Genomic DNA, 245,822 nt, shown 5'->3' on the forward strand with positions numbered 1-245,822 from the left:
AACTTGGATGCGACTTCTATTCAAATTAATGGGCTGAAAGTCAGATCAGTTAAGACGGCTCTCATAGGGAACCACTGATTTTAAATACAGGCAAAGAAACGCTGCTAAAAGCCAATAGTAGCGTATTAATGCCAATACAAAAAGCTACTAAGAGCATGTTTTTACAGCCGCTTTTCCCTGGTGTTAGTAGTGGCTTTGCATTTCGTTTTTTCTAACGCCCTGTGTGTATGAAGCCTAAATGTTAATTTTCAAAGATAGGCTATATGTTAGGGGTTAATATTACAACGTAACTTCACTTTCACTAAACAGGGTACATTTGTACTTGTCCATACAGTTAAAAAAAAAAATGCTAACATGAATGATAACCTTAAGTGAACATAAATCCTGTTTCCTACAGCATAGTCTGGCCATCTGTTTGCATCGATCTGTAAGTTGTTCCTCACTACCACTAAAGGAGATGTTATATGGACAACCTGCTTTACGTCCTTTTAGGGTAGATTTTGTAGAAAGGAATAGGATGTATCCAGAAGGCGGCAGGGCAGTACTGCAAGAAACAGGAATTATGCTAAGCGAAGGCATCATACTGGTAATTTTCAGAAGCTCAGGGGTAGGAGAAAATATCTGTAAAATGTTTAGTGGAAGTGCAGTTATACTTTAAGGGTTGGTTAAGTGTTTCAAGAGTGTGTTTTCAAGCATCAGATCGCAGGATCCAGCAGTACCATGCATTTTGATGCAGCGTGTTTCTTAAAAGTAGCATCTGCACTACTTTCTGTGTTTGGGTGTGATTTCAGTCCATTCAAATGAATTAGCTGCAAAATCGCTTCATAATGGAATGCTCAGGAATCGCACAGGAACTGTTCTAGTCACATAGGTTATTCAAGGCAGTAGAGCAGGGAGAGGGAGAGGCAGCCATACGCTGACAGTCTCAACGCTAAGAAAACGAATAGTCTTCGAACAAAGTTTTCTAACATATGCAATTGTTTAATTTTCCCAAAAATGCTTATTCAAGGCTGTTGTTCACTGTCCTGTTGACACTAAATTGTCACCCAATCAGGCCAAAAAAGGAGACAGTCATTCTGAGTTTATGGGCACCTTAAACATTAAAGCCCCTTTCACACTGGGGAAGGGGTGGCGTCGGCAGTAAAGCGCCGCTATCGTTAGCGGCGCTTTACCATCGGTATTCGGCCGCTAGCGGGGCGGTTTTCCCCCCCGCTAGCGGCCGAGAAAGGCTTAAAAACCACCGCAAAGCGCCTCTGCAGAGGCGCTTTGCCGGTGGAATAGCCACGCTGTCCCATTGATTTCAATGGGCAGGAGCGGGGAAGGAGCGGTGAATACACTGCTCCTTCCCCGCTCCAAAGATGCTGCTGGCAGGATTTTTTTCCCGTCCTGCTAGCGCACCACTCCAGTGTGAAAGCCCTCGGGGCTTTCACACTGGAGACAAAGCAGCGGCACTTTCGGGTCGGTTTGCAGGTGCTGTTATTAGCGCAATAGCGCCTGCAAACCGCCCCAGTGTGAAAGGGCCCTAAGGGTTCATTATATAGGGTAGGTTAAGGAATGACTGTGTTTGGGTTTGGGATCAATGATAGTTCAAGGGGCCACAGCTGATAAGGGAAATTTAGACTTGCCTTGGGTCTCTGAACCTTCTTGCCCAAATATATTCTTCATATGAAGGAGAGATTGACTCTCTTGCATTGAGATAAACATGCATATAAAAGAAAAGGAGGTCTTCAAAAAATACAAGGCTGAGGGATCATCATCAGCATTCAGACTTTACAAAGAAAAGGAAACTTGGATGTCATTGGTTTTGTCCCCAAGTATAGAGCCTAAATGACTTAACCAGTAGAGGAAGTAACCAAATGAAATTTACAGTGGCAAAAATAATTATTTGATCCCCTGCAGATTTGGTAAGTTTGCCCACTTACAAAGAAATGAAGGGTCTATAATTATTATCATGGGTCTAATTTAAATGATAGAGACAGAATATCGACCAAAAAATCCAGAAAAAAACACAATACAAATGTTATAAATTGAGTTGCAGTTCAATGAGTAAAACAAGTATTTGATCCCTTATCAGCTAACAATAATTCTGGCTCCCACAGACTGGCTAAAGTATGATTACCCATGTGGTACACAGATTAGTCCTGTCAATTTAGGAAGGTACTCCTGACAGCTTGTTATGTTTATAAAGGACCCCTGTTCACAGAATTTCTTTCTTCCATTCAAACCTTACCAACATGGGCAAGACCAAAGAGCTGTCAAAGGACATCAGGGACAAGATTATAGACATTCACAAGGCTGGAATGGGCTACAAGACCATCAGCAAGAAGCTCGGTGCAAAGGAGACAACTGGTGGAGCGATTATTTGCTAATGGATGAAATACAAAATAACCATCAATCATTCTTGGTCTGGAGCTCCATGCAAGATTTCGCTTCACGGGGTAAGGATGATCATGAGAAAAGTGAGGGATCATCCTAGAACTACACGGGAGGAGCCGCCATGGATTGAAATCCTGCCGTGCCCACAAGGTCCCCCTGCTCAAGAAGGCACATCTGAAGTTTGCTAATGAACATCTAAATGAGAAGGATTGGGAGAAAGTGCTGTGGTAAAAATGAGGCCAAAACCGTGTTTGGAGGAAGAAAAATACTGACTGACACCAAGAATACCATCCCTGCAGTCAAGCATGGAGGTGGAAACATTATGCTTTGGGACCGTTTCTCTGCTAAAAGGTACAGGCTGACTTTGCCAGACTGAGGAGCCAATGGACAGGGCTATGTATTGTAAAACCTTGGATGAGAACTTTGTTCCCTCAGCCAGAACACTGAAGATGGGTCTTCCAGCATGACAATGACCCAAAACATACCACCAAGGCAACAAAGTAGTGGTTTAAAAAGAACATTAAGGCTGGGTTCACACTATTACAAATTGGATGTGGCTTTCCCCGCATCCAATTTGCATAGCAGGAGATTGTGACCGGCTCTCTATTGAGCTGGTTCACACATCTCTACAGCGGCTCCGGTGCGAATTGCACAGGAGCCCTGTGCGTCTTTTGGTCCATTTCAGGTCCGAATACAGCCACAAATTCGGACTGAAATGTGACCTGAAATGGTGAATGGAAAGGCACTAGACTCCTGCTGTGAGCCACTGCATTCTCCAGTGTGAACCCAGCCTGAAGGAGTTGTAAAGGCAGAAGGTTTGTTATCTTAATACATTCTATGCATGAAGACATACAATGCCTTCTGTGTGTAGCAGCCCCCCCCCCCCCTTACCTGAGCCACATCTCAGGTAAGTATTGTCCACGAGTCCCTCAGCCATCCGGGACTCTCCTCCTGATTGGCAGAGACACAGCAGCAGCGCCATTGTCTCCCGTGGCTGTCAAAGTAAGTTAGCCAATCAGCAGAGAGAGGGGCGGGCCGAATGGCAGATCTGTGTCTGAATGGACACATGATGCCACAGCTCGGCTCGGGTGCCCCCATAGCAAGCTGCTTGCTGTGGGGGCACTTGACAGGAGGGAGGGGCCAGGAGCACAGAAGATGCACCCAAGAAGAGGTGGATCTGGGCTGCTCTGTGCAAAACCCCTGCACAGAGCAGGTAAATATAACATGTTTGTTATTTTTTTTCTTAAAAAAAAAAAACAAGACTACAATCGCTAAGATCATGGAGTGGCCTAGCCAGTCTCCAGACCTTAATCCTATAAAAAAATTTATGGAAGGAGCTGAAACTTTGAGTTGCCGAGAGACAGCCAAGAAACCTTAAGGATTTAGAAAAGATCTGTAAAGAAGAGTGGACCAAAATCCCTCCTGAGGTGTGCGCAAACCTGGTAACCAACTACAAGAAACATCTTACCTCTGTGCTTGCCAACCATGTTTTGCTTGGGGATCAAATACTTATTTTACTCACTGAACTGCAACTCATTTATAACATTTGTATCGTGTTTTTTCTGGATTTTTGGTTAATCTTCTGTCTCTAGCATTTAAAATACACCCATGATAAAATGTATAAATTCTTCATTTCTTTGTAAGTGGGCAAACTTACAAAATCTGCAGGGGATCAAAAAAATGTTTTCCCCCACTGTAGTACTTCCACCTGAGAAAAGCACCTTAGTTTGCTTGGCACTAATGTGGCTCAACTATGGAAAATTAATGACTTTATTTTATTATCAGGATATGTCATTTGCTAAATGATCCATAACATATATTGCTTGGCATTTGCTCCACTGTATTGCTAAATACAAAGACACTGAAACTCATGTTTCTAAAATTAAACTTACTTGACAATTTTAAAAGCAATTCAAATTAGCAGTAAAGGCTGTAAACACTAATTATGGCAAAACAGCCCCTATTATGCTCACTATTTCTTAATTTCACACTTTTTAAAATTGAAACAGTTTCTTTTATTGAACAAAAAGAAAATATACATATGTAAAACATTCATGACAAATGTCCAGTATGTTAGACAATATTGTAGGCAACTACCACACAAAGACATCTCGTGATGTTACAGACATGAATATGAGACATTTTTTACCATGTAGCCTCCCTGGCGGTATGATTATGTCAGATTTTTGCATCTCAAAGCGGTACAATTGTTTTGCATAGAAATTTGGAGTTTTATATTGTAGGCCTGTCATTCTTAGCAATAACACACTCAAATCTGTCCAAACAATAGTCTACTAGATATCCCGGGTATGATAAAGTTTGAAACACAAAATCATAAATTATAATATAATAAATAACTATAAATAAATTATAAAAAATAATAATATAATAATAATAAAATGAATTTCCCCACGATTCACCATCGCTCAATTCTGCAAGTGTTCTAATTTACTATCGCTGTTTTCTAGCTGTTCTAAAACCACTTTTGATGTAAAGGGACACTTTTTGGTTGCTATGGACAATCTCAAGTTTCTAGGCAGAAAGAACAGTATATATAATATAAAACTGCATGCAGGGCACTGGACAAAGGGGTTGTGAAATAATTTCATACAGTAATGTAATCTGTAAGATTACAGTGTACTGTATGTATTATGAATTTTCTTATGAATGTTTTAATTCTCTGCCGGGCTCCGACGCAACTCTCGCAGTGAACGGAGCCCGACACACAGGGCATCGGGGAGGAGGACACAGCGGGGGGGATATTGCAGGATTCTGGGGACAAGATAAGTACACTGCACCAGGATCCTGCAATGCAATCCCGAGTGTGGCTCGGGGTTAACGCTAATGGTACTGAAATTTAACCCCGAGCCACACTCGGGAAAACCGCCAGGGAGGTTAAGCTATGTCAGGTTTTACAATTTTCAAGGTATATGATACTCTTATGGTCTCTCCTCCCAGTTTCTCCACATAATGTTAGTAGGGACACTGGAGGTCTGAATATTTATGGTGTAGTGACTCCCTGTTAAACGCAGGCTTCAGGGGTCTGTAGCCACCTATCTCAGATCTTATTATATTTTGAAGGGCATCCTCTATGGGAGTATATGAGTTTTTTTATAGGGCAGAATGTTATTCACTTCTACTATTTAGTTAGTGAGCTCCGGTGGGCTGGGCCTCATCCATAGCCTGGCTATGACTTTTCTGGCAGAGAAGAGGGCTTTGTTTAAGAAGCTTTTAATAAATGTATCCATATACAGTTCTGGGAAAATACCCAGAAGGCACGGCTTGGGGTATAGTGTCAGGGGGAACCCATGGTGTCATGTAGAAACTGCACTATTTGTGCCCAGAATGCCTAAATCTTTGGGAAGTTCCAGATTAGGTGATAGAATGTTTATATCTTGTTTATATATCGTGAAAATTGTAGTGGTGTAAGATATGATCGGTGCAGTATAAAGATCTGAGTCAAGCGATCAGAGAGTTTGGGCCAAACTAGTTTGCAGGTATCTAAGGCTTCACTCCACTCCTCATCCCCCATGGATCTCACCTCCTCCTCCCTTCTAGTCTTCAATGCATAGGCTGATGTAGATGCCTGAGGGAGTGACAACATGTTATAGAAGTGAGAGATCAGTTTTTTTTGGGTCAGGTATTTTAATCACTTCCATTAAAGGGTTGTTGTCTAGGGAGCGGTACCTGAAAAACATTTGGTTTGGTAGCATAAACTCAGATTTCAGTCTGTCAAAAGTCTTTAATTCCCCATTCTGTGTAATGTGAGACAAATAGAATATTCCCCTGGAGCTCCACTGTTCGGGGTCTGGGATCGAGTAAAATTCTGGGAAGGCTGTATTATACCACAGAGGAGTGAAGTCATATGCTTGTCGTAATTTGAGCTTGTCCGATACGATATCCTATACCCATACCCGTCTGTATTGGTAAAGCAAGGATTTGCGGTCACCCGCCATCTCTGCACCTCTTATTCCTCCCGTTATTGCAACAAAGGGATCTAAGGTTGTATGTGACCATCTGGGGCATAGGGCGACATTTGAGTGGCTAAATAGTATGTGGTGAAGTTTAGTAAGGCTGTTCTGACAAGATCAGTGGGATTTTTTAATTTGCTCCAAGGAAGTTTATGTCTACTGTTACCCCATACAAACAGTTTGAGTATTGCGTCCATTGATTTGAAATGCCTAAGCACCAAGTACAGTGGTGAGTGCCATATCATATATAATATTTTGACTAATAGTGCATAGGTGCTGATCTTCTCTGTAATCGGCCCTTTGCATAGTCCTACTATATCAGGATGTGCACGTATAGCGATCGCCAATGGTTCTGCTGCCAGTGCGTAAAGCAGTGGCAATAGAGGACATCCCTGTCGTGTACCTCTAGTGTGAGGGAATTGTTCAGAGGACCACCCGTTGGCCAGTACCCTAGCAACTGGAGCCTGATACAGTAGTTGAACCCATTTTATAAATCTACGGCTTAGGCCAAATTTTCCTAGGCAGGTCCAAAGATATCACCATTCGACTAAGTCGAACGACTTGGCCGTGTCCAAGGCTACAATCACCCTGGACCCTGGATTGTCATGAAGATTTATAAATAATCGTCTAAGATTGATGAGGTATTCCTGCCCAGCATGAAGCCTGACTGGTGTTTGTGTACTGGTAGAATGACTTTATTGAGGCGGATGGCAAGGACTTTTGCCAGAATCTTGACATCCACCTGGAGTAAGGAAATGAGGCAATATTAATCTGGGAGACTCGGGTCCTTGCCAGGCTTGGGGATTAATACTATTAATGCTTCCCTCATGGAGGTGGGTAAATTTGAGTCTTCGTATATTGAGTTATACAGAAAGAGAAGCTTTGGAACCAGGAGTTACAAGTATGTTAAATAGAATTCTATAGGTAAGCCATCTGGTCCCGGTGACTTAGATTTGGGGAAATCAGCTAGGTGATCTCCTCTGCCATCAGTGGTGCCTCTAATTCTACAACTTGTTCCTCAGTTAGTTGAGGAAGCTGTATCTCCGAAAGGAATGATTCCATTGAGGAGGTGCGATTCGAGACTGAGGTTGTATACAGTGTGGCAAAGAAGTCACTAAACATTGTCATCACCTGGCTAGGTTCTGTCATCGGTCCGTTCCCAGGAGAGTGGCGTGAAATCACCATGGGTGGCCTCTCCTCGCAATACACTAGGTAGGCTAAGAGTTTCTCAGCTGTCTCCCCATGTGGATGAGGTCTATCCTGGACATTGAATGATGGGAGGGGGGAAGCAAGAGTATGCCCGCAACCTGGGGTGTTTGGATCCGCAAGGTTGAAGTCAGCTAGCAGTCTAGCGAATCGTGTAGGAAGGAGGAAGGAGGCTGAGTTGGAGTGTTTCTACACAGTCTATCAATGTTTGGGTTACATAGTTACATAGTAGGTGAGGTTGAAAAAAGACACAAGTCCATCAAGTCCAACCTATGTGTGTGATTATGTGTCAGTATTTCATTACATATCCCTGTATGTTGCGGTCATTCAGGTGATTATCTAATAGTTTCTTGAAGCTATCAATGCTCCCCGCTGAGACCACCGCCTGTGGAAGGGAATTCCACATCCTTGCCGCTCTTACAGTAAAAGGGTTGAGGGTGTTGTTAAAATCATCCAGCCAAACATACCAGAGGGGTATAGTGCCATGAAGCTAAACCCATCAGACAAAATTGCAGAGTTAAATGGGGGGTACATAGAATGCCATTATCGGTATCGGATCCCCATATACTGCTGCTGTTAGGTACCTTGTAGTGGAGCTTGACTTGTAGGAGAAGACCCCTCTTACAGCGCTGGTTCAAGAGCCACTGGAATGGGGACAGTGGTCTCAAAAGCACAGTGGGTAGGAGTGCCTGATGGAAGTTGCAGCGGCTGGCACAGGAACGGAGTGGAGATCCTTCAGGGATGGCTAGACTGCAGATGACAGCAGGCAGAAGCAGGTCAACGAGCTGAATGGCAGGTGATGCAGGAACAGCAGCAACTGGAGCTGGATGAGAAGGCCGGAACACAGCAACACAAGGCAGCAGGCAGAAGGCAGAGTCAGACAGTCCGGTTTGGCAGGAGATCAGGCAGATGAGTACAGCAGGCAAATAGCAGAGTCGATAAGGCAAGCAGGACTCGGCAACGGGTCACAGCAGAGATAAAGCAGAGTCAGGCAGGCCGGGTAGGATTGGAGAAGGTAGAGAAGTCAGACGGAGCTGGGTCAGAACAGCAATCGGCAAACGGATACAGGTAACACTGGTACAGAGCTGCAGACAAAACAGCACCGCACAAGTGTAGCTGAGATACCTTTAAAGGCTCTTTGGCGCCAAACAGCTCTAGCGCGGACGTGCACTTGCCGCGAGCACCTAGGGAGAGCACCGGTGCATACTGCTAGGCACACATTGTTGCATAGTCCGGGAAGAGCCCCATGTGCGCATGCATGCATGTGCCCCTGGTCAGTACTGGCACGTCCCTGACAGCTTCATATAGAAACATATACCTACCCAGTGGGTCAACCTCAGAACCCCGTAGCTCAAAGTATGTGGGTTTTCGCTATAAGGATGGATACTCCTCTAGAGTGGGTGGTATGGACGGAGTGATAAGCCCAACCCACCCATGGGTGTTTAAGTGCCATCTGTATGCAGCCCTCAGCATGAGTTTCTACTAACGCTATTACATCAGCAAGTTGCTTCTTGAGCAGTGAGAATATGGCTGATCTTTTAACTATCTCTCATGCCCCTGACGATCCATGTGAGGAATTTCAAGGTGGCCATAGGACAAGTAGAGAATATTGTGGAGCTCCAGGGGTTAAAAGTCCCTCCAATATCTGACGCAGATGTGTGGATGATTTATGAAGAGAAAATGCTTAACAATATAGCAGGACTGCCATTGTACCATATATATCTAACCCGAACATAGTATATCAGCGTGTCTCATAGCAACTTAGAACTTAAATCCCCCCTCCCCGCCCTGCATTGTCCCCAACTGGTGCGGGCATTCAACCCAAACTGCCACCAGTTAACAAACAATATCCAACCTGTGAAAAAAGCGTTAAAGACCAAAAATAAACATAGGACAGTAGCTAGTGCTGGTATGTCCAAACAGTAGATGAATAGGGACGATATTTGCAGCAGAGCAGTATCCATCCCTTTCCAGCACAGATTGCATAATGTTGTAGGTGCGGGCAAAACTTCGCTGTACAAAGTTACACATTATAGGACATATGCTCACTTAATGTAGTGAGTTCTCTAGTAGGTTGTCATCTTCCACCGGGAAGAACTGATAGGCATGAAAATATCCAAGTAAGGATGGCAAAAGTAGGCTGACCCTATAGTGAGTTCTAGAATCAGAAGTCATCTTCAGCAAAGGAGAGGGCAGGACAGGTGTGTCTTTATCATTCCAGATATGAGGCAGCAGTGACCTCTGGTGGTAGCTATGATCCAGCGTAAAGGGGCTATTTGCAGAGTGTATGTCTACAGGATTGCAGTTTTAGTAACAAATGTTCCTGTGTCCCAGGGTGCAGATACCAGGCAGCAAAAGAGCACAGAGCATTTAGCATCCCTTTGCTGCAAGAGGAGGCGGCTGGGAAATAGACCACCACTAAGATGGGGTAAGTGCCGGGCAGACAGCGGGTGGGGGTCACAGTGGCGGCATATGATGGGCATAAGTGGCGACATATGATGGGCACAAGTGGCGGCATATGATGGGCACAAGTGACTGCATATGATGGGGCACAAGTGACTGCATATGATGGGGCACAAGTGGCAGCATATGGTGGGCACAAGTGGCGGTATTTGATGGGCACAAGTGGCTGCATATGATGGGGCACAAGTGGCTGCATATGATGGGGCACAAGTGGCGGAATTTGATGGGCATAATGGCTGCAACTGATGGGGTTTTTTTTTTCAATATTTTTCAGTTTATTTGCTCCCCCCCCAAAAATTTTGAGCATCAGCCACAACTGAGTTATAGCATTATTATTCACATTGCAGTTAATGTTTATATGCACTGTTTATTGCTGATTCATGAGAGAATCCCAGACTAGCGGTACAGGACTCTAAGTTACCTTGGCATAGTGATTATACTTTTTAGCAGACTGTCTGAACCTACCTTCTGTGTGCTCATTTATGTTCAACCCACCATTTATTCTAACGTGTACCATTTACCACTAAGCGGTCTTGTGTCTAATTCCTGTTGCCAATTCACAGCCGAGTTAAAGGTATCTATATTCATGTTCTTATAAGCGCTTAGTAGGGATGCACCAATACCAGTTTTCTAAGACCGAGTACAAGTACCGATACTTTTTTCAAGTACTCAATGATACCAATTACTGATACCTATTGTGCTCTTGGATGAATTATTTACACATAACGCCCAGCTCACCTGCCTCTACCCTGGTGGTGTAGTCCGTATAGGCTATCCAAAAATGCCTAGAATTGAATTGTGATTCACATGCAGTTTTACTTTGAACTGCAGTGCGTTTTGTCATGCAACTTATGTTCTCTCTTTCTCTTTCTCTCTCTCAACATATCTCCGTTGTCCAACAGCAAAGGCAAAGCACAGACCATTTCAAAGCAAGCACGCATTGCATTCCACGGCTTCCTTTGAATTCTCTCTCTCTTGCCTCTGGGTCACCAGGACCCTGAAACAGAGGAGGCGACTGTCTGGTAGCAGGGCACACAAGAGCCTCCAATAACCCCACTGCAGCCTTGGCAAGTGTACTCCATCCTTCCAATGTGTAACTCACTGGCTGAAACTGCAGCCAATCAGGAGGTTCTGAAATTGTCATGCGACAGTGCCAGACCTTTCCCGATTGGCTTGTATGTTTATGTTTTAGTGACAGAGGACACTGAACTCCTCTTCTCTCCACTGATTAATCAGGCAGGGAAATGCACAAACAGCAATGTAATCTGACAGTTCCCCCTGAAATGCATAGACTGCGAATTCAAATTGCACAGGACCCTTTTTTGAAAGCCACACTGCGGCACCAATGCATCTATTTTAACACCCTCCAAAGGAACACATTCACTTTCGCTTGTCATGCGAATCCGCACGCCAAAAACGCATCACTAAAAACACATACAGTATGTGAACTAGGGTTACAGTCTGCAAACTTGAAGGTATCGGTTTTAGTGTCAGAGCATTTGTACAAATGCTAAGTATTAGCACCGATACTGGTATGGGTGCAACGCTGGTGCTTACAGTAACTTTCATTCAACCAGGTGTGTCAGATGTGCTGAGGGTGTTCTTGGAGGCGAGGCACAGAACAGAGAACCCAAATTACCATGCAGCTCCTGCAGAAGTAGTGCTACAATAATTTATGACAAATTAATCTATTTTATTTTATATGCTTCATTAAACTAACAAGAGAAAATGCCTGCAGATTAGATATTTCTGAAGTTTTGAGTTTAGCGTATAACAAGGACAAAGAACATTTAACTTCACAAATAACCTATTATCATATGCAGGGCAAAGAGTATTAGGAGCATTTGCTTTAATAGGTGTAAGCTGTCATAAGGGCAATGTATAATTAGGACAAGAAGATTCTGTCTGAAGAGCTCAACCAATGGAAATTGCGTGTTCTAGTACATATGTCAACTCCATCTGATAGATGGACAGTCTTTTCTGCTCGTTATAATGACCATCTCATCCTGTTAGAATGTGAAAATCTGTATGCTTACATCCCACACTTGCACAATTAACTGTCAAGGAAAAAAAAAAGGAACACTGCTCTAATTAATTCCTGCACTGTGATCCAAGTGAGAAAGGTCAGGTTTGCTATGACAGCTTGTAATATGAATTTCACGCAGTCTTGAAAAGTTTACTGCGTAACCTGGCCTGACAGTTTATAAAATCAGCTTCTGCCTCCCTGCTTCAATTATTTCACCTGGAGTAACAACCATGTTAATACAATTGACAAAGTAGGGCATGGTCAAGGGGTCAGCCCACCAATCACTGATATCACAGACAACCAGGTATGCATGGACTACAGGAAGCTAAATGCCATGCCTACTATTGATTCCTACCCCTTGCCCAGGTTGAAATGAGTTTGTGGATAAGCTGGTGGTCAGGCCCGGACTGGGACAAAAAATAGGCTCGGGCATTCTAGGCTGAGCAGCCCATTTTTTTTTTTAATACAGACCAGGGAAGCATGACATGTTTGTTATTTAACCAACAATTAATCTATCTATGGTCGCCGCTGCCACCCCCTATTCAGGTGCCTAACCCCTTTTCAGGCGCCTGGCACCTGAATTACAGCGGCGGGGGTGTTTTTTGAAAGCACCTGATTAGGGCCATAGGCTCTAATAGGCGTCTAAAAAAGATGAATAGCGGGGCGCTATGCTGGGCGTTTGCTGTTCACTCAGCATTGTGTCATTCGCTTTCCTAACACTGAACCGCCTCTCAGCCAATCAGGTGCTTGGGTCTGTTACCTGTCTGTCACCTGATTGGCTGACACGACAGGCGCTGTGATTGGACGGCACCTATCAGGCGTCCAATCATAGCAGTACACGGGAGAAGACATCGAGCGTGGAGGACATCGCCGCCGTGACCCGCTGCCCCACAGAGTCAGGTAAGTGGCGGTCGGGGGATGCACACTGGCAGAAATTGGTGGGCACAGTAGCGGCAGTTGATGGGCACACTGGCGGCAGTTGATGGGCACAGTAGGGGCAGTTGATGGGCACAGTAGGGGCAGCAGTTGATGGTTACACTGGCGGCAATTGATGGGCACAGTAGCTGCGTTTGATGGCACAATGGCGGCAATTTATGGCACAGTGGCGGTAATTGATGGGCACAGTAGTGGCAATTGATGGGCACAGTGGTGACAATTGATGGGCACAGTGGCGGCAATTGATGGGCACAGTAGCTGTGTTGATTTGATGGGTTTTTTTTTCAGTTTGTTTGCGCCCCCCAAAAATTTTGAGCACCAGCCGCCACTGGTTCAGATTAGAATCCAAACACACCTAAGCTCACCCCTGCCAAGGGGAATGCTGCAGCTGACTTTAAGGCTTCAGCCCGGGTTCACACTACTGCGGTGTGAGACACCACATGTAATTCCCACAGGAGTCACAGCACGTTCCTGTTCATGTGGTGTCTCTGGGGTGCGATTTGAGCCATGGATTTGTATGGCTCAAATCGCACTGCATTCACACCAAACTGGTGCAGAACCCTTTATTGTCCACACCAGAATCAGATTGCATGGGTGTTCAGACACATGCGATCCCATTTGGCAAACTGCGCTGCGATTTGCAAACCGATTGCCGGGTGTCGTTAACTTAACATACACTCTGCAATTCGTTCACATGGACAGGTTGCGATTTTACATGCAGTGCTGAAACCACGACAAATTTGCTGTGAATTCGCACCAGATCTAGTGTGAACCCAGGCTAAGAGATAACAGTGAATTTTAGGGCACATTAAAAATATATTACCCCAAATTATAAAGAATTGAGAATGCAATGAGCATTGGTTATGTATAAAATACTGCCAACATCCTTAATTAAATATCAAAAACAAAATGTGCATGGAATGCACAAAGGGGTCACCCCTTAGGACTTTAAAGGCAAAAATGGAATAGAGTATAGAGAGTAAATATGTATAAAATTCACAGAAGTGCTTTTTTTATTAAATTCGTAGAAAAAGATATAAAATACAGATATAAGTATAATTAACAATATACATGTGCGTTTACAGTACACATATCAAATTATACAAAGTCGATATGTCAACCCAGTGCTTACACCCCGTAGCCTATATCTTTAAAGGTCAAACGGATGATTTTACAGCACATATCCTGACAGGTTTCAGAAATTGGTATGTATTATTCCTTCATCAAGGGATTTACAATCTTTATCTGCGATATAGATTTAAACATAGTAAAAAAGCAGCGTACTGTATGAAGCTACTACAGAATACTGGTTACTTCAAAACTCTTTTGAAATGTTTGGGCAGTTATACTTACATAGAAGGTTCATGAAAATTAGAACATAGCAAAACAAAGCAAAAAACAAAGGATTGGAACAGGCTGGCTGGAAAGTCCACAGACAAGCAGGGTGGGCAGCTTCGAGTGCAGGGCTGAATGCTGACACACATTCATAAGAGGCGCCTGATAGAAGTCTACATAGTAAAAATTATAGAAAAAAAGGGGGGGGGGGTATACAAGTTTGTCCTGAATACAGCTGGAAAAGTAATCAAGCTGGAATACAGGGACACAAGGATATTATGTTAAATGTAGTTAACTTATCCTCATACCAACTTAATACACATGAGATGGCTGTCCTTGGCCGTGGCCTCACTTTCTGCCCAGACACCCGTCTGGACAGATTTGGCGCCATTAAGGACATCCATCTATTTATTTGTAAAGTCCTACTCAAAAGCCTTTATGCAAAAAAACCTAATCCAGAATCCGGACTTACCAAACAAGAAAGTCAGGCTCTGAATGACCTTATTTCCTTGTTAGAAGAGAACGAATCTGAGAGCCCCTCGATCACTGCTGACGCTGCAGACTCTGACGCGACCACTGATGTTACACCTATTCTGCAGACACAGGTATATCCCTCAGACCCCCCACTAAAAAAGAAATCCACCATTTATCCCTCATCTAGTTCTAACTCCAACGCATCAGCCTTTTTAAAGCTGGTGTCAACCGACATCAGAAACATGAAAAATTTCTCTAACTCTCACGCCAATCTCAATGGAGACGAGCGAACTGCACTGGAAGCACTGTCTCGTAACCACGACGTTGTCATCAAACCCTCTGATAAGGGTGGCTATGTCGTGGTCATGGACAGTGCCTAGTACACAGAGATGTGTATGGCCATACTACACAATTCGGATTGGTATCGACCTATTTCCAGGTCGGTAATGGATAAATTCACTCAAGATTTTTATTCATTGGTCGATACTGCATTTCATCACAATGTAGTGTCGAGACAACTATGGGATTACATTCGGACCACCCACCCAAGGGAGGCCACTTTTTATGCGTTACCAAAACCGCATAAACATAAAAAGAAACCACCAGGTAGACCGATTATTTCGGGATGTGGCAGTCTAACTGAGAATCTAAGTCGCGTGGTAGATAATCATCTTAAACCTTTAGTTGCTTGTTTATCATCTTATGTACGCGATACCATTCACTTTTTGCAAATAATTCAGGATCTATACATCGAGGATGGCACGCTATTGGTGGCTATTGATGTAGAATCCCTTTAATGTACTATCCTTCATGCCAAAGGCCTGGTGGCCATACGGCATGTCTTGTCCCAATACAGTGATTGTGAACCTAACTACACTGAATTCATTTTGTACTCCCTCGATTTCATACATCACCACAACGCTTTTTGCTTTGACGGTTCCCACTACCTTCAGGTACAGGGCGTTGCGATGGGGACATGTTGTGCCCCATCGTACGCCAATCTGTACCTGGGGGAGTGGGAACACTCACTGCTTGTCTGTGAATCGTTGTCTATGTATATGTGCCATGTGTTAACATGGCGACGATACATAGATGACATATTCCTTATTTGGGACGGATCGATCGACCTATTACATCAGTTTTTGAATTCACTCAATCAGAATGAGTTCAATTTAAAATTCACGATGGCTTATAGCCCCAGTGAAATTACATTTCTAGATGTGCTTGTAAAGAGATTACCCAATGGTAACCTTTCTAGCAAATTGTATCGCAAGCCTACAGCAGGCAACTCTTTACTCCACGCGACTAGCTTCCATCCCAAACCACTCCTTGCCTCTATACCGTATAGCCAGTATTTAAGGGCCCGTCGTAACTGCTCCGACGATACTGGCTTCAAAACTGAAGCTAATATTTTGAAAAAGAGACTCCTCGAAAGAGGATATTCAAGTACCTGTCTCAAAAAAGCATATAAACGAGCCCTTAACAAATCGCTTCATGACCTGCTGAACACACAAAAACAACACTCCAATAATGAAACAACACGAATCATTACAACATATTCATCACAACACCAGCAAGTCAAACGGATTATAAATAAATATTGGCACTTACTGACCATGGATCCCACTCTGGCCCCCTTTGTCCCTAGTTTCCCAGCCATTACATTTAGGAGAGCGCCATCTATAGGTGACAAACTGGTTAGCAGTGAGTATAGACCATACAAAGGTGATATATGTAAAACCCTGGGGACCTTCGCATGCAGGGGATGTCAATATTGCCAGTACATGGACAGATGCAATAATATTATGCTACCAAATGGTCAACATTTCTCTCCGAAACACTATGTAAATTGAAAAACCCCTGGAATAGTGTATTTGCCAACATGTGAATGCGGGTGCTATTATGTTGGCAAAACCATTAATGAGTTTTGGAAAAGGATATACCAACATCTTGGCACCATACGCAAACGCGACCCTGAGGTACCCATTGGCCGCCATATGGCCAAGTCCACTTTGGCCATATCTTGCTGAGCATCAACTCCCAAGATTAATTTCTTGGCTCTCAATCGTGTCCACATTAGCCCTAGAGGTGGGGATTTTAACAAACGTCTTCTTCAATGTGAATTGAGGTGGATATACAATTTACGGGCCAATTTTCCACCTGGCCTTAACGGGGCTTTCAATTTTAGACCATTCCTCCCCGGTTTTACATCACGGGTCTGTGAGCTGAATTTATAGGGGCTCTCCTCTGTTATTCTCTCTTGTATTTCTTTTTTTCTCCATTTGTACATGCTGAATGGGTGAATTATACATTCATGATTTATAAGCATAAAAATGAATAATTGTATATTTATACAGGGTACCGCTCTCTGCAGCGAATTATGTATCGTCTCTTTCACCTGTCATATATGATCTTGTAAGTCCATCATGCAACCTGTATGACTTTGTAAGTTATCTACTATGCAATGTGTATATATTTTTACATACTTTTGCGCATTGCTCCATGGTACTACCAGATGCGCTGCCTGCCCTTTCTTTTCTCTTTCCTTTTTTCTGTCCCATTTGAATAAATGTGCTCATAATTTTCAATTATATTTTTTTATTTTCAGTTTTTCATCTTTGTACAACAGATTGGCTATAACGTTCTCATCCACTAGATGGCGCAGCTCTTGGTGTGCGGCCGTCTGTCTACACACAGACACCTGACGGGTAGGCTCCACCCGCTCATGGCTAGAGGGTGGCGATCATACATGGCCCCCTGTGCCTTTTGAGCGTGGGGAGCTTTCCCTGTGTCCCCGCATCTGGCATCCAGCCTATGCTGGGATACAATATCCGCCGGTGACGCGTGACGTCATCACGCCCCCAGGGGCATGGCTACGCCGCGCACCTCAGCGTCAGCGAGACGCTCTGAGCTCCACTCACAGCTGTCATTGATACAGCTGAGTACCTGGAGCACGGCTCTGATTGGCTGCTGCCTTATCAGAGCCACTCATAAGACGCAGACACTTATTGGGCATCTGTCAGTTGTGGAACTGCTGCCCAGAGGTCTGCGTCTTATCCATACATGTGAAGCACACAGGTAATTTGATTACTACCACTACTGGTCTTGATAGGATTTAAGATCCTTGTGTCCCTGTATTCCAGCTTGATTACTTTTCCAGCTGTATTCAGGACAAACTTATATACCCCCCCCTTTTTTTCTATCATTTTTACTAGACTTCTATCAGGCGCCTCTTGTGAATGTGTGTCAGCATTCAGTCCTGCACTCGAAGCTGCCCACCCTGCTTGTCTGTGGACTTTCCAGCCAGCCTGTTCCAATCCTTTGTTTTTTGCTTTGTTTTGCTATGTTCTAATTTTCATGAACCTTCTATAAGTATAACTGCCCAAACATTTCAAAAGAGTTTTGAAGTAACCAATACTCAGTAAAATAGCAGCGTACTGTATGAGGCTACTACAATGTTTAAATCTATATTGCAGATAAAGATTGATCACCCAACTGTAAATCCCTTGATGAAGGAATAATACATACCAATTTCTGAAACATGTCGGGATATGTGCTGTAAAATCATCCGTTTGACCTTTAAAGATATAGGCTACGGGGTGTAAGCACTGGGTTGACATATCGACTTTGTATAATTTGATGTGTGTACTGTAAACGCACATGTATATTGTTAATTATACTTATATAAGTATTCTTTTATATCTTTTTCTATGAATTTAATAAAAATAGCACTTCTGTGCATTTTATACATACTGTATTTACTCTCTATACTCTATTCCATTTTTGCCTTTAAAGTCCTAAGGGGCAACCCCTGCGTGCACATTTTGTTTTTGATACCCCAAATTATATATAATATAATCCAAAAGGTGTCCTGAATTTAAAGTGTATGTATGATTTTTTTTTGCTAACGCTGAACTTACCCAGCCAGCTAGTACTAAATATACCACAATTACAAACACAAAAGAGAAAAAAATCATATATACACTTTAAATAGTGTTTCATAGTGGACACTTATCGGATATATACTGTTGCCATCCGGGCGCGCGCTTCTCCACTTGATGGATTGTCACCTTCTCTTCTTCACCTAAATTTGTGTCTTTTTGCCCTCTTTTCAGGCATACTGACCAATCAGGCCAAGGCACACCTCAGGCCTTGGTGCTTAGGAGTAGCACTTTCTCACTCGAAGACTCTGACTACAAGTGTAAAGGCTAGCCAGAGGCTAGCCTGTATTTGTGGGAGGAGTCTGAGAGGGCTATTTAAGCCTCCTCCTCTGACAGGCCAGGGCTCGTCTGCGTTTCTGGGTTCCCACCCACCCGTTTCCCCCAATTTTCATACATACTCATAATACTTTTCTTACATTCAGGGTATGCCCTCTTTTCAGGCATACTGACCAATCAGGCCAAGGCACACCTCAGGCCTTGGTGCTTAGGAGTATTACTTTCTCACTCGAAGACTCTGACTACAAATACACTTTAAATGCAGGACACCTTTTGGGCCCAAGAACTGTCCCTCTCTCACACAATGTTTTACACCTGCATTTACACACAGCATGATGAGAGCATGATTTGGTCCGGTCAGTCTCTTTTACACAGTAAAGAGTGATGCTGAACTACCTGAGTGCTCTCATCATGCTGTGTGTAAATGCAGGTGTAAAACAAATTTTTTTGCAAAGAGGCAAGCTGGCATCACTTACTTTTTAGCAGTCTTTTTCAGGCCCTGGTATCTGTAGCTGCAGATACACATTTTTCCGACATCAGGCAAGAAGGGGATTCCTCCAGGCAGCTCCTCCCCCTTCATGGTCACCTGACCCCTTCAATTCCGCCCCCTGAGCTGAATAGTCGGACGGCCACGGAGATGGCTGTGGTGAGGCCGGGTGATCGGCCTGACCCACGAAGCAGCCCAGATGCCTTGGGAGTGGGAGGTGGGGACTGGGGACCCCAGCCAGCTAGCCATGGATGCGGCCCTCTCCGCAGAGCCGGCCAAGGAGAGGCCGGCAGCGGATGAGCAGGGCCGGCTCAAGCAGCTGCCCAGGAAGTCAGTCAAGCCCGATATTGACATGTGGCCAGGCATGCCCTATGGCCAGTCTGGGCCTGCTGGTGGTACCCCACTATCTAGCAATCATGGACCTGAGCAGAGGGTAATGGCAAATTTCAAAATTGAAAAGATCAGCCTATATCATCTGCTGTTTAGAATGAAGAAATTGCCAGCCAGCTTTCAAAGGGTCGTGAAGGACAGGCTGGAAGTATTTTTAGTCATTTTTAGAGGTGCGTTCCTGAGCCAGGTGGATCGGTCTGGAGAGAAACATCCCAATCTCTACCTGTGCAGGAAGCTACTACCCAGGGAGATGGCATATGCCATTATCATGAAGGAGCGTCTTGCAATCGTGTAGGCACTGTAGAATCTGCAACGCTACCTGTATGGCTACATCTTCACAGTGATATCTGACCACAATCCACTCATTTGGGCAAAGCTTGCTGGCAAGCTACTTGGAGCCTTATTCTTCAGCAATATGATTTCACCATACAGCAAAGGAAGTAAAACGTGGCATATGGATGTGTCCCCACAAGTAAAAATCAGCAGAAGTTGGTCACTTTTGGAAATGGACTTGAAAACCCCAACACAGTGAACACAGCGCCACCCTCATTGTTTCAAAATTTGCAATTCACAAACATTGTGACAGTGTTGAAACAAGTTCAGGTGGGCACCTCATCGCATAGATCTCTTTTGTGGTTGCCGCAATATCTCAGTCTCGCTATAAATCGCTGCCATTATTATTAAAAAAAAAAATTATATATATATATATATATATATATATATATAAAATCAAAATTTGTAGACGCAAAAACTTTTGCACAAAACAATCAATATATATTGATTGGGATTTCTTTTTTACCAAATATATAATATAAACCTGTAGCAGAATACATAAGTTATGGATAAGTTTGATTTTTAAAAAAAAATTTTATTGGATAGGTTTTATAGCAGAAAGTAAAAAATAGTTTATTTTTCAAAATTGTAGTTTTTTTTTTGTTTATAGCGCAAAAAATAAAAAAGCGCAGGGGTGATGAAATAATACCAAAAGAAAGCTCTATTTCTGGGAAAAAAGGACATCAATTTTATTTGGGTACAGTGTTACTTTAAATGACAAATTGTGCATTCATGCAAAGCAGTGCGGTATCGCAAAAAATTATGGGGGGGGGGGGGGTTCGGGAGGTTAAGTGGTTAACTAACCATATTTCTGTCAGGATTTTAACCCCTGTGGTTTCAATGGTGCATAGACAAAGACCTATACCAATGATGGCAAACCTTGGCACCCCAGATGTTTTGGAACTACATTTCCCATAATGCTTATGCACTCTGCAGTGTACTTGAGCATCATGGGAAATGTAGTTCCAAAACATCTGGGGTGCCAAGGTTCGCCATCACTGGCCTATACCATACTGGACATTACCTTTATCATAGGAGGTGTCCTGGCTATTTTCTGCGGCAACTAAAGATGCTGCCCCCTGAAACTCTGTCAAAAATTAGTCTGGCAAAATAACCGCCCATGTGCATAAAGCCTTCAAGGTCAGAAATGCTGCAAACAGTGTTTCCATTAAAACACATGGTGGCAAGGGTGCAATGGGTTTACTATGGCATTAAAGCAGAGCTTCCCCCCCCCCCCCCGTGTGCCACATTTGGCACCATTCAGGTGGGAGCAGGGACCTGGTTTGGACAGGTACACACTTCCGCTTCTGGGCGAGTTGGGCACAGCAAACTCAGCCGGAAGTTTGCCCCCCCCCCCCCCCCTTCCCCACCACTGGGCCATTCACAAATCGCAGCATGCTTCGCACATGCGCAGTGGGGAACCAGCTGTGAAGTCGCAAGCCTTCACTGCTGGTTTCACTTAGCCGAGATGGTGGCGGCAGCAGCACCCGAAAGCCAATTGAAAAATTGGCTTGGACGAGGACACTGCTGGATTCGTGGACAGGTAAGTGTCCTAATATTAAAAGTCAGCAGCTACAGTATTTGTAGCTGCTGACTTAATTTTTTTTGAGGCAGTCTGGAACGCTTTAACTGCCCCAAAGATGATAACTATCTGCTAGTGTTTAAATTGTTGTTCTGTGAACTGGAAAATCTCTGCACAGGGCGAAACAGAGCGCAATCTTCACATCCTTGTTGCAACAGTGGATTTGAGACTGCGGCCCTCACAAGTGCTTTAAAGACTTCCAACAAAGCTTGCTATACACACACTGCTCTCATACAAGGTGAAGCCTGTGTGAACAAAGCCTAAGGGCCCACTTACATTTTTGCAGTGTGTTAAGCATTAGGACACGCATTAATGTGCAATGTGTCAAGCCTGCTGAATGAAATGAATGGGCTGACAATGCACCCTAACATTCTAAAAATCAAAACACACAATTTTTGGCAGTGCAACGCACTATTACCATGCAGATGCATTACCTTAGTGCATTTGGGTGTAATGTGCTTTGCCACATGTTGTTGCACTGTGAAAAAGAAAATAGAGACTAAGGCTGGCCATACATTATACAATTTTCTTGTACAACTTTCCTTTAGATCTAACAAAACCATATAATATGAGGTAGAACCTAAACACTTTCAGTTTTTATGCAATCAGGCAGGCCCTTAACACACGACCGTATTTTCTACAGACAAAAACACCAGACTTTTGTCCGAAGGGCGTGTGCCGTACACTTGTCTTGCATACAAACGGTACACAATTGTTGGCCAACAAACACGAATGTAGTGACGTACTACATGGAATTTCAGCTCTTGAGCGCCACCCTTTGGGCACCTTCTGCTAATATCATGTTTGGTGAGCATCGATTCCGAACATGCATGTTTGTACTTTGGACTTGTGTGACGGACTTGTGTACAAACGATAGGAAAATCTGACAACAGACCCTTGTCTGCTGAAAATTTACTAGCCTGCTATCCAACATTTGTTGGCAGAAAGTTGGCCAACAATTGTCTGATGGAGCATACTAACAGTCAGATTTTAGGCAAACAGTCTGTCATCACACAATTCCCTGCCTAAAATCCGATAATGTGTACAAGGCTTTACACTACATAGTTGAAGGTAAAGCTAAAGAAAATTGAATAAGAAAATTGTATGGTGTATGGCCAGCTTAAGAGAAGGGTTTGCTACTGAGAGATTTACCTACTTTTTGGCAGTATCCTTATTTGCAATTCAGCGAAATGAGTGCACTGTTAATGAGATGATAGACAAGAATTTACATCTCTCAGTAACAAAGATTTAATTGTCAGTGTAACCCGAAGTCTGGCCATACATGGAGTGAACTTCTTTCCTGCAACGAGCTGCAGGCAAGAAATTCATTTGATTCCCCCATCAACACAGTGTTGATGCAGAAATCCCTCCTGCCATACCATTGTCACCATTGTTTTGTCCCGGTGGGGGGAAAGAGGGGCAGGTGAAGCCATCTCCACCGGGAGGACCGTGATCATTGCTAGCGGCTATAGCAGGTAAAACACGGCATGCTGGATGTACCCAAGTTGATCGATTGACTTGGTACATTCAGCCTGCCCATACACAGTTCGAATTTCGGTTGGTTCCTGCTGAACTGGCTGAGATTTGAAACATGTATGGCCTACATAACATGTTAGACAGGCAACATCGAGCAGTGCCAGGGCAAAGTCATCCAGTGCCCAAGGCAAATGTAGCAAGCTGCACACCCTCCTTCCCCTACTTTCTGGGTGGAGTACTTTCATTGAGCTAATTGGAGCGCACAGAGCATGCCGGGCCAAAATATGTATAACGTTTGTGATGTGTGTTGGAATACTACTGATGATTGCGGTACACTGTAGTGAACTAAAAAGTTTGATATTGGTGCGCAAATATGGATCCAACAGTGGTGAAGGAAAAAATGTTCCTAGTTTGGTGTCAATGGAAGTAAAACAAATGTCTCTGTGTTAGTGGTGTCACTAGAAGGGAAGGAAAAAAAAAAGCCCTGTGTCTTGAAAAAGTATTCATAACCCTTGAAAATTTTCCATATTTTGCCATGCTACAACCAAAAATGTATTTTATAGGAATTTTATGTGATAGACCAACACAAAGTGGCAGGAAATTGATACATGGTTTTCAAAACTTTTTACAAATGGATATATGTGAAAAGTGTGGTGTGCATTTGTATTCGGCCCCCCCGAGTCAATACTTTGTAGAACCTCCTTTCGCTGCAATTACAACTAAAAGTTTTTTTCCTGACGCATCATGGCAGCACACACATTGGGTTGCGACTCCGCCTCCACAACATAATAGGACTGGTTAGCTATAAGATTTGAATAGGAGTCCACCGCTGTATTCTCTTTTTTTTTTCCTCACCTGTTTGGACTGACCGGTTAAGCTTGGAACCCCTTACCGCTTTGCCCCATCTAGGTTCAGCCTCTCCTAGTTGGAAGCCCTGACTGTACAGTCTCTAAATGAACTTTATGCAAGGAACCACACTCTGATGATATCAGGGGTATGCTACAATTCCTTTACACTTTACAAGCCTTAAACAGGTTTAACCTAATTGCAGCGGTCTCCACCTCTTACCTTTTGAAATTTCTGCTTCCCTATTTCACATTTCCTGTTCATTTACAGTAGCCTTTCTGCCTTTATTTTTTGCTATTATCCACACATTGGCACGCTGAGTGCTGTAGTCCCTCGGCCTCCTTGCCCTTATCATCAGCTTCACGGCGCGACCGGAAGTGGCACAGGTGGCTGTGGGCCTTGGCAGTCTCCAAGATGGCGCCGGACGCCGCAAATCGCTACGGCGCAGGCGCGGCTTTGTCGTCAGTCCACCGCAATGGTGGTCTATTTGAAAATGTCATTTTTATACACCAGGCAGCCTCTCTGAGGTTAAAAGCATACCCTCCACCCTGGTGCTGCTCCTACCATTGCTGCTTTGCTGCCCTAGTACTGACCTCTGTCACCTGGTAAGATTTGATCACTCTTTCCCCCTTCCAGATCCTGGCTACCTATCCTCTGCACCTTTTTTTAAAGCTAATCTCCTTCACAGGTACACTCTATCTCTTTCCATGGAGGCCGCTGCTCCAGCAGACCATCCACGGACTACAAGGTAAGGGGGCATACGTTGGGTAAGTAGTGAAGAGGAGAAAAGAGAACCATGCCACTATTATCATCTTATCCTGGTAGTTCTGGCAGGTCATCAAGGTCATTGCACTCTAAACACAGAGCGTTAGCCTTCAAGACACACTCATTCCCAGAGAAGCCAGTCAAGAACCTCCTCCCATCACCACAGAGATTCGGCATCATCCCACCAACCTCGAGATGGCCACCATACCCGCCCTGTGGCTAATACCTGCTGGGTCTGAGGGGCACAAGCTCTGCCTAGTAAAATTAGTGTGCCAAACCTGCTTGGACGAGGCAACCCGTGATAAAGAATCGGATGCAAGGGAAGCGTCCAACATAATAAGAGTCTATTCTGGCAACATCCGAACCGATTAGACAGACTACATTGGCTTTAACTTCTTATATTCCTCAAGATCAAGAGGACTCACCAGAGGATGATGAAACTCCAATGCCCACCTCATTCGATTTCGCACTAATAGATCCTTTCGCGAAATCGGCGAAAGGCGATCGGTTGGGAAGAAGAGAATAATGCCCCACGCAAACTAAGGTAATACTTTCCTAACCTGAAAAAGGATCCCAAAACTTTCCCCTTTATTGAAGAACTCGAGGAGTTAATAAAGGATGAATATCAAAAGCAAGATAAAAAATCTGGTCTGAACAATAGGCTAGCCAAACTTTATCCACTAAGAGAACCAACAGTAAACCCTCATCTCAGCTCCGGTGGTGGATTCCCCTGGCCCAACATGTAACTCTGCCGACTGAGGATGCCGTAATCTTCAGAGACGTAATGGATCGAAAAATAGACCTCGATCTTAAAAAAGCCTACTCAGTAGCAGGAGGTGCCTGCAGGCCAGTAGTCACTGGCAGCAGTTGGCAGAGCTATCACCTGGAAGCAGCGGACCAAGAAAAAAAATCGTATCTGCTCTGCAGGAACTCAGCCTAGCAGGAGACTTTGTGGCAGAAGCGTTGGTTGATATAATAAGATCTTCAGCAAGAGCGATGTTGGCCTCGGTAATGTCCAGGAGAGCGCTATGGTTAAAACCCTGGGTTGCAGATGCGACCTCCAAATCCAGCTGGTGTAGAACACCCTACGACTAAACCAACATGTTCATTCCTAAGCTACATTCCGCAATCTCGAAAATTATGGGAGGTAAATCAGGTCTCATTCCTTCTGATAAAAGACCCAAACAAAAAAAAAAAAAAACACACCTTTTAGACGTCATCTGCCTGAAAGATACAGAGAAGCAAAGTCTTACAGACCAGGGAAGGAATTCAAACGGAACTGGCGAAATCCCCAACCGTCCTTTGTGAGGGTGCAAAGATCCAATGCCCCCCAATTCAGGAGACCAGCAAAAGTCATTTTGATGGCACGCACGCACGCCCAGCCCGCTATAGTAGGAGCGAGGTTGAGGTTATTTGCTCAGGTATGGACAGATCATATAAAAGACCCCTGGACGATATCCACCATCCAGGAGGGTCATAGATGGACATTCAAACACAAACTCCTCAAGGATCACTACAGAGTTACCAGACTACCATCTCTCCCGAAGCGAAAACTTCTAATCAAGTATATCCTGGAATTAATAGAAAAACAGGCAATCGTAGAGGTTCCACGGGATCAGAGGGACGCAGGTTTTTATTCCCCACCTTTTCTAGTAACAAAGAAGACGGGAGACATGAGGCCGATGCTAGATTTAAAAAGCCTCAACGAAATGATTCCAGTCAAATCCTTCAAAATGGAGAGCCTCCAATCCATATTACAAGCATTGGGAACAAAAGATTGGATGCTGTCTGTCAAATTGTCTTATGCCTATCTGCATATTCCCGTACGCCAAACCTTCCAGAAATACCTACGCTTTGCAATAGGTCACCAGCACTTTCAGTTTCAGAGCCTTCCGTTCGGGATATCAACAGCCCCCAGAACCTTTACAAAAGGTCTTGCTCTCGGTAATAGCGTATCTAAGGGAAAAAGGAGAGTCCTTCACTATCTCAACGACATTCTCCTCCTGGCCGACAGTCAACAAACCCTGCTTCAACATCGAATAGTACTAATTTCCACACTGCAACAGTTCGTGTGGATAATAAACTGGAAAAAGAGCAGTCTAGTCCCAGCACAAAAAATGGTTTTCTTGGGTGCCGAACTGGACACCAGCTCCAAAACTGTTGGACTTCCCCAAGAGAAGATAGGGCCGTTGGTACACAAAATAAAGAAGCTCTTGGCGGCAGAGTACCTACCTGCCAGAACATGCCTAAGCATCTTGGGCTCAATGTCTTCCACCTTCCTGATGGTCCAGTGGTCCCAGTGGAATTCAAGGACCTTCCAAAATTCATTCCTAAGACAGTGGAACGGGTCATCATTGAGCCAGCGCATAATTATCAACCAGGCGGTGAAAAAATCCGCATGGTGGTGGACACGAGTCAGCAACCTAAGACAATGTCGTCCCATAGTCCCCCCACAACCAGAAATAATCACGACAGATGCCAGCCTTCAGGGGTGGGGAGCACATTATCGACAACAAGGGGCATAGGGATGTTGGTCCTTTCACCCACAGGGCATAGTCTCAAACATATTGGAGCTCAGGGCCCCCTGGCAGGCTCTCTTAACATTCGGACCATCTCTTGCAGGGAAGAGCGTTCTCTTACGCATGGACAATACCGTGGTGGTGAACTATGTTCATAGACAAGGAGGCACCAGGAGCAACATGCTCATGGAAGAAGTTCGCCCTATACGTGAATGGGCTCAAGTTCACCTGGCGGACTTGACAGCAATATATGTTCCGGCAGTACAGAACCAACTCGCGGACGATTTGAGCAGAATATTCATATCGAACAAAGAGTGGTCCCTCAGTCCTCAAGCCTTTGCCCTCCTTACTCGCAGATGGGATTTTCCCGATATAGATCTGGCAGCAACTCCAGAGAACAACAAATGTCCCCGATTCCTAGCGAGAGTCGCCTATTCAACGGCAGCAGGGATCGACTGTCTTCAGCCATGGAAATTTCACCTAGGATAAATATTTCCTCCGATTCCCCTAATAGCCAGATTTCTGGCCAGGCTGAGGAACTCAACGTCCACAGTTATAGCTGTGTTGCCATTCTGGCCAAGAAGGCCATGGTTTGCGGCCGTCTTACAGCTGAGCACAGAGGACCGTTACCGCTCCCTGTGACCCCGGATCTGCTCTCGCAAGGCCGATTTTTACACCCATCACCAGAACGATTGCACCCAAAGGCCTGAGGGTTGAGAGGGAAAGGTTGCTAGATCAAGGGTGCTTACTCAGGGTAGTGACCACATTACAACAGGCCAGGAAAAGGACAACGAACAGCACATACAACAGAATCTGGGAGAGATTCACTGCATTTGCACAGCAACAGTCCTGGGACCCACTCTCCCCTTCAGTCTCTCAAATTCTGGAGTTCCTGCAACTAGGCCTGGAGAAAGGACTAGGTTCGAGCACTCTCAAAGTTCAAGTCTCTGCCCTGTCTGCCATGATGGGAATCAGATGGGCTCTAAATCCCTTCATAATTCAATTCCAGAGAGCATGCCTGAAAATAAGGTCACCCAGGAAACCAACTTTCCCAACTTGGGACTTATCGGTTGTTCTAGAAGCTCTGTCGAGGGATCTAACGTCCAAGTTATCCTTTCTGGTCACAATAACGTCTGTTAAAAGAGTTTCAGAGTTGCAAGCTCTGTTAATAAAAGAGCCTCATCTAGTATTCTACCCAGATAGAGTCGTCCCCAGACCCTCGGAACAGTTTATACCTAAAGGTAGCATCTACCTTCCACTTCAACTTTGAAATCAATCTACCAGTTTTCCTTACTAGTGAAGGGGACCCACACCCTTTGGGCGTTAAATCCGTTATTTCTTCCTACTTAGAAGCTACTAGGCCATTCAGGAAGACAGAAAACCTTCTAGTTATCCCACATGGCGCAAAAAGAGGTCAGGCAGCCTCTTCAAGAACAATAGCTTTGTGGCTAATTAAAACAATCAAAAAAGCATACCTATTACAGCAGCTCCCAATACCCGCTGGACTGAAGGCTCACTCTACTAGAGTGGTGGCGACCTCCTGGGCAGCATATTGTAGAGTGTCCTCAGAAACAATTTGTAAGGCAGCAACTTGGTCTTCTAGATCCACATTCATGTCACACTACAGAATAGATCTGGCTCAATTGACTACGGTTGAGTTTGGGAGATCAATCATTCAAACTAATTCTTCCATATCCTGTACTTAAGTAATTAAAATCTTCTGAAAGCACCCACGCATGTAGCAAGTTATTTCCCAATGTGTGTGCTGCCATGATGAGTCAGGAAAATGGAAAATTGTATACTCACCTTTCCGTAAATTTTCCTTTGCTGATGCATCCCTATGGCAGCACACAGACACCCACCTTTCTATGGTGATAGTTACTGAGAATACAGCGGTGGACTCCTTTTCAAATGTTATAGCCAACCAGTCCTATCAGATTGTAGAGGTGGAGTCACAACCCAATGTGTGTGCTGCCATGGGATGCGTCAGGAAAGGAAAATTACAGAAAGGTGAGTATACAATTTTCTGTTTTTGGGGATGTCTCTACCGGCTTTGCATATCTAGAGAGTGAGCTATTTTTTAAAGAAGAATGGGCAAAAATTTCAAGCAGATTGGATGGACAGTGACTGAACAGCAATTTTCAAGTCTTGCACAGACTTTCAAATGGATTTAGGTCTGGACTTTGACTGGGCCATTCTAACACATCAATAAGCTTTGATCTAAACCAGGGATATGCAATTAGCGGACCTCCAGCTGTTGACAAACTACAACGTTTCATCATGCCTCTGCCTCTGGGTGTCATGCTTGTGGCTGTCAAGAGTGGTGCTATGCCTCATGGGACTTGTAGTTCTGTAACAGCTGGAGGTCAGCTAATTGCATATCCTTGATCTAAATCATCCCATTGTAACTCTGGCTTAGGTTTAGGGTCGTTGTCCTGCTGGAAAGTGAACCTCCACTCCAGTCTCAAGTCTTTTGCAGAACAGAATTCCTAATAAGATTGCCCTGTATTTGGCTCCATTCATCTTCCCATTAACTCTGACCAGCTTTCCTGTCCCTGCTGAAGAAAAGCATCCCCACAACATGATGCTGCCACCACCATGTTTCACGGTGGGGATGGTGTGTTTAGGGAGATGTGCAGGGTTAGTTCCATTTTGGTCTCATCCGACCAGAGCACCTTCTTCCACATGGCTTCTCGCAAACTGCAAATGGGACATCTTATGACTTTTCAACAATGGCTTTCTTCTTGTCACTCTTCCATAAAGGCCAGATTTGTGCAGTGCATGACTAATAGTTGTCCTTTGGACAGATTCTCCCATCTGAGCTGTGGTTCTCTGCAGCTCCTCCAGGATTACCCTGGGAGTCTTGGCTGCTTCTCAAGGATTAATGCGCTCCTTGCCCGGCCTGTCAGTTTAGGTGGACGATCATGTCTTGGTAGGCTTGCAGTTGTGCCATACGCTTTTTATTTTCGGATGATGGATTGGACAGTGCTCCATGAGATACTCAAAGCTTGGGGATTTTTTTTTTTTTTTTTTTATAACCTAACCCCACTTTAACCTTCTCCACAACTTTATCCCTGACCTGTCTGGTGTGTTCCTTGGCCTTCATGATGCTGTTTGTTCACTAAGGTTCTCTAACAAACCTCTGAGGGCTTCACAGAACAGCTGTATTTATACTGAGAAAAAAAATGACACACAGGTGGACTCTATTTACTAATTAGGTGACTTCTGAACGCAATTTGTTCCACTAGATTTTAGTTAGGGGTATCAGAGTAAAGGGGGCTGAATACAAATGCACACCACACTTTTCAGATATTTATTTGTAAAAAAATGTTGAACACCATTTATCATTTTCCTTCCACTTCACAATTATGTGCCACTTTGTGTAGGTCTATCACAAATTCCCAACAAAATACATTTACGTTTTTGGCTGTAACATGACAAAATGTGTAAAATGTCAATGGGGTATAAATACTTTCAAGGCACTGTAGTTGGTGTCATTGGAAGGAAAAAATGCCCCTGCATTAGTAGTTCTTTGGATGATGAAGTGAAAAGGAGGGTGGGAGGTGGGCTATGTGGGGTGCATAAACTGCATGATCTGGGGGGCTCTAGGGGTGGGAGGAGGCTAAGGGGCTCTTGGTGAGTTTGAAGAGGGGATATTTAGGGGCGAGTTGTCCCCCTACCCTCTATACTTCATTCAAACCTCTATCCCAGTAAGGTGCCCTCCGGGAATGAAGGCACTTTCTATTTCTTCCCATCTCTTGTCATGTGATATGTCACATGACAAGGGGAGACCGGAAGAAGGGCAGAGCTATGATGAGACACAGAGACACAGGTGTGTAGAAGTGAGTGAGGTGCAGGAGAACGGAGCAGCCAAAGCTCCCAATGCGCTCTCCCATCTCCACAGACAGAAGGTATTGTTTCAATAGAAACCTGTCACATCATGCAGGTACATCATGTATACCAAAGTGTACAGTCTTTGCGAAATGAAAACCACAAGAAACCATCATCTCCCATGTAAATTAATTTATTTAAAGTCATATCTTTGAATGTATATACATCAATACAATAGATTGCTTTTATATATTATGCAAATTAGTGTATAATGCTGAAACAAATATTTTCTACCTTTCCAGTGAATTCATCATAAAAAACGTCCATCTTTTGAGCTATACCAGGGGAAGGGTTTGGCAGTCAATCGGCTTCATTTGATTATTTATAACATACTTTACCCATCACTGGTCAGATGCAATTATACGGTAATAAAACACTTCAGACTGATTTGGCAGATATAGCCATGATTCAGTCATTTTGTGCGCTTGCATTTTAGGACAACAAACTTCAAAATTTATAATACAACCCAAATGTAATATGTCAATTGCAGGATGACCCCATCTGTTGCCCTCAATCCAAAGTTGGCTAGATAATCCGTTTAATCAGGGACTCACTCACAGGTGGCTAGATTTCTGTGACAGATTAAAAATTATAATTGTCAGACAAAAGTCTGCAATGGCAGCCTCCATATCCTCACAGGACTGGTTTCCTTTAAATTCATCATCTGTTCAGCTTACTCTGCTTTAGTCTCACAGAGGGACAACAGTTTGCATCAGGGTGGTTGGCTTTTATGTGACTGGCAGGTAGGAAACAGCAGTAGTGATAAATGAAGTGCCTTCTTGGAGTCCCTCCTAACCATCCCAACTATAATGTTAGTTTAATTTCACCTCAAAGATCCCAAATCATCTTTAAAAGGAGTATATATCTATAACACACACACCTTTCCTGCCACTAAGCCCCACATTAAAGTTTAACTTTTTTTTGTGTTGGGCAGAATGTAGAGGGATTATAACCCCTGTCAGTTTTTATTGCTGTCTGTGTCCCTGTTCGGAGAGTCCCCCTCTAGGTTTGTCCTTTTTACCATTATCATTGAAAGTGAACGTAAAAGAAGATCCCAGATTTTGGGTTGTTCCCAGAAAAGTAGTAAAGGGGAAAACTTCCTATGGGGACATTAGTTCTGGTGGTCTGGTCCCCAAGGAATTTCCTTAATTTGAAGGAATTTCCTCACTTCCCATTTGGCTATGGGACAAGAAATGAAGCTAAATCTTCCCAATGAGACACAGATGGCAAAAAAAAAAAAAAATTTGACAGGGGTCATAACCCTCCCTCACTATAGGTTTTGCCTACAGTTCTACTTTAAGTTGTCCACTCTCACAAATGGAATTCCTAATTATTACACAGTCTTGAAAAGTCATTTGGGATTGCAATGCGACTATTAGGCTATTTAATGCCCACCAAAAGTCAGAAAGTGGCAATTCTAGAAGATATATTTTATTAACGAAGGTGTGAAGGGCACAAATTGAAAACTGGAAAAAAAAAAAAAAAAAAAACAGCTTTTCCTTTACATTATTAAATGTATGATGTTCTCCATCTCAGGTTAGCCATTGAACACTACTTCTGCAGCCACCTGCTAGTTTCCCTCTCCTGTTCACCACAACAGACTGTGTGGTCACTAAAATCCAGCCATACAACAGAGTTTGAAAGAAAGGATGCAATATGCATCCTTTCCTGAATTTAATAAGCATTGCAACAAAGAAAGAAGAAGGTCTAATCTGAAAACAGGGTACACCCCAAAACGAGGAGATCTTATTCCCCTCTGGTTGGGCTGCCTATACTTTGGTGGTAGTTTGCGTTTTTCATATTTAAACCTGGTTTGTTGCTGACTTTGTGCCTTTAGGCTGCATTCACACTGTATCTCTTCATGATTTTGCATGTTTAGTGTGAACGCAGGCTTACATATATGATACACTCTATACTTAGAGGTGCAGCTCAAAAAACTAGAATATCAAAAATGTAATTTCAGTAATTCAATTCAAAAAGTGAAGTCATTATATAGATTCATTACACAGTGTGATATATTTCAAGCATTTTTCCTTTTAAATTTTGATGATTATGGCCTTCAGCTAGTGAAAACCCAAAATTCAGTATCTCAGAAAATTTGAATATTGTGAAAAAGTGCAATACTGTAGACTCATGGTGTCACACTAACTCAAACCACCTGTAAAGGTTTTCTGAGCCTTTAAATGGTCTCTCAGTCTGGTTCAGCAGGTTACATAATCATGGTGAAGACTGCTGACTTGACAGTTGTCCAGAAGACAGTCATTGACACCCTCCACAAGGACGGTAAGTCACAAAAGGCCATTGCTTAAAAAGCTGTCTGTTCACAGAGTGCGGTATCCAAGCATATTAATGGAAAGTTGAGTGGAAAAAAACAAGTGTGGTAGAAAAAGGTGCACAAGCAACAGGGATAACTGCAGCCTTGAGAGGATTGCAAAGGCCATTCAAGAATTTGGGGGAAATTCCCAAAGAGGGAACTATGGCTGATGTCAGTAATTCCAGAGCCACCACACACAGATGTATCCAGGACATGGGCTATGACTGTTGCATTGTTTGTGTCAAGCCACTCCTGAACCAGAGACATCAGAAGCGTCTTACCTGGGCTAAGGAGAAAAAGGACTGGACACTTGCTCAGTGGTCCAAAGTCCTCTTTTCGGATGAAAGTAAATTTTGCATTCCATACGGAAATCAATGTCTCAGAGTCTGGAGGAAGAGTGGAAAAGCACAGAAACCAAAAGTTGCATGAGGTCCAGTGTGAAGTTTCCGCAGTCAGTGATGATTTGGGGAGCCATTTAATCTGCTGGTGTTGGTCCAGTGTGTTTTATCGAGTCCAAAGTCCTCTACCAGGAACTTCTAGAGCCCTTAATTCATGCTTCCCATCTTTATGGAGATGCGGATTTCATTTTCCAGCAGGACTTGGCACCTGCCCACACTTCCAAAAGTACCAATACCATGTTTAATGATCACTGTATCACTGTTTGGTCAGCAAACTCCCCTGACCTAAACCCCAAAGAGAAGCTGTGGGGTATTATCAAGAGGAACATGAGACACCAGACCCAACAATGCAGACAAGCTGAAGGCTGCTATCAAAGCAACCTGGGCTTCCATACCACCTCAGCAGTGCCATAAGCCGGTCACCTCCATGCCACGCCGCATTGAAGCAGCAACTCATGTAAAAGGAGCCCAGACCAAGTATTGAGTGCATACTATACTGTACATGGACATACTTTTCAGTAAGCCAACATTTCTGTATTAAAAATCCTTTTTCTTTATTGGTCTTATGCAATATTCAAATTTTCTGAGATACTGAATTTTGGGTTTACACTAACTGTAACCCATAATCATCAAAACTAAAAGAAAGAGTTTCACTTTTTCAATTCAATCTCTGAAATAAATTAATTTTGATATTCTAATTTTTGGAGATGCAACTGTATGTTATGGATTTCACTTCACCAACTAGGCTTCTGGTGACAGGTACCTTAAGACAGTGGTTCTCAACTCCAGTCCTTAAGTACCCCCAACAGGCCATGTTTGCAGGTTTTTTTCATCTGGCACAGGTGCTTTAAAATCAGAGTCAATGGCTTGGTGTTTTTTGGATAGCTATTTTATCTAAGAGAAATTCCCAAAACATGGCCTGTTGGGGGGTACACGAGGACTGAGGTTGAGATCCACTGCTTTAAGAGACACTCACAAGAGGATCATGGAGGCTGTCATAGCTATCTATCCTGTGGGAAGGCTAGTTTCCTGGCTGTCATGTTGATGCTTTGGTTTCAGGGCTGTCTGAATTGCTGACAGAGAACATGTATAAAGATCGGGTCATTTAAAGCACACAGAGTCAGGTGTTTCAAAAGTACTTGCGTTAGACACAGTTAGGCAACCAGCTTTTTCAGAAGGCGCAGCAATGGCAGCTCTCATACATCCTTTACAATGGCAGTCATCTCATAAATCTCTTATAAAGCCAGCCATAAGAGAAATACATAAGCTGCCATTATTGACCTTTAAACTTTTATACTTCCAGCCACTTCCCTGCAACAATGCAAAAAAAAAAAATAAAAATTATCTGAAGTAACTCAAAATATTGAGAGCAGAGAAAACAAAATGAAACAGATGGCAAATAAAGACAAGACAACTTACCCGTGTTTTATTTTTATTTCAAAAACAACAAACAAATGTGATGGAAAAAAAAAAAAAATAGATGAGGAACTGAGGAATTGTTATAGCTTAAGACTTCAAGTGTAAGCGGCAAACCACTTCTTATACATACAGTATGTACCTTTAACGTGTCACAGTGTTTCAGTCTTCTTAACAGTCATTTGAGACACATAGAATGACATACATGTTAATTAAAAATAAAAAAATTTATACTAGCAGAACATGTTTCCCCAGCTGAGCACAAAAATTAACGTCAACAGGAAAAAGTTAAAGGATTAATTTATAACCAAAATATATAAAAGCCTGTGTAACAAATTGTGGTTTCATATTGTTAAATGGTGATGGTATAAATGTAAACTGTCTGTTTCTCAGGTAGAAGTGATCACATGGCTTAAAAATTAGACGACTCCCCCTACAGGTTAAACTGTATGTCCAGTCAAAAAAAAAAAGTTTTGGTTAAAGTAGGGAAAGGTAAAAAGCCAAGTCAGGTTTGTTACCTGCATCTCCATTACAGAGATTTCCCTTCACTTCCTGTCCTGCTGACATTTACCAGACTGGAAGTGAGGGAACTCTCCAACAACACAGACCAATTGGATTCTTCCCTTCAGTGGAACCTCTAATCAGATTTTTTTTTAAATGTGTGTGTTCTGTTGCAGATTTTCCTTTAATTCCTGTCTGGTGAAACCACTGACAGCAGGACAGGAAATTAGGATAAACCTCTCCGAGAACCTTAACTCCTTTTCCACCGCCACCTACTGGCCCTTTAAGAGCTTCTAAATGCTGGGAGGTGGAGGAAGCCAATCACAGCAGTCAAATGAATGGAAAGCTCTAGATTGCATCGGGAACTTTCCAATCCCCAACAGCAATCTTGCTGGGAGCAAGCAGGGCACGTGCTCTCAGCACAGAAATGTTTACATTTAGGATGCATATATCTAGCCTCTCGACATTAAAGCCCACCGCCAAGAGGTCGCATATATGCGTACAGCCAAGGAGAAGAGGTTAATGTAGACTATAGGCAAAACTTTTTTTTCCCCATTTTAGATACAGAAAGAGGGTTATAACCTCTAATAAGGGTTATTTCCTCTCCCTCTATCCCATTGGGGAGTTTTCCCGTCACTTCCTATCCCACAGCCAAAACAGGAAGTGGGAGGGAATGCCTTAAAATTAAGGGAATCTCTTGGGGACCCCCAGGTCACCAAAAATAGTCTCCCCATTATTTAGGATTTTCAAACATGTACTTCAGCACATTGAATATCACTGGTAATCTGTCCCCGTCCCCACAAAAAAATCCACACTACATTGTGGGTATAGACCAGTATAATCTAGTCCTTAAAGCTGAAGTTCAGGGGGCAAGAAACAAAACAAATTACCCTTCCAGTGGGGTTCTCCCTCATTGCAGGGGATAAATGCCAATTTCATAGGGTTCATATTAGGGCACACTGGGTAAAGAAGCCTCAAACAGTCAAAGTGTAAGGCAAACATTCCAAGATGGAGACCGCTGTAAAAAAACTCTATAAACACCGAGGCTGCACTCAATAGCGATAGAAGCAGACTCTGGAAAAACAGACAAAAAAGATGCTTATAAGGGCAGTAAGACTTGTTTATTATAAAAAGTCAGGATATAAAGCTTTCACAAACATGGTGGAATATCTAGCTCATCAATCTGTAAACATGACGCTGGTGTAGGACTCTATCCTGGCTCCCCCCCAGTCCTTTCCACCGTCCAGCAGTCAAAGGAGGAGCAGAAACACTGGCATGATAGCCGCCGCACTTCCAGAACCAGCTGGGAATGAAAGCAACCAGAAGTGATGTCATAAGGGGCGTTAATGCGTTTCAGAACAAGTGCAAAGCTACTTTGTCAAACCCAACAGAAATCAGCTGTATTTATAGGGGGTGGGGACAGGCTCCTATGCCCAATAATAAACACTTGTGGCAATTGTACAAACAATAGAACCGAACAGCACTATAACAGCTCAGCATCATAAGAGTACTTGTATAGAAAGTGGTACAAAAATGCTCACGGGTGTGGTACGGTGTAGAACTACAAGCACCAGTCAAACCTTAAAGGCAATACATTGTGAAGACAAAGGTTTAATATTCAATGATATGCAAACACCAACAATAAGGCAAGGGTTTAAAAATGAATACATATAGTAAAAATAAGATTGCAAGTCGGTATGCATCCTAGCCTGCCCACCAAGCGTAATACAATAAAATAAAAAAGTACAACTGCTTCAGAGATTAAAAAAAGTATAGAAGGCACAAGGTACAAGAAAAAGGATTCTGCGATTATATTATGTAATCGGTACGCATTTTAAAAGCATGCACATACTGCATCTACGTTAAAACAGGACAACGGTCATAATATATGGAATACGGACATGCATATAGATTATACACCTCATGTGTCAATGCATAGGAATACACACATTTGCAGAATAGGCGAGTAGAGCTACATAGCTAATCACTCTATGGACTTACTATGGAAGTCAATATTCATACTTATAGAAGTCAGGGTGTGCCTGAGAATTTAGGTTTTAATTTACTGGCCCCGTAAATTAATAGCTAAATTCTTGGGCACCCACTCACTTACTTTTTTTTGCTATTACAAGCATGTGCCAGTGTCGCAAACTACTGTGCATGACCTGTAAGTCTGTCCATCATGGACTATTTCACAATTAAGTGCAAAAAGTACAAAAAAAAAAAAAAAATCGGGGAATTCCACAGCTGTTCAAGTTTGTAGTGTACCGTTTAGTCTGCCCATAAAGGTTACACTACACAGCCAGGGCCCATCAGGACACATTCAGAAAACGCTTAGACGAGCATTGTCATTGAATTGAAGATGGTAATGACAGGCATAGTTTGCCTAGACACTTTCTAGAGTAACACAATAAGTCCAGCAATGGTCTACGCGTATGGGTTATTGAGACTATGTCCAGGGGTCTCACCGTGGTGGAGCATTTTCAATGGCTCTACCAAAGGGAGACATATTGGATACATAGATGTTTTATCCCCAGGTGGACTAAACGAAGAGTTGGAGGTGGGATCTATACTATAACCCTCTTCGGGTGGCCACCAGAGTCGCTATAAACCCTATGAGTGCCATAATAATTAACTTTTTAATATTTGATCTAACAATTTCCATTTAATGTTTTCCGCAGGTTCCTCTTGTGTTAGAGACCCCCCCCCCCGTAATACATTCTACACAAAACTTCTGACTTCTAGAACTATGAATATTGACGTCCATAGAGTACCGTAATTAACTGTGTATCTTTACTAGCCTATTATGCAGATGTGTCTATTCCTACGCATTGACACATGAGCTGTATAATCTATATACATATCAGTATTCCATATATTATGACCATGGTCCTGTGTAACAAACATAATATGTGCATGCTTTTAAAATATATATCTATTACATAACATAATTGCAGCTTCCTTTTTCTTAACCAATTATCCTTTTGATCTCTGAAGTGTTTGTTATTTATTGTATTACCCGCTTGGCAGGCAGGCTGGAAATTGTAGTTCCATACCGCCTTACATTTTTTTTTTTACTACTACTATATGAATTTTTAAACTCTTGCCTTACTGTTTGTGTGCATATATTTTGTTTTTATTATTGGACTTTGGAGCCTGTCCCCTATGAATCCAGCTTGATTCCTTCCCAGACATGAGGTTTGACAAAGGAGCTTTGCACATGCTCCAAAACATGTTATCGCTCCCTGTGATGTCACTTCCAGTAGCTTGTGTTTCAAGCTGGTTCCGGACGTGCAGTGGCTATCTTGAGGGTGTTTCTGCTCCCCTTTTGACTGCTGGACAGTGGGAAGGACTGGATCTTATATAGGAGAGCCCTATACCAGCATCACATTTTTTCAAATTGATGAGCTAGATATACCACCATTTTTGTGAGAGTATTTTATCCTTTTCATAATTAAACAAGTCTTACTGCACTTAGAGGCGCCTCTTTTTCTTTATGCTGTTTCATAGGGCTGCAAGGACTAAGTATGCTTGTCTCACCATAAAATCCTTTTACGGAGATCCACAATGGGAGTTACTTACCAAAACTGAAGCGTGCACAATTGGTAGTACAGCTCTTCATAGAAACCAATCACCTTCCAAGTTTTATTGCCAAAGCACCAGTTTTAGTAAATCTCCCCCAGTAAGTCTTTAAAGTGGTTGTAAACCCACCCTACAACAACTTTATGCTACAGGTAAGCCTATAATAAGGCTTACCTGTGTAGCTACCCAGGATATCTCCTAAACCTGCATGGTTTAGGAGATATCCCGTCCCCTGCATGTGCCGGTTACATCAGCACACGCGCACTGGGGCAAACTGAAGCGTTGCTTCAGTCTATGTTCCGTTACCGGCGGTTCCCGCGTGCGGGAGTGACGTCATCGCGGCTCCGGCCAATCAGAGCATCGGAGCCGCGATACCCAGAAGCAAGCCCTGGGAGAGATGTCGCCGGCCAGAGGGGGAGACAAGGACGGCTGCAGGGGCTTCGTTCTTGGGTAAGTAATTCATAATGAGCTAGTATGCTATGCATACTAGCTCATTATGCCTTTGTCTTGCAGGGTTTTTTTATTTTTTTTTTAACCAGGGTTTACAACCACTTTAACCATTTAAAGGTTGAAGATTTCTTGTGTACCTCATGAACAAGAAAGAAAAGCAACTATACTTGCCTTATTCCTTGCTTTCATGGCAGCTGGCACCCCCCCACACCACCCCAATATGCATTCGGTAGTCTCTGCTACCGCATCGATTGCCGCTGTCCTGCTGCATAGTTAACGCAGTGGGTCACTTGTTCGGCAAGGGCATCATTCATAGAATGCCTTGCATTCTTCTTGATGAATGCAAGGCGTATTTTAAGCTAGGTGGAGAACGTGAAGGCATCCCTCCACCTCTCCACCTCGTCCAAAGAACACCTTGTATTCATTAAGAAAAACACAAAGCTTTTTCTGAATGGAGCCCTATGCTGTGCAAGCAACTGTTCAGGGTTAATATGCAGCAGGCAGCCACTTGGCTCGGGACCTGGAAGACAGCAGTGATCGCTGTAATAGTGGAGACTACTAAAGTGATTCTTCAGTTCCACAGGTATTGCATATGTATACTTACATTGGTCGAAGCTTTACCAATGTAACATGTCCCCCTCCCAGCCCTGCTTAGCTTTCTATAAAAATGCAGTATTTGCTGTGCATGTTTTAAGTCTATTAATGTAGTTTGCTTGCTAAAGCTATGCTGATAAGGTAATCGCTTTATAAAACGCAAAGGGATAAAACATACATTTAAACAGAGTGTAGTCACCCTCTTGGCTGTGCAGTCTGGCAGGGGTTAGCGGCTGAATAGAATTACAAAGTATAACTTTAACAAAAACGTTTTAAATTTGGATACAGTGGTGAGGGAATAGAACCCTGTGTCAGGTTTCAATTGCGGTATATCCCTGTTAGGGAGATTCACTTTCTCCAATTGTTCCTATCACAGATTTTACCCGGAAAGAGCTGGGGTATATCCAAAATTTTGGCGTTCCCACTAGAACGGGAATAAAATGGAAACTTCCAATGGTGACACCGTTCCAGTGACATTAAAGTGAACGAGACACAAATGGCTTTGGATATACTTTAAAGGTAGCTTAAATATAAGAGTCTATTGAGGGTGGAAAAAGCGGTCATTTAGGATGGCGTGAAAATAATCTCCTGCAGCTTTGTGAACAGGCACTAAACATCCATTCAGATGCTGTGAAAATACCCCTGTTTATTAGGGTGTACTCCATGCACCACTAAATTCTACAGCTGAAATTATATTCACCTTCTCAAAACATAATGCATCTGCAACCCAGTGTTAAATGCAAATGACAGTAAGGCTTTACTACAAAGAAAATCCACAGCTAGTCTTGCAGTGGGGCTCCCCCACACAGCAAGGATTAAATACACATTTTATCAAAGGGGATAATAAAGTGCAGTCATAATAAGCTTATCCTTTGCTCCCGCTGACTTCTTCACAGCCACACAACTAGTCTAGAAGCCCAGTCTCCTCCCCGCTCCATAGGTCACAGGAACTCCAGGAGGTGCCCCACCTAACACCTAATTTTACCCATGGCTTAGCTATAAAACCGGCTTTCTGAAAGCTACACACATATGCAAATTTTACAGGTAGGTGGCTCTTGGCCACCAATCACTGCAACCACTACTACTCATTATCCATAAGCCAGAGCCAAGAGAATGCCAAACAGAACAGAATACATAAAACATCCACTGCTTCTGCAGGTTATAGAAATAAGGAACACGAGTTTAATATATTTAAAACTCAGAAGAGCATACACTGGCCTAGAAAATAATGATTTATATGTACTTGGCAGACAGAAGTTTCTCTTCTAAATCTTTTATGTTTTACACTACACAATGTCAAACACAAGCTCAGCCAGAAAGACCTATATTATTAGGAAATGATGAACCAGAGCTTTGACTGATGAGGACTTTTCTCCATTTCTACAGTCCAGGCCGTAAAATGAGTTTACATTCCATGGAAACATTCTATAGGCTGAGCGTCAAAGGCCAATACACAGAATATAAAAAAAAATTCAAGGCATTGTGCGAGTCATAAAAAGGTCACATGCCACACTACTTTTCAATGCATTTGACACTGATGCAAAGTCATGTCAGAGCTATGTACTTTAAGGCCTTGCAAGTGGGTAAGAAAGGGTAATCATACTAAATCAAGGGCACTGTTAAAGCTGCAATCTAGGCAAAATGTAAAACCCACCAACCAATGCTGCAAATTACATGTTGGAATGGAAGATGTGGCTTACTTGGTGATCTTTTAGAAAGTTGCTGGAACTGCCCTAACCATTGTCTGCCATATCATGTTATGCTGCCTCTAAAGCTAGCCATACATAGCTCATTTCTCTCTGGTTTAGCCCACGGGCAGAATGAAGGAAAGAGAATGGATTCCCTCATCTATGCTAAACTGTGTGGATGGAGGAATCTCTGCCGTCAGCTATAGCATTCAGGCATCTACAGCTGCCTACAAGTAATAGAGGAAAAGTCCAAGTGATGATTAATGGTTAATCCGTGACCACAATAGAGGATCCACCACCGAGAATAGAAGGGGTTACTTCTTACCAAGTAGCCATGATCCCCACTACAGAGGATCACAGCTAGCAGGCAAACTTTAAAACAGACTATGGAAACTTCTGTCGGCATCCACTGGGGGTCATCACACCGTCAGCCACATCATCAGAACTCATGGCAGAGATGCACCATAAAACACAAAAGGGAGCTGCATCCAGTGCCCACAAGTAGTCTTCAACACTGATTTTTGGAGCCGATTTGTGTGTTTTAAACATAGTCCTTTAGAACAAACCAGACACACCTGCCGCTGCTGCTGGAACTGATATCATCTCTAGCAGCAGCGGCAGGTGTGTCTGGTGGGAAGCCGTGATGCAGTGAACCGTGACTCTGTGGATGAATTTGTGGACGCTGGATGCAGGTGAAAGCCCTTCCTCCTCTCTCTCTTTGCTCTTCCTGACTTTTTTTCAAGTTGTTAGCCTGGACTGAGTTTACTATGAAAACGCTGTCTGCGTTGAAATGTTGATGTGCTAAAGGAGAAGCTGTTTGTTCTAAAGGACTTTATGTTTAAAACACACAAATCAGCTCCAAAAATCAGTGTTGAAGTCAATATTACAGTTTGGCAGGTGAAAAGAGCACATATACACATACATATCTCAACTGTGTACTTGAGCTGTTTGCCTGGAGGATCCCTTTAACAGGGACCTATAGGGACATCTCAATAGCAATTATGCGAAGGGTAGGACTTCATGAGCATTTTTTAGATTTCAAAGTGTCTAGAAAAAAAAATGCATACTGAAAACACTTCAGTTTAAAGCACCTGTAGGTAACTGTTCAGTGATGGTTACTTTCAACAGAGTATACCCAAGAATTAAGGAATTAAAAAAAAAAAAAAAGTCAGTAAACAAATAACTGCAGCAGCGCGATGGAGAAGTAGATCCAAAGCTCTTTTGGTACTACTTCTCCTGTAGGTTACAGGAGTGCAGATCTTTTTGCACTCCGATGACCCATATTCAGCCAAACCTGAGCTAAAGTCTGCCGTCGGCTGAGGTCACATTCAAATCTTAGGAAAAAGGAATATCTTCTGCTGCAAGAGGTATTCCCTGGTGACCAAAATGGAGTAATTGGTATTCTACAAAAGCTACCGGAAGGCAAACATTGATTAGCAGTGTATAACAGGCTCAAATGTCCATGTCTAAAAGGTGTGACATTTAATTTCCTAAACAGATAAGTAGATAAAGCTGCATAAACGTAAATACAATACTGCAGCCTACACTGGTTGTGAATTCTTTTGGGAGCACCATTAGTAATATAACCTGTACACAAACCACAACATTACCAATATTATATACAGAAGGTAATACACTGTACAGATTTGTGCTAACACTAAGGAATATCATTTGTGTTGCTCTTCAATGACTGTACATTTTTTTTAAACAGAAGTACATTAAAATACCCTATACTAACTACCATGTAGAGAAAAGAGGTGTATACTTACCTATTCTCTAGGCGCTCTGGTGCAGTCACATGATCAGCTCGCAGTGTTGGCTTCAGTGTAGAGAAGGGACATCAGACAACGGATGCCCTACACTAAGCCTATGGGTGACGTCACTGCATAGGCATTGCAGTCGTTGTCAGGAATCTCTCCTCTTCACTGAAGCTGGCTGCTGGGGAGATCATATGCATAGTTCATAAAGCCCTCAGAATAGGCAAGTATAGACATCTTTCCTCTATAGGGTAGTTAGTACAGGGCTTAGAATGGGGGTAGGAGCAGAATTAGGTTTGGATGACTGGACGTCTACTTTAATTCAATATTTAAAGCAGTATTAAGCCAATTTATTATATTACAGCTTACTAATTCTTAGATGTGATGGCTGCATTCGTTTTTTTCCCTAGGCTTCCTTTCAGTTATTTTCATCTGATAATCCAGCCAGTAAATCTGTTTTTCAAGAGAACAAGCTCTCCTGCAGATGTATCAGTTACAAAGATACCACAATGTAAATATTCGTCAGCATACCACGGATCTTTTATTAGGTTCAAACGTTTTTTTTTTTTTTTGAAGATCACATCACATGCCTGAGGAAGGGGTCCTGCGTCTCCCAAAATGTTGCACTGCACTGTTTGTTATGTGATCTTCAATATATAACCGCGTGGACATAAATTGAAGATCCGTGTCGTACATGCTCCAGTGTCCAGCTGGTGGTCACTACAGCACCAAGTACTTTTGAGAGCTCATTTCAGGAACATGCAATGGGAAGATGGACTGTTATCGTTGCAAAGATGAGACAACCCATTTACCACTGACAGTGGTGCCTACAATGATCTGTTTTAATTTATTCATGTAAAAAATGTGTGGGCTTCAGTTTGACTTCAATTTGCTAGTGTATCTAAATCTGCCAATACATCTAACACTACCCACCCCCAGACTGTCAATGTTGTTGTCCAAAAGGTGGCTCCTATGCGCCTTCATATTATAGGCACTAATATTATTGGAGCTATGTTACTAGCCAGATCACCAGGTGAAAGAGTTAAAAAAGCCATAAAAAAAAGGAAAACTAATGCAGCCACCACATACGATTGGTAAGCTGCCATATATTACATTTTTGTTTTTTGAATTTAATACGCTTGAAAGCAGCAATAAACCCAAAAACAAATATATTACATTGCAGCTTACTAATTCTTAGATGTGCTGGCTGCATTAGTTTGCTTTAGGCAGTCTTTTGTTTTCACCTAGTGAGCTGGCCAGTAAGAGACCTTTCCCAAAAGACTAAAGGCTGTAATTAAAGCAAAAGGTGGTAAACAAAACACGGACACAAGGGGGTGATCCTTTTCCAACTCTGATTCAGTTTTGGATTTTTTTAAAGACATGTTGGAGTTAAAGCCTTAACTTGGATTTTAAGTTGCACTAGTAAATACAGCTGGATAAAAACTAAAACTGTCTTTTCAGGCTGCAAAGCAACAAAATCTGATTATTTTAAAGGGGGGCGATTCTTTTCTATAACCTCACTGTACCCTCCTGCACTTTCGTTTTGTGCGGGAGCTTTATATAATAAGACTGTTAACTGCCATTTTCTCTTACCTTGTGCAGCGTGACTGGTCTTGTACCTACCCCCTATAGTTTTCTGCTAGTTTTGAGCTTGTAGGAGGAGAAGGAGCTTCTGGGCTTCACTCTCAGTTCTGCTCTCTGTATAGACTATAGTGATGTCACCAATACTTTTACAGGGTAAAGTTTGTGTCTGCAAATTAATTTTGTGCATGCAATAGGGATTTAGGACTTATGGCTATTGAAGAATATGTTTAAGTGAAATTTCTGCGTCTGGAGATCTGTAAACCTTTCATTAGAAAATATGAAGGCTGCCTTTGATGACCTCCTTAAAATGTTAGTTTCCTGGGTGTTCTGCTGATCCTCTGGCTTCAGAACATTGACTCACTGGTACTAACAAAATATTCAGAATAGGGAAATTGGTGAGAAGTCCTTATCTGGATACCAAGGCAGTGACTTAATTCTCCTAAATATTATACAACTCATCTGGCTTTTTCCATTTCATACTGCAGGCAACTACTTAGCCTCCAATCCCTAAACATCAGAAGAAGGTAATGAAGTTAGTGTAAGTTTTAACCAGAGCTTGCCTTCATTATCTTGGGTCTACAATGACATTTCTTCAAAGACACTAAAAGCTCATCTCTAGAAAGCATTCAACAGTTAAGCTGGAGGTCTGCAGGATCTTTAAGGCTTAAAGGTGAACTATATTAAAAAATAAAAGGAAAACATGTTTGTCTGAAAAAAAAAAAAATACAATTTTTTTTTAAACAAAGAACATCGATAGGTACAACAAAATTATGAAAAAAAAGGACATTAAAATTTCCTTCCTCCTTTGTTAAATACTAGGCATTAAATAGCATGCCAGTCTTTGTTTGGCAACCCCATAAGATTAGCACTTTTTAGGTTCCATAGAAAAGAGAAATGGCAGATCGCATCGAGATTTCCAAACAGGAGAATCTCTGTGACGTAATATGTACTTCCAACATTCAGAAGCTTATGGCTGCCAGAAGAAGCCCTACACAGCCCAATCCTTGCAAGTAATACTCACATCTTGCTTATCAACTTTGAGCTTTGTATGGGCCACCCTTCATTATTACAAAATAAATAACAAAATCTGCACGGCAGATTGCTGCGTTCCTTTGAAAAGCTACTTAAAAAAATAAGCACCGGCTACAAGTCTAAACAGAACATTATATATACATATATATTTTAAGGTAACTTTTGGCTTGCGATGGTAAAGCAGCACTTTTGGCAGAACAGCCTACATTCTGTAAGTCACAAGCTTACTTTGAAAACGAGAGCAAAGAAAGCTATAAAATTGACCAAGGTCATAGCTTTGATTTTCTAACTTAAAAATGGAAGTGCAAAGGAAACTGAAAGTCAGCAGTTTGGGATCCAACAATGCTTAAAAATGGTATCTCTTACTATCTTGGTTAATCTGGCTCAGTTGTGAATATATTTAATTCTCTCCTAATGCCAGAGTGCACATAAGTTGCAAGCCAAATGTACCATGTTGAGGAAATTTCCTGGGGCTGTCATGAATTCTAGGATTCATTATGGCTGTCTCTATAGGAAGAAAATAATCTTGGTAAGTAACAAGTAATAAGCTAGGTAAATAACGAATGACAGATTGCATTCAATACAAAGGGTTCTTTTCAACATCGCTCATAGATTTCACCTAAACTTCCAGTTGAATTTACACAATTTGCCTAGACCACCATATTCTGCTGAACCCTGCTATTGCAGCAGGGCTACATACTGCAATGATTCCCTTCTCCAACAACCATTTTTTTTTTTAATTGCTAGACTTTATTCCCTTAAACACTTGTGTGGGAAGGGAGGGCCCGTGATTTTACAGGGATCTGTCTCAGATGAGAACAATTTATTTTTCTGGGGAATTCCCTTCAAATCCCATTACCTTAAAATGATCAGAATGGGACTAGCTGCCGAAAGCCATATTACTCTTTATCCTTTGCCCAAGAATTCATAAATGTACCCTAGTGCATTCAACGTTACATTCTTTATATCCAACAGAAAAAGGCTTTACAAGCTGCAGAACCCCGCAGCAAGGGTCAAATACTGAAACTAGAGCACAAACAGTTCAGCAAAAAAATAAAAATGTTCCCTTTCTAATAATTATACTTTGAGATCTTTGTGTGCAGTTGTCTTCTTAGCTGTCAGTGTTGTCCAGCTGACCTTCTGATTCTGCCCGTTTCTCAGGAGATGTGTACAAGAAGTTGCAGCAGATGTACAGTGGGTACACAAGCAGGCGACTGTCCAAGTTCATTATTACTTGTTCCTAGAGAAGGGCAACAATACATTTGATATTAGAAAAAGAGTAAGATGCTAGAACAAGCCTAAATAAGTTAAGTCTAAAAATGTATAAATCAAGTCATGGAAAGTAAGCATTCTTCATATAAGCAGACATATCTTTAAAGTGAATGTAAAGTCTCTTTTTTTCTATAAAAATAACAAACACGTTATACTTACCTGCTCTGTGCAGTGGTTTTGCACATAGCAGCCCAGATCCTCCTTTTCTCAGGTCCCTCTTCTGTGCTTCTTGCCCCTCCCTCCTGACAAATGCCCCCACAGCAAGCAGCTTGCTATGGGGGCCCCCGAAGCCAAGCTGCAGTTCCATGTGTCCATTCAGACATGGAGCTGCGGTTCAGCCCCACCCCCATATCTCCTGATTGGCTGATTTTGATTGACAGCAGTGGAAGCCAATGGCACAGCTGCTGTGTCTCAGCCAATCAGGAGGGAGAGTCCCGGATGGTCGAAACAATCATGGATATCACTGGACAGAGATGGGCTCAGGCAAGTAATGGGGGGCTGAGGAGGGAGCTGCACACAGAAGGTTTTTCATCATCTTAATGCCATTAAGATTATTTACAACTCCTTTAAAGGTGAACCTGCAAGGTCCCAAACATGACTAAACTAGCAATACTACTGGAGTGAAGGCATTACAAATTACACAATTTTTTTTATTATTCCCGAGTCCCTGGGAAGCCCCTAGAATGTTATATCCATGCTGGGTACGAGCCTCACTGTCTGTGCAAGCCCTGTCCACCTAGTTCTGTCATACAAAAGGTATAATGCCAGGAATTTAGTGGCGATGTGCCCGTTCTAAACTGTGCATGCACCGTAGACATCGGTGCACGGCTTTAATGTAAATATCTCCTAAACCGTGGAGTTTTAGGAGATATTTCCAGCACCTACAGGTAAGCCTTAATATAGGCTTACTGGTAGGTAAAAAGTGGTTGTACAGGGTGTACAACCACTTTAAAGCCCAGCATACATAATTTGAATAAGTGTGCAAGCCTTTCATTTTCATTTCGGTTTCTGCTTTTTTTTTTTTTTATATTGAGATGAAGAGCTGACTTTTATTCAACTAATCATACTAATTTGTGATACCGGCCCGACATCAAAGTTTCAGGAGGCTCCAAGACTGTATTGCTCTAGGGGAGCTGTCTAGATTAGGTTATACAAATCCCTCACAGTAGCACAGGCATGAATTCCAAGAGGCTCCACAGGGAGATGGATCGATTTGAAGACTAAAGCCCCATACACACAATTAGATTTTCTGCAGATTTTTGTCTACAGATTTACCAAAACCATGTAGTGCAAGGGCCTGCCTGATTGCATACAAATTGAAACTCTTAAGGTTTGACCTCATATTATATGGTTTTGGTAAATCTGAAGACAAAAATCTGCAGAAAATCTAATAGTGTGTGTGGGGCTTTACACTGGTACTCGCAGGAGCCACAAGGCAGCACTGTAGGCCAGAAATGTTCACTTTAAATTGAGTCTGCCACTAAAAAAAATAAAATAAAAATGAAAATACATGGAGGCTGCCATTGTTGCCCCTTTCAAGAAACGCTAGACTGGCTGTGTCTGGCATCATGAATTTTCATTCACATGTAGAACAAACATTATGAACAAAATGTCAGAATTGCTTATCACTACCAGGTCAGAGATCACAAAAACACCAGTATGACAGCCAGGGACCAAACTTTCTAAAAAGATTAACAATGGCATCACCCTACTTTTAAGACAGAGTTACTTCAAAGTCAAATCTTCTGCACCTGTCTCACAAATTTCACACACTAAAGCGGTTGTAAAAGTAATTTTTTTCTAAAATAAAAACCACGTTATACTTACCTACTCTGTGCAAAGGTATTTAGCACACAGCAGCCCTGAACCTTCTCTTCTGGGGTCTCCCACCAGCACTCAAGGCGGCTCCTCTTCTGCATTTGCCATCATAGGAAACCACTTCCTATGGTGGCACATGTGTAGGCTTGTTCCAGTGCAAGGCTGTGCGTCCCCATTGACACACTCTGTGCAGCTTGGCCCCCGCCCCCCAATCTCTCCTCACTCAATTTGACTACCAGCGGCAGGAGCCAATGGCTCCCGCTGCTCTCAGCCAAGCCTGTGAGAGAGCAGAAAGAGGAGGACAGAAGGCCTGCAGATGTGCACAGTGTTGGATCAGTACTGAACTCAGGTATTTATTAGAGGGTGGGGAACAGGCAGTGAAAGTTTTTTTTTTTTTGTTTTTTTTTTTAACTTTAATGCACAGAATGCATTAAAGTAAAAAACCTTGTGACTTTAGAACCACTTTAAAAAAGGTACAGTACAGACTATAAAAACTGAGAATACTAATTATAAAGGTTTGTTGTTGAACTACCCCATCTGATCTTTAAGTGTGTTAATGTGTTGATAACCTTGTTTCTTTGTATGGTTTGATATGGTTTATGTACTGGGGGAAGCTATATGTGCTTATTACAAATGCAAGCTTTACTTCTGGTTGTGCATTGCAGATTTTTTTTCGAAAACATTCTATCATGTGAAATACTAGGTTGTCCTGGCTTTAGATTACACATAGCAAATGTTTAAGAGTTAGATTTTTTTTTTTTTCCACACAATAATGGAATCAGTTAGCTATTGATTTGTGCGCAATGTGAATTTTAAAAACTGGTCAAATTTAGAGGAATTAATGCAAGAACATTTTCAATGATAGGCTCCCCACAGCTATTGTCACAGCTCTGATGGCTTGTAACTATTAAACACTCAATATATTAAGTCTCTCAATTTTTACCAACAAAATATTTGCCATTCCTAACTTTACCAAATAGTTCATAAACCTTCCTCATGCATTTGGGAGAAGCAGTAGTGAAGCTTTGTGGACCAATGACAACTTATCAGTGAAATGCTGTTCCAACATTCCTGTAGTCCTAACAAGCACAGCTTCTCCATAAAATACAGCAAGAATGCATGGTCACTTTGGACAGGAATTGTGCTACAAGCAGAATCCGCAGGTGAAAAAAAAAAAGTGTATGCATATACACCGATCAGCTAAAACTTTATGACCACTCACTGACAAGCCAAGTCAATAATATTTATTATCTTGCTTCAATGGCATCTGAATGTTGGTGGAATATATTAAGCAGCAAGTAAACATGTGGTCAATGAAGTTGAGGTGTTAAGAAAAAAACGGACATTGCAGTTTGTTGTACATGGGGCAGCGTAGTCACAGAGTGCCCATGCTAACAAGTGTCCACAGCCAAAAGCACCTACAACGGGCACATGAGTATCAGTATTGGACCACGGAGCAATGGAAGAAGATGGCCTGGTCTGATAAATCGCATTTCCTTTTACATCATGTGGATGCCCAGGTGCTCTCCTTGCCTGGGGAAGAGATGGTAACAGGATGCAGTATGGGAAGAAGGCGGTGGAGGCAGTGTGATGCTTTAGGCAATGTTCTGCTTTGAACCTTGGGTCCTGCCATTCATGCGGATGTTCCTTTGACATGTACCACCTACCTAAACTTTGTTGGCAACAGGTATACCTTCATGGAAACAGTATTCCCTGATGCCAGTGGCCTCTCACCAGGATGAGGCGTCATGCCACACTGAAAAAATGGTTCAAGAATGGTTTGAGAAACACAAGTTCAAGGTGTTGACTTGGCCTCCATATTCTCCAGTTTTGAATCCATCAAGCATCTGTGGGATGTGCTGGAAAATCAAGTCTGATCCACGGAGGCCTTACCTCACAATTTACAAAAAACTTAAAAGATCTGCTACTGATGGCTTGGTGCTAGATACCACAGCATACCTTCAGAGGTCTAGTGGCATCCATGCTGCGACCCGTCAGGGCTGTTTTGGCAGCAAAAGGGAGTGTTTTGGCGAAAGAAGGAAGACCTACTCAATATTAGGTGGGTGGTCATAAAGTTATGGCAGATCGGGTTATAAAGATGCAGGGAATTAAAGTGGTGGCAGGTGGTTATTTAACCTTAATGCATTAAAACTCGTGTCTAGAGCTCCTCCCTCAGACCCCCTTATACTTGCCCAAGCACGATGTCGATCCAGCATCACAGGATTGATAGCAGCAGGGGAACATTGGCTTCTGCTGCCGTCAATCAAACCCTGTGATGAAGACGCAGGGGTTGGGCAAAGCCATACTGTCTATGTCTATAGACACAGGCAGCTCCACAATAGGATGCAACTCCCTCTGGTAGCACACTGAGGAGGAGGAGGAGCCAGGAGCACCGCCAAGGGATCCTAAAAGAGGATGATCGGGGCTGTTCTGTGCAAAACCACTGCACAGAGCATGCGAGTATGACATGCTTGTTATTTTTAAAGAAAAAAAAAAAAAAAAAAAATACCCTTTTCAAATCCCTTTAAGTCTGAAAAAGCAGTGACCATGTCCCTGCTTTGCTACAAAAACACTTCATGGCAAGAGGTTTGCTGTAATCCATGGCAGCAAATGGCTTAAAACCATTTAACAGTTCCACACCTCCATATTCGTAATGCATTTCATTTTGAAGCTAAAGTTCAGGCAAACTGCTAAATGCAGGCCTGAAAATCATGCATGTGCATTCTAACTTGACAAAGGATTCCAAAGGCTACTCATCGTCTTCACAATGCAGCAGACGGGTTAATGTCTTCCATTTACATTTAATGGAAGAAAGAGTCTTTTTTAATCAATATTTTAACAGGGTGTTTAACCTTCATTTTGTTTGTGCATTATTCTTATGTCAGGAGGATGAAGTAGTAGGGAATTCTGAATGAAGAGATCAAGACAAGGACTTCATTAATGCGTTTCTGTACTAAAATAATTCATACTGTATACATGAATATGTATAAGATCTATTAAACTAGCTTGCATGTATCACTCAAAAATAATTTGTGTTTCGACAATGGACGTGCTAGGTTTGCGATTGGATAATCCTGGGAATTGGTGTAAAGCTATAATTGTCAAGTATGTTTAACAATTCATGGAAGTGATAGCCATTTTCCCTATCATGCTTTGTTTGGGCTAATTGGTGGGAACATTTCCCTAGAAGACTGAGCACTCTCCTACTAATTATCACTGAAAGCCCTAATAAAACATGACTAGAATTGTTTTATTATTAGCAGCACCAAACCTGGCAAAGGAAGAGACTTTGTTCATTCCACACAAGGTGGCAGAGGCATGCCAATCACAATCCTTTAGCACAGGGATATGCAATTAGCGGACCTCCAGCTGTTGCAAAACTACAAGTCCCATCATGCCTCTGCCTCTGGGTGTCATGCTTATGGCCGTCAAAGTCTTGCTATGCCTCATGGGACTTGTAGTTCTGCAACAGCTGGAGGTCCGCTAATTGCATATCCCTGCTTTAGCAGGTAAAAGTGTTTACATACATGTACTATAAATCTGTGTTTTGCTGACAAAGCTTCAAAAAAAATATGACTATAACGGATTTATATAGCACCAATCATATGAGCAGTGATTTACATTAAAAATGAAAATTCAATTATATATTCACTTTAAAAAATATATCTGACGTTAAGTGTCAGAATTTGTCTTATATTTGCTTCCTGTAATCCTATGCACAGTAAGAAAGAAAAAAACGGCAACAGTGACTCTGTAGGGTTGATTTATTAACCACTCCAGGTGGTTTAACCCCTTCATGACCAAGCCATTTTTTGGAATACGGCACTGCGTTAATTTAACAATTGCGCGGCCGTGCGACGCTGTACCCAAATAAAATTGATGTCCTTTTTCTCCCCACAAATAGAGCTTTCTTTTGGTGGTAATCACCTCTGCAGTTTTTATTTTTTGCGCTAGAAACAAAATTCGACAATTTTGAAAAAATAAAAAAAATTTTTTGTTATATCCAATAAAAAAAAATCTAAAATTTCATCATTTATTTCTGCTACATATTTTTGGTAAAAAAATCCCAATAAGCGTATACTGATTTGTTTATGCAAAAGTTATAGCGTCTACAAACTATGGGATACATTTGATTTTTTATTTTATTTTTTTTTACTAGTAATGGCCAGTGCTCAGTGATTTTTAGCAGGACTGCAACATTGCGGTAGACAAATCAGACACCAACGCTTTTTGGGGACCAGTGACACTAATACAGTAATCCAGGCATGTCCAAAGTCCGGCCCACGTTCTGGTTTTGAGCGGCCCATCTGGTTATTTGAACTTATATGTCTTTTGTGGCCCCCAACGATCTCCCAGTGCCGGGGCCACAAAAGATATATATGCTGGCTGCCTTGTAGGGGACAAGGCGAAGGTGAAGGCGGGACTAGTGTCGTACACACAGGAGGATTTCCTGTTTACATGGCAGCCTCTGTAATAGGAAGTTCCATCTCCTGCGCTGCCATTGGACGACTGTTCTGTCCATCATAGGAGGCGAGACTTTGTAATAAATAGGCCGCCGAGAAAACAGGAGTTTTTCCAGTGTGTAATCTTTTGCTGCTCGTCCCGCCCCCCCCTCCCTGTCCCCTCCATGGCTGCAGATGGATGGGCATCAATCAGGCTGCACTGATGGCAATGGGGGGCACTGCATTCCCGGCAATGGGGGGCACTGCATTCAAGGCACGTGCGAGGTTGCAGTTGGGCACTGACCCTTATTTTGCTTCACAATTCTTTATTTAAAATGTAAGTTTTTTTCTTGAAACTTCCCTCTTAAAGTGAAGGTGCGTGTTATACGCAAATAAGTACGGTATATCCAAATAACACGCCCAAACTCATCTCTTTACTCACACACAGCCACAAAGGCAAGGGAAATCATGTTGGGCAGTGTATTAGTGCTCGAACTAACGTGCTTAGACCGAATTTTAATGGTTCAAAGAATGTCAGGCAAAATGGTCGGCACTCACGCATGTTCACTTCATCAAATCTGAACCTCTTTGAAAAAAGTTTGGACACCCCTGCAGTAATTAGTGCTAAAAAAAACAAAAAAAACAAAAAAACACTGACACTGGCAGGAAAGGGGTTAACATCAGGGGCAATCAAAGGGTTAAATGTGCTCCTTGGTAGTGCTTTCTAACGGGTGGGGGATGCTTTGACTGGGGGAAGACAGAGATCCATATTCCTGCTTAGTAGGAACACAAGATCATAATCTTCCCCTCTCACAGAACGGTGGTCTGCCTTGTTTACAGCCGTTCTGCCTCTCCTAAGAATCGGCGTGTCCCGGCGGACCCGCTGATTGGCTCCCACTTTGTCCAATCACAGCGGGAGCAGGTCATCAACGGCACGCATGCGCCCCAGACCCAGTGTACGAAATCACAGTTATGGGATTTCGTGCAGGAGGGCTGCCCTGACGCAGTATATCTGTGTGGGGTGGTCCATAACAGGTTAAAGTCAAAGTCAAATTGATTGTTCACTTTGCAAAGTGCTGATGCACTCTATGAGGGAATTTACTCTTGACCTTAGTAATGCCAAATACATACGATGGGAAAAAATTAAAATATACCCTTTTTTAAAGTGTTTGTACACAGCTTTCAAGAGCTGATCACAACAGTTCATGGGAAATTGTCTGAAGGGACAAACATTTTTCTCGTACGATAGCAGAACGAATGATTTACACTTAATCAGCATAGTATTAGTCCAAAAAATCGTAAGGCCAAGCCCACGCATGCTCAGAAATGAAAGAACACATTACGGTACAATACAACGCATTACATCACTTCCGAAGTTGTATTCTGTTGTACGAGAATTTTTCGGAAATTTAGTAACTGATATTTTCATTGTGTGTACAAGGCAACGCTTCACTTTGCAAAGAATACCCGATTAGATGCAAAGAGAAAAAAAAAAAAAAAAAAAAAAAGCATTTTTGCTTGCACATGACTGGGTGATTGAAGTCAGCAGAACTTCACCTCATTTATGAAGCTCTGCAGCAAAATTCCCTTGCAAAAAACAATAGACACTGCATACAACCATAGCCAAATATTTATCAGCTTCATCAAAATACAGGTGACTGTATGCTGTGGTAAACTAAATTAATCTTCCCATGGATATTTAACTTTGAAGGTGAGTTTTGATAAGCAAAAATATGCATTTGATTGCACATGAGATTGGTTCAAGCATATTTTATTTTTATTTTTTTACAAACTGGATTGATTTGGACTAATATTGGATTTAAATTGATTAAAAAACATCTGTCTGGACTGGTGATCAGCTTCTGATCAATTTAAAACACAAATTATTTCAGCATGGGGAACTTTTCCCAAGAATATTAGTTTACAGATCGGGTGAAAGCATTCAGTTGAGTATGTATGTGGTTCAGTGTGCCAACTCATTAGAACTGATCAAAAGCAACAGAAGCGTGTACACTGAGAACATGAATGTTTGAATGGCATTTTTTTTAAACCTTTCCTGAAGCTATTTGACTTGTACAACTATCATTTTATCATTATTATATAGCACGTGGTCCCATTCTGATCAGGGCCCCACTGTTTCCTAAACACACCTCTATATGCGGGCTGTAGCGCCACCATCTTTTGGTGCCCAAATTTGGATGTTCCTGTGCTGGAAAGTAGTTAGCACAGAGCCCTGCCCCCTCTGAGCGATCTGTTATGATTCCAAATGACCGATTACTGCTGCTTGTTTACTCCTAATAGTAAAATAAAATTCAGAACTTTGGCTCTGTGTAAAGTATCTGCCTTGTGTGTGTGTACAAACAGCTGCAGATACATTACACAGACACACACCTTTGAATGATTTTTTACTATTATAAATGAACTAGAAAATGCATTTTGTGGAGAAAATGAGTGGGAATGCTGAATAGCTGAATTGCTAAAGCTAACTGGATGAATAGCTTAAATCCGTAAGAAAAAGTTGAAGTAGTGAGAATAGTTGGAAAAATAGGAATGGTTTTAAAATGAACATGAATTTAATTTAAAAAGTTTACCACCACTAATGTATGAAAGATGTGGAATATTTAAAGGTTTTTTTGAAAAGCTTTTTGATCATTAATCCCCCCACCTAATGAGTGAGAGACAGTGTGAGAGAACCCTTAAAACAAGCCTTAATAAATCAACAGTACATGCTATCGAAACAGCGACTTCACCGTTAGAGACACATGGTCTTTTTGAACGTATCGGTATAAAATGTATGTTGATAAACTTAAAAATGTGGGCATATCTGCGATTTAAAAAAGTTGGCTGTGCGTTTTGCTGGGAAATGTGAAGAATTTTATACAGGATAGTCAATGGAAGAAAGTAGAACTCTTGTCATTTGGAAGCTCAACCAGCCAAAAGTAAAAGGCGTATCACAAAACTGAGCACATTGCCTGAAACTAGACAAAAATACCTACGTTTTGATGTATAAATTGTATAACAAGTAGATCTTGTGGGCGTGAGAGCAATTTATAGGGAAGGAACTAAGATAATTTTTTAAGGCTCTGTGCTCTGGCTATGACATCATCCACTCTAAGCAGCACAATACACACTCTGTTTAATCGATAAAATTCCCTGAAACGATCACTAAACTTAAACAGCTTTTTCACAAAAACAGTAAAAAATATCAAACTGAAAAGATATAGCCAGATAGCTGAATATTTTGTGAACGTTTTGGCGTCTGTAGGTGAAAGTATGAAAGAGCTGAAACTTTCGGGAGCGGAAGAAGATTTTAAAGATTTGAAGCATGCTCTCATTCACTTCAATGTTAAAAAAAAGCATAAATAGTAGAAAAAAAGTTGAAGAAGTCCCATCATTAGCTGAAAGAGCTGAACATTTTAAAAGTTGAATGGTTTTAATAGCTGAAAATATGCAGAAATTACACAGAGCCAAAAAACGTACAGAATAATAATAAGATTAAAAAAAATAAATAAAAAGGAACAATAGTGGGAAGCTGAAGCAGTCCCACTAATAAGCAGCACTCATTATTAGTTTACAACAGCAACAGATCACTCAGTGCTGTGGTTCTCTGTACATCTATCAGAGCTGCTGTGCACATACACAGCTCAGTCAATAGATCACTGAGTGCTGGGTGAGCTTTCAATATTAACGATCGATCTGCAAGGTTAGGCCAATGCCTTGTATAACAGCCTGACATCGTTGATTGCTCATGCATAAAACTGACAGCTCACAGACGCTGCAGCGTTATGTCATCCATGTGCAAATGTGTAAAAGCAGCCACGATAGACACACAGTGCTGCTGGCTGTGTGATCTGTTTTTGTTAAGGACAGCGCTGGTCTCCAGAGTGGCCCCTGCTACCAGACACCACAGCTATCCATCACAAATCTGTCTCCCACTTAGCAGCACTGTTGAAAGGGGGTGGGGTTGCGTACCTGACTGGCTACAATGCTTAGAAATTAAGAGACAGATTTCAACAGAACCAAGTGCTATGTGCACTTGGTCCCTTAGGGAGTTAACACAATAGAAACATATTGAACATATTAATAGACAAATCAGTACCATTAAAAGTGCAACTCCACTTTTATGAAAAAAAAAAAAAGCAAGAAAAAATTAATATAATACATACAGTACAATGGTGAAGGCAAAATATGCAGCAGGGAGAAGCTGAGAATAAGGTAAAGCATCTTTTCTAAGTGCCCTGGACATAAACAAGTAGTTAACCCTTGCAGTGCAGGCACAGCCCCACAAGGGATCATTTTTATGTTCCCGGAGTCGGGCTTTAAAATGAAACGAAAAGACAACCATGCTTAAAGAGAGAATTAAATAAGTCATGACAAACAATAAAGAGTTATAACCCCAGATATCGAAAATGCACATTACTGAAGATGAATTTGTCCTGGTGTAAGTGTTCTGCATTATATAAGCCTTATATCAGTTCTGTATATGCTGAGAGCCTTGTCAACTCTGCAGGTGCAACTTTTGGGTAAGGAAAGAAATTAGCGAGAGAAGTGTTCACTGCACAGCTTCTCACTAAACCCTTAGGCTTGGTTCACACAGGGTAACACGACTCTGGCCGTGACTTTGCGAGGCGACCTGGACACGACCTGATTGCAACACCACAGAGCGACTTGGGGCAACTTACAAGGCGCCCCTAAAGGCTCGGTTCACACTACCATGACTTGGGATCCAACTTGTCAGACCTCAAGTCGCTTGACATCAGAAATTGCATTCGGTTAATGAGAGCCGTCTTAATGTACGCTACTGAAGTCGCTCCGACTTCAGAAAAGGTTGCTGTACTACTTCAATCTGACTTCTAGGCGACTTGTACCCATTGATTTCAATGGAAGTCGCCCCCGAAGTCGGATTGTGTCTTAACTGAAGCAACAATACAGGAAGAGAAGATTGTTTTCTCAGGCAAACCCCTCCCTCCCCCCTCCCACCGAGCTGATTGTTGTTTGATTGGCCACTGGAAAATTGTCTGTCCTGGAGGCGACTTGAAGTCGCCTTGTAAGTTGTGCTGTGGTGTCGCGCTCAGGTCGTGTCCAGGTTGCCTCGCAAAGTCGCGGACAGAGTTGTGTTGCCACTGTGTGAACCGAGCCTTAGTGAGTGAAAACGCACGCTGCCATCTCCTGGAACATATTAATTTGTTTCAGACCTATGCATTTGACAGCTTTTTTTGGCATTTCAAACCAAATAAAGAAAAGCATCCACATTCATGATAAAACACACCATTGTGTTTTAATGTTATTAAAAAAAAAATCTCCTTTCTATTTCAATCTTCACCTAGATTTTTTTTTTAATAAAGTGGCAAAAAGGTTTCTTTCCAATAAATTCTGCATTCTGTTTATGCATTCGATAACATTTCAGGCATCAGCAATGTTCAAATTTGCTACAGTTAGCTGAAGGGATGTTAAGATGCAGATTACACTGAGGCTAATTTATTCAGTTATAAACAGGCAGACCCTCCACTAAAGTATGTAACGTCCTGTCTAAAGCAGTCCACAGATGATTCAGTTTTATTGTTTTATCGTTCAACCCACTGGGGTTGAAAAAAAGAATAAAAAAAACAAACATTGACCTGATTCCCTCATCCACACATTCGGAGTGAATGGGGGAATATTGCCCACTGAGCAACTGTATTCTGACAGTGAGGAGATTTCCCCACCATCAGAATTCACTGACCAGCACTGCTTGCTATAGCTGATCAAACGGCATTTACCTGGCAGGTTGGTTGTACAGAAGCCGATCAGTAGGCACAGCTCCATGTCTGAATGGATACACAGAGCTGTCAGTTGGCTCGGGTGCCTCCATAGCAAGCTGCTTGCTATGAGGACAATCAACAGGAGGGAGGGGCCAGGAGCTCCAGCCAGGGACCCAAAAAGAGGAGGATCTGGGGTTGCCCTGTGCAAAACCAATGCACAGAGCAGGTAAGTATAACATGTTTGTTATTTTAATAGATTTAAAAAACGAGACTTTACAATGAGCCCATACACGAGTCCTTGGGTTGAATGAAATAAAACATACCCAATACCGCCGTATACACATTGGAGTGGATGAGGTAATCCTCTCGCTGTGTTATTGTATTCTGACAGCGGGGAGACTTCCTTACCACCAGTATACACAGATGAGCGTTGCAGGCTACAGCCTGCAGCGTTAACCAAGCAGGGAAAATCCAACAGTTGGTTGCGCCAAAGTTGATTAGTAGATTGACTTCTGTATAAATCTGGCCCTGCTAAACTGGCCAGATTTCAAACCATGTATGACTGGCTTAGGTATTTCCAGAATAGAGATGAGTGAATCTGTCTGGGTTTGGTTTGCTGAGGGTTCAGAGAAACCTGCTTCAAACCCAAACCTAGTACTGATCCCCAATGATGTCTGTGGGAGGTCAATTTTGTTACGTTTTAGCCATTTTTAGGGCAAATAGGCAAATTATGAATGCCAAGGGAGTCTAATCAGAGCATGTTATTTACTGAAATAATACACTTACCTGATCTTTCTCAAGGCCAAGGATCTGATATCCACTTGTTCTATTGCAGATGACTTTACCATTGTTATCAAATGACAACAAGCGCAATCTGTGCAAACAACAGACGTTATTATAAACAGATGTTGGGATTTTTAATAATAAAAAGACAACCTGTATGGAAATGAACGAGCGGACACTGCAGACCCACTGCTGTCTTTGTCTGGCTTCAGTGACTGCAAGTCACTGGCCTAAAAATTAGATGCAGATTAATGTTAGAATAAAGTAGTAACTCCTGATCTGCAAGACTGCTAAATTGTTCTAAGTCAGTGCCCAAAATATTGAAGCCACTGGATCAAGATAGCAACCATTTTATAAGTAGAGGAAAGCAATGGCCGCTTCCACATTTTCTCAGTACAGGTTTCCTTTAAAGTGATAGACCACACATTTACATCAAGAATGTGAGTAATTGGGAAAAACAGAACAAAGATGCCTTAAACTTTAAAGGAATACAAATACTATTAAGCCTCATGCACACAAACATGTATTAGTTTAAAGAGCACAAGCTGAAAATTTCCAACTCTTTCCTATGCACAGAAAGCCGCTTACAACCCTTAATACAAGTGAATGGCTGTATGTGGCCACACTCGTTCTGCAGTAGTGTACACCTGCGTGTGTGGCGTATTTCCATAAAATGTGCCACATTTGCGTTTGTGGAAACAGGTCATACGCACACACATGGGGCTAAATGCCGCTGAAAAATTATCTCCAGTCACATGAGTATGGCCACGTACAGCGATTCCCTGGTATAGGCTGTTTGTGGCACCTGTTGCTCCCTGAGTGCAAGAAAGCACTGCAGAGTTCACCCTTGAGAACTAAAACATCCATGTGCAATATGCCTTCATTTCTCAGAACAAGTTTACAGTCGCAATCAAGGGAGCATGTACAGTTAGGTCCATATATATTTGGACACTGACACATATTTAGTTTTTTTCCAGATATTTACCAGAACATATTCAAGCTATAGTTATATAATGGATATGGGATGAAAGTGCACACTCTCAGGTTTAATTTGAGGGTATGTACATCCAAATCGGAGGAAGGGTTTAGGAATTACAGATCTTAAGAATAGCCATCCCCCTTTTTCAAGGGACCAAAAGTAAATTGGACAATTGAATCAAAAGCGGTTTCATGGCCAGGTGTGGGTTACTCCATTATTAATTCATCAATTAGGCAGGTAAAAGATCTGGAGTTAATTCTAAGTGTGGTATTTGCATTTGGAATCTATTACTGTGAACCTACATCATGTATTCAAAGGAGCTGTCCATGTCCTTGTGTTTTTCCTGAATGATGGTGCGCTTCAGTGGCTGCAGTCATGAACAAGAAATTAAGCTAAGAGCTTGATAGTTTATCTCCTCCGAAATAGAAGGGGAATTTGGGCTCAATCCAGCTAGTATTTTAGGTGAATATAAGGGAGAATAGGAAGCACAGGGCTGTAGGGTTAAAAGGAGCATTGGCAGCTTGCAGAGAACGGGGAGCAGGGCTGTGCAGTCTCTGTGTGCACCCGGTCACACTCCCTCCTCTCTAAACTGACACTTCATCCAGTGTTATCATATAGCAGTATGAGGAAGAGGGATTAGCCCATCAAGCAATGCTACTAAGGAACCATAGCCAGATTTAAAATTGTGTTCTAGTAGTATGTGCACTAGGTTCCTTGGAGGATTAAACAAAGATTTAATACTTGTGGCAATTTTTTCATTGTCCTTATAAAAATTGGTAGATGTGAGCAGGCTGCCTTTCTTTCTTAAGTTTACCATACAGTGTGGAAGATGGAAGAGCTTGGAGTGGGGCTAAAGTTTAATATTTTTTTTCTATATACAGGTGAAAAATGAACACCAAAATCTAACTATAGAGAGACTTCAAGAAAAATCTGTAATAATTACACAATCTGTTTGGGGTGTTACTATTTTTTCTCTCTCATTAAAAAGGGGCAGTTCACACTAATTTATGATGCGTTTCTGCAAGCACATTTTTGATGCATTCCAGTGTGTTTGATTTTTTTACATGCATTCCGGTACAGTTTATGTGTTTTGCTGCATTCCTGATGCATTCTGTACAGAAAAAAAACGCAACACGTTCTACTTTGGTTTATTTCACTGGATCGCACTGCAATGGTGTGACATAGGGAAACTGTAATCCATGTTAACTACTTGCTGACCACTCACCGCAGATGTACTGTGGCAAGGTGGCTCGGCTGCGCAAGTCATACCGGTACGGCGATTCGAGCACTAGCACTCGTGGGCGCGTCCGATCCGATTGGCCAGCGGGGGAGACAATCAGGAGGTCCGGTGGACTCAATGTCCGCTGGCCGGCCTCCCGCAATCGTTCCCTGCAGAGACAGAATAGGGATCTGCTGAAGTAAACAAAGCAGATCTCCATTCTGTCAGGGGACGACACCGAGATCTGTTTCCTGCTAAGCAGGAAGACGGATCTGTGTGTTTTGACAGTCACAGTCTCCCATACAGTTAGTAAACACAAAAAGGAACACATTTAACCCCTTGATCACCCCTGATGTTAACCCCTTCCCTGCCAGTGTCATTAGTACAATGTCATTGCATATTTTTAGCACTGATCACTGTATTAATGTCACTGGTTCCCAAAAAAAAGTGTAAAAAATGTCTGTTAGGTGTCCGATCTGTCCGCAGCAATGTCGCAGTCCCGCTAAAAAATCACTGATCAGCATTACTAGTGAAAAAAAAATTATTATTATTAAAATTAATAATAATGGCCATAAATCTATCCCCTTTTTTGTAATTGCTATAACCTTTCTGCAAACCAATCAATATACTCTTTTTATTTACCAAAAATATGTAGAATACATATAGGTCTAAAGAGATGAATACATTTTGTTTTGAGATGTGCATTTTTTTTTTTGTTTATAGCGTAAAAAATAAAAAACGCAGAGGTGATCAAATACCATCAAAAGAAAGCTCTATTTGTGGGGAAAAAAATGATATAAATTTGGGTACAATGTTGCATAATCACGCAATTGTCAGTTAAAGTAATGCAGTGCCGTATCGCAAAAAATAGTCTGGTCATTAAGGGGGTGAATCCTTCCGGGGCTGAAGTGGTTAAACACAGCTGATGTGTTTTTGATGCAAGAAAAAAAAAAAAAAAAAAAAAAACGCACTGCACTGGATCTGGTGGCAACCAGTCCTAAACTCGAAAAGGATTGTAGTAAGAAAAACCTTGTGTAGCTTATATCTTTAATTAGTCAAACAGTCAAAGGCTACCATTAATACGATTCATATGTGGTCAGCCGTAGCTGTTGTACATCATAAGAAATGCACATTAAAATGTGTGCCTAGTAATTGTTTATAAAAAATCATTTTATCATGTTGGGATATAAAGCCAAGAAACTAGCTAGCTGATTTGCCACTTAATTTGAAATATAATCCACCTACCTGTATGCAATGTTCCTTTGTGGCTGCAGACTGACTGAGCCACTACATGGCTGATTCAAAGTGTTCCTTTTAAATATGATATAGCGGTTTGTGTAAGTGACCAACAAGTCGAAACCAAAGTTAAATCCAGTCCATCGCCAACAGTACTAGGAAAAAAAAAGTATTTCTCTGAAAACACATTGATATTAGGATTGTACATGTTATTCACACGTGAAAAGGTTAGTCTAATCTCAGAATCGCCTGTAAATAAATACTGAAAACATTCATATCATGTAGTGTGATAGAAAAGCTTACATTCTAATATCACTGCCACACTCAATTAAAATTTTTGTCTTTAAATATAATTTAAAAAATGTGGTTATTCCATGTCATAACATTTTGACATTGACATTTGACATTGTGTAGCTGTGTGCCAGTTGTTAAAAGTAAAAAAAAAAGTGGCCAACAGGCTAAGAGCAAGATTATTAAAGAGGAAATAGTAAAAAAAAACAAAAAAAAAAACCCCACACGTTAAGGAAACCATATCAAAGTGATGTAGGTGTATAAGATTTACCCATAATCCCATGTTTTTCTCACACAGTTAAGAGGGAGAAACTGATTCTGCTGAAAAGCATGCCTTCTAAGCCTGCAACTTGAGAAAGAGGGACAATTTGGGACGGAGAAGATATGAGACGCACACCACAGTGAAGCCACGTACCCCCGTGATTGAGCCTCCAACCCCTGAAAAGGTGCTGGGAACTTTACTGAGAGTGACCAAAGGCCCGGGCTGGGTATCAAGCCATAAGTGCATACGATCTCCTGTAATTGAGATCCATATGAGCTGGTAAGCGGCAGTCTGTGTGAAGGTGGAAGGTGTGAAGGTGGAAAAATACCCTTTTCTAGATCACTACTCGGGTTGTGTGTGATAATCGCACCAAGGATATCGATTGATAAATTGAATGGACTCGTAACTCTTCATTATTTTGATTAACCACATCTTTATCTTTGATTAACTGAATGGACTCTTAATCCTTCATCATTTTGATCATAATCTTATGCATCAGTTTGCACCAAGTAACAATATTATATGTATTGACTGATAATTTGTATGGACTTTGAGTCCTTCATCAATTTGATCAATCACATTCTTATTCATTAGTTTGCACCAAGTCACTTTAATATATGTATCATTAGTTTAGTTTTCAGCGCGACTTATTTTTGGTAAATATCAAAGTGATGAAGGAGCCATGGGAAAAAATAAAATTCAATACATCTAATAAAAGTGATCAGGATCCAGCTAAATTTTACATTATAACAAACAGGAAATCAGAAACATAATAATTGATAAATACTGGTATCTTCTATTAGCTAATCCTCAGTTTTCCATGCGCTTTAGAAATAGGTCAGCAATTGTGTTTACGAGAGGATGGTTCTTGAGGGATTCCTTGGTTTAAAGTATTTTTTCCAGGGAAGGACTGGGTGACCCTTGTCATCATTTTGGTACTTCTATCTGTGGAGATTGTGCGTATTGTAAATATATCTCACAAGGTAAATGTAATAAGCTACTGGATGGGAAACTAAATGCAGTGAGGCACTATGTTAACTGCCAAATTACTGGAATTATGCTGGACTGTGAGTGCAGGAGCTTTTTGCAACGTATTTATGATCACACGGTGGCTGTAAAAATTGGTGATATTTGCTTGTCGATTGCATGGATCAAAACTGACTGCGGTCGGGTCCTGTTGAACCAGCCGAATTTAGATCCATGTATGGCCGGCTTAACTTATTATGTTAATTATTCACATTGTACTCCAAACTTTTTGTTGTCGTTAATTGCCTGTAAGGGAAATTTATATAAACAAGCTTTGTCAGAACACTCGATATGTAAAGCATATTTAATAGGATTTGTGTTACGGTTGGTTTTATGTCTTTTTTCTATATTTGTTACAGGATGAGGTTTCCTGTGGTCTGTGTTTAATATTCAGGATTACCCAGCACCTGTGATGTTTCCCCTTGAGTTTTTTTTCTTAACTTTTAGGGAGCAATGCGTCACCTTTTTGGTGGCGATTCCCCCTTTAGCCCAGCCTTTTTGGACAGGGTTTATTGAGAGAGGGCCAATTGTCAGTTTTCCCTACCCTACATGTGTTTTCAGAGCCACTGTGGGTAGTTTTCCAGAACTGTAAGTGACCTGTCACACATTGCATTCTGAAATTGCGCATGCTGTGTGATGACATAATACAGCCACGCTTTTGGCAGAACTGTTCCCTGAAACAGGAAGGGTCCAGGCCAACTAGAGGGACTATAAAATTGTATTCTCAGACAATGGGGTTTATTTACTAAAGCTGGAGTGTGCAAAATCAGGCTCACTTCTGCATAGAAACCAATCAGCTTCCAGGTTTTATTGCCAAAGCTTAATTGGACAAGCTGAGGTTAGAAGCCGATTAGTTTCTATGCAGAAGTGAGCATGCAATGTGTTGCATACTACTAGGGCAGCGTGGTGGTAATTGTTTATTTGAGGAGTTCTCATCTGAGCAGTATTGCGAGGAATGCTATGGCTCCTCAGCTTTTTCTTGGATCCATTAGATACTACACTGACCTTGTGAATTAGTGTACCTCTTTAAACATTAGTGGAACCCTGTCCTCGTTTTGAGTACTTTTTTTTATTAACAGTGTCAAACTCAGGATTTTAACTGCCTTTTATATTTAACAGTAGAGTTTATTACCACATACAGGATTAAACACTATACTACAAAATACTACCACAAATGCGGGCTATTGATTGCAACCAAGATTTGTAAACTTGCACACACAAAAAAGTATTTTTCCCAACAAATTAATTCAAGACTATGTTTCAAAAATGAATACACCCCAATTAAATCTTAGGGGCATAGCTAACTTTTAGACAACACAATCCTAATTAACAAGAATTCAATTACAGAGGAGTCTAATTGTTCATTAAACAGGTGTCTAGCAGACAGTGGATTATAAAAAGGGCATTATATAAGGAAAACCCCTTCCCATTTCATGCTGTCAGCAATGGCACCACATGGAAGAGAAATGTCACAGAGAGAAAAATAATTTCTTTACACAAGAAAGGTGAAGGCTACAAGAAGATCAGCAAAGCTTTACTTATCAGTCAGAATATTGTAGCAAAAGGGATATAGAAATTTAACAAAGATGGAACTGCAACCATCTAAGAGAGACGTCCAGGCTGTCCATGGTAGTTAACATCTCGAAAGGAGCATCTTCTGATTAGAAGGGTTGAAGGAAATCGCCATGCAAGTTCACTGCAGTTAGCTAAAGAAGTAGAAAGCCAAAGTGGGGTGATAATTTCCGTGACTAAATACGGCGTACACTGCAGAGTTACGGCAAGCATGGGTATCGTCCACGAAGGAAGCCTCTCCTAAAGCCTATGCACAAAAAAAGCCAGCCTAGAATTTGCCAGGGCCAATGCTGAAAAAGAAGAAGACTACTAGGACTCTGTACTCTGGAGTGATGAGACCAAGATAAAAGGTTTTTGGAGCGGATGGCTTCAAAACTGTATGGCTGTCAGGGCTGGGCTCAGCCCTTCCTCCTCTGAGTTGGCCGCTCAGCTGTCGGCTAATTGATTCTGCTTGTCAGTCCTGCCTACTTAAAGCCATCCAGCTGACCTGATTTCTGCCTTTGCCATCATCACAGAGACTTTCTCCTGCGTTCCTGTTAAAGACTTGCTCGGCTGACGTTCCTTCTGGTTCCTGATCCTGCTTTCTGTACTATTACGTTTATCTCTGGCTCTCAGACATTTGCTTGGCAGACTACCGATCCGTTTACTGAACTCTGGCTTGTTTTGACTACGCTTACTCTGTTAACCTTATTATTATTAAACAAGTGTGATTTAACTATACTTCTGTCTTGGTCTGATTTATGGTTCCTGATAATGGCGTCGCACAGGTGAGGAGTACAAAGAAAAAAGCATGGTGCCTACAGTGAAACATGGTGGTGGCAGTGTCCTTCTGTGGGGCTGCATGAGTGTTGCTGGTGTCGGGGAGCTGCATTTCATTGATAGTATCATGAATTCACAGATGTACTGCTCTATATGGAAAGAGAAGATGCTACCATCACTTCGTGCTCTCGGTTGTCGTGCACTTTTCCAACAAGACAATGATTCAAAACACATCTAAGGCCACTGTTCCATTTCTGAAAAAGAACAGGGTGAAAGTGATTCAGTGGCCAAGTATGTCTCGATCTGAACCCAATCGAACACCTATGGGGAATTCTAAAGAGACAAGTTAAGCATCACTCTCCATCCAGCATCCAGGCTCCAAAAGAGGTAATTCTTGAAGAATGGAAAAAGATAGATGTTGCAATATGTTGACAACTTGTTCATTCCATGGCTAGAAGACTTGGTGCTGTCCTTACAAATCATGGTGGTCATACAAAATAATAGATGTAGTAGTTTTTGTTGTGGGGTGTATTTATTTTTGCATCAACTAATTTGAGTAAAACTGAATATTTTGTAATCCAAGTTATATTATTAAGCTTACTTTCATGTAATGAGCTAAACAACATAAAACTCAGTTTTGTCAAAAGTTTGGAAATTGTTCTTTCAATATTGATTAAAACAGGGGTCGGCAACCTATGGCCCATGGGCTGCATCCGGCTCGCTGCCGCTAAATGTTTGGCCCGTCAGTGCACATGATGAATTCACGTGCACCCGGACATTTTAACCCCGGTCGGCTTTCTTGGGATAACACCCGATGCGGCTAAGTCGCTCGGATTTTAACCCAAGCAATGAGAGGAGACATCGCCCTCCTCCCGGGCTCTCCTGTCCCACCGGCAGACCCGAGCAACTGGCATGTCCACCAGCTGGCCAGAGACCTCAACGAAGCCACAATCGGCTTTGATCGGGTCTCGGATCTAGTAACCCGGAAGTGATGTCATGACAGCCCCCAAAATCCCTCCATAAAGAGTACCTGTCACAAGGGATGTTAACATTCCTTCTGACAGCAATAAAAGTGATCAGCTTTTTTTTTTCTTTTTTCTTTTTAAAAGGGACAGTGTAAAAAAAAAAAAAAAAAATGAAATAAAATAAAGAAAAAAAAATTGAAAGCACCCCATCTCTCCGTGCTTGCATGCAGAAGCGAATGCATACCTGGGTTGCGACTGCAAATGTAAACAGTGTTCTAACCACACATGTGAGGTATCTCCACGAGCGAGAGCAATAATTCTAGCACAAGACCTCCTCTGTAACTCTAAACTGGTAACCTGTAGAAAATTTTTAAAGCGTCGCCTATGGAGATTTTTAAGTACAGTAGTCTGTCGCTATTCCACGAATGTGCGCAGTTTTAAAGCATATCATGGGGGAGGGGGCTGTGTAATATGCAGGGGGGACTGTGTAATGTAAAGGGGTCCAGATTATCTTCATTAGCAGGTGAATGCGGCCCTCCATTTATTCACATACATTGAATCCAGCCCTTAAGTGGAAAAAGGTTGCTGACCCCTGGATTCAAATCTTACTTTTCAAAAGGGGTATACTCATTTATGTTGAGCACTGTATGTACACCAAGTTATAAGTATTGGGATATTTGGGATGACTTGTACATAAAATATACACTAAAAACAGGCCACTTCTAACATGTATTTTATCATACTTTTTAATATTATAAAAATATTTGAACACACACATACTGTAGGTGTGTGCATAGATAGATATAATCAATGCCTTAAAAGTCCTGTACTTTGTCTTTTAGGGTCTTTATATACATAGAAGAAAGACTTCTCTAGCAATTGTAACATGCAAATCTGTGATGGTCCGGTAAGCTTTAGGACTCAAACACAAGTGCGGTGTGGTTTATGTGACCTGGTGTTTTGGGGCTGTACATTGTAGCGCTTGCTGCCAGCAGCCTGTCAAAAATCAACAACAGGCTAAAATACCTGGTGGCTGGATGCCCTCTTGAATGCTTTAGTTTCTATGCAGCATGGGCAAAACAGCCCTTGTGCATGAGCCCCCGACAATGTGCTAGCAGGACAGGGTTCTCAGTTCTATAAAACGTTTTGAGTTCTGTGCTGTAGAAACGGAACCCTCAGTGCGATCAAGCAATATGCATTCATGTTGAGGTCTTTTAGAGACAGCACAATTACAATGAAAAAGATGGGCAGGAGTTTAAAAAGCAGAAAATTGCCTACATATCAGTTATGTATTGAATTTGTTTAAGAAGTGTAATTTACTTCCGCATTAAGAGAAAAGAATAAGCATTCATGATTCATGGAATTTAGTCATTATCCCTGGCAGAAGCATTTCATCATCTATGCACATGTCAGGATGATGTACCTGCGTGTAAACACTCTTTACGGTCAACCTGTTATGCCCTTGAGTCCAATCAATATATACAAGCAGTACATGCAGTACATGTAGTACAAGGGACCTATTTTTGGCAGCTGATTTATGTGTTGTCCATTATCTTCATATATTGCATATTCTGATAAGTGAACCATAAATACAGACGATAAAGTCAGACAGCGTGTCCTTTTCAGTCTGTACATTTTCTACCAGCTTCCAAAGAAAGGATGATGCTTTTGATGCAGTCTGGGTAATATTCTTTAACTCCTTCCGCTCCTGAAGGTTTTACTCCCTTCATGACCAGAACGTTGTTTGCTATTCGGCACTGCGTTATTTTAACTGGCGACTGCAAGGTCATGGAACACTGTGCGCAAAATGAAATTTAATTACTTCATAATTTTAGGCCAGAACATATTCTGCCACGTCTTTGGTAAAAAAAAAAAAAAAAAAATCCTAATAAGTGTATATCAATTGGTTTGTGCAAAAGTATATATATATATATATATATATATATATATATATATATATATATATATATATATATACATACACACACACGTATACACACACACACACACACACTGGAATTTATGCAGCTATGATACTATACGGATAATGGTAGTGATCATTACTAGTGACTTCTAGTGAGACTGTGATAGTGTGGCGGGCAATCTGACGCTAGCTGAGAGATGCGCTGAAACTGACACTAATACAGTGATTAGTGCTAATACTGTAAATGGTCCCTGTACTGTACAGGGAGAACAAACAGACAGATCACTGTTCACAGAACAGGAGTTTTGGGTTTTTGTAAACACACAACTCTGTGTGATTGGCCCCAGCCAATCAGATGATTTCAGCCAAAATCATCTGCCAAATTCAAGCTTTGTCCAATCACAATACGGGTCATATGCGCGTTCCCCGAACCCAGAGGAAAGGCCACGATGTACAGATAACATCGCCCAGCCTACTGCAGAACACACAGAAATCAGAGGACTGACAGCGTGGGAACTGCTTGGAGGACACACACAAGGGATGTGAAGGGGGCATAGTAATGTATTTTGAGACGGAAAATGCGTTACCATGTTTCCTACACACCCCTGAAGTCATCAAAGAGGTTCCCGAGTCCTGCTGCTGCGTCATTGACACAGACAGCAGGACTCGCCCAAGCCCCCTGGGTCACTGGATTTGATTGAAAGCAGTGGGAGCCAATGGCTGCTCTGCTATCTATCCAATGAGGACCCTAGACAGTGGCTGGAGCTGCTGTGCTCATCTCCATCGATGGAACAATCGGTTTCAGGTATGTAAAAGGGGGGCTCTGGGGGTCTACTGCAGTACAGAAGGTTTTTACCTTAATGCATGAAGGTGAAAATCAGAGGGTTTACAACCCCTTTAATAATAGGGTATAACATTGATCACCGTCATTTGGAAACCAACTTAGGCAGCCCATACATTATTATATTTTTTGCGTACAACCAGCGGCACTAAATGCTGATCAGGAAAAACCCAACAGGCTGGTTGCACAAAAATTGATCCGTGTATGGCCAAGTTTCATATCATATCACATCACATATCATATCACATCACATATCATATCACGAAAGTGAAGACACCAATTGAATATTTCTCTACATTTCAACAATTTTGAAAGGCATTTACAGTAAGGCATTCACAGATCCAAAAGAGAGATAGTTTCTCCAATGAAAAAGTTACAATCACCTACACAAAAAACTAGTCAGTTTGCGGCTTTGTAAACTGTTTACGCATTTTTCACCCAAAAATATTTTCGATCCCATTCGGACCTATGCATTACATGAGTTCTCTGAAAAAAGCTGCAACGCTATGCCTTTAAATATCTAAAGTGTTCAATTAAAATGTCATCTTTAATATACAGCTATTTAAAGCATTGTTGAAATCTTCTTTATGAACCACAAAGAGAAGAAAAGCAAAACTCCCACAGGCTAATTGTGTACGAGAAAAAGAATATCTATAAGAGGAGCAATTTCACATAAACGCATGTTATTTGGAAAAAAAAAAAACTAGGTGCTTTCATGATCTTACATCTCCATCCTTCGTAAGTCTCCTGCCACATCGCATGCTGTTGCTCTCTAGTTCATCTTTATTGATATCTTGAGGGCTACAACAGATAATGGGAATATTGGTTTTTAACACAATAAATGTGAGACATACTCTGTACAAAAACAAATCCGACAGATCCACAAAAGGAAGTCAGGTTAGACCGTGAGTGAAAGAAACAAACGTCTACACTGCTGCTTTTGAAAACTTTCGGAAATAAACAGCATGCAAAGCCAACTATGTATTTAGCAAATCGGTACAAAAAGCAAAAGTTTAAACCCGGTCAGCTGAACTGCACAGAGGAAGCTAAATTGAGTATTTAAAAATAAACAATTTGCTATCATAGATTTTACTGAAACATTGAGAAGCAATTGCATATTGCTTTTAGATGGATGGTATGTTAAAGAGGGTTTTTCTGAAAAGCATTTGACAAGTTCCTTTTTAATTACAAAGTGCTCAAACAGTGGCTGCCACTTCTAATATTCACTTCCTATTACTAAATTTTAATGACGTTCTTACAAATGTTGAGAAATATTCATGCTAAAGAAAACCATCCTGGACACGCTTGACTTCCAGATATAATTGCCTAGGTTGTGCCCAAAGGACAGCAAGAATATGGTTTATACATGTGGTTCTTTGTGAAAGGATTTAAAGGCAACTGGCCATTTGTGAAAGAGAATCTTTCCCTTAGAAAAACACCGTAGTTAAACCCAGGAGACCACTGGTGAACCTATAAGGCTCCATTTACACTTGACAATTTGGAATCGCCACAATTCCAAACTGCATGACAAACGCCAGTTGCCATTTATTGTACATGGCACCCCAAACGCGGTGAGATTTTGCCAGTCGTCAGAATTGCGCTGCAATCACAGCAAAGCATGCCTTTAAAAATTGCATGAAACATGTTGCCCAAAAAGGAGCAGGAGCTTCCTTTTTGGTGACAAACGTGCATAGAGCTGCCTATTCAAGTGAATGGGCTGCCCGATGTGCGGCACGTGGAATCGCTTGAAAATCACCCACACAAAATCATGAGCAGGAATAGTATGTAAAGTGTGAATGGGGCCCTAGAGAGTGAATTCACTATTTTGGAAAGGTAATGCTGTTCTTTGCTTGCCATTCACTTAAAATAAGGAAAAGAGCCACTTCTGCTTGTAGAGCTTTGCAAAAGTGGTCCAGCGTCCCACTGTATGTTTCCTGAAAATCTAGAACAAGCTTAAGTGAATTCAGAAATTAAAATAAGAGACTTTTAAATGCCTGCATATACTATATGCAGAGTTTGTTGGGCCCTGGGGATCCAGACATCTCAATTTTGGACAATAAGGCCACCCTTGCTGGAATTTTTCATAGTAGTCTGTCCTCCTAAAGCCAGAAAAAGGTGTTGATCTTTCAGATGGTCTTTTTAATTTGTATGCAATATTAATGAGAAACCATCTTGGGAGTTGGAGGCACAAACCACATTTAGGTTGCCTCTGAACAACCTTCAGTAATCAGGCGCAACAGCAGACAAATGATAAAAAAAAAAAAAAACAAAACAAACAAAAAAAAAAACACTGCCCAGGAGACCCACTAACTTCAGTAAACCATAAGCGATAATTGCCTTTTATAGTTCTGACTGCCCTTAACTGGAGAAAAGAGTTTTTTTTTCTTTTTTCTTTTTTTAAATATGCCCAGAAGCACCTCTCACATACACTTTCCCATCACTACTAAGCATTGCCTTCCAAGCTCATGTTCAAAACGTCAGCAGCAGCTTGGATTTCAACCAAAGCTCACATCCATTATACATTTTTTACCTTATGCTGGCTTCCATGGGTTAGATACGGCAGCTATCCTGTAGGACAGGGGTCTCCAAACTATGGCCCTCCAGTTGTTAAGGAACTACAATTCCCATCATGCCTAGTCATGTCTGTGAACGTCAGAGTTTTAGAATGCCTCATGGTATGTGTAGTTCTGCAACAGCTGGAGGGCCGTAGTTTGGAAATCACTGCTGTAGTAAATAAAATCAGGCATATAACCCAGTGCAAGTCATGGCAGGTTCTGCCGTGCAATACTCCTATTTAAGGCCCTATATTGACATGCCTGGAATGTAGACTACCCATGTCCTAGGTTTATGTTCCTGAAAGCATAAGGTCCCAAACGCATGTACCACTCAGTACACAGTGTCAAGCTGCAAAGTATATCATAGACACAGTTTGCAGGCAATGGGGCTGGACGCTGCACCTTTGCCACCTGGGGTAACGAAAGCACCAGGATTTAAACACACAGGGGCTAAATGCTCAGCAAGCATAAGGCCTTAAGATTCATACATATGGATAACTGTAGGAATTTTTTTATGCCCAACATAACATTCCCTGGCACTTTCCTGTTCTGGGGGAGCCGCAACTAGTGCATACAGCCTGTCGTAAAGGCAAAAAGCTGTATGTAGCCATACTACTTCTTTGTATCGTTGTTTACCCGTGTATGTGATATTTCCCAAACACGAAATTCCCTTTTTGTGAAGTACATCATATGCACATGAGCAGGTAAATGCTGATGCAAAGAAACATCAGTGTTTACAAGAGTACGGTCATGTATGGTCATTCATTTGAATGACTGACTTTGTGCCAGCTGTGGCTTCCTGGCTGTGGGAAAAGCGATAGGAAATTTATGATACAAAATGCCTACAAGCATCCATTTTTCAAAACCCTTAGGACTACAAAACAACGCCATTACTATAACAGAAGGGTAAATTTGCTGTAGGCTTTAGGGATAGCCAAGAACGCTGACAAGACTGCAGCATAGGCAGAGCACACAAGAAGTTAGAGGCTCACTGGATCTTTGGCAGCAACAGCTACTGAACTATAATGACTTTTTTCAGTCAGAGCATTTCCAACATTCTATATCAGCAATTCTCAACCAGGGTTCCTCTAGAGGTTACTACAGATTCCTTGGGCTGTGGCTGGTTGACCTACCTGTTGGATGGTGGCTGCATAGTTCCAGGACCTAAAACACTTGGCAAAGTCAGCAGCATGACACCAATTTTCTTTTTATCTGTCAGGGTTGCATTATCCCTGCTGATCACCAAGGGGCCATTGACTCCAATGAATTTATTTTAGTAAAGGTACCTTAGAGACCTGAAAAATATTTAGGGTGGTCCTCTGGGCTAAAACGGTTTAGAAAGGCTGTTCTATACCAATGAGAACACAAGGATTATTCTTCATGGAGAAGGCAAAAAGTCTTCCAATAATTGTAGATATTAGAGTAATACACACCGCCCTTTACTCAAAATACCACCACTGCGCCACCAATGTAAAATAATAATGAAATATTTGTGAATTGAAGTGAATGAGCTGCCCCTATAAAAGAAGGTAAAACATGAAAAAAATTCTATCCAATATATCCATACACCCAAACAACTCCCCGTTGTAGATATATAGGAAGAGATAGTGGCGCTCTAACAGACAACAGTGTCAATCCGTGTCTAAAAACAATATGTAAAAAATACTATATTCACCAAGTGCTATCTTGATAAAGACATAAATGCAATATACATCAACTAATCACACCATCATGTGCTACATGTGAGTAAGTAAAAGAAATAGTCCATGTGAAAAAAATATTAATAAAAAATATATAAACACAAAGTCCATATATAAACGTGACAAAAATAAAGGAATCTTGATGTTTAAAATGTCTGTTTCAGTGTCTTCCACCACACCAAGGTGTTAGGTGAACCCACTCCCTTCAGAAACACACTCACTCACGCACTCAAAAAGTCTTCCACACATGGGCTCCCAGTACCATAGAGAATAAATTTGGGCAGGCTCCACTGGTGCAAATTTAAAAATGTGTACAGGCAGTTCTCTTATTACCGCTATTTTTTTGGGGGTAATTGCTGCCTGCATTTGGCTATCCTATATGTTTGCACAAAGCATAAATACCCCATATAATATATACAATTATGAACCGTTATAGGAACAATACACATTACTAGTTACAAATAAAGATGCAAAGCCCCATCCATTTAAATGTCTAACTCAAATAGAATTGAATATTGGCTACTGTCCCACAAAATGTAGTTTCAAACAACCATTCTCTAGAAATCATTTTTTAGCACAATTCTGCATCTGACAGCAGATCTTATGAGACAATAAAAAAAAACAGTCCATTCCTGAGACCTGTAGTTTAAGAATTTTGTTTGGTGCCTGAGGTGGCTTTTAGCACCAAAAGTAATACTTTCTAACCAAGTATTTAGCAGTACAGATATTGGGGTCAGCAAAGGCTGATGCACAGTATTGTAACCACTGAATCCCGAGAATTATTTGTTCTAGCTTTTATCATACATCTTCATATCCACACAATGGCTATGCAGAGCGGCTTTGAATTCGCTATCAATTTCACATTCCCTGTAGAAATTGCTGCATCCCAGATGCTAAGCACAGAGATTATTTACAGGTGAACTGAGGTGACTGTCTATTTCTAGAACTCCAGACTGGTCTTGTGGACGAATCTTTAGTACAAACACTTCTTTACTCTTTGAGCTGAGAATGCTCATGATGTCGACAAGACTCCACACAGCTAATAGTGACGAGACAATGCTGCCAGCCAGACGCAAGTATAATCTAACTGTTACAAGAGAGGTATTTAACTGCACTGGGAAATTTCATGCCTCTCAATTATTCATGAGGACAAAACTGTGCTGAAAGGCTGCATAAAGAGTTTTATTACTAAAGGATCAAAGCCGAGTTTATTTTGCAGAGCAGAGCTGATGTGATTTTTCTCAGTAGCTCGAAAGACAATTCACGGTCACTAAAAAGTAGATCTTAGTCTTCCAGCCCTGAATGCAAGTAAGCATTAAAGTGCCCAGCCTGTAATTGCTCTCTCTACTGATAGCAAAAGATTTGCAGATACCAAGTAAAGTCTGCTGGGGGTGTAGTGTTTTTCACTGGCCAGAGAATTACATAAAACTCAACTCTGATCAGATCAATTGGCTATGCATGCCATCAGCACCTTAGCCCCAAAGAGGAATGTTCAGGTTGGACAGGTTTTTCTGTGTAAGTGGCAGAGATGAGATGAGTTATGACAGCCTCCACTATTCTGGGATGGCTTTCCAAAAGAGTTAGGGAGTGTCTGTGGGATTTAATGCCTATCCAGTCAAAAACCGAAGTAAGACTTACTGGTAACTCTTTTTCTCTGAGTCTTCCAGGACAGCCTCTGAGATATAAGACTCCTCCCTCTGGGACAGGAAACACATTCACCCAAATGATTAAAAGGGATCACGCTTCAGTTTCCACAAGAACCGCCGGAAAGGTCTGAAAGACATAACACGCTGGCATAACATTAGTATATCCCCTTTGCACCAGCTATAAAACTCTGGGTGGGAAACTAGGCTGTCCTGGAAGACTTCTAGAAAAAGAGTTACCGTAGGTCTAACTCCGGTTTTCTCTTATTGTCTTCCAGGACAGCCTCTGAGATGATAAGCAAGAAACTTACTCTGTTAGGGCAGGACCACTGTCTGGAGGACCTTTTGCCCAAATGCCTGTTCTTTATCAGCAACCAGGTCCAAGCGGTAATGCTTTGCGAACGTGGAGTAGCTGGACCACGTCGCTGCTCTGCAGATCTCCTTTGGAGTGGCACTGGCTTTCTCTGCCCACGAAGTTGAAACCGCCCTAATTGAATGTGCCTTAACTAGCGGTGTTTGCCTCCCTGCCAACCTGTATGCCTCTAAAACTGTCATCCTTATCCATCTGGTGATCGTGGATTCTGATGCTTTAAATCCTTTGCGTTATCCCGCAAAATTCACAAACAAAGATTCTGTCTTCCTGAAATCTTTGCTGATATCTAAATAAACTAAAAGGCTACACCTTACGTCAACTAAGCTGAATTCTCCTTCCTCATCGACCTCTGAGGAGTAAAATGTTGGCAGGATAATGTCCTGAGTTCTATGAAAAGTAGAAGAAACTTTGGGGAGGAAACTAGGATCTGTTTTAAGCACAACCCTATCCTCCAAAATTAACAAAAATGGATCTCTAATCGAGAGCGCCTGCAGCTCACTCACTCTTCTGGCTGAGGTGATTGCAATCAAAAAGGCTGTTTTTAGTACCACCCACTTAATGTCAGATTTTTCCAGAGGTTCAAAGGGACTCTTTGTAAGTGTGCTGAGGACCAAGGACAGATCCCAGGAGGGACAAGCTCTGACCTTCACTGGCCTGAACTTCCTGGACTTGGAGAGAGCCCAAAACGATCCTCAAGGCGGCAGCCTGTACCTTCAGGGTGCTAATAGAAAGACCTAATTCCACTCCTGCCTGAAAAAAGGCCAACACTGCTGGAATTCCTGGTTCCTCCTGCCCCTGTTCTGCTAACCAGGAATTGAACCTCTTCCAGACCTTGGTGTAGATAGCCCTGGTTACTGGTTTACGGCATTCTAAGTCTTGATGACTCTTTCTGAAAACCCTTGAGCCCTTAACAGCTGTTCCTCAGATACCACGCTGTAAGTCTGAGGGTCTCTATCTGAGGATGTCGGATAGGACCCTGTGAAACCAGATCCTCCCTCATCAGAAGAGGAATTGGAGGATATATGGCCAACCTCTTTAGGACTGCAAACCAGGCCCTCCTTGGCCAAAACGGGGCTACCAAAATGAAATCGGTTTCCTGGGTCAGACATTTTTGGAGGACCGCCGCAACTAACCTTACTTGGGGGAAGGCATAGCAAAGGTTGAAGTGCCATGCATTGGCGAAGGTATCAATCCCTCTGGCTCGATCCAGCGAGTGCAGGGAGAACAACTGAGCAACTTTCTTGTAGCTTTCTGAGGCGAACAGATCCACCTCTGGTATGCCCCAGGTCTTCACAACCTGCTCGAACACTTCCTGGTTGAGTGACCATTCGTCCTGTTTTACTCGCTGATGACTGAGAAAGTCTGCCAGAGAGTTCTGAGTCCCCTTTAAATATACTGCTGTCAGAGAAGACAGGTTTGATTCGGCCCAAGCGAAAATTTCGCCTGCTATCATCTGTAGTGCAGGGCTCCTGGTCCCCCCCTGCTTGTTTATGTATGCGACAACGGCCGCATTGTCCGACCTTACTTGAAGGTGCCGTCCCCTTATTATTTGCTGGAAGGCCTCTAGCACCCTCTGCACTGCCAGTAACTCCCTCTGATTCGAGGTCCACGTGGCTTCCACCTGAGACCAAGATCCTTGAGCCAGATCCTTTTCCAGGTGGGCACCCCAGCCGAAAGAGCTGGTGTCTGTTGTCACCGCCAGAGATGTTGTTCTGAATCACAAAAGACCCCTGTCCAGATTGTGATTGACTCGCCACCACCATAGTGTCCTTTTGACTCTGGTGGATATAGGCATAGGCTGAACCAAACCCCACTGGCTGCCATCCCAGCACTGCAGAAGGAGAGCCTGTAACGGGCGCTGGTGAAACCTTGCCCAAGGGACTGCTGGAAAACGGGATATCATTAACCCTATCACCCTTATGACATCTCTGACATGGACTTCCTGAATGGTCAGAAGCTGCGCTACCGCTAGAACCACTTTATCTTCTCTGATGGGAGAAATACCTTGTTCTCTATTGATGAAATCCTGTATCCCACATACTGTACTTCCTGGGTTGGGATCAGCTGGGACTTGTCCCAATTGATCAACCAAGAGAACGCAGGAAAAGTTGAGCCTCCTGTAAGTTCTTTTCTAGCTGCCGATAAGAGTGGGCGAGAAACAGAAGATCGTCCAGATAGGGGATCACTGTAATGGCCCTGGCACGCAGTAGAGCTAGGGCCTCTGCCAGGACCTTCGTGAAAATCCTCGGAGAGGATGCTAGTCCAAACGGAAGTGCCCTGAATTGGAAGTGGAGAACTTCTGAATTCACTTTGACTGCCAGTCTGAGGAATTTCTGGAGATCCCGATGTATCGGCACATGCAAATACGTGCCCCTGAGGTTGATCCTCGCCATATAACAATCGGGAAACAGGAGATTAGTTACCGTGAAGACTCCATCCTGAAACGCTTGTATCTGATAAATTTGTTCAGGGGCGGAGATTGAGAATCAAGTGAACTTGCCTGACGGCTTTTGGACTACGAACACATGGGCGTATACCCCCTGGCCGTGTTCCGCATCTGGTACTTGGCTGATAACCTGTTGATCCAACAGCTCTCCCAACAACAAACTCAGAGCTCCTGCTTTCTTCCGGTCTCTGGGTAACGAGGTAACTAAAAATATGGGTGGAGGAACGGCACTGAACTCCAACTTGTAGCCAATTTCTATTATCTTTAATATAAACGAGCTTGAAGTTGCATTGGTCCATTGTGGGAGGAAGTCCCCCAACCTTCCTCCCACCGGAACACAGGAGTCACTGGGGCTTTGGGGTGGTCTGAGGAGGACTGAATAATATTCCTCCTCTACCATGTCCCTTGTCCAGTGTTTTTTAGGACAACTCTCTCTCTCCTGTTGGGTCTGCTGCCTGAAACCTCAAGAAAGGAGTCTACCCTCAGGTTTCTTTTTTTTCTCCGGGAAAGCCTTCTTGTCCTGGGTACGTTCCAAGGCCTCCTGAAGCCCAGGTCCACAGAGGTGATTGCCCGAGAAAGGCAATCCACAAAGCTTGAGTTTTGATGCTGCATCTCCTGACCAAGCTTTCAACCATACAGCCCTTCTTGCAGCATTTACCAAAGCTGCAGACCTGGCTGCTAGCTTTACAGATTCCGCAGAAGCATCAGCTAAAAACCCCACTGCTTTAAATAATAAAGGAAAATATTTTAGCAGTTGTCGTCGGGACGTGCCTGCACAAATGTAGGACTGCAACTGGGTTAACCAGCATTCTAGATTTCTGGCCAAACAGGTGGCTGCAAGGGCTGGTTTAAGCCCAATAAAAGAGGCATCCCAAGCCCTCTTTAGCAATACATCACCCCTTTTATCCATGGGGTCCTTAAGGGATCCCAGGTCGTTGAATGCCAAATCCGTCTTTTTGGAAACCTTTGCCAATGGTGCATCCAACTTAGGGATCTTGTTCCAAGGATTGGGCCGTGTCCTTTTCAAAGGGAAATCTACGTTTAAGACTGCCTGAAAAGAACGGTCTTCATTCAGGGTGCTCCCAACTCCAGCAAGATAGCTTATACTAGAGATTTGTGTACAGGAAAACCTCTGGATTTCTGTGCAGAGACGCCCTGATACATAAGGTCATGCTTAGAAAGCTGTACCGACTCCTCTCTGATCTTTAAAGTGTCATAAATCACCTTTAGCAAGTCCCCCACATCGTCCAGTGTCAATCTGTACCTGGACCCTCTGGAGAAATCTTCCTCATTCTCAGAATCAGACCCCGAGTCCACTTGAGAAGAGGCAAGCGATCTGGGTTCCCTCTATCTTCCATATCCTCCTGACTGGGCTCAGATAGAATAGGCATACTTGCTGTTCTAGATATGGGCACAGAGGGACCCTGCATCCTATCCATCATTCCTTTAAATGATTTGAATGTGGATGCAATCTCGTATTTCACAGACGTAAGGATTTTATGACACTCTGTCATAGAATCATCCTTAAACTGCTGACACATTCAGGGCAAAGTGGTTTCTCCCAATTGGAGCCTAGCTTTGACCCACAAACGGCACATTTTCTCCTGGGAGGCTGTATCTGGGACTTGTCCTGTGCTTTACCCTGAAAGCAAAAAGAAAGACAGAAACACCCATAAGAGCCTATCCCCAACCCTCACCACCACTGTGCTTAGATCAGAGGGAAGGAGAGAAGTGTCTAGCCCCTCACCTGTGGTTCCCCACCCAGGAAAAGACTTTGGTCGCAAGCACCCTACCCCCTCCCAGAGTAAGCTATCGTCTGCCCTCACCACGCTTACCTGAGAGGTCCTGGTGCCAGAAGAATCGGAGTCGACCACCTGGGATGCTGCAGTACCCTCCATGGCTCCTCGGTGTTTGTCACAGCCTCTACTGGATCTACACTGGCTCTGAAAGGCCAAACAAACCACACGCCGCACCCGGAGACCAGAACCTTGTCTCGCGTTGCCCCTGATGATGTGGCTCCGCCGGAAGCTGTGTCACTTCTGTTCGTTGGAGCACAGAAGCCCCTCCTCTGATGCACACCATGTCCTCTCCTACACCCGGAAGAGCCAGGTAGCATGCACTCCTGCGATGGACGCTGTCCGCTCACCGACCGAGCCACAGGAGGACAGAGGGTAGGTGTGTGCGGCGAAATGGAGGCAGGGACCCGCTGCAATCTTCAGGGGTCCAACTCTCTCCGAGTTTTTAGGCAGCAATGTGCTAGCAGCCCTCTCTTCCCTGCTTTAGACAGAGGGGCGCTTGGGCTGAGGAGAAGGTACGCCAGAGGCTCATCCAGGACAGTCCTGGGACATAGAGCTCCCCAGGTTCCTCACATGCTTCCTTCCCGCCGGCAGGAAACACAAAAAACTGAAGGGGAAGGCCTGGAGGACCTCCTTTTAACCATTTGGGTGAATGTGTTTCCTGTCCCTGAGGGAGGAGCCCTATGTCTCAGAGGCTGTCCTGGAAGACGATAATAGAAAGAGGGTTACATTTGAGGTCTGGTACTGATAATAAAAAAAAGAAGGGCCCTTTCACACTGATATGCTTTTGTGCAGCTTGATGACCCATTTACACAGATGTGCTTTTGATGCATTCCCATTGATTTACAAATGGAAGGTACCTTTTTGGTGCTCTTTTGAAAAACCTTTATTAAAGATGCAGCATGTAGGACCGCAGCGCACCTGCAGTGTGAACAGTTATATAGGATTTAATAGCGAATAGTTTTCATGCGCTTTTGTTGCACTGGAAAAGAATGGCAAAAGCACACCAATGTGAAAGGGGCCAAAACCCTGGCTCTTAATTGCCATTTCAGTACATCCCCAAGTTGTCATGTCTTTGTGGATCTGGTTGCTGTAGAGGCTGGGGGGCAGAGAGACCTAAAATGGTGCAATACAACCAATACACCTTAGGGGAATGCTGAATAGCCAAGGTCATCAAAAAGGTCCTTGACAGGCATGGACCGCAATCTCTTCGCTTACTTTCCAGGGCTCTTTTGTGAGCTCAGGATTGCTGTTTGTCCAAGGGGACCAAAGATTTCAAAAATTACTGCAGGAAGTAGCACATCAGCTTCTTCAGAGACTATTAAGGCTGTCTGCCTGCCAAAAGGCACTGTAAATAAAAAAGAAAGGGTCACATCTGAGATTAAGAGATAGATCCACTAAAAGCCTGGTATACACAATGAGATTATCGGACGAAGGATCTTTTCTGCAAATGAAGAGGTTATTAAAGTTAAACAAATTTTCGTACAACAGAATAAAAATTCAGAAGTAATGTAATGTATTCCATTGTATTTGTATTGTATTTTCAGACTAAAACTGTACTGATTAAAAGAAAATCATACGATCTGGTATCGTACGAGGAAAATGTGTGTGTTTGTCCCTTTGGATAATTTCAGACGAACGGTCATGATCAGCTCTCGAAAGCTGTGTACTAACAATCAGATTATCGGACGATCGCTTAGAAAGCGGTATTTGTCTGATTTTCTGATCATGTGTACTAGGCTTTAGACACAGTCTTCAAGAGGTATCAATCCCACACATGCATAGAGCTGCAGAGAGGGAGATCACACTACTGGGTTGGCAAAATATTGTAGAAAAAAAGCGCAGAACAGGCGCTACACTGTTAACATAGATGATACCTATACTGCAACGCTTTGTAGGCTAAAATTGTGTACCAATCTGACAATAGAGCAAATAGATTTGCAATTCCACTGCAGTCGCAATGGTGTTAATTTACTAAAACATGAGTGTAACATCTGGTGCTGCCCTGCATAGAAACCAGCTTTCAGGTTTTTTGTCAAAGCTTAATTGGACAAGCTGAAATTAGAAGCTGATTGGCTACCACACAGAGCTTGCACTCTGCAGTTTTAATACATTAACCCCAGTGTTCTATGACACAAGAATGGGGGTTATTCCCATCATGCACTCTATAGTTTTAGTAAATCAACCCCAATATGTCCATCACTGCTCTTCAACACATCTACAGTACAGCAGTCATAGGTTATAGAAATGTTCAATTTCTGTGGGGCCAACAACCAAGACAGCCAGGAGGAAGAGCATAACTGGAAATTCTTGGCATGGGATTTAAAACTAGTGGTATGGGAACATACAAGAGTGCGCTACTTGCACACCCCACTAAATCCTTTGTTTTGCTGATCCATTCAATCCATCCAATAAAGTGGTCTAAACTTTAGCTGCAGTCTATCAAAAAACACTTGATATTTTATATATGGTGGAGTTTCGCCAACTAGATTCAAATAAGTCAGTAACATGTTTCACTCAACATTCTCCATACTGAGAAAAAAAAACTGCTAACCAGAAGACAAACGATGTAGGTAGCACTCTGATAATCAGCCCCTGTTATAACATAAAAGCAAAGTGTCTCAGCTTGCCTCCTTCGGAGGCTACAACCCTCTGCCCCCGTTTCACCTTCCATGGGTTTTGCCATAGTGGCCTCCCTACATCTTTTGTCCGTTGATTTCAGAGGGCTGGGCAAGCCAGCACCCAACAGCATTGTTAGTCACTAGATTCAAACAAGCAAGATGCCGCTACAGGTGAGCAGTCACTACAGTCCGGATGCACTGGGAGCAAGCCACGGCTCTTTGTTGGCTGTCATTTGCTATATTTGGAATAAAATTGTTGGAACGTTCCTGTGGTGTGCAGCCATTCTTTTCTTCCTATTGTTAGTCACTGTTTGTGTTAGCGCCTGGAGTGGGACTAACCAGAGGAGTGCAACTCCAATGTACTGGTCACGGTAGGTTGGTGGACTTAGAAAGTCACATTTGTCTATAAAAATTACCAAAACAGCAATATGGTTTTAAGGTGGTGAAACTATTAAACTTTAACCATAGCTAGAGGAATATGGTATTGCACAAAAGTACTAAACATGGACTTCAAAACACACCGTTATGCCATAGGTCCAGTCTTGTGTTTAACTACACTAAACAGAAGAGTGACTCATTAAAAGGGGTTGTAAACCCTCTTTTTTTTTTTTTTTTTTTAAAACTTCTAGTGACCGGCCCCCCAGCCCCCCCGTTTTACTCACCTGAGCCCTGGAATTTCCCACGGCGGAGACGCGCTCTTCCTCTGCCCGGGGTTCTCAGCTTGATTGGATAGATTGATAGCAGAGCAGCCATTGGCTCCCACTGCTGTCAATCAAATCCAATGACATGAAGCTGGGGGGGCGGGACCCCCAGGAGAGTGTTTCTCCTAGGGGGTTATACGATGCGGGGAGGAGCTACCAGCGCCGCCGGGGGACCCCAGAAGAGGATGATCAGGGCCACTCTGTGCAAAACGAACTGTACAGTGGAGGCAAGTATGACATGTTTACTATAAAAAAAAAAAAAAAAAAAAAAACACATAGCTTTACAATCACTAAGATGTGTGATCTACTCACCCAGTGTCATTATCCTGCTCAGCTCGCAGCATAGTGAACCACTGTTGCTTGTATACAAAGGACAGCCACTCTGAAAAACAAAATAGGGCAGGGATTACCTTCTCTTTAAACAATTGCGGCACTTTGCCAGTGTATTATAAAATCTACACATGAACAAACCTGTATCCTCTAACACCAAAAACAAGAAAATATTAAAAACAAAATGTATTGCGCTTTTTGTATGCATTTTCTTTCACATGCAGAAAAGTGTGTGTGGCATCCATAAGATGCAGAGAATAAAGGCAGGTGTAAGGAAAATGTAAATCCTGTGCACATGTGCTAAGGAGATGCATCTTTACTGACCAACCCATGGGCAAAAGGAATTGACTTGAACCCAAATAAGCATCAGAGAAGATGGTAGATGGAGTAGAGGGGTAGCTTTGAACTAAGAGCTCTAGAAAAGGGCCAACAGAGATATTAGATTGCCATAATGTGCAAGTATGTTGTTCACAACAGCTTATGGCTCTTTGAACCATTATCAACACACATGCACAAAGGCAGAGCCTGATTAGTTTGAAGTACTGGCCCCTCTATCAGTCTATTGATGTGTGGTGTACTGCAAAAGGATATTGAAATAATTAATGATACCTAAATTCATAAGATATGCTTCACATCCATGTGTTTCAGTAGTGCATGCATAGAAGTAACACGCCATGAAAGTATAAGCATTAATTTAGAATGACACCCCACTGTACTAAAGGAATGCACCTCCCATCTACCTGTACTTCACAACGCATGTTAAAATTCATGCATTAATGGGATTTTGGGTATTTTTAAATATTGAAACAGTACACCAAGTAAAAGCTTTCTGTCCTTAAAAGGGAATACAAATAATTTGGGCATGCAAAACAGAGCTATAGCAAAGTTAACAGATCTATGCTGGAACTCAATGACTTGTGTTTAGGAAGGGATTATACATAGGTGCTCAACCTGTGGCCCTCCAGCTGTTGTAGGACTACAAGTCCCATGATGCATTGCAAGGCTGAGAGTTACAAGCACGACTTCCAAAGACAGAGGATGATGGGACTTGTAATTCCGCAACAGCTGGAGGGCCACAGGTTGAGCACCCATGCCTTACAGCAGGGGTCTCCAAACTATTTCCCTCAGTTGTTCAGGAACTACAATTCCCATCATGCCTAGTTGTGTCTGTGAATGTCAGAGTTTTACAATGCCTCATGGGAAGTTTAGTTCCGTAGTTTGGAGATCCCTGCCTTAAAGTAATGTTTTAAAACCATATTTCAATGCATAGTTTTTAAGCATACTAGTATATACATCTGTGTGAAAAAAAAATCTTTACAATATTGAATTCTCCTAGTATCTTGAGACCATGGAATACCAAGTTGCCAAGGAGCTCTGGCTTTTTATTTATGGGAAGATAGAGGCACTCAAAATAGTGTGATTAAGCAATTCAGAGTTTTAGCCTATGATTTGCATAGAGTGCTGTTTAATAGTAGGCCTGTTTTAAGGTTCCATTCACACCTGTGCAGGTGTGACAGTGCATGAACGTTTTTTGCATGGGGCATTTAGGACAGTCCATTCATTTTGGTGTGCTGCCCTACAGCAAAAATAGCACCAAAGAAGCACAGCACAGACACATGTAGTAGCAAATTACTTTGCCGACTATCAAAGGGTTCACAAAAAGCAAATGCAGCCTTATACAAATGTATTACAAATCGTATTTCTTGTTACAGGTTATAAAAAGTCTGAAACTTTAACCATTTGCCATGCAACCAATTTTTAAATTGTAATATTGTTATTTTTATGTCATCGGTCATATTATGTGAACAGCAGGGGACCAGGCCATCTGATAAAGCTTAGATTAGCAGCACATCCAATGCAAAAGAATCTTTGATAGGTGTAGAGCAGGGGTTTCAAACTCAATTTCATCACAGGCTGCATCAGCATTATGGTTTTGCCCTCAAAAGAGCCAATTGCATCTGCAAGACTATATAAATGTACCTACTCTTTACTGACTGCAGAGATTTGGGGGGGCAGAGACCAGCCTTTCCGCAGCTGCACAGAGAACCGCAAGATCTGGCAAAGGAGTTCCGTCTTCCCTTCTGCTGCCGACTGCTGAGAAAGTGGGAGCAGAGACAAAGAGGGTGTCCCAGCTGCCGGAGAGGTGCGATGACTACATGAAATGGCTTGTTGGGCTGGATTCAGCCTGCAGGGCTTGGGTTTGACATATGTGGCGTTGAGTGTGATAGGTGGTATGGGCAGTGGGACATTAGGATTTTTTTATTTGCCTGTAAAATACTTTTCTTGTAGTACAGTACACATTATCTGTAGTCATAACAATGGGTTATATGCAGCTACCTTCAGATGATTGGACATTGGCAAAAAAAAAAAAAAAAAAAAAAAAGGAAGAACATCAGGAACATCTCCAGCACCAGGTGGAAATCCACAATGCCCAGGAGTCTGGACTTGCTGGTTAGAAACATGGGGGCAGTTCAAAGACGAAGTCTGTTCATTCTATGCAGTCAGAATGTTGAATCTGAACAGTCTGGAGAAAAATTGGGCATATAGCAGAGCCTCAAAGGAGGCCACCATCAGTGCAAGAAACCAAGTAAAATCGAATGAAAGGACCATATGGTTAGATCCCTGACCTGAACTGACCAATCCTTTTAGAAAAAGGCGCTGCTACAGCAAAAGCTGACTTCGAGTTCTGCTGGGGTTCTGTGCAGCCGCTGTTCATAGTACACCTTGTATTTCTTTTTTCAATGAATACAAGGTATTTCTCTGATTGCATGAGGTGGAGATTGAGGTCCCTGCCCTTCTCCTTGTCCATTTCAACACTGTACCCAGCTGATCAGAGGGGCTAGGTACCATGTGATTATTGTGAATGGTCATCACATGGTACTGGTCATAGTGCTGATCCCTCACCTTCCCCTTTACAACAGAGGAAGGAGACAGATTAGTACTTATGAATGGGCACAGAATGAATGGATAAGCTGCTGATCTATTATCTGTTGCATAGAATCATGGGATTTTTTTTTTTCAAACTTTTCCAGGTCCCCGTTTTCTCCCAAGCCTAGTAGCTCCAATGTGTAATCCTCTCTTACCCTGCCCATCTGAACATAACCTCTTGATCTGCATTGTGCCACTGTAGGTGACAAGTACATTAACACCGTCAATTCCTCATTCCCCTGTATGACCTGGACATTAATACATCTGGTGCAGCATTCTCAAACTCCTCATTTAACCTCTTCTGTACTGGCATGTTCTTAACCACTTGCTTACTGGGCACTTATACCACCTTCCCGCCCAAACCAATTTTCAGCTTTCAGCGCTGTCACATTTTGAATGACAATTTCAGAGTCATGCAACACTGTACCCATATGAAATTTTTACTGCTTTTTTCACACAAATAGAGCTTTCTTTTGGTGGTATTTAATCACCACTGGGTTTTTTATTGTTTGCTAAACAAAAAAAGACCAAAAATTTTGCAAAATAAAAAAGTTTTTCATATTTGGTTATAAAACTTTGAAAACAGGTAATTTTTCGCCATCACTGATAGGCACTAATAAGCTGCACTGATAGGCTGCACTGATGATCAGGCAGTGGTGGGCACTGATGAGCACTAATGAAGGACACTGATTAGCATCCCTGGATGGCACTTATTAGCAGCACTGGTGGGCACTAAGGGGGCCGATGTCCCTCTAACAGAAACCAGTTAACGGCTTTCTTCTGTTCTTGTTTTGCCACAGTTTTTTAGAAATTAACCACTTGGTGCCTGAGCTATAGCGGCAAGACGGCTACAGCGTGTGCTTAAAATGTCAGGAGGGCATCCATGTACGTCCCTCCTGCTCTTGTGCTGCCGGTGCGCCCCCTGGGGAACGCATCCGGCACGCTCTGTGATCGCCAAATCCTTGGGACTTGGCTGATCACTGATCGAGGTAAAGGGCCAATTACAGTGGGCCTTTTACCACGTGATCAGCTGTCAACCAACGTCAGCTGATCGCGGAAGTAAAAAAAAGCTGGTTATCGCCATTTTGTACGGTAATGCACACAACCGTCATGGCCTATTATGCACGCTCAACCATGCAAGACTCCACTGCTGAAAAGAAGAAAAAGCATATTGAAAACTGGTTTAAAATTTGCTCCACAACATTTAGACCAGCCTTTTTCAACCAGGGTGCCTTGGCAAAATGCCTCAAAAAAATTTATCAAAAATTGTATACAAGCCAGCAGGTGGATCAAGCCTGTCTTTTCATTACACAAAGCCATGGGTTTTCATTATGCACCATTACGACTTTCTAGACATTGGCATCATCAATTAATAAGGAGGATGTCGGTTGCCTCCACAGCATCCTTGTTTAACCCTCCTTTGCCCCTCTCCCTCAACACTGGGGTGACATTAACTGACTAAAGGAGAAACATGGGAATAATCAGTACCAGTGTGCAAAAGTGAATAAATCGCCTCTAACTTTAGGTGTCCTATGCGTGGATGTTGCTGCACTGTGTAATGCCATTAGAATAGTTTTTTCAATTTTAGAATGGGGTGCCTCGAGACTTTCCATAATTTTAAAGGGTGCTTTGACTGAAAAAAGGCTGAGAAACACTGATTTTGACAAGCCTGTGAAATACTGGGAGAATATAGTCTGACCAAAATTGAACTCTTTGGATGCCATAATACACACCCCTGTTTGGAGGTCAATGGCACATACATCACCCCAAAAACACCATAACAACAGTGAAGTTTGGAGGTGGGAACATCATTGGTTTCAAAGAATGAAAAAAAAGCTGCTAGAATGGCCCAGCCATTCACGTGACTTGAATCCAATAGAACATCTATAGAAAGAACTAAAGATCAGAGTTCATGGAAGAGGCCCACGGAACCTTAACGATTTGAAGACTGTGTGTGGAAGAATGGGCCAAAAATCACACCTGAGCAATGCAAGTTAGCGTGTTTAATACTTTCCCCCATGCCATTCCATTTTATCACGCAACTTTATTTCTGAACTTTTTGTTTTGGTTTCTTTGTATGTATGGATTGCATGGATTTTTACTGACATGTGGTGAAAATTTCATGAAAATAACACATTTAGAAATATATTTACCTAGAAAAATGGGGACCTGTTCAATACTTATTTTACCCGCTGCATATTATCTTTTAGAACAAATATTTCAGATAGAATCTGTTACATAATTCCAAAACCAACGGAAATTAAGCCCTGCTGTCAGCCTGCAACAGTAAATGTATGACTGCACAGTCATCCAGATGTATCTGTTCTGAGCTATCCTGAAGATTACCTCTGTACTAGGACAGCAGATACATCTTTGTCCTCAGCCTACACCAAACAACAAACAAAAAGCGTACATTTCACAGACCAATTATTCAGCAGGGGCTATGGGCATAAAGCACTAACAGCTGTTGCTGAAATGGCAATTGCACAAACCTCCTGCAATGGTTGGTTCAATAATTATAAAACAAGCTAAATTACAGCACAGCAGCCTGGAAAATCATAACATTTTAGAACACATTATAAGTAAATGGTCTGTTTACTTTGTCTGCCATTGTATGGACAAAAAATGTAGTCTTAAAAAAGGCGATTCACTAAAACTTATTTCTCCAATTTAAAATGATACATATTTGCACGTTTACTTTGGGTTTTTACCTTCATGATACAATACAATGATTCCACTGCATTCAGTACACTGTTGGAACAGTAAAATCGATAAATTACATAACTCCCCACTGGCCTCAGTTTTGTAGCAAGCAATCGGAAGATCAAAATAACAGATAGGAGGGTTCTGTATCCTGTACTGTACTCTAGGTAACAGATTTTTTTCTGCCAAGGTAAAAATTCTATTTCCCTGTCATTCAGTACAGGACACACATTTTTAACCACAAAGAAGGGGTTAAAAGCGTCCGCGTTGCGGTGCTTCCAAAGCACTTTTTAGGCACATTGGAAGCGCTACCCATTCATTTCAATGGGCGGGGCATTTTGTGAGCGCTAAATGCAGCACTCCCAAACCACCCCAAAGATGCTGCTTGCAGGACTTTTCCTAACGTCCCGCAAGCGCACTGCCCCAGTGTGAAACGAATGGGAGGCGGTTTTAAAGTGCTTTATAGGTGCTATTTCTAGAGAAAACCACCTCAGTGTGAAAGGGGTCTAAGACAGATCCCCCAGATTCAGGGGAGGAAGGAACCCGATTGCCACACATCCTCCCCTAGACTTTAGGGCAAGCTCGAGGACTCGCACCCTTCATCCAGTGAGAAAAACACACACAAAAGTGAATGAGTGACAAACGTGAGGAGAAAAATAAATGGTGGCCATGCAATGTGCATTGGTTAGGTTTTGTGGCCTGGCTGCAAAAATTGCTCCAGAATTAACCAAAAGGCCTAGCTCATGGAGACACATTGCAGGAAAAGTATTTAGTGCCGAGACCATGTGCCTTTTCACACAGTACCACACCTAAGTGTTACTAAGAGCGCCCTTAGGGCGACCACTCGCAGGGGGCACAGACACCACAGACTCTCTGCCTTCCTAGCCCATTGCCAGACAAGGTAGACCCATTAAAATTAGGAAGAACTGGGCCCATCTGGTTTTCCCAGGCGAATTACTCACATGCCCCATCTGCCTGTGGGTGCCACGGTTTCTGTTCCAGCCAGTACTAGCCTTCAGAGCCCCAGCATACCAGCAGGGATGCTATACAGCCAGCCATTCCTACCAAGAGAATGGCATGACAGCAGAGCACTCCTACTGGACAGAGATAAGAACAGATACTACAGTTGATCTTACCTGAGATGCCTAAAAGCAGTCCAGCTGAGGTGTAGCAACACAGCAAATAGCACCAACAGGCCCACATAATAAACGGGTCCAGAAGGCTATACAAACTCATGGAGAAGCTTGTACTTAAACTGTGGTCAGAGGAGGCTTGAACAGCCACGCAGTATAACTTAAACATGTGAACAAAAGTCTTAGGGGCAGCCTTGCATATCTGAGAAACAGAAGTTTGATGCTGGAAAGTCCAAGAAGCACTAACAAATCTGGTAATGTGTGCATTAACAGGGAGAGGAGGATTCCCATCTTCAGACTATAGGGCCCAATGAGAACGTGTCTGATCCACCTAGCAGAGTAGAGCAGGAAGACCTTGTGGGAACCTCCAGGAAGCACAAAGTGAATCCAATTTCGTAAAACCAGCAATAAATGAGAACTTAATACTTAAAGAATACACCATGTCCAGACAGTGAAAAGAATTTCCCTTTGATGTTCAAAGCTGGACATAGGGAAGAAAGAACAATACCCTGATTAAAGGTGAAAGAAAGACTGCCTTTGGAAAGAAGTAGGCCATACACCTCAAGAAAACTTTGTCCTTGTATAACAATTAAAAAAGACTCCTTACAAGATAAAGTCATCAACTCAAATGACTGTCTTCTCAGAGGTGATAGTCAAAATAGTGATAGTCAAAAGAAATAAACCACAAGAAGAGACACATCTTACAGGTAAGGTCAGACAAGGAAATATCCTTAGTAGGTTCAAAGGGTGGTTCCTGTAGACCCGAGAGAACCATATTGAGATCCCAAGGGAACATAGACTGAACAGGGAGAGAGGATGAGATCTCAGATCCAGCCTGGGTTGAACGCCTCCATTCAGTTTGGGAATAAGGCTAGAGAAGAAACTCAAAGCACTTTCCTGTAAAAAGTACAAAATAAATAAATGAAAAGTGATAAGCCCTTGAAACTAAAAGCTGCCAAACAGCAGGAAGCAGATCCACCCACTGTGACAGTGACATGATGGAATGAGACAAGTTGGAAAACATGAAGCTGGTAGGAGACAGTGCAAAACCCTAATTTTTAGCCCTTGAAAACAACACTCTGGACCCAGGTGTCCCAGAAACTTTGTGAAGTGAATCTGCCAAGCCATGCATACTGTAGTGTAAAGCTGTAGGTAAAAGGTCCAACTGACTGGATTGAGGCATCAATCAGGATGTAACTGGGACTCCAGGCCATGTGCTTAATCCAAACAGAAATGGACTGGACAACCGTGGGTTGCCAGTTTCTTTGGCCTGCCAAAGAAAACTTCTAACCTCTTATCTCCCAGATCTTTGAACGCAGGAGTCTACTACAGGAAGTGCCCATTTTCTAAAGAATCTCAATAGGAAATGTGAAAGGTTTGGGATAGGATACTGTTGGGTGAAGAGAAAAAAAATTCTCTGGGTGAGGCCAAGTCTTCATACAGGACCGGCTTCATCAGCAAAATTACCCAGAGAGGTCTTAGTTAGCTTTGGGAATCTGAGAAACCTCTATACTGGATACCATAAGCTAGCCATGCATGGATCAAAATTTGGCTGGTTCAGCAGAGACCAGCCAAATTTTGATCCATGTGCGGCAATGGTGGTTGAACAGAAGTCGATCTACTGTTCGACTTCTGTTTAACAGCCCAGCCTATTTTTTGTGCTCAATCAGTGCCCCAGGCTGAAGCACAGATTTGTGTATTCTGAAGGTGGGGGAGTCTACCTGCTGTCAGAATACGAAGACACAGCGGAGAGGATTCCCACATCAAATGTGTGGCTGAGGGAATTGGGTTAGCTTTTTTGTTCAACCCACTGGTTGAAGGAAAAGAAAACTGACCCATGTATGGCCAGCCCTAGGGTGAACAGATTCTGGCTAAACAAACCCTGGGCCTGCTGACCAGGAATAACTGAGTACTTCTATAAACTGGTCCTTTAAGGACTGAGATACTCTGAACGCCAGCGCAGGTTTGAACGAATTATCTGTTGGACCCTTTAGCATATGAGCATTGTCTACTGGACAAGTCAGGTTTTTGTTTACAGAGGATATAGCAACGTTAATTGCTGGAACTCCCCATAAAACCCTTCCTCCGTAGAATAAAGTATCGAGAACTTTTTCAGAGGAAAAAACTGTTTATCTGGGTGCTCTCACTCAGAATATATAAGCTTTCTTAGCCATGAATGGATAGAAAAAGCATGAACAGATTGGGGGGGGGGGGGGGGGGCGGGCTTTTATTGAACCCAAAGCAATCGACTGACTGCGTTACTGGTAGTAGAAATGTGGAGCAGACCAATTCAGTGAGTGACTTTAAACAACCTTTCCTGCAAGCTTGATACTTCACATCAGGTACTTCAGAAGAGGAGACATCGGCCTTTTCCTGGTCCTAACGAGAAATTCGCCATGTCTTGCTCCTTGTTCCTCAGTATGAGGGTCCTGAGCAATGGACGGGGACCTGTTATGCTTAGTCCCACTCTGGGATGCAATTAAAGCATTAAACTTTAATATTAATATTCAATATACTGAAAATTCTTTGATGGGCTCTTCAAAAGAGGAAAGATCAGAGGCACATTTGCTGAGACATATAAGCATTATTCCTATTATTTAACATAGAGCTTTGACCAGAAACTACACCTTTTTACTTTTTCCCTAAAGTAAATTTTAATCCAATCTACACAATGTTACATGCTTTGTAGTCTATATTTTTTCAGTTACATGTCTGAAGAGATCCTCTTTAATAGTTCCATATCCATATGGACATGAAACCAGCATATGTGCCAGACAAGCCAAGCTAGAAATAATCCAGCTATGTATTGCATTGGATAAGAAGAATGATAGAGAAAAAAAGCACACTCCCTATTCTGCACTACTTGGACAGCAGACACTGCTAATGCAATAAATATAGCTACAAATGTTTTTCAGGACCGCACACCAATATAATAAAATCACAAAATGGCTTCAACTGGCTCCCCACCTCTCAGGAAAGACCCTCTAACAGGTTTCATCTGTGTAGGGCTTAGTCAGAGGTAGACATCACCAAATACTGTACAGTGGCTTTAGGTGAAAAGGTCCACATTAATAGCATAGATTTACAGTATATCTGGGAAAGTATTATGCTAGGTATGAGAAAATATGGGGAAAAAAAACAAAAACTTAAAGCGTTTGTTACTCTGACTTTTCATATTCCTGATAAGTCCCTGCTGTACAATGCACTTGAATGAGAAAGCATCCTGTTCTCTTTGTATTGCTTCCTTTATGTGAAATCCCTGGTGTTCCTGCCAGTCCCTCTGCTTTCCTATTAAAAACTAACCAAATTAAGGAGAACACATCGTGGTCAGCTCTCTAGCTATGCTGGGAAGTCAGTGGGTTCTCCTCCAATGATTAGACTTGTCCCGATACGCCCCCAGCTGCACAGCCATTACTGGGAAGCTCAGTGTGCTGCAGCTTCTCTCCCTCTAATTGGAAGATTTTCCCTCTATTACAGTTCTGGGGACAAGCCAAAATGGGGTTTTCTTTTAACTTTCGATCATAAAAGTAAGCAGGACAAATAAAGAGGGCGAATCCCATCAATATAAACCTGACAGATGTTCCAATCCCTCTCCACGCTATCAAAAAAATAAATAAATAAAAAAAAGTTTTACTTGTAAATCTATTATAATTTTGCAGACTCTACAAACAAGCTAGGTCAAATGGCAAGTTATTTTATTACAGCAAAGTAGTGAGTTTTTATGATTTAGCAACTGTACTAAAAAGTTTGCTGCAGACTTGTGATTGCTTATTTCACACAATGAATACACTGGAGGACAAGGGAGATAATTTCAAAAAGACACAGGAATTGTAAGCTAAATTAAATGAAATGTAATGCTATGAAAAAGATAGATTCTGTAATTAACCAATTTGTAGGTACAATGGAACAAGCTGGAAGTAATAACTAGTATTTATCTCGTACTTTAACAGCAATCAGCTTATTATGAATAGGTTACATATGCAATTATCAAGTAACAATAACACCATAACACATTATTAAGTAAGCATTGAAATAGATTGTTAACTCTTACATGTTTAGCTAGCAGTATCTAGAGGGACAGAATTCCAGCAGTGCCTTCTATACGTGAACTTGCTAAAAGGAAGATCCAATGTCTACAACTACAGTGGGAAGAAAGTCAAACCCAAAATACTTAAGTAGAAGTCAACCCTAACACTAAAATCTCGACATCTTCAGACAGCTACAATCTAACACTAATCTATCCAGCCCTGTAAAGAAGAAATCAGTATACATAGCTTTTCTGAAGCCAATCCGACCCAATTCCACGCTGAGCTGTCAGCCGCAGCGTCGCTGATTAGGTGGATACAGAGGACACACCTGACAACAGAAGCCCCATAGTAAGTCTATGGGTGACATCACTCCCCATTCATTTCACAGCCTATTGTTGGCCCTGTCCTCTGCAGAGCTTCCGTCACTGGAGACCATATCGGGTCGGCTTCAAAAAAAGGGATGTATACCGATTTCATATTTACAGGGCTAGTTTGGTTAGTCTTAGATTGTGGATGTCTGTAGATGTAGGGATTTTTGTGTTAGGGCGGACTTACACCTTTAAGGGGTTGTAAAGGCAGAAGGTTTTTTTTATCTTAATGCATTCTATGCATTAGGTTTGAAAGCCTTCTGTGTGCAGCAGCTGCCCCAGAACCCCCTAATACTTACCTGAGGTCCCTCTCTGTCCAGCGATGTCCACGAATGTCTCAGCAGGCCAAGATTCTCCTTCCTGATTGGCTGGGACACAGCAGCGGTGCCATTGGCTCACGCTGATGTCAAAGTCAGCTAGCCAATCGGGAGGAGAGAGGGGCGGGGCCAGGGCTCCTTGTCTGAATGGATAAACGGAGCTGTGACTCAGCTCGAGTGCCCCCATAGCAAGCTGCTTGTTGTGGGGGCACTGAACAGGAGGGAGGGGCCAGGATCACAGGAGAGGGACCTGAGAAGAGGCGGTTCCGGGCTGCCATGTGCAAATCCACTGCACCAGGGCAGGTAAATATAACAGGTTATTTTTATAGGAAAAAAAAAAAAAGGGAGCATTTACAATCACTTTAAGCTGATAACACACAACCAATTCTAATATCCTGTGCCTTTATTGAACACACCCATTAAATATTTACAGTGCTGGAGGAAAAAGTAAGTGAATCCTTGAAGTTATTAGCTGGTCAAACTCACTTTGGTAGCAATGACTTTAAGGAAGCATGTTTAGTAACTGGATCAGACCTGCACAACATTCAGGAGGAATTTTTGGCCATTCCTCTTTATAAAACTACATAAGCTCAGACACATTTGTAAAATGTCTGGTGTGGACAGCTTTTGTTGAGGTTGTTCCACAGCATCTCTATGGGTTTAAAGCCTGGCCTCTGACTGGGCCTCTTCTATAGCCAGTCCAGTGGTGGATTTACTTTGATGCTTAGGGTCATTTTCCTGCTGCATCACCCAACTAAGCTTCAGCTGGTGGACAGCCATCCCAACATTTTCCTGTCGGATATTTTGATAACTGTTGGAATGGATTCTCCCATTGACTGCAAGTGTAGCAAATAAGAGTGTACAACAAGTACACAGCACATATGGCGCTTCTAGGAGAAGTGCAAAGTCCCTTGGTCCATTGGAACTTTCATCTAGAGACAGGGTAGAGGAATGGATGAGGCAACTGGATGGAGATGGACAGATGGATGGCTGAACAGGAGAAGGGACCAAGACTGGAACCTCTGCAGCTCCCGCAGAAGATCTGGGTAGGATCACCTTAATGTAGAAGAAAACTAAAAGCAGGGAGCTGAGGTCAATATCTAATAAACACCATTTTAAAATAAGGAGCACACATACATTGAAGTTAGCATGAAACTGCATGGCTAGGGAACACCTGAGACCAAGCAGCTGTAATCAGTGGGAGGCTGTAGGCATCACTGAACAGACAGAGACCAAGGATGACAGGGAGCCAGCCAGCTGAAAGTACATACATTAGCGTCGGCGTTCTAGGAAAAGAGGGCAAAGTCCCTGGAAACGCGTCATGCACACCCTCTCTCCCACCATCCCACCAGGCATTTTGACAGCGGTCATCCTCGTATGCAGCCTAGAACACCACCAGTAATACCAATACTTTTAGCCAGCAGGCTGGCGCCCTGTCATCCTCGGTCTGTTTGCTCAGTGATGCCTACAGCCTCACACTGATTACAGCTGCTTGGTCTCAGGTGTTCCCTAGCCATGCTCTTTCATGCCAACTTCAATTTAAGTGTGATGACTGAAAGTGGTCTAGGCCCTGAGGCAGCAAAGCAAGCCCAAATTATGATGTTACCTCCACCATACTTCACCGGTGGGATAATGTTTTGATGTTGGTAAGCTGTGCCCTTTTGGTGCCGTACATAGTGCAGAGGATTATTCCCAAACATTTCTTTTATTTCGTCAGGCTACAAAATATTTTCCCAGTAGCAATGTAGTTTGTCAAGGTGCTCTTTGGCAAAAACTCAGGCATGCAGCAATGTCTTTTTTTCTTTTTTTTTTTTTAAAAGCAGCGGCTTCCATCGTGATGTTCTGCCATGCACACCCTACCTGTTCAAAGACATATGTATGGTAGACTCATGAACAGGAATATTTGCCAGTTCTGGTGATGTCTTCGCTGGTTTTTGTGGCTTTTTCTTAACCTCATTGAAGTTTCTGCATTGTGACCCTGAATGGAGCGGTACGGTTCGGTTGCATGGGCCACTTTCATAATGGAAACAACCAAAATAGCGTACCGTACCGAACTGCTCAGTGGAAACGCAAAAGAGAACAGACTCCTGACCTAGGTGGAGGGTCAGATAAGTATAATACTTCCTAAATGTTGTAGTTCATAATTTTGCGACGGGATCGCTTTAACATAAAATTGACAGGCACTCTTTATAACGCTTGCCAACTGACTCATATCTATTGTTTTATTCACTCAGCTTGTCTCACTACTGCAGCACATTACCATTTCTTCGCATTCTTACCTGAAGGGATCAAAGCATCCCGTTCAATAATTTTTGCTGATGCCAGGTCACTGATGATGTACTGCATTCTCAAATACCTGAAGACTGGCACAAATGGGCAGCCCTGCTCAGTTTCCAGGAACACAAGGTTACTTTCCTCCAACTCTACCAAAAAAATAAATAAAATGATGATAGATAAATAGAAAAAAGGGTTAATTGTTAAGCACTTTGTTCCTTATGTAGATGTAATGGCACCCTATTAATGCTGTTATATTTGAGTGTATGCATTAAGTCAGTTGCAGCAAAAAAAACAGCAGGTCTGGAATACTCGAGCGTGTGTGTTTTACTTCCAATTGTGTTACAAAAGTGGTCATCCAAAGGGTAAAAGTTTTCCTATGCAAATACTGGCTGATGTTCAGATTTCCTATTCAAATAGCCAAATACACAGATAAAATATACATATAAAACTACTTTCATGCTGGAGGCGGTTTTCAGGCTTTTTAGCACTAGAAATAGCCTCTAAATAATGCCTGAAATCTGCCTCCCATTCATGTCATTGTGACTTTTCACACTGTGGTGGTGTGCATGTGGGGTGTTAGGATAAGTCCTGCAAGCAGCATCTTTGGGGTGGATTGGGAAAGCTGTATACTGCGCTCCCAAAATGACCTGCCCAATGAAATGAGCGCCTGCAAAGCGCTTCAGACGCGCCGCGACATGGGCACTTTTAACCCCTTCTTCGGCCACTAGCGGGGGTTAAAAGCGCCCCGCTAGCTTCCCAAAAAGTGCCGCAAAAACGAGCAGCGCTTTAACGCCAATGCTGAGCGACCCCAGTGTGAAAGTAGCCTTAGGAAGTCGTTTTCTCTGCTAAAGGATTTGTAATTCTATCCATTTAGTCCTGAGCTTTAAAACACTTTACCACACAGCACAACAGGGCAGGAGACCTGATGTGTCTCTGCTGCAGGTTAGTATCACTTACAGACCTTACCGCTCCTCCTGCCTGAGACTGAATAGTGAAGGAGAAGCACTGGACTTGATGAGACTATTTTTCTGGCACTCTGCTCTCTCCTCCTATCAAGCTTGCTTCTTGTTTTGCAAAAGAACACAACTGTACATCTGACTAAAGTCTTCCTCTCCTAGTCTTGGGTACAATTTTAAGTCCGATTCAGGTACTTGCTGTCTTTGCATTAAAAATCTATTTAATGATGTATTAAGAACTTTGTTCATTTTTGTCTTATATCTGCCTGGAATTGAGCGTTAATTAAGTTTTAGCAGTCAAGGTTCTTAACAAGGATATCTGCTCTATCTGGATATAAATTTCAAAGAGTCTTTTTACAGTCACCAACTGTCCCTTCCCAGCAGAGATTTCAATCTCACCAACTGTATTAAGGGCACAATAGTTTCAGAGACTTCTGATGAATGAGCCAATATGCTTTGCAGAAATATATTGTTCATTCTGCTGAGGCATACTTAAAGTATGTTCATGTAATCTGGATAAGCAGACTGCATCTGTATGTAGAAATAGTGAATATTTCAGTTACACTATATGATTGGATATGCCATTTTACATTACTCATTTTACAAGTATCCAAACAGCATAAAATGCTTGCACAGTTCAGCAGTTTGCCAATAATAAATGTACTTGCTATAAAAAGAACTTGAACCGAATTAACATCTATAAAAACCTCTACAGAATAAACAAGTTTACACGTAGCAAGCTCCTCAGTTGGGCTGTAGAACAATCCATTTGTACTGACCACTTATTGATTATCCTATTAAACCAGCACTCTGGAACAAAGTATTTAGAACAAAATGAAATAGTAGAGGTTCTTACAAAAGGAAATGCTGCTCTCTCATGTGTACCATAAAATCAGTGTAATAAAAAGAAATGCAAGCTGGTAGTGTTAGAAATTATCTAAAAATATAAATTTGCACAGAATGAATCCACAAGAAACAGAACGATCTCTAAAATGTACTTTTAGTATGTGTGGTATCGTTATTTAGCTCGTTCCTAATGGTTATAAAAAAAAAAAAAAAAAGTCTAGGAGTGCCGGGGTAGATAGCTCTAGGATGGATTGTAACAGAGCAATGCTCCCAGTTTTTGGAAATGTCATTACTACTATTCTGGATGGGGAATTAAAAAAAAAAAAAAAAAAAGATATAATGGTAACAGATTATTTTTGTGCCTCCACTGTAACGCTCTCTAAACTCTTTACCAAAAAAATGGGTTTAGTTAAATTGTAATACATTATTTAAGCTATTGCACATATTACCTGAATATATTACCAACATTAAATATTAAGAAAAAATTAAGAAAGACTTTTCTTTTAGCACTTAAGTAGATGCTAAAATGCTATTTTGTGGTAGTGCAGTGTTAATTTTGATGTAAAATTTTGATTTAGTTTTAGTCATAGTCTTGACTTTATTGCCATTTTAGTTTTAGTCGTATTTTAGTCATCTGAATCATTTTAGTCAAAAAAAAAATTTATTTTGCTAAAATAGTGTTAATTTTGTCAACGAAATTAACACCGGATAACAGTATTATATATGACAGATGTTTATCACTTAGCAACATCTTTCAGCTCTACAAAAGTCTTTGGCTAGCCATGCACATTTAGATCCTTCAACCCTGCAGTCTGAAGAAGAGAAATCATTTGATTATACATCCATGCTAAACAGCTTGCATAGATGAATCGCCCCTGCTGGCTGATGTATTCAGACAGCCGCTGCACATGCAACGGTCTGAATCCCTGAACAGCGATTGCATTTGAACAAATGCAGTAAAGGATCAGCCAGCAATTTTCCACGTGGCCCCTTTGATTTTTTTTAAGTGGAATTTTGCTGACAAGTGGTGCAGCCAGCTTTAGTAAAAAAAAAAAAAAAAAAAAAAAAAAAAAAACATTGCTATGGGGTGGATAATCTTCACATTTGACCTCTCTCAACAAAGTAAATAGTCAAACAAAAACACACACATCACTACTGTTAATCAGCCAAAATTAAGAGAAGGATTCACACAAAACATAAGTGATCTTAACCACATGCCAACTAGCGGCCGCAGTTATAGTGCGGCAGAATGGCACGGCTGGGCGAAACGATGTTATGTAACATCGCTTCGCCCTGTGGCCACTAGGGGGTGCGCGCTCCCCCCGAGCCGATGCGAGTGCCTTCCGGAAAACCCGGAACTGTGTGTGTAAACATACAGTTTCCGGTGCTCTGAGGAGAGAACTGACAGATCATCAGCTCATACAGAGTATGAACAGTGATCTGTTAGCTTCCCTGCACAGTCCCCACCCCCCTTCAGTTAGGACACACATTAACCCCTTCGCTGCCAGTGACATTTTTACAGTAATCAATGCATATTTAAATCGCACTGATCGCTGTATTAATGCCAAAAATGTGTCAAAATTGTCCATTGTGTCTGCCATGTCGCAGTCACGATAAAAACCGCTGATCGCAGCCATTACTAGTAAAAAAAAAAAAAAAAAAAAAAAATAAAAATGCCATAAAACTATCCCCTATTTTGTAGACGCTATAACTTTTGCGCAAACCAATCAATAAACACTTACTGCGATTTTTTTTACCAAAAATATGTAGAAGGATACATATTGGTCTAAACTGAGGGGAAAAAAATGTTTTTTTATATATTTTTTGGGGATATTTATTACAGCAAAAAGTAAAAAATAATGCGTTTTTTCAAAATTGTCGCTCTTGTTTATAGTGCAAAAAATAAAAAACGCAGAGGTGATCAAATACCACCAAAAGAAAGCTCTATTTGTGGGGGAAAAAAGGACATCAATTTTGTTTGGGAGCCATGTCGCATGACCGTGCAATTGTCAGTTAAAGCGACGCAGTGCCGAATCGCAAAAAGTGCTCTGGTCTTTGGCCAGCCAACTGGTCCGGGGCTGAAGCGGTTAATCACCTTTCCTCCAAACGGAAAGAGGGTTTCCATGTACGGCTACTTCTCAGTATCTAATAGGGCAGAAGAGTGTCAACTATGGGATAGGATGATTCTCTCTCTCCTCCCCCCCGTCCCCTCCCCCCTAAGATAAATAGCAGACACCAACCTTTCCTGCGCTTTGAGAACCATGCATCTGCTTCAGGCAGCAACTGTTTTAGGGATCCATTCCAGGAAGGCACTAATTGCAGGAACATCCACTATGAAAAAATAAGACGAATACATCAATACTATGTGCAAACAAGAGAAAACACAGAGTGCTGTGAGATAATACTTATAACCATGGCTTTGTCACAATCCAGGACCACAATTTCATTCATTCCTTTACCTCATTGCACAGCAGAAATCTAATTCACATGACAATTGAAATATTAGATTATATTAACTTGGTAGATATTATTACAGTGTGCGAAGAAGAAACATATCCCCAGCACTTATTCTAACTATTACCCGTGTTCAGCCATTGTTGGATCAGTTTCCACAATAAGCAGTGGCTAGTGTTTGGAAAGTGACCACAGAACAAATAGGCTTTTATAGTTTTACAGTAATACATATTTTTTCACAGAATAAAAAAAAAAACTGAATTTTGGTGTACAGAATCTTCACATGAGACGACAATACAGAACATGGTATTGTTGGTGCCTGACAAGCGGGTCTAAGTATTTCAGGGATTTTTACGCACAACCATCTCTAGGGTTTACAGCGAATGGTCCGAAAAGGAGAAAATATCCAGTGAGCGGCAGTTGTGTGGACAAAAATGCTTTGTTGATGTCAGAGGAGAATGGGTAGATTGGTTTGAGAGGATAGAAAGGAAACAGTAACTCAACAACCACTCGTTACAACCAAGGTATGCAGAATACCATCTCTGAACACACAACACATCGAACCTTGAAGCAGATGAGCTACAGCAGCAGAAGACCACACCGGGGGCCACTCCTGTCAGCTAAGAACAGAAAATGGGCTACAATTCACACAGGCTCATCAAAATTGGACAATAGAAGATTAGAAAAACGTTGCCTGGTCTGACGAGTCTCAATTTCAGCTGTGACATTCAGATGGTGGGGTCAGAATTTGGAGTAAACAACATGAAAGCATGGACTCATCCAGCCTTGTATCACTGGTTCAGGCTGGTGGTGGTGGTGTAATGGTGTGGGGGATATTTGTTTGCCACACTTTGGGCCCTTTAGTATCAATTGAGCATTGTTTAAACGCCACGGCCTACCTGAGTATTGCTGCTGACCATGTCCATCCCTTTATGACTACAGTGTACCCATCTTCTGATGGCTCCTTCCAGCAGGATAATGCACCATGTCACAAAGCTCAAATCATCTCACCACTGGTTTCTTGAACATGACAGTGAGGTCACTGTACTCCAATGGACTCCACAGTCACCAGATCTCAATCGAATGGAGCACCTTTGGGATGTGGTGGAACGGGAGATTGTCATGGATGTGCATCCGACAAATCTGCAGCAACTGCGTGATGCAATCATGTCAATATTAACCAAACTGTCCAGCACCTTGCTGAATCTATGCCACGAAGAACTAGACCTGTTGTTCTGAAGGCAAAAAAGGGTCCCATTACTAGCAAGGTGTACCTAATAAAGTTGCCGGTGAGTGTAATGTTACCAAAGTAACATTGTACTACTCTGAGGAAGTGATCAGGATTTTTTTTTTTTTTTAACTCATGATGATTGCTTATAGCAGTGAATTACATTTGCTATAAGCAAGCATTTTACTGAGTGAAACAGATTCAGGTTTCTTTTGTTGTGATTAGCTGTGATTGATCAAAGCTAATCACATGGTACAGATAGGCTGTGACTGGCCCCGTATGTACCATGTGATCACATTGGATAATCACAGCTAGCAACACAATTGTACATAATGGATGGCATTAAAGGAAGCCATCCATTGTGTACAACTGTCATGTGACCTGCTGTGATTGGCCACAGTGGTCAGATGGTACAAGCAGCAAGCCGGTACTCTGATCATTCATCGGCTGTGTCCAGTGACAGATTGCGACACTGAACGGCGCTTTGAGAGGAAGTCATATGACGATCACTCAAAATGGTAAGTCCCCCTTCACACTTGTGCGACTTATCCTGCGACTTGGGACTGCAAAGTGGCATGTCAAGTCGTTCCCCATGATTTCCAATTATAACCATTTATATATGTCCAACTTCAAGTCGTGCCGACTTCAAAGTAGTCCCTGTACTACTTTGGTCCGACTTTCATGCGAGTTGAAGTCCATATACCTCAAGTTTACACAGGCATTCTCTGAAATCGCAGCAAAAAGGCAAGATGGTGTCAAAACCGTAAAATCGCGGTAGTGTGAAAGGGGCCTAAAGCCACCACCTAGCCGTCTTTCTGCTATAGGCTGGGTGGGAAGGTGTTAAACACATAGGGGTTGATTTACTATAGTCAAGTAGTCTGTGCACTGCAAGTGCAGTTGCTCTAGATTTGAGGGTAACATGCAAGGAAAATAAAAGAAAAAGCATTTTTGCTTGCACATAATTGGAAGATAGAAATCAGCAGAGCTTTCCCTCAGATCTAGCACAACTGCACTTGCAGTGCACAGACTATTTGTCTTTAGTAAATCAACCCCAATACCTGTGTTAGGCTCGATTCACACCTATGCATGTTGATTCTGAGCGTTTTTGGAGTTTTTTTTTTGTCATGCTTGCCACGTTTTTGAGCAGCGTTTTTGCCACGTTTTGCGTTTTTTTTTTTTTTTTACAGTTTAAAAAAAAAAAAAAAAAAAAAAAAAAGCCAAAAAACGCATCAAGAACGCTGCAAAAACGCTGAAAAAACGGTACACTTGCGTTTTTGATGCTGGTCCATTGAATTCTATTACATGCAAAACGCTGCATTTTGCATGAAAAAAGTCCCTGACCCTTTCCAAAAATGCAGAGGTACAAAAAGGCATTGATGTGAACATGTTCCATAGGAACCCATGTTAAAAAATTCCCATGCATTTCTGCAAAATGCATCAAAAAACGCGCTAGTGTGAATGGAGCCTAATATGAGATCCCATTAAGGCTGAAGTTTGAAACTTGTCTTATCATTCTTCAGATTTTTATGTGCACTATTGAGGAGTAAGGATATGTGGTCTGGTTGAAGTTGAATTCCAATTTGGGACTTTTTACTGTAAGCTAGATTTCTAGACACCGATTATATTATGTCCCTTTGAGAAGATACTAATCCTCATCTAGCTATTGAGGACACTTTTTCTTGGTGGGTGCTTTTTTGTGAGAAGAAAGAAGAAGAAAGTGTGTGTGCTGTTTAATCTGCCCCTTTCTAAGGCCTCATGCACACGGATGTTTTTACAGCCGCTTTTTTAAGCGTTTTTTTGCAGCTTAAAAACGCCTCTCCATGCTAGTCTATGGCCTCATGCCCACCATGGCATTTTTGAGCTGTAAATGGCATAGCCGTTTTAAAGCTGCATAAAAAAAAACCCAGGACCAATGCGTTCTGAGGCTCCAGCGCTAGAGCTGTAAAAACGTCAGACGCAAAAGGTGTTAAAACGTGAATTAACGAGGCTTAACGCTGTGTTAAGCCTCGTCCGGCGTTTCTGTCTCCATTCAAAATCAATGGTTCCCTATGGGAGCCCATTGATTTGAATAGAGGTCGCACCAGAAGTCGGATCAAGAGGATGCGACTTGTGTGCTGAGAATCTTGAAGGGGGAACTCCGTGAAAATTAAAAAAAAAACTTGCGTGAGGGTCCCCCCTTAGACGATACCAGACCTTTCGGTCTGGTATGGATCTTAAGGGGAACCCCCACACCAAAAAAGAAAAAAAAAAAAAAAAAAAAAAAAAAAAAAGGCGTGGGGGTTCCCCCAAGATCCATACCAGACCCTTATCTGAGCACGCAGCCCGGTAGGTCAGGAAAGGGGGGGGGGGCGAGCGAGCGTGTCCCCCCCCCCCACTCCTGGACCATATCAAGCCACATACCCTCAACAATGGGGGGGGGGGTTGGTGCTTTGGGGCCCTGCGCCCCCCACCCACAAGCACCTTGTCCCCCATGTTGAGGAGGACAAGGACCTCTTCCTGACAACCCTGGCCGTTGGTTGCCGGGGTCTGCGGGCGGGGGGGTTTATCGGAATCTGGGAGCCCCCTTTAAATAAAGGGGCACCCAGATCCCGGCTCCCCACTATATGTGAATGAGTATGGGGTACATCATACCCCTACCCATTCACCTGGGGGGAAAAAGTGTCAAAAAAAAAAAAAAAAAAAAACACACTACAAATGTTTTTAAAGTAATTTATTAGGCAGCTTCGGGGGTCTCTTCCGACTTCTCCGCGCTCTCCCGCTGTCTTCTCCCGGTCTCCGGTGTCTTCTGCCTGGCTCCTCCGCTATCTTTTGCCGCTCTTTTGTTAGCGGTGGCCTGGTCTTCTTCCCTCTTCCGATGTTGACACGACGCTCTCTCCCGATGTAATGCCGTGTGTGCGGTGCGCAATGACTTATATAGGCATGGGGTGTGGTCACCGGGTGAGGTCATCTTGTGATGAAGACGATGGAGAAGACCAAGCCACCACTAGCAAAAGAGCGGCAAAAGAGCAGAAGATAGCGGAGGAGCCTGGCAGAAGACACCGGAGAGCGGAAGAAGAGGCCGGAGAGCGTAGAAAAGTCGGAAGAGACCCCCGGAGATGCCTAATAAAATTAGTTTAAAAACCTTTGTAGTGTGTTTTTTTATTGACACTTTTCCCCCAGGTGTATGGGTAGGGGTACGATGTACCCCATACTCCTTCACATAGGGTGGGGGCCGGGATCTGGGTGCCCCCTTATTAAAGGGGGCTCCCAGATTCCGATAAGCCCCCCGCCGCAGACCCCGACAACCAACGGCCAGGGTTGTCGGGAAGAGGCCCTTGTCCTCATCAACATGGGGACAAGGTGCTTTGGGGTGGGGGGGGCGCAGGGCCCCCCCTGCCCCAAAGCACCAACCCCCCCATGTTGAGGGCATGTGGCTTGGTATGGTCTAGGAGGGGGGGGGGGGGGCGCTCGCTCGCCCCCCCTTTCCTAACCTACCGGGCTGCGTGCTCGGATAAGGGTCTGGTATAGTCTTGGGGGGGAACCTCACACAGATTTTTTAAAAAATGTTTGCGGGGTTCCCCCTTCAAGATTCTCAGCACACAAGTCTCTCCGCAAGTCGTATCCTCTTGATCCGACTTCTGGTGCGACCTCTATTCAAATCAATGGGCTCCCATAGGGAACCATTGATTTTTGAATAGGGACAGAGAAACGCGGCTGAAAGCTAGTGCAGCTTAACGTGCATTGAATTCAATGCAAAACGCTGGAAAAATTGCGTTTTAACGCTGCTTTTTTCCTGCCGTCTGTACTAGCTTTACAGCCAGTTTTTTTAAAACGTCCGTGAGCACGTAGCCTTTACTGTAAAAAAAAAAAAAAAAACCTGGCTGATCCTGCAACTTCCTGTGTCCCCCTCTCTGCACTGACTACCGTGGTCAGTTTGTGTGGCTCAGTCTTCCGCAGCTCACCTCAGTCCCCCTCACCCCCTCCCCCCCTGCCTGTCAGCTCCGTGTTGGTGTCTGCCCTCCCCCCACTCCTGCCGCTATAATTAAAAAATTAAAAAAATTGGAAATGGTCAATGCCAGCCCCTCTAGTATAACACGGCATAACACATGGTGTTAATGTTTTATTAAAACAAAGCTTCTAAATACCTCTGTACAGCTATCTCCAGGCAGGTCACGTGACTCTCGGCCGGTCTCCAGGGCTATTGCAGGAGGGGCTGAGCGGCCACGTGACCTCCTTGGGTGACGTCAGCGGGAGATCTCGGCAACTCCTGCAGAAGCCCTGGATCGGAGTAGGATACTGGCCGAGAGTCATGTGACCGGACTGAAGATAGCTGTACAGAGATACTATTTAGAAGCTTAGTTTTAATTAAAAAAAAACATAGTTATAAACTAGTTATCTTTTTCAGCCACATGACTACAATTCAGCTTTCACTGCAGAAAATAACATTCATTATACCAAATGATGGTTATAACTTGCAGAGATAGTGATCAGACCAGATTAAAGAGATAAACATATATCACACCTGATACATTAGAACTACTGAGTGAGCAAAAAAAAAAAAATCTTGTACATTTAAAAAGTGAAAAAAAAAAAAAATGCAGAACAAAAGAAAAACGCGAGCAGCACAACTAAATGCCAAGTGTAACTAAGAATTAACATTATACAAAGCAACACTCTACCAAAAACAAAATAAAAAATGAACAGTCCCAAAAATCTCGAAAAAAAAATAATAATAAAAAATAAAAACAAAATAAAAATATGGGGGGGGGGGTACTCTGAACAGTAAAATTCAAGTTTACACCCAATGGAAAAGAACTCACTGAACTCCCTGGACTACTAACTACGTCAGAACAGGCATAAGGATTCTGTAATGTGAGGAAAACAGTACACCATATGGCCAAAAAAGACAAAAGAATCCTCCCAATGAATCCCGACAGAAAAGAGTTCATCAAAAGTGAATGTATTCAGAAGTGCAACAAAGGGAGAGATAGAGCCGCGCCTAGAACCTAATTAAAATGAAACGATTACACTGCTGAGATTAATCAACCTAAAATAGTCTGAAGTGGCAGTGCTGCGAATAATATTGTACTTCAATATGTACTTAAAATAAATCAACAATATAGGTAACAACTGTGATTATGTGTATTTATAAAATGACATGAAAAGGTGGTGTAATTTATCTTCAATAAAATACTAAAGGGCTTACAAAATAAAATTAAAAAAAAAAAATCAATCCTTATGTTATCTAGTGATATGGCTCTAAAAACTACTGGATGTGATTTAAATTTCAGAGGCATTTTACACAGAAAAAAAAAATATATATATATTATATACACACACATACATTATATATATATATATATATATATATATATATATATATATATATATATATTATATATATAGCCCTACCAAAAAAGTACTCTATCAAAATAAATAATTAAATGCAATCCATGTGAACACAAAAATCATTCAATATTATTAACGATTTATATAGCATCAATAGTTTACACGGCGCTTTACAATGTAGAGGGGGGACAGCACAATTACAGTACAGTGCAATACAGAAGGGACAGGAGAGCCCTGCTCGTAGAGCTTACAGTCTAAAGGGGGTGGTGGTACAAAAGGTAATAGATGCGGGGAATGATTTGATGAGGTTGTTAGGTGGGTGTGGGATAGGCTTCCCTGAATAAGTGAATTGTCAGGGATCTCCTAAAGGTGGACAGGTTAGGGGCTGATCGGATATACTGGGGAAGGGAATTCCAGAGGATGTGTGAGGCTCTGGAGAAGTCCTGAAGATGAGCATGAGAGGAGGTAACAAGGGAACTAGGAGAGCAGGAGGTGCTGGAAGGAGCAGAGGGACGATTTGGGCGATATCTGCAGATGAGGTTGCTGATGTAGCTGGGGGCGATGTTGTGGATGGCCTTGTATGTTTTGGTTAGTATTTTGAATTTTATACGGTGGGGTAGGGGAAGCCAGCGAAGGGATTGGCAGAGAGGGACAGCAGTCACAGATCATGAGGTGTATTAGTCTAGCAGCAGCATTCATGATAGACTGAAGGGGGGATAGCCTGCTTAAGGGTAGGCCATTAAGGAGAGAGTTGCAGTAGTCAAGGCAGGAAATAATCAAGGAGTGAATAAGTTGCTTTGTGGTGTCATTAGTCAGGAAGGGTCGAATTCTGGAAATGTTGCGGTGGTTAAGGTGGCAGGATTTAGCCAGCGATTGGATGTAGGGGCTGAAGGTGAGGTCAGAGTCAAGGATTACACCAGCACCCTGGCATGTGTGGAGGGACCAATGGTTGTACTGTTGCTCTTAATAGTAAAGTCATGGGGGGGACCGGGAGGGAGGAAATATTACAAGCTCAGTTTTAGAAAGATTGAGTTTGAGAAACTGGTGTGACATCCATACCGAGATGTCTTTCAGTAAGTTTGAGATCTGTGAGATCGAGGGGGTGAGTTGAGGAGTGGAGAGATAGATCTGGGTGTCATCGGCGTAGAGGTGGTATTGGAATCCATGGAAGGTTATCAACTGGGAAGAGGTATAGAGCGAGAATGGGAGGGGACCAAGGACAGAGCCTTGGGGTACCCCAACAGAGAGAGGAAGAGGAGTAGAGGAGATTGAGTTGTAAGCTACACTGAAATTGCGCTGAGATAGGTAGAAGGAGAACCAGGATAAAAGCAGAATCACAGAGGCCAAGGGAATGTAGTTTGCTGAGGAGAAGCAGGTGGTCAACTGTGTCGAGGGCAGCAGAGAGGTCTAAGAGTATGAGTATGGAGTAATGCCCATTGGTTTTAGCAGTTAGTAGGTCATTGGTGAGTTTTAGTAGGGCAGTTTCAGTAGAATATTGTGGACGGAAGCCGGACTGTAGGGGTCGAGAAGGTTGTTGTCTGTGAGGTAGTGACTCATTCGGTCATGGACAAGGTGATAGATGAGCTTGGAGGCAAGTGGGAGCAGGGAGATGGGTCTTAAGTTATTCAAACAGGTGGGGTCTAGTGAGGGTATTTTAAATATGGGGGTAACCAGTGCATGTTTGAGCAGGGAAGGAAAGGTGCCGGGGGAGAGGTTGAAGATGTGTGTTAGGGAGTTTAGGATAGAGTGGGAAGTTGGTCGCACTAATTGTGAGGGGACAGAGTCCAGGGAACAGGTGGTGAGGTGGGCATTGGAGAGGAGTTTATCAACTTCATCGGTGGTAACTGGGCAGAAGAAGGAGAGTATTGAGTGTGGTGTTGGACCTGATGTGTTGAGTAGGGGAGGAAGTTGAATGCTGGATATCTCCTTGCGAATGGTGTCGATTTTGCTTTTGAAATGGATGGCAATCTGTTGAGCGGTAAGTAAGTTGGTGGGTGGGGGCAGTGGGGGGGTGAAGTAAGGAATTAAGGGTAGAAAGGAGTTATAGTGAATCTTTAATCGCTTCCAAACTGCCCCACGTACAATTTACTGCGGCAGGGCGGCCCGAGTGTGCAAAATGACGTACCTCATTTTGTGCATGAACCGCTCTCGCTAGGATTGGACACAGCGAGAGCCAATCACGATCTCTCTTTTCCTTCAGTGAATCCACACCCTGCCCCCAAGTTAGAAAGCACCTCCCAGGGAACACATCTAACCCCTTGATCACCCCTGGTGTTAACCCCTTCCCTGCCAGTTTCATTTATACATTGATCAGTGCAATTTTTTTTAGCACTGATCATTGTATTGGTGTCACTGGTCCCCAAAAAGTGTCACTTGGGGTCAGATTTGTCCGCCGCAATGTCACAGTCACGCTAAAAATCGTGGATTGCCACTATTACCAGTAAAAATAAAAAGTTAATAAATCTATCCTGTAGTTTGTTGACGTTATAAAACTTTTGTGCAAACAGATATACGCTTATTGGGATTTTTTTTTTTTTGCCAAAAATATGTAGTAGAATACATATTGACCTAAATTGATAAAGAAATTTGTTTTTGTATTATAGCAGAAAGTAAAAAAAAATAATATTTTATTTCCAAAATTGTCAGTCTTTTTTTGTTTATAGCGCACAATATAAAAACCGTAGAGGTAATCAAATACAAAAAGAAAGCTCTATTTGTTGGAAAAAAAAGGCATTTTATTTGGGTACATCGCACGATCACGCAATTGTCATTTAAAGCGACGCAGTGCCGTATCGCAAAAAATGGCCTGGTCAGCAAGTGGGTAAAACCTTCCGGGGCTGAAGTGGTTAAGACTTTTGTGCAAAAACGTAAGCCTAAATGCACTCAAATAGCAATGTCAGCCGAGCATTTTTTATAAAATCAACTCTGCAGGGACCATAGACAGACTATCTTTCTCAAGTAATCTAGAGGTCTCCGAGCCTCAGGAGCTAATGGAAATGTTAGCAGCAACTTATCCTTCTAAGAAAGCTCTGCAGGAGCCATAGACCGACTGTGTGGTACAAATGTCGACAATCCTCAGGAGCTAAATATGCAGGGATGATGAAAAAGGCTTGTATAGTGTAAAAACTGTTTTTTGCATTTTTTTTCACCTTGCATATACATCATAGTAGTTTTCAGATCCATATCACTAGATAACAAAAAAGATTAATTTTTTGTGAGCACTTTAGTACTTTATTGAACATAAATGACACCTTTCATATAATTTTATAAACACACATAATTACCGTTGTGTTACATACTGTATTTATCGGCGTATAACACGCACCCCAAGTTTAGGAGGGAATTTTAAGGAAAAAACTTTTAGGAGGGAAGGAGGCAGCCTTGCCCCAGTGCAGCCTTGTCAGTGCAGCCTTGCCCCAGTGCAGCCTTGTCAGTGCAGCCTTGCCCCAGTGCAGCCTTGCCCCCAGTGGTCAGTGCAGCCTTGCCCCCAGTGGTCAGTGCAGCCTTGCCCCCAGTGGTCAGTGCAGCCTTGCCCCCAGTGGTCAGTGCAGCCTTGCCCCCAGTGGTCAGTGCAGCCTTGTCCCCAGTGCCGCCGACATACACAAGTTTAGTGTGTATTTTTAAATATGGCGCCGCGGAGTTCGGAGGGACTCGGCGGCGCTCGTTCAGCTGAACGAGCGCCGCCGAGAACACAGTGACTGGGCGGAGCCGAGATACACATAGCCGAGGGTTCTCGGCTCTTCTCGGCGCCGTTCACAGTCACACCCAGTCCCTATGATGGACATAACAGAGGTCCAATGGCGGGACTGGGCGGAACTGTGAACGGCGCCGAGAAGAGCCGAGAACCCTCAGCTATGTGTATCTCGGCTCCGCCCAGTCACTGTGTTCTCGGCGGCGCTCGTTCAGCTGAACGAGCGCCGCCAAGTCCCTCCGAACTCCGCAGCGCCATATTTAAAAATACACGCTATGTGAATGTCGGCGGCGATCGCGGCAATCGCTCCGATAGATCACAAAAATAGCGGGGATCGGCGTATAACACGCACCCATGATTTTCCCCTGATTTTAAGGGGAAAAAAGTGCGTGTTATACGCCGATAAATACGGTATATTGTTGATACACTGTTTTAAGTAATTATTGAAGTAGAATATTCTTATTCACAGTGCTGTCACTTCAAAACAGAATATTATTGCGACATGTCAAACTTTTGTGTATGCATCCTCTTGGGGTGGTGCGGAATTACCCCTACATAGTATGGCAGGCCAACATTTCTTTTCAAAATTTTTATTGGTAACAATCGGATAACAATTGACAATTCCAGTTTAGCATAGAATGAGCACATTAAACAGAGTACATTCTACTGAAGTAAGACAATGGTAGCATTTGTTCGAGCAGAATTTCATACAGTATAGGATAATGTAGAGATTCTATGTAGTCAGGTTAATATCACAGTATATAACATCGGTGAGATCTAAGGTCTAATAACACGACTTGGGTTGTGTAGGGTGGTGCTCTGAGGAGAGGGCAATAATAACAGTTACACTACATAAGTTGGTAGGCTTCGTTACCATAGGTGTTCATTGGAATAAGGGAGGGGTTGGGAGGGGGGATAAGAGAGGAAGAAAAGAAGGGGTGAAGAAAAGTATACTAGTTAGAGGGAGGAAAGAAAGGCTGTGGTCAGGTGGTCCGCACAGACCATTGACGCTTCATGTCAAATACAGCATAATTCAAGGTTCAGGGAGGCATTTATCAAAGTCTGGGGGCATAAAATAGTCTACCCATGGGCGCCAAATTTTGAGATGTTGGGGAATTTTGTCTAGAATTGTGGCTTCGATTTTGCTGTGTATCATAGCCTGGGTAGTCCTGTTCTTCACCTCAGCAATGTTTAAGGTTGGGGTTTTCCAGGCTCTTGCTATCGTTTACTTGGCTGCAGTGGTTAGTTGGAGGAGGAGCCGTAATTGTGCCCTAGTGTAGTCCTGTGGGGAATAGTTCAGTAGGGCAAAGGATGAATTGGGATCAATCGTTTCTCTTAATAGAGTGGAGCCCATTTGGAATATCGTCACCCAGAAGCGTTGTACAATTGGGCATGGCCACCATATATGTGCATGCGTGCCTCTTTCGCTACAACCCCTGAAACATTCTGGGGAGTAGGATGGTAGAAATTTGGAGATCCTAACCAGGACCAAATACCACCGCATGAGAACTTTATAGTTTGCTTCTGATGCAACAACATTTTGGGATGCAATTCTGGTGTTTGTCAAAATATTTGACCAGTCTTCTGCTTTCAAATCAATAGCTAGGCCCTGAGACCACTGTACAGCGTATGACGGGAGCGCAGCTGGGGGGGGATGTGAGGTGGGCATAGACGGGATATAATACCTGGGGCATGTGGGTCAGAGTCACACATACCCTCGAACATGGACATATTCAGTCCCGAACTTGATCCAATTACTGTATGGATAAAATGGGAGATCTGGAGATAGCGAAAACACTCCTGGGGTGGGAGTTGCGCTCGTGTTTGGAGGACTGGGAATGTTTTTATAGAGTTGCCAGTGACCAGGTCGCATACGCGACTCAACCCTGCCTGGGACCAAGCACGGAATGAAGTGGGTTCTGTGTAGGCCAGGTAGAAGAGTGGATGGCCAAAGAAAGAAAGCAAGGGTGTGTGTGGTGACATTAGTTTGAATGGTTTTTGTAATTTATCCCAGATTTTTAGGGAGTGTTGCGTTATTGGATTAGTTATAGGGCCACGGGCTGAGGCGGGCAGCCATAGCAGATTGGCTATTGCGAGAGGATGGAGGTCTATTGCTTCTAAAGCAACCCACAATGGGGTCTCAACTTTGGCATGATACAATGTGATTTGGGCCAATTGGGCTGCGTGATAGTATCGTAGGAAATAGGGTACCCCTAGGCCTCTATTAAGTTTACTACGTAATAGTATGGAATGCGAGACCCTTGGGTTCGTGGAGCCCCATATATATTTGAATACTCAATTTTGTATTGCTCGGTGAAAATAAGGTGGGATCGTGATCGGGAGGTATAGGAGCTTCGGTAGGAGTGACATTTTCGCAGCCGCCCAAGCCATGAGACACACAGGGGATATCAGGAGTGAAGTAAAGAAGACAAATGTTTCAACAAAGGGAGATAGTTCGACTGGAAGAGGTGTTTTTGGTTGCTTGTCAATTTAATTCCCAAATAGGGTATAGAAGAATTAGACCATAGGAAAGGAAAGTTCCCTTGAAGGCGTTCGAACTCCGTTCGTGGTAGAGACACATTGAGGGCCCAAGATTTTGCTTTGTTGACCTCCAAACCTGAGATTAATGCAAATTTATCTAAAAGTCGAATGAGGTTAGGGAGGGTAATGTGTGGAGAGGTAACGAATAATAATGCATCGTCAGCAAATAGACACGGTTTGTGTGATGTGGAGGCTATTTCCAAACCATGTATATTTGGATTAGCTCTGATCAGAGTTGCGAGGGGTTCGATTGCGAGGGCAATTATTAAAGGGGATAAGGGGCAGCCCTGTCTCGTCCCTCTTTGGATAGGAAAGCTTTCTGAGCGAAACCCAGAGTATTTTATGTATGCTTGGGGATGGGTGTACAAAGCATTTCTCCATTGTAGAAAGTGTGGACCAAAACCCCAGCGCTGCAAGATGTAGTGCAAATATGACCAAGATACCGTGTCAAACGCCTTTCTTATATCGAGAGACAGGAGATGCATAGGGATTCCATGGGATCTGGCCAAATGTTGCAATAGGACAGCACGTCTAATGTTGTCCCTAGCTTGCCGCCGGGGTATGAAGCCCACCTGATCTTTATGAATGAGCCCCCCAATGATTGGATTGAGTCGTAATGCTAGGATTTTAGCTAGAATCTTTATATCCACATTTAACAATGATATGGGCCTATAGTTGGACCAGAGAGTATTGTCCGAGTTAGGTTTGGGGATCATGGAGATTATAGCAGTCAATGTGTCTCGGCCAAAGGAGTGTTTTAGTAGAGCATTAAAAGAGTTTGCAAGAAGGGGGGCCAACGTGTTCGCAAATTTTTTGGAGTATGTACTAGGGAGGCCGTCCGGACCCGGACGTTTGTGGGGTTGAGGTGTCTTTATAGCAGTGAGAAACTCCTCGACCAAAACCGGGCCTTCCATTGACTCACGACTGGCCTCTGATAGTTTAGGCATTGATAAATTTTGAAATAGTGCCTCTGCTTGATTCAGAGAGAAGGAGGTTTTTGCCTCATAGAGGTCGGCCAACCGCTTGCGGCATTCAGAGAGCACCCTGTCCGGGTTGCTCGTATGATTATCTTTAGCCAGCCTAAGTCTGATGGGGTCCTGGGCCCGGTCTGGCCGTCGGAGGCGCAAAGCTAAGAACGTATCCGGCTTGTTAACCTTTGTATATGTTGTGTGACTGGACCTGCGGATAGATTTGTCTGCAGATTCAGCTAAAAGGAGGTCCAGCTCTATTTTGGTTTTCTCCAGGATTTGTCTATGGGTTTCAGTGGGGGAAGCATGGAATTGGAGGAAATAATGGTGAGTACCTGACTCTAATTGTCGTAGTCTAATTGTTTTGTCCCTTTTGAGATGAGTGGCAACTGAAATACATTTGCCCCTAATCACCGGCTGCAAGCCAACATTTCTATCTCAGAGTCCAATCCTTGGTGTACGGTGGAAAAAAGTTGGGAGAAAATCACTAGTCTTTTTACCTTATATTGATGACCCTAATTCATGAAGAGGATTTTGGGCACAGGAAACTCAAAAACGAAAAAAAATCTAAGATGGGTATACTGAAGCAGCAGTAGTACCAGCCCCTTTAACCCTTTTTTTGCACAAGCTAATATAAATATCTTTAGACTAAGATTAGTTAAAGCCAACAAACCGTATCGCATTTCTAAAAGCAGATACCCTGGAGAATGAAATAGTGGTAGTTCCAATTTTTTATGTCAAATTTTCAGCAAAAATACATCAATGTTAATTTTAGTGTCGATTACTTAACTAAATAATTTAATTTAACCCAATTAAGATCACCCAATTTTTGGTAAACCATAAAGATGAGGATTGTGCTCAACAAGACTCTAGTCCGACCACACCTGGAGTATGCGGTCCAGTTCTGGGCACCAGTCCTCAGGAAGGATGTACTGGAAATGGAGCGAGTACAAAAGAAGGGCAACAAAGATAATAAAGGGTCTGGAGGACATTAGTTATGAAGAAATGTTGCGAGCACTGAACTTATTCTCTCTGGAGAAGACATGCTTGAGAGGGGATATGATTTCAATTTACAAATACCATACTGGTGACCCCACAATAGGAATAAAACTTTTTCGCAAAAGGGAGTTTAACAAGACACGTGGCCACTCGTTAAAATTAGAAGAAAAGAGGTTTAACCTTAAACTACGTAGAGGGTTCTTTACTGTAAGATTGACAAGGAGGTGGAATTCCCTTCCAGAGGCGGTGGTCTTAGCGGAGGGCATCAATAGTTTCAAAAAACTATTAGATAAGCACCTGAACATCTGCAACATATAGGGGTATACAATGTAATACTGACATAAATCACACACATAGGCTGGACTTGATGGACTTGTGTCCTTTTCAACCTCACATACTATGTAACTATGTGGTGAGTAAATAGGTACCAAACACCTCAAACCTTAAAATTGCATGCATCCATGAAACTATGACGAACTTCGTTACCCAAGATTTTCCTACATTTTAGAAGCCCTTACAGGTCATCAGTTTAACTGAAAATTGGCTGAAGAATTATTGCCATGCCGCGATGTGCAATATGTGTTGCGCATGCCAGTTTTCATACAAAAGCAACCCCATGTATGGTTTACATATTATTATACAGGATTTATATAGCGCCAACAGTTTGCACAGTGCTTTACAACATGAGGACAGAAAGTACCGTTACAATACAATTCAATACAGGAGGAATCAGAGGGCCCTGCTCGTTAGAGCTTACAATCTAGGAGGGAGGGTCAAGTGATACAAAAGGTAATAACTGTTGGGGATGACCTGATGGAGAAAGTAAAAGTACAGTTGTTAGGTGGGGGCTGGATAGACTTCTCTGAAGAGAAGGGTTTTCAGGGATTGTCTAAAAGCAAGCAGAGTAGGAGATAGTTGGACAGATTGGGGTAGGGAGTTCCAGAGGATGGGAGAAGCTCTGGAAAAGTCTTCGAGGCGAGCAAGGAAGGAGGTGACTAGGGAACTAGAGAGCAGGAGGTCTTGGGAGGAATGAAGGGAACAAGTAGGTTGGTGTTTTGAGACTAGGTTAGTGATGTAGCTGGGGGGAGAGTTGTGGATGGCTTTGTAAATTATTAGAATAGCGAGTGGAAGCCTGTGGAGGGATTGACAGAGGGGTAGCAGACACTGAGCTGTTAGTAAGGTGGATGAGCCTGGCAGCATCATTCACAATGGACTGGGGGGGGGGGGGGGTAGCATGTGTAAAAGTAATCCCGTGAGGAGGGAGTTGCAGTAGTCGAGGTGGGAGATGACCAGGGAGTGAACTAGGAGTTTTGTGGTGTCATTGGTTAGGAAGGGGCGTATTTTGGAGGAGATGTTGTGGAGGTTGAGATGGCCAGAACTGGAAAGTGTTTGGATGTGGGACTGAAAGGATAGCTCAGAGTACAGGGTTACACCTAGAACCTTGGCATGCGGGGACGGGCCGATAGTAGTGCTATTGATTTTGACAGGGAGATCGGGGCAGAGGCACGTGGGGGAGGAAAAAACATGAGCTCAGTTTTGGATAGATGGAGTTTAAGGAAGTGGTGAGACATCCAAGCTGATATGTCTGTTATTAAGTTAGTGATACGTGAGGAGACTGAAGGAGTGAGCTGAGGGGTAGAGATAGATTTGGGTGTCGTCAGCATAGAGATGGTATTGGAAGCCATGGGAGGCTATTACCTGACCCAGGGAGGAGGTGTAGATGGAGAATAGGAGAGGCCCAAGAACAGAACCTTGGGGGACCCCGACAGAGGACAGAAAAGGAGGCAGTAGAGTTGTAAGTGACACTATAGGTGCAGTTGGATAAATAGTATGAGAACCAGCGAAGAGTACAGTCATGGAGACCAAAGGCATGGAGTTTTTTTTTTTTTTTTTGAGGAGGGGGTGGTCCACTGTGTCAAAGGCAGAAGAGAGGTCTAAGAGTAGGAGTACAGAATAGAGTCCATTGGATTTAGCTGTTAGCAGATCGCTTGTGAGTTTTAGGAGAGCAGTTTCTATGGAGTGTTGAGGGCGGAATTCAGACTGAGGGGGATCAAGGTGGTCATTCTTGGTGAGGTGGTCACTTGGTTGTAGACCAGAAGTTCAAGGAATTTGGATAAAAAGGGGAGAAAGGAGATGGGACGTAGGTTGTCAAGATTGGTGGGGGTCTAGTGAGGGCTTTTTAAGAATGGGGGTGACTAATGCATGTTTTAGAGAGTTTGGGAAGCTGCCTGAAGAGAGGGAGAGATTGAAGATGTGAGTTAGAGAGTGTAGAATAGAGCCAGAGGGTGAACGTAGCAATTGTGATGGAATAGGGTCCAGGGGGAGGTGGTAAGGTGGATGTTAGAGAAAAATTTAGCAACTTTATCTATAGTGGCGGGGTTGAATGAAGGAAGTAATGACTGTACATGTGAACATTGGGTGTTAGGTGGAGAAGGCATCAGTACAGTGGATCTCCTCACAAACTGCATCAATCTTCTGTTTGAAGCAATTGGCAATATCCTGGGCAGTGAGTAAGTGAGTGGGTGGAGGACTAAGTAAATAGATGAAGGTAGAGAAGAGTTGACGAGGACAGGATGATAAGTTGTTAATGAGGAGTGATAAAATAGGTCTGCTTGGTAGTGAGGAAGCAGGAATTGTATTTTTGGAGAGTAGATCTACAACGGTTGAAATCTTTCTGAGACTTAGTCTAACGCCACAGGTGCTGAAGTGCGCAGCTTTTTTTTCAGACTTCTAGTGGCATCTGTTTTCCAAGGTTGTAGGGGACGTGGCCTGATTATGTGTGTAGTGAGGGGGGCGAGCTTGTTTAGGGAGGATGATAGTGAAGTGTTGTAGACATAAGTGGCCACAAGTTGTTGTCCACGGAAAAGTAAGAGAGAGGGGAAACCTTCTAATGGGGACACCAGGTCTGGTGACCTGGGGGGCCTCAAGGAATTCCCTTAATTTGCAGGGATTTCTTCCCTTCCTGTTTGACTATGGGGCAGGAAGTGAAGGGAAATCTCTGCAAAAAAAATCTGAAAGGGGTTATAACCTTCCCTTGCTCTATCCAAAATGGAAAAAGAAAAAAAAAATGTTTTCTCCATAGGTCTACTTTAAACCCAAAAGCAAAAATATAAAATATTGCATCTTATTAATTAGATGTGGTGGCTGCATTAGTTTTCTTTACCTCTGTTTTGACCTGGTGATCTGGCCAGTAAAACGCCTCCTGTATTATTAGAATGCCTCCTCTCTGGATAAAGGAGCACAGGAGCACAGTTGGAAAGCAGCATTGTCAGCCTGGGGAGGAGGGGAGGGTTAGCTGTACTAGCAGATTTATACACACTAACAATATGAAGCCAAATGCCCGCTAACACTTTATAAGCAGTTACAGCAAACCGTTTTTTTCCTTTTGGAATAAAGGTACATAAAGAAAATGTGATCATTGTAAGCACTTCTGTCAGTAGTAAATGGTTTGTCTCATCTTTGTAACTGATACATTTGCTGTAGAGCTTAATCTTTAAAAAAAAAAAAAAAACAGAGCAGGACAGATCACCAGATGAAAAATAGAAGCGTGAAAAGCAGTCACCACTCCTAAGACATGGTAAACTGCAATGTAATAAAGGTTTGCTTTTGAATTTAAATACCAATGTAAAGGAGTGCCGATGCAGTCTTTCAGCCAGCATTTCCAAAGCTTGCTTGTCCACAGCAGTGACAAGTGTCAGGAAAATCAGTAGTCAATGTATGGACAAATGGGGACATTTTATAAGACTCTGGTTCAGCCACATTTGGGGTATTCCATCCAGTTCTGGTCACCAATCCTCAAGAAGGATGTGCTGAAATGGAAAGAGTCCAGAGAAGGGCAACAAAATAAGGGGCCTGGAGGACCTCAATTACCTGGAACAACTACAAGCACTAAACTCATTCTCTCTGAAGAAGAAACACTTGAGAGGAGATATGATAGTGATATACAAATATTTCAGCGTAGGAAGAAAAACGAATCAGTTTCAGGGAGTGTAAGAAGACGCACATTGAGACTGGAGGAGAAGCGGTTTAACCTAAAGCTGCGTAGGGGTTTTTTCATTGTCGGGGCAATAAGGACGTGGAAGCCTCTTCCACAATTGGTGGTGTCATGGTGTCAGCGGGGAGTATTGACCTTTTTAAGAGACTCTTGGACTTGCATCTTAGTGAACACAACATACAGGGATATGGGAATGATTATTCACATTGGCACACACCCAGGTTGAACTTGAATAAAAGCGATGAACTGGAATAAAAGACATTAAACTTTACCAACTAAGAAACTAACTATGAAACAGGATTTTCCATGTGTTGCAGATTTGGACAGCAAGGTTGTCCATTGACATAATTTGGTTACCTTTTTTAAAGCAGTGTATACATCCATTTCTACCTGCATTACAAGAAGGTCAGGCGATGAGATAAGCTGCTTCATCATATTGATGCTGCAAACACAAATATCACTTATTAGCATAAGGTAAGAAAACATGTTAAAAAGCATATCTAAAAAACAAACAAACAAAAAAAAAAAATACAACAACACACACACACACACGGTCTTATGCTAAACACATCTGCCAACATTCTAAACTGTACATAGGGGAAAAAGAAAATCCATCAGATGCTACACATTCTCCATTTTTAAAAGAGAAGTATGGCTTGTTTTTTTTATAATTATACTTACCTATGTGGATGGAGCATCAGACTTATGCTTCATCTGTCCCCCAGCATCTCTGCACTGAGAACCGAGCCACTGAACACCGCCGATGGATCGGTTCTCACTACTCCCCGAGCAGAGAGATGCTGCCTGTCAGTCAGTATCTCTCCTGCTCTGATCCTCTACGCTCATTGGAGCAATGAGCTGTGAAGGGGCAGGGAGCAGCCATCTCAGTGCCTCGCTGAGAGGCTGAGACAGGCATCAGTCAAGGCAGCTGGTGGATCCAGACTTGGTAGCAGTGACGTCAGCCCGCTCTCCTCTGAAAACGGGTCACAGGAGTGCAAAACGAACTGCACTCCTGTGACCCAGAGGAGAAGCCCAGCCTAAAAAGCTCAGGCTGGACTTCTCCTTTAATCTTACACACCCTGTACTGGCATTTGTAAACTGCTTGCTCTGTGTTACAATTTCATTAATGCAACAAAAGCTGCATTTCAACTTTAACTAGCTACGTTTATGGACTTTATTCAGTGCTCTGGATAAAAGGAAGCATTGATACTGGAATAATCAATGTCTGCTGATCTGGACTGCTGATAAACTGGCAGAGGTATGTCACCAATTGATTAAAAGGAGTGTGTAAAACAAAAGTGCTTTAAAAAAAATTAACCCCTTTTGAAAATAATAATGAAATGCATTTAATCATATCAAACCAGTAGTTAAAAGTTTATTTAAAAAGGGGGACTACGCCCATAGATGTCAAAAGCTGACGAGTCATCAGGGGTTTCTTATTCCCCTTTACATTGAGGTCCCTCTTACAGCTCCTAAATTCATCTGCCACAATGTGTTCCACAATTTGATGACTACTCCCAACTGTTGAGGAATTACATGAAAAAGGGGAAAATGGAAGCTTATCACCTGATAAGCAGTGAAGAAAACTGGGTTTAAAGGGTTGGTTAACCCACATGTCCTACTTAATATAATCTGCTCGGTCTCCTAAGGATACGTCCCCCTGTGTGTGTGTGTGTTGTATAAAAGAAAAAGCTGTATATACGCACACCTTATCTGTGAGGGATGATCAGCAGTCGCATGACGCTCCAAATCTCTCCTCTCCCCGTCTGACAGATGCAGCGGGAGGGGCCGAGATTCCCCTGGTGACGTCAGTCTAGAGGAGAGGAGAGGAGGATGAGAATGAGAGGAGGAGGATGAGAATGAGAGGAGGGGGATGAGAATGAGAGGAGGAGGATGAGAATGAGAATGAGAGGAGGAGGATGAGGATGAGAATGAGAGGAGGAGGATGAGGATGAGAATGAGAGGAGGAGGATGAGGATGAGAATGAGAGGAGGAGGATGAGGATGAGAATGAGAGGAGGAGGATGAGAATGAGAATGAGAGGAGGAGGATGAGAATGAGAATGAGAATGAGAATGAGAGGAGGAGGATGAGAATGAGAATGAGAGGAGGAGGATGAGAATGAGAATGAGAGGAGGAGGATGAGAATGAGAATGAGAGGAGGAGGATGAGAATGAGAATGAGAGGAGGAGGATGAGAATGAGAATGAGAGGAGGAGGATGAGAATGAGAATGAGAGGAGGAGGATGAGAATGAGAATGAGAGGAGGAGGATGAGAATGAGAATGAGAGGAGGAGGATGAGAATGAGAATGAGAGGAGGAGGATGAGAATGAGAATGAGAGGAGGAGGATGAGAATGAGAATGAGAGGAGGAGGATGAGAATGAGAATGAGAGGAGGAGGATGAGAATGAGAATGAGAGGAGGAGGATGAGAATGAGAGGAGGAGGATGAGAATGAGAATGAGAGGAGGAGGATGAGAATGAGAATGAGAGGAGGAGGATGAGAATGAGAATGAGAGGAGGAGGATGAGAATGAGAATGAGAGGAGGAGGATGAGAATGAGAATGAGAGGAGGAGGATGAGAATGAGAATGAGAGGAGGAGGATGAGAATGAGAATGAGAGGAGGAGGATGAGAATGAGAATGAGAGGAGGAGGATGAGAATGAGAATGAGAGGAGGAGGATGAGAATGAGAGGAGGAGGATGAGAATGAGAGGAGGAGGATGAGAATGAGAGGAGGAGGATGAGAATGAGAGGAGGAGGATGAGAATGAGAGGAGGAGGATGAGAATGAGAGGAGGAGGATCACGTGACCGCTGAACAGCGCTCCGGATAAGGTATATAGATGGCTTTTATACTACACACACACACACACACACACACACACACACACACACACACACACACGTGGGGAACATATCCTTAGAAGACAGCAGATTATATAAAAGACATGTTATTAAAGTAGCAGCAGGGAGGGCGGGGGCGGGCCCTGAAACAGGAGAGGCAGGGAAGGGGAGGGGACGGGGGGGGGGGGGGGACATAAGAGCGGAAAGTAGAGATAGCAGGCTGTGGATGACGGAGGCACGCAAACTGACCACAATGTCAGGGCTGAGCAGCCATAGGGGAGGGGAGAAACTGGCAGGATCAGCCAGTTTTTTTTTTTTTTTTTTTTTTTTTTTTTTAGGTGTTACAGGGGTCCAAAGGTCCAAATGACAACACAAGCACTGGGTCTTATAACATGCTTTAAAGAAGCGATATCTATATCTATATATCTATGTTTTTTTTGGTTAACGTAGGCTTTAACTTTTAAATACTGAAAAATAGTTTTAAGATGGACAAATTAGATTCTCTTTTTTTAAATGGGAAAGGTTTTCATGCCCTTTGATGTTCGTAGGCAATGAAAGAGATTCCTAACTTTATACAAATGTGAAAAAGCCCTCAACGGGGGTGAATGAAGGGCTGCAGAGAAAAGACAGGAGGTGTATGAGGGGAAAGAAGGCTGGAAGAATAATGGAGATCATCCCACAGTTGTAAAGAGGTGAGTGATGGGGTAAAGCTCGCCATATACCAATCGAAATTTGTTCAGTGTGTGGGCTTCCTCTAGAAGTATGTGTAAATAATGTGGTGATTAACATGTCTTATACAGTACAGTAATATCTATTGATCTATCATCTGTTCCATTCTATTATTTTTATGTTCACTGATTATGTTGTATAATGCAAATCATCTCTACTAGAGATCAATAAAAACAAAAAAAAAAAACGGGTTGAACATGTAGCATGTTCTCAAAGGTGTACTTGTCCTATAAAGTGGTTCTAAAGTTACAAGGTTGTTCACCTAAATGCACTAACCGCATTATGGTAAAAAAAAAAAATTTCACTACCCCTTTGCTTACCCGCTTTCCCAAAACTTACCCGAGCCCTGTATCGATCCAGTACTGTGCTCCATCTGCAGCAGTGTTGCTTTCTCTTCCTGGTCTCACTGAACAGATTGATAGCAGCAGGAGCCACTGGTTCCTACTGCTATTAATCAAATCCAGCAAGGCGGGAGCTGGGATGGGGCCAAGCTACACTATGTCTATGAACACAAACAGACCAGCTCGGGAGTGAGCCAACACGTCTGTCCCCATAGCAGGTGGCCTGCTATGGGAGCAGACACAGGAGAGAAGGTGGCAAGAGCGGTGGTAGGGGACCCTGCCAATGGTTTCCTCTGCTGTCTCTGAGCCAGTGAGGAGAGAGAGACAGAAGCTCGGCTGCTCTCAGGCATAGCGCTAGGTCGAGATTGGGCTCAGGCAAGTACTGATGGGCTGTCTGTACTGATCTCAGCCGGTATGGACGAGTTGTTCCCAAGTAGTGACGTACATTTCCAATGTTACTGCGCACTCTCGCTCTCTTTTCACTGCCTACTTTGCCCTGGCCTGCCTGGTCACCAGCATGAGTGTAGCTCGCTCACAAAGCGGCTCCATAAATGTTGCTCTGCTTCCTTTCCCAACTGTAAAGTGCACTGAATTCAGTATCACAAAATATACATTGTTGGCCAAGTTCATATATTCAAGCCTACTAAAACTGCCCAAAACAAAACAGGGTTAGTTGCTGCAAATGTATCTGTCAAGTACCGAACTGCAGTCTGTCGGCTGGATCGAGATTGCTTGAGAGCTCTGCCAGCAGTGAATAATCCTGCCAGCCACCCTTTAGGATGTAGCTTCAGCTCTTCCTATGTTTTCATGCATTCGATGTGGAAGCAAAGCTAAGCAACTCAACTATGCACAGAAATTTTTAATGCATGGCTGTAGCAGGAGGCAGTTTGTTCGCCAAAAGGGCTGGAGAGAGGTACAATAAGGACTGTCTGCAGACAACAGTGAAGAATGGTGGAGGTTCCTTGCAAGTTTGGGGCTTCATTTCTGCAAATGGAATTGGAGATTTGGCCATGATCAATGGTGCCCTCAATGCTGAGAAACACAGGCAGATACTTAGCCATAATGCCATGCCATACCATCATAAACCCCACTGAAAATCTGTGGAATGACTTGAAGACTGCAGTCCATAAATGGTCACCATCAAATTTAACTGAACTTGAGCAGTTCTGCAAAGAAGAGTGCCCAAATATTGCAAAGCCTAGATGTGCAAAGTTAGTAGAGACATATCCCAATAGACTAAAGCAGTGGTTTTCAAACTGCAGTTCGGGGGCCAGATGCAGCTCTTTGCTTGCCTTTATCCAGCCCTTGGGGCACTTTTCCTTCCACTGATGCAAGACGCTATTCCTCCCACTGACACAAACAATGGTATAATAATACCAGGTAATGATAACAGGGCACTATTCCTCCCACTGACGCCAACGATGGGGCACTATTCCTCCCCACTGACACCAACAATAAGGCACTATTCCTCCCCACTGACACCAATGACAGTGCACTATTGCTCCCCCTAATGCCAAAGTTGCACGGTTTACTCCCACTGTCGCCAAGGCAATTTCTACTCCCAGTAGCCACAGTCAAGCCCCCCTTAAGCCTAAAGGACAGTAAACCTTCCCTTTGTTTAGAAAGTTTGGAAACCCCTGGACTAAAGGCTGTAATTAAAGCAAAAGGTGGTTCAACAAAATACTGACACAAGGGGGTGAGCCTTTTTCCAACTCAGTGATTCTGTTTTTTATTTATTTTTATTTTTTTCTGACATGTTGGTGTTTTAATCTTTCACTTGGAGGTTAAAAGTTGCACTAGTAAACACAGTTGGATAAAACAAACTGTCTCCATTTCAGGCTGCAAAGCAACAAAATGCGATTATGTTAAAGGAAGGTATATGTGCATGGGGCGGTCCTTAAGCAGTTAAAGGTTTCAATCATGTCTCCCCTTTCCCTTCTTTCCTCCAGACTGTACATATTAAGTTCCTCAAGTCTCTCTTGAAAGGTTTTATCTCCCAAACCTTTTACCATTTTTGTTACCCGTCTCTGGGCCACTAATCAGTTTGAGGTTAGGATTTGCCCATCTACAAAATTTCCATAACAAATGAATGCATCGTTAAAATTCTACAGCATACAAAAACAGAATAGACAAATGTATGCTTTATGCCAACCAGTAATGATAAGGTACTTATTTGTTCCAGCAGGACTGTGCCCCTGTGCATTAAGCCATCGCCATAAAAACTTGGATTGAGAAGTTTGGTATAGAAGTTTGGTATAGAATTTTGGTATAGAATTTTGGTATAGAATTTTGGTATAGAATTTTGGTATAGAATTTTGGTATAGAATTTTGGTATAGAATTTTGGTATAGAATTTTGGTATAGAATTTGCATACATTACCACAAAAACAGTTATAATCCTCGGTAAGAAAGTGAACCAAGGCTGGCCATAGAGGATTCATTTTTTTTTTTTTAATCAACCAAGCAGGTTGAATGCAAAATGACTTGATTACCCCATCCACACATTCAAGGTGGGTGGGGGAATGCTCCCGCTGTGCTCTTGAATTCTGTCAACGGGAGACTTCCCTGCTGTCAGAAGACACTGCCAGCGGCATTGATCAAGCGCAAAATTTTGGGCGGCTGTACAGAAGCCGATCACTTGATCAACTACACGTACAAAAACTCTGCACACACATCAATCAAAAATGTTCTGGTCCCTGCTGAACTTCAATGCGTGCATAGCCAGTTTAAGAAAAGCCTCTAGGCTGAAGAAAAAGGGGATGTTGAAGCTTCAAAAGAAAAAAAAAAAAAAAAAAAAAGGGAATGGGGGAGGGACAATTTTATTTTAATTCCCGTGAATTTGGATAGTTAGTTGAAATCCAGAAAACATTCATAATTCCTGACCAGTGATAAGAAAAATGTGAGCATCTATTTGTAGAGGAGGGCACAGGCTTCAACAGATGGGTGAGACAATTAGTTTGCTGTATTTTTGGTATTTACATAGAGTCATGAGATGCACTGAAGTTCTTTACAGCAGGGATGACAATTCATGACAGCCATTCTAAAAGAGTAGAAACCATGCCAGTGTCCACAAAACCAAATTGATAACGCACAGCTATAATTCTGGGTAAGAAAGTGAACTAAGGCAAGACTAGATCTGCTACAGGCTGAACAAAACCAACCACGTTCAAGGTTGAAAAGTAGAAAAAAATAAATAAAATTTTATTTCCCAGGGGAAAAACCCAATAGTCTAGAGGCAGAAAGATCAGAGTACTGCTTGGCATCTATGCCCAAATGTTAAGAGAATGCTTAACCACTTACCGACCGCCGCACGACGATGTATGTCCAAACTTTGGCGGCGGATATCGTTGTTATGGCAGCAGCTAGCTGCCATAACCCCGGTATCCCCGTTTTCGTGCAGCGGCCGGCTTTCAGATAAAAGTGGTCCCTGCAGCGGATTCGCCGCAAGATCACTTTTAACGGTGGCGGGAGAGGGCCCCCCCGCTCCCGCCGCGATCCGGGGCCCTCCGCCGCTTACCGGAGCCGTCGGTAGCGGCGGAGGCGATCGCGTCCTCCTCTGTGGTGTGTCTGGAGACGAGTGAGGCTAAGATGGCGCCCACTCGTCTCCATGACACTGCTGAGCGGAAGCGATGTCAAAACGTCACTTCCGTCCACGCCTCTTAAAGGCACATTTTTTCAAATGTCATTTTTTTAAAATGACTTTTTTTAATTGCATTTTAGTGTAAATATGAGATCTGAGGTCTTTTTGACCCCAGATCTCATATTTAAGAGGTCCTGCCATGCTTTTTTCTATTATAAGGGATGTTTACATTCCTTGTAATAGGAATAAAAGTGACACCATTAAATAAATAAATAATAAAAATTAAAAAAAAAATTTTTTTTAAAACCCCCCCGTCCCGACGAGCTCGCGCGCAGAAGCAAACGTATACGCGAGTAGCACCCGCATATGAAAACGGTGGTCAAACCACACATGTGAGGTATTGCAGTGACCGGTAGAGCGAGAGCAATAATTCTAGCCCTAGACCTCCTCTGTACCGCAAAATATGCAACCTGTAGAATTTATGGAGATTTTTGAGGGTAAAAGTTTGACGCCATTCCACGAGCGGGCGCAATTTTCAAGCGTGACATGTTGGGTATCAATTTACTTGGCGTAACATTATATTTCACAATATAAAAAAAAAATTGGGCTAACTTTACTGTTGTCTTATTTTTTTATTCAAAAAAGTGAATTTTTTCCAAAAAAAGTGCGCTTTTAAGACCGCTGCGCAAATACGGTGCAAAAAAAAGTATTGCAACGACCGCCATTTTATTCTCTAGGGTGTTAGAAGAAAAACCATATATAATGTTTGGGGGTTCTAAGTAATTTTCTAGCAAAAAAAACTGTTTTAAACATGTAAATACCTAAAATCCAAAACAAGGCTGGTCCTTAAGTGATTAATAATGTAATGAGGAACCAAAAAAGTTGCAGGCAGGTCTTAAGGAGCAGAGAAAATACCCAATCAATACAAATAAAAGGTGCAGCCAACCAAAAATATAGATCCCAGATAGAACCCAGGGGCAAAGAAAGACTTAAAATAAAATACAGGTCATCAGTCTCTTACCTGAGCTCTTTAAATAGGTCAACACTTTGATGGGTCATTAGGTTGTTGAGAAGCCATTCAAGGCACCTGTGATAAGAAAGAATGTTGATGAGCTGGCTTGCCATTAAAATGTTAAAAGAAACCTGTGAATTTAGGTAATGGATAAATATAGTGAAGTTCTCACATAACAAGCCGTAAAACTGCTCTTAAATTTTACTGCTGCCAGCTGTCCATTGAAGCACACACAAAATGACTTTCAATAAGGCCCATACAGTGATCAATCTATAATTTTAATGGTAGGTTTATTTTAACAGTGAGAGACAGAACAGAAATATCCAGAAAAATGCATTTCAAAAAAGTTATAAATTGATTTGCATTTTAATGAGTGAAATAAGTATTTGATCTCCTATCAATCAGCAAGATTTCTGGCTCCCAGGTGTCTAATATACAGGTAACAAGCTAAGATTAGGAGCACTCTCAAAGGAAGTGCTCCTAAACTCCGCTTGTTACCTGTATAAAAGACACCTGTCCACAGAAGCATTCAGATTCCAATCTCTCCACCATGGCCAAGACCAAAGAGCTGTCCAATGATGGCAGGGACCAGATTGTAGACCTACACAAGGCTGGAATGGGCTACAAAACCATTGTCAACCAGCTTAGCGAGAGGGTGACAATAGTTGGTGCGATTATTCGCAGATAGAAGAAACACAAAATAACTGTCAATCTCCCTCGGTCTGGGGCTCCATGCAAGATCTCACCTTGTGGCGTTTCAACGATCATGAGAACAGTGAGGAATTAGCCCAGAACTACACGGGAGAATCTTGTCAATGATCTCAAGGCAGCTGGGCCCACAGACACCAAGAAAACAATTGGCAACACACTACGCCGTGAAGGACTGAAATCCTGCAGCGCCCCCTGCTCAAGAAAGCACATTTACAATATCATTTCTATGCTGATGACACACAAATCTATCTCTCCACCCCTCAACTCACTCCATCAGTCTCCTCACGCATCACTAACTTACTAACCGACATATCTGTATGGATGTCACACCACTTCCTCAAACTCAACTTGTCCAAAACCGAGCTTATAATATTTCCTCCCCCACGTGCCTCTTCCCCTGACTTCTCTGTGAAGAGCAATGGCAAAACCATCCACCCGTCCCCACATGTCAGGGTGCTAGGTGTTATCCTAGATTCTGAACTCTCCTTTCAGCCCCACATCCAATCACTTTCCAAAGCTTGCCGCCTCAACCTCCGCAACATCTCTAAACTACGTCCCTTTCTAACCAGTGAAACTACAAAGCTCCTGATTCACTCCCTGGTTATCTCTCGCCTCGACTACTGCAACTCCCTCCTCATTGGCTTACCTTTAAATAGACTATCCCCCCTTCAGTCCATCATGAATGCTGCTGCCAGACTCATCCACCTTACAAACCGATCAGTGTCTGCTACCCCTCTCTGCCAATCCCTCCATTGGCTGTCACTCGCCCAACGAATTAAATTCAAAATACTAACAATAAGTTACAAAGCCATCCACAACTGTGCCCCCAGCTACATCACTAACCTAGTCTCAAAATACAAACCTAAACGCCATCTCCGTTCCTCCCAAGATCTCCTGCTCTCTAGCTCCCTCATCACCTCCTCCCATATCCGCCTCCAGGACTTCTCCCGAGCCTCGCCCATCCTCTGGAATTCCCTACCCCAATCTGTCAGACTGTCTCCAAATTTATCCACTTTTAGGCGATCCCTGAACACTTTCCTCTTCAGAGAAGCCTATCCTGCCTCCATCTAACAACTGCATTATTTTCTCCATTAGCTCATCCCCCACAGCTATTACCCTTTTGTATAACTTGACCCTCCCTCCTAGATTGTAAGCTCTAACGAGCAGGGCCCTCTGATTCCTCCTGTATTGAATTGTATTGTACTTGTACTGTCTGCCCTAATGTTGTTGTAAAGCGCTGCGTAAACTGTCGGCGCTATATAAATCCTGTATAATAATAATAATAATAATAATAAAATAATAATAATTTACAGGTCTGTTTCCTAAAGAACATCTGAATGATTCGGAGGACAACTGAATGAAAGTGTTGTGGTCAGAGGAGACGAAAATCGAGCTCTTTGGCATCAACTCAAGTCACCGTGTTTGGAGTAGGAGGAATGCTGCCTATGACCCCAAAGACACCACGTTCACTGTCAAACATGGAGATGGAAACATTATGCCTTGGGGGCGTTTTTCTGCTAAGGGGACAGGACAACTTCACTGCATCAAAAGGGACAATGGAAAAGGAGTGGCTCAAGAAGAACAATAATAAAGGTCCTGGAGCGGCCTAGCCAGTCTCCATACTTTAATCCCATAGAAAATATGTGGAGGGAGCTGAAGGTCCAAGTTAACAAATGTCAGCCACGAAATCTTAATGACTTGGAGAGCATCTGCAAAGAGGAGTGGGACAAAATCCCTCCTGAGATGTGTGCACATCTGGTAGACAACTACAAGAAACGTCTGACCTCCAATTGCCAACAAGGATTTTTAAATGTATTTTTCTGGATTTTTTTTTATTCAATCTTTCACTGTTAAAATAAACCTACCATTAAAATTATAGACTGATCATTTCTTTGTCAGTGGACACATGTACAAAATCAGCAGGGGATCAAATACTTTTTTCCCCTCACTGTAAAGCACATTTGTTTTAATTTCTAATTTCACTAGCTAGAATACACACACTACAGTGCATAAGGTTTAGACAGGTGTGAAAAAAATAAAACTCAGAAAATATATGTTTTCTAACCCAAATCTCCCAGTGGCCACACTTCAAGGGTAAGAAAAGTTGTGGATGGGCTAAGGGTGGCCTGCGTGATGAAACAGCAATGTGTGCAATGGCTTGATGTCCAGAAACATATCAGAAAAACAATTTTGCGTGACAAAACTTTGTAAAACATTCATCGCCAAAACAGATTACAAATATAAATTTCTCAAATTAGAAAACCCAAAGCTTTTTCCTGGCAGGTTTTACCCTTATGTGGATTTAAGAAATAAAAGCAAAAAAATCTGCTAAAGGTTGAAACATGCTAGAATGGGGCAATTCCAGGCAGAGCTGGGAAGAGGTGTAATGGGACAGTTACTGTGACAGAAAAAAAAAAAAAAAAAAGGGACTCCCGCCAAGGAGGAGTTGTAGCTTGAGATCTTTTAATAAAGCTCATCACCCCACAGCAGTCCAGGAAGATAAACATAATGCCAAGCACGGTTTAATAAATATTCCATTCCAAGAGCCTACTTGACACATTGCAAGAGGAGTTGTAAGAAGACCAGTAGGCAATTTAACTTTCCGTAAAAACCTATCAGTCATCCAATTTATTGAAGACGAGGACCTGGATATAAACCCTTGGGCTTGCTTTATCAGCATCTAGAAAAGCAGTTTCGAAGAAACCATTTGTCACAGATCCATTTCTTAAAATCAAGGAAGTTTGCTGAAACAGACAAAATAAGATCCATGTACAGATGGATTAGAAAAACTATGCCTGTACCCCAAAGTAACCAACCCGATTCATCTGTTACAATTGATAAAAACAATAGCTGGAGTTGGATTGCTTTCTATGGATAGCTGCCACTACACCTTTCATGCATTTTATTATGAGTACGTGAAAATAAAAAATAAAAAAAAAATTATACGTACAGTTGTGCTCATAAGTTTACATACCCTGGCAGAATTTATGATTTCTTGGCCATTTTTCAGAGAATATGAATGATGACACAAACATTTCTTTTACTCATGGTTAGTGTTTGGCTGAAGCCATTTATTATCAACTGTGTTTACTCTTTAAATCATAATGGCAACAGAATCTACCCAAATGACCCTGATCAAAAGTTTACATAGCCTGGTGATTTTGGCCTGATAACATGCACACAAGTTGACACAAAGGGGTTTGAATGGCTATTAAAAAAGGTAACCATCTTCACCTGTGATCTGTTTGCTTGTAATTAGTTAGTGTGTGTAAGTGTGTGTGTGTGTGTGTAAGTGTGTGTGTGTGTGTGTAAGTGTGTGTGTAAGTGTGTGTGAAAGGTCAGTGAGTTTCTGGACTCCTGACAGACCCTTACATTTTTCATGCAGTGCTGCAATGACGTTTCTGGATTCTGAGTCATGGAGAAAGCAAAAATAATTGTCAAAGGATCTGTGGGAAAAGGTAGCTGAACTGTATAAAACAGAAAAGGGATATAAAAATATATCCAAGGAACTGAGAATGCCAATCAGCAGTGTTCAAACTGTAAATCAAGAAGTGGAAAATGAGGGGTTCTGTTGAAAATCAAACCACGGACAGGTAGACCAACTAAAATTTCAGCCACAACTGCCAGGAAAATTGTTCGGGATGCAAAGAAAAACCCATAAATAACTTCAGGTGAAATACAGGACTCTCTGAAAACATGTGGTGTGGCTGTTTCAAGATGCACAATAAGGAGGCACCTGAAGAAAGATGGGCTGTATGGTCGAGTTGCCAGAAGAAAGCCAGTACTACGCAAATGCCACAAAGTATCCCTCTTACAATACGCCAAACACAGAGACAAGCCTCAAGCCTTCTAGCACAAAGTCATTTGGAGTGACGAAACCAAAATTGAGCTTTTTGGCCACAACCATAAACGCTACATTTGGAGACGAGTCAACAAGGCCTATGATGAAAGGGACACCATTCCTACTGTGAAACACAGTGGTGGATCGCTGATGTTTTGGGGATGTGTAAGCTACAAAGACACAGGAAATTTGGTCAAAATTGATGGCAAGATGAATGCAGTATGTTATCAAAAAAATACTGCAGCATTCATCAGCCAGGAAGCTGTGCATGGGATGTACTTGGACATTCCAACATGACAATGATCCAAAACACAAGGCTAAGTCGACTTGTCATTGGCTACAGCAGAATAAAGTGAAGGTTCTGGAGTGGCCAACTCTGTCTCCTGACCTCAATATCATTGAGCCACTCTGGGGAGATCTCAAATGTGCAGTTCATACAAGACAGCCCAAGAATTTACAGGAACTAGTGGCTTTTTGCCAAGAGGAATGGGCAGCTTTACCATATGAGAAGATAAAGAGCCTCATCCACAAATACCACAAAGGACTTCAAGCTGTCACTGATGTTAAAGGGGGCAATACACAGTATTAAGAACTGGGATATGTAAACTTTTGAGCAGGGTCATTTGGGTAGTTTCTGCTGTCATCATGATTTAAATAGAGTAAAAACACAGTAGATAATAAATGGCTTCAGCCAAACACGAACCATGAGTGAAATAAATGTTTTTGTGTTATCATTCATATTCTCTGTAAAATGGCCAAGAAATCATAAATTCTGCCAGGGTATGTAAACTTATGAGCACAACTGTAGATAGTGACAGTCCGAGATTTACATGTTTCAGTTAAATCAGAAATAGGACAGAGGGTTTCAGAGTGCCACAACCCGGGTAAGGGGAAGAGGAAGTCAGGGTGGAAAAAAAAAACCTGAATAGCTTAAAATGGAACTTAAATACAAAAAAAAAAAAAAAAAATACAAAAAGCAAAAAACCACAACCCACTATACTGTGTGGAGTCTGCAGTGCCCCACAGAGTACATAAAGGAATTGATTCTTAGACTATGGGTTGAAAGTGCAACCATCGGGTGATTGGAGGACAGTCCCAGCAAAGTTTTTGCCACTGTTGGCAAGCAGTAAGGAGATCAGAGAAAAGAAGGGAGGGAACAGTGTCCTGTACACCAAGATGCAACATTTACAGGTAAATCAAAGTTTCTGTTATCCTAATTGTACAGTACAGGACACAGTAATTGATTGCACAGAGCCACCCCGAACCGCAACTTCTTGGATCCCCCGCCAACAATGTGGCTTCTCCTCTTCTCTGTGCACCACCATTGGAAACGGCTTCCTATGGGGGTGCATGTGTTATCTATTGACACACAACTTATCTCAGTGGATTAGAAATTCTGGAAGATCTCTGGGCAAAAGCCCGCAGAGCAGTCATAACTAAAGATGCCTGGTAGAGAGACATGCGAGTGCTGGTACACCTGCAGACTGCATTTGGAGTGGGAAGCAAACACAGGGAGATCAGGGACTATGCAACTTAACAGAATTGAGTTGGCTGGTAAAAACGCAAAGTTTTTGAGAAGATAAAAGCAGAATTGTGCCCTAGCTTGTAGAATATGCAAACTGCTAAACCCCTATGGAGAGGGAAGGGCATATTAGAGCTTAGGGCAGGAATCTGAGGATCGGAAGTCAGGGAGAGGTCTATAATGGTAATACAGTAAAAAAAAAACACTGGTGAAAAAATAAATAAAAAATCTCCAGCAGAAGGGGTCTATTACTCTTATCACTAGCAAAAACCTAGAACCTCAGTTTCCAATCACCTGAAGGTAGAAAAATATAACCATGGTCTAAGAATCAATTCCAGTGTCCTGTACAATTGAGTAAACACTACATACAGTATCTCACAAAAGTGAGTATACTCACATTTTTGTAAATATTTTATTAGATCTTTTCATGTAACAACACTGAAGAAATGACACTTTACTACAATGTAAAGTAGTGAGTGTATAGCTTGTATAACAGTGTAAAATTACTGTCCCCCCAAATAACTCAACACACAGTCACTAATGTCTAAACCGCTGGCAACAAAAGTGAGTACACCCCTAAGGGAAAATGTCTAAATTGGGCCCAAAGTGTCAATATTGTGTGGCCACCATTATTTTCCAGCACTGCCTTAACCCTCTTGGGCATGGAGTTCACCAGAGCTTCACATGTTGCCCCTGGAGTCCTCTTCCACTCCTCCACAATGACATCCTGGAGCTAGTGGATGTTAGAGACCTTGCGCTCCACCACATTCCCTTTGAGGATGCCCAACAGATGCTCAATAGGGTTTAGGGCTGAAGACATGCTTGGCCAGACCATCACCTTTACCCTCAGCTTCTTTAGCAAGGCAGTGGTCATCCTGGAGGTGTGTTTGGGGTTGTTAGGTTGGAATACTGCCCTGCGGCCCAATCTCCGAAGGAAGGGGATCATGCTCGGCTTCAGTATGTCACAGTACATGTTGGCATTCATGGTTCCCTCAATGAACTATAGCTCCCCAGCGCCGGCAGCACTCATGCAGCCTCAGACCATGACACTCCCACTACCATGCTTGACTGTAAGCAAGGTACACTTGTCTTTGTACTCCTCACCACACACGCATGACACCATCTGAACCAAATAAGTTTTTCTTGGTCTTATCAGACCACAGGACACGGCTCCAGTAATACATGTCCTTAGTCTGCTTGTGTTCAGCAAAATGTTTGCGGGCTTTCTTGTGCATCATCTTTAGAAGAGGCTTCCTTCTGGGAGGACAGCCATGCAGACCAATTTGATGCAGTGTGCGGCGGGTGTATGGTCTAAGCACAGACAGGATGACCCCCCCCACCCCCCCACCCCTTCAACCTCTGCAGCAATGCTAGCAGCACTCATACATCTATTTCCCAAAGATAACCTCTGGGTATGACACTGAGCACGTGCACACAACTTCTTTGGTTGACCATGGCGAGGCCTGTTCTGAGTGGAACCTGTCCTGTTAAACCGCTGTATGGTCTTGGCCACCATGCTGCAGCTCAGTTTGTATTCTAATCTCTCTTTTCTTAAAGTATGATTTATTTTATTACTCCATTGTTTATGGGTTGGAGGGGTATTAGCAACCCACTTTTGTAGAATGAGTGTGCGAGCTATATAAAAGAGATCTGGTCCACATTACATGCATCTCCACTGGTAGAGTTCCATCTGGAATTATTCCCAGTAGGGATAGTTTGGGGGCATTTATTATTTCTGTCCATGATATTGTATTTAAGGTCAAAAACACTTTATCCCAGTATCTACGGAGCTTGGGGCAATGCCATAGCATATGAATAAGGGAGCCATTGGATACAGAGCATCGCGGACATAAGGGCAAGGTGTATTTGCCCCAAGCAAATCATTTTTGTGGGGTATAATGGGTTCTGTGTAAAATAAAAAGCTGGGTCAGTTGCTGACAGGGTGAGAGATACCTCAGGTAAGATTTCCATAGCTCGAATCCATTCATCTTCATTAAGATCAATCAGATCTTTTTGCCAGTGAATAAGACTTTTAGCTTGCCCATCTGCCTTCACTATGTTTAATAATATATAGTAGATCTCTCCTATTAATCCTCGTTTAATAAACCATACTGAAGTAGCTTTCATTAAGATCTCTGATGGATTGTATTGTATTGCAGTTGGAATGTTAGGGTTTGACTTTGTAAAGGGTGGCGAATCTGAAGATAATGATAGACGTTGCTCTTTGATAATTGGAAGCGTTCTTTCAGTATACTGAAGGGAAATAGGATATCCCCTTCAAATAACTGAGAGAAGAGTTAGCCCAGCCCTTTTCCATTCCAAGAATTTTTATATTTTGTTTAGCTCAGGTAAGCAGTAATTCTCCCATATTAGCATAAGTCTTCTATAACCCTTATGCTGCGTAAGTATGCATATTGTTTCCCAAAGTTAATGAATTAAGTAGGTTATAATTTTCTCTTCTCGTAAAATCTAATAATGGTAATGGTTTAAATTGAGTCATTACTATGTTCCTTATGGGGTCTTGGTTATCTAGCTCCTCCCAGCCACACCAATGTTGAAGTTGAACTGCCATGAAATATAGCCTTGAATTAGGCACCGCTATTCCCCTTCTATCTTTTGCCTGTTGCAGGGTCTCAAGTTTAATTCTTGGTTTACCATGTTTCCATATGAGGTCTTCAAAAGTCGCATCTATTGTCCAAAATAATTTTGATGTCAACCAAACTGGAGAACTGTGTAGTAAAAATAATTGGGGGAGCCACACCATCTTCACCAGGTTTGCTCTCCTTATCATAGTCAATGGGAATTTGCTCCAGATTTTACTTTGTTGTCTAAATTTACCTAGAAGAGGAAGCATATTTTTGTCTATATAATCTGTAACATTTGGGGTAATTATCACCCCTAAGTACTTAAATGACCGAACATATTTCATCTGCCGATTCTGGTGTGGAAGCTCCAACTGTGTCGAATCTATTGGATCAATAGGCATTATTACAGACTTATCCCAGTTTATATTAAATCCTGAGAATATACCAAAATGAGATAACTCTAGACAAGGAATTATATGTATCCCCTAGAAAAACTAGGGCATCGTCTGCGAAGAGTGTTATTTTCTCCTCGCCCATACTTCTCCGAAATCCCATTACATCTGGGCATTCACGAATAGCCTCCGCCAGGGGTTCTACGGCCAGTGCAAAAAGGACAAGGGACAACCCTGCCTTGTTCCTCTCTTCAACAAAAAGGGTAGTAAGCTTGATCCGTTGATCTGTACTCTTGCACTCGAATAACTACATAGCAATTGTATCCACTTTATGAATTTCGGACCTATTCCATAGTGTTTTAGGGAGGTCCACAGATAATCCCACTCAATAATATCAAATGCTTTGAACGCATCCCAGGACATAATGGCTCTATTTCCAGTATTGTCTATGAGCAATTCTAAATTTAAAAATAAATGTCTGATATTAGCTACTGATCTGTTAGGGATAAACCCCGATTGGTCAGAATGTATTCATTTACCAATATACTTTGAGAGTCTGATTGCCATTATCTTTGCCAAGAGTTTAACGTCTGATGTCAGCAATGAGATTGGAAGATATGCATCAGGCCTTGTTTGATCCTTACCCGGTTTCAAAATAGAAATAATCACTGCTTCATTCATCGAAGGGGGCAAGAACCCCACCTCATAGGCATTATTAAAGACTATTAAGAGATCGGGTAGTAGCACATCTCCATACGTTTTGTATATCTCTCCTGGTAGGCCGTCCGACCCAGGAGATTTATTGTTGACTAAGATGGCCACTGCATCTTAGTTCTTCCATTGTTTCTCCAATATCTCCCTTTCATCATCAGGTAACTTTGGCAAATTAACGGTTCAATAAACTTTCATGTCCCCCTCTTGATCTCTTGTCCTGCTTTTATATAACTCCTGATAGAAAGCCCGAAACACTTACAAAATCTCTGGAGTATTATTGGTCTATATTTTTTTATATAACACAGGCACACATATTGTTATATTACAGAGGGGATGGGAGGTTTTTATAGTAGTGGCTTAACAACCACTTTAACTATCAACAGTTGAGTAAACTTTATGTATCCTTAACTAATAGATACTAAAGAAATTGTAGGCTTCGGGCGTATTTATAAGATTTGTCAGCACATTTTCCATTCATTCACTGGGTGAAAAACCGTTCAATGTCATCTGTTCTTTAAAGGGAAAGGTGATTGCTACAAATAAGGCAAAAGTTGCAGTAAACAGAATGTTATGTTTCCCGCACACTGCTCAGCCAAATTAATGGTAAAACTGTTGTAAAAATAAAACATTTTCTTAAAAGTGAAGTGATTGAAGTCTTATGTTCAGAGTTCAAAACATGTGCAGTGTTAGGTCATACTGATACAAATCCATATGCTCTTCAGTATTGGGAGAAGTGTGGGGTAGCATTAAATGGGTGAATAAAAAACAAAATGATGCCAATGGGTCCTGGCTCTTCAACAACCACCAGTGACCAGGAAAGAAGATGACAGGTTTACAAAAAATAGAAGATTTTTAAGCTACTTTTTCTTTACATAATCTAACCTAGGGGTCTTCAAACTATGGCCCTCCAGTTGTTCAGGAACTACAATTCCCATCATGCCTAGTCATGTCTGTGAATGTCAGAGTTTTACAATGCCTCATGGGATGTGTAGTTCTGCAGCAGCTGGAGGGCCGTAGTTTGAGGATCCCTGATCTAACCCATAGACACCAACTGCTGTGGAATAGCTACATACAGTTTGTACGCTGATTGTTTCTGAAGACACCCGCTTCCCTAGTGACCTGCCACTCTATCTATATCTACACCTTCAGTTAATTTTTAAATTTATTTCCTTGCCAATAGAGACACACTTTGTTCCCCTGAGGTGTCCTCCTTTTGTTAGCCAAACTAGCTCATTAGGCGGCGGGTCTTGTTCCACTTCAGAGGTTGCAACGCGCAATGTTTTTTCCCCCTCCTCATCCCTGTGTTTTGCGTGGGGGGGGGGGGGGATTGACCCATGCAAGACGTGCCCCGTTCACGTCGTCATGTTGCAGTGAGGGTCCAAATCCATCTCACGCTGCAGATGGGGTGGGCGTGAGTATTTCTCGCCTCCCCCTTACTGCAATGATGCTTGGGCATGACGTTGGCGGGGACTCGCCCTGGACCAGAGGTATATCAGTCTGGGCTAGCCGGCAAACCACTTTATATGCTTCTATCACCAGGAAGGGACTTCACTCATGCAGTGCATAATATATATATATATATATATATATATATATATATATATATATATATATATATATATATATATATATATATATATATATATATATATATATATATCTCTCATCTGCTCCAAAGCATTTATTCACATTACTCTTTTTCACACATTTCTTGTAGAACGGCAAGTGCAACCGTATTGCACACAGGGACTGTATTTTAGCAACCCGGCATGCCCTATGGCTTTTCCCTTTGGTCTTGAGGAGGTTTCCTGCCTCAACTCCGGGACAGACACTTGTTTGAGGTCCCAGTTGGTTTCAGTTTTGAACCTGGACAAAGCTTGGGACTTGTAAGTAACTGGCCAGTTGTTTTTTAGAGATTTTTTCTCAGAGGGCATTTTATACTAATAGATATTTATCTACTTTATAGTTCAACTTTGCATCATACTCCTGATGAGTGGCTGTAATGCCATGACACGTGTAGAGTTTTTCAATCCAACGGTGCCAACAAAAAAGTCTGGCCTATTATCATGCATTTTAAATATGCAATTTTCTACAATCGACAATTGATTCAGGTTTAATCTATGAATTTATTCCACCAATGATGTCTATATGACGATCTGTATTATCCATTTTTGCATTCATTGTACGAATCATGTTCTTTGAGTAAATGTATTACTTATTGTATCAATGTTATATTCAATATGTGAGTATCTTGATTGTATTACAGCATTCATTGAATTAACATGTTTAAGATATGGAACGCCAAATGTGATTGTGCTAATAAACTATATTAAATTTTATTTTTATTTACATATCATCATTCCCAATGACAAGCCTCATATAAAGTCCCAGTAGCCTTTTCTTCTTTTTTTGTTTAAAGACATTAGGGATGGAGGCTTGCCATTACTGGTTGTCTCAGGTCACACCCCTCTTTATACTGTCAGTTAAAATGTGTTTTGGAGGGAACAGGTTTACAGAAAATAGAAAATTTTTCACCTACTTTTTCTTTACAGAGTCTAACCCGTAGACACCAGCTGCTGTGGAATAGCTACATACAGTTTGTACGCTGATTGTTTCTTTCATGGTTTCACCACACTGCTGAATTAAACCATCCTAAAAAAGGAGGAAAAAAAAATAAAATACAGAATAGAGAAAATAGGCTCACATTTACAATATGGGAAATACCAATACTAAAACTTGCAACCCATTGAGCACTGGGCTTATATTAGCGCGCTCTAAAACATTTATAGATAAAAAACTGAACTCCAGGCACAAAAGAGAAACACTCTCCTCCCCCACCTGAATGTAAACCATTGAGCTAAGACCTTCCTTAAAGTGGAGTTACACCCACATTTTTCCCTCATCACCACGCAGCACCAATGCGCATCCTTAAAATGAATTGGCAATGTATTTTATTTTCATTCTGTTAACTTACCAGATTTATGCCTGTATCTAAATTTCACTTCCTCCTTTAGGGGCCATGGCGCGGAACGTAATTTCAGGCTTTGCATTGGCTCCTGGAAAATCTTGGTTAGCTTGACATGGCACTGCTCCGGTGCCAAGATTTCCCATAGAAGCCCATGTTAAATGTTACTGGAGCAGTGACATGTCAAGCTGACCAAGATTGCACCACACTGCAAATGCATGCTGGAAGAAGGCCATTGCAGCTTCAGATGCCCACACTGGAGATGGCCACGCTATGCAGGAACTTCACAAAGTAAGAAAATGATGCTGCACAAATAGAAAACTGGGCATAGTTTACAGCATACCTTTGTTACATTGCACGAGGCATGAGTACTCTGGGGTATTTTATCTCAAAAGGCATATTTCGGCTGGAACTCCACTTTAAAAAAGGAACCTGTTGCCCAGAAGATGCACATTAAAGTATTACCATATTCTAACAAGCAGTAAAATCACCTTCTTAGCACAGCAGGTTGTGAAAAGAACCACCAAATGGCAACACCTTCGTAGTGAGGTAGTCACATGACCTAAAACACTTTTTAAAAAGTTAACCGTGCAATGTGTCAGGATGAGTGCATCAGTATTGTCAGAGCATACACCAGTGGCCATGCATTTAACGCAACTCACTAGTGTCTGAAAACAAATCCTCAATTACCTCTTTAACTATAGGAATGGTGGATAAATATATTTTTCGCAATACAGACACATAAATCTCAACTTTGTATTTATTTTTAGGTAATTTCTTGGCAGCATACCAGCCCTGGAATGTAAAAACACCCAGAATGTGTCTCTAAGACTAAGTTGTTCAAGCCATTTTACAATTTGTTAAAAATATGTAAACCGTTTAAAAGTTGGCCTCAGTGTGAAAGAGGTGTTATAGTTAGCATCTCATTTAAAGTCCCAATCTCCTCCTTTTTTCCCCCATTCAAAATAAGGATGGAGGCACGAAGCCTTACAGGTTATGTGCTTCATTTAAAGTCCCACAAATCTCCTTTTCAATAGTTGCTCTGTAATGCCCAGAGTCGGAGCACAGGTGCACTTTGAGCCCCAGTCCAGGAAGCTTTTCGCTAACATGGTCCGCTTCATACCATGGACAGGCACCCACATCCTCATTCAGTCCTAAGTAAGCTGTACGCCAAGGGACCACTGAAAGCTGCCATGAGTTTGACCTGTCCTTATGAAAGGGGCTGCAGTGCACATGGGCAGTAATGCAGAGGAACCAGTATGGCAGTATCATGGCTACAGATAGGAATTATCCCAAGTGGGCTACACTCAGGGGGTGAAGTTGCTCTTTCATTCTATTTTAGATACTTTTCATTCCCTTTAGAGCAGCACTTAGAAGTCAATCAAGTGTAATGAATGCACACATGTTGACAAACATGCAGGCTGGAGGAGAGCAGAGAGATTACCTCATCAGTCTGTTGCTGCCCCTTCACTGTCCAATCACAGGCTGTGGGGCCAAGAAGGTTACCTATATATGTTTACCTGCAATAGAAATATAACAGGTCACCAGGCTGAATGTACCGTCTAGAAGTTTGACCAAATCGCCAGACTGGATGGACAGAAATACTACAAGTCTTTTGCAGGTAACATAGTTCCCATACACAATTTCATCTGTGTAACTGGCTGTTTGCCTGGAACTCAGATTTAAACCAGAAATGTGAGGATTATTGGCCATACATCCAGATTGTGAGTTACAAAGCATTCAAAATATATGCACTGTTGATTAGGGCCGATAGAAAATTATGAAGTAGTGTAATAGCTTCACACATCTCAGCATCATCTGGGTATAGTGAAGGGCTGCTGGACACACAGAATGATACAAGAATTCAAAATTCCACCAATTTCAAAAACAGCATTTATAGGTCCACTACAGAAATTTAAAAGATAAGCATGGCCAGTGCATTGCATCCACCTAGGTGAGTGTAAAAGAAATGGTAAATTCTGTTTAAAACTGTATTCTATTTTGTATGCTTTGCCATGTATTGCACATGGCACAAATAATGTTATGACAACATTTACATTCTTTCAAGTCCTAATTAGAAATTAGCCTGCCTATGTAAGGCCCCTTGTTAACATAAAAGTACAATCGTAATATTAACGTGATACCTATGTAATAATGTGTAAAAAAAAAAAAAAAACAACCCTTCAATTGGACCAAATAAACAGAACAGTTATGTGGAAAGATGCCGAGTATCTTTGTGTCTGTTCCAAACTGCAGTAGTTATTAAATTTGGAACCACTGATAAATAGGATAGGAGTCATCTACTATAACATTTCCAGAACAGTGTGTATAAATGATTTTTTTAGATCCCGCACTTCTCTTCTAACCAACAATGATGTGCGTAATAATTCTGCCCAATACAACTAAGCAGCCCACCCAGTTGTCTGTAAAAACGTTGGTTAGACAGTCTCCAGCACATCCCAGTGAAGTCATCATCTTGTTCTCTATGGAGAAAAGGGAATGATGACTCAATGGTAACAAATCAAGTGCAAACTATAGCTACAATTTTTATTGGTTTAGGTTAGACACACATAACACTAAGGGCTCTTTCACACGGGGAGTCCATATGTCCGTTTTTCATCCTTCCGTTTTCGGATGAAAAACGGACATACATGTATCCCTATGGAGCGTGGGATGTCAGCAGTGACATGTCCGCTGACATCCGACCCGCTCCGATCCAAAAAGTGTAACGGAGGAAAACCCTACTTTTCCATCCGTTTTCGGATCGGATGACGACGGACACTACGGTCCGTCATCATCCGATCCCCCATAGGGGAGAGCGGCGCTCTGACAGGTCCGTCGCTGCACAGTGCGCTGCGATGGACCTGTCATCTTCCTGCTCAGCGGGGATCGGTGGAGCGATCCCCGCTGAGCAAGCGGGTGTTCACGGGGCGGATCATCACTGATTTGCCCCGTGTGAAAGAGCCCTAAAGCAGTACAAGGTGTCTGCTCCTTGTATAGCCACACAGTCATGTCAATTTAAGCTCTGTGGGTATTACATCTAGCACAATGGGCTTCCTCTCAGAATATATAGTACCCAAAACATTTAAAGCAGGATAAAGGAGTCTTATCCACATTTCTTTAGCAAGACAACTTGCATCAGATTTATAAATAACTTCTAGCATTTTGCTTCATAATATTGAACGGATTACAGAATTGCCATATCATGCTTAGCACATAACCTACAAAGCAGACAATTCGAAGTGATAAATCTTAGAATAATGGGATACAGGTATCACACTCTTGAAAACAAAATATAGAACACATGCAAGCAGATGTTCTATAGCCAGTAGCTTGCATCGATTAGCAAAGCCAGGCAATATTTAATGTCAAGGCCACAGTCTCAGGAGGAAGCAAACATCACAAAGACAAACACTTACCAGCTGGAGCATGCAGGCAGCTGCTAAAATGGCTATGACGCGGCTGGGTTTTAGTAAGACATCATCTCTGTACAAAGAGCCAAATGCCACCTGCAGAGCTGGGAAAACATATTGGAGTATAAAGACCTGGAAGACTACAGAGCAGCAATCAGAGCACATAGTACTTACTGTGCAAGAAAAGTTAGACTGGAACTCAAAGGGTTAGGACTTCCATGAGCAGAGAGATGTGATCATAAAAAGACTGAAAGCAACAGAATGATCCAAAATACACAAAGAATAAACTGAAGACAACAAAGATTAACAATTAGAAAGAATATAGTTTTTTTTTATTTTTTTTAACCAAAAGGATAAACACTATACTGGCCAAGATTACTTCAATTTTCCCTAGAACAGAGCACAAGTTAAAAGCTAAAATATTAGTAGCTGTCTGGGCAACAGACTTCAGGGGGCCATTCACATTAAAAGCATTGCACTGGGGTGCATAAATGCACATGTGTTAATGTGTATTATATTATGGCCACCCAAAAAAAAAAAAAAAAACACACACACACACACACACACACACACACACACACACACACACACACACAAAAACCACCCATTCTGTTTTTTCTCTCTTTTTTTAAAGTGTAGAACACCAAAATTATTATTATTCAGGATTTATATAGCGCCAACAGTTTACGCAGCGCTTTACAATATAAAAGGGAGACAATACAGTTATAATACAATAAAATACAAGAGGATTAAGAGGGCCCTGCTCAGAAGAGCTTACAATCTAATAGGGTGGGGCAGGTGGTACAAAAGGTTGTAACTGTGGGGAATAAGCTGGTGGAAGTGGTAGGAGATTAGTTAGAGATATGATAGGCTTTCCTGAAGAGATGAGTTTTCAGGGATCGCCTGAAGGTAGCAAGAGTAGGGGATAGCCGGATAGATGGAGGTAGCGAGTTCCAGAGGATGGGAGAGGCTCTGGAGAAATCCTGGAGACGAGCATGAGAGGAGGAGATGAGAGAGCTTGAAAGCAGGAGGTCTTGAGAGGAGCGGAGAAGTCGATTTGGATGATATTTGGAGACAAGATTAGTGATGTAGCTCGGGGCATAGTTGTGAATGGCTTTGTATGTTGTGGTTAGTATTTTGAATTTAATTCGCTGGGTGATTGGGAGCCAGTGTAGGGACTGGAGTAGAGGGTTGGCAGACACTGAGCGGTTGGTAAGGTGGAGAAGTCTGGCAGCAGCATTCATGATAGACTGAAGAGGGGAGGAGCCTATGGAGAGGTAAGCCAATGAGAAGAGAGTTGCAATAGTCAAGGCGAGAGATAACAAGGGAGTGAATGAGGAGCTTGGTGGTTTCATTTGTTAAAAAGGGGTGAATTTTAGAGATGTTACGGAGGTGAATTCTACAAACTTTTGACAACGATTGGATATGAGGCTGAAATGACAAGTCAGAGTCTAGGATTACACCTAGTACCCTGGCGTGAGGGGAGGGACTGATGGTTGCATTGTTGATTTTGATGGAAAAGTCATGGAGGGGTGCACGGGCGGGGGGGGGGGGGGGGGGGGGGGGGAATATTAATAGCTCAGTTTTAGAGAGATTTAGTTTAAGGAATTGGTGCGACATCCATGGTGATATGTCAGTTAGTAAGTTAGTAATGCGAGAGGAGACTGAAGGAGTGAGGTGAGGAGTAGACAGATAGATTTGGGTGTCATCAGCGTATAAGTGGTATTGGAAGCCATGGGCAGTTATTAAGTGACCGAGGAGGAGGTGTAGATAAAGAAGAGAAGGGGTCCAAGAATCAAGCCTTGGGGGACCCCCACAGAAAGGGGCAATGGAGAGGAGGAGACAGAGTTGTAGGTGACACTGAAGGAGCGCTGTGATAAATAGGCAGAGAACCAGGATAGAGCAGAATCTTGGAGGCCAAGGGAATGTAGCTTATTGAAAAATGCACGCTATATACATTGTGGTATACTACAGTGCATTGGGCTCTACTGTAAAATTAGTTGAATGGATGGATAGATTGATGTGCGTTGTGGCAATGCATAAATGTGAATGGGCCTTAAATGTTTCCATTGAAATTTACAGTGTTCTGCACATAACCAGATCTTCAAAGTTGAACTTCAGGCAAACAAAGAACAATTTATAAACATTTTGTCATTTTGGACAGCTGTTCCTTTGATAGATATAATTTTTTTTTGTTGGCAAGATCATTCAGCCTGCAAAATTACCATAGTGGAAAAATTCCCCAGGGGGCTTTTAAGCAGCAAAATATTTCTGAAACAATGTTTAGTAACCATGTTTAGTAAAAATATTATTTAATTCAGACATAGAATGCATTACATAAATACAATCAATATCACATAAAATTTCCAATAGTCGACATCAGCAACAAAAAACCATCTCCCATGGCAATCAATTCATTGAAAAAGTTCTAATTGTACAGTTACATTGTATCAATACTATCCATATGAATCCCCATGAATACCCCAATGCATTTCGACCCTTTATCCTTTTCTGGTCTTCTTCAGGGGTGGTTTAACTTCTAAAGAGATACATCAAAAAATTCCATTAGGATTTTCTACAATATATAAAACATAACAGATCATTTTGTGATATTTTGAAAGTTTTTGAAAGTACATCTCCATACATATGGCGAAGTATTTACCATTTGGGAATAGGAAAGTGGGCTTGTGTCGCATAGTTTTAATTAATAAAAACCGTTGCGTGCGGTGGTCCCACAATGTTTGCTTATTCCCTCTGTCGCCTCTGGGCGCGTCCATAGTCCACGCGGCTTGCAAGGAGCTACGCATTTGGACCCAGTGGGGAAGGTGTAGGGCGAGGCACCTGTAATTTGATATTTGTAAAAATTAGTATATAGTCAGCGGGTGTCGGGTGGGTGTTCCGTATTGTCCTATATAGCCAGAATGCTTAATATTCAAAACAATTAATAGAGTGGTCTCGACTAATATTGTCCCTTTGCTCATATTTTAATAATTTTTGGATCTAAATTGCGATATGTGAATGTATGATAGGTTGAACTAAGTGTATAGAGTACTTGATGAAAAAAAATCACTTTAAACAAGCTCTATAGTTTCATGCCTCACCTTACAAAGGTGATAATACTGGGTGGTGGGGTAGTGTGTGTAAAAAAACTAAGTGAAGGGATCTATGTTGATAAGGTGTGACATAAATAAAATGTTGTTGACCAGTGCCAAAAGCATGGGGTCTGTGTAATGAAATGTAGCATGATAAAGTGTTGTTGATGTGTGCCAAAAACAAAAAACAAACAAGGACTTGTAAAAAAATATAACAAACATGTGAAAAAGGGAAAAGAACTAAGAAGGCTAGTGATGTGTGATGGTGTGTGATTGTTTTTTGTTTTTGGCACACAACAACACTTTATCATGCTACATTTCATTACACAGACCCCATGCTTTTGGCACTGGTCAACAACATTTTATTTATATACTAATTTTTACAAATATCAAATTACAGGTGCCTCGCCCTACACCTTCCCCACTGGGTCCAAATGCGTGGCTCCTTGCAAGCCCCGTGGACTATGGACGCGCCCAGAGGCGACAGAGGGAATAAGCAAACATTGTGGGACCACCGCACGCAACGGTTTTTATTAATTAAAACTATGCGACACAAGCCCACTTTCCTATTCCCAAATGGTAAATACTTCGCCATATGTATGGCGATGTACTTTCAAAAACTTTCAAAATATCACAAAATGATCTGTTATGTTTTATATATTGTAGAAAATCCTAATGGAATTTTTTGATGTATCTCTTTAGAAGTTAAAACCCCCCTGAAGAAGACCAGAAAAGGATAAAGGGTCGAAATGCATTGGGGTATTCATGGGGATTCATATGGATAGTATTGATACAACGTAACTGTACAATTAGAACTTTTTCAATGAATTGATTGCCATGGGAGATGGTCCTTTGTTGTTGCTGATGTCGACTACTGGACATTTTATGTGATATTGATTGTATTTATGTAATGCATTCTATGTCTGAATTAAATAATATTTTTTACTAAACATGGTTACTAAACATTGTTTCAGAAATATTTTGTTGCTTAAAAGCCCCCTGGGGAATTTTTCCACTATGGTAATTTTGCAATGCTTTTTGGGGTGTGCAGCTGTGTCAACTCTTGCATGTGTTACTTTACTTAGATCATTCAGCCTGTTCCTGCATATTGTTGTCATGATGGGTCACATCTTTTATCCTGCACAACTAGATGGAGGCCTAATGTTTAAGTCAGTGATACACAACTTACTGGATATAGAGGGGCCTGAAATGCAGCCCTTTGGCAATACCAGTAAACTAAAATTTCATGCTACATTTTCAGAGACTGCACACGTGCCAAGAGAAAAGGTCAGAGGCTACAAGCATGCTACAAAATGATAGATAAAGACTACAGACACGCAACAGGAAATGACCAGAGACTGCAAACATGCTGTAGAAAGAGTTGTAAAATAGGGACAAGATTCAGGGGGACCATTATAGACTGGAGACACGTCACATGATACCACTAGAGATCACTTCCTTAACAGCCCCTTTACACATCAATTCTTTCATAATGTGTTGCCTATACACCCCCTTTAAAAAAGGACACATGCCACTTTTGAGAATTCTCTCTGCAAGATCCATAACAAAAAAACAGAATAGAAAAAAGAAAAAGTAAGAGTGAAAAAACAAAAACAAACCTTCCTGCTGGAAGCCATTCTAAAGAATACTTTTATTACACTGGCTTAAAGTGGTTGTAAAAACTCACATACAGTCCCTTGAAAAAGTATTAATACACCTTGAAATTTTCCATTTTGTCATGTTACAACCAAAAACATGAATGTATTTTATTGGGATTTTATGTGATAGACCAACACATAGTGGCACATAATTGTGAAGTGGAAGGAAAATTGTAAATGGTTTTCAATTTTCTTTACAAATATCTGAATAAAGTGTGGCATGCATTTGTATTCAGCCTAAGTCAATGCTTTGTAGAACCACCTTTCACTGCAATTACAGCAGCAAGTCTTTTTGGGGATGTCTCTACCAGCTTTGCACATCTAGACAGTGACATTTTTGCCCATTCTCCTTTGCAAAACAGCTCAAGCTTTGTCAGATTGGATGGAGAGCGTCTTGTCACTCTTCCATAAAGGCCAGATTTGTGGAGTGCACGACTAATAGTTGTCCTGTGGACAGATTCTCCCACCTGAGCTGTGGATCTCTGCAGCTCCTCCAGTTACCATGGGCCTCTTGGCTACTTCTCCGATTAAAGCTCTCCTTGTCCGGCCTGTCAGTTTAGGTGGACGGCCATGTCTTGGTAGGTTTGCAGTTGTACCATATCCTTTCCATTTTTGGCTGATGGATTGAACAGTGCTCTGTGAGGTTCAAAGCTTGGGATAATTTTTTATAACCTAACTTTATCCCTGACCTGTCTGGTGTGTTCCTTGGCCTTCATGATGCTGTTTGTTCACCAAGGTTCTTTAGCAAACCTCTGAGGGCTTCACAGAACAGCTGTATTTATACTGAGATTGGACTCGATGTACTAAAAAAAAAAAAAAAAAGTAACTTCTAAAGGCAATTGGTTCCACTAGATTTAAGTTAGGGGTATTGCAGTAAAGGGGCTGAAAACAAATGCACGCCACACTTTTCAGATATTTATTAAAAAAAAATAAAAAATTGAAAACTATTTATCATTTTCCTTCCTCTACACAATTATTTGCCACTTTGTGTTGGTCTATAACATAAAAATCCCAATAAAATACATTTATGTTTTTGGTTGTAACATGACAAATTGTTGAAAATTTCAAGGGGTATGGATACTTTTTCAAGGCACTGTATACCCAATGAAGTTAACAGCCTCAGAAGATACACAGAAGAAACAAATTCTCCTACATTTGTTTTATATGCATATCTGCTTTCTTACCCTTTCTACATTCTTTGGAAAGAGCAGCTCATGATAGTCTTTCTTCCTCTTTCAGCAGCACATAGGGGTTGGTGGGGATAGTGAACTTACACTGTGTGAAAGCTGATTGGAGGAAAGGGACACACGCCGCCTCCACATAGGCAGAACAACAAAAGGAACACGTAGAGCTGTATTCTGATGAGACAAGCTCCCTGCTCATCTCCCTCAAAGCTCCCTCCGACACAAATTTTCAGCTGTTATCTTAAGTATCGAAGAGTGGGGGGGGGGCGCATGTCCGGACGAGTAACAGGGAGGACGTGTGGAAGCTGAGCTCCGCTCGAACAGCAAGGATCTAGGGCCATCCCTGTTCATCTGCAGCATTTCGGGCTCCATTCTAGTCAGAGGAGCGACTGGTCCCCCTCTGCTGCAGTTCCCGAGGGGTCTTTGCTGAATTTGGCTGCATCTGGCTACATTTCTTTGTCCTGGGCCTGCAGCCAGACCCTTGCCTCGTACACCCGCCGCCATCTTGTGGCCTACTGAGCGCCCAGAGCCTGCCGCTCTTCTCTCCCACAGATCGGAGGACATAGGGGCCCGTTCGTCTCGGCTCTTGGACCGAGACATCATCGGCAGCTACAGAGGGCCCGTGCAACGGAGGAAAATCACTCGGGGATCCTTTTGTCTGCCTCCGGCCTCCCGCGACCAGACGCCATCTTGCGGCCTGCCGTTCTGGCCTATGATACAAGGACGCAGTGAGTAGTGAGGCGTTCGCTTACTCCCCCCCTCAGCCACCTCCCCTAAGAGTATTGGCACACTATCACACTACTGGGGCCCTGAATTCTGTGTCTTGCAGAGCCGCTCTAGGCCTGTACGGAGCGGCGCTCACCCGGCCGGGTACAGCTGTCAGGAAAGTCAGCGGCTCCGGCCTACTTCTGGAGGACGGCGGCCATCTTGGTACTCCAAGTATTCCCCTTATCAATCTGCTCCACATTGATCACACAACTCCTGTCCCTCTAGGCTTGGTGCAAACTGAGTCTCCTAACACTCTTTCACAGCTGCTAATATGATCTTCTTCATAATTGCATAAGAATCTTAATGATTACTAACTGTGATATGGAATATGCATGGCACTGAGTAGATGTGAGTGAAGTGTGCCCCGACCAGCTACCGGCCCTACAGCTCCAGTTATGCCCACCAAGAAGCCTAAACCCCGCTCCGCACCTAGCAAACGTTCGGGTAAGAGGTCTTTATCTCATCCAGTTTCCGCAGGGTCCATCCAGCAATACTTAGCTAACGCACAAGGTGACCAGGCTAGATCCTCGAGACCGAGCGCCTCTCCCTCCTCTCACGCTGCTTCTGTGAAGGAGAGCTCGCTGGCCTCCTCATATTGTTCGGATCTTATGGATGACCCCGGTTCCCCTGCTGGGTCCGAAATGACAACGCTGATGAGTGGACTTAAGAAAGAACTCGCAGGTATGTTCCACAGCTTGGAAAAATCCATTAAAAAAGAAATAACTGCTGTGAGAGCGGATATGTCACACATCCAGGTCAGGGTGGAGGAAACGGAGCAGCGACAGGATTCACAAGCACTAGCCATAAGGGAATTACAGGACACTGTTACTCATCTAGCATTTGCCCATCGCGCCTCTCTATATAAACTCGAAGACCTTGAGAACCGTAACCGCAGAAATAATATACGTGTCAGAGGACTTCCTGAGGCAACCAGAGATAATGACCTTGAACCATCAATACGAGGCATTTTTAATACTATCCTGGGCAACCCTGTCGCTGATCTGCTGCGCTTTGACCGTGTGCATCGAGCTCTACGACCCCGCAATACTAACTCAGACCAGCCCCGAGACGTCATATGTCGCTTGCATTACTTTGGGGATAAAAACGCCATCATGGCAAAAATGCGGGGCACGCCTAACATAGACTTTGACGGGGCGATCATCACTATATTCCCAGACCTCTCCAAGGACACTTTGGATCGTCGTAGAGCCCCGAAGCCGCTCGAACACCTGCGTTCGGATGGGATCACATACAGGTGGGGCTTCCCCGCCTGCCTGATTGCTACAAAAAATGGCCGCTCTCATACACTAAGGCTCCCGGAGGAACTCTCAGCCTTTTTACAGGATCTCAATCTCCCGCCTATGGAGCTTCCAGGCTGGCAGGACCCAATCCCTAAATTCTCACACCCAGTGGATCCAATGTGGCGAAAAACCCCTTCAAAGAAAAGGCGTACCTCACTCCCAGGCTCTGCACAAAAGCATGGTTGAGCCTTATATTTTTTCTTCCTGGTCCGCTCTATCATTATAGATAACCAATTCCCATTTTTTTTTCTATTGTTTGCTTAGACAGTCAGGTTTCGGCTACGTTTTTTCCATTTTCATCTGTCTATACTTTGTTGAAGCTGGCCCGTCATTTGATTGTATATTGTTTTGTTTTCCTGTTACCGTTCCAGTTTGGTTTAACCATATGCTACCTTGCAGGACCCATATTTTTAGGTTGTTCTTGTTTACATGACCTTCTTATTTTAATGGAGCTATTTATTTACTCACTTATGGTTATAAGCTCTTTATTATTCACTGGCCGTGTGCTGTCGGGGTGCACTGCTCTCGCTCACCCTCCCCTACAGCGACACCCTACCCCCCTCTCCTTCTGGGGTTAGCGAATGCGAGTGGCCTTAAAGGTGCTATATTCAATCTCTGTTCAGAGATGGCTGCTCGTTCTCTCTTTCCCCACTGGGACCACTGCAGATTTCTGCGTGTTCAACATGTGTTTCCCACAAGTTATTTAATTCATAAGTATGTATTCTGTATATGTTCATTCTTTTCTTTCTTTTTCTTCTTTTCACTTCCCAACCTATCCTCATCTCTCCCCCCCCCCCCCCCCCCCCCCCCCCCCCTCTCCCTCCCCCTTGTTGACATGCATGGAAGTGTAAGCTAAAGGATCCCACTCTGCTATAACAATGGCTACGTTAACGATTACATCATACAATGTTAGGGGTCTTAATGTCGCCGCAAAACTACACCAAGTATTGCGTGAACTAAAGCAAGCCACGTGCTCCATTGCCTTTCTTCAAGAAACGCATTTATCCCACACAACACCTGTTAAATTGACTTCACCCCATTTTCCACAGTGGTACTACAGCTTATCAGACACCAACAAAGATAAGGGAGTGGCCATTGGGTTTAGCAGAAATGTATCCTTTTGTTTGTCTGATCACGGTCGCTTTTTATTCCTTAGGAGCTTCATAGGCAACACCCAGTGTACTCTTGCAAATGTCTACTGTCCAAACCAAAATCAGCCTACTTTTTTCTCACAAACCCTAACTAAACTATCGCATTTTGCCTAGCAGGGGACATTAACATGCCTTTAGACCCAACAACAGACACGTCCCAAAGCTGCTCTAACATTTCATTTAAACGCCTGAAATTTGACCAAAAAAAAAAAAAGGCTCCTAGACCTTCAATTAATGGATGTTTGGCGCCTACTCCATCCTAAGGAGAAGGATTACTCACACTTTTCCACAACACATATTCCAGAATAGACAATATATTTTTAGATCACTTTCATCTCCCTCTCTTACAGTCTACTCACACGGCATCAATTTCGGATCACGCACCTGTATCTATGAGGTTGACCATGCCCTCCTTAACACGTTGCACTAATAATTGGAAACTTAATGATTCTCTTCTCTCTAATGAAGCTGAGGTTTCCATGTTGGCCTCCTATCTGTCACATTACTTTAAAGAAAACAAACCTTCCGAGACCTCCCCCTCCATTGTGTGGGAAGCTCATAAGGCCACTATCAGAGGCCGTCTCATTGAACTGGGTGCAAGGAAAAAAAAGAGCATGGTCACCAAATTAAACAGGTTCTACAACAAATAGCTGATCTTGACAGGCAACACAAACTAGCTCTACATATTGAGCACCTCCAATCCCTCACACTTAAACGAGAAGAATTAAAGACTCTCCTCAACTTAGACACTAAGAGGAAATTTCAGCGCTTATCACAGAAATTTTACGAGTGGGGGAACAAACCGAGTAAACTATTTGGTAGATCAATGAAGGCTAAACAGTCAAAATCATTCATTTAAAAAAAATAAAACTTTCAACAGGAAAGCTTGCTCATGCAACTCCAGACATTGCTAATGCCTTTAGAGAATTTTACGCTGATCTTTACAATGTCAAAAATGATTTATCCTCTCTATCTCAGAAAGAGAGATGAAGCCGCATGCTCTCCTACTTGAAAGAAGCCAACTTGCCTAGATTGTCATTGTCCGCTCTTAAGGAAATGGAAGCGGATTTCTCGGTTGAAGAATTCCAAGCTGCTTTGAAATCTTCCCCCTCTAGTAAAGCCCCTGGACCTAATGGGTTCACTATTTTATACTACAAAACATTTAGTGACATTCTACTCCCCCGTCTTACAGCTTATGCAAACTCAATCTCTCACTCTTCAGGCTTACGCCCAGAATCCCTTTCAACTCACATCACTGTCATTCCTAAACCCGATGAGAACCCCACCCTCTGTAGCAGTTTTGGGCCGATTTCATTAATAAATGTTGATATTAAGTTATTCGCCAAAGTAATGGCTAACCCCTTACTCCCTTTGCTGCAGATCAATCAGGTTTCATACCCAATAGAGAAGCCAAGGATATCTCCCCAATCCAATATGTTCGGAGATGTGCCCAGCCCACCCTACTCCTTTCCACTGATGCTGAAAAAGCTTTTGATAGGGTGGACTGGGACTATCTTAAGATGACCTTGCAACATTTTGGATTGGGACCTAAGATGTTTCATCGTATTTCATCCCTTTATTCCAATCCCACAGCACAAATTCGTATTAACGGGACTCTTGAGTGACCCCTTCATCCTCCATAACGATACCAGGCAGGGTTGTCCCCTGTCCCCCCTCCTCTTTGCTATTACTTTAGAACCCTTCCTAGCTACAATTAGGCATGTTAATATCCACGGCATACATATAGGCAGCAGCACTCACAAATACGCAGCCTATGCTGATGACATACTATTTTTTATTCAGCAGCCCCGCATCTCATTACCCAATTTAAATGTCGGCATTTTCCACTTTTCATTCAATCTCCAACTTTAAAATAAATCTCTCCAAATCCGAAATCTTAAACATTAATTTTCCCAGATCTGAGGCTCTCTCTCTAAAACCCCTCTTTCCATTTAGACTGGAATCAAAATGTTTGAAATACCTGGGTATATATATCTCACTTCCAATCCCCACTCCCTTTTTAAGCATAATTATATCCCCTTACTGAATGGGATTAGGGATGACCTACGGAAATGGTCTTGCTTATCACATACCTGGTTAGGGAAAGTAAACATTGTTAAAATGAATATACTACCTCGTATTCTTTTTATTTTTCAAATGATCCCACTGGGTGTGCCTGTGGGGTTCCTTACTATTCTACAAACCATGATCTCCCGCTTTATTTGGAGGAACAGCCATCTCAGGATATCTAGAGAGCTACTGTTCCGCTCCAAATGCACCAGGGGACTGGCACTTCCAAATTTTAAGGCATACCATCAGGCTGTTTTGTCCAGATTAGCTGACTGGAAGTATGCTATTAACTCAAAAATATGGGTACAACTTGAGTATTTTTTGAGTGGCATGGATCTCTCGATAGTCCCCTGGATACCCCGTTCTTGCAGGAACCTTGCCCGAACTACCTCAGCACTCTCCATATCCATAGGATGCTTTACACAAGAAATTCTCATGGAGGTAGGACTCTCCTTTGATGCCTCTTCTCAACCATAAATATTTTTTACTAGGCTTATTAGACCCAGGTTTTAAATCTTGGGTTTCAGAAGAGCATCTCTTACTACATCATGTTCTCCGCGGCAACGCACTTAAACCACTCCCCGAGATCCTTGGCCCTAAACCATCATGTTTTTGGATAAATGGAGATTCCACCAACTACAACGCTTCCCAAGCTACGTTCCTCATCCACTAAGAGGTCTGCAAGATTTAAATAGCATTGAAGAGATATTCCACCCGAAGGACCCCCCTCTACATGGAATTTCTCTATTCTACAAAGCTCTTATTGCTCTTCAAAATCCTACCTACCCGCCATTCCTGGTTAAATGTGAAATGGCTCTGGATTCTCCCCTCACAGACAACCAAAAAGATAAGATCCTACAGCTAGCTCACACCTCCTCTCTTGCTTCTAAAATGGCAGAAGTCAACTATAAATTACTCACCAGGTAGCATTACACCCCAGCCAAACTTCACCAAATGTTCCCCGCCAGTTCCCCATTGTGCTGGAGGAACTGTGGGAACAAAGCCACTCATGCACATGTCTGGTGGTCTTGCCCACTCATTTGACCCTTTTGGGCCGACATTCGCAAAATGTTAATACAGATCTCAGATGTCAATCTACCCAACGATCCATGGACTATTCTTTTTCATGCCACTAAAGATCCCATTGGCTCATATAAGCGCTCAATCATTCCTCATCTGTTGAACACCACCAAAGCCTTGATTCCTACTTTATGGGGCCAACCAACAACCCTGTCCATAAAAGTTTGGCTACAAAAAGTAGATGAAGTTCATCTCATGGAGGATATTACCCCCACAACATTAGAGGCACCTCTAAGAGACATTCACTAACTTGGGCTCCCTGGCTAAAATTCTAGTCCACCTCTTCCTATAAGGTCATTATAATGCAAACCCCTTAAGATTACTTATCAAGCATTGTTATGTAAATTCTTCTTTTACTAGTTGAATCTTTTAATGTTTTTGGTTTATTTTTCCTCTTTTATGCCATGGCAGATACAATTTTCAGTATTCTTAAACATGCTGACATACATGCCAACAATCCCTTCCTCCCTATCCCATACCCTACCTACCTTCTCTCTTCCTTTATCTATTCTCCTCCCTATTCTCTATTCCTCTCTAACCCCCTTTACTGTTATCTCTTTTTTTTCTCCCTTCTTTCGTCTTTTTCTTTAACTGAAGCAACGTTTTGGATCTTTTCTTTTTCATACCTGGATTCAGATGCTCGCATAAAAGGAAGCCCCTGTCTAGTTAGTTACTACTTTGCTAGTCTCTCCCTCTTTGTATTTCCAGGGGCAAATATTATTGGGTTTTGTACAAACGATGTAAACTTGCGAGCATTGGAACCCATGTCATTTTTTTCCAAGAGTGTATATTACTTGTTATATATATATATATATATATATATATATATATATATATATATATATATATATATATATATATATATATATATATATTTTCTCTATTTAAATAAAAATTTATTAAACAAAAAACTATCGAAGAGAGTGTGTCAGAAGTAACTCATGAGGATAAACAGAGGAACAGAGCACCAGAGAGAAAATAGCACTTAGAGCTTTGGAGAGAGAGATAAGTAAACACTACAGATATACGTGCTTAGTTCAACTTTCATGAATGGGGTTTACAACCACTTTGTAAGCACCTAGTTAAGGGAAACTCCCACTATTGTTTGCAGAGGCATGGGCTGCTACACAATAAGTACTAAAGGGATGAACGTGCCCCTATGATAGAGGTTGAACCTCAGGGCTTTATGCAATCTAATGTATAAGAGTCTAGCATTTGCCAGTGTGTTAAAGTGGTTCTAAAATGTACATTTTTGACTTAATGCATGCTCAGCATTAAAAGGAGTTGTAAAGGCAGAAGGTCTTTTATCTTCATGCATTGTATGCATGAAGATAAAAAAAATAACTAAAAAATAAAAAACTCCTGTGTGCAGCAGCCCCCCTATTACTTACCTGTGCCCCATCTCTGTCCAGCGATGTCCACCAGTCCCTCGGCCATCCAAAACGCTCCTTCCTGACTGGCTGAGACACGGCAGCAGCGCCATTGGCTCCAATGGCTGTCAAAGTCAGTTAGCCAATCAGTAGAGAGAGAGGGACAGGATACACAGAGCTGTAGCTTGGCTCAGGTGCCTCCATAGCAAGCTGCTTGCTGTGGGGGCACTTGACAGGAGGGAGGGGCCAGGAGCAGTTAAGAGGCACAAGAGAAGAGGAGGATCTGGGCTGCTCTGTGCAAATCCACTGTGATGAAGCAGGCAAGTATAACATTTTTTTATTTTTCATCTCCCTACCAAACACAGCAAATCTCTGCTGTCTCATGGGTCAGATCTCTTAAAATACAAAGAGTGTATATATATATATATTTTTTGATAATTTCATGGTTTAATTAATGTCTACACTTAGTTGGTGGCACCCTCTTCCGTTTATTTATAATCTCCCGTAGCACGCCCGCAGTCTCTGACCACCTCCCATAGCATGCCTGCAATCTCCAACCATCTCCCATAGCATGCCCACAGTCTCAAACCAAGCTATATGTCCACAAAATAAATGGAGGAGTATATGAGAGACAGAACAAGCCCGTTGTGGTTTAACATGGACCTGTCACCACAAAAGCCTCTTTCACACATGCTGCCGTCCCCTACCACCCCTTTATAAAAGCAATCTTTGCAGGCTCATCTTTGCCGTTTCCCTTCCTGGCAAACTCTCAGAGATGTGCATGATATCATGAGCCTAGGCTAATGACCAGACAAGAAACAGGAAGTGGGCTGTATAAAGTTATTTACTGTCAGAAAAAACAAACAAAAAATACTATCCAAAGTTAAAACAAGGGCAGAAGATTTAATAGATGGAAAGTTGAAAAAATGACTGAAGAGCCGCTTTAACCCCTTCCCGGACAGCGCACGCTGATGTACGTCGGCAGAATGACACGGCTGGGCAAATGGACTTACAGGTACGTCCATTTGAATTTACCGCCATGCCATTGCATGCTCGCTGCCGGCGGCGCGCGCACCGGCAGCTCCGTGAGTCGGGTCGCGGGTCTCGCGGACTCGAACGCCGCGGGGATACCCGTGATCGCCTCACAGAGAGGACGAACAGGGAGATGCTGATGTAACCAGCATCTTCCCGTTCTGCCTAGTGACAAGTGTCACTGATCTCTGCTCCCTGTCATCGGGAGCAGTGATCAGTGTAGTGAAACTGATCGCCGCCATTACTAGTAAAAAAAAAAAAAAAAAAAAAATTATTAATGAAAATGCCATAAAACTATCCCCTATTTTCTAAACGCTATAACTTTTGCACAAACCAATCAAACGCTTATTGTGATTTTTTTTACCAAAAATATGTAGAAGAATACGATCGCCCTAAACTGAGGAAAAAAAATACCGTATTTATCGGCGTATAATACGCACAGGTGTATAACACGCACATTAATTTTAAGGGTCAGTGCCCATCTGCAGTCTCACCATTGCCACCAATGCAGCCCCATCAATGCCCATCTGCAGTCTCACAAGTGCCATCAATACGACCTCATCAGACCACATCAATGCAGCAGCCTCACCATTGCCATCAATGCAGCAGCCTCACCATTGCCATCAGTGCAGCCTGATCGATGCCCATTTGCAGCCTACAGGGGACAGGGAGGGGGGCGGGACGAGCGCCGAAAGATTATATACAGTGAGAATCTCCTATGATAGACAGAACTGTGGTCCAATGGCGGCCCAGGAGACGGGACTTCCTATTACAGAGGCCTCCAAGTAAACAGGAGATTCTCACTGTATGTAATCTGACAGCGCTCATCCCACCCCCTTCCCTGTCCCCTCCGAGGCATCTAAAATTGAAGTATTGGCGTATAACACGCACACGCTATTTGCACCCAATTTTTAGGGTGAAAAAGTGAGTGTTATACGCCAATAAATACAGTATATGTTTTTTTATATATTTTTGGGGGATATTTATTATAGCAAAATGTAAAAAGTAATGTGTTTTTTTCAAAATTGTCACTCTTATTTTGTTTATAAAGCAAAAAAAAAAAGAAAACACATGTCATACTTACCTGCTCTGTGTAATGGTTTTTCACAGAACAGTCTGAATCTTCCTCTTCTCGGGCCCCTCGCCGAAGCTCCTGGCCCCTCCCTCCTGTCAAGTGCCCCCACAGCAAGTGCCTTACTATGGGGGCATCCGAGTCACTGCTCTGTGTGTCCATTCAGACATGGAGTCACGGTTAGGCCCTGGCCCTCTCGCTCTCCTCATTGGCTGACTGATTGGACAGCAGCGGGAGCCAATGGCACTGCTGCTGTGTCCCAGACAATCAGGAGGCAGGGTCCCGGACAGCCGAGGCACTCATGCACATCGCTGGACCGAGATAGGGCTCAGGCAAGTATTAGGGGAGCTGCTGCACACAGAAGGCCTTTTTATCCCAACGCATAGAGTACATTAAGATTAAAAATCTTCTGCCTTTACAACCAAGTTAATCATTTTTGGCTAGACATAAGGATCAGCTGTAATCATTACACAGGAGGAGAAACGACATCTAAAAACACCATACTAGTGCCATCTACTGCCCAATTTCAAAACTGCTTTAAAATGCATAGTCCCTTTCGAGTCCCTGTTTTCTTCTTCACATCATAAGTCACTTATCAGAAACAAGCGCATGCATATTAGTGTGGGGACTCCATGCAAGATGTCAAATGTGTAATAATGCTAACAGATGATGCAACCAAGAGCTGTATTACAATCTGCTGGACTTTAACTACACCACTTCTGCTGCAAGACAGACATTTATCTGTTTTAATATTAGTACTAAAAATCTAAGATGTGAAGCTGGCAGTTTTAGAACCAAAGTGTAAAATCGAGTATCCTGAAATACTGAGATAAATCAGAAAATTAGGATGTCTGTGTTGAGGGTGGGTACTGAAATAGAAACCACAGGAAGAAAAAACACTGGACAGAAAAACGGACAATTGGTCAGTTTACCATAAAAGCACTGTAGAAAGACTTTGAATTACTTTTACAGCATCTCATGGTGTGTTACTGAGCTGCATCTCTTTACAGCTTCATTAAAACAGACAAAATAATTCTAAACTGCTAGCATGAATGGAAATCAGGCATTGGATATAGCGTGTTACACCCTGGAGAGCACTAGAGCAACCTCAAGATCTTGATTGCATTTTCAGGGAAAGGGAACTTTTAGGCTGGGTTCAAACATATGCGAATTGGATGCGTTTTGAACCGCATCCAATTTGCATGACGTGAAACAACATCGCTTTTCTTTGTGCCTGTTCGCATATGTTCAATGCAGCTGGAGCGAGGATTCAGTGCAAATTGAAAGAGTCCTGTCAGTTTTCTGTGGAGCGCAGTCTGGCTCTTCTGCATCGCACATGTCATTCAGAACAGGAAAATCCTGACCTGATCGGGATGTAAACCTAACCTGATCCTGATGAAAAACTGATCTGAAACACTTAACTAATTTGTCAATTAGCTGTGAAAACGGAGCTTCAATTCACACGTGTGAACCCAGTCTCAGCCTCGTCCACATCAGAGCGATTTGATATGTCAAACCACATGCCAAATTGCAGCCTACTGCAGGCAAATACATTGTCCCAGTGTTCCTACACTACTTTTGGTGACTTCGGGGGCGATTTCAAAAGACATTTGTGCACAATCCCACAGTTGTCTTTCAAATCGCCCCCAAACTCGCACTGAAAAGCGGGTTTGAAATTTTTTTTTTCAAACCCGCCTTCAGTGTCAACGAGGGCTTAGTGTCTAAAGCCATGCTCAAGTCGCTTCTGCCAGGTTTTGGGGTTTTTCTTGACACTATGCAAGGAATGCAGCAGTGCATATAGCACACATAGGTGCGCATTTCTGTCATATACGTTTTAGGGCAAGTAACCAGATATCAGAAGAGACTGTCTAAATAGAATAAATGTGCTACCTGCACAAAAAGTAGAGCCGGCAACTCTTAAGTCCATGCAAGTTACTTTATTCGTACATGACCGTGATCAGAAAACTCTGGCTGTGATCAAGGCTTTCTCCCGAAATGCATAGGGCCTCGTTTTATGCTCACGGTCATGTACAAATAAAAGTAACTTGCATGGGCTTAGGAGTTGCCGGATCTACTTTTTGAACTTTTTTGTTAAAGTAGCACTATTGATTGATGGTTGGAGGACATGCGAGCCAAAAGCACCCATCCTGTGTATTCCAGTACAGGCTTGCATATGGATCCCACTGTTCTGAGCGCTGCACCTTCCTCACATTTCCTAAATAGAATACATATTGTGGCTCTGCATGAAGACATACAGTGGTATGAAGCTACAATTCTTATGTCTCAGTACACCACATATAAACTCCAATAAGGTGGGTAAACAGTGATAACCATATTTTGAATTAAGAAAAAAATAAAATATTAATAATAATAATAATAATAATAATAATTAGGTGTTAAAGTATATTTATATATTTCCAAGCTTCTTACCTTCTGCATCAATATTGCGATCCGGAATTTCCAGTTCTATCACATTCATGCTCGACTCTTTCCAGGAGCCACAGAACATACTGGAAAAGTATCCAGACTGCCCAATGAAAAAAAAAAAAATATATATATATTTTACAACTGCTATAATAAATAAAAAAAATAAGGCATAACTCACCAAAACTGGGAGGGTTTTAAGGTTTTTGTGGAACTTTGCAGAGATTTACCACCCCCCACCCCTTTGAGACACCGTGTCAAACACAGACATTGGTGATCGAAATGAAAACGGGTTAGAATATGTACATCGTTGTAGAATGCATAGCTTTACATCCACTGCCACTCCAGTACCACATTGAAATTACTTATTCCAATTTCACTGCATGTGGTCAGCTTCTTATGGTGAACATTGGAACTTGTAATAAGTCAAATAGAGCCCTCCTCATTTCCTGCTTGGAGGACATCAATCACCACCTAGACCTTTCCTCCCCAGCTTGACTGTCCCTGGCCTACCCCTTTCATTCGTTGGATTTCAGTTTTATTCTTGGAGGCTCAGCATCACATGGGGTTATCTAGAGCAGTCTTCATGCAAATGCAGTTTTCCTAGGAATGCCCACATCCCCAACATCCCCTTTATATTAAAAATGCTAATATACTTCTTAATGGAGAAGATTCTGCATTGTATCAAAAAGTACTATTTGTAATGGCTTCAATTTCCCACAGCTATAAAAGGTTTTGCCATCAACTGAGCAAACAAATAAAAAAATAAAATCAGACAATTAGCTTTTGTATTTTGCCCGGAGTCCCTCTTTAACTGGACATGTGGAAGCGAAGTCAGTCTTTATTGACTAGCCTGTAAAAACAAGACCATTACACCCTTGGGACCTGAGAAATGCTTCACAATACATCCAGGTGTTCACTGTGGATAACCTTATGTATCTTTTCTTAACACAATCAGAAGGCAATTTCCTTTATCTAAATCTGCCAGCTGCATTTAAGGTTTTTTTTTTTTTTTTTTTTTTGGACCATAACAAAGCCCAGCTTTCATCTGCCAGTTCCAGACATCATCACGAGGCTGGGGGAAGCAAGACATAGCTACATATAATTCTCTTAACCCTTTGGAATGATTGTCTGAGGATAAGCTCTTAATAAAAAAGGTACTGTGTTCTACAAAGACACATTGTACAAGGTTTAAATGATGGATTTATAGGGGAAAAAAAAAAAACGTTCCTGGACAAAATATTCAGGGCATAAAAAATACATTTTGCATATAGTACCAATTAACCATTAGGTTTCCCAATGCTTGTCCAGAGTCTTGAAGTTTCTTCCCTATATAAAAGTTAAAGCCTACCTCCAAATGCCTTAATTTGTACACTTTCAGATGCCTTAATATTTTTGTATGCCTGACCTTTACAATGTCCATTTACACTACCACTTTGTTGCTGAGGGTGGTTGCGATAGATGCGGTTTACCTCTGGAATATTATACCATGGTAAAAGGCAAAAAATAAATAAAAAATGATCTCTACTGGGTCAATGTACATAGCAGGGATTTTAACAAACTTAAAGGGGTTGTAAACCCCCCTTTTTTTTTGGTTATTGATTTACGCAAAAGTTATAGCGTCTACAAAATAGGGGATATATTTATTGGATTTTTATTGTTATTATTACTAGCAATGGGGCGGTCTGCGATTTTTATTGTGACTGCGATATTGCGGCGGACACTTTTGACACTATTTTGGGACCATTCACATTTATGCAGCGATCAGAGTTATAAAAATGCACTGATTACTGTGTAAATGTGACTGGCAGGGAAGGGGTTAAAACTAGGGGGCGAGGAAGGGGTTAAATGTGTATCCTAGGGAGTGATTCTAACTGTAGGGGGAGGGGACTCACAAGGGGAGGAGACCAATCAGTGTTCCTCTGTACTGGGAACACACCATCGGTCTCCTCTCCTCTGACAGGACGTGGATCTGCATGTTTATACACACAGATCCTGCTGTGTTCACGGGCAAGCGCGGGTGCCCGGCAGACATCACGGCTGCCGGGCACGCGCATCGGGTGCCTAGTGAAGCAGCGGGCGCGCGCCTCCTAGAGGCTCAGGAAGTAAAAGACATCATATGATGGCAGCCTGGAGGGACAAAGGGTTCCTGCCGCCGTCATATCACTATGCGCGGTAGGGAAGTGGTTAAACTACTACCTTTTGTAATTCGTTTGTGTCCATGTGCAGAGTGAATTTGTATGGGAGTGACTTAATTATCGATCAGCTGCTGCACCTGTATGTACACAATGTCAAATGTATTGTGACACCTGCCTTTACACGCATATGAACTTTAATGGAATCCCAGTCTTAGTCCGTAGTGTTCAATATTGAGTTGGCCCACTCTTTGCAGCTATAACAGCTTCAACTCTTCTGGGAAGGCTGTCCACAAGGTATAGAAGTGTGTTTATGAGAATGTTAACCATTCTTCCAGAAGTGCATTTGTGAGGTCAGGCACTGATGTTAGACGAGAAGGCCTGGATCGCAGTCTCCACTCTAATTCATCCCAAAGGTTTTCTATCAGGTTGAAGTCAGGACTATGTGCAGGCCAGTCAAGTTCCTCCACCCCAAACTCGATCATCCATGTCTTTATGGACCTTCCTTTGTGCACAGTCATGTTGGAAGAGGAATGGCCCATTCCCAAATTGTCACCACAAAGTTGGGAGCATGGAATTGTTAAAGGGTCATGGTATGCTGAGGCCTTAAGAGAGTTTCCTTCACTGGAACTAAGGGGCCAAGACCAATCCCTGAAAAACAACCCCACACTAACCCCCCCCCCCCCCCCCACCTCCACCAAATGATTTGGACCAGTGCACTTTTGGTGTGTGTAATATATAATATAATATAATATACACACACCTATATACAGTATCTCACAAAAGTGAGTACACCCCTCACATTTTTATAATTTTATTATAATCTTTTCATGTAACAACTGACGAAATGACACTTTGCTACAATGTAAAGTATTGAGTGTACAACTGGTATAACAGTGTAAATTTGCTGTCCACTCAAAATAACTCCACACAGCCATTAATGTCTAAACCGCTGGCAACAAAAGTGAGTACACCCCTAGGTGAAAAATGACCAAATTGGACCCAATTAGCCATTTTTCCTCCCCAGTGTCAAATGACTCGTTAGTGTTACAGGGTCTCAGGTGCAAATTTGGTGTTATCACTCTCACCCTCTCATACTGGTCACTGGAAGTTCAACATGGTACCTCATGGCAAAAAACTGAGGATCTGAAAAAAGAATTGCTCTACATAAAGATGGCCTAGGCTATAAGATTGCCAAGACCCTGAAACCGAGCTGCAGCATGGTGGCCAAGACCATACAGCGATTTAACAGGACAGGTTCCACTCAGAATAGGCCTCGCCATGGTCAAACATAGAAGTTGAGTGCACGTGCTCAGCCTCATATCCAGAGGTTGTCTTTGGGAGCATTGCTGCAGAGGTTGAAGGGGTGGGGGGGTCAGCTTGTCAGTGCTCAGACCATATGCCGCACACTGCATCAAATTGGGCTGCATGGCTATCATCCCAGAAGGAAGCATTCAAAAGAAACAACGTAAACAGTTTGCGTTAGACAAGCAGACTAAGGACATGGATTACTGGAACCATGTCTTGTGGTCTGATGAGACCAAGATAAACTTATTGGGTTCAGATGGTGTCATGCGTGTGTGGTAGCAACCAGGTGAGGAGTACAAAGACAAGTATGTCTTGCCTACAGTCAAGCATGGTGGTGGGAGTGTCATGGTCTGGGGCTGCATGAGTGCTGCCAGCAATGGGGAGCTACAGTTCATTGAGGGAACCATGAATGGCAACATGTACTGTGACATACTGAAGCAGAGCATGATCCCCCTTCCCTTTGGAGGCTTGGCTGCAGGGCAGTATTCCAACTTAACAACCCCAAACACACATCCAAGACGACCACTGCCTTGCTAAAGGAGATGGACTGGCCAAGCATGTCTCCAGACCTAAACCCTATTGAGCATCTGTGGGAGCATCCTCAAAGGGAAGTGTGCAAGGTCTCCAACATCCACCAGCTTCGTGATGTCGTCATGGAGGAGTGGAAGAGGACTCCAGTGGCAACCTGTGAAGCTCTGGTGAACGCCATGCCCAAAAGGGCTAAGGCAGTGCTAGAAAATAATGGTGCCATACAAAATATTGACACTTTGGGCCCAATTTGGACATTTTCACTTAGGCTCGGTTCACACGGGGGCGACTTGTCAGGCGACCTAGCCGCCTGACAAGTCGCCTCCCGTTCTGTACAATGGAACCGTTCTAATCGGAGCGACGCAAGTCGCTCCGACTTAGAAGAAAGGTTCCTGTACTACTTTGGGGGCGACTTGCATAGACTTCTATACAGAAGTCGTCTTGCAAGTCGCCCCGGCAGTCGTGTGCAGGTCGCCTCGGTGAGGCGACCTGCAAGTCGTGCCGCCTCTGGTGTGAACCGAAGCTGAGGGGTGTATTCACTTTTGTTGCCAGTGGTTTACACATTAATGGCTGTGTGGCGAGTTATTTTGAGGGGACAGCTAATTTACACTGTTAGGGTCGGTTCACACATGGGCAACACGACTTTAGCGCGACTTTGCACGGCGGCTTCGACGCGACCTCGACGCGACTTCGACGCAACTCCGACGCGACTTCGGCAAATTACGAGGCGACTTGAAGTCGCCTCCATGACAGGCGACTTCGCCTGTGGCCAATCAGCTCTCTGGGAGGGAGGGGGGGAGGGAGGGGTTTTCCCTGCAAAGTCGCTTGACTTTACAGAGAGATCCGACTTGGAGGCGACTTCCATTGATTTCTATGGTACAGGTCGCCTACCAAGTCGGATCAAAGTAATACAGGGAGTACGCTCTGAAGTCGGAGCGACTTCAGTAGTGTCTATTAAGACACTAGCGTTAACTCCCATCAAAACTATTTCTGGGGCGACTTGGGGCGACTTGAGGGCGTACAAGTCGGATCCCAAGTCGCCCCAGTGTGAACCGAGCCTTATAGAAGCTGTACACTCACTACATAACATTGTAGCAAAGTGTCATTTCTTCAGCGTTGTCACATGAAAAGATATAATAAAATATTTACAAAAATGTGAGGGGTGTACTCACTTTTGTGAGATACTGTGTATATTTATATATACACGCACACACGCTATAAAAAGCCTACACAGCCATGTTAAAATGTCAGGTTTCTGTGATGTAAAAAAATTAGACAAAGATAAATCAGAACCTTTTCCACCTTTAATGTGACCTATAAACTGTACAACTCAATTGAAAAAACAAACTAAAATAATATGGTTGCATAAGTGCGCACACCCTCTTATAACTGGGGATAAAGCTGTGTTCAGAATTAAGGAATCACATTCAAAACTCATGTTAAAATAGAAGCCAGTACACATCTGCCATCATTTAAAGTGCCTCTGATTAACCCCAAATAAAGTTCAGCTGTTCTAGTAGGTCTTTCCTGACATTTCTTAGGCTACTTTCACACTGGGGCGGGCGTCGGCAGTAAAGCGGTGCTATTTTTAGCGCCGCTTTACCGACGTTTTAAAACACGCTGCAGCGGCGCTTTGCTGGCGCTGCCCTATTGATTTCAATGGGCAGGGTCGCTTTATGAGCAGTGTATACACAGCTCCTACAGCGCTACAAAGATGCTGCTTGCAGAACTTACCGTCCTGCAAGCGCATCGCTCCAGTGTGAAAGCACTCGGGCTTTCACACTGGAGAGACAGGAGAGGCTCTTTACAGGCGCTATGCAGGCGCTAATTCTAGCGCTGTAGCGCCTCAGTGTGAAAGTAGCCTAAGTCGCATCCTACAGCAAAAGCCATGGACCGCAGAGAGCTTGCAAAGCATCAGCAGGATCTCCGTTCCTCCCAAGATCTCCTGCTCTCTAGCTCCCTCATCACCTCCTCCCATATCCGCCTCCAGGACTTCTCCCGAGCCTCACCCATCCTCTGGAATTCCCTACCCCAATCTGTCAGACTGTCTCCAAATTTATCCACTTTTAGGCGATCCCTGAACACTTTCCTCTTCAGAGAAGCCTATCCTGCCTCCATCTAACAACTGCATTATTTTCTCCATTAGCTCATCCCCCACAGCTATTACCCTTTTGTATAACTTGACCCTCCCTCCTAGATTGTAAGCTCTAACGAGCAGGGCCCTCTGATTCCTCCTGTATTGAATTGTATTGTACTTGTACTGTCTGCCCAAGACTCTCCTGTCACTACTGACTACTGGGTCAGTAGTGACAGGACAGGAGAGAGTCGGGCTGTGTGTATAGCTTGCTTGGGTCACTAGCCGGAAGTACCCAGACTGCACCGCAAACAGCGGAGCTGCTGAGAACGGAGCGGGTGATGATGATTGATGTGGAGGACTCTACTGCTGAGGTTCAGTCTGGAAACCACCATTACAGCACTCTCAGATCAAAGTCATGTCAGGGGAGAAGAGACAGATCGTGTGTTCCTAGTATATAGGAACACTGATCACTCTCCTCCCCCAGTTAGAACCACTCCCTAGGTAACGCATTTAACCCCTTATCACCCCTTAGTTTTAACTCCTTCCCTGCCAGTGACATTTTTACAGTAATCAATGGCTATTTATAGCACTGATCGCTGTATAAATGTCAGTGGTCCCAAAATAGTGTCAAAAGTGCTTGATCTGTCCACCGCAATGTCGCAGTCCTGACAACATTTACCAAAAATATGTAGAAGAATACTGTAATGAGCCTCTTGCTCGCTCGGTTCCACTCTCCCGACACTCCTCTGCAGCAATTAAATCAGATTGCAACGTCCGATGGTTCGGTCATCCAATGCTCCGGGATTAGAACTTCAGCTATGTGCCGTTCTAACCCAGTTGTGATAGCTCAGAACAAACACCAGGCAGGCTGTATGTAAGTTCAAACAGGAATCTCTTATTGCACAATACAAGCTCTTTTATACACTAAAAGTGGAGGTGCAGACCTCCTGCTCATATTACTCTAACAATACAGCTGTAACCTAATTAACATGAGCTAATGAACTAATCCCTTTAGACAGCCTAGATGACTCAGACATGACCTTTAGGCCAGACTGGCCGTCTTGTAGTTCAGAAAATCCAATCAACAGTATCACAATAGCAGAGTTAATTAAACACAAACAATGGGGATCTAATGACTCTTAGATCCCATGCTAGAGACTTATTTACAATACACATTTTAGCAGACAACAGACAGGTAGCTGGAATTGATGACATCAGTGTCTCCTAACAGTGTTTGTCCCAGCATTATGAATCAGCCACTATTCCAAGCTTTATGACAAATACAAATCAGCCTAAACTGAAGAAAAAAGTATATTTAAGAAAAAAGAAAAAAAAAAATAGTAAATTTGAGATATTATAGCAAAAAAAGTAAAAAAAAAAAAAAAAAAAAAAAAAAAAAAAGTGTTTTTTTTCAAAAAATTGTTGATCTTTTTATTTATAGCACAAAAAATAAAACCCGCAGGAGGTGATCAAATACCACCAAAAGAAAGCTCTATTTGTGGGAAAAAAAATTATCAAAATTTAATTTGGGTGCAGTGTTGCATGACCACGCAACTGTCATTCAAAATGTTACAGCGCTGAAAGCTGAAAATTGACCTGGGCAGTAAGGTGAAAGTGCCCAGTATTGAAGTGGTTAAGAAAAACATCCAAGCCTGGCTACATTTTGCAAGTCTCCCAAAAGCAAGTGGAAAAATGGTCTGATGAAACCAAGGTTAAAAACTTTTTGGCCATAATTTCAAAAGCTATGATTGGCCAAAAACCAAAAACTGCACATCACCAAAAGAACACCATACCCACAGTGAAGCATGGTGGTGGCAGCATCATGCTTTGGGGCAGTTTCTCCTCAGCTGAAACAGGGGTCTTAGTCAAGGTAGAGGGAGTTCAAATACCAATAAATATTGGCACAAAACCTTCAGGCTTCTGCTAGAAAGCTGAACATGAAGAGGAACTTCAAGTTTCAGCATGACAACGACCCATGGCATACATCCAAATCAACAAGAGGAATAGCTTCACCAAGAGATTAAAATTTTGGAATGGCCTAGCCAGAGCCCAGGCCTAAATCAGATTGAAAATCTGGAGGGCTGTGCACAGGAGATGCCCTCACAATCTGACAGATTTAGAGTGTTTTGCGCAAAAGAGTAGGCAAATATTGCAAAGTCAAAATGTGCCATGCTGATAGACTCATCCAAAAAGATGTTGTGCTGTAATAAAATCAAAAGGTGCTTCAACAAAGTATTAGTTTAAGGGTGTGCACATTTATGCAACCATATGATTTTAGTTTTTTATTTTTACTTCCCTCCACCTAAAAGATTGTAGTTTGTTGTACAGTTCATAGTCACATTAAAAAAGGTGGAAACCTCTCTCTCTCTCGTCGATAGATTGGGGGGTAGAAGATGTACACTGGAAATCACAATTCCTGCAAAACTCTCTTTTTATGGAGATTAGAATTTTTTTCCCCCCAAGTAATTACTATAAAAAGCAGTCTCACTTCTGGTGCTACACAACGTTGAATTCATCTGTATATATTTTTCTGTTTTGAGGATTGTTTGATTTATATGTTTTATGTATTTATAAGTAGCACACTTGTAGTGCTGCACTAAAAAAATCATATATTTATTGGGCTTTGTTGGTGAATTAACATGAGTGTTCAGCAGCTGAGTATTTAGATTGCAGTAATGCACAGACTAACTGAATTCAAAGCCCATTATATCAAGCGTTTAGTTTAAAAATTAGAATTAAAAAAGGAAAGCCAACTCTACCTTCCATGCTTTACTTATATTTTAGCTGACTGGCCAATAGAGGGTGCCAGTGCTCTGTTTTAGAACAACTTTTTATTGTATTCAGTACTTCAGCAACACAGTCAGTCAAGAGACCGTCAGTGCAACAAACAGCTGAGGACATTTATCACTAAGGCTGCATTCACGCCTGAGCATTACAAAGTCGCGTGTTTTTACCACGATTTTGTTCAGGTTACCAATGTAAAAAGCATAGGTGTGCGCAACCTATTGTATTAGGGTGTGCACCCCAAAGCTCAAAACACACATGTGTGTGTGTGTATATATATATATATATATATATATATATATATATATATATATATATATATATATATATATATATATATATATATATATATATATATATATATATATATATATATATATATATATATATATATATATATATGGCCCTGGCACATTGATCTCCCTGCCGGGACAGTGAAAGAGGTACGTAAGCACTTCTCTTATGGCAGAGCTGGTAAGAAGGAGATCTTTCCCATCTCCCCGCTGCCCACAGAGCGATAATGCTAATGCGCACTAGGTAATTAGGGTGTGCCCAGGCACACCCAGCACACCCTGTGCACACACCTATGGTAAAAAGGCAGAAAAATGCCTGCAATCTACCCCAAAAGAAGCTCATGTTCTTTTCTGAGCTTAGGGCGTTTTGCTTCAGGTGACAAAACGCTCAGATGTGAACAGGTGCCATTAAAGTTAATGGGATTTTGCTTGTTGGGAATTTTTTTTTTTAGCTGAAAACGCTCAGGTGTGAATGCAGCTTCACTCATTCTGGTGTTTGTACCCATCACCAGAAGTAGTGAGAAAACACACACAGACTGTTATCAACTCAATACCAAATTTTTTATATTATATATATATATATATATATATATATATATATATATATATATATATATATATATATATATATATATATATATATACTCTCTACTTATGTGGAGTGGGGGTGTGTGCCTTTCCTCCAATCAGCTCTCACGCAGTGTAAGCCCAGACTCAACGCCCACCCCTATGTGCTGCTGAGACAGGAGAAAAAGATTTCCAAACACGATCTGCACTTTCCAAAGAGTGTAGAAAGGGAAAGACAGCAGATCTGCATGTAAAAATTATGTAGGGAGATTTGTTACATCTGTGTATATCTGAGGCTGTTCACTTTACTGGGTATAGGAGAGGGTTTACAACCACTTTAACTGTTGTTCATTGTGCTTCATAAATCATCCCAAATATGTGACCTCCACTAGTTGTGCCCTCAGTTGGTTTTAATGACCTTACAAACTGTGCAGGGGCAGAGCAAGCTTTCGCCCTTTACAATTTGTACATTTCCTGCTTCCAATCCAGATATTACCTGTGATGGCTCTTTTCTCCTTAAATTACCGTATTTATCGGCGTATAACACGCACTTTTTTCCCCTTAAAATCAGGGGAAAATCGCGGGTGCGTTTTATACGCCGATCCCCTGCGATCCCCCGCTGACTGAGCTTCAAAATCGCCGACCGCGATTTGAAAATGGCGCCGCCGGCGCCGAAATACACAGAGCCGGTCATCGGCTCTTCTTGGCCACTTTCGGCTTCACTCGAGCGCCGCCCGAACCTAGCCGAGTGTACTGATGTACTGTGGACTGATGAGACAAATGTTGAACTTTATGGCAGATGTGAGTCCTGTTACATCTGGCTTAAAACACAGAATTTCATATCAACAGTCAAACATGGTGGTAGTGTGATGGTCTGGAGCTGTTTTGCAGCTTCAGGACCTGGACGACTTGTCATAATTGATAGAACCATGAATTCTGCACTCTACCAGAAATTCCTGAAGGTGAATATCTGGCCATCAGTTCATGACCTCAAGCTCAAGCACACCTGGGTTATGCAACAAGACAAGGATTCGTAACACACCAGCAAGTCCACCTCTGAATGGCTCAAAAAAAAAAAAAAAAAAAAAAAAAAAAAAAAAAAAAGGTTTTGGAGTGGTCTAGTCAAAGTCCAGACTTAAATTCGATTGAGATGCTGTGGCATGGCATGACCTTAAACAGCCCATTCATGCTCAAAAACCCTACAATGTGGCTGAATTAAAATAATTCTGCCAAGAGGAGAGCCCCAAAATTACTGAAAAGCGATGTGAAAGACTCATCGTTTGATATCACAAATGTTTCGTTGAAGTTGTTGCTGCCACCAGTTATTAGTGTAATGGTTGAGTGCATTGAGCCCATGAAAAGCTGTATCCGACATCCATTTTGCTCAGCTTAAGTCTACCATGCCATTTTGCTAGAAGAAGGCATAGCTGCAATGACCTTCCCCCTCCCTCCTTTCAGTTCATACAATCTACAGGTTTAGTTGCATGCCAGGACCTTATCATTCCATTGACCAGACACACAGCCTTCTCCATTAACCAATATACAATTCAGTCTAAGTACCCTCGTAAAATGAATTCGCCAGCTTGAGCAACCCAGAAAACAAACAGATCTGTCAGACCACCCCATCGTAAAATACCTTCATTGAAGCCTCTAGCAATCTACATTTCTCTCTTCCTCTTCATAATTCCAGTATCTTTCATAAGTCCTGAAATAAGCACAGCCAGAATATAGACATATTTACCTCCCTCAGCTAATTTGTAGCGTTTTGAGCTCAAACGTCATTTCCCTAGGAGTACCAGGAACGAAACTGGCTCAAGTCCTCTTAGGCGAGCTGAGCATCTGAGACCTATCATATTTATATCCATTTCTAGGCCAATTCCATGCTGGATGATAAAATGCATGTTAGACTGTAAACATTCAGAATTAACCCCTTCGCGCCAAGCGTACGCATATATGCGGCCTCGGCTTTCGGGGGTTATACCGGGATGATGCCCGCAGCTCCAGGCATCATCCCAGTACCGTTTATTAGAGCGGGTGATCGGCTTTCCAGGAATAACAACTGATGCGGCTAAAAGCCGCTCGATTGTTATCCCGGAGGAACGGGAGGGGACACCACCCCCACTCCCACCGCCTCCCGCTGCTCTGACCGGGCATCCCGTCCGAGGTCTAGCCACAGACTGGAATGAAGCCGTAAAAGGCTTCATTCCAGTCTCCTGAATGTAAACACAGAAGCGACGTCACAACGTCACTTCCGGTTTACTCGGCTGCCTATGGCGCCGGATTTTTAAAAAAAATATACAGTATTCAAAATAGCCGTTTTCGGCGATCTGAATACTTTGAAGTGCAAAGGAGGGATTGAAGGTCTTTTAGACCCCCTGATCCCTCCATAAAGAGTACCTGTCACCACCTATTACTGTCACAAGAGATGTTTACATTTCTTGTGATAGCAATAAAAGCGATCAAATTTTTTTTTTTTTTTTTTTTTTTTAAAAACACAAATTTAATAATATAAAAATAAGAAAAAAAAACATTTTTAAAGCGCCCCGTCCCCGCGAGGTCGCGCAGCAAAGAAAAAACACATACGGAAGTCGCACCCACATATGTAAACTGTGTTCAAATCACACATTGACGTTTTTAGGTACCGTAGTTTGTCACCATTCCACGAGTGCGTGCAATTATAAAGCGTGACATGTTTGGTATCCATTTACTCGGCATAACATCATCTTTCACATTATTAAAAAAAAAAAAAAAAAAAAAAAAAAAAAGGGGTTAACTTTACTGCTTCGTTTTTTTTAAAAGTATGAAAGTGTCCCTTTTACCAAAAAGTTGCGTTTAATGCACCGCTGCACAAATACAGTGTGACATAAAATATTGCAACAATCGTCATTTTATTCTCTAGATTCTGTGCTAAAATTGAATTATCTCTCTCTCTCTATATCTATATAGTGTTATTTTGTTTGTTGTTCATGATTCCATAATTTTTTCCTCAGAATTGAGTGATGCCATAATTCCCTGTGCTTGTTCTATAAATCTAACTGTTACTGGCCACCATAATTATTTTTCTTGATTTCTTTTAGTGTTTCTTAAAGCCAGAAAGTTGCCATTTGAAATGCCTTTAGTTTTTGGCCATGTCTGTGATCTGCTTTTTTTCTACAACAAACAACTGAAGGAACATCCTCAGGGACTGGTGATTCCATAATTTTTGCCAGGGGTTGTATAGAACAATGATATCGCCCTTATTTTTTTTTTTTATATATTTTAGTCCCTGGGAAGGACTAGATTGCTTGCACAACACCTCCTGCGTTATAATATAGATATCTATAGATAGATATCTATATCTATCTATCTATATATATATATATAATAATGTTTGGGGGTTCTAAGTAATTTTCTAGCAAAAAATACAGATTTTAACTGTTTTGGTAAACGCCAAAATGTCAGAAATAGGCTCAGGCATGAAAGGGTTAATACCTATAGAAAACTGTATCTGGGACTTTGTCATAAACGTGGTGACATCCCAGCAACCACCTCTTAAACCAGATGATGATTGTTGAAGAAAAGTGGAATGCAACCACATTTTGGGAGCTCTCGTTTTAACATCACACCAAGGAACACCAAACAGGGCTTGTGAGAGTCATTGTACCCGCTTTGCTTATTCATTGGACTCGGCAAACCAGGACTTCAAAGTATTTCACTTTACAGCTCTTATTTTTCCGTTAATTCTGTAAATATTGTATTTGTACCTATTTTTTACCTTTTCATTATTAAACCATATTTTAAAGAGTGTTAAACTGTCTCTAATGCTAACGAATCCCTGTCTATCGAAGAGTGCTACTGTAGTATAAATCTCTGAATATAGCTGTCTGTGGTGACAGCGTGTACAGACATTTAGCGCCGGTTCACATTAGAAGCGGCACGACTTGCAGGTCGCCTCACCGAGGCGACCTGCACGACTGCCGCGGCGACTTGCAAGACGACTTCTGTATAGAAGTCTATGCAAGTCGCCCCCAAAGTAGTACAGGAACCTTTCTTCTAAGTCGGAGCGACGCAATTAGAACGGTTCCATTGTACAGAACGGGAGGCGACTTGTCAGGCGACTAGGTCGCCTGACAAGTCGCCCCCCGTGTGAACCGGCTCTTATTGTAAAATCATAATTGCATGTCTTGTGAACTTTCCGGCTCTTTTCGGTAAAAGTCGGTGGTGGCACTTTAAAGGGTTAAAGTGGATGTAAACCCGAAAAAAAAAAAAAATTATATTTTGATATCATACTGTAGAGTATAAGGTTTCCTATCATTTGAGCCCAGTCTTGCCACACAGAGTTAATCCATCTCTGAGCAATCCTCTTTTATTGTTCAGTGAGACAATTCTTGACAAAATGAGAAAAACTTTGTCAAATCCTCCCCCTTGCTGTGAGTGACAGCCTAAGACACAGGCAGTATTTTTTAATTCCCTCCCCCACTCCTTTCTTCAGCAGCTCTGCAAGGATTGGCTGGTCCACACCTCAGCATGATTTGTGGTTTGTAGAAATGTAACTGCTTAGTTAAAAGGGGTTGTAAAGCTTAGTTTTTAAAAAAAAACAAAAAACAAACATGTAATAATTACTTCCTCTGTGCAAGATTGTTGCACAGAGTGGCCCCGATCCTCCTCTTCTTGGGGTGGGGGGGGGGGCTCTGTGGTGCTCCTGGCTCCTCCTCTTCTCGAGTGCCCCCTTGAAGAGCCACTTTCCATGCGGGCACGCTCCCGAGTCCTGCTGCTGCGTCCATTGACAGACAGCAGAACACAGTTTAATAAATGAAATCATTTAAAAAAAAAAAAAAAAAACGCATTATGCATTTACTCTGGTTTTCTTTGTGTAATATTAAAAATGTGTTTGGTGATCTGAATCATTTCAAACAATGCAAAAAAAAATAATATAAAATAAAATCAGGAAGAGGGAAAATACTTTTTCACAGCACCATATAATGTACAATTGTACATTCAATTATTTTTCTTTATAAGATTATTGCTTGCTAATTGTGCCACCACCTATGCATTTAAGCTATGGTTTCACCCTGTTGTGGAAACATGGTCCGCCCTCGATGTCAGTTTGGGTCACAGCCCCAGGGTGGACATTCCCTGGTACCCCTGACTCACAGGGCTGGTTGGCGCTCTCTCCCTCCCACCCCACCCCCCCCCCCCCCCACCCCCATTTTGACCTGTAAGTATTAGAGCTACCTGCCCATTTTTTTTTTTTTTTTTGGGGAGTTGACCGTTTTTGTCTACAATATAACTCTGGTATTTTCTTATCTTTTTAGATTCATTTTTGTATCTACTCCTGTGGAAGTGGACATGGAGTTATAGGATGCCAAGAAATGTGTGGATCGCTATGCAATTCACAATCATGCATGTCATTCTGTTACAATCATGCATACGAACATAAATATATATTTATGAATGTACATATTGTCTATCATGATAACCTAGTATGGATCAGCTCAATATAATGTCTTTTGAACTTGTATTTTATCATTTTCACAAAAAACTGTTACTATGAAATATGCCATCATGCGATACATTTGTAATCATGTGTACTAGGTTGAAGTGATTTGCCCCATTTAAAAGTCTCATAACTTAGGTTTCCCTTTTTTGTGTACATTATATGTATGTTGGATATATATATAAAATATTGGGTGGTTTATTTTGACATAGCAGCTCACAACTCACATAATCATATCTCAACTATCGATCGAGTGCAACATCCCTGTGTGTGGCATATCAATGAAAGGATTGTTAAGTATAAAATCATTTATTCCCATCAGAGAAGAAATCAATCATTTATTGATGTTTGGATGTCCACCATTACATTTCATAATTTGGTAAATCTAAAGTAGATTTTACATTGATTTGTCAGATTCAGATTGACTTGACAAACAAGTTAAAGTCAAACTGATAGCACGTTTTAAGCAGTTAAAACAACATTTTTCTTTTGGGATAAAGGTTTTATATTCATGAATAAAAGCTTACCAATGTAAGCACCGTCAGTGATAAATGGTTTGTCTCCAACCTCTAACTGCAATTTTTGCTGACTTGCTTTGTCTGGTAGTTGAATTAGAAAAAGTACTGGTTGGACCACCAGGTGAAAATAAAAAAGGATATGGTTTGGAAACAGCACAAAATTTGTGAATTTGTGGAATACAGCAGCCTTGGATTATATTTTGTACTGCTGGGATCAGTCCTGCTACATGCATCCTGAAGGAGACCAATAATTGACTTACCTGTGTCTGTATGCATGCACATACAGTCATACATATACACACACACTTATTGTGAAGAAAGAGCAACTACATCTTTAGTTGTACTCTCTGCTTATATTAATTTCTGTACTTATTCATGATGGCTTGATGGGCGAGGGTCATCTACAACCTGAGCTCAGGGAAAGTGGACTCAACGTCCTTGAGTGTCATTCACCCTAGGAGAGGTCTAGTACAGAATTACAGATTGGGGAGGCACTTGAAACAGCAGGGCAATAAAAAAAAAAAAAAAAGGTTTACTACTTTCCCATTGTACGATTTTGTTTGTTTTTTTTTTCAATTTACAGTGTCCCCATTGCTGATATTTAAACTTAAAAGCCTAAGACCCCTTTCACACTGAGGCGGTTTTCAGGTGCTTAACACTGGAAATGGCCTCTGCTAAGCGCCTGAAAACCGCCTTCCATTCATTCTAGTGTGACTTTTCACACTCAGACGATGCGCTTGCGGGACATTAATGAAAGTCCTGCAAGCAGCATCTTTGGGGCGGGTTGGGAGCGCTGTATTTAGTGCTCCCAAAAACGCCCTGCCCATTGGAATGAATGGGTAGCGCTTTCAAAATGCCTGAAAAGCGTTTTGAATGCGCCGGAAATGGGGAGTTTTTAACCCCTTTTTTGCTCTGATTAGAAACGGTTCCATTGCACTGCATGGAGCGCAACATGTAAGGCGGCCAAGTCACCTGACAGGTCGCCTTAGTGTGAACCGGGACTAACTCTGGGCTGCTATTAAAAAGGTAACTCCTTTGTGGGGAAAAAAAAAAAAAAAATTAAAACAGAATAAAAAAAAATATAGCATATACAATTGTGACTCAAGTCATATTGTAATTGAAGGTAATAAAAATTACCTTTCCTTTTCAATCTGCAGCTCTGTAATTTTCTGTAAAATGCAATATGGCTACAGATGGTGCACAGCGCTCTCTCCCAGAAAAGTTATACAGCTATTTCTTCAGAATACAAAAAGGTAGGAATTTGCAGCCAAGTTTTTTAACCAACCACTTGCTTACTGGCCACTTTTACCCCCCTTCCTGCTCAGGTCAATTTTCACGTTTCAGCGCTGTCACCCTTTAAATGACAATTGCGTAGGGATACACCAAAATTTCGGCCGTCAAAATATATCGTCCGAAAATGGCCTTTTCGGCAATTTGCCGAGAGAGAAATCACCCCGATAATGGCGCTGAAAATGGGGTGGGGCCCCGCCCCTGGTGCTGCCCAGTATGGGGGTGTCGTTCTGGAGCGCCCCCGTCCAGTCCTCCCCTCCCTCCTGGACGAGGCGGCTGAAAGCAAAACCCCCGCGGCGCTGCACACTGATAATGCTCCTCCCACTGATCATACCAACAAGCTGCTCCTTAACACGGTGTGCTGACAGCTTTCCTCCATAGAGCACCGTTTTTAGCTTTGCCTTGCTAAAGCTGCCCTGTCCTGATCCTTTCTGACATACTAAAGCAGGCTGCATGATGGGCACTGGTGGAGCTGCATTTAAAGGAACCTGGTGAGGCTGCATTGATCTCCTGTACCACATCTGCAGTCTCTGACCATCTCCTGTACCACGTCCGCAGTCTCTGATGATCTCCTGTTGTATATCTGCAGTCTCTGTCCATCTCCTGTACCATGTCCCCAGTCTCTGACCATCTCATGTATAAAAATATTTTTTAAAAACAGTCATTTTCGGTATTGGTTTTCGGCCTAGTGTATTTTTCATTTTCGGCACCAAAAAAAACAAAAACCCATTTGGTGCACCCCTACAATTGCGCAGTCATTCTACACTGCACTGATATGAAATTTTTATAATTTTTTTCACACAGAGATTTTTTAGTGGTATTTAATCATGTTTTTTAATTTTTTGCTAAACAAAACGAAAAGACAGAAAATTATGAAAAAAAAACAACTGATGGGCACTGATAGGCGACACTGATTAGGAGGCACCGATGAGACTGCACTGATAATCAGTCCCCCGATTATCAGTGTAGATACCCCTTTAACACGAGCCAGTTATTGTTTCTGGAAAGGAAAGCTTGTGTTTACATCGTGATCAGCTGTCATTGGACATAACTGATTACATGGTAAAAGACCACTGTGATTGGTCCTTTATCGCGATCCGTGATCAGCTAAGTCCAAAGGACTCAGTGATCACAGAGCGCACAGCAGGGGACTGGCGGGCAGCGTGATCGCAGTAGGATGCTCATGGACGTCCTACTGGTAAAGTAAGCCCACCCTGTAGCCGTCTTTTGCCTATAGCGCAGGCGAGAAGGGGTTAAAATCCCAGCAATATACATCACCCAGAGGCTAATATTTTTTCTCAACAAAAGTGGAGTTACTCTTTAAATGTACCAATGCTGTGGGGTCCTCTGCACTGCATGAGTTAAATTCTTCTTTTTTAGCTAGAGGATAAAGAAATAAGTACAAATACCTACCTTATTCCACACTACCCCTGGTAGCTGATATTCTCCACCGCCTGATGCCCCAGGATGGGGCCCCTGGCAGCTGATATTCTCTTCCACCACTTGAAGCCCCAGGATGAGGGTGGGTCCTTGCCAACCTTGACCTTGCATATAATGCAGGATTGCTGGTCCTGCATTGAAAGCAAGGATGTGAAGAGCTGCGGCCAGCCAGGCAGCAAAGTAAGGCAGCTTCAGGGGACCAGTCGCACAGAGAAAAGCCTGCAGAAGTGAGGAATAGCATACTTATTTATTTTCCCTCCTAGTCAAATGCATTTAACCCATGCGGTGCTTTAAATGAGTAACACAAAAGGCATTAGTTCTGCTGCTCACTCTGCATTTTTTCAGTATACTGTATAACTATGTAATGAATATGTATAGGAGAGGGGCGTTAAATAAAAAAAATAAAAAACAACCTATATACTTTAAATTTCCATATATTCACTGAATAGCATAAAATTTGTCCGGCAGCATAAATTCTTTTACCTGACAGAGGTAGATTTTGTGCAGGTTCCATTCATTTCCAAGTGCGCATATCTTAATATCACTGTTCTCACCATTCAAGAAGAGGGTCTGGTAAATATATTTTGATGTACTTTTCAGCTTCTTTCTGCAGGGTATTAAAAAACAAAACAAAAAAGCGTTCCCTTTAGGACCAATAAAGTTGGCAGTCATGCACATTTAACTTGCTTAACTTCAAAAGCATTCATTTACAGTGAACAACGCAGATACTCAAACCACAATAAGATGGTGCATCATGCATTGCTGACAGGTGACAGCATTTCGCACTATTAAAATTGCACAACCAGGAATTGTGTTCATCATTAACCACTTGAAGTCCGGACACTTTCAAACCCTTCCAGTTCAGGCCATTTTCAGCACCGTCATACTTTAAATGACAATTACTCAGTCATGTAACACTGTATCCAAAAGGAGTTTTTTTTTTTTTTTTGAAACAATGCTTTCTTTTGGAAGTATTTAAACCACCACTGGGTGTTTTATTTCTTTCCATATATAAAAAAGTAAAAAAACAAAAAAAAAAAAAAAAAAGGAAAAAGCTTTTTGCAAATAACCTCTCTTCATAAATGTAAGTCAAAATATATTCTGCTACATTTCTTTGGTAAATAACCTAAATCAGTGTATATTAGTCTGTGTGAAAGTTAGAGTCTACAATCTATGGTATATATCTGAAAATTGATCAATACTGATGTACTGACGGCCCATCTAATTTCTTGAGGTCCTAAAATACAGTAAAGTACCCCCCAAATTACCCCTTTTTGGAAGTACATAGTCCAAGGTTTTTAAAAAGGGGAAAGGTGAGTTTGTAATCTTTTATTACTTTTTTTGTAAAATGAAGAAATTAAAAAAACACGTGTCTTTTTCACAAAGTTGTCATTTTAACAAGTTATTCCTCGCACACAGCATTGGCATACTTACAATTACTCCCCAAAACACATTCTGCTATGTCTCCCGAGTATGGGGATGCCACGTGTGTGAGACTGTCACAGCCAAGATCAGTGGTCTCCAAACTGTGGACCGGATGTGGCTCGTTGCTTGCTTTTGTCAAGCACTTGGGGCATTATTTCCCCCACTGTCAGTTACAGTGGGCCATAGTTCCTGCCACCCTATTTCTCCTACCAACACCAATGATGGGCATTATTTCCCCCCTAATACCAGATAGGGAACAGTTTACTACCACTGACATCAGGTAATTTTCTACTCCCACTGACTAAAGTCCAGCCCCCCCCATAAGTTTTTAAAAGACATTAAACTAGCCCTATGTTTAGAAAGCTTGGAGACCCCTGACCTAGATGCACGGAGAGGCCCAAAATTCAAGGAGCACCTTCAAATGTTCCAGGGGCATAAATTACGCATCTAATTTCCGATCACATTTTTGGAGGCCCTGGAGCACCAGGACAGTGGAAACACCCAGAAAATGACCCCATTTTGGAAATCAAAACACACCAAGGTATTTTTCTGAAAGGCATAGTGCATCTTTTGAAAACATAATTTTTTTCCAAAAGTTTCTGAAAACGCAGGAAAGAAAACAAAAAGGATTCAGTTTTTGTCAAGTTGTTTCTGTAAGTTGTCTACTTAAGATATTTCTTGCATACACTATGGGTATACTTAGACTTACACCCAAAAACCACATTCTGCTACTCCTTCTGAGCATGGTGATACCACGTGAGACATTTTCAGTGTTTGGACTAATTATGTACCTGACATTGTATCTTGTGCATCACACAAATCGACCAATTGAGTCAAAACAAAATGTACTGTAATGGTCACCTCTATACAAGTGATCAGAGAATACAGCTTAGTGTAGCATCACCTATAGCAGTCCCTATAGTACAAGGAAGCCTAACCTATTGATACATGGCTGCCTCCAGGAGTGCCATATACACTGGCCAGGAAGTACAGGAGGCTGAAGAAAGACCTGTGGTTCCGGGAGTGCAGTTGCTCTCAGAGGATGGCTGGGACTGTTGTCTCGCAGGAATGTAGTCATCGAGATGTGTATAAGAGTCAGTTCAGGCCGTAGGCAGAAATATGATCAGCAAACAGGCAAAAGATCGGTTCAGGCAGCAACATGGTCAACAGGCCAGTATTGGTATAGGCAACACTGCACTGGGGCGCCGGGGAGCGCAGCCATTCCGAGTGGGGCGCCGGGGAGCGCAGCCATTCCGAGTGGGGCGCCGGGGAGCGCAGCCATTCCGAGTGGGGCGCCGGGGAGCGCAGCCATTCCGAGTGGGGCGGTGGTGATTAGTGACACTGAGTGGATGAAAAACACTTGAGTGCCTGGATGCTAGTAAAATTAGAAGCACAAAATAAACGGTCATGTAAAAATCAACATACCTCAGTAGGAGGGTGCTCTGCTAAAAAACAGAGCTGAAACACTGGACAGGCCCATATCTAATAAAGAACAAGAGGAATGAGCCCTGCTATTACTCTTTTTTCGTTTTAACGATTTCTGCTGTAATACAAGTTTAAAACAAAACAAACCTGATAGTGTCTCATTAATTTATGCCTATACACCTCAGTGTTTGTACGTGGTTTTGTCTGTGTATATGTCGCACGTGGATGCAAAAGTGTACCCTTTAATTATGTTACAATACATACTAATGACACGTGGCTAGTATTAGGAAGGCTTACACAGTTGAAGTATGCTGTAAGACTTTACAATACAAAACAGAACTAAAAACATCAGAACACATGGATTCTACCTTCGCGGTGTGTTGAGTAGGTCCTCTATCTCCTCTTCGCTGTCACTGTCACACAGACATTCTGAGCTCCTCTTTCTTTTTCTACATTCACAAGAGCCAGTTGGCTTAGAAGATTCTTGGCCTAGAAGTTTACTACTTAAAGAGCCCATAGTCGCTTCCTGTGGAAAATAGAGAAGAATTACCAAAACAAACATTATACAAGAATGAAAAAATGATGCATTCAAGTATTAACGGACACAGGCAGAAAGCACACATACAAATGTGTAAATTGCTGCTAAACACATTTATCAGATTAATGACATTAATGGAGCAGCACAGAAAATGCTGTGGAAGGAGAGAGGCTGTATGTGGTTGCTCCAGTGATGAGTTTTACTGTAATTTAGGAGTATGGTAATACCCAATAGACAGTAGATCTAACCTATCCTTACCATAGGAATTGTAATTGTCTGCAACCAGTCTACAACCCAACTGGACAGCCTATCCAGGTTCCAGACCTCCAATCCAGTTGAAAAGTCAAAGTGCAACCTCTCTCAATCAGCATTGACTATTTTTAATCCTTATGCTGTTAGCATTAGTCAAGAGAAATACCTTCCCATGTACTGTCCCCCCCCCCCTCGCTGCATGCCTGGAGCTAAGGGCAGGAAGTAAACACTACATAAATCATTTGCCCTTACTCAAGATGGCCACAGCTAAAAATACTAGGGGCTGTTTTTCAAAGTGATTTCTTAGCAAAATACAGCATGGATGAGCTTGCACTGAATATTAAAAATGAACTAAATAACGTTTTTGGTGCTCAGATGCAGTGTAGTTACATTTTAAGTGCACTTCAGAATTTACCCTGTATGCCCATTTTGCCTTGTAAACTGCACAGACAGACTTTTCTTGGCCATACTTCTCTTGTGGCTTACAGGAGTACACTTAGTTTTGCTTTCCTGTGACCCAGAGTCGGCTGACAGCGGGCTATTACCCGCTCTCATGTGTTGTCACAAATTCACTGCAGGCTTTGGAAGGATCCCAACCATTTTGTCAGGATCCATTCAGCTGCCTGACGGACAGCTGGCTCCGGTTCACAGTGTACTGCCAAGAGTGAAAGCCAGCTGCACCCACTCCCTCTTGCCTGGCGCTCCAGTAAGTGCTGAATGGGCAGAGCAGAGAGTGGTGACCAACAGCCACTGCTCTCCACTCTAAGCACACTGAGAACTGTGTGATCACTCAGTTCTTGGTCTTACAGCTGATGCGGGACAGTAAAAATAAGATATAAAAACGTATCAGATAAGAAGGGAGGGACAAAAAAAAAAAAAAAAGGAGAAGTGGTGTAATAAAGTGATGCTGGAAAAACACACTGAGGCTGGGTTCAAACTAGTGTGATGCCCGACATCGCATGTGATGTCTGTGCGATGCAAATTCAGCCATACATAATATGGCTGACAAGCGCATAGCATTCGCACCAAAATGGTGCAGGATCTTTTTTGGTCCGAAATAAAAGCCGATTGCCTATCCGTTCAGATTCCTGTCCGATTTCACAATTCGAACTGCGATACGATTTGCAGGTGTCATTAACTTTACATTAACACTCACAGCAGTTCGCAGATGTCAGTGTGAACTGCCTGCGATTCATTCAGGTGCGATGCGGGAACCTGCACAGGAATCGCAGGGTTTCCCACAAAGCATATATTGATAGAGGATATAGATAGATAGATAGATAGATAGATAGATAGATAGATAGATAGATAGATAGATAGATAGATAGATAGATAGATAGATAGATAGATAGATAGATAGATAGATAGATAGATAGATAGATAGGATAGATAGATAGGATAGATAGATAGATAGGATAGATAGATAGATAGATAGATAGAGAGAGAGAGAGAGATACACACACACATACCCCAAAACAAAAAATGTATATACATTTCAGCTTACCAATCCTTAAAGTGTTACTAAACCCAGGACTCTGTATTCACTTAGAACATAGAAAAGCCGCCATAATTTTTTCAGGGCCAATACCGATTTTCCGGCCGCCTCGCAGGCCGATATCAGGTGCCGATATTTTGTACATTTAAAGTTTTGAAATATAAACTCAATTTTCTACACTAATCACTATAAAATGAACATGTTAATGTTTATTTAAATTTGAAACCATTAAGGGCTCATTCTTCACACCAAAAAAAAAAAAAAAAAACTGATTTCAAAACTGACATCTCTGTCTGCACCATGGTGTGAAGTGAACAAGGCCTAAAAGTAAACAACTGGGAAAAAAAGTGTTTGAAAAATAACTTATTAAATGGCTTCCCAAAACATAGAAAAAGTGCATACCACCTATAAACTGTATTGCATTGATTAAAATTTAAATCACTACTGCAGTGCAAAAAGCTAGACAGTGGACACACTTGACACTGCTACTTCTACTTTCAATACTCCCAGTTAAATAGAACATTATAGTACAGAAAGCATAACATTTCAGCATGTTCACCTGTTAAACGGGTTCTGTTTTCTTCATATACTGCTAAAACGTAAACTTAACACCCAGCTGGAGATACCATAGTTTACCTTTACCACCCCGCCCCCCCCCCCCCGCCTTCATGCAACTTCAATGCTTTGGTTCAATTATATCTTTGGAAAACCTTCATGCATTTGATTTTAGTTGAGGGTTCTGACACAATTTGGCTACTCCCTGCCTTACATGCATGTGCGCCTGTACTTTCCTGTCATGCTTTGTTTATTGTACTGACATACAGATGTTAAAGTTCTTTCATTTGAAAAACACACACACACACACACACACACACACACACACACACACACACACACACACACACACGGTACAGAGGAAGGAGGAGCAGAGAGGCATCTTCAAGCATGAGGAAAGTCTTTTTGTAGTATGCTTCATCCTTTCCACCACTGAAGAGGATCACTACTTCTGTCAATTACTGGTTCTTTCAAATAGAGATGAAGTTCATCATCCAGGCCGATTGCAGATTCAGAAGAATCCTCCGCATGAGGCCCCAATAACACGCTGAACATAACATCAATTGGCCCATGATGAAGATTCTCTTCTGCCCATTGTCTTTTTGGATGCTTTGTCTGTTTTTGCAGCAGCCTGCTCCTCTAGATTAGCAACATGCTCTTGCCCACTTGACCTTTCTGTAGGAACCCAACTATGTTCTGTCAGCCATTGTTTTTGCCTTGGCCAATACGTCAGAAGAGAAAGCACGATTCTTGTATCGAGGATCCAAAAGACAAGCCAGCACAATATTTTTATTCTCTTCATGCTTCTCAAAGCATTTTGTGAGGCTGTCCCTCACGACCTGTATGAATGTTTTAATGCCACGTGTGTTGGGTCCTTCATTCTCTTGAAGAAGCATCTTCAGCAATATGGGATGACAGATGCCACTTCCTCTATTGGGAGGATGGGGGTGGCTTGCTGCCTGGCACCCTACTGGGGGTGGCTTGCTCACCTGGCACCTTGCAGTGGGGCGGGTGGCTGCCTCGCCTCGCACCTTGCAGTGGGCGGGTGGCTTCTGGCTGGCCTGACATATTGCTGTGGGTGGGTGGCTGCTGGCTGGCCTGTCATGATGAACTCTTAGATGGGCACAAAGATATCACGTATTTTTGGTTTTTGCAGTTGTTGATCCAATGCTCACTTTGTTTGTGCATGTGTTGCACAGGGCTGCTTTTCCTGGGGATGACTGATATGAGAAATAGTCCCAGACCACACTTACTTTTTCTCTCTGCATTGAAATTTGAAAGAGTACAGAGAAGGTTAAAAATGGCCGGCACCCTGTGGTGGGTGGGGGTGGCTTGCGGGCTGGCCTGGCACCCTGCGGTGGGTGGGGGTGGCTTGCGGGCTGGCCTGGCACCATGCAGTGGGTGGGGGTGGCTGCTGGCTGGCCTGTCCGTCCGACTCATCTCGTAGCGTGAACTGTAGTGTCGAGGCGAGGGAGACCAGGGCTGTCAGACTGTTACGTCCCAGCGTGCGGTGCAACCTACATAAGGACGATAATCGGCCCGCAATAATCAATCAACCCCTAGAGTGAATGCAGGCTTAAAGTGATACTAAAGTCTCTTTTTTTTGTTTCAAAATAACAAACATGTTATACTTACCTGCTCTGTGCAGTGGCTTTGCACAGAGCAGCCCAGATCCTACTCTTCTTGGGTCCCTCTTTGACACTCCTGGCCCCTCCCTCCTATTGAGTACCCTCACAGCAAGCAGCTTGATATGGGGGCACCTGAGCCACAGCTCTGTTTCCATTCAGACACGGAGCAGTAGCAGGAGCCAAATGGCGCTTCGCTGCTGTCTCAGCAAATGAAGAGGGAGAGTCCCGGAAAGCCGAGCCTCTTGTGCAACATTGCTGGATCGGAGGGAGCTCAGGTAAGTATTAGGGGAGCTGAGGGGGGGGGGGGGATAAAAAAGCCTTCTTTACAACCACTTTAAAAAGGCACTCCCGCACCTTGTGTGTGGCTGCGGGAATATTCGCAGTTTAAATACATTCCCGCAACATGAATCTAGCCTTAGTCTGCGCCTACAACGATGATGCACGTTTCAGGCAGATATATGAACAAATTTTTCTTTAAAATGATTACAGGAATTTGTGTGCTTGCCTGGAGTTCTGCTTTAATTATTGCAAATTTTATTGTGCAATCCTTCCAAGTAGCTGATGAGTGTCATGACGATGACATTTAATTTACATGAAACAAAATATGACTTCAAAAAGATTTTTTCCCCTTCGAAGGAGCCAATTAATCATGCATAGCACAGAAACAGACGAAGACACCAGAACATGAACAACCATTACGATCAGAGAGGCCAGTGGAAGACGGGCACTGCACGCATGACAGATGGAACTGCATTAATCAAGTTCCTGGGTAAACACAAAAGGTGTAGGACTGGGATTTAAAGAGAAAATTCCAGGAAAACATACCACACAGTCAATGAAAGTATCAGATCATACGAACATCAGATGAAAAAAGTCAGGCTCTGAATTACACTAGGTTAAATTCACACTACTTAAAGAGGAACTGCAGTCTGATCACATTTTGCCATTCTGAAGCTTCCCTCCAACCACTTTGCATATTATTTTATAAATACTGTGATTCTGTACTTGCCAAACATGCTGTAGAAATCTCCCTCCACGGAGTCTGGCTGCAACCATTTTTGCTGTTGGCAGCTGAAGCTGCTGCCTGTTCACTTCCTGGATTTACACAGACACACACCCCCAGCTCTTCAGCTCTCATTGGCCCTTTTATGACTCATCCCTCCCTTCCAGGCAAACGCTCAAGAATGAGAGAGGAAGCTGTGCATGATGAAAAAAAAAGTTTACTATCCCAAGTTAAAACAAGGGCAGAGGATTTAATAGATGGGAAGTTGAAAAAAATTACTACTACTACTTACTATTAAGTTCCACTTTAAATGCATACAAAATAATGGGCGTAAAAAAAAAAAAAAAAAAAAAAAAAAAAAAAAAAAAAAAAAAAAAAAAAGAAGAAGGAAGCACACCCCATTTGGAGTTCTATTCATTGTTCACGGCAGCTCAAAAGTGGCAAGCAAGACGCATGGTTTTCCTTGTTAAAAACCAATACGGCAAACACAGCAAAAGTCATGGCAAAAAAAAAAAAAAAAAAAAAAATTACATGAAATGAAGGAGTTGCCCTACATAAGAGAACACAAATACGAGTGATAAACTACATAGTTTGAATGGGGGCATTAGAAATAATCACTTTTACTTCCCGTCTGAAAGTTATTGTAGCTGGTTAGCAAAAGGAAATATCCATTTGATGGATGTCAATGCAACAAGTGATTACATTAGTCTTTCATTGTGGACACCACCCTTTCAGTTGTCAAAAGCGGGATTTTCTCATACTTCCTGTTGTGTTACTAGAAAGGGAAGTAGGGTAGAACTTCTCAAATAAGCAAAAAGTCAGCAGTATGGGCCGGTTCACACTGGTGCGGTACAGGAAACGCTGCGAATCCAGTGCGGGTTCCCACATCACACCTAAATCGCTGGCGGTTCAGCTGCGGGTGTCAATACAAAGTTAATGACCGCCGCCAGATCGGTTCGCAGATCGCAATGCGAACTGTAATCTCGGACAGGAATCGGATCGCATGGGTGATGCAATCCGAATCTGGTACGGACATATAAAAAAAAAAAAAAAGGGTCCTGCACAAGTTTGGTCTGAATGTGATAATTCAGCCAGTTTGTATGGCTGAATCGCATCGCACAGACATCGCATGAGATCTGCACAGCAATGCGGGGTGAATCACATGCGATGTCTAGCATCGCGCCAGTGTGAACTGCCACTTAAAGGTGTTATTCCTTCACCCACCCTGACCAAACAAAATACACCTGCTGGCAAACTTTATACTTTTTAAAAGCATTTTACAAATCCACCTTAGATCACCAACAGGTCAAGCTTTCCAAACCTGCAAGTAAAGCCTAGTACACACTATCAAATAAAATCAGATAACAAAAATACCGCCTTCGAGGCGATCGTGTGATAATCTGATAGTTAGTACACAGCCTTTGTGAGAGCCGATCACAACAGTTCATCTGAAATTATTGAAAAAAAGGGACAAACAAATTCTCGTATAATATGAGATCGTACGATTTTTGTTTATTTATTCAGTACGGTTTTTGTCCAGGAGAAAAAAAAAAAAAAAAAAAGCAGAGAGCAAGACCATACATGCAGAAAAAGCAGAAGAGCTCACACGCTCGGAAACGCAAGAATAAAATCATTTTTGAAGTTGTATTCTGTCGTATGTAAATTTTTGTCAGTTTGCTAACCTGTACATTTTCTATAAGACTAGCATGCAAAATAACATTAAAAATGAACAATCATTTGTCTGATATTCTCATTGTGTGTACCAGGCTTAAAAGCAAAAACATCCCATGCCTCTGGTAACAGACAGCCCTAAAAGACCATTCCATGGGGCATATAATCAATTAGTGCTATCAATTCCCATCAGATTGGGTACAGCTGTCTTTGCATAGTGCCCCCCTGCTCTATTCCCCAACTAATAAATTTATAGTCATACCAAGTCAAATATAGTGCAGCGCTTCCCAGTTTAAAAATAAAGAAATGTCTATATATTGAACAAACACAACAAGTCCCATTAATGAAAATGTGACATGACCAAATAGATCATCTTTGAATCCAAACCATGCTGTATTAGTGCAGTGTGCCCAAACCACTCACCAGAGAATAGATCACTTTCTGAACCACGCCTGGAGGTAGCTGGGCTAGTGATCTCCAGCCAGAGTTTGTCCTCATTGGAGTCTACCAATCCACCTACAGATCTGAACATGTCACCACCATGCTTTATAACAGTTCAAGGCTTGTAACTTTGTGCCATCTGGTGAGTGTATAGATCGGCGGAGGGACATCACGGTGAAAAAGCACTTGGTAGCACCTCTGGTCTAAGTGCATTTACCTTAACACTGGAAATGATCTACTCTCTGGTGAGTGGTTTGCAAACAAACTGAAAAATTAAACCGTTAGTAATGCAGTGGCCATGTAGCCATTTATCAAGTGATTATGTATAATTACTGCTAGCTAAAACTGTGCCCGTCAAATGCAGAACCACAATGCCCCAGCCATGTTCACTGCACGAACTTGCAGGTGGCCATAGAATAGATGATTCCTTTTTTTATTTTATTCCTAGTATGGCCGCCTTAAATGAGTGCAGAGAATGTATTGAGCTGCTGAACAGGTAAAAGAGATAAAAAGTAATCTGGGATGGAAAGGGTGTAAGTCAGTGATGGGAATGATCTGATCAGATCTGACACTGGAGGATGCAGGGTGTGGGTGAGCAGTGAAGATACATGTGAGTGGAGAGCAAACAGCAGAAAGTGAAGGAGGGGGGAGAGGGGGACGATCGGTGTGATAGGGAAGATGTAGGGACTCCCATTACACAGAGAGAGGGGGAAGTAAAGTTGGAGGTGTTGCTGTAGCAGGAGTCAGGACAATGAAAATAGCATAGCAGGTGCCCCTTCTGCCCCCCTAGTTCTGGCCCTGCATGTAATGTACCTTCTCTGTGTGCACTGCTGGCTGCCGAGTCCATCAGAGGGAGATGGATGGAGGACAGAGGCACAATCCTAGTGTTCCACTATCATGGGACCGGGAAAAGTTGACCAGCGAGTCCAGAAGTGAAGCAGTTCAGCTAAAAGCACCGCCCTATGTCTGCCACAGCTCCGCCAATCACAAAGAATAATTGTATAGTGGGATTGTTGGGGCGCACGGCTCTGCGCCCTGAAGAAACGCTAAAGGAAGCCAATCAAGCTTCCCAGCTGCAATCACATGATTGCAGAAACATTATGCTTCCCATAGACACCTATGTGTCCAGCGCACGCAGGAACTTAAAGAAAAAGTTAGCTTTTATCACTAGCTTTGGGGGAGCGGCGCCCCCTATTGATGGCCCGCCACTGCTGTGATCGCTACTGGATGTGTAAACCTGGATGCATCCAGCAGTGAAGACCACATGTACAGCAACGAATAGCTGCAGCCACTGGCGATTGGTCATTAAAGTAAACAGGGCCAGAAGCTGCACCAACCACTCAGAGCTGCAGCAGGAATCTCTCCGAAGCCATTTCTGCTAAAGGAGACAACACCAGCTTCTGAGGCCAAGTGTGAACCTATTTTACAGGACACCATTATTTTGATAGATATTTTTGTGGAATAAAAGATTAAAAAGGCAAAACTGTGCTTATGTTTTATATAAGGATATCACCTTTAACAGTAGGTACTGTTTGAATGAAGATCTAATGCTTGACTGTTGAAATATGGTCAGTAGGTTAATTCTAATGGTACAGGACCTCTATCCAATCCCAGGTCACAAAAAATAAATATGAGAGGAAGGGAGAGGTGTTTGATGTCAGTTTTACTTCTGCTTACAGCAGCCATTGTGTGGTTACACAAATCTATAAAAGATTCAAATTGTTTATGTACTCTATACATATACATGCACTAATTAAAATACAGAAATCTGGGTTAGGATTCATCTACTGCCATCCCTTTGGGTACTGTGCCAATTACTCTGAGTGTAGAAAATGCCACATGTATGAACCACATACTCAATATGCGCCAGTAAATGGATTAGAGAAAATCTACTTAAAAACAAAACCACCTATGTAATTAAAGAATGGAAGCAGCTATCATCCAACCTATACAAAAAGCACACGCGCCACAAAAAAAAAAAAAAAACAAAAAAAAAAAAAAAAAAAAAACACACCACACAACACACCCTAAAGCTGCTGTGTTTTAACACCAGTGTTGAGATAGAGAGAGAGAGAGAGATTATATATATATATATATATATATATATATATATATATATATATATATATATATATATATATATATTTAGGTTCGCCGTCAGCATTTTATAGTGTCAGGGACCCCTATATACTACCGAATAAAGGTTTTAACCCCTTGATTGCCCCCTAGTTAACCCTTTCACCAGTGATCACCGTATAACTGTTACGGGTGATGCTGGTTAGTTTATTTATTTTTATAGTGTCAGGGCACCCGCCGTTTATTACCGAATAAAGGTTTAGCCCCCTGATCGCCCGGCAGTGATATGCGTCGCCCCAGGCAGCATCAGGTTAGCGCCAGTACCGCTAACACCCACGCACGCAGCATACACCTCCCTTAGTGGTACAGTATCTGATCAGATCTATACTAGCGTCCCCAGCAGTTTAGGGTTCCCAAAAACGCAGCGTTAGCGGGATCAGCCCTGATACCTGCTAGCACCTGCGTTTTGCCCCTCTGCCCAGCCCAGCCCACCCAAGTGCAGTATCGATCGATCGCTGTCACTTACAAAACACTAAAAGCATAACTGCAGCGAGTCAGGCCTGATCCCTGCGATCGCTAACAGTTTTTTTGGTAGCGTTTTGGTGAACTGGCAAGCACCAGCGGCCTAGTACACCCCGGTCGTAGTTAAACCAGCACTGCAGTAATACTTGGTGACGTGGCGACTCCCATAAGTGCAGTTCAAGCTGGTGAGGTGGCAAGCACAAGTAGTGTCCTGCAGCCACCAAGAAGAAGACAAACAGACCCGTCGTGCCCATAGTGCCCTTCCTGCTGCATTCGCCAATCCTAATTGGGAACCCACCACTTCTGCAGCGCCCGTAATTCCCCCATTCACATCCCCAACCAAATGCAGTCGGCTGCATGAGAGGCATTTTCTTTATGTCCTCCCGACTACCTCTACCCAACGAACCCCCCCAAAATAGATGTCGTGTCTGCAGCAAGCGCGGATATAGGCATGACACCTGCTATTATTGTCCCTCCTGTCCTGACAATCCTGGTCTTTGCATTGGTGAATGTTTTGAACGCTACCATGCACTAGTTGAGTATTAGCGTAGGGTACAGCATTGCACAGACTAGGCACACTTTCACAGGGTCTCCCAAGATGCCATCGCATTTTGAGAGACCCGAACCTGGAACCGGTTACAGTTACAAAAGTTAGTTACAAAAAAAAAAAGTGTAAAAACCACAAAAAAGTACCGTATTTATAACACGCACCTCAAGTTTAGGAGAGAGTTTTAAGGAAAAAAAAAAAAAAAAAAAAAAAAAACTTACATTAAAATGCCCATCAATGCAGCCTTATCGTGTCCATTGCAGCCTTGTCAGTGCAGCTTTGCCCCAGTGCAGTCTTGTCAGTGCAGCCTTGCCCCAGTGCAGTCTTGTCAGTGCAGCCTTGCCCCAGTGCAGCCTTGCCCCAGTGCAGCCTTGCCCCAGTGCAGCCTTGCCCCAGTGCAGCCTTGCCCCAGTGCAGCCTTGCCCCCCGTGGTCAGTGCAGCCTTGCCCCCCGTGGTCAGTGCAGCCTTGCCCCCCGTGTCCATGCTTGGACAGATCGCCGCCGACATACACATAGCATGTAGTTTTAAATATGGCGCAGCGGAGTTCAGAGGGACTCGGCGGAGCTGAACGAACGCCGCCGAGATGCACATAGTCGAGTGTACTCGGATCTTTCCGGCGCCGCTCAGAGCCGAGAACACTCGACTAGGTGTATCTCGGCTCCGCCCAGTCACTGTGATTTCGGCGGCGCTCGTTCAGCTCCGCTGAGTCCCTCCGAACTCCACGTCGCCATATTTAAAACTACACGCTATGTGAATGTCGCCGGCGATAGATCACAATTAGCGGGGATCGGTGTATAACACGCACCCACGATTTTCCCGATTTTAATGGGAAAAAAAGTGCGTGTTATACGCCAATAAATACGGTATATAAAATAAAAAAAATAGTTGTTGTTTTATTTCTCTCTCTCTCTCTCTCTCTCTATATTGTTCTGCTCTTTTTTACTGTATTCTATTCTGCAATGTTTTATTGTTATTATGTTTTATCAGGTTTGCTTTTCAGGTATACAAATTTTTTATACTTTATTTTTTTATACTGTTAACCATTTTTTTGTCTTCAGGTACGCCATTCACGACTTTGAGTGGTTATACCAGAATGATGCCTGCAGGTTTAGGTATTCTTTTCAGTCAGTGGTCAGCTTTCATGTAAAAGCAATCCTAGTGGCTAATTAGCCTCTAGACTGCTTTTACAAGCAGTGGGAGGGAATGCCCCCCCCCCCCCCCGTTTATATATAAACAGTTTAAAAATAAGATAAAAAAGCAAAAAAATAATAAAGAAAAAAAAAAAAGCACCCCTGTCCCCCCCTGCTCTCGCGCTAAGGCGAACGCAAGCGTCAGTCTGCCGTCAAATGTAAACAGCAATTGCACCATGCATGTGAGGTATCACCGCGAAGATCAGATCGAGGGCAGTAATTTTAGCAGTAGACCTCCTCTGTAAATCTAAAGTGGTAACCTGTAAAGGCTTTTAAAGGCTTTTAAAAATGTATTTATTTTGTTGCCACTGCACAATTGTGTGCAATTTTAAAGCATGTCATGTTTGGTATCCATGTACTCGGCCTAAGATCATCTTTTTTATATCATCAAACATTTGGGCAATATAGTGTGTTTTAGTGCATTAAAATTTTAAAAAGTGTTTTTTCCCCAAAAAATGCGTTTGAAAAATCGCTGTGCAAATACTGTGTGAAAAAAAAAAAATTAAACACCCACCATTTTAATCTGTAGGGCATTTGCTTTAAAAAAATATATATAATGTTTGGGGGTTCAAAGTAATTTTCTTGCAAAAAAAAATATTTTCATGTAAACAAAAATTGTCAGAAAGGGCTTTGTCTTCAAGTGGTTAGAAGAGTGGGTGATGTGTGACATAAGCTTCTAAATGTTGTGCATAAAATGCCAGGACAGTTAAAAACCCCCCAAATGACTCCATTTTGGAAAGTAGACACCCCAAGCTATTTGCTGAGAGGCATGTTGAGTCCATGGAATATTTTATATTGTGACACAAGTTGCGGGAAAGAGACAAATTTTTTTTTTTTGCACAAAGTTGTCACTAAATGATATATTGCTCAAACATGCCATGGGAATATGTGAAATTACACCCCAAAATACATTCTGTTGCTTCTCCTGGGTATGGGGATACCACGTGTGAGACTTTTTAGGAGCCTAGCCGCGTACGGGACCCCGAAAACCAAGCACCGCTTTCTAAGGATGTAAATTTTTGATTTCACTCTTCACTGCCTATCACAGTTTCGGAGGCCATGGAATGCCCAGGTGGCACAACCCCCCCCCGACCCCCCCCCCCCAAATGACCCCATTTTGGAAAGTAGACACCCCAAGCTATTTGCTGAGAGGTATAGTGAGTATTTTGCAGACCTCACTTTTTGTCACAAAGTTTTGAAAATTGAAAAAAGAAAAAAAAAAAAAAAAAAAAAAAAAATGTTTTTTCTTGTCTTTCTTCATTTTCAAAAACAAATGAGAGCTGCAAAATACTCACCATGCCTCTCAGCAAATAGCTTGGGGTGTCTACGTTCCAAAATGGGGTCATTTGGGGGGGTTTTGTGCCATCTGGGCATTTTATGGCCTCCAAAACTGTTATAGGTAGTGAGGAGTGAAATCAAAAATTTACGCCCTTACAAATCCTGAAGGCGGTGATTGGTTTTCTGGGCCCCATACGCGGCTAGGCTCCCAAAAAGTCCCACACATGTGGTATCCCCATACTCAGGAGAAGCAGCTGAATGTATTTTGGGGTGCAATTGCACATATGCCCATGGCTTGTGTGAGCAATATATCATTTAGTGACAACTTTTTGTAATTTTTTTTTTGTCATTATTCAATCACTTGGGACAAAAAAATTAATATTCAATGGGCTCAACATGCCTCTCAGCAATTTCCTTGGGTGTCTACTTTCCAAAATGGGGTCATTTGGGGGGGTTTTGTATTGCCCTGCCATTTTAGCACCTCAAGAAATGACATAGGCAGTCATAAACTAAAAGCTGTGTAAATTCCAGAAAATGTACCCTAGTTTGTAGACGCTATAACTTTTGCACAAACCAATAAATATACGCTTATTGGCTTTTTTTTACCAAAGACATGTGGCCGAATACATTTTGGCCTAAATGTATGACTAAAATTGAGTTTATTGGATTTTTTTTATAACAAAAAGTAGAAAATATTTTTTTTTTTTTTTTTTTAATTTTCGGTCTTTCCATTTATAGTGCAAAAAATAAAAACCGCAGAGGTGTGCAAATACCATCAAAAGAAAGCTCTATTTGTGGGAAGAAAAGGACGCAAATTTAGTTTGGGTACAGCATTGCATGACCGCGCAATTAGCAGTTAAAACGACGCAGTGCCAAATTGTAAAAAGTGCTCTGGTCAGGAAGGGGGTAAATCCTTCCGGGGCTGAAGTGGTTAAAAAGTTGAATACAATTGTATATATAAATATTTTTTAAAAACTGTAATTTTCGGCCTAGTGCATCCTTCATTTTCGGTACCAACATTTCCATTCGGTGCACCCCTAGTTCACATCAAAACACATTCATGTGTTAGAATGGCCCAGTCAAAGTCCAGACCTAAATCCAATTGTCTGAACAGCAATTTTCAAGTCTTATCACAGATTCTGAGTCTCCATCCAATATGACAGGACTTGATCAATCACTGAGATCTTGAACAGACATCAGAGTGAGTAGTGAGTAACATGAAGAGTCCACCACCAGAAGTACCAGTCTCTTACCTGAAAGATTGGACTTATACAGGTGTACACCCGACAAGCCAATCAAGCTTGGAATGTAACCAAAGAGGCACCAATTCAATACAGGGGGTCCCCTAGTTACAAACATCCGACTTACAAACGACTCCTACTTACAAACGGAGGCAGACAACAGGAAGTAAGAGGAAATCTACCCCTAGGAAGGGAAATTCTCTCCTGTAAGAGCTATTTTGAGGAAAAGGTACCTCCACTGATGCTTTATCACCAAGGCTTGTTTCCACAACAACACAAAATTTTCAAAATCCAATTGTCATTGGGACAGAAAGTGAGGTGAAATCTTCTGAACAGGGGCACACACAGCAAAACAAATGTTACAGGGGTGTTAACCCTTCCCTATGCTATCCAAAAAGCTTAAAAATAGTTTTTTTGGCTGGAGCTACACTTAAAAAAAATGTACCTGTTCCGACTTACAAACAGATTCAACTTAAGAACAAACCTATAGTCCCTAACTTGTTTGTAACCCGGGGACCCCCTGTACATGGACTGCAGCATCAGGGTGGGCGTTTCCGTGGATTCAGCAGAATGGACACAGCTTACATGCAGATGAAGGTCAGCCTCTTGATCACCTATTTCATCTAGCTAGGTCTATACACCTATATGTCGGGTGTACACCTGTATAAGTCCAATCTTTCCGGTAAGAGACTGGTACTTCTGGTGGTGGACTCTTCATGTTACTCACTACTCACTCTGATGTCTGTTCAAGACCTCAGTGATTGTCACATGCTTGCATTGGATGACCTAATTCTGGGACTTATTACTATCTCATGTGGCCCCTTATTACACATGGACACTAATATTTATTGATATCCATTATTATATTTATCAGTATTTTCATATTTTTATATTGATCATATGTCACTTATATTTTTTATTTTGTCACTGACAATATTTTCCCCTGTCTGATTTTGTGACCATTGTTATCTGTATTATTGGTAGAGTATTATTCTCGACATTTGTCTGCTCATAGCGCTGCACATTTCTTTTTCTTTTTATTTCTACATTTTACACTGTTGTGCTGGCTGCTTTTTCACGTTTGACAATGCGGTATATTTTTGATTTTTTGACAATACTCAGGTAGGTCGTGGCATTTAAAACGACGCTCAATTGGTACTAAGGGGCCCAAAGTGTGCCAAAAAAAAAAAAAACATTACATCACCAGTCTGAACCATTGGTACAAGGCAGGATGGATCCATGCTTTCATGTTGTTTACGCCTAATTTTGACCCTACTATCTGAATGTCACAGCCGAAATCGAGACTCAGACCAGGCAATGTTTTTCCAATCTTCTATTGTCCAATTTTGGTAAGCCTGTGCGAATTGTAGCCTCAGTTTCCTGTTCTTAGCTGACAGGAGTGAAACCCAGTGTAGTCTTCTATGCATAAAGATAAAAAACAAACAACTTTGTGTGCAGTAGTCCCCCAAATACTTACCTGAGCCCACCTTGATCCAGCGATGTTGCACGAGAGCCTCGGCTTGCCAGTACTCTCCCTCCCGATTACCTGAGACACAGCAGCGGGTGCCATTGGCTCCCATTGCTGCCACAGTCAATGAGCCAATGAGGAGAGAGAGGGGGCGGGGCCGGAGTCACAGCTATGTCTGAATTGAGACAGAGCAGCAGCTTGGTTTGGGTGCCCCCATAGCAAGCTGCTTGACAGGGACTCAGCTGTGATGTGATGAGTTAGTGAAGGAATTTTGTCCTCTGCCACTCCTCAGCAGCCCCTGTAAAATGTAGAGCAGGTTATATCGTTAGTGTGTGTGTGTGTGTGTGTGTGTGTGTGTGTGTGTGTGTGTGTGTGTGTGTGTGTGTGTGTACACACGTACATAGAAAGTTTACACACACCCCTGTAGAAATGCCAGGTTTTTGAGATGTAAAAAAAAAAAAAAGTAAAATATAAAAAAATCATACCAAGATAAATCCACTTCTGCATGTCCCTTATAATGTGTGCATTTAAAGTGATTTTTATAACACACAGACAGGTTTATAATTACCTACTCTGTGGAATGGAATTCCACAGAGCAGCCCCGAACCTCTTCTTCCTGGGTCCCCTGCCAGCGCTCCTGGCTCCTCCCCTCCAGGGATTGCCCCCATAGAAAGCCACTTTCTACAGGGGAACTCATGTAGGCTCGTTCCTGTGCCTTGCTGTGTGCATCTATTGACACAGACAGCGGGACTCGGCCCCGCCCCATACGCCCTTATCAGAGTTTGTTTGACAGCAGAGGGAGCCAATCAGCAAAGCCTGAGAGGCCAGGAAGTGAGGGAAGAGAAGAGCTGCAGACATGCACGGTGCTGGATCAAATGGGGGCTCAGGTAAGTAAAAATTAAAAATTGGGGGGGGGGGGGGGTGTAATACTGACACCTGAACATTTTTACCTTAAAGCACAGAATGCAAAAGGTAAAAAAAAAAAAAAAAAAAATAAATGTTTAGGCTTTAGAACCACTTTAATGTAGTTGCACAAATATGCACACCCTTAAAGCAAAGATCCGGATACCTGTCATTGACGGGCATCCTATCCCCACTTCCAGGAATCTCGGCCGCTGACGTCACCACTCGGCTCCCTCCTCCTTCCCCGCTACCAGGCCAGGAGGAGATCGCAGCGGGTGCCTCGCAGTAGGGACCTGGCGTTAAGCCGTAATGCTTCACTACCGGGTTACCTTACTATGGTGGCAGCAGCACCTGATAGCTGTTGGAAACATCAGCTGCAGTGGCGACATCGTGTGACTCCAGGACAGGCAAGTGTCCTATTATTAAGACCCCTTTCACACCGAGGCATTTTTCAGGCCCTTTTGAGCTAAAAATAGCGCCTGTAAAGTACCTCCCCTGCAGCCCAAGTGTGATAGCCCAAGTGCTTTCACAATGGGGCGGTGTGCTTGCAGGACTGAAAAAAAAAAAAGTCCTGCAAGCAGCTCTGTACACCGCCCTTGCTGCTTGCTTTTAATATTTGCAGCGGTGGGCGGACCTCCGCTTTAAAATGATAATTTGTTGAAGCACTTTTTGATTTTATGACCGGATTCAGTCTTTTGGTGTAGGAGTCTAACAGCATCCATCTTGCTTTGGGAATCTTTGCCCACTTTTCCTTGCAAAAGTGCTCCAAAGCTGTACGATTATGAGGGAACCTCCTCTGCACAGCCTTTCTTTGAAACTTCTGGGGGTGTTAGATGGCTAGATAAAATGGTTGATAAAGATCAATGAAAAAAAAAAAAAAAAAAATATCAATTTTTTTATGGATTTAAAATCGATTTTTTGGATTTTTATTTTAAAAAGTGCCTTTGGAGTAAAATCCAACGATAGTTTTCCATTTAAGATACATTAATAATTTAGTTTATTCAGCATGAAATGGAGCCTAGTTATGTAGCATAAGGCTACATTCTGCAATAGTTACATTTTTGGTAAACTCATTCAATGAATCCAAGCTCTGCAAGCTGAGATAGCATGCACTGCATTGATGCATTTACATAATTTCACAGTAACCATGAGATAAAACAAAGTTCAGTAATATCCCTTTATCCCATTGTTTTGCAAATCTATGTACACTACAAACTGTTTAATTGAATCGGTTCTGATATTGCTGTTTTACTAACCTGACAGCTTATTATTCTAAATAGGAAACCTTCATTTTGTTTGCAAATATTAAAGATTCTAACTACCAACAAGAATAAGTCCTTACATTTAAAGAGCACCTGTCATTTCAGATCCATAATGGCAGCGGGAATCCACTCACCTGCTGGCGCATCACCAGCCGCGAGTCAACAGCGGGTGAGAGGAGGAGCTGCTACGGGACAGAGATGAGAGTTGCTCTTTAAAAAATGATTGAAATCAAGCCTTTTTACTAGTGATTTAAAATCCACTTTATTTAAATCAAATCCACCCTGGTGCTATCCCAAAAAACTTATACGAGGTATTCTGTAGTGACATAGGAGTCAAGAGGAACCACAGCATGGTGGAAAGGGTTTGGCACAGGCTTCCAACATTGCCAAAAGTGGTGAATGTTGAAGACTGATGAAGGCTATGGCACATGAATGGGTGGAAAGGTAGAAGCTATGGACCGCCTAAAAGGTTAGTATACTTCCCACTTTATTGGAGCAGTGTGGGGGTTTTTTTTTTTTTTTTACAATTGTTTGCCTGACTGGTTCATTTTTAAAAAGCAGATGGGCCATGTCATCTTGGATATTCTTTATTGGTCGTCATCAAAGCCTCAGGCAGATGTAATACAGTAGATAAATTCCAGCGCAGGGTTATCACTTGCAGTGAAGATGCACAGGTTTGGCCTTTCTCTTCCGAGTACTAGTACACTCTGCTTTGAAACAGATTGCCTCTAACACTGGAAACGTGCTAAACGCATGTATATCTGTTTGTTGTGACTACTGTGTAAATAGGGCTGTCAAATAAATATAGAAAGATTCAGGAGATATCATTACTAAAATGGTCTTCTAGCAGAAAACATGTCTAGCAGCGACAATTGCCAGCAATCTTCCCCGGCTCTCAGCAGAAGCTCATTAAAATGCTGAGAAGCAGATAACCTTTCCCTACAAAGAGAAAATAATGACTTCCATCCCTCTGACCTAAACACAAAAATGTATTTCCAGAAACAAAAAAAATACAACTGAAAATATCAAAGAAGCAACACAAACTACATATCAGCTAGCAATACGCAGAAAGGCCTTACTACTCACCTGCAAGAAAACACACACTAGATTAGTAAAGTTGCAATTGCAGTGCAGTTTGAACTCACTCATTTTGTATTGGCTCCAATCGCATCGCAAAGGTATCAGAGCATACGCAAGAGTGCGAATACTCGTGAAAATGCATAGCATCAGCCCCGATACCAATATTGATGCAACCGTACTTGAAATATACAATTAAAGTGGAGTTCCACCCATTTTTACAACTCTTCAGCATCCCTCACTAAACTGTGCACTGTAAACGAATTGGATATTTTTTTCTTTTTTTTCTCAGCACCTACTGTATATCTGCTGTATTCATTTTTCACTTCCTCCTCCCTGGTCGTGGCCCATCGCATCATTTCCTGTTTGCAATGCCTTCTGGGAAGGGGCGGCAACTTCCTCTGACACTGCCGTTGCTATGGAAACCTGACTTGAAACCTATTACACTGCTTGTGCTGCACTGAGCATGTGCGAGATCTGCAAGGATGAGATCCAGGAAGAAATACAGTCTGGCTTCAAATGCCCACACTTAAGATGGCCACGGCCTGCTGTAAGTTTATAAAATAACAAACTACTGCTATAAACTAACAAAACAGACCTTAGTTTACAGACTAACTTTACTAGAATACATTTAGCTTGTGTATTATAGGGGTATTTTTATTTAAAAAGTATAATTTTGGCCGGAACACCACTTTAAGACGGCATGCTAACCACCCTAAGAAACCAATATAGTACCAGGTTGTACACTGTTTTAGGCCTTATTCACACGGGCGTACCCATCTGTACATTCGCATGCAGTTTTACTTCTGAGCAAGTTTTTAAACGAACACACAAAGCAGTATTTTCTCTTCCATCTATGTTATCACTTTGCTGCCCCATTTCACCAGTCAAGTCAAAGGCTTTTTCCTCAGATGCCCATGATGTAGTACTAAATGCAAGGAAAGACAACAGTGAGGTCTGCCCTTAATCAAAATGGTCGTGGCTAGAAATGCTAAGGGGTGTTTTTCAAAGTGATTTCTCAACACAAAGCATGGAGACAAGGATGGATAGGCGAGTTCACTTTTAAAATTAAAAAATTAAGAGAAGTATTTTTTTTTTTTGCAGTTTCATACTTACCTAGGTGATGCAGCATCGGTCCGATGCTGCATCTCCAAGAGTGGAGAGCGGGGTACCTATTTTAGTCTGGGACATGTCACGGGACCAGTCGCAGAGTGCAGTGCGACTAGCCTCCTATAGTAGTGCCAGGGACTTGAGGGCTGGTGAAGAACTTGCCCAGTTGATGCCAGTGCTTGATCCCTAGGACAACCAAATGTCTAAATTTAGCAGCTACAGCATTTGTAGCCACTGATTGAATTTTTCTAAAAACGACTGAGGATCCTTTTATTTTTTCTTAAAAACACCCCACAAACATGTCATACTTACCTGTTCTGTGCAACTGTTATTGCACAGAGCAGCCCCATCCCTTATTCTGGGGTACTTTGCTGACGCTCCTCCCCCTTGACCAGTGACCCCAATAACAAGCCGCTTGCTATGGGGGCACTGGTGCATGTGCTCTCCCGAGCCCCGCTCTATGCATCCATAGAACACAGAGTGGCAGCTCGGCCCCGTCCCTTGTTCTCTCCTCATTGGCTTACTGGCTGTGATTGACAGCAGTGGGAGCCAATGGCCCCTGCTGCCGTGTCTCAGCCAATGAGGAGAGAGACCCAGGACAGCCGAGGCTCCTGTGCACATTGCTGGACTGAGATGGGACTCAATTGAGTATTTGAGGGGGGGGGGGGGGGCTGCACATAGAATGCATGAAGATAAAAAAACCTTGTAAACCTAGTGGATAATAATGTATGTATGTATGTATGTGTATGTATATATATATATATATATATATATATATATATATATATATATATATATATATATATATATATATATATATATATATATATATATATATATATATATATCCATCCCTTTCATGACTAAGCCTATTTTTGAAATTTGGTGTTTACAAGTTAAAACCCATATTTTTTTGCTAGAAAATTACTTAGAACCCCCAAACATTATATATTTTTTTTTAGCAGAGAATAAAATGGTATTTGTGCAGCGGTGTTTTAAAACGCAAATTTTTGGGAAAAGGTACACTTTCAAGAATTAAAAAAAAAAAAAACCACACAACACAACAGTAAAGTTACCCCAATTTTTTTGTATAATGTGAAAGATGATGTTACGCCGAGTAAATAGATACCAAACATGTCACGCTTCATAATTGCACGCACTCGTGGAATGGCGACAAACTACGGTACCTAAGAATTTCCATAGGCGACGCTTTAAATTGGCGGCGATCATCGATTTTTATCGTGACTGCGACATTATGGCGGACAGATCTGACACTTTTGGTGCTATTTTGGGACCATTAACATTTATACAGTGATCAGTGCGATTAAAAATGCATTGATTACCGTGTAAATGTGACTGGCAGTGAAGGGGTTAACCAGGAGAGGGCGCTGCAAGGGTTAAGTGTGTCCTAGGGATGTGTTCTAACTGTGGGGGGGAGGGGCTACCTGTGACACATCATTGATCACAGCTCCCGATTACAGGGAGCTGTGATCAGTGACAGTGTCACCAGGCAGAATGGGGAAATGCTTGTTTACATTATCAATTCCCTGTTCTTCAGCTCCGTGAGACGATCGCAGGTATCGAGACTCACGGAAATCGCGGCAGGGTCGCGCACAGTGGCAAATTCTAAGGGACGTACAGGTACGTCCATTTGCACAGCCGTGCCATTCTACCAACGTATATGTACGTGCAGCGGTCGGCAAGCTGTTAAGTCAAAAATGTAGGCAGGTGCAGTCTGTATTCCCCACTGCAAGTGGCACTCGGACAATGTGGCAATGCAGAAGGGGAAGGAAGTTGTGAGGAACTTAGTTCCTCTATGCCTGCCTAAAGTCACAGGGAGAAAGCAGTCCAATTGGACGCTGGTGCCCCATGTGACTCCAGCAGCCATCTTGGGCCAGGCAGAGTCTATTTAAGACTCCAGCTAATCCCTCATTTTTTATTTCCACCTACTTTCTGTGGCAAGTGACATATGCAAAATGCAGCACCACATGACCAGGCCAAAAGGCATATTTGATATGAGTTGTGACAGACGGCCTGGCTTCATCCTCCTTATAGTGCACAAGTAAGATGGCTCAGTCCAAGAGAGTAATAACCAAGCCTTGTGGCACATATGGAGCAGAGTTTGTGTTCAATAATTATCAATAATTTCACTAGCAAAAATTGTTTACAAGACAAATTGTTAGTATTTGGCAATGGCTTGCGTAAAACAATGACGACAAAGGAAAGAGTTCATGTAAAGCAGCACACCTAATACTCAATCTCTGCAATCTAAATCAGACAATGATCGGTGAAATTCACACCAAACAGCATTCAGCACCACAATGAAAGATCAGTGCCAAAAGCCAATGATAAATATAAAAAAATAAATAAAAATAAAATGAATAGAAAAATGGGGGTGAGGGAAAGGAGTTTAAGTATCTAACAGATTTATATGCTCAGCTACCCGCTCTCTTGTTTTACATAATACATTAATGATGTGTTCAGTGATAACTTCAAACTAGTTTCACGCTTTAGCAACGAAAGGCATAGCAACTAAATGAAAGAGCCGACCTGCTGCAGAGTTTCCAAATAATCAGCATGCCAACCATTTCCTGAAGTTGAACTGCAATGCCCGACTGTACAGATGGGTATAATTTTACAGATGGGTAAACCAAGATGTCAATAAAATTAACTTACTCACTGTTAATGAGAAAGGAGTCAGCAGGATATGGACTGTAATTTCTGGATTAATTTGGATGGGTGATAACACCCTGAGGCAACCTTGAGGAAAACGAAAAGTCATTATTTAAAAAATAAAAAAAAGGTTTCTTTTATTGTACTATTCATAATCAAAATGCTGTACTGCAATTAAATGGGAACTTAACTGAAGAAGTGTAGATTTGATATGTTATAGGGAATGTCTAGAAATGTGCCCAAGCAGGATGCTACAAGATTTACTCTTTGCCTTAAATACCTCTTAAAAAAAAAAAAAATAGCAGAGCACTTCCTGATATGTTTGTGAATAGGCACTCTAGTTCTGTAGCCTCATTAGGCGTTTATCTGCACTGACAGATCATTTAAAGCAGAGTCCCACCCAAAAAATGGAACTTCCTCTGAGTACTGGGGACCCCCTGACATGCCACATTTAGCATGTTTTTATTTTATTTATTTTGGGGGGGGGGGGGGGGCTTGGTGCCTGTTAAAACTGGGTACCCACTTCCTCCCCTGGCGCAGAAGGAAGTTGACCCTTTCCCCCCTCCCATTTTCTGAGACACGTCAAAGGTCCCAGAAAGTTGCTCGGCCATCACAACGTGAGGGTGAGAGAAGGGCACAGAGCACAGGCCGCTTCGGGCATGTGCAGTAGGGAACGGCTGTGATGCCGCACAGCTAAACTGCCGGTTTCCCTTAGTAGAATAAGGCAACAAGGTAATCTCTGATGGGAGAAAAAAAATAATGCTCTGAGTTTTTACATGTATACCCAGCTTAACAACTGGAAGATTTACCCCCTTCATGACCAGGCCACATTTTGTGATACTGCACTGGGTTACTTTAACTGACAGTGACACTGTACCTGTTGGAAGGCAGCATGGTTTAATATCACATTTCTGGAGTTTTACTGCCTGGTTGATACAGCCATTTGGCCTAAGTTGGAATTTGCAATTTGACCCAGCATGGTGTTCGAAACAAGGCGTCATAAATGGGAATTCATATCCTAACCGGATTTTTTCTCTTAGGCCTCCTGATGTGAGGTATGGGGGTAGAAGAGTAACAGATAAGACCTCCTGGAGAGGTGTGAATTCATATGTCCTAAGTTACAGAACATCAAAGACCAGCTGTCACTGAAGGACGACCCGATTCAAATAGCGGTGATACATGGACGAATTCTGCCCCTAGTGGACACTACAGCATGTTTCCTGGATTTTGGGCAGAAGAACTCCCTCTGATCGATTTTCATCTGTCAAAATCCTAGATAAGTTGGTAGTGGGTGGTATCGGAGTGTAATTCAAAAGTACTAGCTGGCGTAACCTCCTCTTGCCCCATTGAGCCCAGCTGAAAGCTACCGAATACTGTCTGCTTTAAAAAACATGTCCAATATGTATTCTGCTATGTTTTTGGAAAAAAAATAAAATAAAAATAAAAAAAAAAAAATCCCAAGCAGCGTATATTGATTGGGTTACGCAAACGTTATAGCATATTTATGTAATTTTTATACTAGTAATAGCAGCGATCAGCGACTTACAGCGGGGCTGCGATATTGTGGGAAACTGTCAGACACCAATTTACACTTCTTGGGGACCAGTGACACGAATACAGTGATCCGTGCTAAAAATATGCACTGACACTGTACTAATGACACTGGCTGGGAAGGGGGTTAAACATGTAGGGTGATCAAAGGGTTCACTGTGTGCCGCTTTAACTATGGTAAGAGACCAATTATAATCTCTGCTTTGCAAAGAAACAGGATCCCCCCCTTCTCCATTGTCAAAACTGACATATGCCTTGTTTACATAGGCATATTTCACTTGTTCGTGTCTTACTAATGATCGATGAGAGCCAGAGGACATTGAGTCCTCGAGACTCGCAAATTAGCTTCTGCTGCAAAATTATCACAGCAGAAGCGGCCCGCCCACACCCCCTGCAGGTGAAAATGCAGAATCACAAATACATACATACATACATACACACACACACACACACACACACACACAATTCTGCCCACAGCACCCGCCCTGTAGCAGTAAAAGTACTATAGGGCAGTCAGCAAGTGAAAGGTACAGATAGAAGGTTTCAATCAACTGTTGAAAATGCATAAGGAGTGAAGAGGATACCAATTTAATGGAGTACACAGAGCTTTTAGGAATTTTCAATGCAGCAATGCATAGTTCACAATAAATAAGAGCCAATGTCGCCAGTTGCATTGACACACACAGGGAAACCACATTTAAAATTCACTAACTTAATTTCTCATTTGGGCCAATTCCCTGCAGGCCTGTGAAGTTAAAGAGGAACTGCAGTCTGCTCACTTATTTTGTAATAAAAAAAAACATCTTTGCCGTTCTGAAGCTTCCCTCCAACCACGTTGCATATTATTTTATATATATTGTGATTCTGTACTTGCCAAATAGGCTGCTGAAGCTGCTGCCTGTTCACTTCCTGGATTTACAGAGGCACACCTCCAGCTCTGCAGCTCTCATCGGCCCTCTTACGACTCATCCCCCCTCCCTTCCTGGCAAACTCTGCATGATGTCATAAGCCTAGGCTAATGACCAGACAAGAAGCAGGAAGTGGGCTTCTGATTTTTTTTTTTTTTTTTTCTTCTTAAAGTTGATCGGATTGGATATAGGGGGGTGTAAAACGGACACAAGTCCATTTACATCTGCTGCTCTATAGAGGTGAATGGAGGGTCCGATTGGATCACCTGAAAAACGGAGCAATCGTGTGAAAGGGGCCCAAGGCTGCTTTCACACTGGTGCACTGCCATTTACCTGCACCTCAATTGTCACTTCTTCCTCAAGATTCATGCAGGTATTGCTGGCTGCTGCTATCCCCCAGGTGGGTATGGCTGGTGGCTGTCCTCCAGGGCTGGTTCCTGACCCACCATCCCCGAGCATCGGTGTGACAAGAGCCAGTGCTGGAGGAAGCATGTGGCTGCAGTAGAGAGCAGAGCCGATGCTTCCTGTATCGCTCCTGTCACAGGCAGAGGACATTTAGTATCACTCCACCTGTGACAGGAGCCGGCGCTGTACAGGAAGCATCGGCTCTGCTTCTTCTAGTGCTGGCTCTGTTCTTCACACTGATGCTCGGGGATAGTGGGTCAGGAACCTGGGCGTGCTGACCCTCCATCCCAGAGCAGGAAGTGGCAGGCCACACCACATGTGGCCCACGGGCCAGCGGTTGGGCACCCCTGCTTTAAAGAATATGTAAACCCAACATTTCATATTCCTGATATGCTCCTGCTGTATCACGTACTTTTATGAAAGTATCCTGTTCTTGCCAGTTCCTCCATTTTCCTATTAAAAACTACCCACACCAAGCAGGAGAATGCAGCATGGTCAGTTCTCTAGCTATGCTGGGAGATAGATCTATCTATACACACATATACATACACACACAAATGTTTTGCTTTTAATGATCATTTACAATCACTTTAACATTTGCCACTCTGAACCGAGATTGAAATTAGGCCCAATATACATTTCCATCTGCATTTCCCAGCCAGCTTTAAAAATCCTGATGTGTGCTACCAGTGAATAGCAGCTAATGGGTTGGAAGTGGGCCAAACTTTAAAAAAAGATCCCACAGATAATGCTCATAATAGAAACTATCATCTGAAATACAGAGGGCCCGTTTGCAGGACACATTGCAGTGCCATTCATTTTGAATGGATCCTTGATGCACAGAAGTGAAAAGTAAAAAAGGGGGTGCATGCTCATTAAAGTACACTATGTAGTGCATGGGTAGCCTGTTCAAAATGAAGTAGCTGCCTTATTGCAACACAAGTTCGCAAGCACACAGCAACTCCTCGAAACAAACCTGAATGGACCCCAAGCATTCACTAGATCAACTGTAAGAATTCTGCCAGTACTTGGCAGCTAAAACATATGTAGTATTTTCAAAAATCTAGATTAGGCGGCATCTTTCTCAGGCGCACTGCCATAACGCACATGCCACCACAGCCAGGTGCACCCCCCCCCCCCCCCCCCCCCTTTTTTTTTTTTTTTTTTTTTTTTTACATGGAGTGTGGTGAAGTTCATTTTGAAGGGCAACCCAACACACACCTAGGCAGGTGAGCACTTGCCTGCGTGTTGTGATGCGCATATAGAATACATACAGTGAATATAAAAATCTGCACATCCCTGTAAAATAGTCAGGTTAAAAAAAGAAAATAATGCAATTGCATAGATGTACACACCCTCTTAAGGATGTGGCTGTGTTCAGAATAAACCAATCACATTCAAATTGATGTTAAACAGTAGTCAGTACACACCTACCATCAATGAAAGGGATCTTGCAAAGCATTAGCTGTGCCATGGGACACAGTGAAGACGGTCATCAATAAGTGGAGAAAATATGGCACAATAGTACAAGTTGAGTACTTCAACTAACAACAATCTCCCATATTCTTCAAATGACAGAAGCTATTTCTTACCAAGATCATCATTAAGGCCCCATGCACACTATAACACTACAAAAAAAAAAAAAAAAAAAAGAGCCAGAGAAACGCTAATAGCATTTTTTGTGCCAGCTTCTAGTAGTAGCATTTTAGTAGCATTAGCATTTTTATTGGCGTTTTTGCAGTACAAGAAAAAAAAAAAATAATAAATTAAAAAAAAAAAAAGCTGTTGTTAGGAGCATTCAGCGTATTTTTTCCCCCAGCAGAAAAACACTCAAGAAACTCTACAAAAACAATTTTTATTCTGCTCCTAGAGACTGGAGCTCAAAAATGCTAATGGCCTAAAAGTAATGTGCATGGACACATAGAACACTATTAGCTTCTAGGAGCTTAAAAAAAAATAATAATAATATGCTAGTGTGCATGGAGCCTTAAGCCTGGTAGGTTATTTTTTTTAACCAAAAATAGTGTGTGCAGGGGAAAAGGTGTTATGGCCAGATGAGACAAAAAAGGTTAAACTATTTGGCCATAAATTCCAAAAAGTACATTTGGTGCAAAACAATGAACAATGCAGATCACAGTTCCAATCTTCAACAGAGATTTCTTTAGGTGCAGAATCCACCTAAAATGCCGAAGCATCTGTATCGCCCACCATACATTTGCTGCCAGGGCCAGGGAGAAGCGATTCCTCAAGAAAAGATCAGGCAAATATCTGATAATATGTATCCCCTGAGAGCACAAGGATTCAAGCAAGCACCTTGGCGAAGGCCAGAAGGGCCATGGACAGGGCAAAGGGCAGAGCCACAAACTGCAAATTGCAGGGACCGCTGATGCAGAGGAAAAATGGGAATATAAAAAAGGTGAATACATATCCTTGATATTTATCAATGCCAGAATTTCCCCTTGCTGCAGCAATGCAATTACGGACCAGGGCAATTCTATCCAGAACTTTTGAACCCACAAGAAGTTGTTAAGAACCTCCAGGTCTAGAATGGGGAGAATGCCACCACTGGGATTCAGAATTAGAAACCGGTTAGAATAAAAAAATTGGAAACTGTTCTTTGGGAGGGAACTGAGTACAACCACCTCTGTAGTGTGAAGCTGCTGCAAGACAGTGTAGCACTCGTCTTAAACAGGGGCTGCTACAAAATTTAGCTGTGCTCGGAGATAACTAACCTGGCTGATTTGTAGTCTTTGTGAACATTTGGGTTTTCTCCTAAGCCTGGTGTAGCTGTGGCTCCTCCCTTCTGTCAGTAGGTGGCACTGTTACCTTTGGCATTAATATGATGAGCTGTAGTGAAAGTTATGAATATGCATACTTCTCTCAGCCAATCAGAAGTTTCTCTGGCCACTGAGCATGCTGGGAAATAGTATAAATATTTGTGGAGGTCAAGTGATCAAGGTCCTCCCACTCAGACCTTGGCCTGGTGTGGATGTATGAGTAACAACTGCATTGGGTGAGGCCTGACATGTGCTTGAGGCTCTGCCAGAGAGCCTGCTTGTTGCCTGGAGACATGAAGGAAAGAGTGGAGACTTGAGATGAAATACCAGAGTTACTTTGCCATAGACCAGGGAACAATGGAGAGCCTGGGCAAGCATCAAGACAGAATCATCCATAGAATTCCTTCACCTTCTTGTGAGTTATTTTCCAGTTGCTACAAAAGTACAGATTGCTCTTTACAGCTTAAAGACTTTCTGTATTGCGGTCTACCTTTTTTTCTACTTTTTGTCTAAGGAGTCTGCTGCTTTGACTTAAGCCTCGTACACACGATCGGATTTTCCGCAGACAAAACGCCAGACTTTTGTCCGAAGGGCATACAATTGTCATCCAACAAACACGAACGTAGTGACGTACTACATGGCTTTTCAGCTCTTTAGCGCCATCCTTTGGGCGCCTTCTGCTAATGTTGTGTTTGGCAAGCATGGATTCCGAGCATGCGTGTTTGTACTTTGGACGGATTTGTGTACACACAATCGGAAAATCTGACAACAGACTGTTGTCCGCGGAAAATCCGACAATTGTCCCATGGAGCGTCTGAACAGTCTGTCAACACACAAATCCCTTCAGAAAATCCGATCGTGTGTACGAAGCTTTAGAGTGTGCTGTGCCCTACCCCTCTCTTCTTGAATAGTCTGTTGTCGTGAGCATAAAAGTGACTGGCACCCATTATTCAACACTGACCACCACCCACCATGCCTAGCAACCTGCACCCTGAAGTGAAATGTTAGCCCTCCCTGTCCCTGGGGGTCGCTACAACAGTAAAGGGCACTGCAGTTTCAGAGAGGGGGCAGAAAGGCATAATGCAAGGAGGTGGGGGGTTGAGTGGAACTCTAGCCTGTACACCTGGGACACCATGTTCCAGACCCACAGAATTGATATGCTCCAAGTCCAACTAGCAAAAAAAGACCAATATAGGACCCCCCCCCCCCCCACACACACACACACACAGCCACACACACACACACACACACTTGTAAAACTGGGAGCATGCCTTCATTGCAAGAAGGACTTAAAATTAAAGAACGGCTGGCTTAGACATCCAGGACTTGCAACATAACAGAATGGGGGACTTGATTTTTGCAGTGGGGGTCTGAGGGGGGTGAAATGAACACTTTAAAAATGCAGAAGCAGTAAACTTTGCCATGGGAACCTTAGCTTTCTTACTAGGTAACAAAAAGCGCTCATAGCTTCGGCGATGTCCGTAATAAGCATCTACTGACTCTATAAAGTCGATCTCCAGTAATCGGAATCCATTCTTAACTTTTCTTCCAAACTGTCTCTGCAGACCAAGTATGCAGCCAGATAATCTTGATGCAGGGAATCCACAAAACCATCTATGCAGTAGCTCCAGGTTTTGGAGCATTGAGGGATCTGTCAGGATCAATCTGGGGTTTACCAATTTTAAGCAGGAATTTAGCTTTGCTCATAGAGAAAACTGACTTTGATACATTACACTGCAGGATGATAGGAAGAGGTGTTTGGAATGGAGAGTGAGCAGTATGGTAATTGATACATGTTTTACGTTTCATTTTTGCTTGGTCTTGTGCATTATGAATACCATGCATTTAGTGCAGCAAGGCAATTTTCAGCCAAATAGTCTCTACATTATTTTCCCTGCCAAATTATTTCATCAGAAAGTCAATTAAACTTCTCAGCCATCTGTCATTTACATCACGATTTTAGTGCAGACTGGCATTCAAGCACAAAAAAAATATAATACATATTTACAGCAAATCTGTAGGTTTCTTATAAACTGATTTGTAATTTTGCAGGCAGAGGTGATCAATTCCTAATCTCTTTAGTCTAGACAGCTTTCATCTATGGTCAGCACTAATCACAATGCATGTATGAGGTCCTTCCACACCAAACATCCATAACAGAGATACCATGAACATGGGGATATCAGAGGCACCTCTGGAAAATGACATCCAGCCTGTGTTCTGATGACAGAGCTTGTACTGTGTCACATAACAGATAACAGATATGTAAATACTAAAGAGATACAGGGAGTCTGAAATATTTATCAAAGCAGTGCATACACAACAATACACACAATCCACCCCTACACTAGAAGGATTTAGTCATGGTCTTTATTACAGATCCCAGTACAACTACGGTAAGATACACAACACTAGATTTAGAGCTTTTATTTGCAGATTTACAAACCGCAAAACTAGGAGTTCTAGATAAACCCTGCCATACAGTGCAGCCAGGAACATGACACCCCTTTAAAAAGTGGAACTTTACTCAGAAAAAAAAAAAAAAAAAAAAACACAACACACCACACTTGACAGCCAGGATTTGAACTCAACATTTTGGAATGTCATCTTGGCCAAAGAAATCAAAAATCAAAAGATCAGAACCCACAAAAGATGGAGGAGAGTACAGATCCACTTTTTTTATATATATATATATATATATATATATATATATATATATATATATATATATATATATATATATTATAATAATAATAATACTTACCTGGTCTGTGCAATGCTATTGCACAGTGTGGCCCTGAATCTCCTCTTCTGGGGTCCCCCAGTCGGTCCTGTCTGCTCCTCCACTTCTGTGTCTATCCCCATGACAAGCCGCTTGCTATGGGGCAGATGCTGTGAGATCACTCTGGTTCCTTACATCATCTTGATTTGTCCCCCACTGGCGCTGACCCTCCTCCTCGGTGCCCCGTCAGCAAACTGGCTGGTGAAGGGGCACACTCTAAAGCTGGGCTGTAGGTGTCTAAAAAAGTGGCTCAGCCAGTGCTGGATTGTGAGAGGACTCATTTACAGTGGGAAAAATGTATACATTTTTTGATCCCCTGCAGGGTCTATAACTTATAATAGGAATAGGTAGTGGAATCCAATTCTCATGACAGGACAGAGTGTGACCAACTCTCAATGGAGCCAGTTGACACACCTCTGGGACAGCGGCAGATCGCACTGGAAAAGGGTCCCATGGGTCTTCTGGTCCATTTCAGGTCTGAATTGAGGCAAAAATTCAGACTGGATTTGCGCCTGAAATGGAAAACAGACGCACCAGACCCCCTGCTGTGAGCCGCGGACACAGCTAGAGTGAACCCTGCCTTAGACTTTGGAACAACTCATTTACACTTGCTTTGTCCTACTACCGCTTTAACATGCTTTATTGATGTGTTTTGAAGCTTTGCAGACGCCCTGTGTGAAATGATATCTCATACCTGCAATTTCTCCAAAGCGAAGTTAAAGCTGAATAAAAGCCACCCAAAAGCTTCAAGTGAGCTTTGTAATAGACTTCTATGGAGGCTTTGAAGACGCTTTGAAGCGCCACTAAAAACGACATGGGCAACAGAGCTTCAAAAAAAAAAAAAAAAAAAAAAAAAAAAGTGTGTCCGAAGCCATGTTTTGAAGAAAGTATAAACAAGCCCTCAGGGCTCATTTACACTTGCTTGGACTTCAACACACTTTAAAAGCGTCTACCACTGCAACGTGCTTTTTTGATGCTTCGGTGGGGCTTTTTTGAAGCTTTAATGAAGCTTGGCAGATGCCCTGTATGCGAGTTGATATCTCATACCTGCAATTTTTCAGCTAAAGCTGAATAAAAGCCTCTCAAAAGCTTCAGGCGAGCTTTGTCATACACTTCTATGAAGGCTTTGAAAATGCTTTGAAGCACCACTAAAGCGACATAGGGTATATTTTTTGAATCGGATGAAAGCAAACACAAATGTGAACAGGACTGTAAGCTAACCAGTTTATTGGGCAACATGTGCTTTGGTCGGCATTCAGAGAGGAAAAAAAAAAAAAAAAAAAAAAAAAAAAAAGAGTGAGCAGTATGGTAAACATTCCCAATGCCATGTTTTGAAACAAGTATAAATGAGCCCTAAGAGTTACAGTGCATCCAGAAAGCATTCACAGCGCTTCACTTTTTCAACATTGTTATGTTACAGCCTTCCAAAATTAATTAAATTCATTACCCTCAAAAATCTACAAACAATACCCCACAATGACAACCTGAAAGAAGTTTGAAATCTTTGCAAATGTATTAAAAACAAAAACAATGAAAAAAATCCCATGTATATAAGTTTTCACAGCTTTTGCCATGACATGCAAAATGGAGCTCAGGTGTATCCTGTTTCCACTGATCATCCTTGAACTACAACTTTGAGTCCCACTGTGGTAAATTCAGTTGATTGGACATGATTTGGAAAGGCACACCACTGCCTATATAAAGTCCCACAGTTACCTGTGCCTGTTGGAGCACAAACCAAGCCATGAAGGCCAAAAGGAATTGTCTGTAGACATCTCCGACAGGATTGCAACGAGGTGCAGATCTGGAGAAGGGTACAGAAAAATTTCTGCAGCATGCAAGGTCTCAATGAGTACAGTGGCCTCCATCATCCATGAATAGAAGTTTGGAACCACCAGGACTCTTCCTAGAGTGGGCCGCCCAACCAAACTGAGCGATCGGGGGAGAAGGGCCTTAGTCAGGAAGATTAAAAAAAATGAATGTAGCAATGTACAGAGACATCCTTGATGAAAACCTGCTCCAGAGCGCTCTGGACCTCAGACTGGAGCGAAGGTTCATCTTCCAACAGGACAACGACCCTAAGCACACAGCCAAAATAACAAAGGAGGGGCTATGGGACAACTCTGAATGTTCTTGAGTGGCCCAGCCAGAGCTCAGACTTGAACCCGATTGAACAGCTATGGATAGATCTAAAAAAATGGCTGAGCGCTGACGCTTTCCAACCTGATGGAGCTTGAGAGCTCCTGCAAAGAAAAAAAAATGAGAGAAACTGGCCAAAAATAGGTGTGCCAAGCTTGTAGCATCATAATCAAAAGACTTGAGGCTGTAATTGGTGCCAAAAGTGTTTCAACAAAGTATTGAGAAAAGGCTGTGAATACTTTTGTATGTGGAATTTTTTTTTTTCGTTTTTATATTTAATAAATTTGCAAAGATTCCAAACAAACTTCTTTCACGTTCTCATGATGGGGTATTGTTTTTAGAATTTTTAGGAGAATAATGAATTTAATCAATTTTGGAATAAGGCTGTAACATAATAAAATGTGGAAAAGGTGAAGCGCTGTGAATACTTTCTGGATGCACTAGGAAAACAAACCTTAACAATCCATTTAATATGTATCCAGTCAGGCACGCCTTTGCACTATAGAGCTGAATAAGATTGTAAAATGATACAGTGTATTAGTGCCTTGTATCCTATCCCAGGCTGCTAACCAAAAGGTAAAGAGTAGCAGCAACCTGAAGAGGTCATCCCCCTGGCTCCCTTTCTTCTATTTTGTTTCTTTTTTAATTCCATTTACATGCAACACACTTGGTTGCAAAGGGCAGCACTGAGATCGGTTCTCAGTACTGCCCTTTCCTAGTCTAAATGCTGCTGTATGGGAGGATTTCAAGTGATGGATACCAATTGAAACTGGAGGTATTTGTATAAACAAACTACACTTAATACAGCTCTGTATTCATTAATAAACGATTATTTGTGTTTATTATATCTGGAGCTGAGCTTTAGCCCTCGTTCACGCCAGTGTGACTTGTTATGCGATTTGTCAATTCCAAATTGCATAACAAGTCGCACCCCATTGCCAGCAAGGGAACCGCTCACATCACAGCGATTATGAAAAAGGTTCCTGCACTGCTTTTTACCGATTCGATTGCGACTTGCATAGACTTCTGTTAAATGAAGCCACAATGAAAATTGGCAGTGCAAATCACACTGATTGGCAGCTATGAAGGGTAAGGTGTGCTGCACTTTCACAAATAAAATGTACCAAAATGAACTGTGAGTAAATGCAACTCAGCAAAAAAAACAAAAAAAAAAAAAAAAAAACTAAATACTAATAACTAAAAAAAATAGACAAGTGTGCTTTGACACCCTAGCGGTATGATCAAGTCAGATTTTTGCAAAGTGGTACATTGTTTTGCATAGAAATTTGGTGTTTTATATTGTAGGCCTGTAATTCTTAGTAATAACTCGCTTAAATCTGTCCAAACAAGAGTCTAGTAGATATCCCAGGTATGATAAAGTTTGAAACACAAAATCAAATATTATAATAATTATAAAAATAATAAAATTACCACGATTCCCTATCGCTCAATTCTGCAAGTGTTCTAATAAATAAAGAAATTACCGCGCTGAAATGATATAGCTAAAATTAAAAAACCAGATAGAATAATACCCAAAACAGAAAGCAGCTGCTAAAGTGAGATACACACAACAATAATAATAATCATCAATACAGAGCAGCGCTACCCCCCAAAACTATGAGGATGATACAGTGAAGATCAAACAAAAATTATAAAAAATAGTAAATTAAATGATGATGAAAAATTTAAACGTTCAATAAATCAATTGTGATCAAGATCAGCACTAAAATTCCATCTTCTTAATTCCACAGTGAAAAAGCAAGGTGACAGGCGTCAAACTGATGACAAAAAAGCAATATTACTGTGTGTAAAGGGATGACAAAAATAGTGGTCCACGGTAAGTGAATTCAACCTCCACCACACCTCCAGTGATAAGAAGAATGCTCGCTTACCAGATGGCAAGCAATTAATGCTTGCGGCCTATACCCGGCCAGGGCCTTTCTCCAAAGTCAGGACACAGAAAATCTCAGGGAGAGCCCGTCTAGGAGGTCAGCAGGGGGATCGCCAAACTCGTCAGCCCAGGACCGTAACCAGGTCGGATATGGTGATATTTAGATGTTCCCAGAATACAAAGGAATCACCATAGCGTAACATGGTTTAAGCATCATTTATTTTAAAATAAGAAAAGCCACTTAAAGTGTATTGTAGCAATAAAAACAGTTCCGCCGGCCGGCTTGTACAAACAGCCATCCCTTCGGACACAACACGCGAGACGTCAGCTCCTCCCGACGCGCGTTTCGTCATATGACGTCATCTGGGGCACGGGCGACGCACTGACGTGTCGCGTATAAATAGAAAACTAAAAGGAACCAAGCCTCGTTGTGAGACCAGATCCGGAAATCATCCGCGTTCCATCTCCCGATCTAGCGGAAGTCTATGGCGGCCATTTTAACTAATGGAAATAAATCTCTTATAGTGACCCGGACAAGTAACTAAATGAACAGGTGAGAAAAATTAATATTGAACATTCTCACTATGCTCACAACCTATAAGTAACGGACAAATTATGCCTCCTATATCAAAAGGTGGAACATAAAAATAATAATATAGCAAGTGTTCTAGCTGGTCTAAAACCATTTGACGTAAAGGGACACTTTTTGGTTGCCATGTGCAATCTCAAGTTTCCAGAAGTTTCTCAGAATCCTGGTGACAAGGTAATTACACTGCACCAGGAATGGTACTGAAATTTAAACCCGAGCCACACTCAGGAATACCACCAGGGAGGTTAAACAAGTTACAAGCACATGTAAACTGAACACTGGACGTGGGGGTTGTGGTGTAGATAAGCCCTAAGTTGCACTTTCACACAAGCACATCCCCAGAATCAGCTCTACTGGCCATGTAGATGAATACAAAGCAATCTGTCTGATTAACAGTTTGAACATTTCATTAAATAACGATCATATAAAGCTATATATTATATAGATATACTATAGATATCGGGCTTCAGGAGACTTGACATTTATAAAAGCCTGGGAGCCCAAGAACAACTGGAAAGGCACAAGCGCAATCCATCCACAATTCAGCAGAAGATGGGGAGTGAATATATAATAAAAGGAAAAAATCTGAAGAGATCTATCCCGGATCTATTACTGAACCATCTACAGGTAAAGTCACTTGTCCTGGAGAGGTTTCCTTGTGCTCTGTCAGAAATAAATAGAGAATGCAACAGATCAGACAATTTATTAAGGCTGTATTCCCACTATAGGAGTGTGTGAACGCATGTAATGCTTCTGCTGTCATTCATTGTTAATGCCAAACCAAATGCGGCAAGCAGATGTGCGCTCTTTTCCATGCAGCAAGATGATAAAAATGTGTAATGCTCGCTGGTCAAAAAGTTCAGGAATCTCCCTCTCATGCATGTGATTATTTTCTTACTTGTGCCAATACCTGTACAATCTTCATGTTTAAAGTGGATGTAAACCCTCACTTATACCCAGTGAAGTGAACAGCCTCAGATGATGAAACACAGGGATGAAACAAATTAGAGATAGATCTATCTATCTGCTGTCTTTCCCTTTCTATATTCTTTAGAATTCTTACATCATGTTAGAATTTGCACTTCCTCGTTCAGAAGTAGCCGTGTAGTCTTGGCTTACACTGGGAGACAGCTGATTGGAGGAAAGGCACACACCCCCCTGCACACAGGCAGAAGAACAAAGATACTTTCAGAGCTCTGCTGTGACACGACTAGCTCTCTGCTAATCTATTTAGATAGATGTGCCTAGGTCAAATTTCATGAATCGGGTTTACATCCACTTTAAGTTAAAGTAGTTCCAAAAGGCAGAAGGCATTCTATGCATTAAAGTGGATTTAAGCCTGATTCGTGAAATTTGAGCTGGGCACATATCTGCAGGGTTTTCTTATCTCTCTTCAAAGCCCTATGTCCTGTGGCTTTCTCCTGCTCTGTTCTTCTGTCATCAGCCTGATAACGTCTGACAAGTTCTCTGTCAACTGATAAAACCAGGCTAGGGAGGGTGCTATAAATAGATTAGCAGAGTGCTGAACTATTCAATGAACAGCTATGAAAGTCTCTACCTATGAGGAGAAGGGGTGTGTGCCTATCCTCCAATCAGCTGTCTTAGCTGTATGCTCAGGCTTCAGTGCTGAAAAGGAAGAGATAATCTAACACGATGTGCATGTTTTAAAGGATATATAAGGCTGAAGACAGCAGAGATACATGTAAAACTTAAGTATTTCATCCCTGTGTATCATCAGAGGCTGTTTAATTCACTGGGTATAGGAGAGGGTTTACACCCACTTTAGAACCGTTTCACACTGAGAGCACCTGCCATTGGAGCTAAAGCACCGCTCGTTTTAGCAGTGCTTTTCGACCGCTAGCGGGACTATTTTAACCCCCTCAAAAAAAAAAAATGGTTTTAAAAACTCCCATTTTGCGGTGCTTTTAAAGCGCTGCCCATTCATTCGAATGGACAGGGCATTTTGGGAGCTCTAAATACAGCGCTCCCAACCCACTCCAAAAAGGTACTGCTTGCAGGACTTTTCCTAATGTCCCACAAGCGCACAGCTCAGGTGTGAAAAGTTACACTGGAATGAATGGGAGGCGGTTTTCAGGCAAAAAAACCTGTGTGTAGCCCCATCGCAATCCAGTGATATACATGAGAGCCTCAGCTCTCCGGGGACTATCCCTCCTCATTGGCAGAGACAGCAGCCGGAGCCATTGGCTGTCAATCACAGCCAGTGAGCCAATAAGTAGAGAGAGGGGGCGAGGCTGAGCCACGGCTCTGTGTGTGGATGGACTCGCAGAGCAGCGGCTTGGGATTGAGCCTGTCTGGGTGCCCCCACAGCAAGCATTAGGAAGGAGCACTGGTGTATTGGGGCTGTACAGATCAGGTATGACATATTATTATAAAAATACAAGGTTGTCTTTTAATAACTAGTAGTGAGGTGTATGAAGAAATCCTCCATGCTGTACTCTGTATTCTGACAGTGGAAGATTCACTGATGAGCGGCTGCAAGCTGCTGATCAACAAAAGTTTTCCTACAGTCCTGTCTGACAGCCTCAGATGGATCAAATCTTGGCTGTTCCCTGCTGAATTTCTATCCATTTATGAGCAGCTGTACATGGCAACCAATCAGCTTCTAGCTTTCATTTTCAAAGCTTAACTACACAGGCAGAAGCTAGAAGCTGATTGGTTGCTCCAGACTTGGTCCAATCCTATGATGTGAACGTTCCTGGAGTTTGTATTAGATGTGGGATCCTCATCCTGTCCTGCTCAGGACTTTACACATTGTTTCTAGGTCATGGGATACAATAGAGATGTACACTCAGCCATTCCGAGTCACCTACCTGTGTGTCGGGTCACCCTCTCGGTCTGTACCGGACAAGCCATGAACAGGAAGGAATGTCTGGTCGGTGTACTCCGGGTCACCACCCCAGCCCTCTCATAGCCACTCCGGGTCACCAACCTATTCCCGGCACCCCAACACAACTTATCACCCCTCCGCTCCGGGCCCCCCAGCCCCCTCCTCCTCGCTCTCTTCTTCTGACCGTTGCTTTCAATGTTCCATCCGGTCTCGAGCCCCGTCAACCTTCGGCTACTTCCGGAAAACTTCCGAACTGACTTCGATGCCAATGAAGAGAGGAGATGCGGCGTCTCTATAACCCCGCCCAGCGGGCTGCGTCAAGGGGCAGAGGGGTGGAAGCTGGGAGAACGCTGTTTGCTGGTTGGGTGTTTGGCTCCTCCCATGACACGCCCACCCAGGCGTGTGCTAGAAGTTTGCTGGTGTGAGACGGATGGATGTGTGTGATCAATGGGGATCGCAGCGATCATCCACACCAGTGTACTCCAATGACTGGCTAGTCTGTACAGCTAGTGATAAAAACTGGCTATTCAATGGCTTCCTGGTATTTGGAAACAAAGCCATGTCCTGATCGGCTGGCAGGATTTCAGTTTCATGTGCAGACTTCCATATATTAAACCCAACATTCCCTCCTCCTGATGTGTGACTGCTGTACCATGTACTTGTATGAGAAAGTATCCTGTTCTCTTTGTATTGCCTCCTTTATGTGAAATGCCTGCTGTTCCTGACAGTCCCTATGATCTCCTGTTAAAAACTGACCACACTAGGCACGAAAGCACAGTGTAGTCAGTTCTCTAGCTATGCTGGGAACTCAGCTTGCTCTCTTCCAATGATCAGACTTGTCCTGACATCCCTCCCCCCTGCACAGCCATTCACTGGGAAGCTCAGTGTGCTGCTCCTTCTACTCCCCTAGGGATGTAGATATGGGGGATTTGGGGGCTAAAACACAGCAGCCCCCGCCCCAGAGCATGATTGCAGAAGAAGTAGCTTTGTGTGCTCTAACTAGTGGCACTGATTGCGCTGCCATTGCCATCGTCGCACTCAGAGCTGACTCAAACACACGCTGTGGCTGTGTTGTGTGCTGCCTGAGCCTGGCATGCTATTACACCGCCCGACCACTGCTATTGGGCTCGGCTTAGGCTGAGGGAGGCTCTGTCAGCAGTCTGTATGTGCTTGGAGGCTCAAAGCAGAGAAACCAAAAGGGTACGCCTCTCCGCTGGGAACCCCGCCCCCGACCGCTGAGAGCGGGAGGTGAGCCCAGCTGGACAGGTAGGTGTTTCCACCGATATACACTGCCTCACTGTTATGCTAAACCCTCACTTACATTGTTGTTTACCCCCCTGTATAGCTAGGCATTGCTATAAGGTACAATTTTAAAAATGGCTACTTGATCATCTCGTGTAGTATGTTGCATCTGTAGCCATTGGTTATCTCCTGTAATCCATCTATGGTCATTGGTTATCTCCTGTAGTCTATCCATGGTCATTGGTTATCTCCTGTAATCTATCCGCAGCCATTTGTCATCTCCTATAATCTATTCGTAGTCGTTGGTCATCTCCTGTAATTATCTGCCAACACTGGTTATCTCCTGTAATCTATCCATGGTCATTGGTTATCTCCTGTAATCTATCCATGGTCATTGGTCATCTCCTGTAATCTATCCATGGTCATTGGTTATCTCCTGTAATCTATCCATGGTCATTGGTCATCTCCTGTAATCTATCCGCAGTCTCTGGTTATCTCCTGTAATCTATCCGCAGTTATTGGTCATCCTCTGTAATCTATCCGCCGTCACTGGTTATCTTCTGTAATCTATCCGTATTCATTGGTTATCTCCCGTAATTTATCCGTAGTCATTGTTTATTTCCCGTAATCTATCCATAGTATCTGGTTATCTCCTGTAATCCATCTGCAGTCTCAGATTTTCTCTGCATTTGGCTTGTGGCTGCGGCAACTGTGACATCGATGGGCAAGTTTAACAGGGACGCCGCCTGTGAAACTTAACGTGTCGGGTTGCGGCACTGTGAAGCTAATCATTGATGTCACAGCAATGTGTAGTCAATGATGCAGCTGCTTAATTCATTTAGAGGTAGGTGGTAAAGGGGTGGTTCTGTTTAATCATCCCCTTTGAGTCCCCGTTCACATTGACTGACTGTGACTTTTAAATTTCTTTAGAAATCACACAATTAAAATTTCAGGTGTGGCTTGAAAGATATCAGTGCAGCTTCATGTACAGATGTCTATGCAAGTCACACCTGAAATCACCAAAAGTAGTGCAGGAACTACTTTTTCAGATCGGTGCTGCATTTGAACATGGCCAGACGGAAATAGGGTGCAACTTGTCATGCGATTGAGCAAGTCAACAAGTTTTTCCAATGTGAATGGGGGCTTAGGCCATTCTTATACGCAATCTGGTCATGCCCAATACTCTCCTGGCATGCTTAACAGAACTTTGTCACACTGCTGTAATCTCTAGCAACCAATCAGTGAGCGGTAATGATAAGCAGTAATCTATAGCTATCAATCAGTGAGCTGTAATAATGTGCAGTAACCTCCAGCAACCAGTGAGCAATAATGATGTCTAGTAACTTCTAGCAACCACTCAGAAATCAGAAATGATGAGCTGTAACCTCTAGCAACTAATCAGTGAGCCATAACATGTGCTGTAACCTCTGGCAACCTATCACAATCGCTGCCAGATCTGCCGCAGTAAACTCATTTTGAACATGTTTGCCCAGGGTCCATTTAATTTTATAGAGGGTCCTGGCTCTCGCTGCTCTGCCTACGCACCTCACCTCAGTGCCTCCAGGCTTTTGACTTATCCAGCCACAGCCACCCAGACAGGAGGCAGCAGAGTGGGAGCAGCCGGCCCCTACCCGCCCACCAATCCTCTCTATTTCAATTGGTTCCACCTCCTTGCAGTGCCCGTTATCACCTTTGACTGCCACATGGGTGGACCCTCAAGGAGCTGGACCCTCAAGGGTGCTGTTAGCCACCAGCCTGTCAAGTGGATGTGGATGATGTTCTGAAATGCTGCTGCTGTTCATTGACCCACCCAGTCCATCTTGGGTTACTAGGTGTGTCCCCCTTTCCCTTATGTCCTCCTTAGTCAGGCTAACTTAGAACTGCAGTGTTGCAGAATTTATTCCTGTCATTCTACTAGGTATCTGAGATTGTGGCAACTGTTGGCAAAGTTGGTGATTGAGGCGCTGGACTGAGTCTTCCATAACCGTTGTTGTGTTAGCCTGTTAGGCACATGTAGAGATTTGGGATTGTGGGCAGAATATTGCTGTGATTCTGCCCACCACTGCGCCCAATTCCAAATCACACTGCAATGCTGGCAAAACGCAGCCCATGTGTTTGTGGTGCCAGTAAAAAATGAATGGAACACAATGTGGTGTCTTTTTGCTGTGATTGTTGAGCGATTTATCACACAACAAGCATCCAAAACCACACCGTGTTTTGGTGCCACTAAAAATAAATGGAACACAAACAAATGTACTGCGTTTTGCCAGCATTGCAGTGTGATTTGGAATTCCGGGCAGAATCACAGCAATTCTGCCCACTATCCCAAATTGCTAGATGTGAACAGTCACAGCCTATTATGCTAACACAACAGCAATTATAGAAGATTCAGCCTCAGCTTATTTATAGGTACAAGGAAGCCCAGGTTTTGTTTAACCATGTCCCTTAAGTCCCTCCCACTATCATGTTTGGCCATACCCACTTTTTTGCGGCGGTGCACTAAGCAAACCGCAAATCACTGCCTCCCTGTCATGCCCCTCATTCTCATGCTCGAAAGTTGGGGGTGTGTTCTGTATGTATGGACTTTGCACAGTACCAATTCTTTTGCCTAGTATGTAGGTTTTCCTTTTTCCAGTCTTTGTGAATTTGACGCAATTTGTGTTATTTAAAAAGACTTTTACTTAGTACCTGCTGCTGAACCCCCCAGAACAAAAAAATTATCTACGGCCCGGCCTCCCCAGCTCTTATGCAGCTGAGAACGGAGGGAATGTGATCACATTATAAATACTTTTTTATATCTATACACAAATGTTTTGCCTTTCATTTCTATTTTAAACTGAATGGGTTGTTTTACAAGGTGATCGATTACAGCCACTTTAACCACTTCAATACGGGGCACTTTTACCCCCTTCCTGCCCAGACCAATTGTCAGAGTTCAGCACTGTCACACCTTAAACGACAATTGCGCAGTCATGCAATGCAATGCTGTACTCAAATTAATTTTCCATAATTTTTTGAGACAGAGCTTTCGTGGTATTTAATCACCACCACAGCATTGATGAGGTGGCACCAATATGCAGCACTGATAGGCGGCACTGATGAAGAGGCACTAATATGCAGCACCGATAGGCGGCACTGATGAAGAGGCACTAATATGCAGCACTGATAGATGGCACAGTGTCAGGGCTGGGCTCAGCCCTTCCTTCTCTGAGCTGGCCGCTCAGCTGTCGGCTAATTGCCAGCTCCCATTTCTCTCCACAGTTACTCAGCTGTTGTTGATATTCTGCTCGCCAGTCCTGTCTACTTAAGCCGTCCAGTCCAGAGGAGTTCTGCCTTTGCCTTGGTCAACATCACAAGAAACATCGCCTGCGTTCCTGTTTAAAGACTGGCTTTGCTGACATCCCTTCTGGCTATGGATCCTGCTTGCTGTTCCACTACTTTGATCCCTGACTTCTGGCTTGGCTGACTATCCTTTCTGGTTCCTGAACTTTGGTTATGTTTTGACTACGTTTGTTCTTCTTACTTTTATTATTAAACAAGTGTGATTTAACTGTACTTGGGTCTGTCTCGGCCTGATTTCATGGTTTCTGACACACGGATAGACGGCACTGATGGGCACTGAAATGCAGCACTGATTGGCATCACTTCTGGGCACTGACTGGCATCACTGCTGGGGCTGCACTGATAATCAGGGCACTGATCCCAGGGACACAGCGCACCGCCGCGCGCCCCGGTGGGCACACATGCGTGGTGAGATTAAGACAACGTCATATGACGTCGTCCCAGAATGAGAGAAACACCCTGCCACCATCATTATACAATACGGTGGGCGGGAGGTGGTTAACGTATAAAACCCAAAACCAAAGATGCCATATATTGCAGCTTACCAATCATTAGATGTGATGGCTGCATTAGCTTTCTTTTTATAGGCTTTTTTTCACCTGCCTGGTGATCTGCATAGTAACTGTATTAGAGCGCCCCCACTCTGGATGAAGGAGCTAAGAGACACTATTGGACAGTAGCATTGCAGTGTCAGGCCTCGTGCACGGCTGTTTTACAGGCTTTTCCATTTCACACCTGGCGTTTCTGGAACGCGCAACAAAGCATTTCAGAAATGAGCATCGCACTTGCAGTGCCGTTAATTGTTAGGGGCACGGGTAGCAGGCACGCATTTGCCACATAACAAAATTCCACGGGAAGAAAAACATGCCATGATACATTGATGTTGCAAAAAAGGCTTTGGACTTTCTTTGGGGAGTTTGTTGCACAGTATGCAGCACATTGAAGTGAATAGGATGCCCAACAAGTGGAAATGCTAAAATACACGCAAACAAAAAAAAAAGGTGAGCAGGAATGCTAGTTTCTGCTGCACTCAGATGTGAACCCAGCCTTAACATCCCTCCATGTTAGCCTTTGTGTACAATACAGGAGTGTAGAGGCAGGGAAAAAAAAAACACTTTTGCATTCAAGAATGGAGCATTTTGGCTGAAAAAAATTCACCTAAGCACTAGGCATGTTTAGTGCTTCAGTGTTTATCATTGCAATGGCCAGAATAAATTAATATTCTGGCCAATAAAAAAAAAACACCCAAGTGCTTTATGCTCCAAAACACATTTGCAAAAACGCAGCTTAGGTGTGCTGTTGAAGCTGCTTTTCTCCTGCCAAGAGAAAAGCGTTTAGAAGACTCCCAGTGTGCATGGAGCCTTAAGCTGGCCATACACTATACGAAAAATCGGCCAAACCCATTTTCGAAAAACGAACATTCGGCTGTGAGCGCAAACGATAGTACCATGATGTAATGACCGATAAATCGTTCAGTGGACATAAATGAATGCATTTTTTGTTTGTTTTTTTAAATATACCTAGTGCAGTCAGTTTGGACGGGAAACACATTAACCATTCAATTTATCGTTCGTTCGGCACAAAATTTCCAAACTTGTCCTTCGTTTTTTCGGCTCAAAAACGTCCCAACGATTATCGATTTTGTGCCCATTAACTGGCCCGAAAAAGGAACGAACTGTCTAAATGACCGAATTTCGGCCAATTTTTCGTATAGTGTATGGCCAGCATTAAGCTGGGTACACACTGCAATTTTTTTTTTTTTTGTTCGTCCATCGGGTTCAATGAAAAAAAACTAATCGATCTCAGCATCCACACAAGCGATATTGATGCAGGGATCTCCCCCACTGTGCTTTTCAGTGTGCGTGGGACTGTGTGCCTCTGTACTACTTTGACCTGGGTATAGTCCCAGCAGCCCCTCTGGGGCTGAGCATTACCATTAGTTATGACATCAGCCTTTTGATAGCTTGACAGTTTGCTTCTATTAGTTATCATTGATGGCATGCATTGGGAAACAGTTAAATTAATAGATACAAAAATTGCAGCAAAGAACAGGACTTTGTATATACCTCCTGAAAATATTTTTATATATCAAATCTTAATTTATTGAGCATACAGTAAATGTTTAAAAAAATGTTAAAACCATGTACACTAAATTAGCCATCCAAAGTCATTGTCCATATGGCCTTGATGGCCATATGGCCCGTTTAGCAGGTTGACGCGTTTCGCAGGAAACCCCGCTTCATCAGGACCTCAGATCTTAATACTAGGATGCTGTAACATTATACATAAACACACAGTTATTAGAAACATTCTCACCAAAAAAATGTTGTGTATTACATAAAGCAGTATTGATATGCATCATACCCATCCTGAGGATAAAAAAGAATGGAAATATAGTAATAATAATAAAATCACAAATGTGTGTGTGTACGTACAGTTGTTGCTCATAATTTTACATACCCTGGCAGAATTTATGATTTCTTGGCCATTTTTCAGAAAATATAAATGATAACACAAAAACATTTTTCACTCATGGTTAGTGTCTGGCTGAAGCCATTTATTATCAATCAACTGTGTTTACTCTTTTTAAATCATAATGACAACAGAAACTACTGAAATGACCCTGATCAAAAGTTTACATACCCTGGTGATTTTGGCCTCATAATATGCACACAAGTTGACACAAAGGGGTTTGAATGGCTATTAAAAGGTAACCATCCTCACCTGTGATCTGTTTGCTTGTAATTAGTGTGTGTATAAAAGGTCAATGCATTTCTAGACTCCTGACAAGAGGGGGAAAAATTAACTGACTGCACCAAAAACGCACTGTAACGCATCGAAAACGCGCATGCAGAAACTCCGCTTTAAAAAAGACTAAAACACTTGGACTGAACAAAGAAAAAAAAAAGGAAGTAAGAAAAGAAAAGGGGGGGGAAAAGAAGAGTTACAGGGGAGGAAGGAGAGGAAGGGAAGGAGAGAGTAAAGGGGAAATGGGGGGGGGCTTTTCTTTGAAGTTAAATTAATAGGTTGATTTCTGTTTTATGGATATGGTGAGAAGGGATTAAAGGAATCAAAAAGCACTCCAACCCAATCAGTGCCTAGCACAGTAAAGTCTCCTTAGAACGGAAGGCATCTACCAGTGGCGGCTGGTGCTAAAATTTTAGGGGGGTGGCACAAACTCAGAGAGCCCCCCCACAGACTGCCGCAATCACCCCCTCCCCCACTATTGTCATACAAGTAGATGTGTGCTCTGCGCCCCAAGCCCAATCTTTTTTGAAACCAGTCATGTGCTTCAAAAAAAAAAAAAAAGCGTCTGGCACCCTGCATGTAGATTAGGGGGCCAGATGCGTGGATGGGGGAGGGGGCGGCGCCCCTGTACCCCTGCTCCCCTAATGAAGTGACTGGTATCTACATAACTCATTACATCACATATCCCAAAATTAAAAAGGATTATTCTTCCTTTTAGGACAGTAGGTGGAATCATGCAAATCCTTCCTTTTGGGCATTGGGACAGAAAAGATGATTTGCATGGCTCTGCCTACAGTGCTAAAATGGGGAATAGTTCAGTAATTTTTCAGATATGTGTTGGAAGGAGACACGTGGACATGGGACAGCAAGCGAGTTCATTTGTAACAGGCATGTCAAAATAACTTTTTAATAAATCACAAAATGACTGGAACATACAGAGGAAATACAGAATAGTTCTCCTTTAAATCAAATGTTTTTATGAAAGCAGTTTTATATTTAGGACAGGCATGAAATTATTATGCATCACACACACACACTCAACAGTTTTTTGCTGTGAGTGTACTACGGAAAAAGAATTCAATGAAGCTGCTCATACACAAAGCACAATGTATTGTAGCAAATGAGGTTAATGAGTGAGTAGGTTGTAAAAACAGCTGCAGAAACAAACCTTTTTAATGGTAATACTTCTGGAAAATAAAGGGAGCTAGTGCTTTTTGTTTAAAACAGAAGCATAATGGAAAGAAATAAATAGAAACATAATTGCTTTGCTAGATTATGTTCAGAATAATGAAATTCTGCCGAATTGAAATCCTGCATCACAAGGGAAAATGGCATCCTTTTTTTTTCTGCCAAATTATTTTGTTTCCATCTCCATTCCAGAGAAAAATACCACCCGCATGTTTTCACATTTCCAGAGATAAACGGTGTAGTTTTTATAATTATCAGATCACTTCAATGCTAAAGCCATGTGTACAGCATTAAAATGACATATCTGTCACTGGCATTTTTCTAGGCCCCCCCCAGAACAGAGTTTTTTTATCCGTTGATCCCACCAGTAGTTCCATTATTTTTCAACTTCCCATAACAGAGTGACAAAACAGTTCTTCCTGCAGCCAACCACACAGCAACGTTGTCACCCTGTGAACAGAGCAGTTTTATGGTGGCCATACATACTTCACTTTTTTTTTTTACAGTATGTGATCAATGTGTGATATGATCTAAATGATCAAATCAGAAACCAGATTCCCTTTTGATCAAGTCAAACTTGATTTCGATCAGATTGGATCAAACTGAGTCGATCGGTCAGGGTGGAAAAGTATCTAGAACTTTGCATTGATAAGCAGCACTGAGATACATTGTTTCTAAATATGATTGTATTTTAATCGATCAGAGTAGGAGATTACATGGTGGAAAAAGAGATGTGATCAATAAGAATAACAATATTCATTTTAATATTTTTAATATTATAGTTTATAGGCTAAATTCACCTTTTTTTTCTAAATTCCAGCTCCCCTATGTACCAATATACAGTACCATTAATGTACCGCGGTGGCAGAAAAATAAAAGCTTTCTTTGATTTTGAGAACAAGGCCTTATCTTAGCCCTTGCTGCATTTCTTAGAAAGTTTCATCACTTGCTGGTATCTAGGTTTGGGACAGAGAAACCAATAAGACACAGGAAGGAGTTTACCAGCTGACCTCATTAGCACACACCCGTCACCCATTAACATTTGTACAGCATCCCCGACATCTCTCCATACATGCATTTGCCTTGCTTCCCCATTGTCCCTCAGATGGGTCCAGGCTGCATGCTAAACTCCCTGGGGCTGCATGCAGCCCATTGGTTAGACACCTCTGATGTAGTGCAAGGGCCTGTTACGGAGTGAATGGATAGACGGGTGGGGCCTCCTATTCCATAGTTTTGTTAAAACTAAAGAGAATTGTACAGAGATTGTAAAGTGTATGGCCACATTTATGCACATAAAATTACCTATTTGCGCTAGTGCCATTGATTGTTAATAGTACACCAAAAACATAAGCAAACACACATTTTGCCAGTGGCGGCCCGTCCACCGCCACTATCCATGCGTCCGGCCCCCTAATCTACAATCGGGATGCCGGATGTATGGATTCCAATGGCGGAGTTTCAGAGGCTCAAATAGGCTTCAAAATAGGGTGGGCTAGGGGTGCAGAGCACTGCGCTCCGACCCCACCCGGTTGTGTGAGAATAGGGAATGAATATTCGCTATTCTCACACTGATCCTCCTCCCGCCAATCAGGAAGCAGGTCATGAGACCTGTCACCCATTTGGTTGAAAGGACAGGCAATCCTATTTGACGTCTAGGAGGAGGAGGGAGGGGAAGCGCGGCAGATGCCGCCGTGATGCAGAGGAGGAGGAACCTAGATGGGGGGGGTGGGGGGGGGGTGCCGGTGTTTGGGGGGGGTGGTTGTTTACCACACCCCTCCCCCAAAAAAACGCCAGCCGCCACTGCATTTTGATGCATGAAAAAAATGGGTGAAAATGCACAGTAAAAACATGCAACTCGCACCACGAGCAATATACACAAAACTGGGCATGTGCAGTGTCCCCAAGGCACTGTTTTATCAGGGGATGGATTGGGGACAGTGGAAGAAAAGGAGGATCAGAGAAGGCAGGATCAAACAGCCTGTTTACACAATGCAAAGTATTAACCCTTTAGGTTCCACAGTGAGTATAACAAGCCTGCTTTACTGCATATACAGACTAATTTTACTGTTGTGGGTTTAGTAACACTTTAAGTAAATGACAAATTAAAGCCTTTTTTTTTTAAGAAGTTACAGGAACACTTTCTTGCTAGGAAAAAAATCTTTGAACCATATGAACAGGGGCGTAACTACCACCATAGCGACCCATGCGGGCGCTATGGGGCCCGCAACTGAGTGGGGCCCAGTGAGGATAAGAGCACCGCCGGCACAGTCTCCCAGACAGGGGAAGAGAGAGGAAAGGAAGAGGCGAGCTGTCCGTATCAGCAGAGAGCTGAATTGCCCGATGTAAGAGCTTTCATTAGAACTTCCAGTGTTCCTGGGGTTTACGTCACATAGCTCCCACCTTTTGGCCCGGTGCCTTTGATAGACAGAACGCCGATCCAATGTGTGACATGTGACGTCATCAAAGGCGTTGGGCCAAGAGGTGGGGCTATGTGACGATGAGCCCCGGGAAGACAGGAAATTCAAATGAAAGCTATTACAGCGGGCAATCCCGCTCTCTGCTGATCCGGGTGGCTTGCCTCTTCCTCTGCATAGGTGGGGCTGTATTGGGCACAGGTCATGCTGCATTGGGCACAGGTCACGCTGTATGTGGCACAGGTCATGCTGCATTGACACTAGGGCAGCTGTGGGGGGGGGGGGGGCTGTTTGCAGGGGGGCCCCATACAACATTTTGTTATGGGGCCCTGCTATTTCTAGTTACGCCCCTGCATATGAATGAAAGCTGACCATGGTAATCACCCTTATCGGTGTTGTATAGTTTAATCAAACCCTTTTAAGGTCCATTTACAATTAAAGAATAACTAAAGACAAACCGTTTTTAAATTTTTGGATGGAGTGGAGAGAGATTAGAACCCCTGTAGGATTTTTATTGCGGTTTGTGACCCAGTTAAGGCGATTTCCCCCCCCCTCTCTATTTGTCCTGTTATCATTATCATTGAGGGTGAAAGTCAGTGCTGTATTTTGACTTAGGCCAACAATACCCAGGCCTAGGGCGGCACTTTGCAGGGGGGGAGGGGGGGGGCGGTAAAAAAGCCGCCCCAGCCTCCACCTGAGACTCTATTGGCCACTGTTTGGTAGAGCCACCTGGCGTCTAGCAACCGTCACAGTGACGTCACAGCCGCGACTCCCTGGCCCTGCCCATAATTCAAAACGGAGGAGGATTTAACTTCCTCCTACTCTGCGTCTAGTGCTCTTGGGCCCAAAGAGTCCCGCAGAGCAGCAGAGCAAAATCTGCCAATCCGGTGCAGACAGCAGCCTCTGCTGCTGAGCAGCGGCATCTTCACACATCGACTTCGGTTCTAGCGGCTGGCTAGAACCGAAAGCCCGGGAGAGAGAAGACTTCCACCGCGCCACCCTGTCCTGAGCAGCAGCAGGCACAGCATCCCTGGCGCCTCCCAGAGCCTGCACTCCTCCAACTTCCTCTCCACTTTCAGCTGGGATATCAACAGGAAGACAGGCTGACCGAGGGCCCAGAGGATGAGGACAGGCGGGAGGTAGGTGCACCACACACACCTATCCACAGACAGGGGGGCACAGGAGGGACTGCAGGCAGAGCTAGAGGGTCTCCTACCCCCTCTCTCTCTCTCTCTCTCTCTCTCTCTCTCTCTCTCTCTCTCTCTCTCTCTCTCTCTCTCTCTCTCATCCCTCTCTCTCTCTCTCTCTCTCCCATCTCCCCTCTCTCACCCACCCCTTCTCTCTCTCATCCCCCTCTCTCCCATCCCCTCTGTCACTCTCTCTCTTCAACCCCCTCTCTCTCTTTCACCCTCCCCCCCTCTCTCCCTCCCTCTTGTGAGACCTCAGAGGTTCATGCTGGGACTTGTAGTCCTGCAATTTTGAAGGGAGTCACATCCATTAAACAGTAAGGGTTGGAGCAAATTTACATCAGAGAGGGAGGAGGGTACACCCCTGGTGAAAGCGAAACAAAATCTCAAATTGTGGGTTGTCACTAGAGCAGGAAAAGTAGGTTGTTGGGGAAATCGTTCAATCAGGACACTAGTTCTGGTGATATGCTAGGATTCCTTCACTTTGGAGGGATTTCCTCACCCTTATGCCCCGTACACGCGGTCGGATTTTCCGATGGAAAATGTGTGATAGGACCTTGTTGTCGGAAATTCCGACCGTATGTGGGCTCCATCACACATTTTCCATCGGAATTTCCGACACACAAAGTTTGAGAGCAGGCTATAAAATTTTCCGATAACAAAATCCGTTGTCGGAATTTCCGATTGTGTGTACACAAATCCGACGCACAAAGTGCCATGCATGCTCAGAATAAATTAAGAGACAAAAGCTATTGGCTACTGCCCCATTTATAGTCCCGACGTACGTGTGTTACGTCACCGCGTTTAGAACGATTGGATTTTCCGACAACTTTGTGTGACCGTGTGTATGCAAGACAAGTTTCAGCCAACATTCGTCGGAAAAAATCCATGGATTTTGTTGTCGGAATGTCCGATCAATGTCCGACCGTGTGTACGGGGCATTACTCTTTTGGGTATGGGACAGGAAGTGAAGGGAAATATCCTCAATGGGATACAGTCATCAAATGAAAAAAAAAACTGACAGAAGTTTTAACCATCCCTTACTATCCAAAATGTAAAAAGAGTTTTGCCTTTAGTTTTACTTTAACCTGTTATGGACCTCCCCTCGCAGATATACTGTGGCAGGGCAGGCCTCTGCGCGAAATCATGTACCTGTATGTGATTTTGTGCACTGGGTCTGGGGCACGCCAACGAACCACTCCCGCTGTGATTGGACACAACGGGAGCCACTCAGCGAGTCTGGCAGATGCGATGTCCACCAGGACATGCCAATCATTCTCAGGAGAGGCAGAACAAGGCAGAACGCTGTTCTGTGAGAGGGTAAGATGGAGACCTTGTGTTCCTGCTAAGCAGGCACACAGATCTCTGTCTTCCCTCAGTCAAAGCACCTCCCCACACAGAAAGCACTCCCTAGGAGCACATTTAACCCTTTGATCGCCCCTGATGTTAACCCCTTCCCTAACAGTGTCATTAGTACAGTGACAGTGCATATTTTTTAGCACTGATCATGGTATTAGTGTCACCGGTCCCCAAAAAGTGTCGCTAAAAAAAAAAAAATAGCTGATCGCTGATATTGCTAGTAAAAAAAATATATAAATAAAAAAACAAAAATGCAACAAAAATATCCCATAGATTGTAGACACTATAACCTTTGCGCAAACCAAACATTATACACTTATTGGGGGTTTTTTCCCAAAAAGATAAAGCAGAATACATATTGGCCTAAATTGATGAAGAAATTCGATTTTTTACATTTTTTTATTGGGTATGTTTTATAGCATACAGTATAAAATATTTGGTTTTTTTTCAAAATTGTCAGTTATTTTTTTGTTTCTAACACAAAAAATAAAAACCGCAGAGGTGATCAAATACCACCAAAAGAAAGTGTTATTTGTGGGTAAAAAAGGACATCAATTTTATTTGGGTACAACGTTGCACAACCGTGCAATTGTCAGTTAAAGTACAGCAGTGCCATATAACAGAAAATGGTCTGGTCATGAAGGGGGGTAAACCTTCCAGAGGCTGTAGTGGTTAAAGCAGATCTTCACCCACTGCACTTTTTTTTCTTTTTTTTTTTGCTTACTTGTTTTGTGGATTAAGTTTCAACATCCTAGGAGGATACTTTTACACAGGCACAGCTACAGTAGGGGACGCTTATTGTAGAGCTGTGTACAGCCAGTGTTGAGCCCACCCTCTACCCAATAGGAAGACACACGGGATGTATGGATTGTGGGAGGTGTAGTTGTAGTTCTGATGGCTCAGCTGGCTTGGTTTGCTGGAAGGAGTAAACTGCAAATCCCACAAGGCACTAGGGACAAGAGGAGAGGTGGTTTCCTGCTGTTTTCCCGGGCTTAGAAGAAGTGTGGAGGCTTTTTCTGAGAGGACTGGTGTGCACATTTGATTCATGACGGACTGCTCACCACTGCACTTAAGAGGGAGAGAGGTACATTGACAGACATCTGGGGACGTTGAAGAGAGTCATGTTGGTGGAGCCTGCTGTCTGACCAAGGGGGGAGGCGGCTGACCAGCTGTATTCTAAGGAGTGAAAAGTGAGTTGTCACCTACTGACACAGGAGTTTGTGAGGCCACTATCCAAAATCATAATATACTTTGATTAAAGAGGGCCAAAGTTGTCTGCACGTAACACAAAGCCAGTGTCACCATCATTAGTACTTAAAGGAACAATAACCCAAGTGCTCCTACATAAAAGTTGGGCCCCACCAAACTGGCCTGTGGATAAAGGGGTAATTTCATTATAGACTGTTGGACTGTCATGGTGGTGTAGTATTCCCTAGTTAACATTGCCATGAGTATAGGGTTTAAAGTGGCTGTAAAGGGTGTTTTTTTTATAAAATAACAAACCTAGTATACTTACCTGCTCTGTGCAATGGTACTGCCCCACCCCCTCTTCCTCCTCACAGGATGTGATTGGCAGCAGGAGCTAAGGGCTGTCTCTGAGCCTGCCTAGGAGAGAAACCAGCGCTGCTGCAGATGGGCACATGGCCGGATCGAGATAGGCAAGTATAAGAGGAGATGAGGTGGGTGATACAACTACTGGTATATTTTTTCCTTAATGCATGTGTAGCACCCTCGTCCTAAAATAGGGTTACAGGTACATTTAGTTATGCTGGGTGGTAGCCAGCCTGGCTAATTTGTAGTGTTTAGAGGTTAAATGGCTTCTCTCCTAATCCTGTTCAGCTGTGGCTTATCCTTTTTTTGTCAGTAGATGGCGCTATTGCCATTGACATTAGCGTGATGAGCTACAGTGCATTCATTCAGGTTATGAATAAAAATAACTTTCTCAGCCAATCAAACTGCCAGCTTTGCATGCTGGGAAGCGGTATTTATTTGGAGAGTCAGGTGATCTAGGTTCTTCTCGCCCAGATTGCGGCCTGGGTGGATGTGTGTGAAACAGCTCCTGGCTGCTAGGCCTATCTGGGTGTTCAAGAGTATGCTGAGAAAAGCCTGCTAAACATCCAGAAACAATTCTGAGTGGGATGGAGACCTGAGATGACTCTTGCATGGATCGGGACCCATGAAGAGCCTGGGAAAGCATCAAGCTGGAATCATACATAGAATTCCTACGCCTTTCATGAGTTAAGTTCAGTTACTAGAGGAGACAGCCTATTCTACCAAAGTACAGATGTGTTGGCTCAGCTTAAAGGCTCTTTTCCTGTACTGCCGTCTACCTTATCTCACCATTTTTGTCTAAAGAGTCTGCCAATCTGCCCATTTGCTGATCATTACGATTTTTGACTAAGGGTGTTTCTGTGCCCTATCCCCTCTTTTTCCTGTTGTGAGAAATGAACTTCTCTTTGTTTAACTACCTCAATACAGGGCACTTACACCCCCTTCCTGCCCAGGCCATTTTTCACCTTTCAGCGCTGTCACACTTTGAATGACATTTGCGTGGTCATGCTACACTGTAACCATGTGAAATTGTTATCATTTTCTTCACACAAATATAGCTTTCTTTTGGTGGTATTTTCCATAATCACTCCTGGGTTTTTTTTTTTTTTCCACAAAAAAAAAAAAAAAAAGACCAAAAAGACAAAAACATTTTGAAAAAAAAAAAAAAAAGTTTTTAGTTTTTCAGTAAATTTTGTAAATAAGTAATTTTTCTCCTTCACTGATGGGCACTGATGAGGCAGCACAAATATGCTGCACTTATGGGTGGCACTGGCGGGCGCTGGGCACAGATAGGCAGCACTGGTGGGCGGAAATGATGGGTGGCATTGATGGGCATCACTGATAACCTGCATTGACTGGCATCGCTAATGGGCACAGATTGGTGGCACTGGTGGGCACTTAATTGTAATCAGGGCACTGATGATCAGTGCCCCGATTGCATACCTAGCTGTCCCCTGTGAGGAGATGCCGCTGATCAGCTCTCCTCTCACACTGTCAGTGTGAGGCGAGGAACGCTGATTACCGACATCTCCGTGTTTACATGTGATCCGCTGTGATTGGACGCAGCCGATCACATGGTTAAAGAGCCGCGGCTCTTAACACAGATCGGGGCTGCGCCGTGTCCTAGCAGTCGTTCTGGGAAGCCGTCATATGATGTCCATCCAGCCGTCGTTTGACGATGGGCAGGCGGCAAGTGGTTAAGTATAGAAGTGCTGGCATCCAAGTTTTCTTTCTTGTTCATCACCCACCATGCTTAGTAACCTGCACCCTGAGGAAGTATGCCAGCCCTCCCTGCCTCTGGGAGTCACCACCAAGTCCCCAGAAAATCAGGGTGGGCTCTACACATGTAATGTCTTTAGAACCACTTTAATAGGAGTTGCTCTCTACAATAATTCAGTGTTTCTTTATTTTATATATATATATATTTTTTTTTTTTTTTTTTTTTGTTGCTGTTCACGTATTTGCAATATATATACTTTGCTATAGTTTAACTGTTTTATGTACATTGTATTATTGCTGTTGTTTGGTCTCCCTTTTGCTACCAGGGTACTGAATATGCTATACATCTGCAATAAATATTCCCCACCCAGCCAGGTGTGTCAAGAGTACATGAGGCTATTTGCAGAATCGTGGGCACAGGAACAAGGGACCCAGAACAGCAAGCAGCTCCTTTGGGGTGAGCGCTACCCAGGCATTCAGGAAAACGCAATATTGCCCCCTGAACACCAGTCAGCCACCCCCCTGCTGCTCTGTAAAAAAAAAAATCACCGCGGATCATTTTGCACAGATAACACATGTGCAAACAAGTCTCTGGAGTTAGTTCACACTAGACCTCATGACAGTTAGTGGTGCAATGTGCATACAACTTTCTTTGGGAGCATTTGTTCCTGGGCATATATGGCCCTAAACCTTATGCCGTGTACACACGACCGGACTTTTCGTCGGACTGAACTCCGAAGGACTTTGACGGAGTTCCAACACACGATCACACCAAAGTCCGATCATTTTGAACATGATGACGTACGACCGGACTAGAATAAGGAAGTTCATAGCCAGTAGCCAATAGCTGCCCTTGCGTCCTTTTTTGTCCGTCAGACTAGCATACAGACGAACGGATTTTTCGATTGGACTCGAGTCCGTCGGAAAGATTTGAAACATGTTCTATTTCTAAAGTCTGACAGATTTTTTAACAGAAAAGGTCTGATGAAGCCCACACACAATCAAATTGTCCGATGGATTTGTTCTGTCGGACCAGTCGAAAAGTCCGGTCGTGTGTACACGGCATTAGTAGCACTTGGTGCGCGGTCCAGCTGCAGAAGCTTTCAGTCTCTCATAGACTTTTACATGCTGGCGGCAGAAGAGCTGGACTGTGCACCTGTACCTCCCACCCGCACCTGAACACCAGAGTCTCATGCACCAGGGCTAAAAAGCCAACATGCATGAGACCTTTGAGTTTAGATCCAATTTAATACAAGGCATTATTAAACATCAATTATCCAACTGGCATACAAAAACAACATTTAGTCACAAGTAAACTACTTAACTAGGAGAATGGTCTCTGCAGGATTATATAATATGCATGTATCATATCTGTATTATGTCACTGGGAATTCAGTCGCAGCTCATACATAACTTTTTAGCATTATGAAGAGAGTTATTCCAATGGCAAAGAAGGAATAAATTGCAGTTTCTAAATTAAGTGCAGCAGTTTTTATGGCCATAATACTAGGTTAGCTGGATGAAGAATATGAAAGAAGAACTAATAATGTGTTTATCTATAGCTTCTAATAAACAAGCTATCGCTAAAATAACTGAAGAAATTAGGATAAACATGGCAGTACTGAGCCAGGGAGAAGAGTCCCCAATGAGGTGAACCAGAGTGCCAGGGAAACTTTTTTTTTGTGTAGTTGGTTAAATAGTTCTAGTCATTGTGAAAAGTTAAAAGATACCGTAGCTGATGACTTTTAATATGCAGACACTTACCAGTACAGGTGTAGGCAGGTGCACTCTACTTTCTCCACTACTGGTAGTGCTCAACCGCAGTAGCATTGCAGAGGGTGAGGAAGTCAAGAGGAACATGGTTCCTATGGTTTTCATGGGTCACTGGGGCAGCTATCCAATTGAATGCTGGCAGCCCATGTGACCCTGGTGGCCATCTTGGGTCAGGCAGAGTTTAAAGACCCTAGTTCCGGGGCTTGGTGCACATTTTGCACATGAATAGTGTAGGGACAGTTCACCTGTCTGTCAGGGACAGCGATTAGCAGCAGGGAGAGGTTTCAGACAAGTAGGGGAAGTGCAGTAATGTACCATTTCCAAAAATATTGATTTTAAAAACTGACGTACGGGCAAGCTTATTTTTAGCCATTTGTATCATAAAAATAACTTTGCTCTAGTGATGTATGCCCCATCTCTGGCTGCTGCAGTGTCAACCATACTTCAGTTATAGGAGGTTAGGTCAGGAAAGTGGTTGGATCAAGATGAAAAGGCTAAGGAATGGTTCACACCGGAATCATACAAGGACACGTGCCATGTTCCCATATGGTAATATTCTACAGCCTATTCATTTTCATGGACTAAAAATCATACTGGAAAGGCAGAAAAAGTATTGCATGCACTACTTTTAAAACACATGCTGCTCCAAATCACATGGTACTGCGGTACCATATGGATTGGTACCCGCAAAACGTAAGACATTTGTGGTGCCCTTAACATTACATTGGTACCCGCAGAAGATTGCAAAGGCAGTACATTTGAGTGTGCTGTGCGATATATGCACAGAACATAACTTTCCCATACCCCATTCTGGTGTGAACCAGACCCAAAATGAGGTAACCAGCCCCAAGTCAAAGGCAGGCCATACATTATACAATTTTCCTTTAGATTTACCAAAACCATATAATATAAGCTCAAACCTAAACACTTTCAATTTGTATGCAATCAGGCAGGCCCTTGCACCACTATAGTTGAAGGTAAATCTAAAGTAAATTGAATAAGAAAATTGTATAATATATGACCAGCTTAAGGTGAAGTGCTGTGATTTCTGTGAGAGATAACAAAACACCTGTCACTGCTACGATTATATATTACTTAAGATGAATGCACCTAGCAAGGTCCATATATTCAGCGAGAGCTTCCTCCCCCTTGTTAAAATGCTGCACTAACTGAAAAATAAATAAAGAATCAAATTTGCACACATTATCTTTATTAAATCACAGCAGTTTTATCATTTTCAAAGGAGGTTCACCCAAGATTCGTAGTTCGGCCTATCATGTGACCACTGTTATTGGCTGTTATTGCTAGCTGCTTTGATTCAAAAGTATTGAGGCAAGAAACAACCAGGTATTTAGCATTTTCATTTGAAAGCCAGTAATGGCAGCCCCTGTAAGACTGATGAGTACCCATTTGCTGGTACCAAGGAGCTTGAAGTAAGACATCTTTACTAAGCCAGTTTCTTTTGTGTCTCAGGGAGTGAATCATGACATTTTAAAACCGATGTAAATGAGATTCTCCTCCCACGTGGTTACTAGTTGGCTGAAGTAAAGCCAATACAGCATGATGGAATTTTGGAGAGATTAACAAATTAAAGTAAACCTGTGCAGTTACAAAACTTGGTAACCCAATCTTATATACTGGGATGGTAAGCACAATCTGGAACATGCAGATGGCATTTAGTATCCTCAAAGTGTCTCCACTG

General features: G+C 42.5%; 1 protein-coding gene across 3 annotated transcripts; it reads right to left on the reverse strand.

Annotated features, from left to right (window-relative positions):
- Positions 1-42,884: 42,884 nt before the first annotated feature.
- On the reverse strand, positions 42,885-225,877 carry GMCL1 (germ cell-less 1, spermatogenesis associated). Of its 3 annotated transcripts, none has more exons than XM_073622005.1 (16): positions 225,581-225,877; positions 209,715-209,794; positions 187,145-187,302; positions 184,410-184,533; positions 165,517-165,613; positions 147,315-147,412; positions 143,470-143,582; positions 131,175-131,240; positions 123,021-123,105; positions 103,701-103,791; positions 99,661-99,804; positions 85,887-85,956; positions 72,465-72,540; positions 64,109-64,254; positions 60,669-60,756; positions 42,885-47,849 (listed from the first exon to the last, which is right to left on the reverse strand). In XM_073622005.1, exons 1-16 carry the CDS (start codon positions 225,621-225,623, stop codon positions 47,721-47,723), a joined length of 1,608 nt encoding a protein of 535 aa, XP_073478106.1. In that variant the 5' UTR covers positions 225,624-225,877; the 3' UTR covers positions 42,885-47,720. The 3 variants fall into 3 exon arrangements, with proteins under 3 accessions (XP_073478106.1, XP_073478108.1, XP_073478107.1); XM_073622007.1 differs by having other exon boundaries at positions 209,711-209,794; positions 225,581-225,620; XM_073622006.1 differs by lacking the exon at positions 209,715-209,794 and having other exon boundaries at positions 225,581-225,875.
- Positions 225,878-245,822: the final 19,945 nt, after the last annotated feature.

This window comes from Aquarana catesbeiana, linkage group LG03 (assembly GCF_042186555.1).
Source record: "Aquarana catesbeiana isolate 2022-GZ linkage group LG03, ASM4218655v1, whole genome shotgun sequence".
NCBI lineage: Eukaryota > Metazoa > Chordata > Amphibia > Anura > Ranidae > Aquarana > Aquarana catesbeiana.

What these genes read in the sequence shown, in the direction of transcription:
- GMCL1 (XM_073622005.1), bottom strand. Translation starts at nt 225,623, where the DNA reads ATGGCTTGTCCGGTACAGACCGAGAGGGTGACCCGACACACAG. An exon ending in GAGCAGGATAATGACACTGG is followed by an intron (nt 72,541 to 85,886) that starts GTGAGTAGATCA and finishes TATCTGTTGTAG; the next exon opens with CCCTCAAGATATCAATAAAG. An exon ending in GACTTACGAAGGATGGAGAT is followed by an intron (nt 64,255 to 72,464) that starts GTAAGATCATGA and finishes TTTTTTTCCTAG; the next exon opens with TACTGTTGGCGATGGACTGG.